Source organism: Ictidomys tridecemlineatus, chromosome 15 (genome assembly GCF_052094955.1).
Source record: "Ictidomys tridecemlineatus isolate mIctTri1 chromosome 15, mIctTri1.hap1, whole genome shotgun sequence".
NCBI classification, from domain to species: Eukaryota; Metazoa; Chordata; class Mammalia; order Rodentia; family Sciuridae; genus Ictidomys; species Ictidomys tridecemlineatus.
In genome coordinates, this window is record NC_135491.1 from 60,470,572 (window position 1) to 60,740,904 (window position 270,333).

Below are 270,333 nucleotides of genomic sequence, written 5' to 3' on the forward strand. Positions count from 1 at the left end.
CCTTGCACATGCTAGGCAAGTGCGGTGCCCCTCAGCCACACCGCCAGCCTGACACTGTGTATTTCTAAAGCAGGAAAAACATAAGGTCCTGGGAGAAGGTCCATGTGGACACACCTTGGGTGCTCTGAGACAACACAGAGGGCAGGTCAGCACCAGGAGACAGGAAGTACCAGCCGGGTGTGTGGCTTGTGCCCTTGCTACCTTCCTCTGCACACCCCTTTGCAGTGTCCACACTCCTGAGTGGCCTCTGAGACCCCTCTCCTGCACTGGTGGGCCAGGACGCGGTTCCAGTTGTTCCCCCTCACCCAGAGCCACCCTGGGGGAGACGGTGCTGAGGGCCTCTGGACATCGGAGCGCACCTGCAGGCTGACCAGCCCTGTTCTCAGTCAGACAGACAGACCCCAGGTGCCTTCCTGCAGCGAGGACACACCCAGTGGGTCCAGAGGCCAGTGTGCCCCGAGCTTTCCTAGGGTCCCAGTGTCTGGGCTGAAGCACGTGGTGTGCCCGCTGGGCTGGGTGGCCCCTGGCCAGTGCCCACCTCTGTACAGCCTCCAGGCTGAAAGCCTTGCACTCAGGGGTGGGTGCTGAGCTCCTGCTCCCTGACGACACCTTGGCATGGGGTGAACTCGTCCTGTGCTCAGCTCAGCAGGACAGCCAGGGAGGAGGCCACAGGCCCTGGACAGCAGCCCAGGCCAAGGAGAAAGGACGATGGGCTCCAGAACGTGGCCCGGAGCACGGGCTCCAAGGCACCAGGAGTGCTGTGTGGCCCTGGGCAGGCTCTCCTCGGCCCCAGCTGAGCTGATGGCCAGTGTGATGAGCAGGAGGCCATGGAGCCTGCAGACACGGGGGCCAGGCAGCTCTGGACCCGCCTCGGAGCCTTCTCTGGTCCACGACTCCGCTCACTTGCCTGCTGTCTATGGCCCTAGTCAGGGCTGGGAGGTCCATCTTGCAGGTAGCCCAGGTCTTCCTGGTCCAGTGGTGGACAAACTGTGGCCAGCACGACTCTGGACAGTGGAGCCAGTGGTGTGGAGGTGAGAGCCCAGAACGGAATGTTGGAGGGTGGGCAGATGAAGCAGGGCTTTGAAGGATAAGTAGGAGTTGGCCAGCGATAGAGTCGGTAGGAGCTCAGAGAACTCTGTGGGTCATGGGTAAGGATGGTCCACTGTTGAGTCTAAGATTAATGATTTAGTTGTTGTTTGGTGCCAGAATTGAACACAAGGGCACTTTGCCACTGAGCTACATCCCCAGCCCTTTCTTTCTTTCATTCTTTAATATTTTTTTTAGTTGTAGTTGAACACAACACCTTTGTTTTATTTATTCATTTTTATGTGCTGCTGAGGATGGAACCCAGAGCCTCGCATGTACTAGGCAAGTGCTCTACCACTGAGCCCCAGCCCCAGCCTTTTCTAAGTTTTTATTTTGAGACAGGACCTCCCTGTTGCTGAGGATCTTGCCACATTTCTGAGGCTGGCCTGGACCTTGTGATCCTCCTGCCTTAGCTACTGGAGTCCCTAGGATTACTGGTGTCTCTCACAGCGCCTGGCCTGAAGTCAATGACTTAGAAGCACCCAAATTGTCAACGTGGGTAGGACCAGTGGATTCTGGGAGTTCTACCATGGCTTCCAGCTAGTACAATATTGTCACAGACCAGAAACCGGAAGCCCAGTGACCTCCTTCCACACCGTCAGCACCTCCTTGAGCGTCAGGCGCAGGGGCACAGCTTAGTGCTGGGGCAGCTCCTGACACGTATGAGGCCCTGGGTTCCAAAGCCAGAACCACACACACACACACGCATTTACTGAACACCAACACTGGGCCAGGCACAGCACTGGGCAGGGACGTGGCCACGAGTCAGGACCAGATGGTCTCCAAACTGCCATGCGTGGTGAGGGCTCTGAGGGTGGGAGGCTCCTGTTTTTTAAAATTAATAAAAACATATTTTGCATGGGGAAAAAACCTGGAGGGATAAGTATCAAAATGTCGGTAGTATTTATGTCTGGATGCTGGAATTTTTGCTTTTATCTGCTTATCTGCATTTTCTAATATTTCATTTATCATTTTTTTTTAGTTTTAGGTGGACATAATTTCTATATTTTATTTCTATGTGGTGCTGAGGATTGAACCCAGTGTCTCATGCATGCTAGGCAAGCGCTATACCAGGGAGCCACGACCCTAGCCCTCATTTATTATTTCTTATACAACAGTAATAAAATGTATATGAAGGGGGTTCTCATGTCCTGCCTCTGATCCTGCAGAAAACCTCCAGGGACCCGGGTCAGGAGCAGAAAGGGAGCTGGAGGAGGCTCGGGTGGAGGCTGGCCCTGCCCTCTGCCCTCCCTGGCTCTGGGTGGTGTGGGCTGGCAGTGAGGAGGGGCGGGGCCAGGCATCAAGGACTGCAGGAGACCCTGCTCTCCCCACAGGCTCTCTCCTTTGGTGCCAGCTGTGGCCCAGGCTGCCCAGGGACCTGCCCAGCTATGGTGGGAGCCCTGTGTGTGCCTACACTCTGGACTCAGAGACAGGGAGACTCCAGCTCTTTGACTCTTTTCCTGTCCTCCTGTCTGGGGAAATGCCACCTGGTACTCCACGGTGCTGCCCTGTAGCAGTGAAGAGCTGAGAGAGGCCTGAGTCAAGCCCTGTGCCCTCAGAAGGACAGCGACCAGGTGCACAGCTGATGGCTCCAGGCCCCTCGCCTTCTGCAGAGGGTTCGGAGGTTGGTGGCCTGGCACCCTCCCCTGGGCTCATGCTGGGCTGGTGTCGGAGTGCGGTGGATGCTTCCTGGAGATGTCCAGGGAGGAAGGGCCTGCGGGGAGACCCAGAGACCTGCTGGCCGCTGTGGGTCCTGCAGGGAGCAGGGCGTTGCCCTGATGAGCATTTCTCATCCTCATTCCCATGGAATGCTGAGAGGCTTCCCGGGGTCATGTGCCCAGGAAAGCTGGCCTGGGAGGGCCTGGAACCCCGGCCACCAGAGTCACCCTCAGGCACACAAGCACAGTTGGTACTGAAGCCCTGGCACCGGGAAGATGGAGAGCAGTGGGCCGGCTCTGCGCAGCCAGCCTACTTGGATCGGGAAGAGCAGGGAGGCCTGGGCAGCAGGAGGAGGTGGGCACCAGATGGGGCTAGCACCTCTGCTGCTCCTGACCCCACCCGTGACCCCCGGATTGGAAGGTGCCAGCCAAGCTCACTCCGCCAGCCAAGGCGCTTCCTTGGCAAACTGGGTAGGCGCCCGCAGAGTGCAATCCCTCAGACCGGCTGCGAGGGGACGGTGTCCTCGTGGTCCCTCTTCAGAGGACTGACTGCCTTCTGCTGTTCTTGGCTGCCCCTCTGACCTCAGGATCTTCCTCTGGAGTCCCAGTTGCTGAGGCTGAGCCCTGAGTCCCTGGATCCTCCCTCCCCTTCCCTCTTCACATCTTGCCTACTCTTCCCTCTGCCTCCCATGGCTTTCGGCCAGTTCTGGGCCTTAACTTTATTCAGAAACTGGCAAAGTGAATGAGCTGGAAGGCAATCTGTCTCCTCTAACAACTCCTGTTTCGAGCTGCTTCCTGGCCAGGGAGGAGTGGTGGTGGGCAGAAGGGAGAGAAGCAGCCGAGGCCCGGAAGCCCAGCTCTGCTCCCCTCCAGCTGCGGGACAGTTCCTGTGGGGTCTGGAGCAGGTAGGTGGCCTGGGACCTTCGTGGTCGGACTCTGACCCTCAGACCAACTTCTCCAGCTGGTGAGGGGGTCTGCCCGCCCCCAGACCCGGCACACAGTAGGCGTCCCCTAACTACCTGTGGTTTCAGGTGGGTGTCACCGAGTCTGGCGCTCCCAGGAGGAACGCAGGGATTCAGTGCAGCGGAGGCGGCGGCGGGGGGTGGGGGTGGGGGGCCCTCCTCCTCCCGGGTCCCGGGGGCTTTTTGCCCGGACCGCGCGCCTGTGGGGCAGCTCGAAGCCCCCCACCCCAGCAGGAGTACCCAGCAGGGAGGTGCGCACTGCGGGAGGGCGCGCTCCATCGCGGCGCCCAGCTACCAGCCGAGGTCCTGGAGGTTGGATCCTAGGGCTCCGAGGGGTCGCCCTCCTCGACCACCGACTCCAGGGGCCACCCGTCCCCTTCACTGTCCCCTTCACTGCCCCCTCCGCCCGGCCGCTGCACAGACTCCTCCAATGCCCCTCCCCTGTCCCCTCTGTCCCGCCCTTTCCCCGCCCCCTCCACTGGCCCTCTCCCCATCCACTGCCCCTCCACCGGGCCGGCCACGTACAGCCCCGCAATCCCCGCGCGGTGGCTGCCGCCCGCGCCACGTGTGCCCGCGCCACGCGGCGTGCAGGGAAGCGCGGTCACGCCTGGCCGGGCCACCATTTCCCGGTCGCCACGGCGTCGCGGACTCCCCAGCAGCGGCTCCCGAGCCCACCTGGTCCGAGGTGCCCCGCAGGCAGCCATGAGCGGGTGCACAGATCGCGGGGCGGTCGCAGCCCAGGCTCCGGCCCCAGGGTCGGTGCCTGCACCCTGCGCCTCGAAGGTGGAGCTGCGGCTCAGCTGCCGGCACCTGCTGGACAGAGACCCATTGACCAAGTCCGACCCCAGCGTGGTGCTGCTGCAGCAAGCGCAGAACCAGTGGGTGCAGGTAGGGCGGGCCGCGGGGGTCTGGCTGGCCCAGAACCCTGGAGCTGGGACACAGAGACCCAAGTGGGTGGCCTGAAGCTTGCAGGGTGCCGGGCAGAGGCATCTGGAGCTGGGGCTGAGCTCAGCATCCAGGTGGGGCTACCAGGTCTAGAGTGGGGGTGCCCAGGAGTCGGGGTGCATCTCAGTGTCCTGGGTTGGGGGTCTTGGGGTCAGAGTGAGGCACTCAGCTTGTATGCATAAGAGGCACAGAAAGGAGTAGGGTGCAGGAGTGAGGGAGCCTTCCAAGGCTGGGCTGGTTGGGGTGCAGCTGCGGGGTAGCCAAGAATGAGCACCTGGCTTGTCAGTCCCCATCTCTGAGGCAGAGGCACTTGGAGCTGGTGGCTGGGTGGAGCTGGGACTGCTGGATGGATTTAAAAAAAATACTTTTTTACTTATAGATAGACTCAATTCCTCGTTTTATTTGTTTATTTTTATGTGGTGCCAGGGATCAAAACCAGTGCCTCATGCATGCTAGGCGAGTGCTCTCCCACTGAGCGACAACCCCAGCCCTGCTGGAGGACTCTTGCTGGTTGAGGGGACTCTGGAGCTGGCTGACCAGGCTAGGGACCATGAAGGCAGAAGCTGAAGGCTCTGAGATTCTGGATGCCCCCAGCTTGTTGCCTCGCCCCTCCTTGTGCCTCAGGAGCAATCCCAGGTTGCCAGCTGTGGCTTGGTCTGGGGACAACGGGAACCACAGGCCAGGTCTGGGCAGCTGCCTGCAGGAGAGCACCCTGTCCTGTCTCTACGGACCTTGGCTCTGTGCTGTACAAAGTGCTTTCTCAGTCACCAGCTCGCAGGAATCCAGGTGTTCCCTCAAGACCTAGAGACCGGGTGCCTCCTTAGCGAGGAGGCCATGAGCAGGGGCGACTGGCTGGGTGACTCGGGGGTCTCACTCCCGTGCCCTCCTGGCCCGTGGTGGCAGAGTGCAGGCTGTGAAGGGGTGACAGGGGGTGGGAGGTCCCAGGTGATGGCAGAGCAGAACCCACATGGTGGGGGGATGGATGCATCATGGGCACGTGCCTCTGGAGACCATCTCTGCACATCCAAAATCTGCTGATGTGGCCCACCAGGCTCTCAAGGCCGAGAGATCCCACAGGTCATCCACCTGGAGGGTGAAGGGCTGCCTGGAGCATGTGTCCAAGCTGCGCCAGGCTCCTTGAGGACTGCCCTGTGCCCGGTCCCCAGTGGGACCTTCTGGGCCTGAACAGTGGCTGGTGCAGGTGTCCCTGGTTTGAGGACAGGGGTCTGGGATCTGGCGACACGTAGGAACCCACGGAGGGGCTGGTCCTTAGGGGGCATGTTGAAGAAGGGAACTGAGCTCCGTGGGGGAGGCTGGTGAACCCAGGTCCCCTGAGGAGGGGGGACACCCACCCCCACCCCTTCCTGCTGGGGGAGCTCAAGTGTGGAAACTGACTCCATCCTTGGGCAGGGCCCTTCTGGGTTCCTCTCTGTAACAGGGTAGAGCAGAGGGAGCAGGAGGTGTGGTGAGGGGCGGAGCCCTTGGCTGGCATGGCTGACACACTTTCCTCCAGGAGGGGAGGTGCCCAGGGTCCCTGCAGGTGGCCCCCAGGGGTGTCCTGGAGCCCTGCCCTGCCTTGCAGGGGCCAGGTCCCATGGACTGAGAACAGCCCTGAGGAGAGCAGAGGGCCACAGGGGCCCCTGAGTGCAGGACCCTGGGGGGCCTGGGGAGGCCCCTCCCTGGGTCAGCTTGGGATATGGCTTGCAGGTGGGCAGAACTGAGGTGGTCCGCAGCAGCCTGCATCCCGTGTTCTCCAAGGTCTTCACTGTGGACTACTATTTTGAGGAGGTGCAGAGACTGCGCTTTGAGGTGTACGACACCCACGGGCCCAGTGGTCTGAGCTCTCAGGATGACTTCCTGGGGGGCATGGAGTGCACCTTGGGGCAGGTGAGCAGCACCTGGGGAGGGAGGCTGTGGGAGGGTCCTGGGGGCAGTGAGGCCGTGGGTGGGCCAGGGGGCGAGGTGGAGGTCCCATGGAGTGCACCCCATGGTTCAGGTTCTGAGGGGCCCACTGCCACGGCTTCCCCCCTAACAGGATTTCTTGTTGGAGACAGGGTCTTGCTAAGTTGCCCAGGCTGACCTGGAACCAGAGACCCTCCTGCTTTGGCCTCCTGGGTTGCTGGGATGGCAGGAGTGTGCCACCGTGCCCCTGGTCTTCCATATCAGTGTCTGTAGTGCAATTTTGAATGGGGTGGTCCATGGGCACATGCCACGTTCAGGATATAGGAGCCATGCTGCCGATGCCCTCCTGCTCCTGCACAGCCCTGTCTGGGTCCTCCCAGAGCCATGTTTTCACATGAGCAGATGAATACATTGATGTTTTTCTTTCTTTCTTTTCTTCTTCCTCTTTTCTTTTCTTTTCTTTTTTGTGGTGCTGAGGATTGAACCCAAGACCTTGTGCATGCGAGGCAAGCACCCTACCAACTGAGCTGTATCCCTAGATTTTTTTCTTTCTAAAAAATCCACGGATTGCAGACACTTTCTCTTCTGACGTAGGGGCCCTTCCTCGTCATCATATAGAGGTCTCTTCTCTGTTTGCCCAGCATGTGCAAGGCCCTGGGTTTCCCCAACACTGGGAAAAAAAGTTAAGAGACCCAGTCTCCCCGTCCAGGGTGTAGCTTAGAGGAGCACTTGTCTGGCAGGCACAAGGCCCTGGGTTCAGGAAGTGTCCTGTTCCTCCCTGTGCAGGGTGGCTGCAGCGTGGTATCCACTGCTCTCAGCCCTCTGCCCAGGCCCTCTCCTTCACCCTGTGCCACCTGTTCGAGTAACGAGCATCTTTCCTGCTGCCGCTCGGCTGTCTCTGGGCTGGGCTTTCCACAGGCCTTGTGACTTGAGGAACAGCTTACATGTGAGACGCGAGGCCGAGGATGGAAAGTTCCCAGATCGCAGGTCCCCATCCCTCGCAGGTCCCCCTTCCAGCCGGCCCCCTTCCAGCCGGTCCCCCTGGTTGTCTGCTTAGGCCTCAGGGACGTGAAGCACAGCATGTTCTTTTACTCCACATCATGTGCATCTGACTCATCCCCATGGCTGCCTGGGCTGGAGCCGGTTCTCATTAGCTGCTTCTGCCTACCCTGTTGTGTGGCAGCGGGGCTGACATGTGGGGAGGACCCCACCCAGGGGCTGCAGAGTGGAGCTGCCCCACCTGCCCAGCCTGGCGCGCACGGCACACATGCACACAGGCCCCACCTGGACCCCTGCAGTGCAGGACATGCCTCTCAGTCCCAGGTGGGCAGCTCACACATGGACGCAGACCGGGCACGTGTGTGGGCACACGCTCGTGGACTTCCTGCTCTGTGGCCAGGCTAGCTGTCTGGCCAAGGGCAGGGTCAGCCCTCTTAGCTGGGAGGCCATGAGCAGGGGCACCTGGCTGGGTGGAAGCCGCAGGTGCCGTCACGGGGGTCTCACTCCAGTGCCCTCCTGGCCTGTGGTGGCAGAGTGCAGGCCCAACCCAGGGGCTGCAGAGTGGAGCTGGTTCTCGTTAGCTGCTTCTGCCGACCCGTTGTGCGGCAGCCGGGCTGACATGGGGGAGGACCTGCCAGTTGCCCACATCCAGGGAGTGGCAGGCAGGGGCTCAGGACACTCCTGGAGGGAAGGGTGTGCCCCGGCAGTCCTGAGCCCCCTCAGCAGCGGTTGCTGCCCTTCTCATCTATGGGCAGGATGGACCCAGAGGACCCACCTGCTCTCCCAGGGCCCTGCTTCCCCCTGGGCGGGTGGCCCCTGTCCTGTGAGCTTCCCTGTGTCAACTTCACCCACCTGCTGGGCCCAGCCCACGGGAGAGCTGCCAGCAGTGCACGGTGGGTGACGCCCACCAGGGCTCGGCCTAGCTGAGCAGACGCCCTTGCTGGACACGCACCTTTGTCAAAAGCCAGAGTGTGCCACCCTGGGGCTGGTGCCACCCTGACTTGCTGGAAGAGTTGGTGTCCAGGAGGGGCCCACAGCCATTAAAACTTCCTTGCCCCAAGGGTCCTCACCTGCTCCTCACCTGCCCCGAGGGTCCTCACCTGGTCCTCACCTGGTCCTCACCTGGTTCTCACCTGTCCTGTGTGTCTTCACCTGGTCCTCACCTGCTCTGTATGTCCTCACATGGTCCTCACCTGGTCCTCACCTGCTCTGTGTGTCCTCACCTGGTCCTCACCTGGTCCTCACCTGCCCTGTGTGTCCTCACCTGGTTCTCACCTGGTCCTCACCTGCCCTGTGTGTCCTCACCTGGTCCTCACCTGGTCCTCACCTGCCCTGTGTGTCCTCACCTGGTCCTCACCTGGTCCTCACCTGCCCTGTGTGTCCTCACCTGGTCCTCACCTGGTCCTCACCTGCCCTGTGTGTCCTCACCTGGTCCTCACCTGGTCCTCACCTGCCCTGTGTGTCCTCACCTGGTCCTCACCTGCTCTGTGTGTCCTCACCTGGTCCTCACCTGGTCCTCACCTGCTCTGTGTGTCCTTACCTGGTCCTCACCTGGTCCTCACCTGCCCCGTGGGTCTTTACCTGGTCCTCACCTGGTCCTCACCTGTCCCGTGGGTCCTCACCTGGTCTTCACCTGCCTCTCATGTCCTCACCTGCCCCGTGGATTCTCACCTGGTCCTCACCTGCCCTGTGTGTCCTTACCTGGCTCTCATCTGGTCCTCACCTGCCCTGTGTGTCCTTACCTGGTCCTCACTTGGTCCTCACCTGCCCTGTGGGTCCTCATCTGGTCCTCACCTGGTCCTCACCTGCCCTGTGTGTCCTTACCTGGCCCTCACCTGGTCCTCACCTGCCCTGTGTGTCCTTACCTGGTCCTCACTTGGTCCTCACCTGCCCTGTGGGTCCTCATCTGGTCCTCACCTGGTCCTCACCTGCCCTGTGGGTCCTCACCTGGTCCTCACCTGGTCCTCACCTGCCCTGTGTGTCCTTTCCTGGTTTCCTGGTCCTCACCTGGTCCTCACCTGCCCCATGGGTCCTCACCTGGTCCTCACCTGGTCCTCACCTGCCCTGCAGGTCCTCACTTCAGGTGTGTCGGCAGCCGTTCCCTGGCTCTGGCCTGAGGGCTGGAGGCGCTAGGTGTGGACCTGTTTCTGCTTCCTGTTTTCCTGTGCAGGAGCCCTGTGGTGGCCTGGCCTCTGAGCCTGGTCCCCTCCTCACATGGGCAGTCCTGGAGGTGCCGGAGCAGGAGGTGGCATGCAGAAGTGTTGGTGGCCCTGGGTCCTGAGAGCCCCAGGAGGCCCAGGCCAGGGAGCAGGTGGGAGAGGGAGAGGAGCAGGAGGCCCAGGCCCTGAGGCTCGGGGCTGTGCTTGGCCATCCCGTCCCTGCCTTTTCTGTCCAGATCGTGGCCCAGAAGAAGATGACCCGCCCGCTGCTGCTGAAGCCCGGCAGGAATGCCGGCAAGTCCTCCATCACTGTAAGACCCCCTGCGGCCTCCTCCCCTGAGGCTCTGGGGCTGGGTGGGGGCAGGGAGCAGGCCAGGTCTGGGCAGCCTGGACCTGCAGGAGGCCTGCAGCCCAGTGGGCCTCTCCCCCAGGTGGTGGCCGAGGACATCTCTGGGAACAATGGTTATGTGGAGCTCTCCTTCCAGGCCAGGAAGTTGGACGACAAGGTGAGGTGGGCGCCCATGGCGCGTCCAGCTCCACGTCCTCCCCAGGGGCTCTGCACCAGCCATGGCCACTCCTTAACAGAGACACTCATGACCCCACTTGATGATGGGGACCAGGCTGGAGGCCCCCAGGCCAGGCCTTGGAGGTGGAGGAACTGGATTGGAGCCTGGCCTGCTGGCCGTCAGTGGGTGGGAGGGCACCTGGGCACTCAGAGTGGGGACCGGCCCTGTGCAGGCGTCCCAGCGCCTCTCTAGGTGAGATGTCAGAGCTGAGACTGAAGTGGGGAGGGTCTGGCAGGGGTGGGGACATGGGGTAGACACAGGAGCAGGAGACTAGGGCGGGGCCCGGATGGAGCCAGGGTCCCGTGGGCACGCTGGGACACTTAGGAGGGCTCCAGGGGCCAGGTCCCCGTCACCCCAGAGCTGCTCACCTGGTGCCTGAGGAAGCGACTGAGCCCCCTCCTGGCCCCTTGCCATGAGCCCTCTGCTGCCCCAGGACCTCTTCAGCAAGTCCGACCCCTTCCTGGAGCTGTTCCGCATCAACAGGGACGGCAGCGAGCAGCTGGTGTACAGGACAGAGGTGAGCTCTCGCCCCCCGGGCGCTTCCTGGCAGGCGTGAATGGCAGGAGGAGGACTGGCCACCCACTCCCCACGGCCCTGGCTGTGGACTCTGCTCCCAGCACCTGGCCCTGCTCTGGGGACTGTGCAGGGTGGGCCCGGCAGAGTCCCGCGGGGGGTGGTTTTGGCTGTGATTATTTTTAGGGCTCCCCCCCCTTCCTGCAGGGAGACGGTGGTTACAGCAGGGAGGGAGGGTTTCCTGTTGAGATAAATTGAGTAAAAAAAATCTATTTCAGGCAAAAAAAAAAAGGGTCCAGTGGTCCAGTGAGTAGTGGGACCTCTGAGGGCACCGGGTCCTGGGCCGTGGGGCCTGGGGTGGAGGCAGCCTCCTGGACCCAGGGTTCTGGGTGGGGAGCCCAGATTCCGGGAGCCTCAGGGCCCCCACTGCCCCAGGACCCCAGAGCCTCCCGGCTCTGGCCCTGGCTCTGCCCCGCCGACCCTCGCGTCCCCAGGTGGTGAAGAACAACCTCAGCCCTGTGTGGGAGTCCTTCAAGGTGTCCCTCAGCTCTCTGTGCAGCTGCGAGGAGACCCGGCCTCTGAAGGTAGGGAAGGGCAGGGACAGAGATGGGACGGGCCAAGACGGGCCAGGGTGCAGAACAGCCAGTGCCCCCAAAACGCACTGGGGCTTCTTGGAGTCCGAGTTCCTGGGAAACCAGGTCGGGAGAGGCTGTGGGGGTGGCGGGCCCCCAGGGGGCAGGCGGGCTGATGGGCCTGTGCTCCAGGGCCTGGTCTGGGACCACGACTCCCGAGGGAGGCACGACTTCATCGGAGAATTCTCCACCACCTTCGCTGAGATGCAGAGGGCCTTCTCGGAGGGCCGGGTGAGCCCGCGCTGGGGGCCCCGCTCGCGGCCTGGCCATCCTGGTGGTGGCTGGGAGCAGCAGCAGCTACTGTCACGACCCTGGGAAGACTAGTGCTGGTGGCAAGCCAGAGATGCCATGGTGCCCGGAGCCCGGGTGTGCTGGGGTGACAGTCGGAACGGCCCTGCCAGAGGCCCCCCAGGGCCAGGCCTGGCGGCGGGCGTGCAGGCGTGTGCACCTGTGTCCACTCAGTGGAAGGGCACACCTGAAGCTGGGGTGGCAGGAACGCCTGCTGGTGTGGGCCCAGTGTCCCTACGGGAGGCCTGCGAGCTCCCGAGGTGGCCTCTCCCCAGGCGGCAGGGCCATGCTGTGGTGACCCGGCTCCCCTTGCCCGATCCATGCCGTGTGTGCCCCATTCAGCAGATGGGTCCCCAGAGGGTGGCTGCTCCTGTCCTCCACACCCGGCTGGGCCCTGGTGGTCACTGCTGGGGACAGTCATGAGGACAGGTCACTGGCAGAGGCTTCAGCCTCTGCCAGCCCCAGGGCCAGGGTGATGGACGTGGCCGCCTGGCATCCCGCACGTCCCTGTGCCCAGGCCCAGTGGGACTGTGTCAACGCCAAGTACAAGCAGAGGAAGCGCAGCTACAGGAACTCCGGGGTGGTGGTCCTGGCTGGCCTGAAGGTAGGCGCGCCCTGCCTGGAGCTCTGTCCCAGGCGGTGGACCCTGGGGTGCCCTCCCAGGGGTCTTGCATTCTCCCTGGAGGAGGGGCAGAGCCAGGGCAGAGGGAGGAGGAGACAAGGCCTCGGGGAGGGCAGGCTCCCGGGGCTGCCACATGGGCCTGGGGGGGCAGCCCTGGGGGGCCCTGCTGACGCCCCTGCCTGGAAGCTCCACAGGGTCCACTCCTTCCTGGACTACATCATGGGCGGCTGTCAGATCCACTGCACCGTGAGTCTGGCCAGGCTGCTACGCACCCAGAGCCCAGGCCACCTGGGCAGGACCCCAGTCGGCCCCCAGGGCCCTTGCAGCAGAGGGTGGGCACACAGAAACCAGTCCAGGGTCACCCTCAGAGGTGACACGGTCAGGACTCACCTGCTCCTAGGGGGACCACCATGCCCACCTGGCCCTGGGCAGGCAGTGGGTGGGCAGTGGGAGACAGCAAGCCCCGGGAGGCCCTGAGGGGGCCCCAGTGGGAGGCACAAGGGTGACCAGGGCACAAGGGTGACCGTGGAGGGGGATGAGTGCCCCCCAGCGGGGGCTCAGCTCTGCTGGGGTCATGCTGGGGCCTCGGGGGGGCCTGGGCTCTGGGGCCCCCTCCCTGCCCGGTGCACTGCCTGCAGAGGCTGGAGGACGGCATCGGGGGCAGTAGCCCCAGCTTCCTCCTTGAATCAGTCCCCTACCCAGCCCTGGGCTGGGTCCCCTGCCTGCCTGGCGGAGGGCGGGCCAGTGCTGCCCACCTCCCTGGCCCTTGCAGGTAGCCATTGACTTCACAGCCTCCAACGGCGACCCCCGGAACAGCTGCTCCCTGCACCACCTCGACCCCCGCCAGCCCAACGAGTACCTGAGAGCGCTGGTGGCGGTGGGCGAAGTCTGCCAGGACTACGACAGGTGAGGCCCCGCCCCTGGCGCCTGCTAGCCGGGGAGCCTGTCCAGGAAGGGCCAGGAGCACCTCTGTGGCAGCCCACAGGGGCATACCCTGCACCTGGACGCCAGCCTGACCCTCTGGCCGTCGGACTCGGGTGGTCAGGAGCTAGGCACAGAGGCCTGGCTGGTGCCTTTGGTGTCCCCAGGGGTTGGAACCTCGGAGGTAGGGCTCACTCCAGGGCGCCCTGGGAGGGACCAAGCACAGACCCAGAGGCTGGACACCATGCCCACGCCACGGCTGCCTGCCAGGAGCCCTCCCTCTGGGTGGAGGATGGAGGGGTGTGTGGCCAGAGTGTGCCCTGGTCCTGTGGACGCCAGGGTCTGTGTCAGAGCCCTGCAGGCGGGGGGCAGCAGCACCATCCTGGCCAGCTCCGCCCTCCTGCCTGTGCCCACGTGCCTCCGTGGCTCTCTAGTGGCCTGAGTGCCACCTCTAGGCCTGGGCCCACAGGACCCTGGGCTCTTGGGCTCTGATCAGCATCTGCTCCTGCGAGGAGCGGGGCCCTGGGTGACGGGCGCTGCCTTCCTTCCAGTGACAAGAGGTTTTCTGCTTTGGGGTTTGGAGCCAGAATCCCTCCCAAGTACGAGGTAGGAGACCAGGCTGGGGCCTGGACGCCACCACACCCGTCACCCGGGTCTCTTGCCACCTCACTCTGCTAGACAGAGGGCACGGAGGTGGCTTCCTGCCAGAGAGGGTGACCTTTGACCCCCTAGGACGCAGGGTGGGGGCTGGAGATGAGCCCCTGCTTCCCGTCAGAAAGATGCGGGAGGCAGGCCCCTGGCTGGAGCAGAAGCCAAGGGGGTTGACCAACGGGAAGCTTCAGGAACTGCTGGATGTGGTCGAGGCCATAGCCCAGGTCCTGGGAAGCCATCAGCCACTGGCCCTCTTGCCCACCCAGGTGTCCCATGACTTTGCCATCAATTTCAATCCCGAGGACGATGAGTGTGAAGGTAGGAGCTGGCAGTGGGCCTGGGGCGGGTGGGGTGGGCCCGGCTCACCTGCTGTCCCCACAGGCATCCAGGGCGTGGTGGAGGCCTACCGGAACTGCCTGCCCCAGGTCCAGCTCTACGGCCCCACCAACGTGGCGCCCATCATCTCCAAGGTGGCCCGCATGGCGGCGGCTGAGGAGCGCACGGGCGAGGCCTCTGTAGGTGCCCGGGTGTGGGCTGGGGTGCCAAGTGGAGGGTTGGCGCTGCGTGTGGAGGGGGCTCTGGCCCTGGGAGGCAGCCTGCAGACATCTGGGACAGGCAGCACCAGTGCCAAGACCCTGGGGCAGGACGGAGGGGTGGGTGGACAGGTGCCTCATGGTCAGTTTTTATCGTCCTGCAATCACACACAGGCGGTCAGGGCTGCTAGGGTTTCCCGGTACATATGACATTGTCCTGCGACTTCATTCTGCCTGCACTTTGTGTGCTGCTGGGGACGCTGCCTCTTGCCTGTTGCTTTCCTTCACCTTTGCTCACCTTTGAAAAGATGTCAGCTTTACAGGAGTGACGTGCCACCGCAGCCATCCCTGTCTGCACGTTGGCCCGTCTGCCCCCCCCCTTGTGCTTTTGTTAGTTTTGCTTTTTCAAGTTACATTGAGACCATTCTAAAGTACACAGCGTGCAGGCCTCAGGACCGTGGGGTCCAGCAGGTGCCAGGAGAGGCTCTCCTCTTGGGCTCCAGAGGGAAACTCAGTAGTTTGTTTGCATATTTTCATGTTTTAGTTTTTGCACCAGAGACTGCAGGGTGCACTGTGTGGTTCTGTGCTCACACCCAGCCACACACCCCCACCTCCTCTTTTTTATTATGGAACCTGTGATCCTCCTGCCTCGGCCTCCCAGGTAGCTGGGATCACAGGCATGGCCACTGCACCAGGTGCACGGTGCGTTTAACCTCAGTACCACACGCACTACGCAGTGGGCACTGCAACGTTCCCACGTGCAGCGTGATGTGGTCGGTCTCCTCCCCTCAGACTTTGCCGACTGACCGCCCTGTCTGTTGGCCGTGGCCTCTGGCTAAGGGGTCGGGTGATGCTGTGAAGCAGTGCTAGACACACATTCCACCTGTGGGCCTCTCATGGCCTCTAGAGACTAGGCCCCAGCCCAACCAGTGGTGTCCTTGGCTTAGACACCAGCCTGCGTGTGTGGCCTCACTCTTGTTCCCAAGTCATGACACTTCCCACCAAGAAATGGGTCGCCATGAGATGTCACGAGATGAGTCTTTAATTCTCCTTTCCTGTGTGAGGCCAGCAGGGGTGACGGTGCCAGGGGTGCCCAAAGTTGGCAGAGGGAGCGCTTGAGACCAGGCGGGCGCTGACCTGGTCTGGGTGGGACCAGGTGGGCTCTGAGCAGGGCTGTTGTACCTGGAGGCCAGGAGCAGGGCTGGTGTGGCTCTGGGGCACTCTGGCTCTAGAGGGGGTGGCAGGAGATGGCTGCAGAAAGGGAAGTCCCTGCTTCCTCTAGGCTGGTCGGGCCTGTGGCCTGTCCATCCTTTGTTCCCTGGATAGTACCACTGCTGGGTGTCCACTGTGCTAGAGGCAGGGTGTGAGGGAGACGGCCCAGCCTCAGGGCTCGAGCTCTGGGACCCCTTCTCTTTAGTGAGCCTGTGGGGTGGCCTTGGCTATCACTGGACAGTGGGCTTCTCTGCAAAGGGTCCTGCTGCCTCCCGCAGCCGGGGCTGCAGTGGACCCTGCTCACGCTGGCCCCCTCCTCTGGATCACAGCCTGGCAGACGTGTCAGGTGGGGTTGCAGTGCCCGTCCAGAGCCACAGGTGGGTCGGTGACAGGGAGCCTGGTGGAGCTGGAGTAGGGTAACTGCAGAGACCCCTGAGTGTGGCGTCATGGTGAGCGGCTGCTGCAACGCACGCACGGCAGAGCCGCCCTAAAGCTGCTGAGCCCAGCTCTGGCCAATCCAGGTGGGGCACAGCTGGCCGTGGGCGAGGGCCCTGGGTGCTGCCCCACACCTTTCCTGTGTCCGCAGCAATACTACATCCTGCTGATCCTGACGGACGGCGTGGTGACCGACATGGCGGACACGCGGGAGGCCATTGTGCGCGCCTCGCACCTGCCCATGTCCATCATCATCGTGGGTGTGGGCAACGCCGACTTCACGGACATGCAGACTCTGGACGGGGAGGACGGCGTCCTACGCTCCCCTAGGGGCGAGCCGGCGCTCCGGGACATCGTGCAGTTCCTGCCCTTCCGGGAGCTCAAGAGCGTGAGTGCAGGGCCCTGGGCAGGCCACCGGAGCCTGGCCAGCGAGGAGGGAGCCTAAGGCTTGGCTGCAGGAACTCCGTCTGTAGAGGAGCAGAGGAAGCAGCTTCCCCCTGCCCTGCCCCTCCTGGGGCACTAGGGCTCCCCACACCCGGGCATTCCTCAGGAAGCGTGGGCGGTGCCTGCCCAGCAGCGTCTCCACCTCCTGCCCCAGCCCCTGAACTTCCTGGGACACTAGGGCTCCCCACACCCGGGCATTCCTCAGGAAGCGTGGGTGGTGCCTGCCCAGCAGCCCCTCCACCTCCTGCCCCAGCCCCTGAACTTCCTGGGACACTAGGGCTCCCCACACCCGGGCATTCCTCAGGAAGCGTGGGCAGCACCTGCCCAGCAGCCCCTCCACCTCCTGCCCCAGCCCTGGGGGAGGCGGGTGCACGTGGCCCTCGGAGCTCTGGGGGCTGTGGACTCATACTCTGGATTTCCAGTCTGTGTCCTTAGGAGAAGCTCAGCAGGCACAGGCCTAGGTCAGCTCCCTGCTGGTCCCTGAGACCACGTTGAGAGTTGGGGCTGTGACCAGGTGGGGGACAAGGATCTCAAAGGGCTCAAGTGCACTGCCTTCCCCACCCTAGGCCTCCCCCGCGGCCTTGGCCAAGCGTGTGCTGGCCCAGGTCCCCAAGCAGATGGTGGAGTACTACAGCCACAAGGAGCTGCCTCCACGTGGCTTCTGCAGCCTCCCTGGAGAGGCCAGCCCCCGCTCGTCTCCTGAGGACTCCAGGCTCGGGGACTGTGACCAGGGTGCCCCCGCGGCCTCTGTTTCCAGCTCCGTTGGGGGTCCTTAAGCCCCTGAGGCCCCCAGAAGCCTCCTGCTCCAGCCCAGGCTTGTCCCCTCCTGGCGTCCTGTTGGCCTGGGAGGGTGGGAGATGAAGGAATCCAGGCCCCCTGGGGGGCACCCAGAAGCAGCAGCCCCAGGCCTATCCCTGCTGGAGCCAGGGGTGGCTGAGGGTAGGACAGGCCTGGCAGGCCCTCCACGCCGGGGCTGTCCTGAGGCCCGACACCCTCCCGGGCAGACCCCTCTCTGCCCTGGCAGGACCCCTCAGCCTGCCCCTGCTGCCATCCTGAGCGTCCTGTCCACATCCCAGGGCCATGGGGGTCTGAGTGAGCGTCGGGTCTAATAAAGCCTCACCTGGCCCAGGAGTGGACTTGTGCCTCTGTGACCTGCGAGGACGGCTGAGCTGTCCTTGTCACAAATTCAAAGAATGGAATCCAGGGGCAGGAGTGGAGTGTCAGAAAGAAACAGATCTGTGGAGCAGTAGGAAGACCGCAGGCGGAGCTCCTACGGGGGAGGGCCCAGGAGAGGGGCCTGCACATGCTGCCGGGGCTTGCGTGAATCTGCAGGGTTAAGGACAGCAGCCCAGCTTGTCCCCTGGTGGGACTCCCAGCCTCCCGAGCCTCCTCGCAGCCGAGGCCGGGCGTCTATAGCACGGAGTGAGGTCGATGGGCCCTCGGCCTCACGGATTTGAAGAAAGAAACCCACAGGGCAAGGAAGCAAGCCGAGCTCCTGAAGCAGACAGGCCCCGAGAGGGGTGCCGGCTCTGCCCTCTGGGCTCCAGTGCCCAGCTGTCCCCAGGTGGCGGTGAGGTCGGAGCCACAGAGCGTCCCATCGGCGCTGCTCTGCCCACTCTAGCAAATTGGGAGAAAAGTGGCCTCTGAGCCTCACGTGGCTCAAGGTTGGGGGTGGGGGCTGATGGCACGGGAGGAAGTGCCTTGGGGCTGGTGGTGTCGAGAGGCTGTGTGGCTAGGACAGCTGGGGTCAGGGGACGTCCCTGTCCTCTCCTCCTCTTCTCTGAGACCCTCTCCTGGCTGCCTGTGGCCATCTGGAAACCTCATTCCAAGGAGGATCTGGCCCTGGGAGAGGCAGACCTGGCCTGGGCTCCTCCAGGCCCAGGGCACCAGCCAGGGCACCAGCCACCACAGCAGGAGGCCCGTGGCCAGGGTCGCTCCTGCCCCCGGTGACTGCAGCCTGAGCAGTGCTTCCCGCCCAGGACCAGAGCAGTCAGCGGGTTCCAACTGAGCTCCCTCTGGATCACCTTGTCTGAGAAAACCCTGAATCCACCCCGTCCACCCCTCCCTCACCCGTCCACCCCATCCACCCCACTCCTACCCCACCCCCTCCGTCCCCCTCCCTCCCTCTGTGCTGAGTCCTGATTCATCTCCTGCGGCAGGGATAATGGGCATCACCATGGTAACCAGGCTACAATTCAGACGGCTGAAGTGGGTCTGTGTGCAGGGGGAACATGGGGGCAGACAGGACACCAGGAAGTGCACCCTTTGTCCACTTCTCAGGCCAGAGGTTGTCAACCAGGGGTAGGTCGAGGGTCCAGACCTGAGGGCAGGTGTCAGCCCAGCCCTCAGCTTGTCCCCACGGGTTCAGTGGCAGGAAGCACTGGGCCTTCCTGGCCTCCACTCAGGTGCTGCTGAGGGCCCTTAGTGAGTTGGGGTCCCAGCAGGCAGCGACTGCCCAGGGTGGGTACTAAGGTGGGCAGAGCCCGCGACCCAGGAGGCTGCGGCAGTAGGACCCCTCATCCAGGAAGCCCGGGCAAGAACCTGTCTCATAGTTTATAAAAGAAAAAAAATCCCTAAAAGGCCCAGGCTTTCGCTTGGTGGTGGTCCGTGTGCCTCACAGGCGATGTGGGGTGCAATCCCCCGCAGCACCGGGGGGAAAAGGCCATGCAGTGACCTACCTGGGGTCACACAGCGAGGCAGGGGCAGACACAGCACCCCGCTCTGAGTCCTGGTTCCACACCTGCACTGCGTCAGGGATGGGCCCTGGCTGGGCCTGCTGCAGGGACAGGCTGGGCACCGAGGACAGCGGGAAGCAGTTTTATTTGGCTGCAGCCAGGTTCAGAGGGCACAGCTTTTGCTGGGATCCATCAATCCCCTGACCCCGAGTTCAGGGAGTTAGAGTGTTACACCCAGCATGTCAGGGGAGGGCTCAGTTCACCTGCAGAAGTTCACACAGAGCAGCTGTTTCTCTCCCTGTTCTGGGCAAGTTAACCCTCAAGGAGAGCGACTGAGAAGGGGGAGCTGCTTCTCCCCTTCCCTCCCCGGCCAGCTCTTACCACGGAGCCCAGTTGTGCCTTCTCTTATCTTAGAGACGTAGACACCTCTGTGAGGCCCAGCTCAAGGCCAGAGGCTTGTTAAAGGACCTGTCTTTTTATTATCACATTTTGCATTTGCAAACACACTTTAAAAACTACGGTACTGGATAAATGTTTGTGAAAAACTAGTAAAGGGCGTCCAGCACCCGGAGTGCCGATCTCTTCCAGGCCAGTGGCCAAGTTATAGAGCAACAGGAAAACAGGACATTCACCTGCCTTGAACTCTGTTGTAGAGACTCTTTTGCTGATAGTCCTAAAATCAATCCTGGTAAAGATTTCTGGAGAAGCTGAGTTAAGACTTTTGGTGGAGGAGGGGGCCACAACAGGTCCAGAGGTGCTCCCAGGCTGGGCGGCCCGGTCAGAAAGCCTCGGCTGAGCAGGAACCTGCAGTGGAACCCCTGTCCCCAGTTGCCAGGTGGAGCTCCCAACCACCTGGAGCCTGGCTGTGGCTCATGGTGTGGCTCCAGGGTGCAGAGCTGGAAAGGGTGGAGGGCCCAGGACCCCCCGAAGCCCCAGGACTCCCTTCCAGCATGCTGGGGAGTCCTCTTCTTGGAGCCTGGGCCTGGCACTGGGAAGAGTCTGGAGGTGCCTGGCAGCTGGGCGGGACACCTGGCTGAGCCCCCCACACCTGCTTCCCTGGGAAAGCTCCAAGGGAGTCCCAGGCGCCAGGGCCAGGGTACTTGGGCAGCCTTGCCTCTGTCAGACCTGGATGGACGTGGGCTCCACAGTGACTCCCAAGGCTCCAGGGTAAGGACATGGGGCTGCTGCCTCCTGTCTGGAGACACTGGCCCTAGGTCACGCTGCGTGTGAGGAGGCCCTGGCAGTCCAGTGCCCAGCAGCACCTGGAGTGAGGCCGGCTGGCCAGACCCTGGCCTCCAGTGGCTCCTGCATCCCGGCAGAGCCTGTGGTAGAGACGGAGCCAGCTGACACCGCACCCTGAGAGATCCGAAGCCAGAGCCACACGGCCATCTCTCTGGTCCCCACCCTGTAGACCTGGCTGGGTCGGCCGGCCACCACGTTCCCAGCCCGGGACACAACCCAGGAGGCTGGAGCAGCCCAGGAGTCTGCTTGCCACGGTGCCTGAGTTGGTGCCCACACCAGGGTGTGGCCACTGTTTCCTGAAAGTACGGCCAGCCAGAGGAGCTCCATCTTTTTATTTTAGACCCGCCTCCCACCCGCCAGCCACGTTGGGCCTCTGAGGCTGGGAACACAGGGTCAGTCCCCCACTGCAGGCTCCTCCCGGCTGTTCTTTCTCCTGCTGCCAGAGGAAGTGCAGGCAGGAGACGGTGACTAAGTGCTGGTAATTGGTGCGGGGGTGCGCAGGGCTGTCAGACACAGCGACAGCGACCCTGGCACAGACGGCGGTGGACCTCCCCTCCCCGCCCACCCCCGCCTGTCCCCGACCTGATGCTCTGCCCCAGGAGCGGGCACCCAGGACCACGGCTGCCCAGGCACTGGCCCCTCCCCTGGTCCTCCCCAGTGGAGAGTAGACAGCTGCCCCACCCCACCCCTCCTTTCTGGCACTGGCCGAGCTTGGCTCGGACACCACTTGGTTGGAGTCACACGGACCCTGGTGGCAGCTCGTGGTGAGTGCGTCCCACAGAAAAGGGGACCGAGCTCAGAGAGACCAAGGCCCTGGGCCCAGGGTCACGGGCTGTGTGTGTGCACGCAGCCTGTGGGGAGGGGTTGGAGGAGGCCCTGGTCCTCCAGGGTCTCGCTGAACCCTCTCTGCAAACCCCAGGTCACACTTGGGTCCAGCCCCTGTGTGGGGCCTCACCCCCTCACAGGCAGTTGGCGCCCAGGACTCCAGCGACATGCAGGGCCTGGTGGCCCGTCCTCACTGGGACAGCACATCATTGCCCCCAGGGTCCAAGGATCCCTGGGGCGGGGACCCAGTTCAGGAGGCTATTCCCCTCGTGGCCAGGGGAAATCCGGGGCTTTGGGCCAGGTGCAGGGTCCTGGTCCTTGGGCAGCCACCAACCCTGGGATTTCCCACTTGTGGCATGGAGGGCCTCTGCAGGGGGAAGGCGTCCGGGAGTGCGCTCCCCTTGGCAGACAGCGGCCACGCCGTGGAACGGGACTGACGGCTGTGGGGTGAACCAGCATGTGCAGCTCTGGTGTAGACGGCTGGCTGGGTCGGGTGGGTGTGGAGGAATCGAGGTGTGTGTGTTTCTGTTAGGACGAGGTCCTGGGGGCCACTGTCCCCACCTGTGGCCCCACGTGGCTGCCTGACGCTGCTCAGGCTCTGGACCAGCAGAGGACACTTGGACCTCCCGTGCCCTCTGGTGCAGGCCACCACACTGCACGCAGTTTGGCCAGCTGGGCCCTGCAGCACCTCTTCCTGCCACATTCAGGCCTCCCGTGAGACTGTCCCCGGCTCTGGCCCTCGGGAAGGGAGACCACACCGGGTCCCTCCAGAGCCTCTCTCTCAGCCGTGCCCCAGCCCGACCCAGGACGCCTCGTGCTGACCACCCGGCACTGCCAACCCTCCTGGGCCCAGCTTCTGGCCTCCTGCAGGAAGTGGGAACCGGCTCCGGTGGGGCTGACAGCACCGCCCAGCGTGCCGGTGGCCAGTGCCCGAGACCCGCAGCAGGACCCGCGACGGTGCCACGCGCCACCTCCGAGGATGAACTCCAGGCGAGGGCGGGGGAGGGACGGTTCCGTCCGGGTTTGGTCAGGAGAGGTGGAAACACGCTGGCTTCCATCCAGCTTGACCATCCAGCTCGGCCATCTGCTGACTCCCTGGGATCCCGTTCTTCAGCCTGTGACAGTCACCCCTGAAGAAGGGTCTTCTCTGTCAGTTCCTTCCCTGAGACCTGCCTCCCACCGACTCCTCTCACACTGGACATGGGGCCCTGCTCCCGTGGCCCTCAGCTGGACAGGGACCTGTGTTGTCGTGGCTCCCCCTCCTCCACAGAAGATCCTAACTAAGCGTCTCCAGAAACCTTCGCCATGATCCGTCTTCAGACCATCAGCAAAAGAGCCTCTGCCAAGGAGTTCGGTGTAGCTGAGCCTCCGTTCCCGTGGCTCTGTCTGACGATGATCAAAGCTGGCCACGGGCCCGAGAGGTCCGCACTCCAGTGCTGAACACCCCTTGGCTGGTTTTTCATCGACATTATGGACTCTCTGGTGTAGTGAATTTATAAAATAACAGTCTGTAAAGGTTTTCAGGGGAAGTGTGTCTGCAGATGCAGAGTGTGATAAGAAAATCAGATTCCTTTCAGGAGGACTCTGGTGGTAACAGCTGGCCGGGAGGGGAGAAAGGGGAGGGGAGAAAGGGGAGAAGCAGCTCCCCCTTCTCGGTCGCTGTCCTTGAAGGGTTAACTTTCCCAGAACAGTGGAAGAAAAAGCTGCTTTTGTGTGAACTTCTGCAGACTGTGAACTTCTGAGCCCCTCCCCTGACACGCTGCGTGTAAAACTCTGAAACTCCCTGAACTTGGGGTTCGGGGGGATTGATTGGTGACAGTGGAAGCTGTGCCCTCTGAACCTGGCTGCAGCCCAATAAACCTGCTTCCTGTTTCCTATCCGGTGCCTGTCTCCTACTACAGCGCCTGAATTCCTGCCCTGGAAAACTGGGAGAAAAGCAGGGTTTTTAAGCCCTGGGCCTGCACTTCCTCGCTAAGTTGCCGAGCGTGGCTTTGAACTTGCCACCTCCTACCTCAGTCTCCCTGGCTGCTGGGATCACAGGTGTGCGCCCCTGCACTTGGCTGAACAGAGGCTTTGGGGACATATGCGAGGGCACTGGCCCCACCAAGGGTCTAACAGGCACGGAGGCCATCCTGGGCCAGAGATGCTAAGCTAAGGCAGCCGCAGGGACTCAGACCTCCCACAGACCCTCGGGCGGCAGGTACCCCACCCAGATCCACTTCCCTGCAGAGCCTTCACCCACATGTGATTTCCCAGAAATGCTGCAGCCATGTAACAGGGGCGGGTGGGCTTCACTTCATCCCAAAGTTTTCCCAGAGCCGCTGACCCTTTGGGATCCCTGGGCGGCTGGGGCAGGTCTAGGCCAGGCAGCGGGGGCGGCAGTTCCGGCTGCATCCCATGCCCTCGCGAGTTCTTGTCAAAGCCTGCTTTCCTGGGGTAGATACAGCTCGTGGGTAGTGCTTGTCTGGCATGCACAAGGCCCTGGGTTCAATCCCCAGTTTCCCTTGAGTCCCTCCTTGGCAGGGCAGCTGGACTCAGGCTGGTCTCTGAGACGCCTCTGTGCAGGGAGGTTCCTGCCGATGACGCTTCCCTACGTGGAGGGCACGACCCAGAGAAGACGAGGAAGTGGGGACCAGCTAGATGCAGCCACAGGGCTGGGGGGAGGGTGGCCACCAGAGGAGGACGGCAGAGCTGGGCCGTGCCCTGCCGCTCCAGGCTGGGGTCTTGCTTGGCTTCACGGTTCTCTGCTCTGACCCTCAAGCCTTCAGTAGCAAGAGCCCCAGGCTGGCGTGGCCTGAGGGGACGAGGAAGATGGGCGCACCGGGCTGGGGACAAAGAGGGTGGACTCAGCATGATTCCTGGCCGCCAGAAGTTGGAGACAACACAAATGTCCAACGGCGAAATGATTTCTTTAAAACCTATTTACAGGCCTGGGGTTGTGGCTCCCTGCCAGAGAGCTTGCCTAGCATGCGTGAGGCACTGGGTTCGATCCCCGGCACCACATAAAAAATAAAAACAAATAAAATAAAGGTATGGTGTCCATCAACTACTAAAAAAAGGACAAATTTAAAAATAAATGAAATGTATTTACATCCCAGAATATCAAGCAACCACGAGAAGATATGCACACTGCAATATTAAGTGAAAGTTCAGGACCCAAAATGTTGCATGTGCAATGTGAGCTCCATTTTCTAAGTATAGAAAATAATGGGTGGGTGGGGACACGGGTGGATGACGGTGGGTGGAGACATGAATGGGTGGGTGGAGGGGTGGTGGACTGATGAAGGGACCGAGGGTAGGTGGACGCGGAAGGTGAACGTGGATGGAGATGGGTGGCCGGACGTGGATGGATGGGTGAAGGGTACAGAGAAGTCGATGGCAGCAGGCAGGTGAGTGGGCAGAGATGAATCTAAGTGCTTACGTAGGTTCCTGCTCATCTTAAGATCCAAGAAAACACAAGACCCAGTCGGCTGATGACCGCGACAAGGGCCACGGCAGAGCCACCAAGGGGCCCCAAGGTTCCCAGAGCGACAGGCCATCCTGTTCTGAAACTTGAAACTGCCTCCCTGTCATCGGAATAAGAAGGTCCTCAGAACCCCCTGCCCTGCCAGCCACAGTGACCTCTGGAGACCGCCAGGTCCTTGCTCAGCATCCGGATGGCCATCCTCAGTGACAGCCGCCATCTTAAGAAAAAGTCTCGCTTTCTGCCCCAGGGTGTTTCTGAGAAAGACTCACCACCCCTCTCACCGGCCCCACCGTCTGCACGGCATCAGGACCTGAAGGAGAGGTGGCCTTCGTTTGTCAGCTCTGACACGAAGCTCCCGGGCGTCTCTCTGCCTGGTTTCCGTCTGTCTCCCTGATCCTTTCAGAGGCCCCGAGGTCTCCCGGCTCCTCACGATCCCTTCCGGCTGTGAGCCTCTGGCTGTCTTCCCTCCTCTTGGCATCTTCTGAGCACGATTTTCTCCATGTGCTGGGACACGCCAGCCACCAGGAGAATGCTTCCCTCACAGAACCTGCTTCTAGAGGGGACTGGGATGCCACCCGTGAGGACAGCCCTCAGGGACATGCCACCATGCGGCCACGTCCACGCCGGGCAGCAGTATCTCTAAGCCCAGAAGCCCTTAGACTCCAGGGAGAGATCCTAAGGATCCGGCCTCGTGGCAACCGTGCTTTTTAGGTGTCTGGCTGGCGTGAGCTCGGTGTGGAGCACTGGTTCACACGCTGAGGCCCAGTTCATCCCCAGCACTGTGACAAAGCACCCAAGCAAAGAAATCTCGTTTCCAGAATCTGATCCCAGGCCCCAGCACCCTGCAAACCCAAACCCTCGGGGAGCCGGGGCCAGTCCATGCTCACGTGGTGGGGACCTGGCCGCGCTGAGGGCAACTCTGTGTGATCTTTGCTCGTCCCCTGTCCCAATGTCCTGAGGTAGAAACAGGCATTGTCTGGAGGTGGCTTCAAGCGGAACCTGTCCCAGTCCCTCAATCCCAGCAGCTCCTGAGTCCCTGAGCTCCTGGGGCCTGAGGACCTCAGACCCAGGGCCGGGCATCTGAGAGGCAGCCATTTAAAGCATATTGTTGAGGAACAGATTGAAACTGCGATCCTGGCTTACATCCTGCTGTTGACAGTGTTGGAATAGCTCTGAGAACGCCGAGTCCTCCGGCGTCATCTGCCAATTCCTGGGCTGCGCCAGAGCCATCGAAGAGTGGGACAGCCTGCCTTGCTGGGTAGACAGGAGCAGGGGCTGGAAGAAGCCAGTGGATTGGGTTTTTAATGTGATGGGATGTTTATAGGAGCTTCTCTCAGCTCAGGATGGAGTTACAGGGGTAAACAGTGCAATTTGTAGACTGAATGTGTGTTAGATTTAAAGTGCACTCCCCAGAGCTGTTTGTTACAGGGAACTGGGCTTGAACCCAGGTGCTCATCCGCTGAGCCACGCCCCAGCCCTCTACTTCGTCATGAGACAGGGTCTCACTGCGTTTCCCAGCTGAACTCGAACGTGACACCCCCCGGCTTCAACCTCAGGCTGTCTCAGAATCAGGAGCAGCCACAGGTTTGCAGAGTGCAGGTGTCTCTGGGAAGAGCTCTACTGACAGGGGAACTCCACAGAATGTTCCGGAAGAGCAGATACCAGGGGCTCTGACTGTCGGGGGTCAGTGCAAGAGGCCTGCAGCCATGTAGAAGGCAGGTCCTACCCAGTGCAGCGCCAGGCACACGCTGAGCACCTCACCTGGTCCTGTCGGTGCTCGCCTCACACACCCGTCAGTCCTGGGTTCAACCCTCAGAACTAAAAATCAGAAACAAAAAGACCAGATCCCGCCAGGCCAGGCACACACCTGTCATCCCAGCAGCTCCGGAGGCTGAGGCAGGAGGAGCGTGAGTTCCAAGCCAGCCTCAGCCATGTGGGAAGGTCCTAAGCAACTCAGTGAGACCCTGTCTCTAATTAAATAAAAATAGGGCTGGGGTGCGGCTCAGTGGTCCAGTGCCCTGAGGTCAGAGTCGGCCTGGGACTGGGAGGCGCAGAGCGCTCACGTAGCGCGGGTGACCCTGAGCTCGCTCCCCTGAACTGAAGAAAAAGGAAAACCCTGTTCTGAAAGAGATGGGTAGTCCTCCCAGGCCCACGGCAGCCATCCTGAGGGCCCCGCAGCAGAGAGGCCTGCGGTGGGGGTGGAGGCAGGACTGAGGGGAGGCCCCGTAGCAGCACCCACACCGGCGAGCACCCGCTGGGCAAACAGAGGCCCTGTGTCCCTGGAGGATGAGTCGGCAAGGTGCACAGACGGTTCTCTGCGTTGGTTTGTGAATCGAAAGCTGTCCCGGTGACGTGAAAAGCCACCGCTTATTGTGTCTATTTATTTGTTTTTATGTGGTGCTGAGGATGGGGCCGAGGGTCTCACAGTGCGAGGCCAGCGCTCTGCCGCGGAGCCACAACCGCAGCCCAAATGACTGCAGTTTCCAACTCCAGCTTGGACCTGTCTCACCAGGCGCCCTAAGGGAGCCCCCGCGTAGACTCAGGGTGAAGCCTCTACACGTGAAGCCTGGTAAGAGAGAAAGGGGGAAGATCAGGTGGGACCCCCAGACCAGATGTTTTCACCCAAGGTCAGTGATGTCACCGAGACACCTGATGACAGCTGGAAAGAATTGAAGGGGGGGTCAAAACCCCCCAGATTTTGCATAAATAATGAACCAGCGAACAGACCTTCAGCCAGCCGACACCGATGCCCTCTGCTGAGATCCTCTGCATCCTCTTCACCGCTCTCAAACCCTACAGCCACATCCTGACCCTGGTGGGCGCGTGGCTTCTCCCGACCACCCTCCCCCCCAGGAGCAGCCTGCTGGGTCCCTGGCCTGATCACCTGAGTGAGCGGGCACCTGTGGACTCGGAGCCTAAGGCTGGAGACTTCAGACCCGGCACCTGAACCGAGCACGCAGAGGGACTGTCCTGAGCCCGCCATGGCCCAGTGTTTGCAGTGCTTAGAATTAAGCCAGAACTGCTTGCTGTGAGCGATCGAGGCTCCGCAGTGCCCAGCGTTGAGGATTGCCGTTTTCTGATTAAGAACCTGTAGAGTGGGATGGTACCAATGATGTGAGTGGCAGAAGTGCGTGGACGTCCTTTGTTTCTCCCTGTCGACGGCACCTTTGCCCATCGCGACCCTGGGGCACCCTCAGGGAAGAGGTGCCCGCCCAGGCCATGCCCACACAGGGGCAGTGCCTGTGGCAGAAGTCAGGTGGGGTCCCTAAGACCTGTGAACGCTCGGTGGCTCGAGGTCCTCACCGGTCACCGTCCCAGTCCTGTCGGGTGTGGTGTTTCTGGTCATTCCCCTGGTGCCCTCCAGTCAGGACACTGCTGTCACCCAACTCCTGCCTCAGCCTCCCGAGGGCCTTGCCACCGACCGGCTCCTGTTGCCAGCCACAGACAAGTGCTGGGCCGTCCCTGCAGCTCAGGGAAGGCTCCGCTCCAGCCCTGGCGGGTCAGGCCGAGAGTCAGGACTCTTTCTTTTTCCCCAGTACTGGGGATTGAGCCCGGGGTGTTCCACCACTAAGCTACACCCCCAGCCCCTTTTATTTTTGATTTTGAGACAGGGCCTCGCTAAGCGGCCCAGGCTGGCGCTGACCCTATGATCCGAGTCGTGGGGATCACAGGCCACCCCACTACACATGGCTCAGAAGTGATTCTGAGTGTTCTGTTTTCTGGACATAAAAAAGTCCTTTCTACTTTCTTGCAAGCCATGAAAGCTTTTTAAGAAGTCTAGCAAATAAATACAGGTTCGTAACACACTTGAGACATCTATCTTTTTTTCCCTGCTTGATACAGCCAATAATTGAAAATGGCCATCAATTGTCTTGTCTTCACAGCCGGAGAGTCGTTTATGGGGTTTCAATAACACACTGTCATCCCTGCTTTTGACAAAACATCACTTTAAAATGACGTGGCCAGCACCGTGGCACCTCCCGCAGGCCCAGCCACTGGGACGGCTGAGACAGGAGGAGGCTGAGCCCGGTGGACAGAGACGCAGGCAGCACAGCAGACCCTGCGGTTGGACATGGCCACACAGGCCGAAGGAACTAACTTTGACTGTAAGCAGCTGAACTTGCAAATCCCCCAAGCCCTGGCTGGTGGTGGCCTGAGGGGCCACAGCCTCGGGTGAGCAGGACAGCCCCGTTCTGCCAGGCCCAGAAGCCCCCAGCAGGGGAACCTCCGCCCACCACAGGGCTGGCAGTGAGCCGGGGGCAGATTCTCGGCTTGGCCCCTGAGCCTCCAGACCCTTAGAGCCCCCCCAGGAGTCCTCATAGAAAGTTCCAGAAAGCGCATTTAACAGGCCTGAGCCGTGGGCCCCACCCTTACTGCACTATGTGGATGGCCAGGCCCAAGAGCAGTTGTTTTGTCAACAAAAACGACCTTTCTGCTGACCTCCTACTGAGTTGCCAAGAGTAGCTTCGTCCTCCACAGGGTGTGGCTCTCGGTCAGCGCTTGCTTGGTGTGCACAGGGCCACAGTGCAGGTGAGGCAGGAGGACAGACCCCAGGGGGGGGCCAGGAGGGCCTGGAGGACAGGAAGGGGGTGTCACGCCAACTTGGAGGGAGACAGGAGTGTGGAGGACATCCTGGGACTCACTGCCCCTGCCAGTGCTGACCACAAGGACTTCCTCTGGCCTGGAACCTGCTCTGTCCTCACAGCACGGCCACGGCAGTGCCTCCTGGGACTCTGGCCCTTGCCCAAGCCACAGCTGACCAAGTGCTTCTTCCTAACAGATACGTCAAAGCCACCAGAGGACCGGGCCCCTGACCTACGTCATCGGGAGCTGGATCGTGCTCTGCTGATTGGCTGGCTAACCTGGAGCTTGAAGGGCTTGACTGGTTTATGCCGGCTTCTGTGCTGGGCCCCTGTGGGGGGCTCTGTGAGATGCCTGTAAAACCCCTGAGACACAGACAGGGTGGCCTCCCTCCTGGGGCCTCCCTCTGGGGCCTCCCCTCTGCCCTCTTCCTATGTCTCTAATCAACCTGTTACTTTGCTGTCACTCCAGGTCTGTGGATTCCATTCCTCAAATTCTCAAAGAGCCTGACGGCCTGGGTCCGTGGTTCCTATGGACGTCCTAGAGCTGAAGAATGGGTCGTCCTTGGCTTCCCCCATAAGCAGAAGCCAATTCAAGGTGGATTGGGTACAAGACCCGAAGCTGAGACTCCTAAGAGTCCCAGGGCGGACCTCATGGTGGGCTGGGTGGTGATCTCAAGGCCGGAGTGACAGCGCCCGAGCCAAGGACTCCTGGGCCACAGGGAGGGGAGGCCCAGGCCTCTGAGCCTCTGCCCTTCCTGATCCCACAAACTTGCAAAGTGACCCTGACCCCAAGCTGCTAGTCCTCACCTGGCCGTTGGAGGGTGGCTCCATCCCCTGGCCTCCTCCTTCAACCCACGACACTCAAACCCCAAGAAGAGGAAGTGGAGCTCTTGGAAGGTCCAGCTTGACTTCGTGTGTGGAGCGATCGCTGCGTGGAGGGTGGACGTGTGGAGCAGCTCTCCTCCCAGAAGCTCCTCTGGCCCCTGGACTTCAGGCTGCTGTCCGTTAGGTCGGTCGAGGTGACTTGGTGGTGACTGGTGGCAACTTAGAACAAAGCAGCCCTTGCCGGAAACGCCATCAATCAGATGCCGGCGGAAACGCCTGTCCATCAGCCAGATCTCCTGACTAACGCCTGTCCATCAGCAGGACCCCCTGGCCCATCCTGGAGTTCAGCCAACTCCCCTGACCCACTCCAAGGGGCAAGGGACCCTAGGAACACCTTTTCCTGTCCCCAGCCCTTCCCTTCCTGCTGCCAGCCCCATAGAAGTCCAGTCGGGTCGAGCTTCCGCGTGGTTCCTCCTCAGACCCTTCCCCTGTCCCCTCTGTGGGTCTGATGGAGTTCCGCCTGTTCAGCGGCCCTTTTAAATCTGCCTCCTCTGGTGGCTGCCCGCCTCGCCTGACCTGACACCGTCTTCCACCAGAGACGGCCACAGGCCTCCACACCAGCTGCCCGCTCTGAGCGCCCCGGCCGCAGAGGGCTCCGGTCCTGGCTCTGCCTTGCACACACACGGAGCCACCTGCTGCCAAGGGTCACAGCCCCTTGGAGCCGCTGGGTGGCGTTCTGGGTGGGGGCACCCTGTAGCCTGTTCTCCTGTGCCTGAGTTGGGCCATCCCTGGCCCTGGGACAGCTTTGCCATCTCTTGTGGACCGAGCGTCTGTGACCTCCCGGAGTCCACATGTGGAAACCCTAATGCCCTAGCAATGGCATCCAGAGGTCGTGAGGCCAGGGCCCTCTTAAGAAGATACCCAAGAGCCTGCTGCCCACCACGTGGCCAGAGGTGGCCATCTGCAGACCAGCACATCTCCAGCTTCCCAGCCTCCAGAACTGTGACAAGGGACACCGGTGACGGAAGCCACCTGGTCTAAGGTACTTTGTTATGGCAACTCAAAGTAACCAAGACAGAAGTTTTGGTACCAGGAGTGTTTCTAGAAGAACAGAAACTTATCCATGCTCAGCACCACAGAAAAATAAACAAATAAAGGCGTGCTGCCCAGGTCAAGCTGGACCTTCCCAGAGATCCACTTCCTTCTCACAACTACAAAAATCAACAAATTAATTAATTAAATAAATAAAATGAAAAGAAATCCAAGCTGCATTTTCTGAATTGCTTAGGAGCTTCTGCAATGGATTCTCCAGCGGTTTAGGTTTGAAGACACCAGTGGCTATTTTCAGGCGTGGAGAGGGCCCAGCAGTTCTGCAGTTCTGCAGTGGACGCCACAGCACCTCCAAGGGCACTCCCCACAGACCCGGCAGGAGCCCCCGCCGGGTGCCTCTGCGGGAACGGACAACTCCACCAGGTGGCGCCTGCCCCTCCAGCTCTGCTCCAGCACGAAGGGCCTTCTTGGTGTGCCCTGAGACCCCCATCCTCCTGTGGCCCAGGGCAGAGGGTGCTGGAGGAGAAACCCTGGTCCTGTGAGCTGGGATGGGGACGGGAGACGGGGGACGTGGGACACAGGCAGCCTCTCACCGGGGAGGCCCCCTCCCTCAGTGGCCCTGCCTTTGCCCCTGCAGCAGTCGCCCAGTGAGAAGCTGCTGGCTCCCGATCCATCCTGGTCCCCGCCCCCGTCCCAGGACGCCCCTCAGTTGAGATCGAGTGTGGTCCACGAGGTGGGGTGCTGCACTCTGGAACCATTGGAGTGTCGTGGGCAGCTGGGCCCTGGGCAGGTGAGCCGTGGTGAGCTGCAGGGGACAGGCCTGCCCTCGGGGAAGGGCTCCCAGGAGCAGGGGTCTGGGTATGAATGGACACACGGAAGACAACTGGACTTCACAGCACCAGGAGATGGGAGTGGTGGGGGTGCCCGGGGCCCTTGGGAGGCTCCATGGGGTGCCCAGGGGAGGGGGAGCTGAGGGCGCCTCGTGGCTTTAGATGCTTCAGCAGAATCCCAGCTCCCTGCCCCAGCGGTGCCCTACCAGGCCGCGTCTGCTCAGGGGGTGCCCCGGCAGCACGGGGCCTCTGGCCCGCTGGGACTGCGAGTTGGCGTGGTGATTCACCCCCAGGCCCCCAGCAGACGGGCAGGACCCTTCCCACAGCCCCCAGTGGGAAGGTGGGGGCAGGCTCCAGGGGTGACGCACCCATGAATCGCGGGCTGCACCCCAGCCTGCTCCCACATTTGGGCAGTCATAAAAAGTGCTGCCGTGAACCTCGGGCACAGAGTCTGTACAGACCCAGGTGTGTCCTGCACACTTTGGGGGTTCATAATTAAAATACATCACAAAAGGGATGAGGGACCCTCGAGGCCTGATGTGCCGTCCTCCAGGATGTGGCACTTGTACAGCCTGGCGGTCCCCAGGCCCTGCCCCCGGGGGGGATGTGGCCCTCGCAGCTCTGGGGAACTCGTCAAGTGGCTGCCCCTCGCCTGGGCGCCCGGGGTCAGGACCGGAGGGCAGGCTGTGGAGAGGAGGCCCCCAGGACGGGCTCCCCCCCCCCCCCGCGCTGTCCTGCTGGCCCTCACCCTCCTGGGAGGACGGGCAGGTGGTGGGGCAGGGCCAGCGCAGCCTGAGGTCTGGGAGGGGAGCCAGCCAGGCCAGGACAGCTGCACAGGGAGGCAGGGTGAGTGGACGGGGTGTCCAGGGTGGGGTGGGGGTCTGAGGGTACTGATGCCCAGGGCGGTGCTGTGTGAAGGGGGCAGCTGTCCCTGGGGCCCAGGCCCAGCAGAGCACAGCAGGCCCTGGGTGTGGACCCCGGGAGCTGCGGTCCACTCCCGAGGCTGTCTGTGACACCTCGTCCTTAGACTTGGGCGGACCTGCAGCTTCCAGCCTCTCTCTCACCTCTCTGATGTCTTATTTGTAATGTTCTAGAATGTTCTCTCCTCACTTTTCACAGTCTCCTTTTTTGTTGTTAATTTCTTTGGGTACTGGGGATTGAGTCCAGGGGCTCTCGACCACTGAAGTCCTTCTAAATATTTTATTTAGAGACAGGGTCTCACTAAGTTGCTGAGGCTGGCTTTGAACTCGCCGTCCTCCTGCCTCAGCCTCCCGAGCCGCTGGGGTCACAGGTGTGCGCCACCGTGCCCCTGCTCTCAGGGAGCCGTTCTAGGCCCTCAGTCTTCCTGGAGCTGGGAAGGGCCCAGGCTCCACATTCACCCGGCTGTTCTGGAATTTTCTGTCCTGTGTCTGCCTCCCTTCCCAGTAAGGCAAGGAACCCCTGTGAGGGGCAGAGGAGGGCGTCCAGCCAGGTGCCGTGGGAGGGGGCAGAGGAGGGCGTCCAGCCAGGTGCCGTGGGAGGGGGCAGAGGAGGGTGTCCAGCCAGGTGCTGTGGGAGGCCAGGGCTGTCCAGAGCCCCCCCCCCCGCACCACCACAGTCCGGTGCCCACGGGAGCCGCCGTGCTGGCAAGGTGCGTCTTGCTCCCGCCCCACGGGGGGCACGGCCTTCAGGGCCTCGGGTCCGGCCGAGGGGCTGGACACTGTGCAAGCTCAGTGCCGGGCCTCTCAGAGCCTCTGTCCGGTCCAGGACTTCACTTTGACGCAGTTAGAAATCACCAGAAGGGAAGCAGGCTTCGCTCTCCTGTGCTGCCCCTGCTGATTAGTGTCCAGCTTTATCTTGGGTCAAACACTGTTTCCAACTTCTCTGTTGGGCCAGGTGGCCACGTTCCTTTGCTCGTTTGACCTCCCCTTTGTGCGCGCAGCTGCCACGTGCTGCCACTTTCAGGGACACTAGCTTAACAGCCCCAGGCCCGGGAGCCAAGACCAAGGTCAGGCGGGGGCTTCAGGAACATCACAGAACGTTCCAGAGAGAAAGCCTGGGCCCAATGGGTGTCGGAGTCAGGTGGGGTGACTGCTGTCCCCAGAGCAGCACTGCTGGGCACAGGGGTGTGGGGTGGCCTGCAGCTTCTCCTGGGGACCTGGTGGGTCATGGCTGGGTGGCATTCGACCAGGGAGGTGAGGTCTGTGTCCTGGGCAGCCCCCGATGGGCAGTGTCCCCAGTGTGCTCTCTGAGCCTCCGTCTCCTGCTACACAAGGGCTTTTACTGATGAATCCTGATGGTCCAGGCCAGCGGCAGCGGCAGCAACTGAGGACAGAGGACTGAGGGGCAGGGGTGCCCCTTGGTGCAGGTGAGCCTGGGGCCGATCGGACAGCTGGCCATGGGGGGCAGTGGCAGCAGGAGCGTCTTGGGGCAGGTGAGCCTGGGGCCGATCGGACAGCTGGCCATGGGGGGCAGTGGCAGCAGGAGCGTCTTGGGGCAGGTGAGCCTGGGGCCGAGCGGACAGCTGGCCGTGGGGGGCCGTGGCAGCAGGAACCCTTCTGTTTTGTTTTTAATTTTTGAGGCAGGGTCTCACTGTGTGGTCCAGCCTGGCCATGACCTTGAATCCTCCTGCCTCGGCCTCCTGGGCACTGGGATCACCAGTGCCATGCCACCTGTTGAGGGCCTGGTAAGAGGCCAGGTGTGAGGCTTGGAGGGAGGACTCTGAGGGTGGGCTGAGGGGTCCATGCTGGGTCCCCCTTCCTCTCACGCTCCTGGGATTTTCAGACAAGAGAGCAAAGACAGAGGCCAAAGCACACTCTGGAACCCGCTGGACCCTGCCCCTGGCGTGTCCTGAGATCAGCACAGGGTCCCGTGGCCCAGTTGACAAGGCCAGGAAGAACAGGCCTGGCTCCCGGGGAGCAGGTGTGGCTAGAGGGCAAGTGCTGGGCAGCCCATCAGGAGGAAGGAGGAGCAGCTTCTCCGCCCTGACCAGCCGGCTCTGGTGTCTCGTCCCACCTGTCCACCAGAGGGCAGCAGCCGCAGCACCCAGGACAACGGTGGGCGGGAGACGCAGGATGCAGTTCAGGGCTGGTGGGTCCCAGGCCTGCGGGCTCCTGCCTCCTGAGAGAGACCGGCCCCTGGCAGGACCCTGACTGGCTCCTGAGCTCTGGGCTCTCTGCCCTTTTCACAGATTGGACGCTGAGGCCTTCACCAGTGTGACTTCTTCAAAGTAGAGTGCCCAGCAGGGCTTGTGGCCCCCACCTGTGCCCTAGCAACTCAGGAGGCTGAGGCAGGAGGATGGCAGGTTCCAGGCCAGCCTCAGCAACTCAGCGAGGCCCTATGTCAAAGTAAACAGTAAAAAGTGATGGAGTGTGGCTCAGTGGTCAAGTATCCCTGAGTTCAATCCCTGGCACCAAAAATCCCCCAAAACTAGAGTACCCAGGACTCACTGCTCCCAAGGCAAGAGGCCCTGCGCGGCTCTGCTCCTGCCCACTCAGGTCCTTGGCTGCATCTGGGCCTGCAGGGGGAAGGGCCGGCCTCTTCGGGCCTCGAAGCCTGTGACCAGGGCTCTGGATCTGGAGAAGAACCTGCTGACGGAGCAGCAGGTGATCCAGGGGTAATGACCCTGCGGTGAGGAGCTGTGCTGGGCAGCGGCCTCCGAGATGACCCTGGACCCAGTTGGCCTGGGTATCACCTGGGCCCGCCCCGGCCCGCCAGTGGCCGCCATGTCCTTTACAGATGTCTTGGTGCTGAGTTGGGACGGGTTGGATCAGCAAAGTCCACACGCTGGGAACCCCCTCAGCAACTTGGTCCCGTAACTGGGGGTGGGACCACCAGAGCCAAGAGACAGACCTGCCCTGGGGACAAGTGCCCACTCCCTCCCACCAGCCACCTGCCCTTAAAGCCAGAAGCACCCACCCAGGGCAGCTGTGGGCTCGCCCACCACCAGGGTGGGACGGATGGGTGGTGCTGGGGACCACTGGGATGCGTCAGACCCAGAGGTCATGGACTTGTCCCTGCTTGTTGGGCCACACCCAAGCCAAGGGCGAGCTGTCTGCCCCGGGAGCAGGGGAAGTGTGCCAGAGCGCAGGGCGGCCTGCCAGGAGCCGAGAGCAGACAGCTGGGGGACACATGTGGGCCGGGCTCTCCAGAGAAACCACCCGCTGGCACGCAGAGACAGCCATCCCCAGGAACGCGTCACGTGCTCACAGAGACCTAGTAGCAAACTGGAGGCCGGGAGGCCTGCTGGCTCTGCTCCAGCTGAGCCCAGGCAGGAGACCAGGGGGGCTGGAGGGCAGAGCTGGAGGCCAAGGGGGCTGGAGGCCGAGGGGGCTGGAGGGTGGAGGGGGCTGGAGGCCGAGGGGGCTGGAGGCTGAGGGGCTGGAGGCCGAGGGGGCTGGAAGATGGAGGGGGCTGGAGGCTGAGGGGGCTGGAGGCAGAGGGGGCTGGAGGCAGAGGGGGCTGGAGGCTGAGGGGGCTGGAGGCTGAGGGGGCTGGAGGCGGAGGGAACCAGCCTCTCCTGCCTCCTTCGTGACTGCATGAGCCACCCAGGTTGGCCATATCTGCTGCACTCGGGAGGTTTGACCTCAGGCTTGCCCAGAGCCCCTCGTGGCCAGCCACCTGACACGCTGGGGCCCAGGAACACTGGCACATAAGGTCACCTGTCCAGGAGAGACAGGGATGCGTCGGGGTCTCTGGCCCCGGGCTGGAGCTCTGGAAGGAGTGGGGGCCACAGTGGAGAGCGAGGTCCTCGGCCTCCACAGGCTGAGTGTGAAACGCTGGCAGCCTTCACCTGCAGGTGCTCAGCAGGCAGCCGGATCTAGGAGGGACTTCCAGGAGGTCTGGGGGACTCAGGGGAATCGGGGAGTCACTAGAGAAGAGGCTGGGCTCAGTGCCCCCAGGCAGGCAGGATGGATGAGACGGGGAAGCTGAACCCCATGTTGGGGCTGAGAAGGCTGAACCCCAGCTGCAGAGTCCTGGGACCATCTGTGGGGCCTGAACATGGCTTGGGGGGAGAGGCCGGGCAGAGCTGAAGGGGAAAGGACCAGAGACAGCCGGCGTAAGGCTGTGCTGTGCTGCGAGGAGGCTGGGGAGGCTTGCTGCAGGCCCGGTGCTGAGGTGCGCAGTGTGGGGTGGGGGCGTCTCTCAAGTGGCCAACAGCCCTCACACTCCAGGCCCACGGGCACCCAGGCTGTGGAAACCCAGTGTGGTGCTCATCAAGACGCAGAGTCCTGTCCATCAGACTGCGAGAAGGCCCGGGCAGGCCAGAGCCAGGAGGGTGGAGGAGCTGAGGGCCAGGACCACAGGAAATGGCCGGAGCTGCTCAAGGCCTAGGAGTCCAAGGCCCAGAGGGACCTCCAGGGTGGGTGGTCATCACCAAAGGTCCAGGGGTGCTCAGGATCGGGGACATTCCCTGCTGCTAAGGTCCAGTCATGAGGCACAGTGCTGGGCACCGGGAGCCCACAGGAAGATGGGGTGCCAGGTGGGGCTCACCCAGCCCTCCTCCGGCCCAGGCTCCCTGCATGTTCTGGGGAGGAAGTCGCCCACCTCACCGGCAGCCCTCGCCCAGCGTGCTCAGGTGAGTGAGCCGCATGACCTCGGCTGAGTTAGGGGCAGGCTGTGCCCGGGAGGCACCTGTCTGCACTCCTCAGCAGGAGGTGCTCCCCTAGCTCTGTGGACGCTGGCGGGGTCTTGCCCTGTCCGGCATGCTCCTTGGTCCCATCAGACTCCACTTACAAAACACGTCAAAGACAAGCCAGGTCTCCAGGTGGCGGGCGAGCGCTGGGCTGAGCTCTGCTTTGTGGGTGTGCGGCCCGGCGGGCGGAGGGACCGGGCAGCCTGTGCAGGAGACCTGGTGCTGTGTGTCGGCAGAGGCTCCGGGGCTCTGGGTGTGCGAGGCCTGGCCCTGCCCCTCTCCCCTGACCCTGCTGGGAGGCATCCCCAAGTCGGGGCTGGGGGTTCTGGGGGATCTCACCTGAAAATCCTACAAGGAACAGGTTTCCCGGGTGGATTTGGGAACCTCGAGTCACCACCAAGCAGGGGGCCAGGGGCTCTGGGCTGGCCCCACCCCCCAGCAGCAGGTCTGAGTCAGGGGTCCTACCCTCAGGCCAGTGCCCAGGGTGGCTGGCTGAGCTCGTGCCCTTCTCCCTCCAGGCCCTGAGTCTCTGGCCCCTCTGAGGCGGGGTCTGAAGTCTTCATGGCATCCTGTTCAGGGAGCTGCCGCTCCAGCTGCAGGAGGGAGCCGCCCTCCAGGAGTCAGGCAGCCTGGCCAGGGGTGGGCCTGTGTGTTCCCGAGGTGCCCCACCCCAGGCTGCTTGGGGACGGACCCAGCAGGAGCTTTGGGCCCGGCCTCTCACCCACTGGAGCCCCCACAATTCCCCCCGCCCCCAACCTCAGAATGTCGAGACCCTGGAGCGAAGCCCAGCCTCCAGCTCAGCCTGAACCGCAGACCCTCCCTCGATTTCGAAAGTCCTGTGGCTCTGCCAGAGCACATTCCAATCCAAGATTGCTGTGGAGCCTCCTGTCCCTGGGAATGGGGGAGACCAAGCCTCCCCCACTTCTGATAAAGGGACGGGCTCCCACCCTTGGGCCAGGTCAGAGCGGGCCTGTGCCCAGGTAGGTAAGAGGGTGTGTCCCCAGGGGGTGAGGAGGCAGGCAGGGATCCGCAGAGGGAAACTGTGGGTCAGAATCCCCGGGCCACCTGAGAGGGTCTGGTCTCAGCAGCAGGACACAGGAGAGCCCCAGGCCTGACCCCTTCCCCACCTCCCAACTCAGTGCCCCCCAGGCCCCGGCCTGCCCAAGACAGAGGCCCCAGAGTATGGCCTGGGACCGAGGAGCATCCCTGACGGCCCCAGACACTCTGGGCTGGCGGGACCAGCCTTCCGTGGCTTGCGTGCCTCCCAGAGGAGCAGGCTGACATGTGTGAGGTATTAGCCCTCTGCACTGGGGAGGTGCCAGAGTTTCTCTTCTAAGGAGGTGGCCCTGCAGAGCCGCTCGGGAGCAGGAGAGCCGGTCGCCCGGGCCTGGGTCAGGTCGCGCCGGCCACAGGGACCGAACTCTCTCGGCAGCCCCTCTCGTGGTGAGTGGGGGCCAGCTGGAACGAAAGACAGAGGCCCTCGACTCCTGGGGCCTGGCTAGGAAGCTTCCGCTGAGCAGGAACCACTGCGCTAGTGAGTGCCACCCACGAGGGGCGCGTCTCAGAGGCTGGGGGTCCTCAGGGGACGCAGGGAAGGGCAGCAGCCCCAGGCAGGTGGGGAGTGTCTGGGGTGTCTTGTCTGGAGTCCGGGGGGGGGGGGTGGGCCGGGAGGCCAGGCTGAGGGCCAGGACCTCATCAGAGAGGGCCAGGGCAGATTCCGAGGGGTGTGGGGCCGATGACCCTCCTGGGCATCCAGTAGGGGCTGTGTGGGATGACGTGGGACACAGAGGAGCCACTTATCAAGGAGAGGGCTGGATGCAAGATGGGGAGGGCAGCTCCTAGGACACGGAGGCCAGAGGCACTGTCCACGTACAGGCTGGGAGCCAGGCTTTGGGGGCAGGGGTTGGTGTGGGCCATGCTGCTGTGATGGAGAGTCAAGGGGCCCAGGGTCCCCAGTGCAGATGTCAGTCTGGGCTGCAGCAGGCGGAAGGCCCAGCGGCTAGCTGGAGCCACAGGGTACTCCCGGGGGAGGGATGGAGGGAGGGGCCACCACTCCCCACACTCCTTCCTGGGTGCTCCTTTGGGGGCTCCGAGGTGCTAGTGTCCACAGTGGTCAGCTGGCAGGGGGCGGTTCACACCCCTGTGCCACGTGTGAACACTGTGCCCAGCCCGTGTGCTCATGGCCTGCGTGGCAGGGCACTCGTGGGTGCTCCTCCAGGCTCAGGAGTGTGCGTACACCTCTGTGCAAGTACATGCTCCGTGGTGTGTCTGTGAAGGACCCCTGGGCCTCTGTGCTTCTGGGCAGTGTCACCAGGGCCCCGTGGTTGGCTGGTGACCAGGCCTGGTCCCTCTCAGCTTGGCCACTTGGAGCTTGACTGGCAGGTCAAGCTTTGGGAGTGCGTCCGTGGCCCAGGTCCCAGGGGTTTGGTGGCGTGCACCATGAGGTACCGTCTGATCACTGTGCCAGGTGACTCCTGGCCTGCGGGGCAGCAGGGCCGGGAAGGGTCTGCTGCATTTCTGCTCTGTGGCCTCTCTGTGGCCTGCTGGGCTCCCCAACCCTTCAGTTAGTCCTGTGCTCTGTGTTCAGCTTGGATGTGGCTGGAGGCAGAGCCTGAGGCCAGGACGGCCAAGACCCAAGGCAGGGCAGAAGGCCGGGGTCTCGGGGTCTCCCGGGACAGTCCCCACTGTGCAAACGGGCTCATCCTCCCAGGGACACGTTAAGGCCGAGCATTTATGATGGCCTCCTTCACGTTGGCCAAGGAGCAGAGGAGAGGGAGAGTCCAGGGAGACCAGGCAGGCAAAGGCGTCTGTTTCAGGCAAGGAAAGGCCATGGGGCACAGTGGGGGGACAGCCAGGGAGGAGCATCCTGGAGGCAGAGTGTGGCCCCCTCTGCCTCACACCAGCCCTGTGAGGTCACTGGTCTGGGGAAATAGCCAGGATGTCATTCTCTGTCCTAGAGTAACGCATCCCCAGGCGTGGTGGCCTGGCACAGACAGCCATGTCTCATCACAGCGCCCAGCCGTGTCCGGGCCTCCAGTGGGTCTCCAATCTGGTCGTCCCAGTTGGACGCTCTGAACCAGGGCCTCCATGCCACATGGGGTTCTTTCCAGGGAGCACTCTGTAGACAGCCAGGCCCAGGGCAGAAGTCATCCAGCCTGTGCCTCCAGGGGGTCCAGGCTGCGATCCCTCCTCTCCAAGGAGCCCCCAGGCTGCACGTGGCCAGTATGTAGGGCCAAGGCCTGCTGCCCGCAGCGTCGACAGAAAATGTGACCGACTGCAGCCTGGGATTCGAACCCAGGGGCGCCAGGCCCTGAAGCCTGCCTTTGAGTGCACATGGCTCCCCCGCTGCTCCTCTAAGGGTTCTCCCCGCTGCTCCCCTAAGGGTTCTCCCCGCTACTCCCCTAAGGGTTCTCCCCCCTGCTCCCCTAAGGGTTCTCCCCCCTGCTCCCCTAAGGGTTCTCCTCCGCTACTCCCCTAAGGGTTCTCCCCGCTGCTCTCCTAAGGGTTCTCCCCCGCTGCTCCCCTAAGGGTTCTCCCCGCTGCTCCCCTAAGGGTTCTCCCCCGCTGCTCCCCTAAGGGTTCTCCCCCGCTGCTCCCCTAAGGGTTCTCCCCGCTGCTCCCCTAAGGGTTCTCCCCGCTGCTCCCCTAAGGGTTCTCCCCGCTGCTCTCCTAAGGGTTCTCCCCGCTGCTCCCCTAAGGGTTCTCCCCGCTGCTCCCCTAAGGGTTCTCCCCCGCTGCTCCCCTAAGGGTTCTCCCCCGCTGCTCCCCTAAGGGTTCTCCCCGCTGCTCCCCTAAGGGTTCTCCCCGCTGCTCCCCTAAGGGTTCTCCCCGCTGCTCCCCTAAGGGTTCTCCCCGCTGCTCCCCTAAGGGTTCTCCCCGCTGCTCCCCTAAGGGTTCTCCCCGCTGCTCCCCTAAGGGTTCTCCCCGCTGCTCCCCTAAGGGTTCTCCCCGCTGCTCTCCTAAGGGTTCTCCCCCGCTGCTCCCCTAAGGGTTCTCCCCCGCTGCTCCCCTAAGGGTTCTCCCCGCTGCTCCCCTAAGGGTTCTCCCCCACTGCTCCCCTAAGGGTTCTCCCCGCTGCTCTCCTAAGGGTTCTCCCCCGCTGCTCCCCTAAGGGTTCTCCCCCGCTGCTCCCCTAAGGGTTCTCCCCGCTGCTCCCCTAAGGGTTCTCCCCCACTGCTCCCCTAAGGGTTCTCCCCGCTGCTCTCCTAAGGGTTCTCCCCCGCTGCTCCCCTAAGGGTTCTCCCCCGCTGCTCTCCTAAGGGTTCTCCCCCGCTGCTCCCCTAAGGGTTCTCCCCGCTGCTCCCCTAAGGGTTCTCCCCGCTGCTCTCCTAAGGGTTCTCCCCCGCTGCTCCCCTAAGGGTTCTCCCCCGCTGCTCCCCTAAGGGTTCTCCCCCGCTGCTCCCCTAAGGGTTCTCCCCGCTGCTCCCCTAAGGGTTCTCCCCGCTGCTCCCCTAAGGGTTCTCCCCGCTGCTCTCCTAAGGGTTCTCCCCCGCTACTCCCCTAAGGGTTCTCCCCTCTGCTCCCCTAAGGGTTCTCCCCGCTGCTCCCCTAAGGGTTCTCCCCGCTGCTCCCCTAAGGGTTCTCCCCCCTGCTCTCCTAAGGGTTCTCCCCGCTGCTCCCCTAAGGGTTCTCCCCTCTGCTCCCCTAAGGGTTCTCCCCCCTGCTCCCCTAAGGGTTCTCCCCCGCTGCTCCCCTAAGGGTTCTCCCCCGCTGCTCCCCTAAGGGTTCTCCCCGCTGCTCCCCTAAGGGTTCTCCCCGCTGCTCCCCTAAGGGTTCTCCCCGCTGCTCCCCTAAGGGTCCTCCCCCGCTGCTCCCCTAAGGGTCCTCCCCGCTGCTCCCCTAAGGGTTCTCCCCGCTGCTCCCCTAAGGGTTCTCCCCGCTGCTCCCCTAAGGGTTCTCCCCCGCTGCTCCCCTAAGGGTTCTCCCCCGCTGCTCCCCTAAGGGTTCTCCCCTCTGCTCCCCTAAGGGTTCTCCCCTCTGCTCCCCTAAGGGTTCTCCCCTCTGCTCCCCTAAGGGTTCTCCCCCGCTGCTCCCCTAAGGGTTCTCCCCTCTGCTCCCCTAAGGGTTCTCCCCTCTGCTCCCCTAAGGGTTCTCCCCTCTGCTCCCCTAAGGGTTCTCCCCCGCTGCTCCCCTAAGGGTTCTCCCCGCTGCTCCCCTAAGGGTTCTCCCCTCTGCTCCCCTAAGGGTTCTCCCCCGCTGCTCCCCTAAGGGTTCTCCCCCGCTGCTCCCCTAAGGGTTCTCCCCGCTGCTCCCCTAAGGGTTCTCCCCGCTGCTCTCCTAAGGGTTCTCTGCAAAGGGACCAGGCTGGCCACACCCTAGGACTTGCTCCCAGGCCCCACTCAAGTGAATAGAGGACATGGTGACCAACAAGACTATGCCAGTATGACACTGAGACCGGTGGAAGGGACAGGATGGCACAGAAGCCAGGAGGCTGGCCCGCAGGCCAGGGACGCAGGGGCTGTGGCAGGAGGGGCCTGGCAGCCTAGCCAGAGCCTGTTTGGACGTGGGGCACATGGGCTGGCTGCCAGTGTGCCCTGCGCTCAGCCCAGCACCACCAAAGGAGAGAGAGGCCGAGGAGAGCAGGAAGCAGACGCAGCCTCAGGGACCCGAGTGCTTGTGAGGGGCGGGGGTCTCACACTCCTCTAGGAAGGAGCAACGACGGAGCGAGGAAGCCGCATGGGGACGTCTGCAGAGGGCTGGGTGGGGCTGGCCACCCACAGACACAGAGCAGCTCCACTCAGACATGTCAGGTCAGGGGTGGACGTGACACAGGTGGCCAAAGTGGGGGTCCAGGGTCAGAGGTCAGGGGGAGCACAGGACCCCATCACAGACATCACAGCCAGGCCAACATGTGGGGACCAGGGCACGGGGGTGCCAGAGGCCGTGCAGCAGAGGCCAGGAGAATCCCAGTCAGCGCCCCTGACCAGGGAAGCGGCGTGCAGGCTGACAGGTGAAAAGCAAAGTCAAATCAGCGGCGTCACCCAGGCCTGGCAGGATGTGGGGACCAGGGAGCTCCAGGCTGCGGGAAAGGGCAGCTGGCCGCGGCTGGCTGGGCCACAAACGGCTCCAGTGAGACAGACTTTGGAACCTCTGAGGGTGAAAAGTGGTTTACAACCCTGAAGTGCACATCCGGCCAAACCCCTGGTGGAGCCGAGGCCCAGTGGACAGGCAGGTGCTCAGAGTCTGCTCACCCGTGAGGCCTCTCGGGCCCAGGAAGGTGCGAGCGGAAGTTCAGGGGAATCTGCAGAGTCCAGGCTGGGAGGCGGCACTCGGGCAGGGCTGGGCACTGCCAGGAGGGCAGGCTGCGGGACCAAGTCCAGGACTGTGAGGGCAGGGTGGGGGCACAGTCGGACTCCTGAGGGACCACCACCTGGAAGAGGCGTGGCTCCTAACTCCCACTCAGAAGGGGCGGCCCCCGGCTCAGAGCTGCAGGAGGGAGGCTGAGGCCAGATCTGGTCAGGCTGGGAAAGGAGGTGAGGCCATCGGTTCTGTGGCCAGTGGCAACGTGCAGAGCTGGTGGCGAGGAACGTGCCCGTGAGGCCACTGTCCAGAGCTGCCGAGGTGACCAGGGAACAGCAGCCCGGGGCACGTCCCACCGAGGGACCGCAGGGGGTCTTGTCAGAAGGCTGTGAATAAAGGATCATAGAGGAAGGGCCATGAGGGAGAAGGGTCTCAACTGAGCGTGGACACGGAAAGTGGAGCCCAGGAAGGGACACCGGGGAGAGGGAGGGACCCTCCGCGGCCTCATGCCCAGAAGTGCTTCTCAGCAGCCAGGGAGATCTCCACGGGTCTGAGTCTCTAGAGTCCAGAGGGGCCGCATCCTGGCAGGAAAGGGGTTGTTACCGCTGTCCCCTGGGGGCTTCAGGAACAGAGAGAAAGCCCCGGGGGAGACCCGGGCAGGAAGCCCTGCTGCCGGGCGGAGGCTCGGCCACCCAGAGCCAGAGGAGGCGCAGCGTCGCTGGGGACATTGCCCCAGAAAGAAGAGGGAGACAGAAATCAGAACAAGACCCTCAAGAGAAAACAAGGGGACTCAGTGACACTACAGGAAGGGAGCAGAGGATGAGGTGGGGGTGCCGTGTGGGAAGGATGCCGGGTGAACGCGACTCTGCAGCCACGAGGGACCCTTGCTTGTGGGAAGCAGCACTGGCCCCAGCGGGGAGGCTAGCTGGGCAGCCGGAGGAGCAGGGGCCTGTGCATGCAGGGACGGTGAGTGACGGGTCCCTACCCACCAGGCTGAACCACCCTCCTTGAAACAAGCCAAGCCCAACCAGTCTGGGCAGTGGCCACGCCTGTCATCCCGGCCACCTGGGAGGCCAAGGCAGGATGCTCACGAGTTCCAGGCCAGCCTGGGCAGCTGGGCAGGAACGTGTCCACATATAGATCAGAGTGTCCAGGCCTGGCTCAGTGGTGGAACCCTCTCCTAGCGCACCCTGTGCCACAAGGCTCTGAAACACAAGGACAGGAGCACAGGCTGGGAACTGCAAAAGGTATCAGACAAGATGATCTTCAGAGAGAGGCGCCTGTGGCCAGGTTGGACCTGTGGTGGCTAGGTGGCTAGCCCTGCCCACGAAGCTGCCTGGAAACTTTAAACCCACCTCGTCACCAGCCACAGGACACTTTCACAGGCTGTTGGGGGGGACGATGCCCTGCCTGTCCAAGAGAGGGCAGGGAGACCAAGCCAAGTGGACATTAGACTCTGGAATGAGGGGTGCGCTGTTGGGTGCTGGTGCCCATAAGCGCAGGCTCATCATCCTCCAGCCATGTGGAATCCAGTTTCCGCCTGAGTGGACTTAGGTGCCTGGTCTTGCGGTGGGACTAGGTTTTTTCCAGTTTTTCTTTGTGGTTTGATACTGGGCCCTCTACCCCTGAGCTGCACCTCAACCCTTCTGGACACAATACCTTTATCTGATTGTATGTGGTGCTGAGGATCCAACCCAGGGCCCCACGCTTGCCAGGCGAGCGTGCTACCACTGAGCCACAACGCCAGCCCTTCCCCTTCTTATTTTTTATTGTGAGGCAGGATCTTGTTAAGTTGCCCAGGTTGGCCTCCGACTTGTAATCCTCCTGCCTTAGCCTCCCAAGGAGCCGAGATTACAGAGGTGTGTCACCATGTCCAGCAGGATGGGGGTCTTTTCTGTCCGGGGTCCTGGTAAGCACCCAGGATGTCCTGCCAAGGAACAGAGGGGCTGGGGGACATAAGCACTGAAAACCCCTGGAGTCCCCAGTTGTATGGGGGGGCAGATGGAGGGACGAGAGGGCCACAGGAGAGGGCTGACACTGCCCCCTGGCTCAGCGCCCTGAGCAGCTGATTGAAGTATGTGAACAGGAGGGAAACAAGCTCAGAGACCAAGGCACCTACCCGGAGACAGAGCGACTCGGGCAGAGCCAAGGCTGAGGGTGGCCTCCCCTCTCAGAGGCAGGAGGAAGGGGAGGAGCTGGCACTGCCCTGGGGGGAGACAGGCCACCAGAGGACCTGGCCCTGATCTGTCAGGGCTTGACATCTGGGGCTCGGGCAGGTCTGATGCCACCTGGGGCAGAGGAGCCAGCAGGCCACCAGGTGGGCTAGCGTCCCTGAAACGGGGCTGGCTGCAGCCTGGGTGTGCTTGTCCAGTTCTAGGCTCACCACTCCTCGGCCTGGACAGCAGTGCCAGCCCTGGGTCTCCAAGCATCCATTCTACCCCCTCAAAGGGTAGGCGCTGGTTACTCATTGAACACCGAGCTGTAAAGGTGAGCCCGGGGCCATAACCACCCGGAGCAAAGGCCTCTGCGCTCCTCCTGGCAGGTGGAGGGCGGCTGTCCTCGGTCGGCACAGGTCAGCCAGGACAGACACCAGGGCGACCTGGAAGCAGATCCCCGGGGCCTTGTGATGTGGACCAGCTGGTGGCTCTGGCCCCTGGTGGCCGTCTGTGCTGCAGACTCATTCCGAAACGAGGCGGAGAGGATCATGCGGGACCTGCCTCTTGTGGATGGGTGAGTGACCGCCTGCCTCAGCCAGGCTCACACGCCACGGGAGCCTCAGTTTCTCCGTCGCGTGGCCCTAGCCCTTCACTGGTCTGAACTTCGTGGAGTCTCCCAGGGCCCCCAAGGGCCTCAGCAGAGGGGCCTATAGGCTGGGCAGGCGGAGGCAGGGCCAGACCCCCAGCTCCTGGGGCTCCTGTGGCTCAGAGCTGGTGATCCAGAGCCCCGCAGCCTGACTCCATCTCTGTGTGTCCAGGTAACAGGCAGTGTCCCCTGCCTGGGCCTCAGATTCCCTGAAAGCTGCAGGTAAGGGCGGAGTCCAGCCACTCCGTGGACATGTGTCTGGCTCTTGATGCCCCCTCACAGCCTCACGGAACACAGGGTGCCCCTCTGCTGCTGTGTGTCCTCTGACCTCCCTGCTGCCCTCCAGCCTCAGCAGGCTGCTTAGAGCCTCTCTCCTGCCTCCAAGGATGAGGCCCCTCTGGCTGTCCCTTTGCCCCCACGCTGGGTCACCCTGGACACCTCTGATGCACATGCCCTCCCGACCCCGGGTCCTCTGCCGTCATCCCCTTCCTGGGTGCTGCGGCCACGCTTCCCACTGTCCCTGCACTGCAGCTGGGCCCTGGCTGCTGGGCCCTCCCTGAGCTGTGGAGGAGACTCTCCCCACATCCCAGCTGAGCTGCTGAGAGCAGGGACTCACCGGGGTCTAGGTTCGGCAGGGTCACGGGGGCCTAATGGATGCTGCGCTCGCCCCTGCTCCCGAGGCACCTCTGTGGGAGGAGAAGGGAAGCCCAGAGGCCTCCTACCCGGCTCCAGGGAGCAGAGGCCACTCAGGAAAGGAGGGCAGGCTGCCATGGGGCCTTGTCCCTTCCCCACCCTCCCTGCTGCCCTCTGGCCCAGCTTGTCTGGGTCTCCGGCCAGGGCAGAGGACCAGGTCCCCAGGTCTCTGATATCTGGAAGGAAGTGACCAGGCCCTCCTGGGCACGCCAGGTGGGGGGAGGACTGCAGAGGACTCCACTGTAGGGAACGGGAGCCAGGGAACGTTTCTCCCTTGTAGGGGGCACAGGGCAGCTGGGCAGAAAGAGGGCCTGAGTTCAGGTGGGGGCTGTCCAGAGCCCACATGAGGATAAGGTGGCCTAGAGAGGGACAGAATGCCAGGGAGCTGGGCTTGGGGGTCTGGGGTGGTCCAAAGAGGGAGGGAGCCAGGACGAGTCTCAGTAGAGTCAAACCACTAGTCCTGGATCAGTCCACATGAGCTGCACTGACCACTGGGAGACCCAGACAAGTGGTCCCCACAGCTGAGAAGTCCAGGGGGGTCCTGCCATGGCACCCCTGTGCAGGACTCCATGAGGCCACCCTGCCCACAGCTGCCTCAGGGGCCAGCAAACTGCCATCTGCCCAGGATAGTTTCTGGGACCTGTCACAGGACAGAACTCAGCCACAGGGCCACACCCAGCTACCAGAGTCGGGAGGCGTCTCTGTTCCAGTTGGCCAGGTGCTGCCAACACTGTGGGGCATTGTTTCCAGGAAAAAGAGGAAGCTCCCTTCCCCCTGCTGGCCGTCTTTCTGGTGGAACCCCACCCAGGACCCCTGAATAAGGAGCATATATCCACTGCCTGCAGAGTGGGCAGAGCCTGAGGCCCTGGGGGAGTGAGGGCGGGCAGCTGCCCTGGCCCCCGCCCTGCCCAGGGTGGGGACAGACTTCCTCAGCTGGCTGTGTGTCCTGCTGGGAAAGCCCAGGGGCTGTGCCCTCACCCGCCCACTTCTCCTCTGGACCCTTGTGTCCTGGTCGCCCCAGGAGGAGCTTGGCCACAGTCCATCTGCCCAGTCCCTCCCACCTTCATAGAAGTCCTTGATTTTGAGAAATCACACCCTGTGGCAGGTGCCCTCTCGGGGCCCAGTGGGGTGCCCAGACCTGTCCTGGGGAGGGACTTTCATAGGCGTGCCCAGGGCGGCTCATTCCCAGGAGGGCACTTGGGTGGGCAGCCTGGAGGGGCACCACATTCTGAGACCTGAGGTGTGGCTGTGGCTGACCACAGCCTTGAGGAGGACAGCAGGGACAGCGATCCCTGAGATGGTGTGGGCTGTGGGGCGGTGAGCATCTTGGTGGGTGTAGTGGTGCTCCGTGGTGTCCACACACGGACCGCTCTCCTCAGTGTCCACACGCCTGCGTTAATGGCCACTCACTTGCCCCAGGCTTCACTCTGAAGGTGACACCACGACATTCCCATGTGGCGGCCCAGCCAGCTGAGGCACAGAGGGGAGGGAGCTGGAAGTCGACGGGGGCCAGTCCTGGGGAAGGGGAAGTGGGCCCTGAAGCCCTGGCCACAAGCCCCACGTCCCAGACAGTCACAGCAAGGCCTGGGCCTCCAGAGAGTCTCCTCAGCCGTCTGGTGCCGATAAACTGGACACGGGCAAGTCCCAGCTCAAGGGATGCCAGGCTACTCCCAGCCTCTGCTGGGGCCCAGGGTCTAGGACTCAGCCCTGGGGCTGCTGGGCCACCAGAGGAGGGCCCTGGCAGAGCTCCCTCAGCTGCCCGCTCCTGACACACCCTCTCCCAAGGCTCTTGGGGACCTCAGTCCTTGGGAGGCACAGGAGGATCTGTGGAAATGGGCACAGGACTCTTCCCTAGGGATAGAGTCAGCAGAGGGGTCCTGTACCCCCCAAATCCTGCACCTGATGCTCTGCTCCCTGGTAGGATGGGGCCAGTTGCACCCCACACCCCACCTGGTTTGATCTTCAGACTGAAGATGGTCAGCCTTATCCAGGTGGCCCCACGGGCACCCACACCCAGACACTGGGAGGCGGAGGATGGCCTGTTCTCTCCTCCTGGAGGTGGGGACTGCCCAGCTACTCCCTGGCCTAGAGGTGGGCCCAGCTGGGTGCTCACCTGAGTGCAGGTAGGTTAGCCCCTCTCTGGCCTGGCTCTAGCCCTGAGTCTGGGAAGCAGGAAGGAGAGAGTGGACAGCTGTGGCCAAGGAATCAGAAGCCCCACCTTCAAGTGGCCACTCTGACTATTGGACCCCTTCCTGGCTCCCCAGGCACAATGACCTGCCCTGGCAGCTGCTGAATCTGTTCAACAACCAGCTGCTGGACAAGAGGGCCAACCTGACCACACTGGCTGACACCCACACCAACATCCCCAAGCTGAAGGCTGGCTTTGTGGGGGGCCAGGTACGCACCTCCACTGGCCCCAAGCTGGCAGCCCCCATCCCCTGGAGGCCTGGCTGAGGCAGGGCCTTGCCGGTGGAGGTGTGGCCTCTGGGTCCAGGGGGCCACGGGCTCTTGCAGCTTTCAGGAGGGATGAGGGACCAGATGCCTGAGGCCCGGTGCCACCAGCTCCTGCCCCCTGTCCCTCTAGTTCTGGTCTGCGTATCTACCTTGTGAGACTCAGAACAAGGACGTGGTGAAGAGGACACTGGAGCAGATGGACGTCATTCACCGCATGTGCCAGATGTACCCCGACGACTTGCTGTGTGTCACCAGTAGTGAAGGTGGGCCCTGGCCTGGCCTGAGCCTCCAGCTAGGCTTGGTCGTGGAGGGGTAGGGGCAGGAGTAGGAGGTGGTGCTGCCCAGGTGCCAGCGCCATGCCCCTCCACCCTGGCTCTCCTCAGGCATCCAGCAGGCCTTCAGGGAGGGGAAGGTGGCCAGCCTGATCGGTGTGGAGGGCGGCCACTCCATTGACAGCAGCCTGGGTGTCCTGCGGGCCTTCTACCAGCTGGGGATGCGATACATGACCCTCACTCACAACTGCAACACACCCTGGTAAGGGTCCCCGCTGTGGCCACTGAGGTCAGCAGGTAGGATCAGCCCACCTCCAGCACCAACGGTCTCCTTCAGCCCCTGTGAGTCCCAGGCCCAGCCTGGTCTGCCAGGCAGCTGTGGCAGGCCCGGACCCCTGGCCCGCTCCTAAGTCACCTGCTCTTTCTCCAGGGCTGACAACTGGCTGGTGGATGATGGAGCTGACAAGGCTCAGAGCCAAGGGCTGTCAGACTTCGGGCAGGTGAGGGGGTGGGGGACGTCCGCAGATCCCTGGGAAGAGGCAGAGGTCCAGGGAGAACAGCCAGGACAGGTGCCCAACCCTCAGGACCGTGGTTTCCTTGTCCATAAAGTGCAGCTAGCTTACCCAGGGCTGGGCTCATGGGCCCCCTGGGCTTCAGAATGCTGACCCCAGGGAGGCCCCCACTTCCAGCCTGAGGGTCAAGTGACACCTTGGGTGCAGGGAATGGCCCCACCCTGTCCTTGGCTTTGGGTGCTGGGAGTGGCCCTGCCCTGTCCTTGACTTTGGGTGCTGGGAGGGGCCCCGCCCTGCTCTTGGCCTTGGGTGCTGGGAATGGCCCAGCCCTGTCTCCCACAGCTAGTCGTGAAGGAGATGAACCGCCTGGGCATCATGATCGACCTGGCTCACGTGTCCGTGGCCACCATGAAGGCTGCTCTGAAGCTGTCCAAGGCACCAGTCATCTTCAGCCACTCCTCGGCCTACAGCCTGTGTAGGCACGCCCGGAACGTGCCGGACGATGTGCTGCAGATGGTGGTGAGGGCCTGGGGTGTGGGGGGAGTCCCAGCCTGTCTCCCAGCGGGTCCTCCCCAACTCAGCCTCCCTCTCCCCGGGCAGAAGGAGACGGGCAGCCTGGTGATGGTGAACTTCTACAACTACTTTGTCTCCTGCTCTGAGGGTGCCAACCTGTCCCAGGTGGCTGGTAGGTGGGGGTGTGAGCCTCCCTGGGGGCCGCTCAGGGCGGGACCTGGCTCAGGGCCCAACACTTGCCCTGCCCACCGACAGACCACCTGGACCACGTGAAGAAAGTGGCAGGAGCTGGAGCCGTGGGCTTCGGCGGGGACTATGATGGTGTGACCAGGTAAGGGCTGTGACCTCATCCTGTGATCACAGTCCCAACAGTGGGTCCCCAGGGGGCTCAGGAGGGAAAGCGTGTCCTGGGTGCAGCAGAATCCAGTTCTCTTGGCCTGGACACAGGCTCCCGGTGGGGCTGGAGGACGTGTCTAAGTACCCAGACCTGATCGCGGAGCTGCTCAGGAGGCAGTGGACAGAGGAAGAGGTCAGGGGTGCACTGGCTAACAACCTGCTGAGAGTCTTCAAGGAAGTGGAGAAGGTGAGGACACGGTGGCTACCTATGTCCTTCCCGCCCCCTCCCGTCTGCCCCTGCCAGGCAGGCTGCCCAGCCCATCTGTCCCCAGGTGAGCAACCACAGCGAAACTCCAGAAGAGACGCCCATCCCTCTGGACCAGCTGGGCGGCTCCTGTAGGACTCAGTATGGCTACTCAGAAGCCCCCAGCCTCCACCACCAGCCAGGGGCCCTGCTGGCCTTCCTGGTCCCTCTGCTCTTCGGCCTGCAGCCCCTGTGACTCTTTAGGGCTCCTGGGATCGAGGAAGACAGGCTGGTCTAAGAGCACAAGGCCCAACCTCTCCTCTGCAAGCCGCTGGGGTTGCTGGGGGGAGGGGACAGCCCAGGACAGCACACAGTAGACTCAATAAAAGCAGCAGCCCTTGGAGAACCCAGGTGTGTGTCGTCAGACCCAAGGCCCTGGAGGGGCTGCTCCTGAGCACAGATCTGTGGGAACAGAACCTGAGTCCCGGGGGGTACGGGCCAGAGGGAGCCCAGGACCCCTGAAAAAGGGCTGTGCAAACATTGTTTATGGTCTTTTAAAAATACAGTCCAGCTGGGCACAGTGATACATGCTGTCATCTCAACAACTTGGGAGGCTGAGGCAGGAGGATCACAAGTTCTGGGCGAGCCTCAGGAACTTAGCAAGACCCTGTCTCAAAACAAAAACTAAAAGAGGCTGAGGATGTAGCTACGTGATTGAGCACACGGAGTTCAACCTCCAGGACCAAACAAACAAACAAACGACCATCATGGTCCAGGAGGCTCCATGACTACCTCCCGCATGGCCTCTGTGCACTCATCTAGTCTGACACTCATGCACACGCCTATGCTTGTACACAGACATAACTGCCACCCACCGCCAGCAGGTGTGGTTCTGCAGACCCGAGAGGGGGCCCAGGAACTTGCCTTTGTAAATAATTCCCTTGGCTCAGCCTCTTTGGATAGGTGGGACCATGAGGTCTGAGCAGAGGGGCTCCAGGGCCCTGCCAGGTCATCATGCATTTTGAACAGCAGACCTACAAGGACAGAGGAGGTCTCAGCTGGCCTGCCCAGCACTGACCTCTTTATCAGGCAGACAGGCTCAGAGCCTTCCCATGAGGCCACTGGGGTGTGCCAAGGTGATAAATCTCAGGAGGAACAGCACAGGGCCAGACCCAGGCAGACCACCGCTGCACCTTCTGGCCAGAGCTGCAGGCCGCTCCCCCTGGACCCATTGGCAGCACCTCTGCCCAGCACCTCAGGCCCCACCCAGCCCACAGGGCGCACGTTCCTTTCCACCCTACTTCCCTGGGAGAAGACCAGGTAGAGGGTGACCAAAGCCCTTGGGGGTTGAGTACAGGGTCATCTGACTGGGTCTGGAGTCCCCCACATGCCACATGCCACAGTGGGGGCAAGCAGGCCCGTGCCTAGGGATGGAGCCACTGGCACAGAATGCAGCTCAGTCGCCTCTTTACCTTTACGGCACATCCAGCGGAGCAGTGGTCTCCCAGGGATCCAGGCCTTCTGAAGGGGCATTTGCTGATTACTGAGGGTCAACTTAATGTTAAAGGGGAAAACAGTCCAGCAGGGGTTCCGTCCAGAGTTCTGCAGAGGTATAACCCTCACTTGGCTAGCTGGGAAGTGCTTTCTCACAAGCAAGGCAGCAAGCCCTGAGCTGAGGCCACACTGCCACCCTTACGACTCAGGCTGAGGCAGGAGGATCCAGGCTTCCCGCCAGTCACAGCAACTCAGCAGGATCCCCCCTCAAGATAAAACTAAAGGGCTGGGGTTGTGGCTCAGTGGTAGAATGGTTGTCTCACACGTGTGAGGCACAGGGTTTGATCCTCAGCACCACATAAAAATAAAAAGTAAAAAAGATATGGTGTCCATCTACAACTAGAAAAATATTAAAAAATAAAAAAACAAAGCTAAAGAGGCTAGGGGTGTGGCTCAGTGGCAGAGCACCACTGGGCTCGTCCTGTGCTGCCACGCTGGCTCCACAGAGCCCTGACCCACATGAGGGTCTCACCACAGCACCCAGAGGGACACACCTGCCTGCCCTCCAGGCACTTCTGACCTGGAGAGCACTTCCTGCTCACCACCTTACTTTTCGGTCATCCCTCATCCTAATGAGGTGGTGTGGGCTGAGACAGGAACAGGGCAGTGGGTGCGGAGGGCTGACCCAGTGTCCAGAGTGAGCCGGTCTCACCTCACTGCAGCAATCCCCCCTGCCTCGGGCCTCCTACTCAGTCATAGGGCCCTACTAGCATCTGGAGGACTATACAGTGTTCTAACCAGTGACCACACCCCAGACAGCCCGCCTTCAGGCAGCCTGCCCTCCATATACCCTGTGCTGGTGCAGGTGACCACCACATGCGCTTGCACGCCCTTTGGCTGCAGGGCTAGATGGTAGTGAAGCTGGGCGGGGTCCACATAGGGACCCTGATTCCAGGGCGCCCCCTTGCAGCCAACCCCTGCTTTCTCTAGCCAGCACAAGCCACGGCCGTCTGGCTGCACACTGTCTCTGTGCTCTTTCAATAGAGCACTTCCTTTCTTGTTATAATCTGACTCACCTTCAAGCTCTTTTCTGTGACGGGGTCAAGAACCTGAAAAGATCTGCGTGGAGACCTCCTTAAACCCCTGCCTGGTGGCACACCATCTTCTGTAACATGAGCACCCACCAGGGGTGGGCAAGTCCTGGGAACAGGCTGCAGAGGCGGCTTGGGTGCAGGCGGGTTTCTTGGTGTGCCTAGCAGTGTGGCACCTGCCAGCTCTCTCCTTGAAGGACCTGCATCTGGCTGTCCCAAGCTCCTGCCAGGACAAGACGGAGGCCACGGGAGATGTGGCTGGAAGCAATGGGGCTTCTGGGGCAGGGGCAGGTCCCCTCTCCTCTGCAGGCACAGTGCAGGGTGGGAAGGCTCCCACAATGGAATGCAGATGAAGGGATTTACAGAAAGATGACCGCCACCCTGAGAGGGCATGGGGAATGAGGCTGGTGTGCAGACCAGAGGGGAATGCCCTCTGCTGGCAAGGGGTGTGGTTCCACTCCCCACTGAGAGGTGACCATGAGGGCCAGGCTCACACTGCAAGATGACACAAACAAGAACTGGACACAGAGGGGCCTGTGTCTGCTCTAGCAGCAAGGTGCCTCCTGGCAGCACACTGAAGGCTTCAGGTCGTGACAGGAACTGGCTTCAGACCAAAGCAAAGCTCAAGCAGATTACAGGCATCAATTTATTTACTTACAACAGCATTTTAGGAAAAAGGCAAACACCCACCCTCCTGTGGTGAACCAGCCCCAGGACCCCTGCAGGCCAGTGCTACCCAGACCTCTGCACCCCAGTGCACCTCAGTGGGGCTCCGGGAGCTCCCTGAGGCTGTTCCCCAGGACACATCAGCTCTTCTCTCCACACCCAGCATGCAGGTCAATTTCCAGAGTCCCAGTGGGACCACAACCAGACAGTGCCTCGACCAACCCCATTCGGAACAACCAATGCTACCCCTTCCCCCAGCACCACCCACTGTACGGATACCAGGGCTCCACGTCCAGAACAGAACTCAGGGCTTGAACATGGGTCTTTTGGGTGGGCAACACTGGTGCCCCACACCTATGCTGGGAAAACTAGGCCCCGGCTTTCTACTTTGGCAAAAAAACCCCAAAAACAAACAAACAAAAAAACCCAAACCCTAAGAACTTTGATGGCATTAAGTAAACTTTAGGAAACAGAAAAAGCAAGACAGCAGCTGGTGCCCAGCCCTCACGGTCTCCCCGCACGTCTCTTGTGGCTCCTGCAGCAGTCCTCCAAGAGCCTGCAGTGGCCCTCAAGGCCACTGTCCCAGCTCCCTTCCACAGCCACTCTGGCATCCAAGCTGAGGAGGCAAGTGGGGCAGCGGCCAAGGGAGTGCCCGCTAATTTACAGTGAAAGACAAAACTGTGGCACCCACTGAGGAGTGGGAGGCACTGGCAAAGGCCCTAGGAAAGAGGTCATGTGGCTGGAGGAGCCTGGAGTTCTGGTGGGCGCTGTGGGAGACAGAGGCAGCTGCCCAGCAAGGATGAGAACCCCAGGTAGGCACACCTGGACCTGGACCTGGATGACTGTTCTGTCCGGGGGACTGGGCACCTCTAAGAACCGAGGGAGGCGAGGGCAGGAGGCCCCAGCAGGGCTCAGCCAGCTGTAGTAAGGCCAAGACCCCAGCCCTGAACCACAGAAGAAGGTTATCATCTGTAAATGCCCAGCAGAGTGTCAGCGGTGCTGGACACAGGTCCACAGGCACCTTCTTGTGGCAGGCTGTCTGTCAAGGGGGAGGCCTCCAGGAGCTGCCTGGCACAGGGGTGGCCCCAATCCCCACTGGCTGACAGTAGGTAGCAGGGATGCAGCCCCTGGAGCGTGAGGGCCCCACAGCACTGGGCTCACGTCCACACACATCCTTTGGCCAGTCCCATCAACTCTGCACAGTGAAGGACCGAGGGCAGCATGCCAGGCTCCAGGGTCCGCCCAGAGTCACAAAGCTACCCACACCAGTGTGCATAAACTCAACACCAGGATGCAGACCCACTGTCCGACCTAGGAGGAACAGGATCAGTTCTGAGTCCACCCTGGCCCGGCAGGCAAGAGGAGCTGGAGGCCATGGCTGCCGGTGGCAGCTCTGCAGGATCAAAAGGTGAGGGACAGTGGGGAGGAAGGACAGGAGCCTCCAGCACATCACGGAGCAGGGGAGCCAGCGCACGTAGAGGCGCAGTTAATTCCTCAAGGCAGCCAACCTGGGAAACCAACAGAGGGTCATGTGAGACAAGAAAGGCAAGGGCCAGTGGCACACTGTGTCCACATGTCAGAGCCTGCTCAGCCAGAAGCCCCCACCCCGAGCTCATGATCCTTTCCTCAGTTTCAGCTTCTGAAGGTCATCCTGAGACAGCAGGAGTAAAAACACCAGAAAACAGCCAAGTACCACCCGCTACACTTAGGAAAAGCAGATTTCCTTTCCCAGCCCAGTCCTAGGGATTGAACCCCAGGGTGCTTTACCGTTGAACTACATCTCCAGCCCTCTTGATTTTGAGAGACAGGGTCTCAAAGAGGCTGGTCTCAAATTTGTGATTCTCCTGTCTGAGCCTCCCAAGTAGCTTTGATTCCAGGTGTGTACAACTGCATTCAGCCAAGATTCCGCTTTCTGAAGTGAGCTGTGTACACACAAACCTGTGATGCCACATCAGACACCAACTGCCTTCTATGCAGGGCTGACCACAGGCAGATGAAGAGGAGACATGTTTGAGAGCCCAGATAGGAGTGTTCCTTGAGCTGAAGATCCACCACCCACACTAACATTCTGACTGCAGGGAGGAGGACAGACCCTTCTGTGCCCAGCCTCAGCCCAAACTGCCTTTAGTGCCTCCAACTTGTATCTGCCTTCACGGCTGCTCCAGGGCACCACCCTACCTCCGGGACAGCTGGTCCTCCTGGCTGCGAACAGAGCTCTCCCCCACCGCGGAGGCACCCTCAGGCAGCTGGCTGAGCTGGTCCAGCACCTCTAGGCCGTTCTCCTCAGCAATCTGCACAATGAGGCTGTCCACCTGCTCCTGAGGCGTGGTGAGTGTGGTGGCTGAGCTCATGGAGTCCTCCATCACCTGGGGGCGGAGCACATTCTGGTCAGTCGGGGAAAGGACTACAGCAGCCTTCCACAGCCCCACAGGGCCCCACCTCAGTTTTCATTCTCCACCCACATGCGCCTTCTCATGCCAATATTTTCAGGATGCTCTCTCTGCTCCCTCACTCCTTCCTGCCACTCCTTTATTTTGTTCCCCTACTGTGCACACGAGTGCTGAGGGCACTATCTACAACTCTGTGTGCTCGTCTATCACCCTCCTGGTCCTCCCTACATTCCCTCTCGGGGTCCTGGCAGGGACCACCTCAAAGGACTCTCATGAGACACAGTGGCCTGTAATCCCAGTGACTCGGGAAGCTGAGACAGGAGGATCATGAGTTCAAAGCCAGCCTCAGCAATAGTGAGGCGCTAAGCAACTCACTTTTATTTAGAAACCTTGTCTCTAAATAGAATGCAGAATAGGGATGCGATGTGGCTCAGGAGTCGAGTGCCCCCAAGTTCAATCCCCAGTACCAAAAAAAAAAAAAAAAAAAAAGACTCTCAGCAACAAGGGACTGAGCACCCTCCAGCCCTCCCACAGCACTACATACCGATGTGTGCACATCCAGATTCTGCACCTGCTGCTCAAACCTGTCCATCACGGCAGAGACCTTCTGCAGGTCCATGGTGCTCAGGGCCTTATCCAGTGCTTTGGTTACCTGTGCCATGTTCTTCGTCACCTGGGACAAGAGAGGGTTGGGGAAGGGAACAGGATTAAGGTGAGCAAGGGTTTTCCTCCAAGAACATGTCCTCTGAGCTCCGATGGGAGCCCAGGTCCTTATCAAGTGCTGTCAACTGAACGCACAAGCACATGGCCACTTACGGGACAAGGAGGACATGGTGGAGCTGCAAGCCTACACCTCTTCCAGAGGCGCCCTGCTGTGAAACTAAGGGGTCTAGTGAGAGTCCCAAGATCAGCTGGGACAAGTCTGGCCACAAGGCTCTGCGTTTGGTGCTGTCAGAGGACCCCAGCCCACTTTCCTGTGTCCAGCCAGCACTCCCCATGGCTCAGCCCTTGCTGACCCAGCTTCCCTACACTCTGGGCTGCCCCAGACCAGCCACCAGATCCTGTTCCTGCTTTAGTCAGCACAAGCAGCACCAGGACCCTAGCACTCACCCCTTTCATGGTCACTGCCATCTGCACCTTGGAGGTTACTGCATCCACACGGGATGCCATGCGGAGCCAGTTCACACCTTCATTCTTCTTGCGGATGGCATTCTCAGCATAGACTCGGGCACACTCCACATTCTTCTGCTGAAGGGCCTGATTCCAGGGGAAAAGTTTATAGGGGAAATTGGTAGTTTGTCTGCACACTGGCTAGGAGGAGCCTGGTGATACCGTCTCCAGGGCGTCGTTTGCTAACATGGAGTGGGGAGGCCCTTCAGTCCCAGGTACACTCATCAACAGCGTTTGTGAGGGCCAGGGTGTGGCTCAGTGGTGGAGCCCTTGCCTTGAATGCAAAGGCCCTGGGTCCCATCCTTAGTGCATTCCCACCCCCCATCTGTGAGCTTTGTATAACTGTGATGTCTAAGCCTCAAGCCCACTTAGGAGCATGGGTTGAGCCCAAGGGTGGATGATGCAGTAGGCCCTCCAGAGTGGTTGGCCTGCTGCAGCTCACCCCAGCCACTGCTGCACAGAAGCAGAGGAGAGAGGCAGAGGCACTGAGTCCAAAGTAGATGCCACTGCTGCAGGAATGGCATAGGTCACTGTCACATAGACTGTGGCCAGCTGCCTGGGAAGCCAAAATCAACATCCCTGAAGCCACTTCACCGAGGAGGCAAGGTTTTCTCGTTGTTTTGGTGCTGGGAGTTGAGCCCAAGGGTGCTCTACTGCTGAGCTCCATTTCTGCCTTTTACTTTCATTGTGAGATGTGATCTCCTGAAGTTGACCAGGCTGGCCTCGAATTTGCAATCCTCTTACCTCGGCTTGCCACAGAGGTGGGATTATGGGTGTGCATCAGTGCACCTGGCTTTTTTTGAATATCTTTTTTAAACAGTGCTGGGGATTGAACCAATGGCTTCCTGCATGCTAGGCAAGTGCTCTACCACTGAGCTATATCCCCAGACAAGGAAGTAATGTAAGTAAAGTTTCAATGGAAGTTCCACCAAAAGCAAGGGTCCCCAACATTCCTTTTGCCCTGCCTTCTCAGGGTTCTCCCAGGAGAGGCCCCCAGAGAGTCTCCAGCCCTACCACACCCCATGGAGGCCCACTGTACCCTTGCCCAAACCCTGATGCCCTGGACACCAGCTCTGCAGAAAAGAATGATGAGATCATACAGGGACAGGTAGAGCCCACTTCCTGTATTTAGGGCAAAGCAACTTCAGAATATCAGAGGAATAACAGGATGGACATTCAAAGAGAACCAGCAGAGGCTATGCACTCATCTTCCCATGTGCACACCCCACGGGTCAGGAAGGTAGAGTCAGGAACTGCCCCTTCTCCCAAGACTGCTGGTCTCAGATATGCAAGTGAATATGGCAGGGATCAGAAGCCACAGTGCGGTTCTAGAAGACAGCATCAGAATAGAACAGAAAAGCATGGAGAAGGCAGAACCAGAAGCTGGACACGTCGCACACCTTCTTCACTTTGGCCTGCTCCGCCTTGGAGTCCTTCTCTGCCTTCTTGGCTAGCTTCTCCAGCTGCTTCGCTGTGAACTGAGGAGAAACCAAGACATTCTGAGCTGAACGCCTGAGGTCCACCCTCCAAGTCCCGCTCCCCAATCCCTCCACCTCTGCCACCCTGGACTGGCCACAAGTTGAGAAGGCAGAAAGCCCACCATCATGGGGTTGAGACTGCAATAGCTTGAGGAAGGAGATGCCCTGACAGGTTTTCTAAAACATTTGTCTTCTCCCCAAACATCCTAATCCAAGCCCTTCCCCAGAATGTAAGGCTGACCCCAATTCCTGCTTATGTAAGGCTTCCAACTTGTTTCAGGACATCCCCAAATAGTAACACATAATTCTAGATAAAAATACTAAAGATGCCAGGTGCAATGGCGCATGCCTGTAATCCCCATGGCTCAGGAGGCTGAGGCAGGAGGTTCTGAAGTTCAAGGATAGCCTCAGCAATGTAGTAAGGCCCTAAGCCACTTAGTGTGACCCTGTCTCAATACAAAAAATAAAAAGGGCTGGGGATGTAGCTCAATGGCAAAGTACCCCTGGTACCAACCCAACTAACCCTGGTATCAACCCTGGTACCAACCCATTCAACCAATAAAACCCTCAAAACCCATGGGATGGGGATGTAGCTCAGTTGGTAGTGCTTGCCTCGCATGCCCAAAGCCCTGGGTTCAATCACCAGCACCACAGAACAACAACAACAAAACCTCTCAAAACCTGAAAATATAATTTCCACAGAATACTTGTGCAGACAGATCCCAGAAACCTGATTGTCCTGCTACCACCACTACCAGGATGCGTGTCCCCAGGACCTCTGCAGCTGCCTGGTGCCAAAACCAGTCCTAGCCACTGCCACCACTGCTAGGGGCCTGGCTTACTGGTCTTCCAGGCAACTGATGACTCCATTCCTGCCCAACCTCAGCCCAGTGAGAAACAAGATACCGTTAACCTTGATGATGAAGTGTGGGTCCTTTAAAGGAAAAGTGAGGAACGAGCCTGGGGTTATCAGAAAGCTGAAAACACCACCCCAACACAAGGGGCACCATCCAGTTCTCTGATAGTGACTTTCAAGCATTTCAGGCCACAGCTTAATTGCTTAGCAGGACCATCAAGGCATAACCATAACACCAAGCTTGTTTCTTGAGAGATAATACACTCAGTCTTTCATGGATGAGCTAGAGTGATCTACTGCCAGAAAAGAGGAATCAATTAATATTGCACAGAGCCAGCTCAACAACTTGTCTTTGGTCAGCAGTCTGAGCAGTTGTCCCAACTCTGTTTCTAGGATTCTGAGTGTGACTTGTACCATCTGTCCCCATTTGCTCATCGCCAGGACAGGGCTGGGGCAAATGGTCATTTAATACATACCTTCAACTGGAACAGGGTATCTGCAAAGAAAGAGAACAAGGTTTGAGGACTGCATGTTCATGAAACATGACAAGCAGCAAGTCCAACAAACAGATGGGCTCACTGAGACCCCTGCAGACACTAGGAGCTTGCACAGAACCCAGACCTGACAGCACTGGCCAGGGCCTGAGCACGAGTCAGAAGATACACCGGTGGCCAGCTCAGCCCCTTGCTAGCCACAGGGCTGTAATCAACACAGACCCTCCCTTAGCCAGTGTCCTTTTTGAGCATGTGGGGTGGGTATGAGGACAGATCATGGAACGCAGGCAGCTCCTGGCCGTGGTGAAAACTTGAGATGGTGGTTTACAATTAATGCAACTTCACAAAAGACCCTTGGGATTCTTTCCCAACCTAATAATGTTCAGTACTTAACAGTCCATTTTGTATGTACTCAATCGTCCCAAAGGTAAATGGATCAAAATAGCCAAGTGATAACTGACTCCATGGCAGCTGCCATTTCTAAGCCATTGCTTCAGGTTACCTTGTTACCAGGTTACCTTGCCTGCCCACCCTGCAGACGGAGTGTCTTGAACAAATCCATTGTTGCCCTAATTCACTGCCTGTTCACTACAACTCAAGGGCCAGGCAGATTCTGATTGATATAAATTTATTAAATTTCTAAATCCGGAGAGTTCAACCCCAGCACAGAAAGAGGGTTCTAGAGGGTTTACCTTAACTCAGAAGGAGAAACCTGAGTACTGGTTCCAAAAGGGTTTGCTCCTCCAGCCCAGAATGTGTGTCCCAAAGGATTCATTCTCTCCTGGCCCAGCATGAAAGTCCTGAGTGCTGGCTTCTGAAGGGTTCATCACCCCCCAGCTTTGAATGAAGATCCCAAGAACTGACTCCTGAAAGGTCACCCCCCTCAGCCCTGAATAAGGGTACATTCCACAGATGCAATCAAGGATCCCCTTTGAGTTCTGGGCACCTAGCAATCTATCTTTTCTCAGTACAGGGTCTGGTCAAATGTGTGTGTGTGTGTGTATATATATATATTTTAGTACTGGGATTGAACCCAGGGGTGCTTAACCATTCAGCCACATCTCCAGTCCCATTTTAAATTTTATTGAGACAGGGTCTCGATGAATTGCTAAGTGCCTCGCTAATCTGTTGATCTGGCTTTGAATTCTTGACCCTCCTGCTTCAGGCTCCTGAGTAGTTGGGATTACAGGCATGTGCCACTGCGCCTGGACAGGGCCTGGTCAAGGCCAAAGCTGGCTTTGACTCTGGAAAACAAAGCTACCCTGATACATGGGCAAGCAAATCAGTGCCATGATGCCCAGTCCATCCCACTTGGCAAAATCTCCTCCCTTCCAGCCTCAGGGTCCTTATCCAGACTGCATGAAAAGACCATGCAGAACAAACAGCTGGAGAAACTGGCTTAAGAAGGTTTCCTCCCCTTCAACAGATGAATGGATAAAGAAAATGTGGTACATATACACAATGGAAAATGAAAGAATGGCACTTACAGATAAATGGATGGAACTGGAGAATGTAATACTAAGTAAAATAAATCAATCACCCAAAAAACAAAAGCCAAATGTTTTCTCTGATAAGCAGATGCTGATCCATAATGGGGCAAGAGGATAGGGAAGAATGAAGGAATTTTGATTTCTGTAGAGAAGAGTGAGGGGAGAGGTGGTACTGTGGGGATGGGAAGGATGGTAGAATGAGACAGACTTTATTACTCTAAATAAATGTATGTTTACACTACTGAAGTGACTCTGCACCATGTACAGAGGAATGAGAAGCTGTTCTCCATTTGTGTACAATGTGTCAAAATGCATTCTACTGTAAAATAAATTAATTCATAATTTTTCAACAACAACAACAAAACATGTTTCCTCAAAAGAACCAGGAGAGCTTTTTCTTCAGGAGGGGGGCAGTTAGGTTAGGTGTTACCTCTCATCACTCCACGGTGGTGTATAAAGAATTCCAACACATTTTCTTCATGACAATGACATAGTTATATACTTTCTACCCAAGCATTTTGAAAAAAAAAAGTTTTAAAGTTTTAAATCTATCACACTACCCCATAAATGTTTCTGCAAATGGAGGCAGCTTAATTTTGCCATTGATTCTTCTTGTTCTTTGGAATCCCTGGGCCCAGAGCACTCCAAAGTGAAGGCGGGCCAGGGAGTCAGACTGCCGGGGTCGGTGGTTCCCTTCCAACCTGTTTCCCCCCCTGCAGAATGGGGGGTATGGCTCCAGTTTCAAAACAGCTGCTGTTGAGGTCTGGGGCTTACCCTGTGCCCGGCCCTCAGAGCTCTCTTCCTGTTTCTCGGAGTGGGGTTCTGGGGTCATGGAGCGCCACTGCACCTTTCCTGGTACCCTCTGGCCAGGCATCCCAGGGCCCCAAAGGCAAAAGTTATGCCAAGTGTAGAGGAAAGGGGGCCTGGACTCCCCTGCGGATGCGAGGTCAAGACTTGGGAGGGGGGTGGTGTCTCCTGGTCAGGATGTGACCAGGGGTCGGGGCCCAGGAGACCGTCTCCTGGTCGGGATGCGGGGTCGGGCCGGGGGCGGCGTCGGTCGGGATGCGGGGTCGGGTCCCAGGAGACGGTCTCCTGGTCGGGATGCGGGGTCGGGCCGGGGGCAGTGTCGGTGGGGATGTGGGGTCGGGGCCCAGGAGACGGTCTCCTGGTGGGGATGCGGGGTCGGGGCCCCGGGGCAGTGTCGGTGGGGATGTGGGGTCGGGGCCCAGGAGACGGTCTCCTGGTCGGGATGCGGGGTCGGGCCGGGGGCGGCGTCGGTCGGGATGCGGGGTCGGGTCCCAGGAGACGGTCTCCTGGTCGGGATGCGGGGTCGGGGCCCCGGGGCAGTGTCGGTGGGGATGTGGGGTCGGGGCCCAGGAGACGGTCTCCTGGTGGGGATGCGGGGTCGGGGCCCCGGGGCAGTGTCGGTGGGGATGTGGGGTCGGGGCCCAGGAGACGGTCTCCTGGTCGGGATGCGGGGTCGGGCCGGGGGCAGTGTCGGTGGGGATGCGGGGTCGGGGCCCAGGAGACGGTCTCTCGGGTTGGGATGCGGGGTCGGGCCGGGGGCGGCGTCGGTCGGGATGCGGGGTCGGGTCCCAGGAGACGGTCTCTCGGGTTGGGATGTGAGGTCGGGTCTCCCGGGCCCAGAGTCGGGTGGGAGCCCGGGGAACAAACCCCAGGTCGGGGATCCGGGGTCCGCCGCCGCCCCTTACCGTCCATGGCCAGTCCGACAGCGGTAGCCCTGGGCCGGGCGCAGGCGACTCAACCCCACCTCTCTGCTACGCCGGGCGGGGACTTCCGGGTCGCGGCGCTTCCGGGCGTCAGGCGCTCTCGCGAGAGGACGAGATCGCGCGAGGCGCGCGGTGGCCGTGGTGACCGGCGACGCCGCGGCTGGCGGAGGGGCTTTGTGAGACACTCTGGGCGCGCAGCCGCGGAGGCGCGGGGACCCCGGCCCGCGCCGGCGGGGCGGCGGGCTCACCTATGGGACTTTCGAAAAGCAAGCCCAAACCCAGGAAAGGTAAAGGGCGCCCGCCGCGGCTCGGCCGCCCGGAGCCCGCGCCCCGAGCCGGGCGCGGGCTGACGTGGTGCGTGTGTTTCAGGGGAGGAGCAAGGGAAGGGCTCCTCCTACTCGAGCTCGAGGTCTAAGGATGCGCTGTCGGAGAAGCACTCCCTGGAGGCCGAGAAGCTCGCGGACAGCCACTTCCTGAGGCAGGGGTCGGCCAAGCACGGGGGGCCTTCTGCTTCGTCGGAAGGTAGGAGGCCCCCGTTCGCCGCGGGACCCTGGCCGTGGGGGCGGGTTCGCTCCAGGGCCTCCGCGGGGAGTGATATCCAGTTCTTCACGGACAGGTGGGTCCCTCAGCGTTCAGGTAGGTAGCAGTCCAGAGGACGTGGGGAGAAGCCACCAGGTGTCATCTGGCTCCACTGTGAGAGTCTGGAATGGAACCTGGGCACTGCCCGGCGGAGTGCAGCTGTCAGGAGCCAGCCACTGAGACAAAGGAGCCAAGCGGTTAGCAAATGTGTCCCCTTCTCGCAGCTTAATGTGGAGTGGAGGGACCGAGGCCACAACTGCTGGAAGAAGCCTGAATACAGTCTTCCCTCCACTTGGTCCTGCGGACTGTGGAGGGGGACTGGTAGATATTTAAAACAAGGGAAGTGTGATGGGACTTTGCCTTGGAAAAGTCTGTCTGGCTCCAGCACGGAGGCTAGTTGAGGGAAGCACAGAGCCAAGGGAGATCTGTCCTGGGTCCATTGGTGTAATCTGCTGGGAACCAGTGAGGCTGTGTGTGGCACCAGGGATTCCAGAAGGACCCAGGAGTTGGAAACAACAGAACCTGCTATCTGATGAGATGGGGTTCATGGGTCAGATGAGAAAGTATAAGAAACGGCACACTGGCTGGGCAGGATGTAGGTCATCAAGGCCACAAGCAGGAGGCAGGGTGAAGTTCAGGCACTGGGCTTGGGATACAGGCTGGACGTGAAATTCAGGAACTCCTCACTTGAAGGTAGGAGGCTGAGAAGGGCCAGAGTCCTAGGGTTGCCCTTGTCTCTCAGGGTGCCTTTAGCCACAATTACAAAAAAGCTACCAAATTCAACTGAGGTCATCGTCTCACAAATGATGGAAGAGTCAGATATCACCCTTCTACTGAGCATTCAGAATGGTCTGCTCATCAGCTCACCATTGACTAAGTCCTGCCAAGGACCTGGCATGTTATACTCTGCTGCCCTCATATCAAGGATGTCTTTTGCCATAGTCCCCAGATAGCCAGAAGGCCCCTGGTTTTCCTCACTGTCTATTAGCAAGGAGACCTTTCCCTTCAGCTGCTCTGCCTGTCTAGGATGGGCTCGCTTTGCAAATTCACTAGAGGCTGGAGGAGCCATGAGGCACTGGAGTGGGCAAGACCCCTGCCAGCAAGGAACTGCCTGCTGGAAAGGCACCAGGCAACAGCTGTCTCACAGCACCTTTTTGGAGGCAGGGACATGAAGAGAAAACAGCAGGTCAAGGAGCAAGAGTGAAGATGAATTTCAAGACAGGGGAGAGTGTGGTTCCTCCACATGGTAGAACGGGCTCTATAGTAACAAGGAAGCACTGATGTGCTGCCCTGTGGAACAACCCCAGAACATGATGCCACATAAGGAAACCAAGTGCACAGAGCACTACAGCTTGATGCTCTATATCCGAATGTCCAAAAGCCAGTACATAGAGAGGCGTTCAGTGACCTTCTGGTGCCAAGTGCAGGAGTGGGAATTGGCCACACTCAGCACAAGAGGACTTCTTGGGATGATGGACACATTCTTACAACTGAATTGGGCCAGTGCACCAATCTCTCCCTCTGGAGATGGCTTGTAGTTTCCCTGGGTTGTGTTTTCCTTGCTTAGTCCAAAGGCAGCTCTTGTGCGCCATTCTCTCTCTCTCTCTCTCTCTCTCTCTCTCTCTCTCTCTCTCTCTCTCTCTCTCTCTAATATTTTTAGTTGTTTATGGAACTTTATTTACTTATGGTGCTGAGAATTGAACCCAGTGCCTCACACATACTAGGCAAGTACTTTACTACTGAGCCACAGCCCCAGTTCCCGGCAGCTCTCTTTTGAGATTGCCATTCCCCACCCTGTTCTCCCTTGAATGTGTATCTACTTTCCTAAATAGACCTCTGTCTATGCCTTAAAAAAAAAAAAAATGGGGGCTGGGGATATAGCTCAGTTGAGAGTGCTTGCCTAGCATGCACAAAGCCATGAGTTCAATCCCCAGCACCACCAAAAAGAAAAAGAAAAAGGAATTAGGCTAGGCATGGTGGTGCCTGTAATCTCAGCTACTCAGAAGGCTGAGTCAGGAAGATGGCAAGGTTTACACTAGCCTCAGCAACTGGACAAGACCTGTCTCAAATTACAAAGGGCTGGGGGTGTAGCTCAGTGGTAGAGCACCCCTGGGTTCAATCTCCAGTACCAAAAGAAAAAACTGAATTTGGCTGGGCATGGTGGTGTACATGTGAGTTCCCAGCTACTCGGGAGGATTGCTTGAGCCTAGGAGTTTAAGGCCAACCTGGGCAACTTAATGAGATACTGTCTTAAAATAGAACAAAAGGGTCTAGGGATATCGGTCACTAGTAGAGCACCCAAGTTCAATCCCCAGTACTATACACACACACACAAAAGGAAAAAAACAAAAAGGACTGATGATGTGGCTCAGTTGTAGAGCACCCCTGGGTTAAATCCTAGCATGTAAGAGGCCATGATCTCCATCCTGGCACCAGAAAACAACAACAACCCAGTCTCAAAAGGTCACACGCTGTATGATTGATTCCATTTGTGTAATATTCACCAAATGACAGAAATTATAGGGATGGTGAACAGACTAGTGGTGGGGATCTCTGGTGGGAAACAGTCCTGTGTCCCGATGACGGTGGGGTCACGTGACTACATGGCATGTATCTATATACCTTGGATCAATGCCAGTGTTTATATTAACTCAGATATAAAAGGTGTTATCATTGGGGGAAACTGGGTGAAGAGTATACAGTAACTTTCTGTTCTACTTTTGCAACTTTCTATGAATGTATAAATATTATAAAAATAAAAACTTTAAAAATATGTCAAAAGTTGTTATTAAAAATGGAGTTCCAGAATTTTTTGCCTTTTTCTCCAAATCAGACTAAATAAATGGCAAGTATGGATGACTTCAGGGTCTTTTTTTTAATGTCTTCCAGTTTTGGCCACTATTATGACAAGAACATGTGAGACTGCAGCAATAAATTCCAAATATTTGTTGTAATTTGAAAAGAAAGAGATGCTAAACATCTCTAAATCCTGATTCATCTTGTGACATAGACTTACTGGACAGAAGCAAAGGTCCAATGTTGCAGTCAACCCTTTGATGTGGTAAAGAAGCATAAACAAGATATCAAGGGGTTGATTTCATATCTGGAAAAAAAATATGTAGTTCCAGTACAAAGAGAGCAAGCAGATCAATGAAATGGAAAACATGAAAAGCTGTGTGAGTGTGTGTGTTTGATGAGAGTACAATAAAACTGGCACCAAAAATAGGTGGGAATTACATTAGCCAAATATATCATTATATTGTGTCCAAGTATGAATACATAAAAATGAAACTCACTATTATGTATGATTATAACACACCAATAAAAGTATGCAAAAAAACTAAATAATTGTATTGCTTGGTATCAAGGGAAAAAAAACAAGCGGAAAATGGAAGAACTGTATAATAAATGATGCTAGGAAAAATGTCTAACACTGTAAGGAAAACATAAGTTAGACTGTAGCCTTTTGCTATATGCAGATAGTTTCCAGATGGTCAAGAGTGATTAGAATAAAATGATGTAAATATTAATCTGATTTTTCTAAACCTCAAAGAAGGATGTCAGAAAGAAATATTCAAGGTGCTAGGGGCAGTGGCTTTGCCTTGTAATCCCAGCGACTGGGAAGACTGAGGCAGAATGATCACAAGTTTGATTCCTGCTTGGGCAACTTAGTGAGATCATCAGCAATTTAGTGAGATTTCATATCAAAACAATAAATAAGGGCTGGGGATGTGGCTCAAGCGGTATCGCGCTTGCCTGGTATGCGTGCGGCCCGGGTTCGATCCTCAGCACCACATACCAACAAAGATGTTGTGTCCGCCGAGAACTGAAAAATAAATATTAAAAATTCTCTCTCTCTCTCTCTCTCTCTCTCTCTCTCCTCTCTCACTCTCTCTTTAAAAAAAAAAAAACAAATAAATGGGTTGGGGATGTAGCTCAGTGGTAAAGAACCCCTGGGTTCAACCCCTGATACCAAAAGAAAAGAAGAAAAAGAAATATTGAAGGTCTGCCAGGGATGGTTGAGCAGGCCTGTAATCCCAGCTCCTTGGGAAGCTCAACAGAAAGATTGTGAGTTCAAGCCAGACTTGGCGACTTAACAAGGCCAGGTCTCCAAAACAGGCTAGGATGTGAGTGCAAGAGAATGATACACCTGTACATCTGCAGAATGGCTTTCTATAGCAGACCAGTGCGAGAGACCTGCCTGGCATGCATGAGGTCTTGGGTTCAATTTCCAGTGCTACAAAATAAATAATAAAAGCCATGTTGATATCACTAACCACTCATTCTCCCCTGTAACTGGGCTCATGCAGCATTAAGGGAATTGAGGGAGCAAAGCAAGCCCCAAAAGAGCATGATCAGCATTTGACTGTATTGTCTGTGCACCTCATTGGGCTTCCACATGCCCCAGCCTGGGAGCCTGGAGCCAGTAGTGGAGGGAGAAGGCTGGGAGCTCCTTAGCTTTCATACCTTGTAACAAGACAAACTCAGTCACCTTTAGGAGCATGCAAACTGCAGTGCCTGAAACAGCCTTTTCTAGCAATTCTGATGGGTAAAGATCTGTACAGAAGTTTTTCCAGAGTTATAACCCTCTGGATGCTGAGCATCTGGGGCAGAACTGCTTTTATATCCTCTCCTTCCTGTGCTGTTGCCCTGAAGCCACCCTACAGCTGTTTCCCCAGGGCACAGGAAATCTAGAAAGTCTCCTGTTTCTCCCTTGAAGGAAAGGACCCTTGTGGCTGAATTGTGAATCCATGTGAGCTTTGGAACTTCCGTGCACAGTCTCTCCTGCTAACCCCAAGCCCAATTCCTTTATTCTGGCCCCAGACAGGCCTTGTCTGCATTGTGGAAGTTCCCCACATAGCCACTAAATGCCTGGATGTTTTCTTCCCTCTAGAGAAACCTGATGTAAAGCAAAAGTCGAACAAGAAGAAATTTGTCATTCCGCAGATCATCATCACTCGGGCCTCAAATGAGACTCTAATCAGCTACTGTTCCACTGGAAATGAAGAGCAGAGAACCATTCGGGAACAGGCTGATTGGGGTCCCTACCACCGACACAGGAACCCCAGTACAGTAGCTGCTTATGATCTGCACACTAAAGAATAAACAAGCGCCCCTGAATTGTCATGACTCACTGTGCTGAGTTTCAGCCACACAGGCAGAAGGGCCATCCTGCCCCTTTGGAGCCAAGGTGCCCTCAGTCCACTAGGTTCTGCCTCAGTGACCACCTTGGTCTTACCTTCCCTAGGGCCGCTGGCAGCTTATGGAGTGACAGTGACAGGTTCAGAGAGTGAAATTTGTGGTGCTAAATGAATAAACTAGCATTTCCGTGTTGGAAGTGGCTGGCTGTGATGAATGATGGACAGCAGGCGGCACCTCGGGCTCTGACTTAGGTGGGCAGTTAGGATCCTTTCCATTCACTTCTGAGGAGTAAGTACTTAGAAGTTACAGTGAGTGGCCTGTCCCCCAAATTGGAGAAAAGGCCAGAAGCTGAGTATAAACTTTTAAGTGGTAATGTTGTAGAACAGAGAGGTTCAGAGCCGCCTCGGGATGCCGGCCTCTGTGCTGCCCAAGGCCAGAATAGTGCAGGAAGTGCCCTGGGATGGGTGGGCAGGGCACATGGACCTTGGAAGTGACCTTGTTAATGCTGTCCTGTCTTCCTGGCCCCTGGTAATGAAGGGCCACTTTGGGATGCAGTTATGATGTCACTGAGAACTCAACTGAGTCCACTCTCAGCACCGTCTTCAGGTCAGGTTGTGGCCTGAGTGCCCTGGCCTGTCTGATCTTATGTATGTAGTAACAATGTGTTAGTTTTGTTAGTTTCTAGATTGGCTGGCCTCAGAGGGCAAACCAGAAATAGGGGACAGTGGCATGGCCACAGTCTTCTCAGGTATTGAGGTGCCTATCACACATATGGACATATTGTTCTTTTTTTTTTTTTTTTCTATTTTGAATTAGGGTCTCACTAATTTACTGAGGCTGGTCTCAAACTTTAAATTATCTTGCCTCAGCCTCCTGAGTTGCTGGAATTCTGTAATTCCAGCATGAGCCACCAAGCCTGGCTCCAACAGCTTCAAACATATACATACACACGTACATGTAAATCCATCTAGTATAAACACAAGTCCTCTCTAGTACATATATACATACTACATACAAACACAGAACCCTCTAGGGCTGGGCTAGAGATTGGCAAGGCAGACGCCCTGGGCTTGCCCGCATTCACGGCGGAGCTCTGCTCTTCCGAAGAGAAGGGAAGCAGCTGAGGGTGGTGCACCTGCAGGGAATGCTCAGCTGGAGGCCATCTCAAGGGGCCCTCCCACCTGCCGCCTTCTGCGGGTGTACCAGCTGGTGGGGTCTCCATCCGACCCCACGTACGGAGCTCCGAGGACGCGCTCCAGGCGGGTGGGAGGCTGGAACCTCCCCAGGTGGGCGTGTCTAGTCCTGGCCAGGTCCCCTGGTAACCGTGGCAGGGGGCGGGGCGGCACGACCCGGAAGTAGATCGCGCGCCTGCGCGCTCGGGCAGTGGCGCCGGCTCTCGCCATGGCGGAGCCGGACCCCGAGTCGGAGCAGATCCGTCTGAAGTGTATCCGTAAGGAAGGCTTCTTCACGGTGCCTGCGGAACACAGGGTGCGACGGGGGGCCCCTCGGGGACGCGGCCTTCCTCGCCAGCAGGGTCGCGCTGGAGCGCCGACGTCGCAGTGCGGCACGCGCGGGAACGACGGCCCCGGGGACGGGGACGGGGACGGGGACGGGTCCTCCTGGCAGCCTCGCGGTGTCTGGATGGGGACGGGACCCCGCTGGCGGCCTCCCGGGGAGGGGACGGGTCCTCCTGGCAGCCTCGCGGTGTCTGGATGGGGACGGGACCCCGCTGGCGGCCTCCCGGGGAGGGGACGGGTCCTCCTGGCAGCCTCGCGGTGTCTGGATGGGGACGGGACCCGGCTGGCGGCCTCCCGGGGAGGGGACGGGTCCTCCTGGCAGCCTCGCGGTGTCTGGATGGGGACGGGACCCCGCTGGCGGCCTCCCGGGGAGGGGACGGGTCCTCCTGGCAGCCTCGCGGTGTCTGGATGGGGACTGGACCTCGCTGGCGGCCTCCCGGGGACGGGGCGGGGAAGGGCCCGGCTGACGGCCTCCCCCTCGAGGGCAGACTCCCAGCTCCTACCCCTGCTTTCCCGTCCAGCTGGTGCTGGACGAGAACTTGGCGGCCTGGTTCCCCTCTCCATCTGCGCCTGGGGGCTCTTAGGGGCCAGGCAGCCCTCTCTGGGGACATATGCCGCCACTTCCATTACTGTCTCTTTTGTGGGATGAAGGCGCTGAATGATTTTTACCAAGATGGACACATGGTGTAAGCAAAGCGGGGTTGTGTTTTCCAAGAATCAAGAGCTGGGCTTGGTGGTGCACGCCTGGAATCCCAGCCGCTTGGGAAGCTGAGGCAGGAGGATGGGGAGTTCAAAGCCAGCCTCAGCAATTTAGCGAGGCCCTGTCTCTAAAATATTGAAAAAGGCTGGGATGTGGCTCAGTGAGTGGTTAAGCGCCCCTGGGTACACTCCCTGGCACCAAAATAAATAAATAAACAAACAATGATCGTGGCCCAATGGGAGGATAGGCAAAGTGCATAATTAGCAGTGCCTGGAGACCTGGAAGTCTCTGCGGTCTTAGGAGTGCATTCAGCTGGGGCCAGGACGAAATTGGTAGAAGAACTGGCATTTCTTTTGGACCAGGAAGTGTGATCAGATTGGACACAGATGAGAAGGGTGGCATGCCACACTCAGGAGGCAGGGGCAGAGCAGGAGAGTCACAGTGTGGGCAGGAGGTGCCAGCAGAGAGCAGTGTGAGAAGGGATGAGACCCTGGAGGGAGCCAGCCAGTTGCCTCTAGGTCTCAGAGAGTAACAAGACAAGAGAAGAGAAACCAGGAGAGGCTGTTGGAGTCAGAACCCTGCTGCAGACACTGCTTAGATCCAAGGAGAAGTGCTCATTCCGTTCCCCAGAGGCACCACATCATGCAGGGTTGTCAGGGTGCAGGTTCTCTGGGTGGACAGAGCTTTATCTCCTCTCCTCACTAACATCCTAGAAAGGCAGCTGTTTTCCACCCGGTGGACCATGGTGTTTTTTTGTTTGTTTGTTTTTTTTTTTTTTTTTTTGTGATACTGGGGGTTGAAGCCACGGCCTTGAGCATGCTGGCAAGCAGTCCACCGCTGAGCTGCATCCTAGCCCTCTTCTGCCTTGTTGCTCCCCCTGTTCTCAGCCATTCCCAGCCTCCCTGGAGGGGAGTGGGTGGTAGCCAGCTTCCTTTGACCTGGAAGACATGTGGCCAGGTGCCACTGAACAGTGCTTCTTTTCTTCTTCTGTTTTTCTTTCTTTTCTTTTTTTTGATACAAGAGATTGAATCAAAGTGTTCTTTTTCTACCACTGAGCCCTTTTTAGTTTTTGAGAAGGGATCTCGCTAAGTTGGTGAGGCTGGCCTGGAACTTGGGATCCTCCTGCCTCAGCCTCCTGAGTGGCTGAATTACTGGCCTGCGCCACCCTGCCCAGCCTGAGCCATGTTTCTTCACACGGAGGAGGTAGTGACTGGATGGTGACGATAGTATTCTCTGGTGTTGCTGTGCACAGTGGTGACTGTTGTAGACAGCAGGCATGCAGACTGGGATGGAGAAGGAGTGGCTAGGCCACTCTGTATTTCGTTCAAATTGGGCCCAGTATCATCCTCCCCCTTTTCTCATCAGAGAAGCCCACGTGTGTGGCTGCTTTTCTCTTTGGTGAGCAGGACATGGGAGGACTTCTCAGTGCCAGGTGGGTGAGAAATGCCTGTTCTCAGCTGTTTACCAGCTTCCAGGCGCCACACTGGCAGCACCTCTCTCTTTCAGCTGGGGCGATGCCGGAGCGTGAAGGAGTTTGAGAAGCTGAACCGCATTGGCGAGGGCACCTATGGCATTGTGTGTGAGTGGCCACCATGGGGTGCCTGGAGGCGCAGCTTGTGGCTGATGAGTACAGGCTGGGTTGCCACGAGGCAGCTGTGTTGGGGCTGGCAAAAGCTTCTCAAGGCTGGGGTGTGGCTCAGTGGTTAAGTGCCCCCAGGTTCAATCCCAAAGCTTGTTCAGGAACTTTTAACTCCCAGTGCAGTTTCCATGAACTTTACACCATATCTGGGGGCAAACCTCAGTTTCAGGCTGCTAATATCAGTAACCCAAATGCATAACCATGGAATGCAGCGGCTGTTAGAATATTGAAAGGTAGAATTTTCAGCAGCAGCTGGCGTTCATACCAGCTCTGTTGGTGTGAGACTTTCTGTCTAGTGTTTGGAAGAGGGACCATCCAGATAGAGCACTTTATTTGTTGTTGGAACATAGCTGCAGGCAGATGTGAAGCAGTGGGTCATGTGTTGCCCGAGGAGGAGGATGCCTGGAGTTGCTGGAGGCCAGGTTTCAGAGAGTAACTGGGTATTCATTCCCACCCAGCGCGAGTGAGGGAGCACCGGGAGCTTGTCTCAGGAGTATTGCTTGCACAGAGTGAGGACTGAGCATCACTAGGCACTAGGTTGCTAGAGGAAAGGGAGTTCTGAGGAGCTGAGGGGGGCTCCTGAGGAGGGGCAGGGAACCCCAAGGAGCCTCAGAGGGGCTCCTGCCTAGCACAGAGGGGCTGGTGATGGGTTTCCATTCCAGATCGGGCCCGCGACACACAGACAGATGAGATCGTTGCGCTGAAGAAGGTGCGAATGGACAAGGAGAAGGATGGTGAGTGGGAGGGGTAGACTACTACAGCTAGGACCTCAAAGCAGGAAGGGGTGTGATGAGGGGGCTGGCTCAGCCTGTCACCTCCAGGCCAGGTTTGTGAAGTCTATCCCCACTGCCTGGAGGTGTGTGGATTCTCTCTTGCCCCTCCTCTCCCTCCAGTCTGGCGATTCACCTCACCTGCCTTCCACACCAACCTGGCACCCCGCTGAGCCGCAGCTGGGGGAGGGGCTTGGACCCACCAGGATGCCTTCAGTACAGCAGTGAGCACAGAGTTGCTGATTTTATTGATGAGTGACAGTGATGGCCAGTCTCCCCGAGCAGGGACAGTAGCAGCATCTTTCACTGGGTGTCCCTAGAGCCTGAAGGCAGGGCAGGGCTCACTGAGCCTTCTCTGTTGCAGGCATCCCCATCAGCAGCCTGCGGGAGATCACTCTGCTCCTGCGCCTTCGCCACCCAAACATTGTGGAGCTCAAGGAGGTGGTTGTCGGGAACCACCTGGAGAGGTACCCTGCTGGGCCACCACCCGTGGGGCCCTGCTCCTCTGTGCCACCTTCCTGCAGTGAGGGAGGGCCTCTGCCCAGAAGGGAGAAGGCAGGATGGGGCAGGTGTTCTCCTGTTTTCCCCCAGCATCTTCCTGGTGATGGGCTATTGTGAACAGGACCTGGCCAGCCTCCTAGAGAATATGCCAACGCCCTTCTCTGAAGCTCAGGTATGTGAGGGGCACGTTGCGAGCCCTGGTCAGGGACCACTGTACCAAACAGGCTGGTGGTGGTGTGGGGGTGGCTCAGCCCTCTTGAGAGGTGGAGTTACTGCCTGTGGGGTGTGTCGGGGAGTGCGAGGAGCCCAGCCTGGGACACGGGAGGCCCCTGGGGAGGAGAGGTGGCAACTGCACTTTTCTGGTTGTATTGGACACAGCAGCCGCTAAGTTCCTGAGGCTGTGTGTTGACAGCCTGGCCACCAGTGGGGACATGGCACATAGAGGGTCCACCATGGGCTCGCCCTAACCCTTGCCTGGGTCTCTACACAGGTCAAGTGCATTGTGCTGCAGGTGCTCCGGGGCCTCCAGTACCTTCACAGGAACTTCATCATTCACAGGTGAGCTGAGGTAGCCAGAGGGAGGTCAGAGCAGTTGCCTGCACTGGGCAGGGTGACCGGCCTCCCCTACTGCAGTCCTTCGCAGAGACCGCCAGGGGCAGATGTACAGAAGTTCTCCAGCTGCCTGGGGGAAATGTCTTCTGCCAGGAACTGCTGGGAGTGGGGGGCCTTTGAGGACTGGAGCTGGAGGCCGGCTTTGCCTCCCCCACAGCAGCAGGAGCTACTGCATACCTGGTGGCTAGTGTCCTTGCCATTGCTACCCTTTGCTTTCAGAAGGGGGTTGGGGGCAGTGTAAGACTGATGTGGTCTCAGGCTGTGGTGAGTCTGCCCCATGGAGCTTGCTTCCTGGGAACACTGGCGTTCTGTCACAGGGACCTGAAGGTGTCCAACCTGCTCATGACCGACAAGGGCTGTGTGAAGACAGGTGGGCACGGGGTGCTGGCTCTGCCTGTGTGGAGGTGGCTTTCTGTGGACACACCTTTGGTGGTGGGGGTGTCGGTCCTTGTTTAGTGCCCTGAAGGACCTCCCCTTCCCCCTTGGCCTTTACCACAGCGGATTTTGGCCTGGCCCGGGCCTACGGTGTGCCAGTCAAGCCAATGACCCCCAAGGTGGTCACCCTCTGGTGAGTCCCTCCCGGGGATGAGTGTACCTGTTTCAGGGCCCTTTGAGGGTGGGGCCGACACTGCAGAAGAGTGGAGAGTGGGAGACTCATAAAGGCTGGACAGAGAAAGGCACGCCAGGTCACCTGTGGCCTAGGACAGCTTCCCAGAATAGCCAGGGTTGACCTGGCAAAAAGTGACAGCTAGGGTTAGTGGCCTGAAGGAGCCCGCCTTGTCCACCTTCCTGAGGGGGTGCCTTCAGAGCTGGCTTGGAAGCACCTTGGGAGTTGGTGGCCTACATAGCTCCGTGATCATCCTGCTAACAGGCAGAACGACCTGCGGCAAGGGGGGACATGAGGTCCCTATGTGGCGCCCCTGCAGTGTGCATTGACCACACTCCAGTGGCTGATGTCCACAGGCCTGTGCCAAGGCCTCGGTGGTTCTGGTAACGCACAGGACATGCTCATGTGGCAGCTCTCCATTAACAGCTGTGACCACTGTGTCAACCTGGTTTTCAGGCCTAGAGCAGAGGGTATTGGACCTGGCAGTAGTGGTCCTGTTGTTCAGGGTACTGTGGAGCCCCTGGGAGGCTTGGCCCTGGCTGAAGGAGAGGGGCCGGCCACAGGTGACCTGGAGTACTTTTCTCTGCAGGTACCGTGCGCCTGAGCTGCTGCTGGGAACCACCACCCAGACCACCAGCATCGATATGTGGTGAGAGCGGCTGCTCCCAGAGCTGGGGCAGGGCAGGGCAGGGCAGGGCAGGGCAGGGCAGGGCAGGGCAGGGCAGGGCAGGGCAGGGCAGGGCTGGGCTGGGCTGGGCTGGAGTCTTCCCTGGGTCTGGAGGGAGCATGAGAGTGTGGCTGCAGGGGCCGTGGGAGCAGGTCTGCCCTGGCTGTGCCCTCTTGCCTGTCCCATCACCAGTCTGGTGGTATGGCCCTCAGGTCTGTGGTCTCTCCCCTTGTAGGGCGGTGGGCTGCGTTCTAGCTGAGCTGTTGGCCCACAAGCCCCTTCTCCCAGGCACCTCTGAGATTCACCAGATTGACCTAATCGTGCAGCTGCTGGGGACACCCAGCGAAAACATCTGGCCGGTGGGTAACCTGGCAGTCCCCAGTGCCCCCTGTGCCCAGCCCGTCCGTGGCTCCAGCCCTGCTTCCTGCAGGGTTTCTCCAAGCTGCCCCTGGCTGGCCAGTACAGCCTGAGGAAACAGCCATACAACAACCTCAAGCACAAGTTCCCCTGGCTCTCCGAGGCTGGACTACGCCTGCTGAATTTCCTCTTCATGTATGACCCCAAGAAAAGGTCAGATCCCGCCTGCGGGCAGTCCTGCGAGTCAGCATTTGCAATGGGAAGACCCTGCTGTCTGCAGAGGTGGAGGGACCCTCAAACCCACATCCCTTATTTGTTCTTGTGGTGCTGGGTCTGAACCTGGAGCCACATCCCCTGGGCCAGTGCTCTACCCCTTCCCCCAGCTCAAGCAGAACCTTGAAAGACAGTGTCTCACAACGTGGGCCGCATTGCTGCCAACGTCCAGGGTGGGTTCTCTCTGCTGCTTCCTGTGGTGGAACTCACTGAGGTTCCCTGTGGTCTCTGGACCCCAAACCTCTCTTTACCCTCTACCCTGCTACTGGAAGTTTAAAACCAAGTGGGTGGGGTGTGAGGGACCAGACCTTTTGAGGCCAGCATCCCATTAATAGGCTGCCTTTCTACAGGGCGACCGCGGGGGACTGCCTGGAGAGCTCCTACTTCAAGGAGAAGCCCCTGCGTAAGTTCCCCAGACCCTCTGGGTTCTGTTCTCTGGGGGCTTGCTGGGCCAGTGGCCCTTTTCTTGGTGGGTGGGCTTCCAAGGCAGGCAGGAATGTGGACATCCTGGATAGGTGAGGACCTGGAGCATGCCCCATGGCCTGGTCTGCGGGGGAGCCACCCATCCCTCTACCCTAACACTGAACTGCTCCTCTCCTGCAGCCTGTGAGCCGGAGCTCATGCCCACCTTCCCCCACCACCGAAATAAGCGAGCTGCCCCAGCCACTGCAGAGAGTCAGAGCAAGCGGTGTAAGCCCTGAGGTGGGCCTGCGTCAGATGGCCAGGCCTGCAGTGGACTGGGAATGCCCCTGCAAGTCAGGCTGGTCCTCCTGGGAAGTTGGCATGCAGCTTGGCCCCAGGCTACCCTCGACCTTCCTGTTCCTTCAGCTGACTCCACCCTGCCTGTGCCTAGAACCAGGCAGGTGTGGACGTGGGGTGCAGTAGGGGCGGGAGCTCCAGCCTGTGTGCCCAGGTGAGCTGAGTTGTTGTGGCAACACCTGGTGGCTGTGCAGGGTCTTGTCTGGCAGAAACTTCCGAGAGGATGACACACTGGTGCTGAAATCTCAGGCGGTACAACTTAGGGGGGTCTTGGAGCCAGGGGTGGGCACTGGCCTCTGAGGACTGCTGTGCTGTTGCCTCTGGGTCACAGGGGCTGCACAGGGCTCAGAGAAGCTGTGGTGACCCTGGGCAGGGCTGGGAGGGGGCACCCTTGAAACTTCTGAGAGAAGCGGCTGGCTCGCACCCTGAGGAAGAGAGACACTTCCTAATAGACCTGGTTTCACCGCTGTTTAATACACTGTGGGTTCTTGCTTGTGTGACATGGACAGTGTCCTCTGAGTGCACTGGGGAGGAAGAGCAGGATGGGGCACAGATCGCCGTACCTGCCCCCTGAAGCTGGGCCAGGGCGGACTCTGCACTTACCCATCCCTGGATGGGTTGGCGTCCTGGGGACCCTGGTCTAAGGGGCCCTAGGTGGCCTCCAGGGAAAGCAGGCTGTGGTTTTTCCCTCTGGGGTCTGCAGCAGCTGCACAGACCCACAGTGGACACAGCAGTCCAGTGGGTGGCCTGCAGGACTTGCCCCCTCTTCTGCTGGGAGGCAGCAGGGGTGCTGGTTGCTGAGCCTTCTCTCCACTGGGTAGGAAGTGGCACAGCTGCCTGGGCTCCTCCAGCCAGCATCCCCTGGCTGTGACACCGTGGGGAGGCCAAGGCCCTCAAACCAGATCAGCTGGCACCTGGCAGCTTCCCAGATTGGCCCAAGTGGAACTTAGGACCTTCATGGTGTCCCTGCAGCCCCTGAGCAAGCCACACGGAGGGTGGGCAACCTGCTGTCCTGGACCACAGGCTGCAGGGAATGGACTAGGAGCTACAGGCCAGCCAGCAGGTGAGGGGACTTTAAAGGGGTGGGTCCTTCTCAGGGACAGGTTCGGGCACTGGTGACGGGGACCCTTCACTCAGTATACTGGGCATGGAGGACAGGGGCACATTGGCAGGTGTGTCCATCCAGCTCAGGGCTTACTGCCAGCTGGGCCTGAGCCTGGCCCCTGGGGGAGGAGGACCTGGTACTGGCCCCAGGCAGGAGCTTCCCATGGAGGCTCTGCCCCCACCTCCCTGGACTCCCCCAGGGATCGGGAGACCAGGGCATTCAATGGCCTTGGCCCCTCCAAAAGAGCAGCACCATGGAAATTCCTGAAAACCCTTGACCTGAGCCAGTTGGGCCTAGGGGCGGGCCCCTGGGCTGTCGTACAGCAGGGTGTCCACCTGTGCACGCTGCAGCCACAGGCGCCTCTGGGCCTCGCTGAGCAGTGCCCGCAGTGAGTGGCTGGGGCGGCAGGCTGATAGGGCTGTGCAGTGGGCAGCGTGTAGCTGGTGGCAAGTGTCACAGCAAAGGGTGGGCAGGGCACCGGGGGCTAGACAGCTGTGTGCCTGGTAGCTCAAGGGCTCAGGGACAGGCGCGAAGGCTGAGGCCCCCTCTGCCCGCACATGTCGAGGACTGGCCCTCCCTGGGCTCCCAGGGCCTTCAGGAGCAGCCAGGTCCCCAGGTCGGCTCAGCTCATGGCGCAGTGAAAGGAAAGAGAAGGCAGAGGGCTCAGGCTCCAGCTCCTCCTCCAAGGCCCCATAGGGGGGGCTGCTGGCTCGAGGCAGCTCCTCTGCTGGGGGCTCCCAGGCCCCACCCCCAGGGCCCCACAGTTTGGCACTCTGCTCCCAGAGTGGCGGCCTATAGGCCAGTTCCACAGGGGGCGAGTCTGCACCCGGCGAGGGCTCCCCGTAGAGGCTGGCCTCCTCCGAGCCCTCGTCTTCCTGAAGGTCCCGGTACAGGTCCAGCGGGGCCCCGTAAGCAGCAGGAGCGCCCCGGGGAGGCAGAGGTGGTGGCTCCTCGTCCTGGGCCAGCCGCTGCTGCAGCCAGGCCACGCAGGAGGCCACATCCCCACTGGCCCGCCGGGCCCTCAGCAGCTCTTCTGCTGGCAGCACACTGGTGCCCAGCTGGGTCAGCACCTCACCCAGGATCTCACACTCCAGCCGGAGGGCGAAGCAGCCCAGGGCTACCTGCACCAGCTGGCAGGCAGGGGGCAGAGCGGTCACCATCAGGCGGTGGCTGTCCCTGCGCACGTAGCCCATCTTCTGGAAGCTCTGGATGAGGAGCTCCTCGGAGAGCACACCCTTCAGCACATGCACGTAGCCCCCCGAGAAGGTCTGCAAGGGAGGGGCCTGGTCAGGCCCTCTGCCGGCCAGGCCCCAGCACTGCTCTGCCCTGGCTAGGGCAGGTCCACCCTGCCTAGAGCAGTTCTCCTCTTGGACTCTCCCACCTCCTCCTACCCCTGGGTTTGCTCCTCTAGTCTATCCCCTTAAAACAGCGTCTTCAGCTCTCTCCTGCTTTTCTGCTTCTCCACGACAGTACTGGAGACCTTTCCTCACCAGGGCAAGAGGCTTTGCTGTGCATCTTTTCCCTACTGTGTAGTATTCCCCTGCCTGGATGCAAGACTGGGGATTGAACCAGGGCTTCGCCTATGTGAGGCAAGTGCCCTACTTGCCTGAGTTACACCCTAGTCCTCTCGTGCAGGTAGGTGAGTGCCCTGAAATGGCTTTCTAGAAGAACCAAAAGGATCATGAGACCATGGCATTGTGCCTCTCCTAAGTAAGTTCTGAAACTCCAGGGCTCTGTGGAGCACCCCTCTTCTTACAGCAGCTGGAGGCACACACCTCCCAGGTACTGAGCACTAGCTGTAGAACTTCCTTTTCTGTGGACTTGTGTCCCTTTCTCAGAAAACAAAATGGGCTCAGAGAGATTAGGTAACTTGCCCAAAGTCACACAGCCAAGAGGCAGATCCAATCACCAGCCAGCTCTGCTTCTTCCCAGCCTCCCCCTGCGCTTGTGAGACCCTCAAGGACAGGCCTGGCCATTCTGCTTTTGCCCCTCCCCACCATGGGGCTAGTGGGCCCTCCTTACCCCTAGCCTGAAAGGCTGAATAAAAGTTCAACGACCTTGGACCAGCGGTGCCCCAGTGGAGCTGCCAGCTCCTGAGTTCCTTCGAAGAGGCTGTTGGCAGCTAGGCAACCGGTGGAGGCGTACCTCGCCCACGTGGGCACTGACGTCATCACCCTCCTACTCCTCCCAATTAGCTGGGAGCATCCGGCAGCCCTGCCCCCTCCAGCTCAGGGCAGCTCCCCAGAGAGCCCTAGCCGGGAACCTGGTCCGTGCCATCCCCCATCCGTGCTTCCCCGTCCCCCCGTCCGGCTTCAGCATCTTCCTTTACAGACCAGATCAGGCGGAGGAGTTGGGGTGGGGCATGGGCCTCCAAGTCCCCCTGTGCGCCTGTCCTAGGATTTCCATGGCAACTGGGGCCGCGGGGCTGGGTAGATAGGCACCCAAAGCTGCCCTGCGCCCACCGGGGACCTCAACACGCCCACGGGCTCCTAGCGCTTCGGGCCCTGAGGACACCTGAAACCGCGAAGGGGGGGGTCACTCCCCACGGTAACCGGCAGCGTCCGGCGCCCTACCTTGATGGTGGTGAACTCCTTCCTCCAGGGCAGCAGGTACAGGTGTACGGCCGCTAGCTCCAGCAGCTCGAAGGCCCGTGCCAGGCCGCGGAGCGCGGGCGCCAGGTCGGCGCGGCCCCACAGGCCGTCGGTGAGCAGCGCCAGCGCGTCGTCCTGCAGCGCCCCGTGCAAGTCGAAGTCCTCCACCAGGATCTGCCAGAGCACTGCGCGCAACGAAGGGTCTCCGCACACGCCCGCGCGGCCCCGCCGCAGCTCGCGCTCCAAGCACAGGCGGTAGTCCTCGGACAGCGAGCTGCTGCCCATCCTGGCGAGCGGGTCGGGGCGTCAGGAACTGGAGATTACTCCCTCCCGACTGTGTGACCCAAAGCCCCCGCATCCAGCATCCTCTCCCAACTCGGAGACCCTGGCCTCGCCAGTAGGGCGGGCCCCTTGTCTGCAGCTTCTCCCGAGCCTGGAGGCCGGATCCCGCCAGCTGAACGCCCCTGCTGTCCACAACAAGCTCTCACACCTGCAGACCTCGTCCCCACCAGCTGAGCGCTCCCCCGCACAGCGCCTGCGGACAGCCTCCAGCTCTACAGCCTCGCCCTGCCGGCGGTGCGCGTCCGGCATGGACGTCACCTCCTTCCCTGGAGTCCCTCGCCCACCAGATGCTCTGGACCAGGGTGCTGTGGACCCATCAGGCGGCGGCGATACCGATACCTGTCGGTCCCCAGCCGTCCGCGAGCAGCCGCCTCTCCGAGTGTATCTTCCCACGGCCGCGAGCTTCCGCGGGAGTCGACTCCGCCCTAACCCTAGCCGTGGCGGTGGGTGGGGCTTAGAGGGCGCCACCCTGTGGGCGGGGCTGGTAGGCGCCCCGCCCCCACCGCGCACCTGCGTTTCCGCGGCCCCGGGGCTGGCGGCTGGCGCTCGATTCGCGTCCGGTGGCCTTGTGTTCTGGTGGCCCTTCCGAGGGGTGGCTGCGCGCCGCTCGCCCACCCCCGCGACCGGGACTTCCCGAGCCGATCCTCGGAAGCGCCCGATCTCGCGGAAGCGGGCGGCCCTCTCCTGGCGGGGGCGGGGCCTCGCATTACCGGGAGGGGGGGGGGGGCGTTGGCCGAGTCCCCGAGGGGCGCGCTCCAGGTGGGATGGGGACCGGGGTTCCTGCAGCAATCTCTGGGTTGGGTGGCTTCCCCTGCTCTGCAGGGTGTTCTATTAGGTCCTCTTCCTGGGCACCTCCTGCTCCTTTCCTCCCCAGGTCACCAAACCAAGGCTCAAATGTGTCCAGAAGGGACCTTTCCCCGGGAAAGTTACCTGCCTTCTGTTAGGATTTTCACTGGGATATTTTTAGATGTTTCTAAGGAAATTTGTTAAACGTTGTAACCAGTAGGCAGATCTCCCCGAGGCGTTTTTCATCTAGTGTTTAGGCATCCAAGGGGTCACACTGACCCTTAGGGGAGCTGACTTCATTTGCCTGCAGCTCTTCAGCCTTTCATTTTCTTCCTGTCCACAAGGATCGAGTGAACCCTTCTCTGTTCCTGAATTGATTCCTCTGTCTCCTAGCTCCCTTCTTCTTGAACCTGCTGGGCCCCCAGTGACCACTCCCCCGGGGGTTTCAGGCCCGCTTTGACTCAGCAGCACTGGGACTTCAGAGGCCAGATCATTAGGATGCCATGCCCAGCAAGGCACAGTGACTAACACACCTTAATCCCAACAACTCCAGGGGTTGAGGCAGGAGGATTACAATTTCAAGGCCACCTGGGCAACTTAGGGAGACTACATCTCATAAAAAGGGCTGGGGCTGTGGTTCAGTGGTGTAGTTCCCCTAGGTTCAATCCCCAGCACCACAAAGAAAAAACCAAACCAAACAAAACGTAGGAGTGTGGCCATGCTCCTGCCTTATTTTGAGACGCTAACTTTCAGACCCCAGCTGGTGCTATGAGGACACTGGCAGGAGTGGATGGATCCCTGTACACCTGCAGTCTGGGACTACAACTCCTGGGAGACAGGCAGTGCTTTCTAGGATCATCAAGATGAGATTATTCCAGACTGGGATGGCCCCTCATCCCAGATGATTGATGTCCTTGTAAGAAGAGCGTTTTAAACACAGAGGTAGAAGACCACGCGGAAATGGAGATGGGAGTGAGATAGCTCCAACCGAAGGACCTCAGGGATCCTGAAGATTTAATAGCTTGGAAGGAATCTCCCCTAGTCTTCAGAGAGAATGTGGCCCTGCTGACACTGAGATCTCAGATTTCTGGCTTTCAGAACCATGAGAGTGAATTTTTGTGGTATTTTGTTACAGCAGCCACAAGATACATGTACAGGCCTCGCATGTTCTGACAGCCCTGAGGTCCCAGCTGGCCACCAGCATTGAACTCAAGACATATGAACAGATAGCTCTTCAGATGGATCCTACCCCTCAGCATTAGGTTATCCCAGTGTGGAAGCAGCCCTACCTGGATTGCGCACCCACTAACCATTCCTGGATGTAAGGTCATGCACAAAACCATTTGATGCATCCTTACCTTGCTTCCTGCTTGCCCAAGGATGGATGCTATGCCCCTCTAACTTTTGCACGTCTCTCCGATGAGCACGGCTACATCAGTGGGTCCATCAATACTTACCTTGACCCTGAGGAGTGCAGCTGGTCACTGCACCATCCACCCCACAGCTACCCTCCCCAGTTGCAATGGTATAAAGTTTCTGGGTTTTTGTTTTGGGGGGGAGGCTACTGGGGATTGAACTCAGGGGCACTCAACCACTGAGCCACGTCGCAGCCCTATTTTGTATTTTGAGACAGGGTCTCACTGAGTTGCTTAGTTCCTCGCTTTTGCTGAGGCTGGCTTTGAACTTGGGATCCTCCTACCTCAGCCTCCCGAGTTGCTGGATTATAGGCGTGTGCCACCAGGCCTGGTGAAGTTATTTTTTTTAAAACTTTTTTTTAGTTGTCAATGGACTTTTATTTATATGCAGTGCTGAGAATCAAACCCAGTGCCTCACACATGCTAGGCAAGTGCTCTACCACTGAGCCACAACCTCAGCTTGAAATTACTGTTTCAACTTGCTTTTTTTTTTTGTACCAGGGATTGAACCCAGGCATGTTTAAATTAACTGCTGAACCACATCCCCACGTCATCTTATTATTTTGAGACAAGGACCAAATTGTTGAGGCTGGCTTTGAAACTGTGATCCTCCTGCCTCAGCCTCCTAAACTGTTGGGATTATAGGTGTATGCCACCGAGGCTGGTTTAACTTCCATTTCTTGTTATGGTTCTGAAAACTTCCTTCCTCTCATACTTTTTTCTTTCTCTCTCCTCCTCTATACAAAGGCTGTTTGTAGCCATTGCTGTTTTTATAATTGGGAACTTCTGCCTTTTTCTTGTTGACTTGCAGGATTTCTAATAGGAAGATTGTTCCTTGTCCAACCTGCTGCAGATCCACAGTCTCAGAAGACTGAGGGACTAAGCTGAAGCAGCACCTGGACACATCCGGGAAATGGTGGAGGCGGCCCCAGTCCTCCCAGGACTGGCCTGCAGGTGCTCCACCCCAGGCAGGGCCAGCAGATACAAAACCAGGACTCCCTCAGCACACAGCCCCCCCTGCGCTGCTCTGTGAAGCAGGACTTAAAGCCCGTATTCTCAACATCCTCGCCAAGGCCTGCAGAGGGGACAGGACCTTGCTACCCTACAGGATAGCCTGCCTCCCTGCCAGAGCCGACCTCACAAGGCATCTGGGGAAGTGCAGCGTGGCAGAGCACTCCTCTGTGTGTTGTCCCGTGTGGCATGTAGGGCCACCTCAAGGCACTCCGTGCACATCCACCTGTGGAGGTGCTGCAGACCGGGGACATGCATCCCCACATGGCCCAGACTTCACGCGTGGCTGCTGTGGGGCACTTGTAGGCGGGCTGCCACCCTGCCACCACAGGCACCTGTGTCTCCATGGGGAGTGATTCAGGGTCCCAGTGAGGAGCTCTGTCCTGGCTTCCCACCAAGTCCCTGGGAGCTGTGCTTCCTGGAGGGAACCCTACACCTGCCTGGCCAGGAACAGCCCAGAGGACCCTGTGCTGGAGCAGACGGTCGGTCTGAACACAGGTTTGGGGTGGGTGCCTGGGCTTAGTGGTCTCTGCGGTGACCAGAAGATGGCCATGCTGAGCCCTGACACCAGTAGCCAGGCCTCCTTCTGGCCAGTGGGGTGGAGACTGAGCAGCCACACAGAGTCAGACAGCAGCGGCTCTTTATTTTAGGCCAGGTTGGTGGCCATACAGGTGTGTGGCAGGCAGGTGACCTCAGGCTCAGGCTGGCCTGGGAGAGGCTACACAGAAGTGGGAGCTGGACAGCGGTTCTGGAATATTCACCACTCACCACCAAAGTGAGCCAGGGCAGGGAGTGTCAGGAACACCTGGGCCAACACAAGCGAGCAGGGCAGCTGCTGTCCAATCAGTCAATCACAGTCCCACACTGCCGTGCCCAAGTTCCTGGGACGGGGCTGGCAGGCTGTGGCAGGAAACTGGCTCAGAAGGCTTTGACTGTTCTGGGGGAAGGGAGACCGCTGCTCTGGCCAGGCTCCTACCTCCCTGCTCGGAGCTGCTGCCCTGTGAGGGCCACTCTAGTGTTGGCAGGCTGGGTTGTGCCTGCAGATGTGCAATGCTAGAGGCCTGCCAGTGGTGCACAGGCCCCAGCTTTCCCTTTACCAGGTCTCAGAGGCTAGCAGAGAACAGAGCAGGGGGGCTCGGGCTGCCTCGGCCCTGCTGGGAGAAGCTGCTGCCTAGCGCCTCAGGGGCAGATGTGGGTGAAGAAGGGGCAAGAGCAGGAGACCTCTGCAGGCCTGGCTGGCTCCCCACCCCAGGGCCAGGTGTGCAGGGCAGCATGGAGGCCACGGGCTGACCTCAGTGGCCCTGGGCCCCTCGGGGCAGGAGCTGCACATAGCTCAAGGCGCTCTGTAGTGACGTCAGGCAGTAGCCCTCCTCTCCAATCAGGTAGCTGCAAGGAGGGGCAAAGGCTCCTGTCACCTTGAGGGCCACGACACCCAGCACTCTGGAAAGTGACGTCTGCTCTCACAGGGCAGGACCTGGGCCAGAGGTGACCAGACCTGGGCTGTCAGGGAGGCCAGGCTTGGGAGGGCCTTTCCCTAGTACCTGTTTGTCCGAGGGTGGCAGAACCACCCTTCCATGAGCAGGTGTTGTCAGGACCTGCTGAGCAAGGGACTGTGGGACACAGAGGGCTCTAGGCACAGGTGCACCTACAACATGGCCCAGAGGTGCTGCTGGGGCCTCCAGCCTGCCTTCCTGTCTGCCCACAGCCTGTCACTGCCTAGCACCAGTCTAGGAATGGGGTGAAATCCCCTGGTGGACACGGCTGCACTGTCTCTAGTCCTTCCCAAGGAGACACCTAGCTGGGGGTGCATGCCTGGCCCTGCCCCCACACTGGCCTGGGTATTCCTACCCCTCATGGGTGAATTCCTCCAGGGCAGCACACTCTGACACCAGCTGGGGAAGCCCACTCCTCAGCACCACGAAGGACAGGATGGGCAGCAGGTCATCAGCACCACTGTTGGGCAAGAGCACAGCAGCTGGTGGGCTCCAGGGCCAGAGGGCCTTTCACTCCCCCAGCCTGGGGGCCCTGGAGTGGTCTTGGCCTGCCTGCTCTCTGTCCTCCTGCCTATTAGCAGAACAGACCTCCTGAGTATGGATGGATGGTCCCCCTCCTGGCGGCCTACCACCCTGACAGTGTTGTGGCCACTCGGCTCCAGGCAGACGTGATGCTCTGGGAGTGTTGCTCAGGGCCAGCAGCTTTGGGAAGAGTAGAGGCAAGGAACCAGGGAGGCGGCCGGAATCTGAGCTGGGGCTTGAGTTGGTTGAGCCCCTTCCCTGCAAAAACATGGTGGCCCTGCACTGGCTCCACAGATGGGCTGGTGGGGGTAGAGGCTGGGACTCAAGCCCTTTTATCCCTGGAACTCATGAAATGGGTGAAGAGGCCATGGGGAGCCAGGCCAGTTTTGTCAGCTTCTCCCTATCAGAGCCTGAAGTGGCCGGGAGGATTCTGCTCCCTTCCCTAGGGTGGAGCTCTGCCCTGCACTGCTGACCTCAAGCTGTAGTTCCCAGGTGCAGGGCAACAGGAGGCAGAGCTTATGCAGGGCTGAGGGGGACGCAGCCTTCAGGTCGGAAGGGTGCTATGTCCAGGGAGTCACAGTAGGACTGGGCACCACAAACCCCCTGGGCTACTCAGGTGGGGAGAAACCAGCTTGCCCCAGGACATGCCAGCAACGTCCCTGGCTGGGCGATCTGTGCAGGGCCCAGGGACTTCAGAGTGGCAGCTCCCTTGCTTGTGCTAGGTGTGCGACGGGCGCTACCAGCACATGCTGCTAGGGAAAGTAGTCTTCAGCTTCAGCAGATAAGCCAAGGACCCACCCCTGAGAAGCCTTTCCCAGCCTGATGCAATGCCAGCAGCCTTGTCCAGATGGCTGGAATGTGAGGAAGGGGCAGGCCCACCCCCTGAGCCCAGGTCCTCTGTGGACTGTGCTAAAGTGAATGGCCCTGGATGCTTGGAGATGCAGGGCTGCCGGGTCCTCCTCAGACAGCTTCAGGGCAGGTGGGAGAGCTCCCTCCTGCCCAGTCTCTGAGGGCAGGACAGCTCCTCCTACCTGGGTGTCCTTCTCGGGGTGCCCTGGCCCCTCCTAGAACTCACATGGCAGCTGCCGGGGGATGGGCGCTGGCCTGGTGCGTGGCTTCCTGGGCGCGGCAGTACTCTTCTGCACAGACACAGATGGCCCGCAGGCTCCGCACTGTGGCACAGAAGCCTGGCTTCAGGGGTGGGGGTACAACAGGAGGACCAAGGGTCCCCATGGGGGAGTCCTGCTGCTGCCCACCCTCTCCTGATGTACAGGGCTGAGAAGAGCTGGTGCCATGCCTCCAGGGGTGTTGCCCTCACATTTGGCCAGACAATGTCGGTAGCCCAGAGGCACCAGCACAGGCCCAGACCACCGTGAGGCGGGAATCTGCCTCGTGACTCCCACCTCTCAAAGCCCCCCGTACCAATGTGCTCCAGCTTCTTCTGGGGGCAGCTCTCTAGGACCAGCAGCCCCAGCTCCTGGACTGCGGCACAGTAGGGGTAGGTGGTGGCCCCCCGAGTCTCAGAGTGCGGGGGGAGGAGCCTGGTGGGGATGCCAAGGGCTGTGGGTGGCACGTTCCTGTAGAGCTCCATGCTCCTACTCAGGGCAGCCTCCTGGGTGCAGTGCACACTCCTAGGGCAGAGAGAGGCCAGCTCAGGCCAGGGCAGGGCCGAGCTGTGGCTGGGGCCCCTCGAACTCTGTCCTGGGGAGACTTGGCTGGCAGTGAGCCCAAGCAAACAGTCCAACAGTTCCCAAGCCTGCCTTGGGCCCCGAGTCCCCTGAAGAGCAGGCGGTGGTGCTCCAGGGCTTGTCTGGTGGCTGGCAGGAGGGGACATACCTGTAGAGGGCCAGCAGCAGGGGCCACAGTGGGGAGAAGAAGGGTTCCTCGATGCACGCCAGGCAGCGGTCCTTGCAGGTGGCTGTGTTCAGGTTCTCAAAGGCCAGAAGGGTCAGCGAGAGCAGCCTGTCTGCCAGGAACAGAGTTGGGGATGTCCAGGCAGCACCCCCCGCCCCCCGACCGCCGTTACCTCTGCAGGCTCTAGGCCCAGAGCAATGGCGTCCTCCTCCCCAAGAGCCAGCCTGTGTGGCTGAGCCACAGGGAGGTCCAGGCTCGGTGTGGGGAGGGCTCCATTTGGTCCTTCTACTTGCCTTCAATCTCCCCACGCCCACCCCTGCCATGCTGAGGGGTATGGCCTGGGGCAGGGCAGGGGGTCTGAGGCCAGAGGCCTGCTGCACCTCCTCCCTGGGGCTGCTGTGTAGCCAGGGGTCTGCAGAGGAGAGGGAAGGATGGCCCCTTTCTAAAGGACCTGCTCACATCTGTAGGAAACACAGGGCTTTAGAGTCTGTGTGCAGAAGGGGTGCGACCAGAGCCTTCAGGACGTGGGCAGCACAGGTTCTTAAATCATGGAAGCCTTCATCCCTAGAAGGGGCTCACAAGACGCCTGCCACCTGAGCCCCAGGGTCCCCATGCCGTTTCCCAGTGGAAGGGCTGGGGTGAGCTGCAGACTGCAGCGGGTGCCCATGCTGGACCAGCAGTCCTGGGCTGGGGAAATGCGCACTGAGTTGGCCCAGGGCACAGCCAGCATTAATTGCTGCCCACAGTTCTGACAGGTCTCCTGTAACAGGAGAGTTACAGGGACCAGGGCAACAAGGAGGGATGGACAGGTCATTTCTCCCCACCTCCCTATGTAGCCCAGGGAGGACACAACCCAGAACAGAGGGAGACCCTGGGTGGGTCAGGGTCCACTGAGCCACATGGAGGGTGGACAGAGGCTCTGTTGTCCAAGAAGGGGCTTTGGCTAGAGGGCTGCCACATGGGTCTGCTGCTCACCGATGGCATCGTGTATGTCCTTCACTGTACTCTTCAGGCACTCCAGCAAGGGCTCCCTCTTTGTTCCCGGGGTCTGTGGCTCAGGCTGCCCGCCAGGACCCTGGCTCCACCTCTCAGACATAGCCAGGAACTGCTCCAGATCCTCAAAGGAGCTGTCCTTGTCTGGGAGGCAGGCTGAGGCATCCGTCAGGGGTGAGGGAGGCCCAGCTGGGCTGCTGTCTGCCCCTCTGTCCAGGGGCCCAGGGTTGAGTGGGGGCATGGTGGGCGTGGCAGGGAGTCCATCCTGGGGCCTTGGAGCCACGCTGGACTCTGGCGGGGAGAGCATGCAGTAGAGGCTCTGGGAGGACCGAAGCCGCCGGCCCCCGGGGGCCAGCAGTGCATCAGCACCTGGGGCAGACGCGGTGCTGAGGGCGCCCCGGCTCACAGCGGGGTAGAGGGCGCTGTACACCGCACACTGGAGCTTCTTGAGGAGCTGCGAGATTGGGTGGTCCGGGAGGCTGCAGGGAGAGTAGCAGGTTGAGGGGCCGGGGCCGCACAGGAGGGCACGCACCACTGCCTGCCCCATCCTTGCTCCTCAGCAGACAGAGTGCAAGCCAGAGGCCTCCATGGGGGTAAGAAACCCAACCCCAGCCTGTCACCCTCTGTGGTGCCCACCCATCCACAAAGGTGCCATGCCACAAGAGACCTAAGAGAAGCGATTCCTGTATGGTTTCTGGAGCGTGACCTGCCCCATGTGGGGAGGCTGGAGGAAGCCGACTGAAGCCATTAGTGCAGAGGGGCAGAGGCAGAGGGAGGCCAGGCCTCCACAGGGCCATAGTACAGGGGCCTTGCAGTGGCGGGAGAGGGCATCAGCAGCACCAGTGCCTCGGCCAGAGCCCTAGCCCCCTGGCCTGCTGCTCCACCAGCTGTCTCCCAGCCGTCACAGCTCGGCTTTTTTCCTCAGCCTCTTCCATGTTATCCAGCTGTTGACAGGAGAAGCCCCTGGAGAACCGGTGGGTGGGATCTGTTTGGCCCAGAGTACCTGAGCAGGTGGGAGACAAGGTTGGTCACCAGTGACAGGTCCCCTGGGTTCCTCTTGAGCTTGCTCCTCCAGTGCTGTGGCCAGTCCTGTAGGACAGGGGGCCTTGAAGGAAGGCACAGTGGGTCCCCTGGGATGGGATGCCCCTTGTCCCCAACCAAGAGTGTGCCGGAGCCCTCCCAGGGTGTGGGGAAGACCCAGTACCAGTAGGCCATGTGACGCTAGCTCCGCCGCCCACCTGCTCCGCCAGCAGGACTCACGTGGTCTTGCTCGTACTCAAGGATGGCCGCGTAGAGAGCCCGCTGTTCCCGCTCCTCTGGGGTCAAGGCAACCTGACTGCAGAACCTCCTGGGGAGGAAGGATGAGCTGGGCCCAAGGCTGGCACAGGGAACCCCGCTAGCTAAGAGACGTTAGGAGACACACCTGTTGGCAGCCTCCTGAAGTCGCAACCGGCGCTCCTCCATCTTCCGCTGGAGCTGGGGCAGCAGAGTCAAGGTGCCGGTAACATCTGACCTGAGAGGACCTCTGCCCCTTCCCTATCCCTCATGGATCCTGCATGCCCCCAACACCTGAGATATCCTGGGGCCCAGCAGGCAGGCAAGGCCAGGACAGGAACTGACCTGGACAGGCTGTTCCCAGGGAAGACATCTGAGGCAGTCACAGCTTATGAACAGAGCTACTTGGTGCTGGAGGGGATGGACAGCTCATGCAGCAGCCAGGAGGTACGAGGCAGAGCAGCAGGTCGGCCATGGAGGACAGGCTCCTCCACAGCTCCAGAACTCCCAGGCTCTCCCTAGGCCCACTCTGCCCCATTGCTGCCCTAAACTCTAAGACCACACTCTGAATCTCCTTGGGGACAACCAGGATGGGCAGATGGGATGCTGTTTCCTCCCGGGCTTTGGCGATCACTAGATTCTCCATCATCTGCCGTTGTAGAGACAGAGTCTAGGAGGGGAAGGAGGATTCAGGCCCACTCCTCACCCACCCCTTGGACTCTTGCAACCAACCCTAGGCCCTCCCTGACCCACTCACCAGTGATGTCTTCTGCATGGCCTGGCTGGGGTCCAGGCGGGCCATCCTGGCCTCGTAAGTAGCCTTCAGCTTCTGGTTCTGCAGGGAAGCTTCCTCCAGGGGCGTCAGCTCCCTGGAAATGGTGCACGCTGCTGTCCAGACCCCAGGACTGAGTACCTGGTGACTCAAGCACCTCCCTTACATCCCTCCTGAGACCAAGTCATGGTGGCAAGGGCTGAAGGAGATGCAAGGGGTGTTCTGGGTAAACTAGACATGCCTTCCCTCCTAATCTGCCACCGAAACACAAGACTTCATGTTGCCAGGAATTTTGGCTAGATATTTGAACTCCAATGAAAACTAGTTATGTATCTATGGAAACAACTTGGAACTCTTGAAAAGCACAATGTACATGCCAAACAGATTTGCTTGCAGTCTGCTAAAAGGAGAACCACGTCTACTCTGGGATGGGGCAGCAGAGTCAAGGTGCCGGTAACATCTGACCGCAGCACTCCCCCACCTCCCTGCTCTTGGTGGTGGAGGGTAGCACGTGGAGGGGCAAGACCAAGGAGGGAGAGTCCACCGGGAAGTCCTAACAGGACCATACAAGGACGTGACTCTGGTCTTGTGGTGGAGTCAGCTCTAGAAGTGCCCTTGTGAGTTAAGACTAAGACACCCCTGGAACCTCCCTGCCCCTGCATTCTTGTGTCCCGGAGATGTGTGTGCACACACGAGGGAGCCAGGAGCAGTGGGCAGGAGGGGTGGGTTCTGCTTGTCCCAGAGAGGGGTCACTGGGCTTCCTGTATCTGTATCGGTGTCTTTCATTAGTTCTATAAAGTTCTCTGTCTTTTGTGTTTACTTTTTTTTTTTTGTACTGGAGATTGAATTCAGGGGCATTTTACAACTTTACAACTGAACTATATCCCCAGCCATTTTTAAAATATATCTCTTAGTTGTAGATAAGCATGATGCCTTTATTTATTTTTGTGTGGTGCTGAGGATCTAACCCAGTGCTCGTGTGTGCTAGGTAAGCGCTCCACCACTGAGCCACAGCCCAGCTCATGTTTGTTGAGACAGGGTCTCACTCAGTTGCTGAGGCTGGCCTTGAACCTGCAATCTTCTACCTCAGCTCCTGAGCTGTTGGAATTACAGGTGTGCACCACCACCCTGGGCTGTTATATCTTCAAATAACGGCCCCCTTCCTTTCCTTTCTCCTCTTTCTAGAACTCCAAAACACATGTTTGGCCTTCCATTTCTCTTGAGTCTGTGACACCTTCTCGATTCTATCCCAGCTGTCTGCACCACTGCAGACTCATTCACTTGATTTTGTGTGGATTCCCACCAGAGAATATAATTTATTCTTGTTCCCAACTAGTTTTTTAGTTGTTGATGAATCTTTATTCTATTTATTTATTTCACTTGGTGCTGAGGATGGCCCCCCAGGGCCTCACACTGGGCCACAGCTGGTTTTTAAAGGGACGTCAGGATCGTGTGTCCTGTTTCCTTTCTACTTGGTTCTCCTGGGCTTGGCCTGCCTGTACAGTGTCTTGTTCCTGGCAGCGTTTTCAGGTGTAGGGGCCTGAGAGCACTACCTGAGGACACTCTTCAGGTCTGCTCTTGCTGTTTCTTGTTTCCTTCTGTGCTTGGCTATCTCTGGCTGTGGGCCATAGAACTCATGAAGGATGAAGGTGGTTTCTTCCTAGAGGACTTGCATCTGCTCCTAGCATGCAAAAATCTTTCCACTCTAGACCCATTTCAACTAATTCCCCATGGTGGGCTCGCTGTGCTTGGCCTCCAAACTCAGTCCTCAACCTCAGTGCACCTCCCTCCATCTTACTTCTTAGAGCTTTGTGATTCTACCACCTGGAGCTTCTGGAAGATCTCAGGTGGCAGAAAAGGAGAAAGCTTCCCTCCTTCATCGGAACACACCCGGCGGTGTCGACTGGCAGGTGAGGGGACTGAAGCAGCCGCAGGCATGGCTGGCTTCAGGCGCACTTTTCCTGCAAACATACAAAGCCAGGATCAGCAGTGGGGCCCACTGCACAAAACAGATGCAGACTGAGGGAAACTTCAGGAGAACTTCCTTCTTTGGGTACCCACCAAGCTTGGCAGCTGTTGACTGGGCCCGCTCCAGACACTGCCCAGCTAGCTTCAGCATCTTTGAGGTGTCGGGGGGCACAGTCTCATCAGCATCTGGGGAGGCACAAGAGGCTGGCTGTAGTCAGCTCTAGTAGTCAGAATCAGAAGCTTGCTAAGAACAGGCAAGCCCATCCTCACCTCTGACCCCCACCTCTGGCAGCCAGTGTGGCCACCGGCTGGTCTACTTGGCTCATGGCCATGCACACTCCTGTGCCTGGCCAGTCCAGCATCAGACTAACCCTTTGGCCTCTCACCAGACTCTGAATGTCAGAGCCCTGCTGGACTTTCACTCCTTACTGGGAGGCCTCACCCACAACTATGGCACGTCTGGGGTGAGGGCCATGCAGCCTCTGTGGCTACTGCACAGAGACAGGATGTGCAGAGGGACTCCTTGGGCATCTCCCACCTGCTGCTTGTGCTCCCAGAATTGCCTTCCTGCAGGTTGGTCCCAAGCACCACCTCGCACCCCGTCCCCTACCCAGAGCTTCCTTCTACAGAACCATTCCTAAGCAGACACCTCCTCTGCCCTGGACCCCACCAGCCCTAGCTCCTGGACCTACTGCTGTACTCCCCTTAGAACAGAACCTGTAAGACTCTATTTTCTTCTCATTCCCAGCTCTGCTGAAACTGTACTTACCCATGCCCAACTTGCCAGACGGCAGGCTGCTCAGGTTTCTCTGCTTCTTGGATGTTACCCTCCCTTGATGATATCTCTTCCCAATGCCTCAATCCTGGAGTGCCCTCTGGCACTCAGCTGAGCTCCTTCCCTCTCTGGGGAACTGGGGTGACCACTGATTTTCCCTAACTGAGCCCTATATCCACTGGGCTGCTTGCTTTCAGACTTAAAGTGTTCATGGTGGAATTCTCTCTTTCTCCCTCACAAATCTTCTTTGCCCTACCATCCACCTGAGCTCCTCCTGCCCTTGGCACCATCTTCCCATAACAAGTCTGGTCAATCCCACTGCAAGGTACATGCCAAACCTTTCACTGCTCCTGCCTCCAGTGGTCCAGCTCCTGCTGTCCGCTCTGCAGAACTTCCTTCAGTCTTTGTTCCTGTGCAGGCCTCTCTCACAAAGCTCAAAGCCTCTGTGAGCTCTTTCACAGCTCACACAGGCACACAGAGCCCTGCCCACATCCATTCCCTTCTCAGGGACTTTGCATGTCCTTGTCTTAAGAACACCCCCACCTATGTGCAGCCTTCTCCTCTCTGCCTTGGTCAGTGTCTTGTCCTCCTGAGAATCCATCCCTTTGCCCATAGCATTGCCCCTGGATGCCACCATGCCACACTATTCCAGTTCATGCTCTTGACCCACTCTCTGCTAATGATCAGGCTAGAAGGACACAGAGACCTCAGGCCTGGAAAGCATCAAGAGCTAAGCTCTCACAGCGTGCCTTTAAGAAAGAAGCAAGGCTGAGCTGTACCTTGATGAGCTCCAGCATCCTCCAGTAGCACCTGGGAGATGTAGTGGATGCTCCTCAGGTATTCCGTGTATGCCTCCTGCGTTCCCGAGGAGAGAAATGGCAGGGGTCAGGCCACTAGAGGGGGTGACAGCCTCAGAGAACAGAAGCAGCAGTACCTGCTATCCCTGAGAGAGACCCCTAGCCTGTGGTGATTCACTGGGGCAGAGAGCATCCCCACTGTTCAGACAGGAAGGAAAAGATGCCTGCGACGGATGCCAGAGGGCTTATTCCTACAACATCTGCACAGGGCAGTGAAAGCAGGGACCACCTGGGCATCGAGCTGTCCTCACTGTCCTTCTCTCAGGCACAGAAAAGCAGTGATTACTTCAGTGGCCTGGGGAAGCAGCTTCAGCAGCTGATGCTGTTTTTCACTCTGTGCAACAAGTTTCCTTCCTGTGCAACACAACCATTCATTCTGTCCTTTAAGGAAAATGCGTCCTGAGAGGTTAAGGAGGGAGTGAGGCTGCAAATCCCAGACTCACTTTATGGCTTAGGTTCAGGAAAACCCTTTTTCCCAGAACCACAGAATAAATCCCCGGCCCAGGAGCTGGAGCGGCTGAATGCTGCGTTTTTAGGGTGCGACTGCTCTGACCACGGCTCTGACAGCCCCGGAGCCGGGAACCACCGCACAGAGCGCTGGTTTTCTTCTAAACCAGTTGTCAGATCATCCACCCTAGATTCAGTCTGCACTACAGAGACAAGGACAAAATGGATTCCAGCAGGGTTTCTGACTCTTGCCCCAGAAAACCAACTTGGGGAACCAGGATGCCCTCCTTGGGCAGCCAGTGTGGCTCCACAGGCTGGTCTGCCTGGTCGCCGCCCACGAGGTGGCGACCATGGCCAGGGGCAAGACACCCGGCGCCCCGCCTCTCCTTCCCGCGGCCTCTGAAGGCCACTGCACCTCCGCATCCCCAGAGCCGCGGGAGGCCCTCGGGCTCCGTCCCGGACTGGGTCCGCTGGCCCCGGAGCCACACACGGATCTGTCACTCACGTAAGCTCGGCTGCTTCGCACGCACCGGGGCTGGGGTTCGGACTCGCAGGCCAGACGGGGCTCTGCCCGAGCCCACCGCGCGCCCACAGCCGGCAGCCAGCCGGAGCGCGCCCGGCCGCCGCCCACCCTCGCCCACCGGCCGCCGCGGCGCCCCGTCCAGTCTCACCCGGGGCCGGTTGCCGGCGTCCAGCTCGATGGCCCCGTTGGCCAGTTTCATGGCGTTTTGTAGAGGCCTCGCCGCACCGTCCCCGGCCGCAGCGGCCATGACGGCGGGCGGGGAAGGCGGCAGCGACGGCGGCGGCGGCAGCGGCCAGGGGCCGGACGGGCGGCCGCCGGCCGGAACGCAATACGCGCGGGCGCGGGAGCCACCCGAGTGGCGGACTAACGGAAGGGGCGCGGCGTACTTCCGGCTGCCCCCCTCCCGCCCCGCTTAGTAGGCCTCCGCCCCGCCGGTGGAGGGAGCCGGGCGCTGGGGCGCGGGGGGCGGGTCCTGTCAGTGGTCTGGGGCGGGCCCTCTCCGCGTCTGCACCTGGAGATTGGTGGAGGCAGCCTCCTCGCGTGGTTGCCGAGAGCCCTTAAGAGCTACAACCCGCGCCTCCACGTCGGCGGCCGATCCGTCCCTCGGCCGCCCGAGGTGAGGGCGGGAGGACCGGCGCGCCCCCCCGCCGCGGACTTGTCTCGACGAGTTCTAGGCGACTTTCGTCCTCCTGAGGCCAGACCCGCGGGCGGCCGCGGCGGGCAGTGTGGCCCTCGGCTGATAGGACGCGGTCCCTGCCTCGCCGGTGTCGGGTCCGGTGACGCCCAGCGGCGGGTCGAGCCGAGTTCAGCAGCAGACAGGTGGGGCGGAGCGGAACGGCGCGGAGCCGAGCGGCCCCGAGCGCGTAAGTTCTAGCGGGGCCGAGCGGAACTTTGCCCGCAGAGTGAGGTCGAACCCCGCCGGGCCGAGCGGGCCGTCTGTCGAGCCGAGAGGGCCCGAGCGGAGCCGAGCAGGCCCGAGAGGGGTCGAGCGGAGCCGAGTCCGCCCGAGCCGCCCCGAATACCTCGGCCCGGCCGGACTGGCGGCCGCCGCCATGAAGCGGGACCGGCTCGGCCGCTTCCTGTCGCCCGGGGCGGCGCGGCCGCGCGGGACCTCGGGCGGCGGCCTTAGCGGCCGAACCCGGGGCCGACCCTCGCGCAGCGGCGCAGCAGGCGTGGACAGGGCGGCGGCCTTGGCGGCGGCGCGTCTCAGCTGGACCCCGGCTCGGGCCTGCGCGGACGCGGGCGAAGACGGAGCGGACGAGGCAGGTGGGTCGGGCCGCGTGGGCGAAGCGGGCCGGGGTAGCGGGCCGCTCCCGCCCCCTGGGCGCGGTGGTTTTCGGCAGCCGGCCACGCTCTAGGCCGCTAGGTGTTCAGTGCTCGGGTCTTGACGTCCGACAGCTCCGGCCTTCATGCCTGCTCGTTTGTGGTGCTGGGACTGAACCCAGCGGCGCTGTACCACTGAGCCACATCCCCAGTTCCTTTTGCTTTTTGAGAGGCGGGTCTTGCTCAGTTGTTGAGGCTGCCCTTGAACTTGGGATCCGCCTCAGCCTCCGGAGCCACTGGGATTACAGGTGTGCACCACTGCTCCAGGACCTGCTGACCCTTTGTTCTGTGCACCCTTTAGATGACTTAACCACTCTGAGCCTCAGGTTCCTGTTGGTGAAAGCTCAAGAGAAGGTGCGGTAGAACCGCTTCATTGTGAACTAGTTGACCCCCCTGGCTGCAGCTGCTTAGGCTCACTGCAGCAGTGTACTTGGGCTGTGTAATAACTTTGCCCTTCTGAGAAGGCTTTCTGTGCCCCCTCGTTTAGTCATGGGGGCAGGAAATGAGGTGACACTCGGTTGGCAGGCAGGAGACACAGGGATGGATGGTGTGGGCACAGCTCCTTCATTTCTAGAGCAGGAATGAAGCTCCACCCTCGTGGAGGCATTTGGAATTGTTGAACCAGTGAGATGTCCCCCTGAGCCCAGTGCCTGAGGCCTGAGGGCTCACACGTCCAGCCTGAGGCCTGCCTCTCAAGGCTCAGATTCCTCAGAGCTTCTCCTGTGTCTGCACAGCGGCCAGGCTTCCTGCTGACTGTTGACATTGCTTTGTCCAGGAACAGGCCGGGCTCTGGCCATGGGGCATTGTCGCCTCTGCCACGGGAAGTTCTCCTCACGGAGTCTCCGAAGCATCTCTGACAGGGCACCTGGGGAGAGCTCTGAGAGACCGTCCCCAGGGGAGCGTGTCTTCATCAGGGACTTCCAGCGACTGCTGGGTGTGGCTGTGCACCAGGACCCAGCCTTGTCTCAGTTTATCTGCAAGAACTGCCACACCCAGTTCTACCAGTGCCACAGCCTCCTCAGGTCCTTTCTGCAGAGAGTCAACGTCACCCCGACAGGCCATCGGAAACCTTGTGCAAAGTAGGCTCCCCTGCCCTTTTTCAGTAGTGGGCATCAATCTAGGGTTTCATCCACTTGCTAGGCAGATGCTCTCCCATTGAGCTACAACCAGGCTCAGCTGCCTCATAGTAGGCTTTTTTTTTTAATATTTATTTTTTTAGTTGTAGTTGAACCCAATACCTTTATTTTATTTACTTTTAATGTGGTGCTGAGGATGGAACCCAGCAAGTGGTCTACTGCTGAGCCACAACTCCAGCCCTCATAGTAGGCTTTTGTTTAGTCATTTAGGGGATATTCAGGGATACAGCATGTCACAGGAAGTGCCCGGGGTGCTGGGTGGTGTTTAGGGTCAGGGAGTACGGAGGTGGGAACCTTTGCAGTGGGGTGGGTAGGCAGTGCCTGGCTCTGCAGTGCCAGTGTAAACAGGCCCTGGTACTTCGGGCACCCATGGGACCCACAGGAAAGCTGCAGAGCTCTGCCCAGACTTCAGCTTTCCCAGGTTCTATGGGCAAGGGGCAGCCCTGGGAAGGAACAGGTTTCCCAGCAGAGGGTTTTCAGCGGGAGGCAGCTGGGAAGGTTTGAGAGATCTGAGGCTCCTACAGAGGGAGCATCTGCTTATGGCCACGCTGATCTCTGCAGGGTTGGTGCTCAGCCCCCCACAGTGGCAGAGGAAGGAGCTCGTCTGGGTAAGTCTGCCCCTGGTATCAGGGTGGGCTTTCATTTGGGCCGGGAGTTGGCCTGTATGGGGCTGACATCTCTATTGACTCTCCTCAGTGGATCTGATCACCTCGAGCCCCCGGTGCCTGCACGGCTTGGTGGGGTGGGTGCACGGACATGCGGCCAGCTGCAGGGCCCTGCCCAGCCTTCAGAGGACACTGTCCTCCGAGTACTGCGGCATCATCCAGGCTGTGTGGTGCTGCGATCAGGGCCACGACTACACCATGGACACCGACTCCCGCTGCAGAACCTTCTTGCTGGACAGTGCACTGGCAGTCAAGTGGGCCTGGGACCAGGAGACGGCCCCAGGGCTCACCCAGAACCAGGCATCCAGCCCCCCTGGGGTGGCCCTTCAGCTCTCGCAGGGCAGAGAGACCACAGTTGGGGCTGAAACCAAGATGCCACCCAGCATGGATACATCCTCACCTCCCTCAGATGGCAGCCCTGTGGGGCCTGGGCCAGGCCCCCCACCACAGCCCAGCTTTCCCCCCTGCGAGGCCCCAGGTAGGAGGCACCTGTAGCCTGTGCTAGGCTAGGATTTTGTATTCCCTAGCGGGGCAGGGTCTTCAGCTGAGAGCAAACGTCTCCACCATCCTGGATGTTGTTCATGGTGCGGGGAAAAGGGGGTGACAGGAAAAGATGTGGAGCCAGCCTCCATGCTTCCTCCTGGGAGCAGGTGGGCACCCACCTGTTTGGGCTTTCCGTCCCTTCCCAAGTAGGCTTTGCTCTAGCAGTTGTCGTGAAGTTTCTCATCTGTTGTCCAGTCTTTCTCCAAGTCAGTGCTCAGGGCAGAGAGCACCAAGGGAAAGGAGGATAATGGGGCCCTTGTATATGGGATGTGGGGGAAGAGAAGCTGCTGCTTTGGGCCAGCTGCCTGTGACTCCCTGGTGTGTGGCAGCCTCTGCTGCTGACTGGCTGAGGGGAGCAGTCCTTCTGTGGGGCCCAGACCCCACTTGTGTGTGGTGCAGCTGCCCCTACACATTGTGTTGGGAGGGCCAGTGTCAGCTTCCTGTCTGCCTCTGGTTTTCTATGGGTACCTGTGGGCACTCAGTGGGCTCCTATGTGCAGGTCCTCAGTGGGCCTCTAAAGAAACACGACCACCCAGTGGTTCAGCTAGGGACACGTGGATGGGACAGCACAGCTCCCTGGAAGGGCTATGGGGGCAGAGCTGAGTGTCACAGGCATTTCAGAGTGCTTGATTTTGTGAACTGTGCACAGGTGTAGTGGCATCTGTAGTCCCAGCTACTCAGAAGGCTGAGGTGGGGGAATCGTCTGAGCTTGGGAGTTTGAGACCTACCTGGGCAGCACAGCAAGACCCATCAAAGCAAAACCTGAAAACCAATATTCTTAGAAATGTCCCCAAAATTCCAACTGTGGGTCAGCCACCTGGATTGAGGGCCTGAGCCTGGGAGGAGGAGTCAGGCTTGCTGACAACCATCTGGGAGGTTCCTTCACCTCTGGACATGGGGTTGGGCTAGCAGGGGGCTGAGGCCCGAGGACTCCAGGCTCTGCGGAGGCAGCTGCAGCACACTGCCTCTGCGTGAGAGGCTCTGCTGCGTTGGTAACAGGAGCCTGTTCTTCACTTCCCAGGGCAATTGGGTGAGAAGCAGGTTCCGTCTTCAGCCTCGGATGATCGGGTAAAAGACGAGTTCAGTGACCTTTCTGAGGGGTGAGAGAAGAGTGGGTTTAAATAGCCTAACATTTCTCCTTCGAAAACCAGACTCAGCCACCTGAGGGGCTGTTGCCCATGCCTGGTGGGCACTCCCTGCCTCCAGGGTTGGGAGGAGAGGCAGGCCAGGGCAGCTTCCAAGGTGTCTTGATTCTGCTGGGGACCTCCTGGGTTCCAGAGGCCCCTAAACCCAGCACAGCTTCCCAGGAGCTAGGGCAGTTCCTAGCCCAGGGCAGGGGGGAATGTCCTTGGTTAAAGTGCCTCCGACTGTTTTCTTAAAAGCTTTAGCTTTCTGCTAACCCAGGTGCCACTAGAACAGCAGGTGCCACGCACTGCCCTCTGTGATGGGGTTGAGGCTTGAGAAGGCACTGCTCAGGTTGGGCTTGTGGGCCTCCCTTGGAAGGAGTGCTGTCAGGGTCTCTCAGCTCTGGGCTGAAGCTCACCCCCTGCCATCCTGCCCCATGGCCTTGGTGGGAGCCCAGATGCATGTAGTCCATATGGGGAAGGACGGCCAGTTTTTGGTTCTCCTCCAGTGAGGAGACTAGATGTGGCTCAGGCTCAGCTGCTGGATGGCCACAGGCCTTCTTCCCTATGTGCGGGTGGCAGCCTGGGGCAACATGATGGGCTTTTTAGCCTGGCTATTTGCTGACCAACAGACCAAACAGTGATTTGTGTTTTAAGGTGAAGGTCACAGATCTAACCTCTGAACTTGGGAATGGCTGAAAGCAAAATCTGTCAGCTACATAGGTTCAGTGGTGAAGCCACCCACCATGCAGCCCACCTTCTGAGTCTACCCCTCATGGGCCATAAAGAAGCCTTCTTCAGTCTGGGGTTCTGGCACTGGAGAATATGAGTCGTGGGGACTGCTGCCCGAGCTCAGTGACCCTGGCTTGCCCTTCCTGTAGGAAACGGTGTTGGAGATGGCTCTAGATTTTTAGACATTTTCAGAAGAACTGAAGTGGGCCATGGGGGTCTCTGGGTGTCTGGAGATAGGCCTGGGGTCTGTGGCTGGCCCATAGGGGACTTTGCTGAAGGCTCTATCCTCTCTCCTAGAGACTTCCTGAGTGAGGATGAAAATGACAAGCAGCAGAGTACACAGTCCTCCGACGAGTCCTTTGAGCCTTACCCAGAGAAGAAGTAAGGGTGCAGCCCTGCTGCCGGAATGGGGGCTGGTGGGTGGTGAGTGGTGGGTGAGCCCAGGTCTGCACGTGAGAGAGCCATGCTTCTGTTGCTCCCCTGGCCCCATCTCTCTAGCCCAGCAGATGTGGTTTCTGAGTGACCAGTAGGCTGGTTTGAAGGGCCAGACAGGCAGATGAATCTGTGGAAGGAGGGTCCCTGTGGCTGCTGGTTGGGGCTACTGATAAGACACACCACTGTTCCTTAAGTGCATGCCACCAGGATACCCATCTCAATTGCTTCCTGCTCCCTGGGTCCTACTTCTGAGGCCCAGGGACACAGCTTGGTAACCACTCCCAACTTTGACTCTGGCACAGAGGTATAATGTTTTTTTGTTTTTTACTGGGGATTGAATCCGGGGTCAACCACTGAATCACACCTCTTCTATTTTTTTATTTTGAGATAAGTTCTAAGTGGCTTAGGGCCTTGCTAAGGCTGGCCTTATACTGTGATCCTCCTGCCTCAGCTTCCTGAGTCACTGGGATTATGGGCATGCACCCTGTGCCAGGCTCTAGTACTGTTTTGTAGCTGGGCATCCCACAGCACTTAGCAGCCAGCTGATGCCTGACCCAGTCATCGTCCAGAGAGCAAGCAGCTCTGAATGCCACACAATCAGCCAGGAAAAATCCTGTAAGAGACATAAACTTGGCTTCCTTTTTCTCAAGAAAGTTCTGACACTCATGGAAGGAGAAATAGAGGAAAGTAGGAGGACAATCAGAATCGGAACACTTGACCAAGCCTGAAGTGCTTGGCTGGGCTAGAGCAGGCACAGCGACTGGGGCCAGGTGAGTCTCACACAGGAAGCATGGCTGGGGTGCAGCCTAGAGCTGCCATGAGGAGGCCCTGCTTCCTATATAGTGGCCTCTATAGGCTGAGTCTTGGCTCACACCTGGAGTTTGCTGGGCACTGGTGTGGCAGGGCTATGGGCCAAGAGGGACAAGTGGGTCTCTTTTCCAGACAGGTTTGGGAGGGGAAGTGCTCTGCTGGGGCCCTTGCTGCTGACACCCAGGTACACAGACACACACTTTGGATTGGGACGTGATACTGTCCTAAGGCCTCTAGTAATACTGGCTATCTAGGTGGAAACCACTGCAGGAGATGAGAACAGGACATGGACATGTCTAACCTCTGCTAACCATGATGTGCACGGACCTGGAGGCCACTTGACTCCTCAAGTGGTAGCATGTGAGCTCCAGCTGAGAACCTGCAAAGATAAGGCCTTGAGCCCGCCTTGGCCCAGGCCCTGTGCCTTCTTCACAAGTGTTCCTCTTCAGTCATCTCCACTTGGACTCCAGACAGTCCTGGCCATCGGGGTCCTCAGCCTGGAGAGGGGTCAGAGCACAGAGGTCCTACCCAGAGGTCAAAGCCAGGACCTGGCCTGAGGGGATGGAAGAGCTGAGAAAGGGCAGGTGGAATGTTCATTTATCAGTGAGCTTCAGAGACTACAGCTTCAGAAGTGAGTGGTCTGGTGTGGGAGGAGATGGCCTGTCACTGACAGGAGGGAGCCACCCTGCCCAGCAATGGGGCTGGCCAGGAGGGGACACTGGACAGTTATCAGGGAGATGGAGCAGCCTGCATATCAGCAAAAAGGCTCCCTTAGTACACTTATTTAAACCTCTTTTAAGTGTACAGTCCAGCAGTACCAGGTGCAGGCACAGTGGCACATCATCATGATTAGAAACTACTGCTGAGCACTACCTTTGCTGCTCCCTGCCGTGAGCCCCACCCCTTCTTGCCCCCAGTGCCGTGTGGCTGCAGGGACACACTGTCTGGCTATTGGGTTTTGTGTGGGGTCGTGCTGACCTTTCAACTGTTGTCAAGGACGTTGTAACATCAAGTTCCTGCCGTTGGCCCTTGGGGGTGTATACTTAACAGTGGAATTGGGGCTTGTTGGTGCTTCATGTGTAACTCTGAGGAGTCGCCCTTGTTTCCTAGGGGGGGATGTATGGCAGTCATCCTTGCCACCCTGCGCTTTCCTGGGTTTTGTTCATTGTGCAGATGGTGTGAAATGGCTTCTCTTCCTTGTGCATGCAGTTGCCTGGTATGACTCCAGGATTGTTGGCCATTTGCAAGTTGTCTTTAGAGAAATCTTTTGGGGGCTCTTACTGGAGATTGAACCCAGGGGCACTTAACCACTGAGTCATCATATTCCCAGCCCTTTTTTATTTTGAGACAGAGTCTCACCAAGTTGCTGAGGCTGGCCTTGAACCTGTGATCCTCCTCCCTTAACTGCCCAAGCCTCTAGGATAACAGGCAGACTTTGCCCATTTTTAAACTATATTTGCTGTTTAGTTCTTCATGTATTTTGGATATCAAATCCTTACCAGATGGGTGGTCTGCAAACACTTTCTCCTCTCTTCTCTTTTATCTTGGTAGTACCTATCAATATACAACATTTCAAACTTGACAAAGTCTAATTTGCCAGTTTGGTTGTCTCTGTTTTTGGTCACATATTTAGGGAGCTACTGCCAAATGCAGGTTTTTTATGATTTACTGATGCTATTTTACTCTTAGATTAGGTCCTGATCCACTTGAGTTGATCTTAGTGTATGACACCATGTGTTACAGAGGTATTCTCTCCTCCCTGAACGGTGCTGGCACCTTGTTGAAAAATCAGGAGGTCCTGTGTGAGTTCCCTGTTCCAGACCATTTGATTGGTGTGTATGTAACTGTATTCAGTAACAGTTTTGTCTGCCAACTTGTTTTTCTTTTTTATAAAGGAAGAATTAAGACTGCCTATCTGTGGAAGTTTTTTTGTTTATTTTGTTTGGTACTGGGGATTGAACCCAGGTGTGCTTAATCACTGAGCCACATCCCCCCAGCCTTTTAATCTTATTTTTCATTTTGAGACAGAGTCTAGCTAAGTTGTTAGTGCCATGCTTAGTTGCTGAGGCTGGCCTTGAACTTGTGATCCTCCTGCATCCTGCCTCAGCCTTCCAAATAGCTGGGACCACAGTCATGCATCAAATGTAATTTCTTTTTTTTTTTTTTTAAAGAGAGAGAAATAATTTTAATATTTATTTTTTAGTTTTCAGCAGACACAATATCTTTGCTTGTATGTGGTGCTGAGGATCGAACCCAGGCTGCATGCATGCCAGGCGAGCGTGCTACCAGCCCCTGCCAACTTGTTTTTTAATCAATCTTGGCTATTTAGTATTCCTTAAAGTTCCATGTTAAATTTTAGATGGGTTTCTCCACTTCTCAAAAAAAAAATCTCTTTTTTTCATTTTTATTTTGCAGAACTTGGGATTAGACCGGGGTTCACCCATGCTTGGCAAAGCTCTCTACCATGAGCTACACCCTATTTTGGCTGTGGGTGGGGACAGCAGTGGAGCTCTGTGCTGGGGGGAGATGATTGGCTCTTTCCACGTGTGTGGTCTCTGGCTATAGCAGCTCTGGTGGATTTTTAATATGCAAGTATTTTGCCTTTGGTTAATTTAGTTCCTAATTATGTTATTTACTTTTCTTTCAGATTCTGGGGTTGAACCCAGGGGTGCTCTGCTACACCTCTAGCCTTTTTAAATTTTTGAGACAGGGCCTCACTAAGTTGTAGTGGCTGGTCTTGAACTTGCATCCTCCTACCTCAGCCTCCTGAGTTGCTGGGAATCATAGGATCACAGGCGTGTTTGAGTTTTTTTGTTTTTGGTATCACATAATTTTATTTCTTTGGTTTTCAACTTCCTTATTTCACAGGGCAAATTTAGGGCTGGGGTTGTAGCTCAGCAGTAGAGCGCTTGCCTGGCATGTGGAGGCCCTGGGTTTGATCCTCAGTATCACATAAAAGTAAATAAATAAAATAAAGGCATTGTGTCCAATTACATCTAAAAAATATTTTTTTAAAAATTCAGTCTCCCACCTTCCTAGCTACTTTGCTGACCCTTACTGAAGATGACTCTGAGAGGAGGCCCAGCAGAAAACAGGGAGTCCAACAGCCAGCTAGGCTGAAAGAGGCTGTGGGGGCCTCCAACAAAAGGGTCAGATCTTCCTCCCATCCCTTTCCACACTCTGCACCTCAGTTGCTTTAGGTTCAATTCTAATATTATTTTGGAAACAAATTTGAGTAAAGACTGTCCCATACCGAAAGAATCTGGTACAGATGGCCATGCTATAACACTTCTCTTTCCCCCAGGAAGAGCTGAAAACAGCTTTTGCTAACACCTATAACTCTCTATACACCCCCAAAATACAGCTTTAAAGCTTCCAACACCAGCAAGGGGGCCTGGCCAACCCACTCAAAATCAAAACAAAGACAAAACAATAAAAATATGACCAGCCAACAACCAAAAAGAACATCTGTGCTCCTGCAGCTTTCAACAAGGGAGCAGATGGCTGAGCTAGGAAACACAAATATGCTCTTGGAGTCAGGATAGATGCTGTTAAAGGGCATCCTGGCCATGCCAGGGGATGTCTCAGGTCCTCGACCTTCTCCAAACTGGTCCCCGTCAGCCATCAACCAGGGTTAGGCCTTCATAGAAAGAGCAGTGGGCTTGTACTTGGTTCTGCACCCTGCAGGTCCGTGTGCATGCCTGAGCTGCACCTTCCGCTCCTTTGTTGGTAATTTTTGTGAAGGGTACTCCACATACGTAGCCGTGTCACCTGAGTTTATCTTCTATTTTTTCTTCTTGCTGAGTCTCTCTGCATAGGACCTCTATAGTGTGTTCAAAAACAGTGATGACATGGGCATCTTGCCTTTTTCCTGATGGTAGAATTTTAGCCCTTTACTGCTGAGCATGGTGCCTGCTGTGGGTTTCCTTATCTGGGCCCAAAAGGAAATAAGTATCCTGCACCCTCTCCTGGTGCCCCTGGGACACCTGCTGCAACCTGAAAGCACCATCCCATGTTTCTGGCCACAGTCCCACTCCTGTCCTAGCCCCAGCCACAGGCTGAACTCACAGCCCCCTCTAGACTCCGCCCTTGCTTTCTGGGCCTGCCTGTTAGGCTCTGGAGTGTCCAGAGGTGATGCTGAGCTTTTCTCTGGTGTGAGGTTGTGGTAAAGGGACCAACCCTCCATCTTCTTAGCTTTGTTGTCCACATCTGCAGACAGGCTTTGGCTCTGAAGATGCACCAATTGGTGGGGAGACACCTGCTTTCTGTGCCTGCACCGTCTCCAGAGTGGTGCCAGCTTTAGTGGCTATTAAGATGGGCTCCAGGGCAGCCAGTTGGCCCAGAAGCAGCGAGGTCATGGGAGCAGGACCTGGAGTCTGAAGAGAGGCACAGAACACCGAGGACTGTCAGGGTGGAGGTCGGACTGAATCTTGGGGTGTCTTTTTTCTCAGGGTCTCTGGTAAGAAGAGTGAAAGCAAAGAGGCCAGGAAGGCTGAAGAACCAAAACCCCGAAAGAAGCCGGGACCCAAGCCTGGGTGGAAACAGCAGCTCCGCTGTGAAAGGTGAGGGGCTGTGGTGCGGGTGCCCTGTTCCTCGGGGCAGCGCCTCCACAAATGCTGTGCCTTGCAGGGAGGAGCTGCCCACCATCTACAAGTGTCCTTACCAGGGCTGTACAGCCGTGTATCGCGGGGCTGATGGGATGAAGGTGAGGAACAGCTGAGGGGTGACTGAGGTATGGCAGGGGTTAGGGTGAGCCCCGTCCCGGAGACCTGCGTAGAGCCAACCCTGTGCTCAGAGACGCTGCCTGTGGGCTGGAGAGGAGTGAAGCTACAGCTGGGGCTGGGTGTAGCTCAGTGGCAGACACTGCAAAAGGCCTGGTTCCATCTCCAGCACCACATGAAGGAGGGGGTACATGGAGTGGTTGGAGCGGCCCTCCTGGAAGCAGGAGGGCCGGGCATTGTCTGCTGAGGAAGTGGGATATGCTGCGACGTGGGTTGGGACTTTGAACAGACCAAGCAGCCAGAGTCCTTTGCCTGCACCCTCCTGCAGAAGCACATCAAGGAGCATCACGAGGAGGTCCGAGAGAGGCCCTGCCCCCACCCCGGCTGCAACAAGGTGTTCATGATCGACCGCTATCTGCAGCGCCACGTGAAGCTCATTCACACGGGTACGTACCTACCCTCACAGGCCAGTCTCCCAGAGGTGTGGTCCGAGTTTGGGTGGTGACCACGACCATGGCTGGGTACCCTTTTAGGAGGACCAAGACTGTGTCTTGATACTAGATGGCCTTGGGTGCTCAAAGGCTACTTGAGAGGTCAAGGTGAATCTGCACACAGGAGTGAGTGCCCCTGCCCTTCTCCTGCAGGACCCAAGCAGTTGCTAGACTGACAGCACAGGAGTCTGGCACCCTGCCCCCATGGGTTCGTTGTTATAGAACATTCTACCGTTCTGTGTACCTTGTAGAAATGTGAAAATCAGGTACAGGAAAGGCATTGAACCTCCTCCTGCAGAGGGCCCACTAGGTTCCCTCAGGATCTCACTGTCCCGTATTCTCCTGGCCTGAGCCTGTGGATCCCTCCCGACAGAGGTGCTGTAGGAGTTGTCCCCAACAACTGGGAGCTCCATGCTAGAACTCTGAACACAGTGATGACTGCCAGCTCACTCACCATGAAACCCATCCATGTGCCATTTCTTTCACTGGACGTTATTTCCAGATTTTTTCCTGCCCTACACAATCTGTGTGTTTGTGTGTGTGCACACACGTGCTATGGACTGAACCCAGGGGTGCTCTATCATAAGCTACATCCCCAGCCCTTTTAATTCATTTTGAGACAGGGTCTGGCTAAGTTGCCCAGGCTGGCCTCAAACTTGGGATTCCGGGATCCTCCTGCCCCAGCCTCTTGAGTGGCTGGAATTGTAGACTGTACCACCGTGCCTGCCCAGCAGTCAGCCAGATGGTATATCTGCACCATTCAGAAGCTTTTGTTTGTATTCGGAAAATACCCATCTGTGAACAAGGCCCTGGCGTGGGCACACAGTGTTTGTGCCAGGTTACACACCACGGGGCTAATGTGTCTTGGGGACCCATGCTCACTCCCTTTCTGGTCTCCAGAGGTACGCAACTACATCTGTGATGAATGCGGACAGACCTTCAAGCAGAGGAAGCACCTTCTTGTCCACCAGATGCGCCATTCAGGAGCCAAGCCTTTGCAGTAAGTGTGGGCTGGGTGCTTGGAGGCTGGGACTGGTGTGCAGCCTCCCTCACCTGCCTCTGTCCCCAGGTGTGAAGTCTGTGGGTTCCAGTGCAGGCAGCGGGCATCCCTCAAGTACCACATGACCAAACACAAGGCGGAGACAGAGCTGGACTTTGCCTGTGACCAGTGCGGCCGGCGGTTTGAGAAGGCCCACAACCTCAATGTGCATATGTCTATGGTGCACCCTCTGACACAGACCCAGGACAAAGCCCTACCCCTGGAGGCGGAGCCACCACCTGGGTCCCCAAGCCCCTCTGGGGCCATGGAAGGCCAGGCTGTGAAGCCAGAGCCTACCTGAGGTTGGCAGGTGGGACAGTGGCACTTAGAGCAGCTGGAACTCTGCAGGTGTGAGGTGGGGTCTAAAGACGTTTCCACGTTCTCTAACTGGGGCACAGCTTTGCGTGCTTCTGGGAGTCCACGCTGCATCCCTGCCCCACGTGTAGAATCACGTGTCAGGCAGGCTGGAGGGCGCCTCTCTCCCTGGCTGGTCAAGGGAGCTTGAGAAGCGTGTAGCCTTTCTGTCACTCTGGGACCAGCAGCTTATTTTCCAAGTACTGAGCTACTTGAGGCCAGACAGATGATGAGTAACTGATTCCTTTTCCTAACTTCTGCAGCCAAGGAGATTTGTAACCCATTTTCTAGTGCAACAAGAGCTTCATGTTATGCTTGCAATAAATTATTTACAAAGGAGCCAGGCTGGTGCACTGAGCAGAGTCCAGTCAGAAGAGACGGGGCTCCTGGTAGAGGTCAGTGTCAGGCACAGCCCGATGCCTGCTCAGAAGGGCGCTGCTCACCCCAGGGTCCCAGTCTTCCCGACCAGCCAGCAGCTGTGAGAAAGGAAAACACTACTCAGGACCCACAGCCTGGGGCTGAGAGGTGAAATCAGTCCCAAGGAGAGGGTCTTGGGTTACCTCTGCCATGTTTGAGGAGCCGCTTTTCAGGCACTGAGGTATTAACTGCAGCAGAAAAAGACGAGCTTCTGTGATCAGTTGTACAGGGTTGCCCTAGAGAGGACAGTCAGATCAGGACACAGTGGACCAGGACTGGTGTGCCACCTCACCCCATCGTTCCCTGGCAGGAGCTGTTCTCACAGGCTGGGGAGAGGACTGGCCCTGGAGCTCTAGTCTCCTGCTGGCTGGAGCTGACACAGCCCTGGTCTCCCCATCCATGAAGAGCTGGACCAGCTTGAAGTACATGTCAACAGCAACACGCAGAAAGGCCTCTTCCCTAATGATGGCGTCGTCTTTGAAATGGGAGAGAAGACTAGAGATAAAGAGAACATGACACAGACTAAGTAGGTTAGTGCAGAGAGTGTATCCACCCATCTGGCACCAAGCTGCAGGCAAGTGACCCTATCTGGTGGGAGTCTAGGTGCCTGGGGAAATGCTGCTCCCTCTGACCACACCAGGCCCCAGGACCAGCCCAGCATGGGGGTTACCTGTAGAAGGCAAGAGGCAGCAGCTTGGTGTGCTGGTCTGGGGCCAGGCGGAGGAGAAGGTGCCCTAGCCCCGCATCTGCAATGCCAAGGGGCCTCAGTCAGCTCTGGGGATGCCTTGGGGACAGAGCTGTCATGCACTCGGGGAGTGTGTCTGGATGCAGGGACAACATGAGGTTGTGTGGCCACGCTGAGGACTCCCTTCCCCTGGGTCTGGGATGCTGGGCGGACACCACGTGGGGTGATGTCTGCAGGCAGGAGAGCAGACACCTACACATGGTAGCCGTGGTCTGAGAAGTCCTCTGGTGCTTTGAATAAGATGTACTGAATTTGCACAGTTGAACCAGTTGTAAATTTAGCAAGAAAACAGCTTGGAAAGGGAGCTCCAAGGGCTTATTCTTAACCATTGGCTGCTTCTGAAGAAATGACACGGCTGTCACAAACCAGACAGTGGCCAGCTTACCTGTCTCCGTCAACTGAAAGAGCACCAGCCAATCCACCCTCCGCCTCTGCAAACACTCAAGGACTTCAGCACAGGTGTCCACAGCCTTCAGGGGGTCAACCGTGTCCTGTGACCAGAGAAGAGTCCCAGGAAGGGCTGAGCATGGCCCCCCGTGTGGGCTCACGAAAGCACTGCTGTACTCATGGGAACATGAGGTGAGGGGCGGGGAGGGGACTGGACTTTTTGCTCAGTTGTAAATTGGTGACAACCTATAGAAACTGTCACACTGGAGATGCCCAGAGATCCAGGGTGTACTGTCTGACCCATGGGGAAAGTGGGTACCTCATCTGGAAGGTCACTTACGTTTGGGGTCAGATGTGACGAGAGCAGGTCCATTAAGGAAAAGAAAAAGAGGGGAACCAGTAGCTGCAGATGACAACAGGTATGATTAGACACGCAGGTCACAGGTGTCCCAGCCCTGGCAAAGCAGACCTGCTCCTCCAGGTGGGCTAGTCTGGGAGCTTCTTGAAAACTACTGCTGAGTCAGTGTAACACCAGGTGTGGCAGGGGACACTGACCTGGCAGCAAGCCACACCCTTGAGAACTAGGCCCCCTGGCTGGAAGCTGGTTCTGAAGCCACTAAATTGTTTCTAGCCAAAGTACAAGACCTTTAGAAAACGTAGGGTATTTAAATGCCTACGTGAGATCTGTAGCAGAGCCACGTGATCATCACGTGGCTCTGCTACAGATCTCAGGGTGGCACTCCAATCGAGAGTCGACTGGGGCTGTGTGGGCCTATGTTGGCTGCTCACCCCCAGCTTGCCTGACACTGGTTCCAATTCCCAGCCTCCCATTCCTCTCTAGAGGAGCCAGGGCTTTCCATGCACACCGCACGGCACTCGCAGTCTATGTGGGTGCTGCTGCTGGGGTCAATGGGCAGTCAAGCTCGAGGGCCCAGCAACCCAGGGGCACAAGGCCGGAGTCTGAAAATCCCTGTACAGAACGTGGAGCCACCAGCATGGCCCAGTCAAGCTGCCTCGTGCTGTGCACTCACAACAGACAGCCTGCAGGGCTGTGGCAAGGAAAGACTCGAGCCCAACAGAAGCACTTGAGTCATTAATACTGCACGTTGGCTAGATTCATTTCAAAATAAAGGGATGGAAACCTCAAGATTTTCCCTGGAAAAGCCACATCCACTGGCAAACCCTGAGAAATGCCCTGATTAAAAATGAGCCTGCTAGAAAAAAATCAGCCCCGCCTTGCCTCCTCTCTCTCGCAGTCCAGCTTCGGCCATCTGGCACCTTCCGTCTTGACTTTTTTCACTGCAAAGTGCAACGCAGCAGCTGAAACCCAGGCAGGGCTGGGTGCAGGGGAAGTCGAGCCAGGGGCCAGAAAGCTGGGACAGAGAGATGCGTCATCGCTGCAGCACAGAAACGGCTTTCCAAGGAGGATACAGAGGAGCTCAGGTCCTCATATGCAAAACCTGGGTTTTGCATGAGGCCCTGGCAGAGCAAGATGCCAGCTCCACGTGGAAGCATACCAAGGGGACAGAGCCCGTGCACCAAACCTAACGCCTGAGCCTTGAAGGAAGAGTCTATAAGAACACTGGGAACTCTGTCCTCCAAGGAGTACTGGGTCGGGCCAAAGGGATCCAGCTCTATCTCTGGTGGAGTTAGGGTCAGTAGGAGAGTCTCCTTTATCCAGGGGACCTTTACCACTGAGCTATGTCGACAGCCCTTTTTTAGTTCTTTTCAGACAAAGTCATGCTAAGCTGCTGAGGCTGGACTTGGAACTTGGGATTCTCCTCCTGCATTACTGGGATTACAGGCTGTGCCACCACACCTGGCAATGAGCCCTGCTTTCTATGTGCTGAGGTTTCAGGCACATCAGGAAATCAAAACATGTCACCAAGGACCGTGAAGGCCTTCTTCCCTTTGGGTACTGGGATCAGTGTGTCCTTGGAGGGCCTCAAGAACTTCCTCAGGAGGTGGACTGTCCTGACTGCCACAGGTCTGACTGAGCTGCTGGGTGGAGAACTGAGCATCAGCACCCTAATACACCTGATGCTGGCAGTCTGGGGCCAGTGTTAGATGTGAGCAGGAGATGGGGCCAAGATGGGAAAAGCTGAGTTGGAATGAGACCTGTCCCATGAACACTCCTGACCTGCCTGGCTGCTCCAACTGGAGGCTGTTAGCCTGGTTCTCACCACCCCTTTCCAAGGGACCCTAGCAACTACAACCCAGGATGTCCAAGGTCACAACCCAACCCTGCCTCATCCTGCTGCCAATGCCTACTTGCTGGCAAACTGCTGGGCTTCCTGCAGCCTCTGCAGCTCAAGGGGCAGTGGGCACTGGAAGCGTTTTCTCCACCGACTTTGCAGTATAGGCTCTAGGCTTGACCACCAGGCCTGAATGGGAAGAGAGCAGGAGAAGACAGGTCAGGGCAGCTCTGCTTGGCCCCACCTCCAGGACCAGAACACCTGTGTGAGGCGCTGTCCCACAGCCAGCTCCCCAGAGCCCCGCTGCTGCTTGGCTGGGGCTTCCCAGGTGCTCCCTGTGCTCACGCAGTACAACTTCAGGCAGCACCTTATTTACCTTGCTGTGTTCAGAGCAATCCCACAAGGCACCTGTACTCAAGGGCAGAACAGAGAATGCCCTGCCTCTGCCCCATGACACCCTGCAAGAGCTGGTGCCTCACAGAGAAGGAAGCCGCCAGCGGGGCACAGCTTCCCGCTGCCCTGAAGTGCAGGTCAGTTGTAGCCCCAGCAGGCAACAGGGGCGGAAAGCTGCAACTGAGCCACAGTGACTAAGATGGCGAGACACAGAAGGCAAGGAGCAGCAGCGAGGAGCCCTGATGGGCAGAGCCCCACACCCCAAGCAGCCAGTCCTACCAGCGCAGAGGTCAGAAGGATGGGGCATTTGGTCTGGCACCCAGTCAGAGTCAGGTTGGCTGTCAGCAAGGGGTCGTGGCTGTGTGCACAGGCATTCAGGAGCCCCTGCAGCAGAGAACACAGCAGAGGCTCACCCAGGCACCCTTGTGAGCCCAGTTCCTAAAGGTCACCACCCCACAGGAGATCTGTTCCCAGGGACCCTGAGAAGGTCCCATGGGAGGTGCTAGGGGAGACGAATTACCCTGAAGAAATGGATGGTGATGTCGTGGGTCAAGGCACCTCCCTGGGAGAAGTTTCTCTGTAAAACAGTTCAGCAGGCCAGTGGCAGAGAGAGGGGCAAGACCAGAGTGCAGTGTGCTATGGGGTTTAGCTATGAAGCCACACTAGGGACAACTGGCCATCAGCCACAGAAGGCTGCCCTAGTATGCTGCCAGAACCTCCCCAGCTTAGGCCCCTCAAGACTCCCCGCCTGCTCTGGCCCAGACACATGGGCTCCAGGTGGAACTGGGAGCTGTGGCTCTGACTCTAGCTGACAGTGACAACGCTATCATTACACTTCTCTGCTGACCACACACTATTCTCTGTGCTCTTGTCCACTTCCATGGGCTGCTGGGGATAGAACCTAGGGTCTGGCACATGCTAGGCAAGTGCCCTACCATTGAGCGACATCTCTAGCCCTTGTTATTTCATTCTGAGTCAGGGTCTTGCTGAATTGCTCCAGCTGGCCCAGAGCATGTGACCCTCCTGCCTCTACCTCCACATCACTGGGATGACAGCTGTGCCACAGTCTCTAAAGCTGCCACCACTCTGCTTTCCTGGTCGCCTGCCGTTCTGCACAACTGGAAGGGGACCTAAGCTCAATCTCCAGTCACGTTTGTGCATTGGTCTTTAGGCACAAATGCCAGCTGCTCTCCAGGGTGGAGTGAGCTGGTGATACACAGTCCCAGATGATGGACGCAGGATGAGCACCACCTCCGAGTGTGCAGCCCATGCTGGTGGATGTCTATCACAGAAGGAGAAGGAGGCAGGTGCCTGGCGGGCAGACTCCCACGGGCCCTGACGTGCACACCTGAGGGAGCGTCTGCAGAGGTAACAGGCTATGGAGAGAGCTGCCACAGTCCTCCCAGGAGTTCTTGGCTATCTAGGCACCATGCACCTATGACTTTTGTTCCTTTCCCAGAAGCCAGTGATCTGTGCCCTCCTCCCACCCCTGCCAGCCTATGCTCACACAGCACCTACCAGCTCAGAGTTGACCAAGTGAAAGAAATCCTCGCAGAGGGGGTCGATGGGCTGTCGGGCCTGCAGGCCGCCAACCAGGATGGATGGAGGCAGGCGAAGGAGGAGCCTTGGAGGCAAGGAGCAGTGTCAACAGTGAAGGCAAGCACAGGCGGCAGGCTCAGGAGGAGCCTAGCTCATAAGGAGCACCCTGCAGCCTGTGATGCCACCAAACCAGTGGTCTGGTCTGCCACCCCACCCAACGTGCCTTTGCCCTCAACTCCTGCACCAAGCTCAGGCTGCTGCAGTCCTGCAAAACATGCTAGCAAAAAATAAATTGGTGAAGAGCTGTACAACCATCAAGCAGGAGACCGCACCACAATCCCCACGACGAGAATCAACAAACCACTCAGGCACAGAGAGGCACACCTGAGCACGCAGTGCACCTGAGGAGAAGGCCTGTATCCCCAGCACTTCCACCCCAGACCTGCCCTCCCCAGAAACCACTAAGGATGGCCCATCCCAGGCTTGGGGAGGCCAGAGACAGGCGACCAACGGAGAGGAGAAGCTTGGTACCCCTACATGACCCTGCCCAGCCAGGCCTTACCGTCTGCACGCAAGCAGCTCCTGCTGTCTCTGGAGGCTGGTGGCCACACCTGCCCCACCTGCCAGAGGCTGCAGCCGGCTGCGCAACACCGAGAAGACAAAGTGTCCCTGAGTAGCTGCACCCTGCTCCAGCTCCAGGTCAAGAACCATCTCCTGGAAAACAGCAAGGTCAGAGGCTCGGGCACTTGACCCCACTCCAAGCATGAGGAGAGTGGTACACGGAGGCCACAGACAGACAGAACAAATGTGGCAGCTCATCCACCTGGAAATCATCATGACTGCAAAAACCACAGGGAAGGACAGCCTTCACCCCAGGCAGCCGGATGGGCGATTCCCCATTACCCTCTGCCTCTCCACACATGCATGTGTGCGTGGGGACAGGCAGAGGGCGAGTTAGCTCACAGGCTCCGCTGGCCCATGCTCCACCGGCATCATGGTTATGGCCACACTTACCTGCCCCATCACGGGGTCCAGGCAGGGATGGTGGCTTTCTGCTGCCAACCCCCTTTATTTTGGAACATTTCCACAGACTTTCATGACACTGATGCTGTCATGAAATGAATGTTGAGTGTAACTTTTTAAATGCCAAAGGATGCTCAATTCATTCAACCGAGAATCCCACTCTGGAAATGCATTCAGATCTTGTGCCCTATTCCATTAAAATACGCCATGGCCGGTACTTTGCTCCCAGGAGCAGACCTGACTTCCACAGTTTGGGCTGGGAGCTACATCATCACTGATTGCACAAAACCCAAGTTGTGGCCATCTCCTCTGCTTCTCCCCCCCTTGCCATGTCTCATCCTATGTCCTCAGGATCCAGCCCTGCACAGGGGCCACAGAGGAAAGGCTCCCAGTACTCTGGTGACACCATCTCTGGCAGGCAGGTCTGCCTTGCTAATATGCACTGAGATTGTTTGCCATTGCCCTAGGCCAGGCTGCATGGAGTGGACGGGGAGTCGGGGCTCCTATGCACTAACCAAGCTTCGCCCCAGGCCTCATCAGGTGAGAGGATGCAATAGTGGGCTAGACAGGGAAAGCACAGACACTAGGAATGCTCAAGCAGGAGACAGCTCAAGGCCCTGGACACCCGGAGCTTTGGCTCCCTCCAGCTCACCTGCAGCCTGGAAAGAAGATCCCCACTTCCTGTGTGGCCACCAGGGACCCAGCCAGAGCTCTCCAAGTGATTCCAACTCCTCGAACTGAAAGTCAAACGGCACAGAAGTCTGCTCAGCATTTCCAGCAGTGCTGCAGTGCAGTACCCACCTCTATCCAGTGCTTGCATCACAATGCTTGATCAACAAGCAGCAAAACTAGCATTTCTTGTAGCCCAAATCCAGCAAGTATAACAAGTAGTACATATCAGGGAAAAGCAGGACTTATCCCTAGAATGCAACACTGGGTTTACATCAAGTTCCAGTTATAAAATCACTTATAATTGATACGGAAAGAGCATTCAATGGATTTCACAACTGATCATGATAAAGCCCTTGGATAAACTATGAACAGAAGGGTCCTGGTACCCTTCCTGTGAGAGTTTGTTTCTGGACTCCAGCTGCTTTTGATATATCTGTCTGTCCTCCAGCTCAACACTTTCTCAACATGATGCAGGGCAGCTTGGAAAACACCGTATTTAATTGTAAAGATAGAAGCCTCTCACCACTTTATTACAAGCTCTAGCTAGAGCCATTCAATAAGAGAAAGAATAAAGGCATCCAACCTAGAGGAGTAATGTGAACTCTGCTCACAGACGACATGGCCTGCACTAAATCCTGGGGACCCACACAAAAGTATCAGAGCTGATAAAGGAGTTCAGCACTTCAATATACCACCAGAAGCTGTATTTCCACACACCACGATTAATCCAAAAACAACACTAAGGAACCATTCTGTGAGCACCAAAACAATAAAATACATAGGTACAAACAACCCAGAAAGCATAAGGTTTGCACCCTGGAAACCATAAAATACTGTTGAAAGGAATTAAAGAAGACTAAATAAGCTGAGCTTAGTGGTACACGCCTATGATTCCTGTGCCAGCCTGGGCAAAAATATAAAAGTGCTCGGGTGTGGGTCAGTGGTAGAGCTCTGGGTTCAGTCCCTATTATCCCGCAGAACAAAACAGACCTAGGTAAATGGAAAGACACCCTATGGTCACGGAAGCCTCGGTGTTAAGATGACAATACTCGCCCAAGCTGGTCTACAACTGAATGCACTACCCATCAGGATGCCAGATGGCCATGGAGAAATCGAGGAGTTGTTCATAAAATTCAGATAGAATTGCAAAGATTGCAGAACAGCCAAAGCAATCCTGAAGAGCAACAAAGCTGGAGGACTCACATTTCCCCACGTCAACACCTACTGGAAAGCTACAGCCATCAGTGTGTAGAGCTGGAGGGCAGACAGATACATCAACTAGCAGGTGGAGCTGGGAGTCTGGAAACAAACCCCTGAAATGGGGTGAGAAGTGCCGGGACAGCTGGAAATATGTGACAATAAAAACCCCCTTAATACAGGTACTAAAACTAAAAACAATTTGAACTGGATTCCATCAAAATTTATAAAACTTCTGTGCATCAAAGGACAACTAAGAATGAGGACATTTACAAGTTGCTAAGAGGTCATATCTAGGGTATGTGAAGACTCTGTACAATGACCCAATTTAAAAGTGGGCAAAAGGGGCAGGGGTGTAGCTCAGCAGCAGACTGCTTGCCTAGGGGACACAGGACATGGGGTTTGATTCCCTAGCACCTGGGAGCAGGTGAGGGATGTGATCAGACGCTTCCCCAAAGGCACATGCAAAGGTGCTCCAAGTGGAGACCATGAGAAACAGCATCTCACGCCCAGAGGAGTAGGCAGGCAGGTGGCATGTGGGAAGTAGGGCCCTGCACTGCAGGTGGCTGCAGAGTGGGCAGAATGACCAGATCACCCACAGCTCCACTCCAGACACGCCTACCCAGAAACCTCGCGGAATGCGCACAGCAGCATCACTCCTGAGGGCCAGAATGCAAGCACAGCCTGCATCCACCCTGCATGCATGCACAAACCCGTACAGGGTGCACCCTCCTGGCATACCCTGTCATCAAAACTCATGTGTCTGGGGGCACTGCTCAGGGAAGCCAATGACACCCAGGACACAAGGGCACACATGCCGCTCCATTTCTGGGACGTTCAGAAAGCAGTTCCACAGCAGGAGGCTGGCTGCCAGGGCTCGGAGGTCACTAGCAGATACTCCCTCACTGAGCTTCACACACACATGGCTGTCCCTTCGAGGGGACAGGACTGTCTTGCTTCCACAGCATGGGCTGTACCACCCCAGGCTCTATACTGCTGCCACACTGAAGCACGTTTCCATGCAGCGGCAGATGGCACACAATGGCTATGCCAACTGGACAGCACCTTCATGGGCCCCAGGGAGCAAGAGGGACAGTGGAAGAAACTGTCTGGACTCCATCTTCACAACTAACATCCTAAGATTCACTGCCTACAACCTGGGAAGGAAACTGTCTGCCTCAGGGCCCCTACACAGCCCTGCTGGGCGCGACAGGGATGGGTGGAACCTGGAGAGTCACTAGCCGCATTCCTGAGGACAGAGGGGCTAGAGCCGTCTACCCCAGGAGACACCTGGCCAGTTCACACTCACTGCTTCAAGAACTGCGTGCCAGCCCTGCTACGGGAGGGGGATTTTCGCCAGGCCACGGGTACCATCTTCACATGGCCGACCCTACACAACAGGTGTGAAATAGCTGTTCCTCCTGCCACAAGCTGTGCCCTTGGAGAAAAAGCTGACCCAGGATGCCTCCCTCTAAGTACCACCTTCTGCCCAAATGCGTTTTGTGTAACGTGATGGACTGAGGAGGGAAAGTGCATTCTCAGAACTGCCTAAAAGATCAGATGCATTTGGTGTGGTGTGGCTGACCTTTGATAGAAGTCCATCAGCACATTGATCAGAACTGTGCACGCCACCTGCAGGTCTCCATCACAGCCTCCTGAAGCAGAGGGCGCAGGGAGGTAGTGCTCATAGATTGCCCACTGGTGGAAGTCCTGTCTGCAAGTGAATGCTGATGTCAGTTCTGAGGAGGAGGAAGCAAGTCATGGCCAGTGGGAAGTCTGGGTGATTGCTGGGAACACTGGAGGGGCTGGGACTAACAGTCTCAGGCACACACTTCAGCATGGCCTCATGGAGGCCTGACTACCTGCCAGGCTAGGACCTGAGGCTGCAGGAAAGGCATAATCTCAGGGGCAGATCCACCCTTGCAAACTGCTGCCATTGACCAAAGTCCAGACGGGGTGTTGTCCTGCAGCCTGACCAATGGCTACACACCCAAAAGACGTGCAGGCTGAGTCACCAAGGATGTCTGAACTTCGCTCAGTCTTCTTGCACACACAGTTGTGAGGTCTGTGTTCAGACTGCAGGGCAGTTGACAAAAAGTGCCGTGGCACTGTGGGAGCCAGTAGGGCCTCCAGGGGGTGGAGACCCATCCCACAACCACACAGCCTGCAAGTAGGCCAGGGCTTTGCTGTCTGTCGCCCTCACAGAGCCGTCTACGCATCACTCTGTGATTAAGAAAGGAGCCAGGTGGGTGGTGCACACCTGAAAACCCAACTACCCAGGAAGCTGAGGCAGGAAGATGCAAGTTCCAGGCCAGGAAGACCAGGGCTCAGATAAAAACTAAGCAGAGCTGGGTCCAGCTCAGTGGTAGAGCACCCCTGGCTCAACCCCAGGGCCACACATAGAACAGGACATCCAGGAACACGCCTGAACATAACCTCCAGGTAACAGAGACCTAAGGGTTAAGATGAGGTTCTTAGGAACCCTCACACCAAGAAAGTGTGGTCTGCCATGTCCGTTTCCCAAGCACCCAGATGTCCACTGCAGCGGGGGATAGTGTGAGCATGGGAGGGAAGACTCTCAGAGCCAACTAGTCTGGCAGCAGTGGCATTTACCAGTGGTACTTTACACCCAGCCTTTGTGGTGAGGACAGTTTCCTCTCTGTGCCCTAAACTCCATACCCTCAAACCCAAGTCCTTCAACAAGCCATTTATGTGCCCAGAACAGCAGGCCTGGCATGACAGTCTTCAGCCCTGGATTTGCCTAGCTCGTGGTACTCCCATCTCAAGATGGCACATGCCCAGAGCCACCCTTTCCCTGGCCCTGCCTTGGCAGTGCTCATCCCTACTTCCAGTTCACCTGTGGTCACTAGGGCACAGCCCGGTCAGGTATGCAGAGCCCTCTGTGCACCTCAGGTGCCCTGTCTGTACACAGGTGCCATCTTGGCAGGCTCATGTGACACACTGCAGGCCCAGCTTCTAGGACATTCTAGGAAAGTCTGCCACAGAACAGAAGCTCAACAAATGCTTCTTGAATGAAATAATTAGAATTGGTGCAGAGGCTACACAGTTAACATGAATGTTGCACTGAAGGTGAAAAGACAAACTTTGGTAGGAAACTGAGGCCATTTTTGAGGAGCTCCCGCAGACACTCACCTCTCTGTGTCTGACAGGGCATCAGCTCCAGGTTGGATTTCCAGTTCCAGTTGCAGCCAGTCCCCAAAGGTTAGCTGAGAGACAAGGGTGGTCAGTGCAGGGCAAACTCCACACACTTGTTGCTTTATCCCCAAAACAAAGGCCTGTCTAAAGCCAATTGCAGTTGAAGAGCCTCACAGAAAGGGCCCCCATTCTGTCAAGGAAACACCTGTGCACACTCCATCCCCAAGAGACCCAGGCCTCTCAGGTCACAGGTTCCACACTCACCTCTTCTACCAAGTGCATCTGCTCTGAGCCCGAGAAATGAGGACAGGTACCATGCAGCTCTGACGCTATCCCTGCTCACTGTCCAGCCCTGAGCCGCTGGCCCATGTGCTGCAACCCCCCCCCCACCACACACACACACACACACACCCCGGGTGATCAGGCAGAGCCAAGACAGATGAGTTCCTGGCTCCCTGAGCTGGGGGGAGACCTGTGGGAATAACCACTGCTCAGGTATTCCTCCAAGCCCACTTCCTGTCTGAAGGCTCCCAGAGCAGTTTTAAACAGATGTGGGCAGGTGGGCTGCTCTGAAAGCCTCACACTATGGGGACCCTCAGCAGACCCTTTGAGGGTGAGGGCAAAGGCCAGGCATCCAGGTGCAAGCTGGGAGCAGGCCCCACTGCCTCCATGGGGCCCCTGGGAGGAGCTGCCATGCCCCTCCCACACTGGGATGCTAGACAAGCTGGGAGAGTCGTGCAACCCACCTTTTAACAACTGTTCAGACACAGAAGGGAATGGTGGAGCAGCAATGTGGTTTTTTTGTGGGGGGGTGGGGGCGGGGGGGTGGGTGGTACTGGGGATTGACTGCAGGGGTGCTTAACCACTGAGCCACATCCCCAGCCCCTATTTTGTACTTTATTTCAAGACAGGGTCTGAGTTGCTTAGCGCCTCACTTTTCACTGAGGCTGACTTTGAACTTACAGTCCTGCCTCAGTCTCCCAAGCCTCTAAGACTACAGGCACGCCACCGCACTCAGCTGCAATGGTTTTTAATTCACCCTTAAAATCTTCTGTAAAAAGTTACTATTGGGCCAGGCACAGAGGCTCACACCTGTGATCCCAGCAACATAGGAGGCTGAGACAGGAGGATCACAGTTGAGAGACCGGCCTCAGTAATTTAATGAGGCCCTATCTCAAAATAAAATATATATGAGTTTAGTGGTAGAGCACCCCTGGATTCAATCCAGGGACGGCTGGGGGAGCCTGGGAAGCACATCAGGTGTTTCCACAGTGTTTCTCACAGCTGCGCATGGAGCTCTAGTGGCCTCAGTGCAGCGTGGGCCTGAATACCCAGGGCTTCGTGCCTCTCAGCTCAGCGCTCACACAGCCAGGTGGGGAGGGGCAACCTACATGAAACTCCCCAGTGAGCAGCTCCTGGAAGTGGCCCTGTCTCCACAGGGCAAGGGTGGCCATCTTCCAGTCTGCAGGGGAAAGGCACAGGGGTCCCCAGGGAAGGCCAGCTGCATCCTCCTGAGGGAGAGGCACCCGGGCCTCTGAGAAGAATCTGAACACAAGAAACTGGAACTGAAAGAGACACATGGTGAGGCCAGAACACTGTTCCCCCAGCCGTGCCCCGCAGGTGACCTTGGGGGCAAAGTGTCCCCATGCTTGGCATTTGCTGCCCCGAGCTTGCGTCTGTGAGTGCATCCGACTGCGTCTGGGGCTGCAGGCCCGCACATAGAGGGCTGGAGCCACACCACCTTCCAAAGGTCTGCCCTGGCCTCGTGGGAGGGGTTTGGGCTGTGGTACCCGCTGCCCCCACGGTGGACATCCAGGGATGGAATGCCCAAGGAGTCTGCCCTTCTGACAAACGCAGCAGAATCCACTAGATGAAGGCCTTAGGGTTGTCCTTTAGACGGAAAGAAGCTTCTCGTGAACACACCCTGTGAATGCCAGTGTCTGTTTCTTTAAAAGAGAAGCAGACGGGTGCAGCTGCTACTTCACACCCAGATTCAGTAGGGAGACACCCAGATGGCCACGGCAGTCCCCAACCAAGGCCCGATGCCCACTGAAACCTGCGACAGTGGCAGACCTGGCCTCTGCAGTACAGAAGACCAGGACCCTGTAGACCTACCTTTTTGACAAGACCTGGAGACAAACAGCTGTGCCAAGAGTCGCAGGGCTGGGGACAGACCCTGCACAAAGCGTAAGAGAGCGTTGCGGTGCAGAACCTGTGAACAGAGCAGCAACAAGCACTGACCTCAGCACCTTCTGGCCTGGGGGCCTGAGCAGTCATCCCCACAAGTCCCTGCCCACAAGAGGCAGAGATGCACACCATGTGGCACAGGTGCACTTCAGGTGTGCAAGGGCTGAACTGGTACCACCCGCCTCAGACCAACCAGGAGATTGGGTGTTCTGTAAGGGACACGGCCAGGAGGGAGGTGGACTTGAGGGTGTGTCATCCCCATGAACAGAAGAGGAGGAGTCCTCAGAGCCAGTGAAAGGTGCGCTCAGGGCGTGTCCTGAGAGATGAGCACGCTTCTTCGCACACAGGGGACATCCCTGAGCATGGCCTCAGCTTCCCTGGAGCCAGTCACATGAGGCCAGCTGTGATGATGTGCAGAGGCAACGATGAACGTGAACAGAGCCTTCCCCCCACCCACACCCGGAGACCAGAGCACCAGGAAGGTGGGGAGCAAGAAAGGAGACGCAGCAAAGATGAAAGATGGCGTGGGGCCAGGCTGCAGGCATGCGTGGGTGCCCCCGCCACTCCCAACGCACCCAGGAGCATCCACACCAGAAAACAGCAGCGACACCCTCCCCAGGAACTGCGCAGTAACCAAGGTGTATCAGAGACGTCCACCAGGTGGAAACCTCTCCCTCTACATGTCTGTCTTCTGGGGGCTAGTGACAAGGCCCCAGGCCTTGCACATGCTGGGCCAGTGCCCACCCAGTCCTCCAGGGTATTTATTATCTGATGAATGCTTATTTCTTTTCCCAGGAGGGGAGAGCAGTGAATGAGAGGAGAGTCGGCCTACCTCAGGCAGAAGAGCGAGGACTCCTTGGTGTGGCACGTCAGGAGGCTGTCGAGGAACCTGGGGACAGGAAGGCTGCTGGCAGGGGCAAGAGGGCCTGGCTCCACCTCCGGGAGTGCAGACCCAGGTTCACCCAGGTGGACAACCAGGGCAGCCAAGCCCAGCACATGGGAGGCACTCAAGCGTGGGCCCTGAAAAGAGGGATAAGTGGCAGAGCTGGTGACAGCCCCCCAGCCAGAAGGCTCCTATGCTTGGAGGACTAGCCAGGCTGCCCAGCCCTTGGAGCAGCCCCCTGTGTGGCCTGCATGAAGGGGGAGCCTACCTGGTGGTGGAGCAGCTGGCAGAGGCGGGTGAGGACTGCAGGGAGCAGCGTAGGTCCACACAGGGTCCTCACAAAGGCGGCTGCCCAGGGACCCTGCCTGTAGGTAACAGAGGTGAGGCCCTGGCCCCTCACAGCCCCACACACCACTCCCGCAGCTGATCCAGGTGCAGAGGCCCACAAAGGGCCAGGTCATTCCTCCACACAAGGGCCAAGGACAGCAAGACTTCTACAAATCCCCACTTTTTGGAAGTCGGCCTGGACACCTGCTCCTGAAAGTCGAGCTCACTCCTGCCTGGCCTGCCATCTTGATGCCCCAGGACAGCCCAGGATCACCCAAACTCCTGAGCCCTTACCTCTCTGGAGGGGCAGAGCTGGAGGCCACCATCAGGCTCTGACAGAAAGCTGAGAGCAGGAGGTCCACCACCTGGGAGGGACATGGCCACCAACGGCTGTAGCTCCCACCACTGGCCATGGGAAGCAGCCTGCGCAAGCACGAGGGAGACAGCAGTGCAGCTGGTCCCGGGACCCCCACCCCTGCCGATTCCAGGATTCTTCCCGGACCTGGAAATCAATGCTGAGGAGCCGAAAAGGGTGAGCAGAGACTCAGGCCTGGGGCTACAGAAGGTGTCTGCAGCCGGGACTCACACAAACGGGCTGGCTGGCCTGGGCAGGGAGGGCCCAGGTCTTTAAAGCCTGACCCAGCTCCTGACATGACCTACGAAGCAGCTGGTGCCACAGCCTGCACCCACCAGCTGCTCCTGCTGCTGAAGTTCTGGAGCAAGGACATTGAGCTGAATCCTCCCTCTGCCCTGGGGGCTGTCATCGTCACCATGCTCCAAGGCTGTGCTCAGTCGTTCAGAAACCACGGCCATCTGAGCAGATATAACTGCAGGTAGAGAAACCAGTCAGGGAAGACAGGAAACGGGGTAGACCAGTGCTCAGGGGCTGACATGGCCTCGCAGAAAGCTAAAAAGCCTCGGCCACCAGCTGGCCTACCCCTCGTGGAGGGCCTGGTGGCTCCCACACCCCAGCCAGGCAGTGGCAGAGACACTGAGCACATGTGGTGTGGACATGCTGGGCCTGCTTCCATTGCTCCTTCTTCCTGGATGAGCCTTCGGCTTCTGAAACCCCAGCCCCACCCTCCCACACGGCACCGGACACCCGGGGCGAGACGAAGGCCGACCACCCCACTCAAGCATGCAAACCTGTGGCTCAGGAAGCAGCTGAGCTGACCTTTTCAGGTTCTGGCTCAAGAGCAGAACTCTTCACAGTGCCCTCCAAGGGCCAGGTCCTGGCCAGGCCTGGCAGCACAGGCCTGTGGTGTGACCACTGGGGAGACTGAGGCAGGGGCATCACTAGAGCCCAGGTGTTTGAGTCTAGCAAGCCCAGCCTCAAAAAACACCACAAGAGCATCCCAGGACCACCTGAGCACGGCTCTGAAAGGCTGCGTCTCCAGCCTGAGCAGGCGGCCTCAGGGAGGGGCTGCACCCCAGAGCTGCAGTGCTGCGGGGCTGTTTGTGTGACCACTGAGACTGGTCACTCTGTGTGACGGTGGGCGTGGTTTGTTCCCAGGGTGGTGGCACTGGTGGGTGGTGGTGGGGTACCCAGGGCATCACCTCACAAGGCCTGCTGTGGCTCTCCAGGACACTACTGGGCCTCCCAGGAGACTGAGAGACTGTCACAAAAGCACAGGCCTGATCGTCCTGGTCTCTCTGGCCTCCTGCTTGCCTGTGCCCTTCTGCACATACAGTCAAGCCTTGGACTGCCAGCCTCCAGAACTATGAACTAAATATCTCTTATTTCTTCAAAGATTACCCAGCGTTGGGTGTTTTGTTATAGCAAGAGTAAGCAGCAATATGCTCAGGAAACATGTGGCTTACTTATTTCAGATTCTGCATCCTAGTAAGAATCTGAACGTCCTGCAGTCAGTTTTCACTGCCACAGACTGCTGGGTTGCACCAAGTGCTAAGGGGCTCTATGCATGCTCTCACTCCATGCATGAAGCCTTCACCCCCTCTCAGTGTTTCCGAGACAGAGTAGAGGCCCAATGTACTTCACATTAACGCAGACAGCCAGGATAATGGAGAAACAGCCTCCTACGAGCTCTGCTCAGCTTTCTTCCTCCATTGCCCATCCCACTGGCTGCCAAATAGCACAGAGTTCATCTTTGCCCAGGGTCTAGGCAGCTGCAGTGAGACCAGAGGAAAGGCACAGCCTCCACTGCCATGGCTCCAAGCCCACACTGCACACTCACGCAGAACACACACACTCTATCAGACACCCTGTCCTCACCGTCAGCCTGGGTGGGGTCTGCCATCAAGGCTCTGAGTTCTCTCAGCGCAACCCTGAGTGGTCCCAGGGGCTCCTCAGCATGGGTGGGTTCTGCCCTCATTCCCGAGGCTGCACCTGAGGGAGGGGAGGCAGAGGGGAAACTCAGGTCCCTGCAGATACCAGGCCTAGGTGTCAAGGACGGACAATGGATCCTCTCTCTGACACTGTGTACAGCGTGTCACATCAAAATGCTTATAAACAAAGTGAAGAAAAGCAGTTTTGCAGACCACAGCCATGAGTGTGAAAAGCACAGATGTGATGGAAACAGCTGCACAGATGGGGGTCAGGGGCAGGTGGGCATCCCCGCTGGACAACTGAGGGAGGCAGCCACACATCCACATCCCCATAGCAGGCCTGGGACAGAGCTGGTGACTGTCACCAGCTCCGCCTGCGGCTACATCTACTCAGGAGACACGTTGGCAAAAGATCCTGGTTTAAACTCTCACATCGTTTTCGCTAGAAAAGGAGAGGCATGCCTTAGAGCAAAGCAAGCTCACATGTGGCTTGGCTGCAGAGGCACACACTTACCAGTGCACGCTGTGCCTGTGGGTCTCGCCCAGCAGGAACTGGCAGCTATGGCTCTGCTCGAGAACTCCACCACACACCATGAAAGCACCTGGGGACCCAGGAGCTGAGGGCAGGGTCGCAGGCCTGTGACCCAGTGACTCAGCATGGGTCATGAATCTGAGTCTCAAAACAAAACTTAAAAAGGTCTGGGTTGGCCGGGCACAGTGGCTCACACATGTAATCCCGGAGGCTCGGGAGGCTGAGGCAGGAGGGTAGCAAGTTTAAAGCCAGCCTCAGCAACTTACCAAGACCCTGACTCAAAATAAAACAAAAAGGTCTGGGGATGTGACTCAGTGGTGAAGCACTCCCTGGGTTCATTCCTGGGTATCAAAAAAATTTCTGGGAAGTACAGCTCGGTGGTAGAGCACTTGCCTAGAAGCATGAGGGTTAGGGCTTGGTCCCCTAAAGTAGGAAGGTGTGAAGGAAGGCAACTCTCTGAAGAGAAGCCCTCACCATGTGGCTAAGGCGTCAGACCTCCCAGCTGTCCCCAACACAGCACTGGTCCCTGCCAGAGCTTCAGACTCTGCCCATTTGAGTCCCCTGGGTCTCCACAACCGTGGGGAACTGTCTAGGCCTATGGAAGGAGGGTTGGAAATAGAACTGGAGAGAGGACTCTGTCGAACAGAACAGGCTTGTTCAGCCTGCATGGCCCTACAGATGTCAAGGGACAAACACAAAGATGGACACAGTACGCCTGCAGTGCTAGTGATTTAGAGGCTGAAACAGGAGGATCACAAGTCGGAGGCAGCTTAGTGAGACCCTGTCTCAAAGCAGAAAATAAAAAGGGATGGTGCAGCTCAGTGGCAGTGTATTGCTAGGATTAACCTCAGCACCGAGAAAAGAACCCAAAACCCAAACCCACAAACTCTCTGCTTCAATGACAAGGTGCTGGTCCCTGTGACAAAATGACAGGGCAAAGCACCAGGTTGCTCTGGACAGGGCCCTTCCCTGCTGCTGCAAGAGCTGGCAGAAAGGACCCGGGTGTGCATGTGCAGACGTGTGCGACAGCGACCTGCAGGGCTGTGGAGCTCCGCCTCACGCTCTGTGCTCACAGAGCAAGTGGGGCCTCCACCACCAGCCGTTCCCTATGTGCTTCACGGGGCCATCTAAGGCACCAGAGTAGTCACACATCATGGCACCTACTGTGCCTGCAGGAGTCAGCACAGGCACCTGGCAGGCACAGGGGCTTCCGCCCCAAACACCCCTTATAAGAGCCAGGTTAAGGCAACCTATGGAACCCCCATCTCATTCGGTGTCACTATGAACAGCCCTGGCGGTCACTGATGCAGCCTTGGGGGCAGGGGCTCTGAGCCAGGGAAATGGGAAGCATCAGCCCCAGCAAGGGCAAGACTACCTTCTGGAGGCTTCTCAGCAGTGGAGCAGGCTTGGCAGTAGGCAGCATACAGAGACTGGGGGATTTTATCTGCTCTGGATCAGAAGACAACAATATTCAAGTCAATCATGACAATTTAATTCCCTAGTTTCTAACTCCTAAACTGTTTTGCAAAGTAAAAAACATTAAATTTAAATAAATGATACCTCACTGTGTATAGTACTATCCTGGTTTTTGTTTATTACCAGGGATGGAACCCAGAGGCACCTAACCACTGAGCCACATCCCAGCCCTTTTTATTTTGAGACAGAATCTCACTGAGTTGCTTAGGGTCTTGCTAAGTTGCTGAGCCTGGCCTTGAACTTATGATTCTCCTGCCTCAGCCTCCCAAGTCGCTGGGATCACAGGAGTGTGCCACTGCACCAGGTTCCATAATGGTTTAAGAAAAAAACATACATCGGCTTTGCATGGTACTTCCTCCACAACACACCAAGCGTAATTATGAACAGCCATCACTACTAAGAAGACCCGGAAGACCCAAGTGACACTGTCACACCCAGGCAGAACTCGCGGACAGTCTGTGTGACCCATCTCCAGGCTGCCTCCCAGGACTCTGCTCTGCCGCTCTGGGCTTTAATCTGGAGCACAGCTAGGCCCTCATGCTCATTTCTTGCCAGTCTCTCTGCAGGTGCCAGGCGCAGACCAACCCATTGGGCATCTGTGCCGATCCCTCCCAGGGCCTGCAGCAAGCACTTTTGATGCTGTCCCTAGGGCTGGCAGAATGCACTACAGGCCTCTGCATCAGATGTAACAAGTAGTCCCCACCCTGGAAGGAGGCTTGGTGACCTATCTGTGGCGATGCAATTGTCCTCCATGTCCTGTGCCATGGCCTACTGCCCTGTGTCCAGGCAGCACGAGCCCCTGCTGGCTCCCCACACCACTGTCTGCACAACGCTCAGTCAATGAATTTGAAACCTAGATGACACAGGTTTTCTAGAAACCTACAAAAGACTCAAGAGGAATAAAAAAAAAAACCTGGCTAACCTAATAGCTATTCACCACAGACGTCATCAGGACCAGACAGCTATGCAGCCAAGCGTGGCCAAGCCGCAGCCGTAGGAATCTCAGTTGCACACATTGCTCAGGGCACAGAAGAGAACCACCCATCCAACTTGTAAAGCAAGAAAACGTCACTGCCTAGGCAGCCAAGGTACACGAAGAGGATCAGGCTCAGGCTTTGTGAAACTTGCCCCGACCATCACCATATCACATCCAGCAGTTCCTAACAAAACCTCATCCCAGTAGGGACATGCCAGGAAGGCAAGGACAGTTCAACAGCAGGAAAAACCTACCTCAGGCATTACCACAGGACCAGAAGAGGAGCACGATCGTCCCGAGGACTCAACCCCTCAGGAAGTCCTGAGTGGGCCAGCGAGAGGGGCCTGCTCCACACAGAGACACCCAGAGCAGTCACCACGAGCCCCTGGTCCAGGGTGACTCTCAGCAGCATTCCTACTGCAGTGAGGATCAGCAGGGGAGGCCAGCTCCAGACTGCTGTCGTTCTAGGATAAACCAAAACTCCTCCTAACACAGCATGACAGAAGGCAAGAGGCCAGCGGCTAACAACCAGAACAGATGCTAGACACCAGGATACCCAAACCTCAGCCATACCCGAAGAAAGAATTCAAGAGAACATGCTGTTTGCCGTAGCAATGAAATCTAGGTACTCAGTAGTCATCTACAGAAGATGCACAAAAAGACACACTGGAGAACGGAAAACTGTCACTGTCACTGCGCTAGAAGCTCCCAGTGTTCCCGGACACACCCTGAGGATATTCACTGAAGTTGTGCTTCAAGAGTCCAGCCTGCAGGCCTGGACAGCTGTTGGCCGTCCAGTCTGTGAGACCTGATGAGTGGTGTGTGCCGAGAGGGTGCTCGGGCAGAGGGAACCCACACAGCAGCTAGAACAGAGCCAGAGCACGATGGGCCACCAAGGGGAGCTCTGGCTGTGCTGGCCGCAGCTGAAGACAAAAAACTCATGTGTGAGCCAGGAGCAATGGAGCACACCTGTAAACCCAGCAGCTCGGGAGGCTGAGGCAGGAGGACTGTGAGTTCAAAGCCAACCTCAGCAACAGCAAGCCACTAAGCAAATCAGCAAGACCATAAATAAAATACAAAATAGGGCTGGGGATGTGGTCAGTGGTTGAGGGCCCCTGGATTCTAACCACAATCCCCCCCCACCAAAAAAAAAAAAAAAAAAAACACAAGACGCCAACTCGAACCCACTGGAAATGCTCCTACGGAAAAATGAAAACAATGCTGGTGAGGGTGTGGAAACACCCAAGGGCTCTGCCTAGCAGAAAGAATCCATTTTAAAAGGCAAAGATAGCAAAATATGGGTGGAGGTTCATGGTGGTACTTTAAATGTGTTTTAAATTGCTGTATGTGCAGTTCTATGTATCAGAAATACTTTATTTATATCACAAATAAATAAAAACAAGGATGCTAGAGGTTTTTCCTGCCAGCTCCCATGGGCCCTGGAAACAGCAGGCACTTCCTACCTCCCTCAGGAAGAAGGGCCTTGCAGGCACCCACCCTCCCCGACCAGTGGAGGCCACCTGTGGGCGCGCTACCCAAGACCCCAGGATCCTGGTGAATCTCGAGGGCCACCCTAGTCCTTTCACCTGAGGCTTCTTCAGGCTCTTCCTTTCCTTCTGTCCCTAAATCCTCTTACCACAGTTATGAACTGGAACGTCAAAACTAACCCAGTCTCCCAAAGTTTCACTCAAGAATGATACTAAGTGGTGATACTGAGAATTGAGCAAATTTTGTTTTAAAAAAATCATAACCAACTACTTTTGGAGCCAACATTTTACAATAAACACAGGTGAAAGACATGTCTCTAAAAGAGAATCACACTTCTCTGCATCATCAAAGCCCTTCTGGAAAAGCTCCCACGTACCTCTTCAGGGCTTCTATGAGAGCCTCTCGAGAATCCGGGGCTGACGGGAGCTGTGGAAAGAACCAGAGCCCAGTGAGGAGTGTCTCGATTCCAGAGGTGGCCACATGCCTGGGCACGTCGTACTCACCACTCGCGGTGTGAGCAGGGCAGGCAGGAAGTGGGACAGGTAGTAGGACCTCCTGAATATGCTGCAGCACAGAGAAGCAGACAGCACCACAGTCAGCCCAGGTGCTCTGCACAAGGCTGCTGCCTACCCGTCTGCCGTTCTCTTTCCAGGATGCTGGGATGAGTCTTGCAGAGGGCATCAGTGGGGCGACAGCCCTGCACTCCAGGGAGTCGGGGACAGGACCGCCTGCCCAGGCGTAGGCAGGGTCAGCGGGGACCATTCTCTCCTTGGATCTGCGCTCAATCCCAGGAGCTACAGTCAGTCTTGCCTGCACTGGTAGCAACCACAATTCTGGGTGTTTTAGGACCACACTGAATCCAATCAAGTTTGCTGTGCAATTCCCTGGACTGACTCCATTTTGGTCCCTAAGCAAGCATTGATTAGAAAACCATCATTGGGTTAGGCATCGTGGCGAGCACTGATAATCTCAGAGACTCCCGAGGCTGAGGCAAGAGGATTGCAAGTTCAAGACCAGCCTTAGCAACTTAGTGAGACAACTCCAGTCTCAAAATCAAAAGGGCTGGGGATGTAGCTCAGCACTTAGGCATCCCTGGGTTTAATCCAGCACCAAAAATACAAAACCCCACCACTGCTACACTGGCCTGTGGTCTTCCCTCCCACGTGACTCCAGGGCACCCACTGGCCGTTTCTGGGAGGAAGAGCACCCTGTAACTTGCAGCAGGACACAGCTCTTGACCCTGCCACCACCGTGCCCAGCAGCCCCCTACCTAGCCTCCATGACCGGGACTGGGATCTTCCCCGTGTGCTCAAACACTAGGAGGGCCTTCTCCACGTCTTGAGCTGCCTGGCTGTGGGGCTGGTTCTGCACAGGGAGGAGAAAAAGGGAGGTAAGGAAGCAGAGGCCAACCCGTAAGCCCCACCCTCTTGGACCTGCATATGGGGGAGGGCTGCAAGAGCCACTCTAGAGCCGCCTTAAGTGGCATGCCTGCTGTTCCACTTTAGTTGGCATGGGGGACAATGTGACAGAGTGGGCTAACACTGGCGCTGCCAGGATTCTCTGCAGTCAGGAGGTAAAAGCTTAGGACTGGGAAGTATCTCAGCTGAGCACACGCTCACAGGTTTTAGGCCCTTCATTTATGCAAAAACTACATAAATGAAGGTGAAGGTTGAGGAGGGTACTACCCAGCAAGTGGAACTGGGACACGCAGATGGATCCTCCAAATGCATGCAGAGAGGTAAAGGGGACCTGGAATGTGCACATAGACCCTCCAGATACATGCAAACAGGGAAAGAGGCCACACTGTCTTCTGCCCTCAAAAGCACTAACCCAGCAGCCTGGGCCCTCGGGGACAGCTCAGCCCTCTAGAGAAGCCAGAGCGCCTGGATTGACTGGGATGCTGTCTGCTGCCCGCTCTAGGATGTCAGGGGCTGCCCTCAAAGGGTGGGAACAAGTGGAGACTTAACTTTTGAAATTTAAAATTATGAAAAGTCAGTCATGAGTAACTTATAAATAGCACCAAATCTCCAAGGACACCACCTGGCAGTGGTTCACCGAGCACTTCAGTGGCCTCTGTACCTATTCTTCAGCAACTCACAGCAGCACAGAGTCTTAAAAGACGAAGAAGCTGTTTCTACAGCAACACATGCGTCACGTGGCCAGCTGACATCTGTCCATAACAACCACTGGCACTTCTCTTTAATTCCTGGACAAATGCAGCCAATCACCTCTCACCTCTCCACTCCAGCCCACAATGCCAAGAAGCCCTGGTATGGAGAGCCACCATGAATTACTTGACGGTCTTCTCTTTGTATGGAAGCCAGGGAGACCTGGGTTTGGCATTACAAGCTATTCTGTGGCTCTTCCCATTCAAGGGATTGCCCAATGCACGTGACCTCTATCTCTGCTCTACTAAGGAAGACCCGTCTCATAGCCTCCGGAGTTGGGCGTAACTTGTTGGAAACTGGACAGCCCACCTCCCACCTGATTTGGAAAAGAACATTCCCTGGAAAACCTTTGATGTTCCCTGATAATAAATAAAGCCAGCGTGGGCTCCACCTTGCCCTTGGTTTCTTTTTAGTGTGAAAGCTCAGTCCCTAAGATCAGCTACCCCCTCCCGCCCCTGCTTTTAAAAATCACTTTCTGTGCCCTGTGGTTTTTTCCTCATTTTCTCTTTCTTGGCTTTTTTATTCTGCAGCCAGCCCATTCCACCAAGAGGAACTCATTTCCATCGCCTACTCGGGGTGTAGGCGAGACCCTGGCAGCAAGCTACCCCAAATGAGGCACCTGTGGGCCACTACTGACCAGACGCCCTCAGGGAACTGCCGCGAGCCAGGCACAGGACAGAGAGAGCCCAGGAGCTGGAGCTTGAGGCCCAGGAATGAAGGCCAGACCCCAGACCCACAGAGCAGCCCAAGGTGACCCACCTCTGTGACATCCTCACTTGAGGACAAATGCTCGTAGAGCCCCATATTCTCCAGAGAAACCTTCAGAAAAGAAAAACAAGAACATGAAAACAAAGATGGCTTCAGTGGTGCTGGCAGGGCCAGTGCATGCAGACTTGCCTTGAGGTCAGCCAGCCGAGTCTTAGCCAGGGCAACGTAGTCAGTGAGGAGGGTGCGGTACTTCCCGGGCACCAGGGGCGGGTAGAGAACATGCACCTGCGAGGACACATGGCAACATCAGTCCCAGGGCACCAGGCACTGCCACACCAAGACGGCCATGGCGGCCAGACACATGCTGGGCAGTGGAGGGCCACCCCCAGGCAGAATGCAGAGAAGAAACTGACGCCAGGGCCAGGCAGCCAGAGGCTCCAGGTACAGCGGCACCTGCAGCTGCACAGACCCACCAACATCCCAGTCAACCAGAGGACAGCAGGTCCACACCAATGCCACATCTGCGACACCACCAGAATGATGGATCCGTGGCAGGCAGTGTGCTGTGAAAAGGGCGCCCACCGCCCCACACTGAGCTTGTGTCCAGGGGGAAATGACAATGGAACAGGAGCCCAGAAGCACGGCCTGCAAGGACTAACCCAGGCTCTGGCCAGCAGTTGGAGCTGCACCAGAGGAAAAAAAAGGCAGAGAAGCTGCCACAGAGACCCAGGAGAGAGCAGGTGGCTAAATGTGGGAGAGGCTCTGCACAGGTCATGGCGCAGGAGAAGGCCTTGGGGACCGCGTGCCTCGCCTCTCAGAGGTGGGGGCTGGGGTGCACAGGGGGCTCAGATTGACTGCTCCTCCTCCCTCAGCACAACAGCACCCAGAAGCAGCCCAGAGCTGGGAGTGGGCAGGTGCGGCAGGATCTAGCCCCTGGCTGTGGGGGCATAGCCCCTCTGGAATGTAGTGGGGACTCCTGAGTAGAGGCTGAGATGTCAGTATCCACGACAGCATGATTCTCAGCAGCCAAGCTATGGAACCAGAACTGATGCCCGTAAACAGAGGAACAGATCGAGAAAATGTGCACATGTACAAAGCGGAGTTCTACCCAGCCATAATGAGAGTAAAATCACAGCATCTGCAGGTAAATGGATAGAAATTGAGAACATCATGCTAGGTAAGCTGGACTCAGAAAGTCAAGGATCAAATGTTTTCTCTCCCATGGGGAAGATAAAGGAAAGTAAGGGAAAGTTGGGGAGGGGACCGGATTTCATGAAGACACAGAAACACAGGGAAGATCAGTGGGTAGGAGAAGGACCAGAGGGAGAAGGAATGGGAAAAGGAGAAAAATGTGGAGTGAACCTAACAGAATCATGTCTCGTACATGCACATGAACTTACGTACTGTAGCAAGTACCAATCAAACATCAACAACAGGGAAAGGAAGACCAGAAGACAGAGGAGGGAGACGGGGGAGGGAAGAGGAGGGAACCAGGAGGGCCGACATCAAACTGCCTGCATGTACAGTTCTGCCCAAGCTACCCGCATACCACATGTGATCACAATACGCTAACAAAACCCAGGCTACACTGGGGCAGTTAGCTGATGAACCAAAGGTCTCTAACTTCCTTCCCCAGCCTCTCTATGGGAGAGGCCCCAGGTGGACGCCCACACCCAGCCTGGGGCATGTCATGAAACTAAAATGGACTTGTTACGAAAACTCAAACTACAGTAAACTCGCGAGAGGTCTGTTGCCTGCTCTCTACTCCTAGGAGTGATGACCCTAGGCAGTTCAGGCTATATCCTTCCAGATTCTTCTCCTTAAATGCATTAAAAAATTTACCATTTTTAAAAGAAAATGAGATCTGTCTCTTCTGGCTACACCACCTCTCGTCTTGCCCACATCTTCCCAGGCCTCCACCCTCCCACGCCCAGCACAAGTGAGGGCAGAGAGCTCGAGGGACCACCAATGCAGGCGGCTCCTCACCTGCATGTACCGGGGGGCTTCCCAGGGCACGAGGCTGGACAGGAACTTGAAAAGGAAGACCAAAGCCTTCTTGCTGCAGCTGTGGTAGCCCCGTGCACTCCCAAACGAGGCCTGAAGAGAGAAGGCAGAAGTGCTGCTCAGTGAGGTACCTGCCCACAGGCTGCGCATGCCCTGCCTCGGTCTGGCCCACAAGCAGAAGCTGCTGCTAAAAGAGAGACACGAGAAGCAATTCAGGTCCACACACTTAAGACAGGTAACAGCCGAGCCCTGGCTGAGGAGGAGGCTGAACGTTTACTCAAAGAAAAGTCAAAAACCATTCTGAGCAGCGGGTATCTACTGGAGGATGCCACGACAGGACCAGGGACCAAAGCGGGAGGGGTTGGGGGAAGGAGGCTTTGGGTCAGCAGTGGCTCTGAGCACACAGTGTGTACCTGCAAAGAGCAAGCCTAGGAGAGGACTGGGCAGTGCTCCCACAGACCAGAACCTGCCCTGTGCCGACTACGGGGCACAGAGCACCAGCTCCTGCCAACCCCAGAGCTACTGCTCCAGGCATCATGAGGACCCAGCTGCAGCGAGAACAGGGGCCACACTGGGTCAAGAGCAGCCTCCTGTGTACCCTCCCCACTGCCCTGCACAGAAGAGCTTGTGTGCTCTCGACCAGCACTTCCAAAGCCCTCCACTGGCATGTCTGACAGCAGCAGGTGTGGGAACTGCAGGACAAATCACAGAGCAGGTGGACTAACGGAGGGACACAGAGCAAGGACACAGGCCCCTGAGGACAAAGCCTGCACCTCAGACCTCCAGGGAAACCACAGGCACAGGTGTCCTGCTGAGGTTGCCCAGCACTTGCTTTCACTCCCACCTACTGGGTTTACTGACTGTCCACAAGAGAGAAGGAGCACTGGGCACAGTGGCGCATGCCTGTAATCCCAGGCTCGGAGGCGGAGGCAGGAAGATCTCGAGTTCAAAGCCAGCCTCAGCAATAGCGAGGCACTAAGCAGCTCAGTGAGACCTTATCTCTAAATAAAATTCAAAATAGGGCTGGAGATGTGGCTCAGTGGTTGAGTGGCCCTGAGTTCCATCCCTGGTATCCTCCCCCCACCAAAAAAAAAAAAAGAGGGAAAAAGCCTTTGTCCAGCAGTTGAAGGAGGACACAGAATAAAACTTGGAGACACACAAGGAAGCCTGTCGGGGACATCGCTGCCACAAAGCCATCCTGAAGCTCTTTTCTCGTGAGATAGCAGCACTTGGGACCCCAGTGGTACCTCCACAGGCCAGCCAGGAGGACGACACTCAGCTTCCCAGGAAACTCACCTTGAACCAGTCTGCGTAGGATGGGAATACAGAGGGGCCCTCCTGGGCAGCCTGGCGCACAATCAGGAAGGCAGTGACCATGCTGTCCAGATGGTAGCTCTCGAAGGCATGGGCCATCAAACGGGCCACCCAATCTGTCAGACAGTGACACTGTCAGCAGGCAGATTAGGCCATCCTGGCTGGGATGTGCCCTCCCAAACACCAGCTTCCCGAGGACTGAGCCACGATTGCAGCACAGACCACTGGACAGAGGAAGTAGCACCACTCCTTCACTCCTCGGCCACAGGCAATCTGGACCGTCCCAGCAACAGGGCTCACAGTTGGGCAGCAGGAAGGGCTTCGGGTGGATTCGACCCCTAGCAGGTTCTGCTGCCACCACTGTGCACCCACTCGCTCACACCCTGCAGCTGAGTGCACACCTTGCACCAGCTGCAGTGCCTCTGGGAAGCAGACGACCAGTGTAGACACACAGGACAGCACGCGCTGCCAGTTGACCTCACGTGTCTCCAGAACCTCCTGCAAACGGCCGACTGACTCCTCTGGACTCAGCATCACCAGGAGCTGAAATCAAAGTCCCAGCTCCCTCAACACCACGGCAAACCCATCGCACCGGCACTGGTCCTTCTCCCTGCAGAGTGGGGGGTCCACCAGAAGGGCAGATCCAGCAGGGATCAAGGAGTGCTCAGAGTGAACAAGTGGCATCACTTCTCACAGTGGCCAGCGCTGGCTGGAGAAACACTTGTCTCAGAAGGGGTGGTTGGTGTCCAGGAGGGAGTGACCAGGATACCAAGCCGAAGCCAGAGCCAGCCTCAGATGGGGCCCCGCCCCACCCCGGGTGCAGTGCAGGCACAGGACAGCCAGCAGACACTCACCCTGCGGTACAGCGTGGTGAGCAGAGGGTGGGTCCTGACGAAGCTCCACTCTCGCTGCCTCTGAATTGCATCAGACGCTCCAGGAGGGAAACAGACATGAGCTTCAAGTTGGCATTTATCAAACAGTTTTAAAGCTTCCACATGGAGGGCTGGGGTTGTGGCTCAGTAATAGAGCATTTGCCTCGAATGTGCGAGGCCCTGGGTTTGATCCTCAGCACCACATAAAAATAAACAAACAAAACAAAGGTATTGTGTCCAACTACAACCAAAAAAAATTTTTTAAAAAGCTTCCACATGGAAAGAGAGTTGGGTTTCAGTCTGTGTATTTAACTCCAGCGAAGTGCCCATCTGCCTTGGGACCTGGGGTGCTGGCTCCAGGACTCAGGCTCTGCACAAGTCCTTACAGACAACGGCAAGTCTGCTCAGAGCCCACCTCTCTCTCCAGGTCCTTCACCTCTCCAGCAGCACTGCAGATATTTCTATTTTGGTAGCAAGACAAGTGATAATTCTTCTGTTTTCTCGTAGTTTCTCGTAAGAAAACTCAGAATTATCTTATTTTTTGGTAATGCTGGAGATGAAACCCATAGTCTCACACATTCCAGGCAAGTGCTCTACCCTAAGGGCATACCTCTAGCCCTGGAGATCACTTTGAAATGAAAGGACATTTGGTAACAGAGAGCTGTGAAAACCTGGGGCTACTCAGAGCATTCAGCTGCACCCTCAGGTCTCAGGGCCCAAGTTCCTGTAGAGGACAGAGCCAGGAGTCCATCAGGGCCCAGGGAGCTGCCCCAGAGTGCACAGGGGCCAAGGTGCTGGGCCTACCTTTCAGTACAGGGCTGTGAGTGAGAACCTGGGTCAGGGTGTGGCTGAGGAACCTCTTCAGCGCATCCGCAGAAACCCCACCACACGGGAGAGCCTGGAACACGCCAAGCCTGAGCACAGCAGAGGGAGACTCAGGAGGGAAGGCCGCCCCTTCAGGCCCAGTCCTCCCACCGTGGGTCTCGAAGGCATTCCTTTCTTTATCCTTAAAAGCGCTGTCTTGGTCAGGCCATGAAGCGGCAGGGGTTTTTGTTTTTTCTTTCTTCTTTTGATACAAGGAATAGAAACCAGGGGTGCTCTACCACTGACTACACCCCCCCAGTCCTTTTTATTTTATGACAGGATCTAAGTTGCCCAGGTTAGTCTTGAACTTGCATCCTCCTGCCTCAACCTCCCGAGTCCCTACAATCACAGGTGTGGCCACTGCACCTGGCCAGCTCTAGGCTTTGAGTGGAATCCAAGGAAAATGGTCTTATCAAGACAGAAATGAAGCAGTGAGGAGCTGAGAGTACAGAGGCAGGCTGGAGGAGAGAAGCAGATAAGGAAGATGGGCCATAACTGAGCAGCAGTGGGCAGCCAGGAGGCCTCAGCCACCAGGAGCAGACCAGGGCATAGCACCCGGCATGGGCGGTGGCTGTGGCAGCTGTGCTCTTGTTGGAACCAACGACTCCGAGAGAGCAGGGAAGGAGCATGGGGCAGATGTCCCTAGGCTGGGGTCCGCCTGCCACTGTGCAAGACTCCCCAACACGGGTAAGGCACCCACAGCCATGGCAGCGAGGGGGCAAGAACCAAGGGGCCAGCAGTTAAGTCCTACCCCTGCCAGCCTTCTCCACAGAGCACGCTGCAGCCGGGCCAGCGGGAGCCTGGCCATTCCCATGAGAGAATGTCTGAACTTAAAGTACGACAGCCAAACACAGACATGAGGAGAAAGAGCACAGCAAGCCACCAGACTCAGGAAGCTTGTCTCAGAGATCTGGCCCAACAGGCTGTCTGGGCCGGACCTGCCAGCCTAGCTCAGTGGGGAGCCTACCTGAGGTGCACAGACAGGGCCTCATTACAGGGTCACAGAGAGTGTCCTCACAAGAAGCCAGACCTGCTGGCCCTCAAACTCCAGCTTAGACCCAGAACTGTGAGAACATGTCTGCTAAGCCACACAGTCCACTATATTTTTCTCTGGTAGCTTGGGCAGACTAACACACACACATACGCGCACACACACATATACACACACACAAATAACGTGGTGCACTCCTAATTTTGTACCCAAAAGGACTTAACATCAGCATACTATAGCGACATGGCCTCATCAATGTTCATAGCAACTCAATTCACAATGGCTAAGCTATGCCATCAACCTAGGTGCCCTTTATGAATGCATAAAGAAAATGTGGCACATATACACAATAGAATTACTCAGCCATAAAGAATGAGATTATGGCATTTGCCAGGAAATGGATGGAATGTATCATGCTAAGTGAAATAAGCCAAACCCAAAAATTAAAGGCAGAATGTTCTCTCTGATATGCAGATGCTGACTCACAATGGGGGTGGAGGTTCACTGAACTGGACAGGAGAGTGAGGGGAAGGGAAGGGGACGGGAAAGACAGTAGGATGAATTGAACATAACCTCCCAGTGTTCTTCTGTGAGTACACATAGTATGTCAAGGTACACTCCACCATCACATGTAACTCAATAACCAAATGGTGTTTTAACCACTGCAACAGAAACACTGAGTCATTCAGCACATCCAGCCCCTTGTAAGAGATAAAAATCAAGAGCAAAACAATTAAAAGACTGAGAAGAGGGCTGGGGATGTGGCTCAAGCGGTAGCGCACTCGCCTGGCAAGCGTGTGGCCCGGGGTTCGATCCTCAGCACCAAAAACAGAGATGTTGTGTCCGCCAAAAACTAAACAATAAATATTAAAAAAAAAAAAAATTCTCTCTCTCTCTAAAAAAAGACTGAGAAGACCTGGAAATATGGGGGCCTCTACCCTGGCCTCTTGGGATTCCACCCTCAAGACCCTGACCCACTGTGCACTGAAGCACATCCTGACCCCCACCTCCCACACTCAACTCTGAGTCTACGGAGCCCTGGAAAGAGAAGGCCACCCTGACCAAGCCTGACAATGGCAGATCTGAGCAGGACCCAGAGAGCATGCGGGGCTGGCCACGCGGGAGGACCAACAGCAGCAGCCTGTTCTGGGAAGCTCTGTGGTAGGGTCTGAGGGCAAAGAGAGGAGGAAGCCATGGGGCTCAGCTCACGTCAGGAGGGAGAGGAGCAACTACCAGGCCCCATTTCCTGCGGGACTCCAGAAGCAGGAGTACGGGGTGGGTCTCCTACTGGCTCTCAGAAGATGAAGGAGAGAGTGGTGCCCTGGGCCAGGGGTTGCTACCCTAGAAGGTTTCAATACCATGGGATGGCCTCCACTCCCTGGCCTCCCTATGAGCTTGGACCCTTCCCCAAATTGCCCACATACCAGCAGCTCACCACCCTGTGATCAGAGGACTCCTCCTGAAGGCCGGCAGCCAAAGCGTCAAGTGCCACTGACAACACAGGACAGAAGCAGCACTCAGCAGGCGCTGACAGTCTGTCAGCACCCACCCTCAAGTGCTCTGGGACAAGGGGTCAATTTCTGAGTCTCAGGCCTCTGCAGGCCCTTAAATCCCATGGCACTAGGTCCAGCCAGCCAGTTACCTACCCTGAGGACACCGAGGCCTGCCAGCTTTTTGTTTTCTTTTGTGGTTCTGGGGATGGAATCCAGGGCCTGGCACAAGCTAGAAGTGCTCGGCCACTGAACTGGGTCCCCAGCTCCTCACAACAAGCAGGCTGCTGATGCTGCAGTAAGCTGCACCACTGTGCAGCCCTGGAGCTGACTGTGCAGCACACTGAACGGGGCTCTGCAGCACCACGCCGGCCAACTACTGCCAGGGCAAGGCCGGAAAGCTGGGAAGGCTCCTGAGCAGCCACGCATTCCCAGCTGCAGGGGCCACCGACTTACATGAGAGCATGCTCTGCAGCACCTCAGCAGCCACCTGTCATAACAGAGCAAAGGGCCGTCACTCGGCAGTGTCTGGGCAGTCACGCACTCGCACTAGACACACCTGTCACCTCTACAAAGAAGAGCACCTCCAAAATTCCTTCACAAACCTAGAGATCCCCCAACGCTGCCCACCATGACACCAGGCATGCCCCCGCGAGGTCCAGGCCCGACCCACAGCCCCCACTCTGGCTGCACCCCCTCCCCTCCTGCCCTGCCAGGATAGACCTGTGCTGCTATGAAGACTCCTGCCCTGGAGACCTCTGGAAACTCAGAGGACACCCTCAGTGGTCACTTCGCAGAAAATGATTTCCTTACACAAAACTTACAAGTGTGGACACAGAACAAATGGCAGCCACTAGCCCAGGAGTTCCAAAAGGAGCCAAGACCTGGTGGGGCCTACTCCTCAGGCCCCAGCCCACTGCTGCTAGGAGGCTGAGTCGGGCAGCTCCCTGCTCTGCTGTCCCTCCTACCTGGGACATTGTTCCAGTCTCCTCCACTCTTCTCAGATCCGAGTTTTCCTGAAATCCCTGTGAAACCAACAGCTCCACAAAATCTGGAAAACCACAAACCAAAGTATTTACACACATATGGTCTCCAAGCAGCTGTGACTCACACGGATCCCTAGGGCCACCCAGCCCCATTCCTATCAACATGCACGCACTCACCAAGCCAGACTTACCCTCACTCTATTTTGGAAGTACTTAGCATACATCAAATTTATATTAAGGGCTTTTTCTCCTAATGCAAAGAAGTAGATCTCAAGGGATGGCTCATGGATGGTCCCCCCACAGCAAATACAGGACATGCAGCTCATCCCACCAGGAAGGAACTTTTTGCAAGGGAGGATCCCAGGCAATGAAGGCGACCAAGGCTCACAGAGCAAACAGAGCTGGCCACTAATGGAAAACGCAGGCTCTGCCAACCCCCTCCAACTGCTGAGGCTAAAAGCAAATTCAGGACACCACGAACTTGCTGGGCCCCACGCTCACAGGCATGGCGAATGCTCGGCTTCCCACTGGCCGAGGGAACTTTTTTTAATATTTACTTTTTACTTTCAGGTGGACATTATATCTTTATTTTATCTTTATTGGTGCTGAGGATCAAACCCACGGCCTCATGCATGTCAGGCACTCTACCACTGAGCCACAACCCCAGTGCCCCCAAGGTACTTTTCTCAGGAACTATGAACATACCAGAGAGCACAGCCCTAGCGATGTCCAGGGATGGGCAGGAGGTGTCTATCTGCTGGCACAGGAGGCGCAGGTTCCTGAAGAGCCACGCCACCACGGCCCGCATGTCAGGATGGCTGGGGATACAGCGTACAGTGGAACCGGGTCTGCCTGACCCCATGGCTGCCTCCCCTTACTTGGCAATTTTCTGCAACCCTCACTCCACTGTGAAGCCTAGTCTTTCTGCCCCAAAAGTCCAGGGACCAGCTACAGAGTTCTGCCTGGCTGCAAATGAGCCAGAAACAATCAATTTCTTTCTTTCTTTCTTTCTTTTTTTTTTTTTTTAATATTTATTATTTAGTTTTCGGCAGACACAACATCTTTGTATGTGGTGTTGAGGATCGAACCCGGGCCGCACACATGCCAGGCGAGCGTCCTACCACTTGAGCCACATCCCCAGCCCCAGAAACAATCAATTTCAAATGGTTCACTTATCTGCACTGAACACTGTGGGGATCAGGGATGGGACACATACGGGACATGTGCAGCTCCTTTGCACATACTCTCTGTATGTCTTTGTTTCCTACTTCACTGGTTTCTGCTATAACCCTTATTACTTTCTCCCTCCATCTGGCTTAACTTGCTCTTCTCTTTCTAGTCTCTGAGGTTAAGCCTAGATAACATTCTTTTTTGAAATATAGGTTTTTACAAATATGGATTGCCCTCTAAACATTTCCTTAGCTGTGTTCCACAGATTCTGGAAGACTATTTTCATTTCCACTCATCTCAAGGTATATTAGGTGCACACTAAACTTCATGTAGTGAAGTTTACTACCCTTGTATAGCTTCTGGCTCTGTCACGTTTAGGCTTCCCACTTCAAGATCACGAAAGTCCTCCCAGGGCTGGCTTTTATGTATTGACAATTTCCTCTTTAATTCATCTAGAGGTTTTGTTTAGTTTTACATAAAGAACCCAGGAACTCACAGGTTCCAGGCAGCTAGAGGACACTGAGCCACCCCATAGCCTGAGCTTTTTTTGAAATAAGAAAAAGATACGACCTTTTTTAATCAGTGTGAGCCACTGTCACACCACCATTTGATTTCAGGTGGTGTGAAAAAAATCACACATGATTTCAATAACAACTAATTCTCGTTAAACAATGAGGCAATTACTTCTCCAGGTGCTTTTGGAAGTAAATAATTCATACTAAACAGCAATGTCAAAGCAACACGGATTCACTAGTGCACTACCTTTCCAGCAGCTCTTGTAGGCTCACGACACTTTGCACATGAAGACGCCACACAGCTTCAAGCAAGAGAGAGTTCTGAGGAAAATGAGTGCTATGAGTCTGGGCCAGTGTCCCAGCCTAGGCCGACTTCACGCCCACTGAAACATGGCCCGAGGCCACACTTTGGGCTCAGGTTCCTACCCCCCTTCAGGCTCTTCTGCTGTCCTGGGGCTTCTCTCCGTTCCCACAGTCTAACCTGCTGCCTGTCAGGCTCTCGCAAGCCACCCCAACCTGGCTCCATGCAGCCAACACAGCAACGCAGTGGTTAAATGCCCCTGGGTTCTAATCCCCAGTTCTCCAACTCTTCCGTAGATGCCTTTACTGGCTCCTCATCGCTTTGGGGACAGTCAAACTCTTATGCGTGGCACAGGCCTTTCCTCATGAGCCTCCCCCAGGGAAGCCCCCTGGACTGGCCAGGCATTCACACCATTCCACTGGACCCTGCTCAGACCACGCTGATCTTGTCCCCCACCACTTGCTATCCCCTCCCCTCCCCCAACCTCCAGGCAACTTTCAGCTGCCAAGAAGCCTTTCCTCACACCTTCTCTGCACAACTGTGAAGGTGACACAATGCAATTTTCATGTGCATGTCATTGCCTTGTCCTAAATTAGATGCAATGAGCACAGGGATCATAAGCAGGATAAAAGGATAGAAGTTACCACTTTGGCCGTTTCTTCCCTTTTATACACTTGCTCAGGCAGTTAGCACAAAATGGTAACTGAGCACTTTCAAATCTTCAAAAAAAAAAATCTGTAAACTGCCAGGTGCAGTGGTACACACCTGTAATCCTAGCGGTTAGGGAGGCTGAGGCAGCTGGGTCTGAAGCTTGAGGCCAGGCTCAGCAACTTAGCAAGGCCCTCAACAACTTAGCAAGACCCTGTCTCAAGATAAAAAATAAAAAGGACCAGGGATGTGACGCAGTAGTTAAATGCTCCTAGGTTCTAATCCCTGGTACCAAAAACCAAAACGAAAAATATCTATAAACCTACAGAGTTTGAATTATTCAAAAAAATACTTTTAGTATATTTAAATACTCTACTACTACACTGAAAAAGACTTCATGATAATATACCCAAGAAGGCAGACCACCCTGTTTCTGGGATGCACTGTATTCTAATAAAGATTGCCAACAATGGGCAGACACTGGCAAAAGGACTGAGGCTCTTCCTTCCCAGCACAGGAGCATCTGATGAACTTTTATTTCATTATCATTAAACAACATATTCAACTGAATCCCCAAGAAAACCCAGGGTTCTGGCTCCAACCAAATCAACAGAGCACTGCTGGACAAGACCAGAGCTGGGGTTGTTACCTGTGCTTTCCATACTTCTTGGCAGAAGGAGAGGCGGGAGAACATGCTATGTGCCAGAAGATACTGAGCAATCTCAAGCAAGGAAGATAGTTTCTTCTGAAAGGACAATAGGCCTTTTTTGAAGACAGGCAGACCACCTAAACTACAGCAGTGTGCTATTTCCACACAAACTCATGAGCAACAACATGTGACATTTAGGGGAACTGGCATCTCACTCTTTGCTCAGTGCTGAGCAGCACGGGATGGCTAGGCTCCTCGCAGACCCTCTTCATACTGCAGGCAACTGTCCTTGCTGACAGGATCCCCACAGGAACCCCCAGCTTCAAGGCCTGATCCTGAAAAGCAGAGCCTTAAAGACAAAACAAAAAACAAAACTTTTCCTGAAAACATCAGCCATTTGAGTTAAAATATCTTTTTAAGCCACAGCACACAGAAAACTGTCTTCAAAAGGGGGAAAAATGTAAAGGGAAAAACATGATACACAAAATAAGACACTTTCATGGACCAAGCAGCTCTACTACAATGAGAGGTAATTTCTGAACCCAGAGCTGTGCACACGCACAGGCAAGCAGGATGAGCAGATACGCTGACGGTTACACAAAGAGCTCTATCTCCACCGTTCAGCCAGCACCACGGAATGAGAACCCCAGCAGGCTCTTTCAACTATTCTTCTCCTTTCTCTTCTTTTATTCCCCGTGCTGGGGATGGAACCCAAGGCCGCCCATGCTAGGTAAGTGCCCAGCCACTAAGCGTTCATGGGCGCGGCAGTTTGTCTTCCTGATTACTTCAGCATCCAGATAGCGTGTAGGATGGAAGCATCCCACCGCCTTTATAGGTAGGGGCTTCCCAATGCTCTGCCACTCACACCTGGTGGGAGCAAGGGCCACAGGTGGAGTCAGTCTGCAGGGCTAACAGAAGGAACCTCAATGCTGACTCTCAGGCAGCCACCAGGCTACTCCTGAGCAACCAGTCTCTAGTCTACCTTCCTTGAAGTGAGAAATGCTGTGCACCCTGGAAATAGGTAAGACCTATAAGCAGTCACTTCCTTAGCTTCAAAAACTAATTTATGAGAAGAAATAGAAAGTTCTAGTACATGATTATTATCTTCAAGATTCTGAAAGCACATATATATGAAGTGAGCAAATGTGATGGTTTTAGAGGCTTCAGTAGAGTATTAGAAATCAACTATTTGTTGCCAGGGAAAAATTTATTTTCATTTAAAATGCATTTATCTTATTTACTTATTTAATTTTTAAAGCATGGTAGCCATCTCTTCAGCAAAAAAACAAATTTAGGGGCTGGGGTTGTGGCTCAGCGGTAGAGCACTTGCCTAGCACGTGCGAGGCCCAGGGTTCGATCCTCAGCACCACATAAAAATAAATAAATAAAATAAAGGTACTGTGTACACTAAATAAATATTAAAAAAAAAAAGAAAAACAAATTTAAAAACTAGTGGATGGGAGCTGGGGTAAAGGCTGAACGGTAGAGTGCTCGCCTCACACGTGCAAGGCCCTGGATTTGATCCTCAGCACCAGATTAAAAAATAAATAAATAAATAAAAATAAAGCTATAAAAAACAACAACTACTACTACTAATGGGTGGAAGGTCCATACTTCTGTGATTAAGGATAAACAGCACAAGATCTCTTGCCTCATCCAAAGTCCTTACAAGAATGTACAACCATGCCTGGCCCCTGGACTTGTGACCCATCATCTGTGAGATTCAAAACCAGTTATGGCAGTGAAAATCAGGATCATTTCCCAATGGCACACAGCATCAGAAATTCTGCCAGACCTATTATCTAAGGTCACCTTTATACTTCTTAAGAACAAATTAGTGACTCAGTTAATTCCACTATTTGCAAAAATAGCTGTCACGTAAAAAACTATGAAGGACAAGAAGAAATCTAACACATTTTTTGTTATCTCCTCCAGAGCCTTCCCTCTCTCACTAACCCAAATTGGGAGGAAAGTGGCCCCCCAGAAACACGCTTGCCCTCCTCCTTCCTCCCTGACACACACCTAGAAACACACAGCCTTCCTGCCTGCTCTGCACTGCAGCCGCTGCTCGTGCACCTCTGTGGATGAGCAGCACACACTGCGGCCTTTCCCGAGTCAGTCGGTGTCTAAACCAGCGACACCGAATCCTCCAAGTCCACGAATCAGGAGCCCAAGTGCAACTCACCTATGAAAGAACAAGAGCCGCCCGTGGAGCCCTGGTCACTGTCACAACCCATCACTGCGTCGAGGCGCGGCTTTCCACAGGGTGGAGCTTCCACCTAGAATCAAGGCGGGGCGAGCACCGCTGTCACAACCCGGAGGCTCCCAGCGGCCGGCCTGAGGCTTCCAGAGGGAACTGACCGCAGCCTGCGGAGGGGCGCTAGGCCACCGAGACGCCGCTCTGCTCCCCGGCAGCCGCGAGCCACGGCCACGCCGCCCTCTCTCACCTCGAGCAGAAGGTCACTCAGGCTCTGGTGGCGTCGCAGGAGTTGCACGGCCGAGTCCTTGAGTTTCGGTCCCCTTTCGGGGTTATATTTCTGCCTCTTGACTCTTCCCGCTAAGGAAAAGGAGAAAATCAGCTTCCAGACGTCGACCCGGCGAGCTCCTGCCCCGGCCCGGGGGACGCGGGGCCCAGCGGGCGGGGGGCCGGGCCGCCGGGATCCTTCAGGCCGGAGCCGCCCCGCCGCGGTGGGGAGGCGCCCGGGGAGGGGGCGCGGGCCGGCGGAGGGCCGCCCACCTACCCAGCAGCTCGGCCCAGGACCGCCGGCGGCGCAGCGGATCGGAACCGGCGGCCGCTCCCGGAGGCGGCGAGCCCGCCATGGTGAGCGCCAGGACGTCGAGGCGCTCGCTCGCCGAGCCCGCGCTGCCTTCTCATTGGCTGCGGCCGGTTCGCGTGTTTCCGGGCTGAAGTCCCCAGGCCACACCCCACGGAGGCGGAAACCTCGGGCCGCGGCCATCTTGGTAGTGGCGTCGGAAAAAAGGCGCTAGCGGCCATCTGGGTGGTGGCAGGAGCGTCGAGCGCTCACGCCGCGAGAGAAAAGTTCCCCGGGGTTTGAAGCTGGAAGGGGCGGTGCGGCCTGACAGTGGCATCCTGCGAGGAAAGAGCGACGTCCCTCACGCGTCTTTCCTGACGGAGAGGACCGGCGCTACAGACCCAGAGCGAGAGAGGCCGAAAACCTCCGGCTGCGGGGCGGGCCAGCTCCTGCCGCACCAGGTCTGCCTTTCCCGGGGTTGCTGGCCGAGTTCTCCTGTCGGGAAAGACTGGCCCGAGGGGCTTTTGTGCCCCGGCGTGACTCTCCTGACGCCCAGGTTAGGGGAGCAGAATGGAGCTCATAATGTCCCCTAGGGAAAAAGGGCCCCACCGCCTATGCCAAAACCAACGATCACGGTCTTTTCCCGTAATAGGGGCCCCTGCAACCTGAAGTGTGTAAGGGAGTTACAGAATACACCAACTGCGCTTTCTGCATGCCAGCTATCTCCCTGGTGTGGTGGGGACAGATGAGACAAGACCTGGAGACAGCAGGAAACATTGATTTGGCTGTAGGCAGGTTCAGAGGGCAGAGCTTCTGCTGTAATCCATCGGAAAGGACACTCGCAGAGTCTTACACAGTCCACAGAGCACACCACACACCTGAATCTTGTGCAAGAGGTTCACTGTTGGTGAAAGAGATGGGGACTATCTCTAAATCCTTGAGGTGGGACAGTCCAAGTTAACTGGGTACAGGTGTGACTGTCTGGGTCTGTCCAGGTGAAGAGGAAAATGTTCTGGAATTGGGGTGTGAGGGAATGGAGAAGAAGGCATCCAAAACCGAAAAATGAGTGATGTGGGGCTGGGGATGTGGCTTAAGCGGTAGCACGCTCGCCTGGCATGCATGCGGCCCAGGTTCCATCCTCAGCACCACGTACAAAGAAAGATGTTGTATAATTAAAAAGTAAATATTAAAATTCTCTCTCTCTCTCTCTCTCTCTAAAAAAAAAAAAAAAAAAAAAAAGAAAGATGAGTGATGTGAGAGGAAATGGTGGAGAGGCGGGATGTGGGCTGGGAACTCCTGGGTGAATGGGGTGAAAAACCAGCCTCTACCTCAGAGCAAAGCCTGTCCCAGGAAAGGGACATGACCTTGGTCCTTGGAAAGACCCACGGAGCACTCCTAGGCACATTCCCACCCTGCTGAGTGGTTTATCTACAAATGAGATCTGCTGCGCCAGGTGTCCCTGACTCAGGCTAGGTGGGGACCCATAGCAACCCCCTAGCAGCCACCGATCAGCATGAGACATGGAAATACCTGGGATGCCAGATGACTCTCCCAGTAGTTTATGGTGTTGGGAAACCATGTGTAATTCAGCATGAACACCCCTCTTGGCTGAAACCCATCTGTTCAAATGAATACCCCTTTTGTAGTAACCAATCACCCCTACCCAACCTGTTCCCGCCAGTGAATGTGCTAATCATGTTTTAGAGTTGTGATTTGATTTTCCCCGCGGTGTGTGATGATTTGCTAAGAGACGCTATGACGTATGTGGGGGTCCCTGCCTTCTCCAAAGAATGTATAAAACTGCTGCCAACCCTGGGCTGGGGCCTCTCAGCATCACCAGTTGCTGTGTGTGCGCACGCGGAGGACAGAGCTAGCTCACAATCAACACCTCTTTGCTGGTGTTGATTGGTGGTCTTTTGGGAGTCCCGAATACGAGCATAACAGGGGATTATGGCTGTGTTGTGAAGCAAGATCCTGTATGAGTCTGCAGTGTCTGGTTTCGGTTGGGTGTGTTGAAAGGGGAGTTCCTTTGGCACAGAGGCCTTTCTGGAGAAGATCAAAGGTTTGAGACCCCTGAGGCTCTGGAGAGAAAGTGGGTATTGGGGTCCTGCTGGGAAATAGGTGGGGTCCTTGAGATGTATTATCAAGGGAGAGTGGCGGATGGCTGTGGAGGGCTTTTGGAAGTCCCAGATAGAGGGATCCGTGGAATTCGTCTGGACTACTAGCAGGGGGGGTACCGAAGGCGAGCTGAGACTCAGGAGTGAAGGTAATGGAGGCCCCAACTTTGGCTAGGAGATCCCTGCCTCAGAGGAACTGGGCAGCGGGGAATCGGGAAGGAGTGGGAGAGGGCAATGCCCTGGAGCATGCAGAGAAGCCAAGGTCTTGTAGGGGCTGGTCAAGGGTCCTCTGTCGAGTTCCTCATGACAAAAACACTCAGGGTCACTCCAGGTGAACTGGGCTGCACCAAATAACCACACAAGAGACAGAGATGCCTTTTTTTTGGGGGGGTCCTTTGACAACTCCTCTGACCTTAAGAGTTCGAAGAAAAGAGAGAGGAGCACATGCTGACCCTTTTATTGAGGAGAAGCCATTCAAATGAGGCCAGGGGTCAGGTTTCAGGGGGCTGAGTCTAGCTTGTAATGTCTGCTGCCAGCAGGTTGATTGACATCTAGGAAGGCCATGCCCAAAGGCAGAGCAAGAGAAGTGGGCACACAGCACACAAAGGGCCTTTCCATGAAACCTTCCATCCCAAACAGGGCAAAGGGGTAATAGCACAACGGAACAGGTGAGCATAGTTGATCCATGGGGCTGTAGGAAGGCACACCTAGCATGAAGACACATTCTGCTACCTCGAGGATTAGGGCAGCATCTAGGGCCACTACGAAAGTGACCAGATCACTACAAAAGTGACCGACAGAGCCTCTACCAATCACAGGAAGAAAATGCTAGTCATTCAGCGCGACAATAGAAGAACAAGAAAGAGAAGTATGTCTCACTGCACGACTAAACCATCAGGATCACTCCAAGTGAACTGGGCGGCCTGAAATAATCACACAGAGAAATATCTTTTTATTTGGGTCTTGTGATGGTTCCTCTGAACTTAGGTCTGTGGAAAAAGAGTGAGGAGGGGCATTTTATTGGGAAGAAGCCATTTAAATGAGGCAAGGGATAGGATTACAAAGGATTAGGAGAGTATAGCTCCACACCTCTGGGTGCTGCCTACTCCTAGGGCCATGCCTTGTTATCCGACCAAGGGAAGAGTCACAAGTCAGGGCTCTACCGTGCCAGACTACAGGGTTTTTTCAGAACCCCGTGGTGCATCAGGACTTAAAGGGGTGTGCATTTGGAGTGGCTCCCCACATAAGTAGGTCCCCAAAACTCCTTTAGGACTTATGTGGCTCCAGTGTCCAAAAGGAAAGAGACGGGACTACCTGCCCCCTCCACGGTGACCCTGGGCTCCTGAGAAGTGGTGGTTGGGTGAGGGGACCTGGGCCTCCTCAGTCATCCATTGCCAGACCCAGAAGATCCGCTGGAAAGATATCAGAGCCGGGTGGCCTTGCACCTCTTGGTGCAAGTGGCCTTCCCGATGGCATTTGGAACGTGCCCCAGGAGGCTTTCGGAGATCCGGACATACTCTGACCCCATGACCCATTTGACCACATTTGAAGGAGGCGTCAGGGGGTCCCCTGGCTGCCTTTTAGGGAGTGGGGATGCCAGAGTGCCAGGGGTTGGGGCAGGTTGAAAGGCCTTGGCAGGCATCTGGTGTTTCTTCTCATCTCTCCCATTATAGACCCTAAAAGCCACTTCCAGAAGCGCTGCTTGAGGAGTCAGGGTGCCCTCTCTGGTGTTTGAGGTCAGCCTTCATGTCGGGAAGCTCTGGGAGAAGAGAGGTCGCGAGTAGTTGTCTCCTGTCTGGGGTTTCAGGGTTGGTAGGTGAACTGTAAAAGGACCTTTGTAATGCAGACCAAGAATCCTGAGCATCTTCATTTTCGTCCTGAATAACCTCTTGGAGATCCTCATAGCTTTATGGGCCGATTTTCTTAGTCCTGCCATGAGGCAGGTAATGAATTGGCTCCTACCAGTGATCCCTGCAGCCAAGTTGTAGTCCCAGTTGGAGTCACGATCAGGGACTACCTCAGTGCCAATTGGGTGAGACAGGGAGGTTTGGTGGACTTCCCCGGCATAGTTTCTGGCCTGCTCCCGAATGCGCCTGTGCTTCTCAGGGAGGAGAGTGTGGATGGGATCCTAGGAACATGGTGGAAAGTAGAGCCTGTGACTGGGTTAGGTCTTGGAGCTCCTGAATGTACCCTGAAGGGTGAGAGGTGAAGGACCCTAGCCTTCTTTTGATTTGGGAGAGGTCACTAAGGGAGAATGGACGGTGCCTGAACAACTCCCCGAGACCCCGCTACTTCACAGAGGGGAAGCAGAGGGGGGAGCTGGGTAGAGGGGTCCGTGCCAGAGCCAGAGCAAGTAAAGGGTGAGAAATAGGTGAGGGAGCCGGGAGGGGTCCAGAAGGTGGAGGGTGGTAGGGAGGGGCTCCTCAGCGGGGTCAAAGTCTGGGATTTCGGGAGGGTCCTGAGGTTGAGGGGGGGTATCCAGAGCCAGCGGCACCTGGGCTGGAGAACAAGAGGAGCAGAGGGGGTTTCTTTTCATCTCCCCAGCCCTCACAAAAGTTAAAAAGGTCCCTCAAAATGTTGGGGTCTAGGGTGCCTTAAGTGACCATTTGGAACCATTGTCTAAGGTCTAGGCGCCCAATCTGGTTGCAGGGTGAATTAGTTTTCACACCTTTAAGTCAGGGGTAAAGCGGAGTGAGTCTAAATTTGCTAAAAGGCAACCCAAGGGGTGTCCAAGGGGAGGGCAGAGGAGGCTCGCCCATGGCAAGAGGGAGTTGGTAGGGAGCAGCGCAGGCATCCCTCCGGGTCTTCTCACACTGAAGGAGGAAGAGCTGGGCACTCTGAGAGTCCTCACTGCCTCAGGGCTGCAGCTAAGGCCCACGAGGTTCTCAGCACCAGGGCTTTGAGCCAAAGGAGGAACTCGTTGGTCAAGATGGCGCCCAGAGTGCTCAGGTCCATGGCGCACTGAAGGCCGTGAACCATCACCTCCAATCCCTGCGAATGGCGCTGCGAACTTTGAATGGCGCACCTCCAATCCCTGAAGTGGCGTGAACTCTCAACCAATGAAGAAGTAACAGCCCACTCGCCCTGCTCCTCCTCATCCTGCGTGAAGCCCATAAATACTAACACCCTGTTCTGTTCGCTCTCTTACTCTTACAGTCCTACTCTCCCTCTCTCTCTTACTCTCCCCCTCCCTCCCCCCTCTCTCCCCTCTCCCCTCTCCTCCCCCTCCCTCCCTCCCTCCCTCCCTCTCTCTCTCTCTCTCTCTCTCTCTCTCTCTCTCTCTCTCTCTCTCTCTCTCCTCCCTCTCTCTCCTCCCTCCTCTTCTGCGACTGACCGCTATGGTCCTGCTAATAAAATCTCAGACAGGTAAATGGTTGTTTTGGCTTGTTGAGCTTTTCCATCATCCTTTACAGAACTGAGACCCAGAGAGAGATCTTTTGCTGGGGGTGAGGTGGGGGGCCCATGGACTCAATCAATGGTTGGGGGTGCCTGTGAATGGGAACCCTAGGAGTGCTGGGCGTTCAACGGTCACTTCCTGAACTGGCAGGTCATTTGAGTTGATCAAAGGCAGGGGAACTTATCTGAATTAGTGGGCACTTAGTGAGATGGAAGGTGAGTTCAAGGTGAGGATGGTCTAGGATGGAGTATAGGATCCCAGAGCAGCTCAGATCCCCAAAGAGAGATCAAGGTCAATGGGAGAGCCTAATCTGAGTCACTGGCATCAGTGAAAGGACACTTGCAGAGTCCACGCAAAGTCCAAAAACCACGTCACGCCCCGAATCTCATGCAAGAGACTTATTGTCAGTAACAGGTAACTGACCAGGCTGTCCCCCCGTGGAGAGCAGCGGCTGTCCGCACTCACAGAGCAGCTTTCTAGTGCCCCTGAACCCCATAGTTCCAGAACTTGATACCCAGCTTGTCAGGGGAGGGGCTCAGAAGCTCTCACTCTGAAGGAGTTCACACAAAAGCAGCTTCCTTCTTTTTCCTTTCACTGTTCTGGGCAGGTTAGCCCTTAAGGACAGCACCTGAGAAGTGGAGAGCTGCTTCTCCCCAGGGAGCCCCGTTGGTAACCTTTTCTCTTTGAAATGTAAACACCTCTGTGGAGCTCAGCGCAGGGGAGGCCTTGTGAAAGGATCTGTCTTTCCTCTCACACTTTGCATTTGCAATCACGCTTCTACAAAGTATTATCTACATCCTTACTACACCAGAGAGTCCATAATGTTGATGAGAAACTAGCCAAGGGGTGTTCAGCACTGGGGTGAGCAACAGGAAACAGAAGGCTTAACCACTCTGAACTCCTTCGTAGAGGTTCTTTTGCTGCCAAAGATCGATTATGGCGAAGATTTCTGGAGAAGCTTAGTTGTGGGGAGCCACGTTGAGGTACCACGCCTTCCAGTCCTGATGCAGCACAGGGATCTGAAAGACCACTGTGGTCTGACACGGAGTGCCAGTCCCCACCCCACCCACCCCACCCAGCTAGCAAAGCCAGTCTTCTGATAGGCACACCCTGGGGTAGAGCTAGCTCACCTGCTCCTTTGTAATCCCACCCCTTTGCTCTGTTTGGGATAGAATGTTCCATGGAAGCTCCCTTTGTGTGTCCCCTTCTCTTGCTCTGCCCTTGGGTGTGGCCTTCCTAGATGTCAGTCAACCTGACAGCAGACATCGGGAAGCTAGACTCAGCCCCTGAAACCTGACCCCTGGCCTCATCTGAATCGCTTCTCCTCAATAAAAGGGGTCAGCAGTGCTCTCACGGACCCCTGAGGTCAGAGGAGCCCTCACAGGGCCCCAAAGAAAAAGGTATCTCTGTCTCTAGTTATTTCATGCAGCCCAGTCCCCCTGCGGTGACCCTGGGTGTTTTAGTCAGAGGAACGTGACAATCAAGATTTTCTGCGGAGGAGGGGATGCCACTACAATAGCACAGAAAAAGCTGGACCTGGCCAGCGTCAGCAGCAAGAGCAGCCATGTTTGAAAGCAATGAAAGAGAATACAAAAAGAAGTGGTGGCCACACCTGCAATCCCAGCCGCTTGGGAGTCTGAGGCCGGAGGAGCACAAGTTCAAAGTCAACCTCAGCAAAAAGCAAGGCACGAAGCAACTTAGCAAGACCCTGTCTGTCTCTAAATAAAATACAAATCAGGGCTGGGATGTGGCTTAGTGGTCCAGTGATCCTGAGTTCAATCTCCAGCACCAAATAAAAGAAATGAAGACAGACTCGGCAGGTCAGCAGTGCTTTATTAACAACAGAGGGGCCCATTTTCAAGGGGAAAATGGCAGCGGGCTTCATCAAGGTCTGGGTTTTATAGGTTTAGCACGGTGAGGTCATGGGAGGAAATTTGCGGGGGCAGGAGGGTGGGTAGGGAACAGCTGTAGACAAGGGAAGCTCCTTGGGGCCATTATTTTGGACACTGGGGAGGGGGTGCATGTGCTGTGGGTGGGCCAGGTTCCTTCCGTGCTCTCCCCAGTTTCCCTTCCTGCCTTCCCTCTGGGCTGCAATGACAAATCTCCACCTGTGCCAGGGACATTGTGGGTACCACCACAGATGTCTCCACGCTTGGCACCGACAGTGATGGGTGGGGAGGGGGGGGGTGGAGACAGTGGTGGATAAGGAAAGTTCCCTGAAGCCTACTGTCCAGGTCCTTCATTCCAGGCTCTGAAAGGGGTATAAAGAGCGTTGACCTGCACTCACTTTTAGGCTGATTACAGCCTCCTGTCCTCTCCTGCTGTGATGACCAAAAGAGACCATCAAAGGAGCTAAAAGAGCAGCCCCCAAATTCTTAGAAACTTCACCTGTCCCTGGAAACCATGTGACCCTCTGCCCCTCCCTCAGCTGCCCTCCACTACTCTGCTGACCTGTGTGTGCCGTTCTCAGCCTCGATGGAGAATGGAGAATCCAAGGAGCGGATATGAGGGTCATGCGTCCCATGTTGCCTATTCTTTGGCCTAGAATAAAACCTCTTGGTTGCTTGACCAATGCTTGGTTTTGTTAATTGGTCCTGAGATTCTAAGAGGGAAAAAGGACAGCAGATAGTGAGGGAAGTGGAGGCAGGTAAGAGAAGGCAGGGGTGGGGAGAGTCTGTGGGGAAACCTATTGTAGCTGCCACTCACCCCCACTAGGGCAAACCAGAGCTCAGCAGGCACGCACACAGTGCCCCCTCACAAACACACCATGTGCACACTTCAGACATGCACACACACCCCTTGTGAATGGGAAGACATGGTGCATGTGCACACACAGCATTTCAGCTAAATTCTATAACTTTCTTCCTTCTCAGCAACGCTATTCATCGATAGTAGGAAAGAGGATGGGGGCGGGAACTGTCAGCCACCCAGTAACATAAAATGGGTGGGTTCCCAGAATTGAGCCATCTGAGAGGCAGAGGTGTGGACAGTGTCTACAAGAGCAAGGCTAGCCCTCAGGACAGGCTTGAGACGGCCATCGCTGCCTTGCTCTGCTAAAGCTCGCCCAGGAGGAAGCCAGCACACCTAGCCGCAGCTCAGAGTGCAGCAGCCGGGAGGAGGAGCCAGAGCCGGACAGGACCTGCCAGGAGGCGGCACTGCCAAGCAGAGGGCTGAAGCACAGCTTGCACCTCAAAAGGAACACTGGAAAGCCTGACCCCGAAGGGTCCCAGGCAGCAGAAGAGAACATTCAATGAAACCCAGCACTGCGGCCAGGCACCGTGTGTTGTGGGTCCAGTGGGGATGAAGGTGTCCACTGCCCATCATCACAAGTGCCACAGGAAACCCAGGTGACAGGAAAGTCTGGCCTCTGTCACTGCCCGGTTGGGACACTACCCACTCAACACAAGTGCACACCTCTATAACCTTTTTCTGCTTTGTGTTCATCATCTCAGAATGAGAAGTGAAAACTTTTCCATTTTTTTAAATGACTTTATTTTATTTACTTACTTATTTATATGTGGTGCTGAGGATTGAACCCAGTGCCTACTCCTGTTAGGCGAGTCTCCTGTCTACCGCTGAGCCACAACCCTCTTTTCTTCCATTTCGAAAATGACTTTTCCTCCATTATGGAAGAGTTGATATATATTGGGTCTACAATCCCAGAGAATCCAGAGGCTAAGGCAGGAAGGTGCAGGTTCCAGCCCAGACTGGGAAACTTAGCAAAATAAAAAATAAAAAGGGCTGGGATACAGCTCAGTAGTAAAGTGTCAATATGTGTTTATTGGCAAATAAATCTAAAGGTACACAAAAATATTAATCCACTCAAAATCACAAAAGAAGCTGGGCACACCGGCACATGTCTATGATCCCAGTGACTCTGGAGGCTGAGGCAGGAGATCACAAGCTCAGGCCAGCCTCATCAACTTAGTGAGACCCTGTCTCTGAATAAAAGAAATAAAACAAAAGGTCTGGGGATGTGGCCCAGTGGTAAAGCACCTCTGAGTTCAATCCCTAATGTAGGAACTGTGGAAAAGCTCCATAAACTCAAGGAGCCAAAACAACTGTTTACCTTTTATTGGCGGGACTGTAGCAGGCAGTCACAGAAGAGAAGGGGGGAGGGGGAGGGGAGGGGAGGGGGAGGGAGGAGAGCAAGAGAGTAAGAGAGTGAACAGGGTGTTGATATTTATGGGCTCAACGTAGGATGAGGAGGAGCAGGGCCAGTGGGCTGTTGCTTCTTCATTGGCTGAGAGATGGAGCCACTTCAGGGATTGGAGGTGCGCCATTCAAAGTTTGCGCCATTCACAGGGATTGGAGGTGATGGTTCGCGCCATTCAGTGCATCATGGACCTCAGCTCCCAGAAGAGAAGCGCCATCTTTACCAACATTAATACCAAAAAATAAAATAAAATCGCAATAGAGACTAATGTTTCATTATGTGTCTCTTTCAGACTTTCTTTCTTTTTCTTCTTTCTTTCTTTCTTTTTTTTTTTCTACTGGGAATTGAACTCTGCGGCACTTTGCCACTGAGCCACATCCCCAGACCATTTTATTTTTTGAGACAGGGTCTTGCTAAGTTGATTAGGGCCTCATTAAGTTGCTGAGGCTGGCCTTGAACTTTTGATCCTCCTGCCTCAGCTTCCTGAGCTGTTGGGATTACAGAAAGCACTCAGCCCAGGCTTTCTTTTTTACAAATACTTTTTTCTTTTTCCCCTTCCTTCCTTCCTTCCTTCCTTCCTTCCTTCCTTCCTTCCTTCCTTCCTTCCTTCCTTCCTTCCTTCTTTCTACAGTCTTGCTAGGTTGCCCAGCCAGGGTCCAGCGTGCAGTCCTCCTGATTTAGCCTCTGAGTCTCTGGGATTACAGGGGTGCGCCGCCATCCCTAGCACAATTACTTTTAATTGCAGCTTTATAATCTGCACTTTCACCAGGCGGTGGACCCAGCTCCTCGGGAGGCTGAGGCAGGAGAATTACTTGAGTCCAGGACTTTGAGATCCTGCCTCAAATAAATAACCTGTGTGTTCTCCCCACAAGCACTCGTGCATGTAGATGTGTAAGGGTCCGGCGGAGCGTCAGAGAAAGAGACCACCAGAGACCAGCCTCATGCAATAAGCAGGGGGAAGTTTTATTGTTCCAGCATGCTGGGGCTCAAGGCCCACTCAGGAAGGGAGAGCAGCCCAGAGCCCCGAGCAGAGGTCAAGCATAGGTTAAGCACACTTTTTGGAGAGGGAGGGGGGCTTTGCATACATCAGAACAAATCATCTTGAGGCGCGGGAAAACTGAACAACAACTCTGAGCCATGATTAGTACATTCATTGGCGGGAGCAGTCTGGGCAGGGGTGATTGGTCACTACTAAGCGGGGTACACATTTAAACTGATTGATTTTGTGGCCTGGATGCTTACCTACCGAGCTATTTGGAGCCCTTAGCTAATAAACAACCAGGGAATCAATGGAAATATTTACTGGGCAGTTCAGGAATTGTCCTAACAGCTACAGAGATTACAGGTTCCGGGGGTAGCAGAGGAATTTTAACAATACCTGGCCTATTATTATTATTATTGTTATTTAACCCAAGCCTTTCAATTTAGAAACCTTACAATGCCCAGTCTTTTACACTTTAACTCAGACTCTTGCAGCTTAGAATCAGCTTAGAAACTTTACCTTTACAGATGCAGCCTTCCCTTCAGTTCACTCTGATGGCTCCTGGCCTATGCCGCGTCCCCAGGTGTCTAACAGCCCTACTGCTGAGCGTCATTCCCTCATCTTCCTTTAGCAAGGCAACCTGAGAGCGCAGGCACTCCTGGAGCTCTGAAGGCTGTCTTCCCAGCAGGGCATGTGTTCCAAGTGTCACATGCCTGGGTCAAGACCACGCACACCCTCCTGCCTTGACTGCCTGGCCATGCGCCTCTCCCTCTGTGAGAGTTCAGGGGCCTACCCTCTGGTGCTTGCAGCAGGATCCTGTCTCCTGCCGGGAGTGGTGGTGGCCATGACCATCATCCCAGCTACTCATGAGGGAGAGGCAGGAGGACCACTAGTCTGAGGCCAGCCTGGACAGTTTGAGACCCTGCCTCTAAGGTTTTTTTAAAGAGGCTTAGAGCTTGTGCAGGAGGGCTCAGTCCCCAGTCCCAAAAAACCCTAAAACAACAACAACAAAAACCAGCCAAGTCTAATGACAATGTCCAAATAAGGGCCAGAATAAAAGGTGACAAGAGAGGAAGCAGTGAGAGGTGAAGACAGCCCCAGGCACAGAGCACCCCAGATCCCCCGAGGAGCTGGCTCTGCAGACACTGGCCTCGGCCCCCAGAACTGCAGGAAGATGCGACGCTGCGCTTGTCTGTGCTGGGAGCCCCAGGAACCCACATAACCCCCTCTGTTTCTGCACCCTTGTTGTGTTAGCGTGGTATGAAGGGGAGAATGCAGCCGGTGTCACCACAGGAACCTTGACAGAGGGCGCCTGGGACCTCTGAGCACCTGAGCAGCACTTTGGAGGTCCACTGCCGCCCGTACAGTCTGCGTACTCCCGTGCAAAGGGCAGAGAGAGCGAGTACTCCAGCTCCGAGGCTCACAGTCTCCATCGCAGCCTCTCAGCTTCAGCACAGCAGCATGACAGCAACCACAAATGACAGGTCACAGCTGGAGAGGCCTTTGTGACCATCACAATTTATCTATCAAAACAGAGTGGGCCAGTGTGGCCTGTGGGCATAACCTCCAGAGATCCCTGTATTGAGAATGAGGAAAGCTGGCCTCGCCTGTGAACTCACAGGTAGCCAAAAGGTCGATCTACACCTCATTTCTCATCTGGGAAGAGAGATCATGGTGCCTGTTCTACCTCCCTGGTGGGATTCCGTGAGGATAAGTGAAGTGAGAGCAGCAGCGTGCTCACCCCGCGGTCAGGGCAGGAGAGGTGCTCCGTCGGCTCCATTCGGCACGCCCCTCCCTGGCATCCCATCGCACCTCCCTGGGCCCTTCCCAGCACCAGCGTGTTCCAGGCCTGAGGATGCTGCCGCAATAAAAGCAAAACAGGCCACAGCTCTGCCCTCCTGAAGTGACCAGGCCCCTGGGAGCAGACACACAAGTAGGACGTGGTTTCTGAGGACAGGCGGCCAGTGCCATGGGGGACTGAGAACTGCAGGTGCTGAGAGCTGGGGTGGAGGGCAGGGGCCACCTGGGCTCCCAGGCGCCCTGCATTGCTCTAGGCTCGCATGTCAACCACAGGCTGAGGGCCACCAGCAGGAGCAGGGGACAACCAGGGTCTGCCAATTCTCAGAAGCTGTTTGTTTTGGAGGTTGATCTTACGAGATGAGGGAGTCTGGGAGTTTTTTTCTTTTGCCATTTTTATTTTATTTTACATTGAGACAGGGTCTCACTAAGTTTTCCAGGCTGGCCTTGAACTTGAGATCCGCCTGCCTCAACCCCCAGAGTTGCCAGGATCCCAAGCTGAGAGTTTTGATCCTGAGCTGCCGGGAGGGTGGAGATGCCAGGAACGGAGGGAGAAGACCCTCCACCCCCACCCGAAGTGTGTCCACTGTTCCACCTGCATCTTGGCTCTGCCCTGGACCCTCGGAGTGGCAACAGTTCGTCCTCTTCTCTGGCTCTTCCCTCTGCTCAGCCCAGAAACCCTGCAGCCCTGGCTCCCACAGCCCTTCCTCCCCCTGTCCTGGGTGTCCTTCCAGAAACCAAGCCCAGCCTGGCTCTACCTGGCCTCCCTGGGGATTCACAGCTCTTATCATTATCCCAAAATAAACCTACAGGACAAAACCCCAGCTTCTCACATTTCAGCTTTTCCTCTCAGACCCCTGAACTCTGGCCCTGCCTGGCTGCAGGGAGCATGACAAAGAATGCATTCAGGGCCTCTGAGTCCTGGCAAAAGCTGGGCTGCTCACTGCATGGTGTGCACAGAATCCCTGGGGAGGGGCCGACCTGCTTTTGAATCTGAACTTGACTCCCTGAGGTGTGGGCCCAAGGACCTCTGCCTCCACTCCCCACAGGCGAAGCCATCCCACCTGGGTCTTTGCTCTGGAGTTGTCTCTGCCTGGCTCACTCTGACATTTGTGCCCAGGCACTGCGGGTGTTCTGGCTACACCAGGAGTCTTACACTCCTGAATTCAGTGCCCCAGAACTGCCTCTGCTTGTAGCCACAGAACACCTGGGGACCCAGTCCCCACATCACCTTTTGGCCTCCAGCCTCTACATCTGCGAAGATGCTCATAGGAAAATCCCCAGAGCTTTCCAACCTGTGCCAGCACAGTGGTCAGCTCATAGCCCTCCCCTGGCAATGCCCCCCAGGGGCCAAGATTGACAGTTTCCTTGGAGAAGACATGTAGTATCTTCTGGAAGCTCTGCATAGAGCATGCAAAAAGGCAACCCACAGGGCGCTCGAAGCTCATGTCCAGCACTGGGCCTGCTTCCCCACGTGGCCCCCCCAGGAACAGAGGGAACAGCTCTTTCTCCAGGCTTTCCGAGGTACCTGGTGCTATGAACAGTGTGAGCAGAACAGCTCACACCAAAGGTGACTATTTTGGGAGTGTATTTGCAAATAAGAAACTCAGCAAAGGGATGATCCAGTTCCAAGCACTAAGGGATTCTAGTGTGTCCCCAGGCAGAGTCATGGATACCACCCTATTTTCTAATTTACTGGAAATGAAGTAAGCTACAAGTGACCCTACAAATATAGGAATAGCTTTCCAAGTTGGGTTAATGATTGACCTACACCAATTTTTATTATACTCTCAGTTAACCTTTTTTTTTTTTTGTTCTGGGGCTTGAGCAGGGAGCTTTACTATTGAGCTACATACTAACTCTTTAACTCTTTTTATTTTTTAAATTTTTTCCCCTTAGTTGTTGATAGATCTTTATTTTATTTATTTATATGTGGTGCTGAGAATTGAACCCAGTGGCTCACACATGCCAGGCAAGTGGGTTACCGCTGAGCCACAGTCCCAGCCCCACACACCAACTCTTTTTAGTTTTGATTTTGAGACAAAGTCTCACAAGTTGCCCAGGCTGGCCTTGCTTGCAACCCTCTTGCTTCAGTCACTGGGGGTGCTAGGATTCCATCTATGTGCCACTGCACCCAGCTCAGTCCTGTCTTTTTTTTTTTTTTTAATATATTTTTAGTTGTAGAAAGACACAACATGGGCTGGGGATGTGGCTCAAGCGTTAGCGCGCTCACTTGGCATGCATGCGGCCCGGGTTCGATCCTCAGCACCACATATAAAACAAAGATGCTGCGTCCGCCGATAACTAAAAAATAAATATTAAAATTCTCTCTCTTGGAAAAAAAAAAAAGGCACAACGCTTCATTTTACTTATTTATTTTTATGTGGTGCTGAGGATCGAACCCAGTGCCTAGGCAAGCACTCTACCACTGAGCCCCAGCCCCCGTCCCTCCCTCTCTCTCTCTCTCTCTCTCTCTCTCTCTCTCTCTCTCTCTGTCTCTCTCAATACTGGGGAGTGAATTCCCGGGCACTTAGGGCCTTGCTAATTTGTTGAGGCTGGCTTTGAACTCGCGATCCTCCTGCTTCAGCCTCCTGAGCTGCCGGGATTACAGGCATGTGCCATGTGCCCATCCCCAATCTCTATTTAATAGCTGGAAATAAACTGATTTATTTCTAAAATCCAGATGGCAAGTAAAAGTTATGGAAGAACTGATATTTCTTTGATTCTGAGATCCTGTGTTTCTTTCTTGATGGGCAAAAATGAATATTTTAGCTCTAGTGCTTCTCCCAGCTGGAGAAAATGGCTAACTTTGACTTCAGAGACTAACTAAGGAACTCATCAAGGTATCGAGAGCTCACCATAGGACATAACAGTTGCATCTAGTTGTTGGAGCCATGGGCCAATTACTCTGGTTTTGAGTAGATTTACTCTTCAGTTCTGATCATCGGCTTAAAAGTCACTCTCAGAGCTGAGCATGGCGGCCACTCAGGAGGCTAAGGAAGGAGGATCACAAGTTTAAGACAAGCCTGGGCACTTTATCAAGACCCCATCTCAAAATAAAAAACAAAAATAGGGATGTAGCTCAGGGGTAGAGCCCTTGCCTAGCATGCACAAGAACCTGGGTTCAATCCTCAGTACCACAAAGAAAAAAAGTCACTCTCAGCCTCCCACTCTACAAGATTGAAATATTTCTTGCTGCAAACCCACAATTAAGAAGTCAGAAGACAGGCCGGATGTGGTAGCACACGTCTGTAATCCCAGAAGCTCAGGAGGCAGAGGCAGGAGGATCACTAGTTGAAAGCCAGCCTCAGTAATTTAGCCAGGCACTAAGCAACTCAAGGAGACTCTGTCTCAAATAAAATACAAAACAGGGCTGGGGATGCAGTCAGTGGTTGAGTGCCCCTGAGTTCAATCCCCCGTGAAAGAAAGAAAGAAAGGAAGGAAGGAAGGAAGGAAGGAAAGAAAGAAAGAAAGAAAGAGAAAGGAAGGAAGGAAGGAAGGAACGAACGAACAAACTTGTTCATCTACAACAACAAAACAAAAAAAAAAAAAAAAGAGGAAGAAGTCAGAAGATGCACTGGGCTGTGGCTCAGTGGTGGAGTGCTTGCCTAACATGTGTGATGCATTGAGTTCAAACTTCAGCACCACATATAAATAAATAAATAAATAAATAAAGGTAGCCGGGCTCGGTGGCACACACCTGTAATTCCAGTGGCTCGGGAGGCTGAGGCAGGAGGATCATGTGTTCAAAGCCAGCCTCAGCAAAAGCGAGGTGCTAAACAACTCAGTGAGACCCTGTCTCTAAATACAAAATGGGGCTGGGGGTATGGCTCAGTGGTCAAGTACCCCTGAGTTCAATTCCTGGAGAAAGAAAGAAAAAAGAAAAGAAAAGAAGAGAGAGAGAGAGAGAGAGAGAGAGAGAGAGAGAGAGAGAGAGAGAGAGAAAGGAAGAAAGAAAGGTGCTCTGTTTATTTACAACTAAAAAAAAAGTCAATTTCTAGGTCTCATCTGGTCCATTTGGGGGATGTGTCAGTAGCGTCTCCAGCACTGGCCAACACTTCTGCTACCTCATTTGGTCATGCACAGGGGGATAAACTTTTAGATAAGTAACAAATCCTCAGGACGTAAGTAAGAAGAACCCAAGTCCCACTTTTTTCCTTAGTTCTGAATCTTGCTGGCTGATATCTGAGGAAGCGCACGGGTCCCTGAAGCTGTGATGGAAGCTGGGTGAGAAAGGGTCACAGGACTCTTATAAGTAGGTGGCCTCCAGGCGTGACTCTTACCAGGCCCTGGCCAAGTGAGGAAGCTGCTGGAGGCTCCTGCTCATCCTACGAAACCCTGAAGTCTGTGGTCAGCTAGTGACATTCCAACCTCCAAGGACAAGGGCAGGTGTCCCTCTTTCCCACTAGGGAAATTACCATCTCCATCCTCTCCCCTGACTGTGGCTGCACCTCCAGGGGAAGACGGGGAGAGGCACAGCCACAGTGCAGCCACACCCAGCTTCCACTGAGGGGGGTAAGAGGTGAGGCCATGCCCAGTCTTGATTCCCGTGGAGCCACCTGACATGGGGTGGGCACTCTCCTCTACACAAGACGCTTCACGTTGCTAGGTGGCCTACCCTTCAGAAGCAACCCTTGAAATTCCTCCTTTCATGGGTGCAGGACTGGGGAAGCTGAGCCTGAGCCCCAGGCTGGGCCATCTTTCTCTCCATTCTCTCATCTCCACTTTCCTTCTACAAAGTTCCCGTGCTCCTGCATCTCAAGTCTCATAAGCTTGGGGAACAGGGAAAGATGGGAAAGTCACCCCACAATTGATTATAAAAACTCCAGTCACACTTACATGTGTCAGGCTGGGGAGGTGGCTCAGTGGTAAAGCACTCGCCTAGCCTGCATGAAGCCCTGGGTTCAATCCCCAGAACTACATAAAAAATAAATAAAACAGGGCTGGGGCTCAGTGGTAGCCACTTGCCAGGCATGTGTGAGGTATTGGGTTCGGTTCTCAGAACAGCATGTAAATAAACATCTATCAACAACTAAAAAAAACTAAATAAATAAACCAAACAAAAAGATCTTAAAAATATGACTCACATGTAACAAAATCCTTTCTGCTTTGAGATTAAAAATACAGAAGGGATGATCCGACAGTGGGGCCCCAGGTGAAAACCTACCTCCATGAGTTCCCTTCAAACCAGGTGAGATGGCCTCGTTGCTGAGGTTTTTAAACCCAGCGGCCCAGGACTCGCCCAGCCCTGGTCAGATCTCCAGTCCCGGGAACCTGGGTTTTGTGCTTCCTGGTGATTTCCCACTTGCATTTCCTGGCCGACTACCACTGAGAGGTTTCTGGATCAACCCCAACAAAGCAGGTCCCTGGCTGGCACACCACCTGACTTGTGGGTAGGGGACCTAACAGAGTGGGTGGGTGCTGTCATCTCTGGCCAACCCTGTGTCTTCCTGTGTCTGCTGTCTCAGGGACCCTGGAGAGATGGCAGCAGACACACCTTCCCCCCTAGAAAGGGTCATCTATTAAGTGTTTCATGCCGGAAGCCCGGCTCACCTTCACCCTGACCCACCCCAGCAGTCTCCTGGGGTCACCTTGCTTCAGGCCCTCCAAAGAGTTCACCGCGGTGTGACTCGCTTCTCAGGGTGGGCGACCTGGCACCCAAACTGCTGAGCCCCGCCCCCATCACTGCGGGGTGTCCACAGCCGAGGCCGCTCTAGAGGAGCCTACAGTGAGCCCAGAGCGGCTGGGCGTGGACCCGTTGAGCTCGGGGTTGGGGAGAGTGGGGTGTCTTGCAGAACGTCTCCATCAGGAATGAGTCTCTTGGCCTGGGCCTGGGTCGCCTGGGTCAGCGCCCCACCCTCAGTCCGGCCCTGGCCCCCGATGCCTGCGCCCCTCCCTCTCCCACACGGCCCGCTGGGCTCAAGTTCCCCTGCGGGTCCCCCACTCTGGCCTCCCTCCCCCGTGTGCAGCGCCCCCGTCCTCCCTGCCCAGCGCGCGGGTCCTGCTGCACCGGCGCCGCCGCCCTGCGCGCCCGCGGCTCCACCTGCGGCGGCCGGTGGGGCGGGGCCGCCGGGATGACGCGGCACGCGGACGGCGCGGACCCGCCCCGCGCTCGGCGGTGCCCGGCGGCGGGGATGGAAGCCCGGCGCTCGCGCGGGCGGCGATGATGGGCGGCCATGGCCCGGGCTGGCGGCGGCGGCGGCGGCGCGGCGGCCCCGGAGCGCGCGGGGGCGGCGGCGCGGCGGGCGCCCTGGGAGCTGTCCCTGGAGGAGGTGCTGAAGGTGTACGAGCAGCCCATCAACGAGGAGCAGGCGTGGGCCGTGTGCTTCCAGGCCTGCCGCGGGCTGCGGGGCGCGCCCGGCGGCCGGCGCCGCATCCGCGACACGGCGGACATCCTGCTGCACCGGGACGGCTCGGTCGGCGCGCGGCAGGAGCCCGGTGAGCGCGGCGGGCGGTGGGGGTGTGGCCCGCGGCTGCCGGCGGCGGCTCCCGGGGTGGGTCCCTGGTGAAAGGGACCGCGACCTCCTGGGCGCCCATGGCGCCGTCCTGCTGCTGGACCCGAGTCCTCCTTCCTGACTGGCTGCTGGACCTGGAGGCACCCTGCCCTCTGGATCCGGAACCTCCGCTGGGCCCGGCACTGCCCTCCTGGCCTTTCCAAACCTGGGGACCCCTCATCGTCCCCTTCTCGTCCTCCCGTCTCTCCTGGCATCAAGGCCAGCGGCTCTGCGGCGGGGCACGCTGTCCTCGGCTGAGAAGGGGCTTTGGCCAGATTGCTAGTACCTGGGGTGAAGTCGGGAAGCAGGCATTATGCCATTCTTGTTCCCCGCTCTCCCCTGGGCCACTCCTCCTGGCTTTGGGTTCTGCAGCCCTCAGTATATGGCTCATGCAGGGCTTTGTGGGTACAAAGAGTCCTTGCCGCTCTCTAGTGACACGGAGAGGACACAGAATGTCCCCAGGCTAGCTCTTTCATGGAGGGTGGGGGAGGGGCTTGCCTCCTGGGAATCTGTGCGGAATACACACCAGTTTCCTGGGTTTAATTGAGAGGGAGCAAGGAGAGTGTAAAATCTGCTTTTTTTTTTTTTTTTTTTAATCCAAAAGACCCAACAACTTAGCCCCTGAAATATGTTTGAGGTCTGTTGAAAGTGGTGCGTTTACCTGGTTATGTACTTTCCCCTTTAAGTTGTTTTTCCTCCCTGGAGAATGGAAGGTTTGTGTATGGCGCATAGGATGATATTACCCCAAAGCTGAAACCCTTTTGTGAGCACAAAGGCAGGCTGTGTGCACTGGTTGAAGCCTGGCCTCCCTCCAGTCCTCAGCTATGGCCTTGCACTTGCTCTGGAGCAGGCTTCTGTGGAAGATGGGGCAGGAGCAGGGCAAAACCCAGCAGAGGCAACAGACAGTGGGGAGGGGCCTGCTGTGTCCCCCCAGGAGCCTGCAGCTTTCTCCCTCAGCTTGCTCTTCCTTCCAACCCCTGCCTGTGACACTTGCAAGTTGAATTTTGCACAAAAAGCATCGATACATTGATCTGATGGGTGGAAATAGTAAGCACCGACATCATGGTATTATTCCCACTTTACTCTCAGGTCAGCTGAGGCCCAGGCCTCAAAAAGTCCAAAATCACTCAGAAAGTGGCAGAATTTGGACTCTGCACTCATGCTCTGAACCACTGTGCTGCCATGTCTTTCAAAGACTGGGCAGAGGGGCAGGTGCACAGTGACCTGCTCTCCCCTGGAGTCTGCATACTCACAGAGCTTTTCTCCTGAGGCTCTGTCCTCCTGATAAGATGCTCCCCAGGCCTACCCCAGCCCAGGAGATAAGTGATACCCTAGGTCTGGCTCCCAGCTCTGCAGAGCAGGACAGGAGTGCAGGGAGTGTATAGTCTGGCCTCTGATTTTTAAGGATGGAAAACCCAAGCAGAGTGGGAGTGGTGAGTTGTTGCCCACCACCATAGCAGCTGTCCCTGGGGTTTCCTGGTGTCTCCCTGAACTGTGGGCAAGCCAAGCTGGGCTTCCTATTGGTTCTGTCCCAAATGTCAGAGGGCCATGCTTGGGGTGTGGGTCATCTGTCTCTCTCTCCCCCAGGATTCTATGTGCTGCCTATTCCCAGTCATTGCCCATGTGGCAGTCCTCACAGATCTAGTGGCACTTCCTGGCTGGGGAGTCAAAGCTCAGTACAGGCCTGTGCATTGAAGAGCAGGGTCTCTGGTCTGGTTTCCTTTCATAAACATTCCTCACAATGGTGATGGCTTATGACTTCTGTCTGCCTTTATTTTATTTTTGGTACTGGGGATTGAATCCACCGACACTTAGCCACTGATCCACATCCCCAGCCCTTTTTTGTATTCTATTTTGAGGCAGAATCTCACTGAGTTGTATAGGGCCTTGCTAAGTTGCTGAAGCTGGCTTTGAACTCGCAATTCTGCTGCCCCAGCCTCCTGAGCCACTGGGATTACAGGCGTGTGCCGCTGCACCTGGCTGCCTCTCTCTCTCTCTTTTTTTTAAGTGGAAGAATGGGAATTGTATTAGCCTGTGGAGTTATTTTTAAGAGGCCATTATTAAAACCTCAAGATCGGGAAAGGATCATTTTTTAAAATGGACTCGGGAAACCCATCAGGTGAAGCTCTGTGGAGCCGTTCCGTACACAGCACAGCCAGTGGTCAGGTGAGCCGCAGCGCTCTCAGCGGATCCACCTCCTGCGGTCCCAGGGTGGCTTGCCCCACGGGAATGTGCTCTGCAAAGTGGGACTTGGGCCTTGGCCCCCTGAGCATCCAGCTTCGGGCCCAGCTTTCTTCCAGGAAGATGCCCAGGGGAGAGTGGAGGCTGGTGCCAGGTGCCCCTGGGGTGAGGGGAGCATGGCTGCCTCCTCTCCCTTTGCCTCCTGCCTTGCACTCACGCTCACTTACACAGATGTATTTTTATTCATTTTTATTGGCCCACTTTTCTTTTTGGTGATGGGGTTCAAACCCAGGGTCTCTTGCATGGTAAGTCCAGACTCCACCCTGGAGCTCCATCCCCAGCTCTTGCCTTTTGGTGCTCCACCTTTTCAGTCAGGCCCCACTCTTTATACGTGGGGTGGACTGTGGGTCTGAGCCTGGCGGTCCCCAGGGTTCTCTGGAGCAGTGTCAGGCTCCACTGCTAGTTCCTCGTTCTTGAGTGGACACAAGGCTTTCCCTTTTTATGTGGTAGCCCCAAGTTCCTAACACAAAGGCCATTAAAAGGCATTTGTCTAGGCCAGGTGCGGTGGCCCATGCCTGTAATGCCAGCGGCTCAGGAGGCTGAGGCAGGAGAATCATGGGTTCAAAGCCATCCTCAGCAAAAACGAGGTGCTAAGCAACTCAGTGAGACCCTGTCTCTAATAAAATACAAAATAGGGCTGAGATGTGGCTCAGTGGCCAAGTGTCCCTGAGTTCAATTCCCAGTACCCCCCAAAATAAAAAATGAATTTATAAAAAGACACCTGCCCAGAACTGGACCACAGTGTCCACAGGGCTGACTGGTCTTTCACTCTCGCCCCCAGCAGTGCTCAAGAGCAGGCTCTGGCCTCAGGGGGTCCGCTGCGCCTGGGCCCACGAGTCACAGCCAGGGGTGCTGCTGCTGCATGTGTGAGCTGGCCTCTGTGCCAGCCAAAGACCCTTCGCTGTGTGTCTCCTGGCTGAATGGGACCCTTTGCTGTTGAGGAGTGTGGTTGGACCTTAGGGATCAGGAAGCACACAGCTGGCTCTCTCTGCTGCTGGGCGTCCCGACTTCCACCAGTGGCCAGAAGAGTCTGTTGAGCGCGTCTTCTTCTCACCATCCCCTGCCCAGATGTGTGCAGAGGAGCTTTGAGTGGTCTTGCCCTGGAGCTGGTCAGAAAGGTCAGATTCTGCTTCCAGAGAGAATTCCCCTTCCCAAGTCTCCTGGCTGCCAGAACATTCCTGTGGTTCTTATAGCGGGGTCCTTGCCGGTCCTGGCCATGGCTGGAGGTGCCTGTCACAGCCAGGCCACCTGCCTGGCGATTGCAGGCGCTCTTGGAGCTGTGCTCTTTGCCCTTGAGGGCCACTTGGTCCAGTCATGGTGAAGGGTGACAGAGGCCACCCAGGAGGGTGGGAGCTTTCCAACCTTGAGGGGTGCTTGTAGGACAGGTGCTGAGGTGTTGGGGCACTCGTCCTGGGAGAGCTATGTCGTTAAGAGCCTCTTCCACAGCCGAGAAACCCAACGTCACAGGGAAGACAGCCACCTGAATTGACACTTGTGGGTGTGACGATGGCCTGTGCCTTAGAGGTGTGTGACTGACCGTCTTAGCCTTGGGGGTGCCAGTGGAGGCCTGTGCTGCTGCGCTGCACATTTCTGGATGGTCAGCGCCTGTCCCTGAGCTCTGCTTTCTGGAAGAGGGCTGCCAGACGGTCACGGTGAGGTGTGTGGGGGGTGAGCAAGGTGTGTTTGCAGACAGATTTCTGGAATCTATCTTCTGAGCAAGCCTCACCTTGCAGGACGATCACCTTCTGTGTGTGTGCCCTCTCTGAGGCCAGGCTGGCCCTCCTATAAATCCTGGACACGGGCAGCCCAGGTGCCTGTCCTAGCTGGTACCACCCAACCTGTGCTGTGACTTTGGAAAGGGCTCCACATGTCCAGGAGCCTGGGGGCCCCACGTCCCGCGTGAGGTTTGCTGTCGCCTTCCAGCCGCACCCTCCACACGCTCACCAGCTGCCTGCCTGGCATCCCCGGGGGTTTCTCTGCCCCACATGGACAGAGCTGACTCTAGTGCAGCACCAGGAATCGTGGGGCACTGGATGGTCTGGCCCTGGCATGAGGACACCTGTGGACAGGCTGCCAGGGCTTGACTCTGACCCTTCAGAGCGATGCAGAGGCCCGGTTAAGAGGGAGGAGAGGGGCCTGGAAGTGGTGTCTGCTCGCCGGGCAGACCAGCACAGGGGGCCCGGGCAGCGGGAGGAAGCTCCCAGCCACTGTCTCGGCTTCTGTCCACTCCCAGGGAATCCCACTTTCCCCCTGGGCCTCTGCCTTGGTCCTTCTCCAGGGACTGAGGGGTGAGCAGAAAGGAGAGTGTGGGCACCTGTGGCTTCAGGACAGATCTCCACGACCTTCCGGCTCCAGGTGACACCAACCCATGCTCTTCTGTCTTAAGAGGGTATAGATCCAGAACAGCCTTTTCCTTAGGTCAGCTGCTGGCCGTCCTGCCGACGTCTGCCGCCTGTGTCCCCCGGCCATGCCACGCAGAAGTCAGGGGGCCTGCAGGTGTGTATGCTCCCAATTCCACCCTCACATCTGGGTGTCATGTCGCTCTCCATTTTTTCTTCTTCTATTTTTTCCCTATTTTTAAAAATTATTTTTTGGGACAGGGTATTGCTGAATGGCCCAGGTGTGCCTGGGACTTGTGATCTTCTTGCCTCAGCCTCCTGAGTGGCTGGGACTACAGGTGTGTGCTATGGCGCCTGGCTCATTCTTGATGCATTTCCAGGAAATTGTTGCATACACACCAATCTACTTCCCCTAAATACTTCAGCATGTGTGCTGTTACCAGAGCTTAGCGTTTGTTTGTCATTCTTTCTTTTGATGTGAAATTTACATATGATGGAACATGAACCCTGGCACACCTTTCTGGATAGGTCTCTGCACCCCACCCTCTGCTGTCAGGGCCCCACTACGCCTGTTGAACAGTCAGAACCACCCAGTGGTCAGAACCACCCTGTGCTGGTCCCTCCCCTGGACTCCACTTCAGTAGATCTTTGCAGGGCCCAGGAATGTTCCAAGTGGTTCTAGAATCCACATTCCACCCCAGGTTCTCGAATCCCCTGACTTGGGTCTCCTCTCAGATCCTTGCCCAGTGGACTGAGGGGAGCCCCTGGGGAGCGTGTGGAGAATCGTGCCGATCTCAGCCCAAGGATTGGCAGAAGTGACGCAGGAGGAGGGACACACCTGTATCCCTTTGACCCAAAGAGCTCTGTTTGCTGAACAAACAGCTTGCGACTTCTGAACCTGCCCATGGGCATACTCCAGCTCCTGAAGGCTGACGCTCCACCCAGGGCCCGACTGGGTCTTGCAGTTAGAGTCTTGACTGTGGAACGGGCTTTAGTGGAGAGCTCTGAGATCACCGACACTGGGTGTGTTTCACTCACCCTGAGAGTGACCATGGGGTGGTGGAGACCCTGGGCTGCTGGGAGCACACAGGGAGTTTGGGTCCAAAGTCTGCCGCTCTGGGCTGCACCCCACCTCTGAGACAGGGCAGCGCTACCCGTGGAGTGGCACTCTTTGGCACGAATTGATTTCTTGACTCTGTAGTGGGTCCACAAGACCCGAATTCAGAACCTGCAGAGAGAGTAGCGTCCCAGAGCCCTGTGTTATGGTCCCCACCTACTGGCCTCTTAGCCGCAGTGTAAAGTTTCACGCTCACCAGCACACGGGTTCTGCTCTGAAACCTAGAGCTGCCCTCTGCCCTCCCGCTCCCCTCCAGGATGCCCCGTTCCTGTGTGTGTGTGTGTGTTTCCAGTGTCTTGTGGTGAGAAGGTGCTACAGTGAGGGGCAGGTGGCGTCATGCCGGGTGGCAAGGCTTCAGGAAGCAGACCTGCTGCATTGGAAGGCCAGGCCGTGGGTTTGAGAGACTTGGTGGTGGCCTTCCTGGGTTGCGCCAGTTCTCCTGTCTACCAGGCTCACGTGCGCTGTGTTTCTGCAGCCTGCTGTGGCCACACGACGCTCTGGGCAGGCTGTCCTGACTCCAGGCCCTGCCACGGCGCAGTAGGTGCTCTGCGTACCCTTCCGCCTCGGGAAGCTTCTCTGCCTCTGTTGCTGCACCTCTCTGAGGTGACACTGTTAGACGTAGGTGTCACCTTTGTCCTGCAGGTGAGAAAGTGAGGTCAGAGGGAGGACACCCAGAGCCTGAGGTCCACAGATTGGCCGGGATCTGACCTCTCCAGTCCTCCTGGGCAGGCACCTCCTGTCACCCACCACGCAGGGCTGTGCGCTTGCTCTGGAGGCTGCGGGGGGGCAGCTGCGAAGGTCCTCTGGGCACCTCTCCTCCAGGTGCAGTCTGTCCTTCCACCACCGGAACAGTGTTCAGAGGAGTGCCGAGCGCTTCGGTTCTCCTCACTTGCCATTCCACGCAAGAGAATCTGGAGTGGGTTTCCTTTTCCCTGGCCAGGGTGTCCTTCCCGCAGGAGGACTGGGGAGTGGTGGGGGAGCCTGGGTCTGGCTCCGCCTCCCCTCAGGAGGTCTCACCATAGACAGTGGTCTCCTGGGTCCCGCTGCCTCCGTCTGCTGCTGTCTACTCCAGTGAGGGCAGCTCCGGGCAGTCGAACCTGGACTGTTGGGTAGGTGGGTCAGGAGTGTGCTTGGGCTTGGCGGGGACCCAGCTCTGCCGTGTGTTAGCTGGGTGGACTCTGGCAGATCTCTGAGTCTGCCTGAGCCCCGGTTTCCTCACCACAGAGGGGGATTCCTGGCACCACCCCCACCAAGTGGCTGACGGAGGCTGGAACTTGCTGGAGTTTTGTGACCGCCTCCCCGAGAGATCTCCTCCACCCCCATCTCAGCAGGCCGAGCCTGCTCATCAAACCCTGGAGAGTTCCCAAGTCCTTGCAACTGAAAACAGTTAAGATTCGCAGACACTTTAATTTTGGCATGATTTTTGTTGTTGTCGTTTTTGCTAATATATGAACTATTTGAGCCAGCAACACAAGCATTGAAAGCATTTCCACAGAGAGCTGGCTGCAGAGCTAGACTGCGTGTGCCATCAGTGGGCGGAGAGCTGGGAAGGGCTGGCCACCTTCCCGGTCAGCCCCTCCTGCCCTTCCTGACCAGCAGCATGACCCAGGCACTGGCCTCCAGGAAGCACCTTGGTCCTGGGTCTGATGCTTCTACATCCCCACTACTGGGAGCCAGCTGTGGCTGCCAGCTTCCCTGACTGCCCAGCAGGCAGGACGCTGGCCCAGGACAGGAGCCTGTGGGCTGCTGCACACTGCTGGCCTCTCCTGACCTCACCGATGCTGGCCTGGACTGTTCCCGTTACTGCAGTGGGTGGCAGTCTCCTTTATCTTGGGCCATCCTCCTGGTTCTCGGTGGCATTTTGAAAGTGTGTGTGGCCTCAGCAGGTTCGTGCGGAGACCGTCCCGAGGTCTGCCTCCCACGTCTCGCCTCTTTCTAGTAGGAGTGAAGGCAGTGAAGCTCCCATGCCCACTCGGGTGCCCCTGCACGTCGTATGTGTGGGTGGGTTTCTGCACCTCATTCCGTGGCATCCTTGGAACCTGGGGGGCGGGGGGCTTGGGCAGCAACTGGTGGTCCAGATTCTGGGGTACCCCTGCCTTGCTCTGGCACTATCCCCCTCGCCACTAGCTGTGATACCTTGGAGCACAGGAGGTCATCTCTGAGCCTCTGTCTCTTCATCTGTGAATGGGTGCCTGAGCTGCCCACTTCCTGGGTTGGGTTCGGCATACATGGATGAGCACCTGCAAAATGCCACTCACTACCTGCCGCCACTCAGCCTCACATCGAGCTTGTACGTGGGCCTCAGATCCGGGAGTCGCAGTCCGAGGTGGACATTCCCAGCTAGGCAAAGCCTGTCGGCTCCTCTGAGCCCAAGTCCATTCCGACAGCGTAACTCGGAGGCAGGCCACCTCAGTTCCCAGCTTCTCACCTCAGACCACGGCTTCGTGCCTGCAGCCACCACATACCTGAGCTGCTCCTCCTTTCCCTCTGTCTCCAAGCAGCCTGGACCCCGGCCCCTGGACCCACTCTCCAGCACTGCTGACCACTCTTCTGAGCTGGCACTGGGGAGCACTGGGGTCTGCCTTCTCTAGTGCAGAAAGGGACAGTCACTCTTGGCACCCAGGTGTCCTGCCCAGAGCTGGCTCCTGAAGGGCTTTGCAAGTGACCTGGTGGCTCAGCAATGAACTTTCTGGGTTCCTCGGGAGAGTGGGGGGATTACTGCATTTTCCTACAGGGAAATGGGCCGGGGGCGGGGCGTCCCACCTTCCCGTGGGCTCAGGGTGGCCATCGCAGCTGCAGGGGTGCTGGGGGCCGCCTGTCTGGGGGCTCCTGGGGTCCTGGTGAGCTGAGGCAGGGGCAGCAGCCTGTCCTTGGGTCCTGGGGTGGCGGGGGGAGCCTGACTCGCTGTCTTTTCTTGCAGAGCCCGCGACCACGATGGTGTCCCCGGCCAGCTCAGAAGCTCAGGTACTGAAAACAGTCTCAAAGACGACTTGCTCCTGTGAGGGTGAACCTGCGTTGCGTGATGGACCCTCTGACCCGATTAAGTCCTGTAGCTGTTCGCCGAGGCAGGACAGCGCAGCACCCAGAGGGCCTCGCGGGGCCTGGGAGGAAGCTGTGCACAGAGGACAGGCAGCCAGGGCCCAGCAGGGTGTCAAGGGCTCTGGGGCAGGAGCAAGGGAGGAGTGGCTACTGACCCAGAGGGAAGTGGGTGATGACCTCTGCCTGGTTGGCCTCACAGGCACAATGCTGGGGGCTGGGTGTGAGTTTCAGGAGCAAACAGGAAAACCAGCCAAGGACACAAGCCAAGGAACTCCCACCCAGCCCACATCTCCAACCCCTTCCTCCTCCACCCACCTGCCCCAGATCACGTCCTGGATTTGGTTCTTCTCTGTGTCTTTAGACCACTGCTCTAAAATGACACCTGTTTTACAGTAAACACAGTGGCACACTCAGGGGGAGGTGGGCACAGACCAGAAGAGGATATACTATCTGTTGTTGAGAACCCAGAAACTAGCAGTGTGTCTCACCTCCCATAGTCCCTCACCTTGGAATACTGCCATTCAAGTAGCACATCGCCGAGTTTATTTACCAGCTCTGTTCTTGTCCTACATAGAGATTCCTCAAACAGTTGTGTGTTTCCAAGACTCCTCTGCGTTGCCCTGTGGTGGTTAGTCATCCCTTTTCATGGCTGCATAATATTTTGGATAGTTTCTTTTTCCCAAGTGCAGTGCTCCTGGGTGGCAGCTGGCCCCTGCTGTGCAGAGTCCCCAAGTAGTCTATTACTTGAAAACTTTCCAAAGATTTAAAAAGATCTATAAAGAGGACCTAGGGCCATAGCTCAGTGGTGGAGCGCTTGCCTAGCATGTGTGAGGCACTGGTTTTGATCCTCAGCACCACATTAAAATTGTATTGGGTCCATCTACAACTAAAAATGTATAAATATCCACAACAACGGTGTATGGGAATAGTCCATCAGGACTGTCCTTCTCAGAGGCCCCAGGTGCACTTGAGAGCGAGTAGCCTCAGCAGGGGAGCTGCCTGCACCTCGTCGCGACCCTGCAGCTTCTGACCACCCCCAGGCTGCTGAGCCTGTCCAGTGCTGGAATGCCGCAGGGCTAGAGGTTCTGAGCCTGGCCAACTGCCTAGACTTTCCCTTATGGGGAACGAGCATTCTTGACTTCCGGAGAGTTCCGATGACTGGAGGCACAGAAGACCTTTCGCTGACGCAGCTGTCAGATCACACGGGACGGCAGTTGGCACTTTCCCCAGTGTGGCACTTGCTCAGGCCAGGAGGAAGAGGGGCTCCTGTCCTCCTGTCCATGGAGTGGGCGGTCTGCATGAGAAAGACCGTCAGAGCCAGCCTGGGGCTCGAGGCAGACGGAGTAGGCGTGAGATGCCCTTCCCACCTCCTCGCTCATTCTTGGCCCCTACCCAGAGGCCAAGAGGATCACCGGGAATTCGAGGGGACTGTAACTCCTGCCTGCCCCGTCACCGTGGCACCCAGGAGGGGCTCTGAGGCCCTGCTGGAGCCCCCCTGACCCCGGGCTTTGCCTGCCTGGGCCGGGTTCAGGCTGGCCCCTGTCAGGTGTGACCCTCTGCTGGAGTTTTGTGGCTGTGGCTCTAGAGTCTCGGGTGTGGCTTGGAGCTGTGTCCCCGATGCTCATCTGCAGAAGGCACAGACATGCTGAGGTGGCCTCCAGGGGGCCACCCCACTGCGGCCCTGCCCTCCTGCTGGCCCTCCGCCTGGCACTGGGTTGGCCACCTGTTCTTGCTTGGCATGGCGCAGGCCCTGGCGCTCCAGGCCCCCAGAGGTGGGCACACAGGAAGCTAGAGGCCCTGAAGCAGGTGACCCAGAAGGTTCCCGGAGAGGGCAGTGGCTCCTTGTGAGGGACAAGGATGAGGACTCTACACAGCAGACCCAGGCCTGGCCAAGCAAAGGCCCAGCTCTTTGCAAGCTGTGCCCAGGCCACCTGACCTCTCTGTGCCTCTCTCCCCAAACCGCAAGATGAGAGATGGTGTCGGTGGGTTGTCCACAGCCAAGCAGAAGAGTGACACCAGGCTCAGCCCAGGCTCCGACTAGGAGCGTGTCTTTGTGTAAAATCATCCTTTTGATCCAAGTCATAAAAGAAAAGCATGAGAGTCTGTGAGCACTAAGAGCCATGCCCAGCAGATCACAGGGAGGTCCTGTGCTGGGGATGACCTGCACAGGCCAGGGAGTGCGAGCCACCGAGCTGCACCCCGCCCTTTCCGTTTCGTTGTGAGACGGGGTCTAACAGTTGCCCAGACTGGCCTTGAACTTGTGAGCCTCCTGCCTCAGCCTCCTGTTTGGGATTATCAGTGTGGCCACCACACCTGGCAGGAGTGTCATTATTTATTTGTATTTTTTGCATGATTTTCTAAATAAACAGAGGTTGATTCAGGAAGTAGATACCCATTCAGGGGAGAATGTGGGCTCTCTAGATGAGAAGTCCCGCCTTGGGCCGGGGCAGTGCTGTAGAGGGCTGTAGCTGGGGCTGGACTGCAGGTGCCCAGGGTGGAGCTCTGAGCTTCCTCCTGCCCCAGGGCATGCTCCGAGGGCCTGTGGCTCAAGACTTAACCGCTCTGGTCCCTGCTTCTCCTTTGAGACTTAGTAGATATCTTTTTTTATCCTAAATTTTTATCTTATTCCCCCAGAAACTTTGCACCCTTAGTCTTCAGGGCTGTGAGAGGTGATGATCTTTCTTCCTCTCCGTTGGCACTGGAGATCTGACCTAAGGGCACTTCACCACTGGCCACACCCCCAGCCCATTTTGGTCTTTTCATTTTGAGACAGGGTCTCACTACGTGGCTGAGGCTGGCCTTGAACTTGTGATCCTCCTGCCTCAGCCTCCTAGCTGCTGGGATTCAAGCATGTGCACCGAGCCTGGCTACACATCCGTCTTCTGTGGCTGCTTCAGGCTGGCAAGGGGTGATGGCCATGCCTAGTCGGGGAGGAGGCAGATGCTGGCCTCAATTATGGGACTCTTGCCATCTTCTGAACATGGAACTGGGATGATTTGCCAGTCCTCCCCACCCACCCAGATATCTGCCAAGTCAGCACCTCTGAAGACCCGTGCAGGTCACCAGGAGATGTCACAGAGGAGATGGTCTTTGGAGCAAGGTCTGAGGAGTCGCCAGGGGGAAGGGGGAGCTAGACTTGGGACCATGGGTTTCTTCACTCACCTGATGGAAGCGAGTTTCAGCAGGAGTCAGACACAGGCACAGACAGGGGCTCCCTGGGAAGTGACGCGTCTGGGGAGAAGGTGGGCCACCTTGAGGCTGAGGCTGGGGTGGCCCTGCTGTCCACGGCATTCGGCAGAGCTGTGGCCTGTCACCGTGCAGGGAGCACACCCAGCCCTCCAGGGGAGCCCGTGGGCCAGGGCGAGGGCAGGAGAGAGGGTGAGCCAGGCCGGGAGACAGAGTCCACTCGTCAGAGCTGACAGATAACGGCCATCTCTGTGGGGGGCGGCAAACGGGGTGGGGTCCTGGGACTTCAGGGGGAAGGCTGGGGAGCCAGAGCCGGGTGGGCCTGATGAGGGTTGGTGGGAGGAGTGGTGAGCCTTTCTCAGGAAGGTCCTGGGGCAGGAAAGCAAAACTTTTCTCTTAAAATGGTGTCAGGACCCGCTCCCCCTCCACAGACCTCTGGTCCCCAGGCCCCTAAAGGCAGTCTGTGGAAACGGGGCTCCCTGCCACGCCAGCCGAGAGGCGCTGAGCCCAGAGGCCTCCACCAAGAGACCTCTCGGATTTTAAAAATGAGCTTAAAAAACAAACAAACAAACGACAAACACTTCCTGTGGGCAGGGGTGTAGCCGAGGTGGAGTGCTGGCCCAGCATGCTGGAGGCCTGGGTTCAGACCCAGTGCCACAGACCAAACGAACCCACGGGTGAAGAACTCGGAGAGCCCTGAGCTGATCCAAAGCAGGCAGAGCAGCCCGGGGTGCCTGGTTCGCTGGGCGCCACGGCACGGGGTCCCACCCACCCCACCCACCCTGCCTGGTGATCCCCTCGTCTCACCCACCACCCACTCCAGTGTGATCACTTTTTAGGTCAGACTTCACCATGTCTGGCTTGGGGTCAGCCAGCTTTCCGCCTCTGAGGCTCAAGTACCTGGAGAGGTCCATCTTGGCTCAGTGTCCGAGTTTCTGTCCGTGGCAGTTGGCCCTGCGGCTCTGGGCCGGTGTGGCTCAGGACTCCATGGTGGGGCACAGGGCAGAGGAGGCAAGGGCTGGGCTGCACTCTCCCTCGGGGCACACTCCAGCAGAAGACCTTGCAGTGGAACCTCTGGAAGGTCCACCCCTCTCAGTGGCACCCAGGGAGGACGCCTCTGGGGAGCCCCTGACCCTCTGCATCTGATCAGGCTCAGGTCCCGAGGCTCCTGTGAGGGGACGGTGTGTCCTGAGGCTCTCTGCGATCCTGTCCCTTGGATCAGCACGCGGGACTGTGTGTTGGTTCCTCTTTGCTGTGTGGTAGCATTCCCTGTGAGTGTCCCGAGTGCGGTCTCACTCTCAGCTGGAGAACGTTCCGGTGGCCGCGCTCGGGACGGTCAGTTCAGCACCTGGAGAGAGCTGCTGAGGCACTGGTCACGTCTGTCGGATTGCGAGGGGCCAAGCTCTTCTGCAAAGCGGTGTGCCGCGGGCAGTCCCTTCAGTGCGCACCTCACCGTGTAGTACCTGGTGTATCCCCTCAGTGGGCCGTTGGCTCCTCCCTCCTGGCCACTCCCCGCCTGTGAAGGGGCTGGCAGCCTGCCCAGCTCTGGGGCGCCCTGCACTGTTCCCTGCCGCCTGCGCCAACCCCTCTTTGTCCTGCAGATGGTGCAGTCGCTGGGCTTTGCCATCTACCGCGCACTGGACTGGGGCCTGGACGAGAGCGAGGAGCGCGAGCTCAGCCCACAGCTGGAGCGGCTCATCGACCTCATGGCCAACAGCGACTGCGAGGACAGCGGCTGTGGGGCAGCGGACGAGGGCTACGGGGGTCCAGAGGAGGAGGAGGAGGTGGCAGACGGTGGCCCCCGGGCCCTGCGCACCTTCTCCCAGGCCATGCGGCTGTGCGCGGCGCGGCTGACCGACCCCCGGGGCGCGCAGGCCCACTACCAGGCTGTGTGCCGCGCACTCTTTGTGGAGACGCTGGAGCTCCAGGCCTTCCTAGCCAGGGTGCGGGAGGCCAAGGAGGTGAGCGTGGGAACACAGTGCTGAAGGTGGGGCCCGCGGGTGGCCACACCCGAAGGGGATCTGGGGGGTGACTAGTGGGTACTTGCCCCTCGGGTGGAGTGCCCCAGCTGCTCTGGGCTGTGTGCTGAAGCCTCACACCTTTTGGCCAGGTTTTTGGAGAAGGGAACCAAGGCCTAGGGAGGCAGCAACTGGCTCCTAGCCTCTGCCCGAGCCTCGTTCCTGCTGCCTTAAGCCAGCTGCCATGATTCTGTGAGGGAGTCCTGCTTGCTGCCCCCACCTGCTCCCCAGGTCCCAGTTTCTCCTGAAGACAAGCCCATGGCAGCCCCTTCCCACCACTCAGAACCACACAGATCCTTCAAGTGGGGTGGGTGGGCAGTTCCGTGGGGGTACCTGTGGGTATGTGCTGTGCCTGGCCTTGCTCTCCAGGTACCCCTCTAAGGTTGGGCCCATTTTGCAGGTGGGCAGATGTAGGCTCTGGGAGGCTGGACCCTTGCCGGGGGCTGAGAGCCAGTATAGGGCAGGGCTGGTCTCCCTGGGCTCCCAAGCCACAGTCCTCTGGGGCTGTCCTGATCCCCCTGGACCTCAGGGATGGTGTGCAGTCTGCTCTCCCAGCTCCCAGCCCCTCCTGGAGGAGTTGGTGCTGTTCAAAGGGAGCTGATGGGTTTGTTTGGCAGTGTCCTATGCAGGGACCCTGGGCCCATCAGCTTTCCACAGAGGAGAGAGGGGTACCTGGGGAGGTCAGAGAGATTGGCTGCACCCCTTTGCTTGGGTGTTGGAAGGTGTTTTGGGAGTTACCTGGTATGGTCCCTGACTCCACCCTCACCTTTCTGGGTGCTCTTTCCTTCTAATACAGAGGGGTTCTGGGCAGCTTCACTGACCCTTGGGTCCTAAGAAAAGGCTGGAGCTGCCAGCCTCCCCTGCAGCTCTCGCATGCCGAGATGGGGAGGTTACCAGCCCGTGCCCAGTTCCTGTGGTCATCCCACCTTCTCTCCAGCTCTTCCTTGACATCCCAGGGGTGTTCTCCCGTGACTCCACAGACAGTTGGTGGTCCTGGTGCTGTCCTCCTTCCTTGAACTCAGCCTGTGTCTTGCTGCTCAGTTTCTCACCCAGACAGCAAGGCTCCTGTTTCAGCAGGAGCACACAGCTCTGGACGTCGAGCCATTGGCCTGAAGTTCAGGGAACTGGTGGTAGCGGGCACAGAGACAGGTCCCTCGGTGGGGTGCAGCTGTGCTCCTCTAGGCGGGAGAGAAGCCGCCTGCTCAGGATGGGAGAGCCACCCTCCTGCCCTGTGCCACTGGGCTGGCCAGGTCCCACCTGGGGACTGCTATTAGCATGGCATGCCTTGTGCTTCTCTGAGCTGGCAGTACTTCCTGGAGTGTCTCAGAGCCATTTGGCAAGTAGTTTGGGGTGCAGCCAGGGTAACCGGTTCTGTCTTGGTCAAGAGTGGCTGTGGGCTGAAGGGCAGATGCTTCTCCAGGACAGGGGGGTCAGAGCAGCCGGCTGCCACTGAGATGCAGGGCAACCGAGGCAGCTAGTCCAGCAGCCCCCCAAATTCTCAGCCCAGAACAGTCACCTGACAGTCCCTAATGCCAGGATGTTTCCTGGCCCTCACCATGATGTTGGCATTTTTCCTGGTTTGGGAATGATCCCCCCCCGTACCTGCTGGCAACCACACTGGCCTGCACCCACCACCATCTGCTCCAACAGTTTGAGGACCTAGCCTGTGCCATGTTGCGGCAGGTCCAGCTGCAGGTTCTGAGGTGCTGGGTTCCACGTGGCCTCCCGTGGGGATCGTGGTGGAGGAGCAGCTGTGAATGTCTCAGGAGAATGCGTGGGCCATCGCTGGCCCAGGTGCCCTGAGGGGGTGTTGTGTGCACTGAGATCCGGCTCCCACCCCTGCCACACCTCCCTGGGGTCTGTGGATGAGACGGGAGGAGGTGCCACACGGGTACTAGATTCTCCCCAGCCACCTAGAGCTGACGGACAGGTACCTGTCTGGTTCCGAGGTGGAGAGCGTGGTTCTCCCAGTCATCTTCCCGAGCCCCACACCTGGGTCAGGACTCCACAGATCCCCTTTCAGCTGGTTAGCAATAGCCGTGTGGTGAGGAAGCCCCTGTCCCATGTCTGCCACCTCCCACCTTCTCTGGACTAACCAGATGTGTGGTCTCAGATGCTGCAGAAGCTGGGGGAGGATGAGCCTCAGGTGGAGAAGCCGCTGGCGGACCTGGACAACCTGGGACACACAGACTGGGTAAGACAGGAGAGTCGCCCCAGGGCCGTGCCGGGAGGCTGCACAGGCTGAGGGCCCTGTCTGTCTCTGGGGCAGGCCCGGCTGTGGGTCCAGCTCATGCGGGAGCTGCGCCATGGGGTGAAGCTCAAGAAGGTGCAGGAGCAAGAGTTCAACCCCCTGCCCACCGAGTTCCAGCTCACCCCCTTCGAGATGCTGATGCAGGACATCCGCGCCAGGAACTACCAGCTGCGCAAGGTCATGGTGAGCCCGCCTCTGCTGGAGGCCCTGGCTCCTTAGGCTGAACACTGAGCCCCTTACTGCACACAGATCATGAATAAGGCAGGTGTGGCCCTCGGGCCCCACAGCTCAATGTTGTGTTGGGGACACAGTTTGACAAAGAAGATGGGGAATACGGAGATGGCCCGGGAGGCCTGGAACTGAGGCTGCAGGGCTGTTCCACCTAAGGAGCACCCAGCAGCCCTGGCGTGGGCTGTTGCCACTCTTGGAATTTTATGATTATCATTAATTTTACTGCTGAGCCACATTCCCAGCACCATTTATTTATTCATTCATTCATTCATTTATTTCTTTTGAGAGTCCCGCTAAGTTGCTTAGGGTCTCACTAAGTTGCAGGGCTGGCTTTGAACTTGTGATCCTCCTGCTTCAGCCTCCCTAGCTGCTGGAATTACAGGCGTGTACCATAGCACCCAGCTACTCTTAGAATTTTAAACGAACAGGTTCATTCATTCCCGTGACAACCCTTTGAGGTGGGTACTAGCAAGCTCCTTTCTAGAGGAATCCCAGGTAGAGAGAGGTCAAAAGGCTGGGCTTAGAGGTGTGAGTACTGGGGGTGGTAGCTGACCACCTGCCGTGCACCTGTCGTAGAGACAGCTTGGTCCCAGGGAGCCAATGCCGTCAGAGGCAGGTCAGAAGTGAAGGCCAGGCTGGGTCAGGGGCTGAGTGACAACGCCGACGAACTCGAGTCAGCCCCGGTCTGAGCTGGGGCTTCTTTGTGGCAGGTCGATGGGGACATCCCCCCACGAGTGAAGAAGGATGCACACGAGCTCATCCTGGACTTCATCCGCTCCCGGCCTCCGCTGAAGCAGGTGCCCAGGCTGTGCCTCCTGCAGGGTGCTCCAGCCCTGCTGCTGTCCTGTGTCTCGCCTGCAAGGGGGCCTGAGCATACCTCTGCCGAACCACGGGGTGGCTCTGCTCCCTGTCTCCTGGCTGGAAGGCTGGGCATGGCCCGGGCCTCTGTCCTTCTAGGAGGACGGTGCTGGTCGCCTCCCCCATGCCTGTGGCCGGCAGAGCTCTTTTGGGTAGCACTCCTTCCTGGAGAGAAGAGTTAGCGCCCTGTGTCCTGTGAACCTTGAGTATCTCCCCGCTCCTGAGCGTCCCCTGTCACTGTCTAAGTCCCTCCTACCTCGGGCTTCGTCCTCTCTGCAGGTCTCCGAGAGAAGGCTGCGCCCCTTGCCACAGAAGCAGAGGACGCTGCACGAGAAGATCCTGGAAGAGATCAAGCAGGAGCGGAGGCTGCGCCCCGTGGGGGACCAGCGCTTGGGCACCCGAGGTGAGCAAGAGGAGGGGTGATGGGAGAAGAGACCCCAGGCGGCCCTGGGTGAAGTCCCCACTTCCCCTGGTGGCGCCACCAATCAGGAGTCGGTGTCGGCTCCGCGAGCTCCTGGGCAGGGGACATCCCAGTTTGTAGTCTGGCCTTGTGAAGGTCAGGTGCCCTGACTTTACTCTGGGTTTTGACCTGACTTTGACTTTTGGCTATGATAAATTTCAACAATTAGGCGGAAAACAAAATAAAACCGAAGTTTTGGGGTCTGGGAAAATCAGGCATTTATTCAGCTGTCTGAGACCTGATCTTCCCGGTCAGAGTGGAGCCCATCTGCAGTCCTGGTACTCTGTCTCTGAGAGGCTAGCCTGCACTGCCCCTCGGGTCGGGTGTCCAATTTGTTAGTGACTGACCAGCCCTCAGGCTCCCGTTCTGTAAAGTAGGGAACTAAGCCAAGCCCTGTCCACCAGGCTGGCCGCACGGGTCCTGTGCACCTCCTCCCCACTCACGTCCCCCCTGCCTGGCCTCCTGCCTCCCAGGGTTCGGCTCTCTGCCCTGTATCCTCAGTGCCTGTTCTGGCGATGTCAAGTCCACTTCCTGCATCAACCTGTCCGTCCCCGATGCTGGGAGCAGTGTGCAGCGCCCGCGACCCCGAGTCCTGCTCAAGGCACCCACCTTGGCTGAGATGGAGGAGATGACCACATCTGAGGTCAGAGCCACAGAGACTCCTGAGGACCAGAGGGGGCCACAGTGCTCAGCTGGGGGGGCATCCACTGCCAGGGCTACTGGCCAGTGGTGGCAGGGGGCTTAGGGCCCTCAACCCATCTTGGCAGCTCAGAAGTAGCTTTGGGATGCTGGGACAGTGGCCTGGGACCACTTCTTCCCACAGCAAAAAGAGCTGAGAATAGATGGGACCCATCATCTGGGGCCAGCAGGCTAATCAGTCCCTGGTTGATAAGAAAAGCTGTCACCCTGGCTGCCCTCTGACCACAGCCCCCCCTTCCCAAGGGGACAGGAGATGACTCCTGTGGTGGTCCTCCTGGTGGGCTCAGCTTTCTCCTGGACATCTCTCCGGGACTTTCCAAAGACCTCAGGGGAGGGTGGGGTTTTTAAGGCACTTGCTATGAACTTCCCAGTAGATGGGAAGCCCAGCAGTGGGCAGAGGGCAGCCTAGCCTGGGTCCGGTGCCTCGGTCAGGGAGGGGCAGGGCACTGGGGCACCGTGGCCAGGGCAGGGCTCTATCTGACGTGTCTGCAGGAGGAAGAGTCGCCCTGTGGGGAGGTGGCGCTGAAACGGGACCGCTCTTTTTCGGAGCATGACCTGGCCCAGCTCCGGAGTGAAATGGCCTCTGGCCTGCAGCCAGCCACACAGCCCCCAGGAGGGACGGAGCCACCCCGGCCCCGAGCAGGCAGCGTGCACACCTGGAAACCCAGCACCCGAGACCAGGGCAAGTGCTGGTCCCACCTCCTGCCTGACCTTCCCCTCAGATCTACCCAGGGCAGCCGGGGCCCTGGCCGTCCTGAGCAGGCAGCTCCCCAGGGTACAGGAGCTGCTCTTGCAGTAAGACCTTCAGTCTCCCACTGACACCCCCTTTCTCCCTTGAGGACATTTTCATTTACTATAAAACATTTCCTCAAGAACTCGATTCTCCAGCCTCACTGTATCTCACGGCGGCTGACACACAGCAGGGAAGCTGCCTGGCCAGACACTAGCCAGCTCACAGTCCTCTCTGTGGACAGAAGCAGGATTCCCTCATAGGCATGTGGGTCGCTCCACAGGTTCCTTTCCCGCTGGAGTACACAGAGCATCGGCTGGTGCTTGCGGGCCAGGCAGGGTTAGCTCTTCTGAGAGCTGTCAGGTAGCGGGTTGTCAGCCCCCAGGGATGGCCGGCCTCTTGGTGGCCTGCATGGTCCCCTGAGCAGCCCTGCAGCCTTCTGGCCACTCTCAGGACAACCCATCGGTCCTGATGATTCCCTTTCCGGGTCGGAGGCTGGGCCAGGCCTTTCTACACTGTGTGCTGCCCAGGTCTCTCCCTCGGCCAGCTGTCCCTTTTCCCCTGCCCTGGAGCCTCCAGCGTACCTGTGGGCAGGGGACCTCCTCGTGTGTGCCTGCCAGTGCTCAGTCTGCCGCTCCGCGGGTGCTCAATGCTGGCTTGTCATGGGGCTCATAGAAGGACCCTTCAGGGTCCCGTGTGGCCTCTGAAGAGCATGGACCTGGTACAGGTCCCCACCTGGGGACATGCTTTCTACTTGACTCAACTTGATGGTCCTAGCCCACAGAGGCACACACCACCCCCTTCGCCCTCCCTCCAGCACTCCGCCAGGTGACCCTCACAGGCCTGTGTTCTTTCAGGTTCCTGTCCTGTGAGTGTCCAGTCCCAGCCGGATCCCAGCTCCCCGCAGCTCAGCAGCCTGAGCTCAGCAGACAGACCTGAGGCTTCTGCACCAGACGCCAGGCACCTGTGGTTGGTGAGTGATGCTCCTGTGGGGACTCTGGAGTGAATCTTTATGATGTCTGAACTCCAGCTGGTGCTGGGGAGACCCAGGCTCCATTCCTGGGGTCTGGCTGGGTCTGGCCTTGTCCCCGAAGCCTCGGGTTGTGCAGCTGGAGCTGTCTGGGACATGGCTCGTTGCTGCCCCCTGCTGGGGCACATTGGCACTGCGACCCCAAGGGTGGAGTGTGTGAGTTGAGGCAGCTGTGAGCCCTGAAGGCTGCATCCTGGGCCTTCACGTAACCTACCTGCTGAGAGAGGAGACCTGGCCTGGCCCAGATCTCCCCGGTTCTCCGTCTATCAGCAGAGACCAGGTCTGATGCAGGGTGGTGCAGAGATTCTGCCTACCCCTGTCCTGAGGCCCCGCCCCAGAGCTGTCACCCTGTGACAGAGGCACGCAGGCAGGTGGAGGGGGGCAGGACACCCTCTGAGAATGGGTGTGGAAGTGCTTTGAAGAGTGTTCTGTGTGGAAGGAAGGCAGTGCCGTTGATTTTCCCTGGACAGCGACCCTTGCCCCTTCGGGGTTAGTTACTGTTCCTGCACTAACATTCCTTCTCAGGCTGCACAGGCCCGTAACCCCAGCCTTGGGAGGCTGAGGCAGGAGGATCGCAAGTCAGAGCCAGTCGTAGCAACTTAGTGAGACCCTGTCTCAAAGTAAAAAGTAAAAAGGGCTGGGGATGGGATTCCCTCAACTAGGGAGGCTAAGAGTGTGGGGTTCAATTCCTGGTACCAAAATTTTTAAAATATACAAACAAATAAATCAATAAACGGGTCGGCGTGACTTAGCATGTGCCAGGCCCTGGGTTCGATCTCTAGCACCCTGCTTCCCAAACAGTTATCCCCATTTGGCTTTTTAAAAATTAACATTTAGGGGCTGGGGTTGTGGCTCAGTGGTAGAGTACTTGTCTAGCACACATAAGGCACTGGGTTTGATCCTCAGTACCACAGAAAAATGAAATAAAGATCGTTTGTCTACCTACAACTAAAAAATGAATATTTAAAAAAAAATTATGGGGCTGGGGATGTTGCTCAAGCGGTAGCGCACTCGCCTGTCATGCGTGCAGCCCGGGTTCGATCCTCAGCACCACAAACAAAGATGTTGTGTCTGCCGAAAACTAAATAATAAATATTAAAAATTCTCTCTCTAAAAAAAAAAAATCCATTAATTAAAAAAAAATAATAAATAAAAATAAAAATAAATTATGGGCTGGGTTGTGGCTCAGCGGTAGAGAGCTTGTCTAGCACATGTGAGGCCCTGGGTTCAATCCTCAGCACCACATAAAAACAAATAAACAAAATAAAGATATAAAAAATTAACATTTATTGTCAAGTGTGAGGGCTACACCTGTAATCCCAGGTGAGGCAGGAGGGCCACAGTTCAAGGCCAGCCTAGAGGAAGTGCACATACCTGTGATCCCAGCAACTCAGAAGGCTGAGACAAGAGGGTCACAAATTCAAGGCCAGCCTCAGCAATTTAGTGAGGCCATAAGCATCTTAGCAAGACCTTGTCTCAAAGTAAACCATAAAAAGAGCTGGGGATGTGACTCAGTGGCTAAGCATATCTGGTTTCAATGCCATATACATATATAATACAAAATATATATTTTTTTTTAAATAAAAAAAGGCACAGTAGTGCATACCTGTAATCCCAGCAACTAGGGAGGCTGAGACAGGAGGATTGTGAGCTCAAAGCCATCCTCAGCCATGGTGACGCACTAAGCAACTCAGTGAGACCCTGTCTCTAAATAAAATACAAAATAGGGCTGGGGATGTGGCTCAGTGGTCCAGTGCCCCTGAATTCAATCCCTGGTATCCCCACCAAAAGTAAAAATAAAAATTAAAAAAAGGCCTAGGATGTAGTTCAGTGGTAGAGCATTCCTGGGTTCAATCCCTAGTATGCCCCCCGCCTCCAAAAAGGAAAAAAAAGAAAAAAATCAATATTTGTTATTCCTTAAAGCTTCTGAATGTCAGATCCTGAAGCAGCCCAGCAGGGCCCTGGCTGTGTCTTCCAAGCTTGCAGTTGGGTTATCAGCAGGGGCTGCAGTGTCATTTGAAGGCTGTCTGGGGGCTGCAGGAGCTGCTGCCCAGACAGCTTCTCTCACGCTAGGGGTATGCCACTCAGAGCCTTGGGGGCCACTGAGCATCCTCACCATGGTGGCTGCGTCCCCCAGGCAAGTGGACCAGGAGAGGGCCAGGTGAAAGCTGCAGCGTATTTGACAATCAGGTCTCAGACATGCTTCCACTATTCCTTGCACGTGAGTCACCAAATTCAGCCTGTTCCCAAGGGGAGAAGAACTGAGAACCACTTCTGGGTCCAGGAATCAGAGACATGTTTTAAGATTCAGCTTTGACATTCTGGAAGTGCTTCTGAAAAGTTTGACTACCAAAGTCAGAGCTGGTGGCTGCCAGGCTTGCTCTGCCACACCCGTGCCCCCCTGCCTGCAGGCCACGGTTGACCTGACAGCAGAACTCCTGGCCATGGCAATGGGCACAGAGCCTGGACCCAAGGCCAGAGGCTCTAGGCCAAGTGGAGAGGAAAGCAGGATCCAGGTCCCCTCCCCTGCCACGCAGCCCCAGAGAGGACGCCCTCCCAGCTCCGTCTCTGGCACTCACAGGCTGGGCCCTGGGAACGCAGCTGGCCCTTTGAGCTCTGTGTGCCCAGCACTGGGCTATGGGCTTTATATATGTTACCTCAAAGGGGCTGAAATCCACCCCATGGACAGAGGAGTGAAGCTCAGTGAGGTCCACAACGAGTTCCGTGCTGAGCACTGGGAGGTAGCACCAGGCTGACTCCGTGCCATGCTGCATGGACAGGGCACCTACTGCGTGGTCAGTGGAGAGGAAAGAGAGCTCAGTTTGGAGACTTCCAAGGGGAGGAAGATTTGAAATGGACTCTCTGGCAGTCTTTTGGGGGGAGGGGGTACCTGGGGTTGAATTCAGGGGCACTGGACCACTGAGTCACATCCTCAGCCCTATTTTGTATTTTATTTAGAGATAGGGCTGAGTTGCTTAGTGCCTCTCTCTGCCTGAGGCTGGCTTTGAACTTCAATCCTCCTGCCTCAGCCTCCCAAGTCTCTGGGGTGATAGGCGTGCACCACAGCCTGTCCTCTGGTGGTCTGGATCAGCCCAGGGTGTGTGTTTTCAGGCAGCTGGGGAGCTGGGGAGCACGGGCAGCCAAGGGTGGGGACCGGGAGCTGGAGAGCCAGCAGGAGAGTCTTGCTGCAGCAAAGCCTCCTCAGAGAAGGCGGGAGCTGTCTGACTTCAGAAAGCCACAGAGCGCTTGGCCCCAGGGAAGGGATGCAGCTGGTGGGGCCCTGCTCTTGGGCTGCGTGAGCAGGACCCTCTGTGCAGGAGTTCCACCACCCCGTGGAGAGCCTGGCCCTGACTGTGGAGGAGGTGGTGGGTGTGCGTCGCGTGCTGGTGAAGGCCGAGATGGAGAAGTTCGCCCAGGACCAGGAGCTCTTCAGCAGCCTGAAGAGGGGGAAGGTAGGGCCTGGGGACAGCTGAAGGCCGATCTCTCCTGATGGGAGGTCAGGGGCAGGCCAGTGTGGGCAGGACCTTGGTGGGCCGTGAACACAGCGGAGCCCCAGCGTGCCTTCCCTCACAGATCTGCTGCTGCTGCCGAGCCAAGTTCCCACTCTTCTCCTGGCCGCCCACCTGTCTCTTCTGCAAGAGGTGAGCCTTCAGTGCACCTGGCTACCAATAAACAAGGAGGAAGAGGAGTGGGCCTGCGGTGGGCAACCCACGTGACGGTGGGGTGTTCTGTCACCTGCCGTGGCTGTTGAGTCCTTGGGATTGGTCAGTGCCCCTGAGGAGGTATTTTCCCTTTGCATCTGTGAGGGGTGGATTTGTGGGACCCAGCCTCCCCCCTGGGTTCCCACAGTGGGCTTCCTGGGCAGAGCGGGCTTCAGGGGAAACAGGGACCTGTCTCTTGGGCATCGATTTCCTTCAGGTGCTGTGGGCTGCCTGGGCTCTTAGCCAGACACACAGGGGCCCTCTTCACTGCCTCTTGTGTTCTCTTCCAGAGCCGTCTGCACTTCCTGTAGCATGAAGGTGAGCATCTCCTGGGATCTGCAGGGTCTCTCCCAGCTGGGACGGGCATGGACAGCGCTCCAGGCCCCAGGCGCCTTGCCATCACTTCCTCCAGGCAGACCTGCCCTACACTTTCCAGGCCTGCTAGGCTTTTAGGAAGCAGTGAGCCTTCCATGTGAGGAGGTCGCCCTCTTGAAGCCTCCTTCCTGGGAGTGCCTTCCCCCAGATCTGTGGTTGCACTTTGGCCCGGTGACATGCAGCATGCACCCAGGTGAACAGACAGTGTCGCTCAGAATCCTGTCCGTTGGCCTCAGCCTGGAAACCAGCCCGCTGAGGAGGGCCTCTGCCCACTGTTTTCACACCCTCCTCGTGATCCACCCTCGGCAGTGCCAACTTCCTCCTCCCCGGTGTCGAACACCGCTTGTGTCCAGGACTCACAGTGCACCCTTCCTGGTGTAAAGGGGCACAGCTCCCACTCCTAAGAAGTCCTCTCTCACTGAGCAGAAGACACTGTTGGGGAGTGACAGGAAGAAGGTCCTGTTGGGTATGTGGGGCCTGCCACGCCTCCCTCTCTTGCAGATGAAGATGCCTTCTAAGAAGTGTGCACACATCCCTGTCTACACACTGGGTTTTGAGAATCCTCAGAGGGCACCCGCTGCCAAAACCGCAACAGCGCCAAGGCGAGACGTCTTCCAGTGTGTTCCCGGCCTGGGTGCTGGTGTCTGGTCAGGCTTCTGCAGGGACTTGGGAGCAGGAGCAGGGGTTGGCCTCACCTGTGTGAGGACGCCCCCTGGAGGTGCAGTTCCGATGGCTCTGGAGGGGTGGGGAGGCAGAGTGGCGAGATGGAAACTGAGCTGGGGTGGTCCAGTTCCTGTCCAGAGCCCTTCTGGGATGCTTTTGCCAGGCAGGCTGCTTCCCCAGGTCTCTGTGGGTTTGTGGTGGTGGAGGGAGGGGCAGGCAGCAGGAGAGCCTAGGGGACTGCAGGGCCCCCAGGAAGTGTGAGCCCTGCTGGCTCCGCAGCCTGACAGTCCCCTCTGGGTCCCCACCTGCCCCAGATCCCTGCAGGGGCCTCAGTGGCGAAGTGTGGAGGAGGAGTTCCCCCACATCTACGCCCACGGCTGCACCCTGAAGGACGTCTGCAGCGACTGCACCAGCTTCGTGGCTCACGTCGTGCGCTCCAGCCGCAAAAGTGTGGATGTTCTCAACGCCACGCCGCGCCGCAGCCGCCAGACTCAGTCCCTCTACGTCCCCAGCAACAGGACTCTCGACTTCCAGTGACGGCCCAAGGTGGCCAGGCCTCCGGGAAGGGACCTGGCTCCAGCCTGCTCCAGGCTGAGGCTCTGCTGCCCGCCGTGCTCCTGAGCTGTGCATGGACATAGACGTACCAGATGCCTTTGTATAATAAACACAGCCTATATATTTATACACAGGGTTTCCTGGCCCCGTCCTTCACTTGGGGCCAGGCTCCCTCCAAGACCCTGGCCGGCTGTTTCCTTTCAGGACTCCTTGGAGGAGCAGGGAGGGGAAGGGATAGATTCTCTCACTGAGAAGGGAGAGCAGAAGGCTCTAGAGGGTAGAGCTCCAGGCCTCTGTTCCACTTCTTGTCTCCACCTCAAGAGTGAGAACTGGCAGTTTTCCCTCCCGGGAAGACGTCCAGGCCGGGACACGGCACCTGGGTTCCCAGGTGGAGCAGAGCTCCCCGCCTCTCTGCTCTCCCCAGGCTGTGTGAGCCAGCTTTCCACAACTGTGACAAATATCTGAGACAAACAACTGAAAAGCAGGAACAATTTATTCTGGGTCCTGGTTTCAGTCACTGGTGGCTTGGCCCCATCACTCTGGGCCTGTGGTGAAGCAGCAGCATGTGGCCGAGCAGAGCTGCTTACCTCGTGGTGGCCAGGGAGCAGAGTGAGAGGTCCCCCAGTGAAGCCCCACTTCCTGAAGTCCCTACCGTCTATTAATAGCCTCATCCGCCTGGAACCAAAGCTTCCACACCGTGCCTCTGGGGGGTGCCTGAGATCCAGACTCCCCACCCACCTCCACCCCAGGTCTCCAGAGGCAGGTGCCTTCAGTTGGTCTCCAAGAATCCCCTGGTCTGGACAGTCTGCGCATTCCTCACAAGTCCAAGATGCTGCGGGTATGGCACACATGCCTGTGATCCCTGCTATTTGGGAGGCTAAGACTGGACGATGGCAAGTTCAAGGCCAACCTAGGCAACTAAGCGGGGCCACGTCTCAAAATAAAATAGCGTAGTGACAGAACACTTGCCTAGTGCTTAGGATCCCATGGGTTCAATCCTAGCACACAGGTACACATCCAAAATTCTTCTGAGACTTGGGCCAACCTTTACTGTGAGCCCCTATTTCAGAAAACCACAGACCTGGTTACATATGTCCAGTATACCAGGTACAGGGTGGACATTCCATTCTGAAGAGGAGGAGTAGGAGAAAGCCACAGAAGGATCAGACCAAAGAAAGACCAAAACCCAGCCAGGCAAACACTGAGTCCTGTAGCTCCACGTCTGGCACCTGGGGCGTGTTGTGGGGTGGGTGAGGCCCTAAAGGGTTTGGGCTTTGCCATCGGTAGTCCAGAGGGCCACTCTCTTGGGCTGGCTCTGCTTGCTGCCTGCAGTTTTCATGGGTAGATGAGCCATGCTCCTGGCATCTCTAACTCCTCTCGCAGCCTCACACACTGCCCTCCTGAGGCTTCATGCTCGGGTTCCAACCCTGCCACACACTGTCCGGCCCCATCACTCTGAGCCTGTGGTGAAGCAGCAACATGGTGCGCAGCATGTGGCAGAGCAGAGCTGCTTACCTCCTGGTGGCCAGGGAGCCATGGCCCCAACACTCTTGTATTCTGCATTCCTGCAAAACCAGCATCACAAGGATGATGCCAAGATCTGCCACCAGCTCACACAGTAGCAGGGCCCACCTGGACCGTGTGGCCCTGGGTAAGCCGTGCACGCTCTCCTATGAGTTTATTCTTTTACACCCTTGAGCCTGAGATAGGTGGGGTCTGGCCGATTCCTGAGGTGCTCTCAAATATCTTTCCTGTTGTTCAGATGCAAATGCAAAGTCCTTATTTGTTTTGGTGCTGGGAATTAATTTAGGACCCTCCTACATGCTACCACTGAAATACAAGCCCAACCATTTCTTATTTTTAAATTTTGAGACAGGGTCTCACTGAGTTGCTGAGCTGATCTTGAACTTGCAAACTTTCTGCCTCAGCCTCCTCCCAGGTAGCTGGGATTACAAGTGTGCTTCTTTAACTTTTTTTCCCCCTAGTACTGGGAATTGAACCCAGAGGTGCTCTATCACTGAGCTACATCGCTAGTCCTTTTTTTGTTTGTTTTGTGTTTTGAGACAGGGTATTGCTAATTTGCCCAGGCTGGCTTTGAACCTATAATATTCCTGGCTCAGCCTCTCAGGTTGCTGGGATTATAGGTGTGCACCACTGTGCCCAGCCTGGCATTTATTTATGTTATTGAATGAATTTTTGTGATACATGGGATTTAACCCAGGAGTGCTCTACCACTAAGCTACATCTCCAGCCTCCTTTTTAATTTTATCTTTTTGGGGATTTTTTTCAGGGTAGGGGTACTGGGGATTGAACACAGGGGTGCTTTACCACTGAGCCATATCCCCAAAACTTTTCATTTATTTATTTTTTTAAATTTTGAGACAGGATCTTAACGAAATTGTTGAGGGCCTCACTAAGTCTCCTGAGTCATGGGAATTACAGGCGTGTATCACCGTTCCTAGCTTATTCTATCTTGAAACAGGGTCTTGCTAAGTTGCCTAGACTCTCCTCCAACTTGCAATCCTCCTGCCTCAGCCATCCAAGTCAATTGGATCACATGTGTATGCCACCGTGACTGGTTTGGCTTTGTTTTAACTTAAGTCTTCAGCAATCACAACTTCGGTGGCCCAAATTACACATGGTTCTTTTCTGGCCAAACGGCAAGTTTTTCAAATCTTTCTGCTATGTTTTTTTGCACACAATTCTCGTGACAACCCTGGCTAAAATCAGCCAACAATGCCCATGCTGTAGCTTGAATGCTGTGCTGCCTTGAAATTTCCCCCACCAAAAAAATAAAAATAAAAAAATAACACCAGTCCATCACCTTTAAATGCAGCCTCACACAGTTTCAGGGCAGGGACAAAATGAAGACAAGTTCTTTGCCAGAGTGTCATCCGTGTGGCCTCTGGTCCAATTCCCAACAGTCCTTGTTCACTGAAACCTCATCAGTGTAACTGGGAAGGAAGGTCCCACTCCTTGTCACGCTCCACAAGAGCTCAGGAGACAGCCTCAAAGCCGGCTTGTCTCAAATCTCCATCTCTGGGGGCTTATGGGAGCAGTTTTTAGAGGGGAGAATAAGGGCACAGTGGTTCAAAAGGCAGAAAATCCCTTTTCTAAGAGCATGCTCACCTCTGTTGCCTCCTTATCACATTAAAGGGAACCTTGACCTCCTGGGGTCAGTGTCTGCATTTTCTTTTTGGATTGACAATTACCTTTTGAGCTGAGGTGAGGAAAGACTTAGCAGAGGGCTTTCTTTAGAATTTACAATACCATGAGAAAGAGATGGGGTAGTGTAGGGATGAGGTTGACAGAGGAGGAGAAAGTAACTTGAAGAAAAACATCTTTCCATGGGAATTGAAGGGAATACTTTTGTTTGTTTAAAAAAAAAAAAACTTCTCAGAATTATGGTTACATCAACACAGTCTTTAATGTCTACATTCCTATCAGCATTCTGGCTAATGTGCTCCAACCAGAATTGCCCATGATTCTCAGATTATGGCATTCTAAGCTTTTCCTAGAAAGCTTCTCTTAATTTTTAAGTTCCTCCTGGAAACCACCTCCAGAGGCTCTGACCCCAATGTCCCACACCAACTCTGTGTGCCACTCAGCTTTCCACCACTGTGATAGACTGCCTGAGACCAACAACTTAGAGCAGCAAGTATTTACTTTGGTCCACAGCTGTCTCTGCTGCTCACACCTCTTGTTACTTTTGGATCTGCAATGTCCCCCAAAGTCTCGAAGCTTGGTCCCTAGGTGGTGGCACTTTATCCAAGATGGCTTGGCCCCGACACTTTGGATCTGTGGTGAGGCAGCACATCATAGTGGCGAGCACACGGCAGAGCAGAGCTTCTCACCTCATGGTGGCTAAGAAGCAGAGGGAAAGAAGGAGCTAAGGTCCCAGTACCCTCAAGGACATGCCCCCAGTGAGCCACTTCTTCTGAACAGGCCCCACCTCCTAAAGTCTCCACCTCTTCTCAATAGTGCCACCACCTAGGGACCAAGCTTCGAGACTTTGGGGGACATTCAGATCCAAAAGTGACAAGAGGTGTGGGCAGCAGAGACAGCTGGGAAGGCTCTGAGGGGTGGGATTATCCTGGGAGGCACTCAGGCAGCCTGGGTCTCCATCTGGGAGGCCAGAGGCCAAGCCTGTTCTCTGACTCTGCCCCAGTCATTCTTCCCTCCAGGCCCTACCACACCTGGTTCCATCCTGACCACTCACTCCTCGGTGGCCCCAAGGGCCCAGTGACACTGGGTGGTCCTCGTACAGGGAGAAGCAACTCTGTAAACAGGTGCACATGGCCACTCTTGGCCTCACAGCCTGGGATATGTACAAAGACTGAGTTATGGCAGTTAGTGTATTTTCTCAAGGTGGGAGCTTGGCTCTGAAGGACTACCTGTCTTTCAGGACAGAGAAAGTCCTCCCTGGCTGCACTATAAGGGTGCCCATCACAGAATGAGGTTCCAGGGCCCCCTTCTGTCCATAAAACCTGGTCATCTTAGGGTTGCACGCAGAAGAGCTGCTGAGGTCACTGGCTGCACCTGCTGGTCCAAGGACCCTTTGGTCTCATTTCTCAGTCTGTTGCCCTCATTGTCCAAGGAGATGATGTGCCTGGGGCTCATGGGAGCTGGTGGCTCCAGGCAGGCTCTGTGCTGAGCACCTGCCTCCTCACACACACCCTGAGATGGTATGGTCCTCACTGCACCTTTCAGATGAGGAAAGTGAAGTATCTGGACGCTCACTCAGGAATATGCTAAGACCTGAGCTGAATCCTGTTGACTCCAAGTTGTAACATCTGCCCAGGGCTGGAGGAGACCCAGAAGGAATATGACTGGTAATAGATGGGCTTGTGGGAAAGAATATTCCTATCATTTGGGTTCATGAAATTCAAACACATAAAATTAGAGCAGCCAATAGAAATCACCAATAGAAATCATTTGTGAGGGGGCTCAAAGACTGCGTATCCTCACATTTTTTAAAAATTTTTTTTTAGTTGTAGTTGGACACAATACCTTTATTTTATTGTTTCATGTGGTGCTGAGAACCACTGAGCCACTACCCCAGCTCCTTGTCCCCATATTTTTATTCCTGTTTAAAATTAAGAAAACAGGCAGACAGGGTTAGGAATTTCCCTGTCAGAGCTGGTAATTAAAAGATTATGTTTAAAATTATAAAAAATTACAAAGCTCACGTTTGTGCAGCACTCTCAAGGGTAGATGTTCCTGGGAGCTAAATACTATTGCTATTACTTCCTGATTCTACAGATGCAGAAATTGCACCGGGCAACACATCTGTTCACATTGCCAACCATGGGTAGACCCAGGTTCTGATCCATACAAGCAATGAAACCTCTTGTACAAATAGTGGAAACACATCTTAGGCTGAGCTCAGGGGAGCTGCCTATAGCACCCATACAAAGCTCTTCCTGAGACTACTCAGGCAGTGAGTTCCAAGGCAAAGTCCAGGAGAGCAACCAATACTTGGGTCTTCAAAGCCAGCCTTAGCAATGGCGAGGCACTAAGCAACTCAGTGAGACCCTGTCCCTAAATAAAATACAAAATAGGGCTAGGGATGTGGCTCAGTGGTCGAGTGCCCTGAGTTCAATCTCCAGCACCAAAAAAAAAAAAAAAAAGATTTGAAGGAACATAACTGACAGCTTCTATAACTCCTATTCCAGACTCCTCCAGACTGGTCTCTAGAAGTCTTCAGTCATTGCCCAACACTTCGCTTGTCCCTCCGCACAGAGTAACTCAAGATCCCCCTTTGTGGGGTGGAAGGGTGTCTGGGAATGGAACTCTGGGAAGCTTCTCGGTTTAGACGTGCTCAATCCTATTCGGTAGAGAACTGTCTCTTTGCAGCGTAGAGGCTGGCTGAGAGGGGGCGCGGAGCCCACGACACACAGGTAGGCCACAGGAGACACGCGGTCCCCAGCCGACCGTCCCCTTGACCGCCCACGCGCCACAGTCGCCCACCTGCGCGCACCCCTTCCTCCCCGACCCGCCTACCAGGGCCTCCAGCCCTCTGGGTCGCTCTGAGCCTATGCGCCCCAGGCCCCATGACAACAGGTCATCTGTACCCAGCACACTGGAAAACCCAGAGCAGCGTACTGCAGCCAGCCAGGGTCGGCCGCGCGGGGGCGCCCAACTCTCGCGAAAACTCGCCCGGAAGCGCCTGCACCTTCTTTGGTGCTAATGGTGACAGGGAAGAAGTTGCGGAGAGCCGCAGCGCGCAGGCGCGACACGCCAGCCTCGCGCCAGCGCGCCCTCAGTGCGCAGGCGCGCCGGCCGCTCTCTTTTCTGCTCTTCCTTCTCATTCTCTCTAGACGTCAGGCCGTCGGGTCCTATGTCGCGCCGGGCCCTCCGGAGGCTGAGGGGGGAACAGCGCGGCCAGGAGCCCCTCGGGCCCGGCGCCCTGCAGTTTGTCCTCCGTGATGATGATGACGCAGAAGAAGAAGGACCAAAACGGGGTCCGGGGGGCCGGCGCCCCGGGGGCTCAGGGAAGGAGGGTGTCCAAGTCAACAACCGGTTCGAGCTGGTGAGGAGCGGGGCAACCTGTGGGAACTGGGGGCGGGGGGCGGAGCGTGACGTCATGGGAGGGCGGGGTGGGTGTAAAGTTGGGTCTGTACTGCGGTGGACTGGTGGGCGGGGTCTTGATGTCATGGGGGGCCGGGCTACGGGCAGCTCTGCAGTGGAGAGGGCGGGGCCATGACGTAAGGGGCGGGGCTAGGGCGGGACCGGGGCGAGCTGGGGCGGTGTCGAGGGCCGGTGGGGTCGCAGAGGAGAAGGTGGGGCTGTGCCGATTAGGGGCGGGGCTAAGGGCCAAGTGGGCGGGGCGAGCAGTTAAGGGCCCAGGTGACGATACTGAGCTGCATGGGGCAGGGCGGGGGCTTCGCTAAGAGGGTGTGGCTCTGACCTCCAGGGGTGGGACTAAAGGGGAAAGCTGGGGTGGGTTGAGCTACAGCGGGGAGGGTGTGGCTTCTGTACGGTGGGAGGGGTGGTGGCGGGCAGGACCGGCTAAGGGGGTCGCAGTGAAGGGGATGAGTGATGGGACTGCGCTGCTGCAGGGAGGGCTGCTGCTGCGGGGACGGTGGTGTGTGATGTTAGAAGTGAGGCTGGGGTGAGCAGGGGCGGCGTCAGAAAGGAGGGGGTCCCCTCACTGCAGAGGGGAGGGTGGGGCAGCGGCGTCCAGGGGCAGAGTGCCAGGGCAGAGTGCGGCTCTTGACTGCGCTGCAGTGAAGGGGTGGGGCGGGGCTTCCTGATTCGGGTCTTCCTAGATTTCATAGTCTAGCATCTCCAAAACCTTTCAGTTTATTCTTAACACCTCTGCCTAACCGGCGATGTTGCATCTTGCTCCTTCCTGCCTCCCTCACCTAGGTGTCCGCTACAGGGAGGTAAAGGAAAGTGAAATGCCCGCTGGTCCCAGGATGTTTTCCCCTTAGCACGGGCCTCATCTGTAGTTTTCTCGTTTGTATGGGTTATCTGATAGTGGCTTCTCTGAGCTGGCAGGTAGCATGACTGTTTTGCTCACCTTGTGTCAGTCTCAGTTGCCCCTGAGTTTTTATCGAGTTGGCAAGTTAAAAGGCTTTAATGTTAAAAGACATTGTGGAGTATGGAAATTGTCCTTAGATAGTTTGGGGATTTGCTTTAAAAGTTATTGACCTTGCCACTTAAGAGCTGGTCTAACCCCATAGTCTGGTGGAGGTGGGACTGAAGTCCCTTCTTTGAATTCTCTGTCGGCACCCGACCTCTTCTGTTTCTCAGCCTGAAAGTAACTCTCCCCAGCTTTCTATTTCTTTCTATCTTTTTTATTATGGAAAATTTCAAACACAGAGACATGGTAGTATAGTATTTCATGTGTCCATCCCCGGGTTCCCTAATTATGGACACTTGGCAACTTCTATCTGCCTTGGACTTTCACTCCCTTCTCTCCAGCGATGACTTAAAAACATCCCAGACAGCACACCACGTGCCCTTAAACTTGCCAGTCCTGTTTCTGACAACTCTGAGGATGCACCACTTTTCACCCTGTCCCATTATTACCAGCTCAGGATCAGTTGTGAAGTCTGCCACTTCACAAACCTTTTGTCCTTATTCAAATGCCCTCCAGATTGTCTTTAAGAATAACTCCCAGGCGGAGGGCATTTACATGTTCTGGGTACCACTCATTTCTTCCCCACAGTCTGGGAAGGGGGGTGATGTTGACAGCAGCGGTGACATCTTCAATTTATACTGGGCTGTGGCTCAGTGCTGGATCCCTTGCCTCAGGCATTGGAGGCAAGGGCTCCATCCCTAGCACTGCAAAAGAAAACAGAAAAAAAAAAAAAACCCACATACACATAATTAAATTTAGGCTTTTTTATTTGAAACTTGTGCTCTCTGAACCACACAATGATATTGTCCCTGCTGGTGAAAATTGGTGGGTGAATAGAGAAATAGAGGTGTTCAGGGTTATGAAAAAAAAAGAAGAGATGATTGTATGTCTGAATGGGAAAAAGTGATGCTTATGTGAACCCCTCCTTGAAATCACTCTGGTCCAAGAGATTGGCTTGGGGCTTTGTGATTGTGTAAGCCTTCTGCTTGTTGTGTGGGTGTTTTGTTGTGTTGTTGTTGTTGTTTAGTTTTGACTTTTGTACTGGGGATTGAATCAGGGGCATTTTATTACTGAAGCAGGGTCTTGCTAAATTACTGCACGTCTCACTGAATTGCTGAGGCTGGCTTCAAACTGGTGGTCCTCTTGTCTCAGCCTCTCCAGTTGCTGGGAGCTTGCATTTTGGTGCTGGGGATTGAGCCCAGGGCCTCGTGCATGCTAAGTATCCTCTTCCACCAAACTGCACCCCCAGCCCCTGCTTTCTGAGGGTATTAGTATCACTGGCTTAGGTCTCCTTCCCAGTCTCTGGATTTGTGCATGAGCTCTATATCTGTATCCATGTGTCCAAATGCACCTGACCTTACAGACTAGGGCTTACCTGCTCCTCAGGCTTCCCTGTCTCTGTTGAAAACCCCATGCCAAGACCAGCCACTTGGAAGATGTCCCTGGTCTCTTGACATTTGTGCAAACCATTGAAAAGTCCTGCGTGGCTCTAAGTGCACAGGGTTGTGACCCATTCTTCCCAGTCTCCACCTCTGCTTGTCCAGGCTGCCTAGACAGCTCTCCTCACTCTCTTTTCTAGCCTGCTCTGCTCAGCCACACTGCCCTTCCTTTGCTGCCCTCTATGCCTACAGTTCCCTACGTTCAAGTACCAACACATGGCTGGATCTTTCCTCCCTCAGAGGCAGAGTCTCTTCCCCGTCACACCGCCATACAGTCTGATTATGGTCACAGTTGCCCTACAGTCCCATTCCCTCTATTCTGGCCCTTTTCCATCTCCTGGCAGTTACCTGCGAACATACTGTATACATTACTTGTTTGTCCTTTGTGTTTTGCATGGGTTGCTTCCTGGGGCTGAAGTGTCTGCTTCCTGAAAGGACTTTGTTGCTAGCTGTGTGTCCCCACCACCCAGCAGGCATGCACAGAGCTCCTCCTGGAAGACCTAAGGCATGTCTTCCTCAGGGTGCAGGCTCCTGGGCTGCAGAGTCAGTGACTTCCATTCCAGTGTGGGATCCACCTCTTCTGGATGTAGGAGCATTGATGAGATACCTGATGAATGCTTTGGGGATGCTTTCCTTGGCCTTGTGGGACTGTGGTGAAGACATGCTGGGCCCTCAGTGGGCACTCAGCAAGCACGGAAATGATGTGATGTTGAAATGGAGGAAGCAAGAGAGCTTTTCTAGAAGAAAAGCCTCCCAGGGAAATGGACGCAGACACCCATAGGCCTGGTCCCCACCTGCCGCCTAGAGTGTGGACCTTGGTGTCATGCATGGCTCATGGGTGTTCCTTTGGCTTTGGTTAGAAATCACCTTTACTGTCTCAGTCAGGGGGTCCTAAAGACAGCTTACTGAAGTTAAGTCAGATGAAGTGCAGTCAGATGCACCCCAGGGGTATGTAGTGAGTCTTGACAGAGGCCTGCACAGCATGAGTGCCACACCACATTCTGAGAGCTTGCCACCCTGCAGCCTGTGCCCCCTTTCCCTGCATGTGTGTGAGTCCTGTCTGTGTCTGCATTTCCCACCAGCAGAGTCTTCCAGAATGTGCTCTTTCCTTCTGTCCCCGCTTGCTTAGCCTGTGCTTTTGAGTTCCATGCAGGCTGTGGGTTTTCGCGGTCAGCTCCTTCTTGCTGAGTAGCAGTGTATTGCAGGGTGTTCATCCGTGGTGTTTCAGGGGTCTGACTCATTCTGGTTGGGGGCTGCTCTGCCTGGAGTTGCTGGGCTCTAAGGACAGGTGTTTTGTGGGTTTGGGTTTCATTTTGGCTGATGGGGCATCTACAGGGAGAACTGCTGCATCGGGAGTGGATGCGTATACCTGGACCAGCAGGTGCTGAGCGCTCCTCCAGCGTTTTATCCCACCTTCCTATGGGCTGTGCGAGGCTGAAGGTGCTCCAGCCTCCAGGGAATTGGTGTTGGCAGCCTGTGCCCCCAGCCCTCAGCAGGGACAGTGCTCCTCACTGGCTTTTGATTTACATTTCAATAAAGATGTTGTTGGGTGTCTTTCCATGTGCCTATTGTCCATTTGTTTGTCTTCTTTTTATTAATATTTTTTAGTTGTAGATGGACACAATATCTTTATTTTATTTTTATGTGGTGCTGAGGATCGAACCCAGGGCCTCGCATGTGCTAGGTGATCGCTCTACCGCTGAGTCACAACCCCAGCCCCTGTTTGTCTTCTTTTGTCAACCGTCTCTTCACATTTTGCTACCTGTGGTGGATTCCCAGGCTGCTCTGTGAGCATGGAGCACTGACACCTGGGCAGACATGTGGCTGCTCATCTCACTGCTGCCTGTGGATTTCCAAAGAGGTTCTATTCAGTCAATTCAAGTGTTCTCTGGGTTTTTGCCCTTATAACTCATAGGTGGAAATAATAGGAGTGTTTTCACATGCACAGGCCCTGGTTTGATCCCAGCACCATGCATATGTGCCTGTACACACAGCATTTGTTAGTGTTCTGTATGAGGAAGCAGAGGTGTGCATGACATGGAGCTGCTTCATGACTGCACAGCCGGAACGTGAATGCATTGGCCTGACCTCATAACTGACCTAAGTGCTGTGGTGGGCGGGCTTGCTTACAGGGGGCACATAACCTGATGCAGTTGGCCCTCCATACCTGCAGCTCCCACCAACCACAGATCGAAATATGTCTCAAACTCACAGCTGTGATGCTTGTGTGTGGATGTGTTTCTTGTCATCGCTCCCTGAACAGCACAGTGTGCAGGCTACTGAGATAGGATTTGAGTTAGGTTAGGTATGTGGTGATGCAGAGGAGAGGCAGAACACACAGGTGTGCACAGGCTCTGTGCAAACACGACACATTCCATAGAGGGGACTGGAAACATTCCCCCACCCCCCTGCGCACGCACAAATGCTAAGGAGTGACAGTGCAGTGCAGCTATTGAGAAATGATGTTATGCAGCAGGACGTCTTAGTATTTGGGACCAGTGGCTACTTTGACATGCTGGTGGAAACCAGATACATAAAAATCATGAGTTTACTTTATTGCATTGAAAAATTTTCCCTCGGGGCTGGGGATGTGGCTCAAGCGGTAGCGGGCTCGCCTGGCATGCATGCTGCCCGGGTTCGATCCTCAGCACCACATACAAACAAAGATGTTGTGCTTGCTGAAAACTAAAATAAATAAATAAATAAATATTAAAAAATTAAAAAAAAAAAAGAAAAGAAAAATTTTCCCTCAGTCCCTTTCAAAGAATTATGTGTGTATGTCTGTCTTGTTTTCGTGTACAATATAGTTGCTGTTCCCTGATAGTGATTGAAATACGTTTAAATTGTGCTATTAAATAACAAAAAAATATTTTTTAAAAATAAATTTCAGTGTTCAGGCTGCTGCTGTTAGGCTGGAATAAAGACTTGAAATGCTGTGATGGTTTTAAACTTGCCAACACTGTGTCATCTTTATTTTTGATAGTCATTTTTTTTTTTTTCCTTTGGTACTGGGAATTGAACCCAAGGGTGCTTAACTACTAAGCCACATCCCCAGCCCTTTTAAAATTTTTTTCTTTTTTTTTAATAATTTTTTTTAGTTATAGGTGGGCACAATATATTTATTTTATTATTTTATTTTTATATGGTGCTGAGGATTGAACCCAGTGTCTCACGCATGTTAGGTGAATGCGTCACAACTGCAGCCCCAATTTTTTTTCTTTTGAGACAAGTTCTCACTAGGATGCTTACAGCTTTGATAAGTTGCTGAGGCTGGCTTTGAACCTGCGATCAGCCTCAGCCACTAGGAGTATAGGCATGTACCACCACACCTGTGATAGTGATTTTATTTTTTTTTTTAAATTTATTTGTCCTGAACTTCTCAGAAGATGCTATACAGTCAGTCAAAAAATATATGAAAAAGTGTTCATCATCACTAGCAATTAGAGAAATGCAAATCAAAACTACTCTAAGATTTCATCTCACTCCAGTGAGAATGGCATCTATTATGAATACAAACAACAAGTGTTGGTGAGGATGTGGGGAAAAGGGAACACTCATACACTGCTGGTGGGACTGCAAATTGGTGCAGCCAATAAGGAAAGCAGTATGGAGATTTCTTAGAAAATTGGGAATGGAACCACCATTTGACCCAGCTATCCCTCTCCTCGTTCTATACCCAGAGGACTTAAAAACAGCATAATACAGGAATGCGGCCACTCAATGTTTATAGCAGCACAATTCACAATAGCTAAACTGTGGAAACCACCTAGATGCCCTTCAACAGATGAATGGATAAAAAAAAATGTGGCATATATACACAATGGAATGTTACTCAGCAATAAAAGAGAATAAAATCATGACATTGCAGGTAAATGGATAGAGTTAGAGAAGGTCATGCTGAGTGAAGTTAGCCAATCCCCAAAAGCAAATGTTGAATGTTTTCTCTGATATAAAAAGGCTGATTAATAGTTCGGGAAGGAGAGCGTGAGAGGAATAGACAGACTCTAGATAGGGCAGTGGGGTGGGAAGGGAAGGGAGGGGAGGGGGCATGGAGTTAGAAATGACGGTGGAACGTTATAGACATTATTTTCCAAAGTACACGTATGAAGACACGAATGGTGTGAATATACTTTTTATATAACTAGAGATATGAAAAATTGTGCTCTGTATGTGTAATAAGAATTGTAATGCATTTCGCTGTCATATATAAATAATTTTTTAAAAAATTTATTCTAATTAGTTACACATGACAGTAGAATGCATTTTGACAGGGGCTGGGGCTGGGGCTCAGTGGTAGAGCGCTTACCTAGCATGCATGAGGCACTGGTTTCCATCAGCACCACAAAAAATGAAATATTGTGTCCATCTAAAAACTAAAAAGTAAATTTTTTTTAAAAAAAAGAATGAATTTTGACACATCATACATAAACGGAGTATAGCTTCTTGTTTTCTGGTTGTACATGGTGCAGAGTTTCACCGTTCATGTAGTCATATGTGCACATAGGTTATAATGTCTGATTCATTTTGCTGTTCTTCCTGCCTCCATCCCCGTCTTCCTAGCCACCCCACCCCCACTTGCTATGAATTAGCACTCACATATCAGAGAAAGTATTCCGCTTGGTTTCTCGAGATTGGCTTGTTTTGCTTAGCATCATATTCTCCAGCTCTGTCCCCAGTTATCAGCAATGCCATAATTTCATTCTTTTTTAAAGCTGATTAATATTTCATTGTGTATGTATATATACACACACACACACAGTGAAACATAAATGTATATATTTTTACATATGTATATAAATATATATATATACTCATATACATGTGTTTGTGTGTGTGTATATCACATTTTCTTTGTCCTTTCATCTGTTGAAGGGCACCAAGGTTGGTTCCATAGTTTAGCTATTGTGAATTGAGTTGCTATCACCATTGATGTGGCTGTATCATTATAGAACTTAGTCCTTTGGGTATAAACTGAGGAGTGGGATAACTGTGTAAAATGGTGGTATCACTCCAGATTTTCTGAAGAATCTCCATGCTGTTTTCCAGAGTGGTGACAACAATTAGTCATTTGATGTTGATTGCATCAAGAACAAAACTCCCTGCTGGGCATAGTGGTCATGCCTGTAACCCCAGTAACTCTAGAGGCTGAGACACGAGAATTGCCTCATCAGACTTAAGGACAAAATTATTTTAACATGAACAAGAACAATATTAGAAAATTATAATCCTTATAATATGCCCCCTTTTATTTTAGTTTGAAGTATTGGAATTGAACTCAGGGGTGATCTACCACTAAACTATACCCCCAGCCCTCTATTTTTCACTTTGTCACTGAGGTTGCTCAGGCTGGCCTCAAATTTGCCTTCCTCCTGACTCAGCCTCCCAAATAGAGTCTCTGGGGTGACAGGCATGGCAAGTCGTCTTCACGTCTGGCTCAGCTCTACTTCACCACGTACACTGTGACCCCTGTGCAGAAATGCCCTCGGCTTGTTTCTCCAGATAAACGTCGAGGATCTTGAGGACGACCCGGTAGTGAACGGAGAGAAGTCTGATTGTGTGTTAACAGATGCTGCAGTGTCAGGGAACAAAGGAAGGATTCAGCGTGGAAACCCAGAGACCAAGCGGGAAGGAAATGTGGCCAAGACTGCACCTCCGGAGCAGGTATGGGGACCCCGTGGTAACAAGGAGCTGGCATGTCAGGGAAGGGCTGTGGCATCCTGCCACGTGCCACCTGTGTCGGGTTTTTCTTGGAGGTATAATTTTCTGAATTTGCTTTGGCTGATTCCGTGGGAACCCTGATGAAGTTGTGCTAAAGTCCTTGAGATCAGTGGCGGCCCCAGGGGTACTGCGTGCAGGTCCCTGCCCTGCCTGCTGCCCACTGTGCTCCAGGCAGCTCTGTGCCTTCTGGGAGCAGCCACTTCTGGTGAAGCATCCCTGAGGAGCTTCTCGCTGCCCAGAGGAGCTGGCCCAGTCAGGGGCAGGTGGGCGCCCCAGGCAGCCTGGACCAGCTCTGCAGCAGGCCAGGGTGGGAGAGAGAGGCCACACTGACAGCAGGGGGTACGGGCAGGGTCCTGCTGCAGAAGGATGTGAGGGGCCGCAGGTGCTCCAAGTGGTGCTGGCTTGCTGCTTTGGTTCTCAGTTTTTAAGATTTTGCTTCTCTTTCCATTGATTAAAACATCTTATTTTTATTAGTCTAATGCAAGTGGAAAACTCCGGAAGAAGAAAAAGAAGCAGAAAAATAAGAAAAACAGTACAGGAGAAGCCTCGGTATGTGACCAGACTTGACTGGCCCCTGCCCAATCCCTCCGTGCCCCTTGGGCCGTGTCCCTCACGATGGTGCTGGGAGAAGACCATTTTATTTGATGTCTTCATTTTTTCCCGTCAGGAGTATAACTGTCTAAGAGGTCAAGGACAAAGAAGAGTCACCTACAGTTTTGCTTGTGATTTGCCCCTTTGTTCCTTGGTTGTCATGGCCTACTGCTAGTCTCCGTGTCCCAGCTGCCCTCTGCAGGGAGAGTCCCTTCCCAGCCCTGCTCCCTGTTGCTGTTCACCCAGCCTTCATCCCGCCAGTGCACGAGGGGTGCTGGGTGTGGAAGCCCACAGACCAGACCCCCCTCAGCCGGCACGTTTCCGTTCTTGCCTTGATCCTCCTTGTCTCATTGTTCGTCCTGAAGAGAGGTGGTAGCTTTGTTGCTCTTCAGTTGGAGTCACAGGTCCCAGTTCCATTCAGCTGAGGATGTGAGCTCACCTGTGAGACATGAAGTGTGGCTCTCTGGCCCGATGGTTCCCAGGGCCTTCTGGATTAGTGATGGTTCTGAGCTTCCTCCTATAATACATGTCCTCCTTCTGAGTTAGATCATCTTTTAGAAAGTACATACCAAATGACTTTTCAAAGTAACTCCTTGTTATTGGTTGTCACAGCACTTGGAGTGAAGCCAGTGTGGCGATTAACAGTTCCTTCTGGGCTTTTAGGAAAGTGGGATGGAGGATATCGACCGCATCTTGGAGAGGATTGAGGATGGCAGTGGGCTCAGCCGCCCGGGTCCCCCACCACTGAGCTCCAGGAAGCATGTCCTGTATGTGGAGCACAGGTATGGCCTCGGCCTCTGATTTTGACGGGGAGGAGTGATTTAGAAAGATGACAGTTTGCTGTCTTTATTTATTTAGAAGTGTTAAGAGTTCATTATTAAACATTTAGGAAGTAGAAAAAAGGAGAAAGAAGTAAGGAAAAGACATCTATGTTTCAAAGGACTTTTTTTTGGTACTGAGGATTGAACCCAGGGGTGCTTTACCATTGAGCCATATCCCCAGCCCTTTTTATTTTTTTGAGGCAGGATCTCACCAAGTTGCTTAGGGCCTCACTAATTTGCTGAGGCGGTCCTCAAATTTTCGATCTTCCTGGACGCTGGGATTATACCCGAGCGTCACTGCACCTGGCTCCTTTTTATTTTTGATTTTGAGACCGGGTATTGTTAGCTTGTTTAGGGCTTGCTAAGTAGCTGAGACCAGCCTCTAATAAGGAGTCCTCCTGCCTTGGCCTCTGAGTAGACCCAGGTGTGGCACCATCATGCCCAGCTCAGGACTTCCAAACAGCTTGCCTTTGTATGTCTCATGAGGCGTTTTGAGCTGTACCAGTGTAGTGTCACCTTCAGACGATCACCCATCTCTTGGTCTGGTGGGTGCTTACTGAAACCTGATCTTTGCCAGCTTTGACAAGCAAGCTGCCTGTATCGTTGAGGCCCTCCACTCCGCGTCAGGGTGCATGCTCCCTGTACGAAGCCTGGCAGATGAACACTGGACCCACAGGGGAGACCTACCCCAGGTTCTCTCCTAGCAGTGACCCACTGCATCCCTTGGCTGCCCCATGGGGCCAGTAGTGGTCAGGTCCTATTGCAGATGGCAGATTTAAAGAAAGCAGGCCTAGAAATCACCTTTCAAGCCCCAAATCATTGTTCTTTGGCTGCACTCTTACTTAGCTTTCTGCAATTTCAGGTCATTGTAGGAAAGCCTGACTCAATTTTTCTTGCTCACATTTCCCACATTCTAGACACTTGAATCCAGACACAGAACTGAAACGGTATTTTGGTGCTCGAGCGGTCCTGGGGGAGCAAAGGTAAGGCCCACAGCAGCTGCATTCTCAAGCTGTTTTTACCTGCTTTCATTTCTTATGGGTGGGGGAGCCATTGGAAACCCTGGGGGAGAGTACTGAAAGCCACACTGGAGCCACAGATGGAGCCTTCCAGGGCCTGGGCGGGTGGCTGAGACACCAGGAGGCCAGGCTGTTTCACACCTTCTCAACTGTGCACCCCATAGTTTTAAAAAGGTCCTACAAGCTGCTAAACTTTGAATCCTGAAATTTTAGCCAGATCCATTTTGTTTTTCCACCAGCAGGAAAAATGACAAAAAGTTTGGGTTCTGAGATCAGTTTTTGTCCCCTAACTCGTTCCTGGCTAGTCAGCTTCTGCAGTAGCAGCTGATGGTGAGCAGGCAGTGGAGTGTCCCTTGGCTTTTCCAGGGGAAGTCAGGGCCCATCCTGGGACTTTCTGTAGGAGGTAGGAGTTCCACCCTCCATCTCCGTACCGAAACATCCGGAAGCTTGTGTCTTTTTAAGTATGTGTTTTCTGATTATAGAGCTGAATGCTTTTTGTTAAAGCTCTGAAGCAGTGTAGAAATGTTCCCTCTTATTCCGGTCACCTGTGGCCATGTCCCCAGGCCTTTCTGCACCCCTCTCGAGGAAGCTGTGCTGGCTTTGGCATGTCGGAGTCCCAGGTGTCTTCTGTGCCTGATGCACAGGGTTCTTTGTTAGGCCAAGGATAGGCGTGTCCACACCTTGGCTGCAGGCCCCCTGCATCCATGCAGCCCTCCGAGAAGTGGCCCACTGTGGGTTTCCTCGAGTACCTGCGCCTTGCCCAGCTGCCCTCCCAGGAACGGTGCCGCTGAGGCCCACCTGCACTCGGTTGTCCTCAGCTACATCCGCGACCACACAGTGCCTTGAAACTGTGTGAGGTGTGCACGTGGCGCCCTTGTCTGACTGTGTCTGTTGGGTCATGAGTGGGCCAAGGATTATTTTTAGACTTCGTTTGTTCCCACTTTCCTTGTGTTTAACAGTTTTTGCCTTGTATTTTTGTTTTTAAGTGTTTGAGGACTCATGGGTTTCTGACTTCTGTGTGTTTTGGGTTATTTGTGAAAAGCACTTACATGAGCCACTACCTGCGCTGCTCAGGCTGAGTTCTGCCGCTCAGCCCAGCTCTGTCTGCCTGCCTCTGTGTTACATTTTTGCATCATCTTATTTTTGTAAATTATAGTTATTATCAGTCATTAGTTAATAATTACATTTGTTTTTTAGTTTTTGTGGTGCTAGGGAGTGAACCCACAGCCACACACCTCCAAGCCACACACCTCTGAGCTGCCCCTTGCACATATTTCAGTTTTATGTATCTATTTTTGAGGTGAGGCCCTCTGTGCTTCCCAGGCTGGTCGCACACTCATGAGTGTGCATGGGCCTCGCCCTCAGCCTCCCAGGCAGCCAGGACCACAGGTCTGTAACCAGGTCAGCTCACTTACTACCTTTATAGTAGCACACTTTTTTGTTGTTTGTTTCTTCAAAAATTTAAGTCCTGCTGAAGTATGTCCAGTGAAAAGCTGTGGTTCCCTCCTTCTTGGTCCCCCACCCTTGTCCTGTTGTTCAGAGACCAAACCTTAGCTCCTTTCTGTTCCTCCCTCCTGGTGACATTCAGGGTTTCCATAGAGCTGTGCACTGATCTTTGGGGGGATCTGACTTCCTCCTGAGACGGAGGGGGTCTGCTCCCTTCCTCGTCTGTGCTGTCTCCACACCCCTGTGTCTCGACCCTTACGGTGCTCCTCCTGACCCTCCCTCCAGCACCTGTCAGGGCTGCCCCCTCCCCTAGACTTCTGGCTGGCAGCTCACCTCAGACAGACCTGGCGGTGCCCAGGATGCTGTAGACTCCAGGCACCGGTGGTTTCCTTTCCACTGCTTGCTGCGTGTGCAGAGTTGTGCCATGTTGTGCCTCTCAGCCTCTGGCCATGCTTTTCTTTTTGTGTATTTGTTCTTCTCACACAGTTTTAATGTCTCTTTTTGAGAAAAGAAAGATGCTGTTTTGTCCTGTTCCGGGTAGTCCAGCCCCTTATTCCTTGTTTTGTTTTAGTGAAATAGGGTACTGCTGAAAAGCCTAGAGATTGGTCTACACACTTCCACATCCCATCACTCAGCTCAGGGTGCAGCCCTTCCAGGCCTGGCTAAGATGCCACCTGGCAAGGGAGCCAGACCCCCTAACAGCAGCTAAGAACTCTTGCCCAAAGGGGGCCCGGTACCCTTAACTTGTTGCTCACACAAGAGTCGCAGGGAGCTGGGCGCCTGAGGACCCTCAACACTCTGCTCTCGGTCTTCTTCCTTGCAGAAATATGCCAATTTCCTCCTCAGTTTTCCTCATTGTTTCCATGTTTTCCTTTTCAAAGATTGGAGTCATATTGCTGGGGTCTGGGTCAGAGGTCCACTTCCCTAATTTGCCTCTGGCCACGGCCAGGCATTCCTCCTGTGCAGTGTGTCCCACAGGAAGCAGCTCGTTTGCTCAGGGAATTTCAGTGGCCCTGAGCTCCTGCTCTGCACCATGTTCTAGGGTTTCACTTTTGTTTCCTTTTTGTCCCTCTTGCCTTCGTGCTGGACTGTTGGCCTCCCTGTTCCCCTGGACCTGATGGTAGCTGCTTGTACAGTTCGCAGCCGGGGTCCCCTCTTCACGCAGCAGTGCTTTGCTCTCCCTCCCTGTGTGCCCCCTGCCCACCGCTCTGCCTCCAGGGAGAGCTGGAGGGATTGGGCGGCCAGCCTGGCCCCTGGCCCGTGGAGGTGAAGCTGTGCCTGTCTCCTCCTCCCCAGGCCGCGACAGAGGCAGCGTGTATACCCCAAGTGCACGTGGCTGACGACCCCCAAGAGCACCTGGCCGCGGTACAGCAAGCCAGGTGAGTCTGTCACTCCTGCAGCAGGGGCGGCACGCTGGCCTCAGCGCCTTCCGGGTGGGCCGTGCAGCACCATGTGCAGCTGCGTGTGAGGTGTAGTGTTCCTGAGGGTGCAGCAGCCTGCATGTCCCCAGCTGGCCTGGCCTGTGCAGAAGCTCGCAACTTCCTTGCCGTCTGCCTCGTCCTCTGGGTGCCATGCTACAGGAAGCGGCTGAACAGAGGCTTGCATTTTTAAGTGTTTTTGTGTGTGTGTGCTGGCCCTGAGCCCGAGCCCTCCAAGCCACACATGCCAGGCTGGGCTCTGCTGCTGAGCTGCATCCTCAGCCCTTGAGTTTGTTTTCACATTATGATAATTTGGGGGCTGGGGTTGTAGCTCAGTGGTAGAGCGCTTGCCTAGCATGTATGAGGCCTTGGGTTCGATAACACCACATAAATAAGCAATATAAAGGTATTGTGTCCATCTACAACTAAAAATATTTTAACAAATCCATAATGAATGATAGTTTTACGTTTAAAGAAAACAGCCATGCAGAAGGTGCAGGGCAGGAAGTGAATGCCCTCTCTGGGCATCGGCTGCACAGCGTAGAGAAGCATCCAGACAGCCCTCTGCAGGTTGATGGGGCACATACTGTAGAAGAGGTCATGGGTGTGTGGAGGGCATGTGTGGAGGGTGGTAACCAACGCACCTCACCTGCTGTGCCTGTGGGGTTGGGGATTCTAGAAGAATCCCCTTAGACTCCCAGTGAGGATCGCCTGGGAGTTCGGGACCTGTGCTTGTAGGATCAACCCTGATGCCTCTCATGTATCTTCTGTTCCCACCAGGCCTCTTGCCCTTCTAGCAAAGGAACCCGAACATGGTAGAGATAGGGGCTCATTGTCTCAATCTGCAGGACTTGGACCTTGGGCCGGGCTCTCAGGAGGGAGTAGCTCAGGGGAAGCCCATGAGAACCATTGGCCATTTAGCGGTTGTCTTAGCAGACTGAGCTTTTCAGGCTAACCAGAGGAAATGGTCCCTCCACACAGTCACACAAAAGGAGCAGAAACGTATTTGGTCAGGGGTTACACATGGCCAAGGCCTCTGACCTGGCCCTGTGCCCACTGCACGCCTCCTGCCCCAGCCCCTCACAGCCACCCTGGCTGCTGGTCCCAACCAGACGTGATCGGGCACCCAGATGGACCTCCATGCTCCCATCCCTGAGGCTTGCTGTCCTGGGCCATTTCAGCTCCATCCTTTCCTGGAGCTCATCTGAATTCTATAGAGAAGCGAGTCTTTGTGGAAAGCAGATGGAGGCCAGCTCCCAGGACAGCCCAAGCAAGCAGTGGGAAGCAGGCCCAGGTGTTCTGAGAGTCCCCGGACGTCAGCCTCTGGCCCAGAGGCAGCCCAGCCCCAGGCCTGGGTGACCTGTGAGACCCCTCAGATCGAGTGGGTTGGTATCACAGAGTCCTTTCTGAGAACAGCACAAGGGAGACTGTTGGGGCTACTGTGCTCTGTAGAGGTGCCATGTCCTGGCCTCCAGCACACCTTCTCTGTGCACTCTCACCTGCCAGGTCTGTCTATGCGGCTGTTGGAATCGAAAAAAGGCCTTTCCTTCTTTGCGTTTGAACACAGTGAGGAGTACCAGCAGGCACAGCACAAGTTCCTGGTGGCCGTGGAGTCCATGGAGCCAAACAACATTGTGGTGCGTGGGCCCCACAGCTGCCAGTGGGTGGAGGGCGAGTGCCCGGGCAGCTGCTCCCCTGGCAGTGGGGCCCCCGGACCCGAGGGGCACTATGGAGACTTGGCACTCAGGTGCTCTCCCGCTGGGAGCTGTGTATAGTGGCACTATGGTCCTTCCCAGGTGCTGCCTCTGTCTTGGGCCTCACTGGGGAGGTAGGGGGAGCATGTAGATCCTGTTGGCCCCATGTCCCCCACGTAGGGGGGGCGGGAACCTGCTTGCTTTCAGTCCTCTGTCCTGAGACCTGGGAGCCAAGACAGCCCCACTGGGCAGGCAGGGTCCCCAGTTCCCACCTGGAGCCAGGTCCAGGCCTTGGCTGGGTAAGAGCAGTGCACAATGGAGTCCAGAGGGAATTTCGTCTGTCACCTGGTGATTGTGTCTCCTGGTGTGCACAGGTCCTGGTTTTCTGCAGGGGTGTCCTGTGGGTCCCTGCCTGTGACCTTCCTCCAGAGCTGCCCTTCTTTTCTGGTAGGTTCTGCTCCAGACAAGCCCCTACCATGTGGACTCACTCCTGCAGCTCAGTGATGCCTGCCGCTTTCAAGAGGATCAGGAGATGGCACGAGACCTCATAGGTGAGACCCAGTAGGCAGTGCACCCTGCCTGTTCTCGCCACTAGAGCAGATGCAGGTGGCAGGACGTTGTCATGTAGCACTTTGTGGAAGGTGTGTCATGCCTGGTTTAGTGTGTCCCGGAACTGGGCAGCCGTCACTGCAGTCCATCCCAGGGCATGTTCATCTTCCAGGAAAACAGCCATCTTCTATCTTCCCCTGACTTCTGGTCAGATTCTCCGTGGCCCTACCTGTGTGGGGAGCCATTCAGTGGAAGCACTGTGCGTGGTCTAAGCCCATGGTTGTGTGCCCCATGCGTGGTGTGACCCAGGTTTGCGTGTGCTCTTGGCTGCATAGTACTCCCCCTTTGGACAGACGTGGTTGGCGAATCCGTCATCAGTGGTGGTTCTGGTTGCTCTTCTGTGTGTGCGCGCACGCTGCTGTGGGCGTCTGGGCCGTGTTTGTATCACCTGGGGACTGGGCATGAACAGGACATGTGGCAGTGGCACCCCATGGAGTCGAGGGCGTTTCTCATTCAGGCTCACATGTTCTGTGGCTGCAATTAATGCTGTGGCACCAGGGAAACCTAGGAGGTCCCATTGCAGGGTCCCAATTCTGTGACCCCTTCTTTCCAGTGCTTCGCTTGTTTGGGGTCTTGGGAGTTGCAGGCGCCTACTGTGGCTGACTCCCGCCTCTGTGTTGCTGCCCACAGAGCGAGCGCTGTACAGCATGGAGTGTGCCTTCCACCCCCTGTTCAGTCTCACCAGTGGGACATGCCGGCTGGACTACCGCAGACCCGAGAACAGGTGAGCCGCCTCCCCTGAGGGCAGCCCTCCCTGTGGCCTGGATACTTCTGCAGCCTCACAGGCCTGTGTCTTGATTCTTAAATCAGTGTTGCTTAAGTCAGATTCAGCCTGACAGAGCAGACCTGGGTCTATGCTCTGCTTTATGACATTTCTGTGCTGACCACCTCTGGCATCAGCCCCGAGGCAAGCCTGCATGACCGCAGCAGTCTCCCTGCTGTCCTGTGTGTATTCTTGCTGCTCTGGGCAGCGCTGCTTGGCTGTGGCATGGCCCCCACCTTATGGCCACCATGCCCTGTCTCAGTGCAGCAACTTGGCTGCACCGTGCACTCTGTCTAGACTTTCTCCACTGGTTTCTTTTTCTAGTAAACTCTCAGTTCTAAAAATAAGTCTACAGGATGACTAAAGTCACACAGCTTTATGTACCCAACAGTAGCACCATTGAAATTTGAGGGTAAATTAAGATCATAATTATAACAGTTTTTAGCTCATTTCCCTTGAATAACAAGTAGCAAACCAAAAGCAAGATAATGATTTCAAAAAGCTTGGTTTTCAGGGAGCTGAGGCTGTAGCTCAGTGGCAGAGCTCTTGCCTAGCACATGAGAAGCACTGGTTTGATCTTCAGCAGCACCACATAAAAATAAATAAAATAAAAAATATTCTGTCCATCTACAACAACAACAAAATTTTCTTAAACCCTTTTTTTAAATATTTATTTTTTAGGTGTAGGTGGACACAACACAGTGCCTTTTTTTTCATGTGGTGCTGAGGATCCAACCCGGGTCCCGCCTGTGCTAGGCAAGCGCTCTACAGCTGAGCCACAATCCCAGCCCCAACAACAAAAATTTTTTAAAAACTTTCAGTACATTGGTGTGTGTTCAGCTCTTCAGGCACACACAAAGCTTCTCCCCAGACACAAAAGGCATTCGCAGACTCGTACGAGGACCTGGACGCTGGCGTGGAGCCAGGTGGCCCTCAGAGGCTGCTCTGCTGTTTGCTGCCACTTGAACTCACATGGACCTTTTTGGATGTAGGAGCTTCTACCTGGCCCTCTACAAGCAGATGAGCTTCCTGGAGAAGCGTGGCTGCCCGCGCACCGCACTGGAGTTCTGCAAGCTCATCCTGAGGTGAGTGTCCACCAGGGATCCACTCCTGCCAGTCCTCACGGCAGGGCTTCTGGGCTGCAGAGACCCTGGGCCCTGACATTTTCCTTGCTCTCTTTGCTCTTCCCTCACTGTGCTGCCTGCGAAGCCTTGAGCCAGACGAGGACCCGCTGTGCATGCTGCTGCTTGTCGACCACCTGGCCTTGCGGGCCCGGAACTATGAGTACTTGATCCGCCTCTTCCAGGAGTGGGAGGTAGGTGTGCGCTTGCAGTGTGACTAGTAGCCATGGTGAGGCCTTGAAGCAGAGCCAGGGTGGGTTCCAGGGACCTCCTGCCCTTTAGTCTCCCTCGTCTCTGCTGCTGAGCAGAATCAGGTCTTCCCAGAGGGAAGCAGCCTGGCATCAGAACCCCAAGATGAGCACACAACTGCATCGAGTGTGCGTGTAGAGATGGTGCTGAGTAATGGACAGTCAGGCAGACCACAGAGCTGGGCGTGCTAGGCACAGAAAGGGACAGCCACTCAGGGAGGGAGGTTGTGATGCAGGGCTCACAGGGACCTTAGGTCCTGAGCGTGGGGACGACAGTCTGGGTAGTCATGATTGGTTACGTGTTCCAGGTCAGAGTCGCACATAAATGCCGCCTGCCATCCTGGGGCCCCAGACCCAGGAGAGTGGGGTTTGTCTTGGGCTCCACTGAGTGCTAGAGAGCATGCACTATCTTGCTACAGGTGGGGTGTGCACGCAAGTCGAAGCAGCAGTGTAGGTGTGTTGGGTCAGGCTCCACGTGTGAAGATCAGTCTCACCTCTCGCTTTAGTGTAGCTGCTGCAAACTGAGTGGGACAAACAACTGAACAGAGCTTGTCCAGAGGGGGCTCAGGCCTAGGAGGGGAGGAGGGGGAGGAGCCTGTACTTGTTCTACTTTTCTGCTTGAACCTTTCACAGTACATATTTTTCGTGAATAAAGAAAAAAACATTTTTCATAAAAAATAAGTGATGAAAAACAGGTAAATCATTTAAAATCACATAACCCTTTATACAGTTGGCCAAGAAGTCTCACTTCCAGGGATCTAGTTTACAGAGATTCCAGGAGCTCAGGAGAATGGCTGTAAGAAACCCACGGGGTCCCCAGAACCAGCCATAGAGGAATGTTTGTGGTGGTTTATAAGATTACAGAACTCTGTGGAGACGAGCGTTCCCTGTTAATGGAAAAGCATGGAGTAGATCATGTCTGTTACATCGCACACAGAGAAAGGCGGGGAAATGTTTGAAGAGGGTGGTGGCCCCTCTAGGTGGGGGCAGTCATAGCTTGGCTGCCTTCACTCTGGACCCTGCTGTGTGGGGAGAGGGAGTCGCTCCTGTCCCCCACAGTGCTGAGCCTGAGGGGCTCAACAGAGCTCTTCTCCCACTGACGTTGCCCTTCTGCACACTGAAGACCCCCAGGTGGAGCAAGTCCTCCATCCAGGTGTGGGGGTGGCCCGCTTTGTCAGCTCACTGTGGTGCTCCTGGTCCTCACAGAGGGCAGGCCCCTCACCTGGCCTCTCGCTCCCTTGTAGGCTCATCGGAACCTGTCGCAGCTCCCAAATTTTGCCTTCTCGGTTCCATTGGCATACTTCCTGTTGAGTCAGCAGACAGACCTCCCCCAGCATGAGCTCAGCTCTGCCAGAGAGAAGGCCTCCCTCCTGATCCAGCAGGCACTCACCATGTTCCCTGGAGGTAGGTACCACGCTGGCCTGTGCAGTGGTTCTTCCTGAGGGTGGAGACCTGGTCCCAGCCCTGCCTGGTGCTTAAAGAAAGATGTGTTCTCCAGCCAGCCTAAAAACTGCTGATGTTGCAGTTAGCTGATTGTCCACCTCAGCGGGCCAACCGCATGCCAGCCAGGTGGGAGGGGGCTTTGGGTGAGGGACAAACTGTGTGTCCACTAACTTTGCTGTTAGTTACAGGGCAGGAGAGAGATACAGGGTATGCACATTGGTGCTTGGTGTTAGGGAGAGAAACAGCAGCAGAGGCTTGAGTGGGGCCTGGACCTGATCCAGAGGCAGTGTGTGGTACGGCCCTGCATTTCCAGGGTGCCCCCCCCACACTAGGCCTCTATCTGCACCCAGGGCAGGCCCAGGGGGCTGCTGCCTACTCAGGTGGCGGGTGGCGAACCTTCTCCACAAGCACGCAGGAAGTGACCCTCTAGAGGAAGCCGTCCTTGCGCTTGAGGGTAGGAGTGTTTGTGACAGAGGTGTGCACACACTCGGTGACGGCCCCTCTGAGGGGAAGTCCCAGAGTCAGCACTGCTTTGTTGGCTCTGACGAAGCCCTGGAGAGGCCCCAGCACTGGGTGTGCGTCCAGCCAGCACAGGCAGACCCACCTGCGGTGTCCAGAGCTCCCTGTCAGGAGCAGAGCCAGCTCACCAACTCAGGGCTCAGCCCAGCATCCCAGCAGCCACCTCTGTCCCCCTCGGGTTCGATGCAACTGGGAGCCCTCGGTAGGCCAGCCAAGGTGGGGGACACAGGGCCACGGGGCCCACGTTGAATAACAGAGCTGCCATGGCTATCCCTCGGGAGAGACCCTACTGCGGCTTGTCCCTGGGAGGCAGTTGGTGGGCCGGCTTTCCCAGCAGCTGCCTCTGGCAGGGTCTCGGCATGTGGGCAGTGTAGGGAAGCCCTGCCTACTCAGCCAGAGAGTACTGCATGGGGACAGTACTAGAGCTGGAGGGGCCCTGACCCAGAGGACTGGACACCCAGAGCCTGTGACCATGTGTTGGTCACTGTTCTTACCCTGGGGCCCTGTGGGGTCACCTCCTCCAGGGCACTGGCCGACCCACTCCCATCAGTCTGTCGTGGGGTCTGTTGCTCATGCTTGAAGGGTGATGGCAAGTCTCCCTGAGATGTGGAAGGGCACTTGGAGGACAAGGGTCTGCCTCCAGGGTGCAGAGGCATCTGCTCATCCTTTGTGGACCCCCATCCTCAGCCACTCCCCCTGCAGCAGCTCGGAACACTGGTCAGACTCGAGGACCCCGTGGCCTTGCAGCCTCTGTGACGTCACGACTCCAGTCGTGTCTGTGATCAGGGCCCACAGGGCCCCGGGTCCTTGTCCTGGCCACTGAGCACCTGAGCCTCTGCTTCCTCCTGCAGTCCTCATGCCCTTGCTCGAGTACTGCAGTGTGCGGCCCGATGCCACCGTCTCCAATCACCGCTTCTTTGGACCAGATGCTGAGATAAGGTAGAGCCTTGGTGCCCTGCTGGAATAACTCCTGGTGGGCATCCTCGTCGACTCCTGGGGGCCCTCGCTTACCCTCAGGGCAGTGGAGGGGTGGCAGGTGCGCTCTGTACCGCAGGGTCAGGGTGTGTGTGTGGCTCTGTCTCCTGGAAACCTGCTTCAGCCTGGTGGCAATCTCGGAGACAGGAAACCCCTGGGGATGTTGGTTACTGTCCCCTAAGGAAGGCCTGGAGTCTGTGTCCACATATGGGTCACCTTACGTCTGAGGAGAAACACTGGTGGGTCAAGTAAATGGCCTCTGGCCTAAGACATGAGGTTCACGAGATGCCTTTTGACAGGAGTGGGCAGCAGGGCTTAAGGTCAGACAGCATGACCCACAGGCACTGGCTGTGGGCAGAGGGGCTCTCGTTGCTGGTATGTTCCACGTTCTGCATTGGCACATATCACCATTTTCATGTTTCTCATAAAAAAGACAGAGGAGACAGCCAGGTGTAGTGGCACAGCCTATGATGCCAGCAACTCTGGAGGCTGAGGAGGGGGATCCAGCCTCAACAACTCAGCGAGACCCTGTCTCAAAGGAAAAACTAAAGGGGGCTGGAGTTGTGGTTCAGTGGTGGAGCACTTGCCTTGAACTTGTGAGGCACTGGGTTGGATCCTCAGCACCACATAAAAATAATAATAAAATAAAGATATGAAAAATAAAAAGGCTGGGGATGTGGCTTAGTGGTAAAGTACCCCTGGGTTCAACCCCCAGTACCAGAAATAAACAGAAAACATAAATGAAAGAAAAACATGTTATGGGGGTCCACCCCAGAATGCCCGTCCCCTAGCCGGCCTTGGTCCTCTGCACTTGCTCTCTGCAGACACACAAGTACACTGAGCAACTCAGTCAGCTGAGGAGCACAGACGGCAGACCTGTATGCCCTCCCTTCAGGAGGTGGACTGTCCCTCAGTAGCTGAGACACAGCCTCTTTTAGCTCCAGAAGGTCCTGCTGGGGGGTCTGCTCACAGGCTTTGCTCCCACAGTCAGGCAACACCCTGACCCAGGCTTTGCTCCCAAAGCCAGCCCCCATTCTGCACCCTGACCTTGCTCCCACAGCCAGCCCCCTGCCCTGACCATGGCCTTGCTCCACCCACCTCCCCATCCCTGACCTTGGCCTTGCTCCACCCAGCTCCCCATCCCTGACCTTGGCCTTGCTCCCTCAGCCAGCCCCCTGCCCTGACCCTGGCCTTATTCCCACAGCCAGCTCCCCATCCCTGACCCTGGCCTTGCTCCCACAGCCAGCTCCCCATCCCTGACCTTGGCCTTGCTCCACCCAGCCCCCCATCCCTGACCCTGGCCTTGCTCCCACAGCCAGCCCCCCATCCCTGACCCTGGCCTTGCTCCACCCAGCTCCCCATCCCTGACCTTGGCCTTGCTCCACCCAGCTCCCCATCCCTGACCTTGGCCTTGCTCCACCCAGCTCCCCATCCCTGACCTTGGCCTTGCTCCACCCAGCTCCCCATCCCTGACCCTGGCCTTGCTCCCACAGCCAGCCCCCTGCCCTGACCATGGCCTTGCTCCACCCAGCTCCCCATCCCTGACCATGGCCTTGCTCCCACAGCCAGCCCCCTGCCCTGACCATGGCCTTGCTCCACCCAGCTCCCCATCCCAGACCCAGGATTGCTCCCACAGCCAGCTCCCCATCCCTGACCTTGACCTTGCTCCACCCAGCTCCCTGTCCCTGACCCAGGCCTTATTCCCACACCAGCTCTCCATCCCTGACCTTGGCCTTTCTCCACCCAGCTCCCCATCCCTGACCCAGGCCTTGCTCCCACAGCCAGCTCCCCATCCCTGACCCTGGCCTTGCTCCACCCAGCTCCCCATCCCTGACCCTGGCCTTGCTCCACCCAGTTCCCCATCCCTGACCTTGGCCTTGCTCCACCCAGTTCCCCATCCCTGACCTTGGCCTTGCTCCACCCAGCCCCCCATCCCTGACCCAGGCCTTGCTCCCACACCCAGCCCCCCATCCCTGACCTTGGCCTTGCTCCACCCAGCCCCCCATCCCTGACCCTGGCCTTGCTCCCACACCCAGCCCCCCATCCCTGACCTTGGCCTTGCTCCACCCAGCCCCCCATCCCTGACCCTGGCCTTGCTCCCACAGCCAGCCCCCCATCCCTGACCCAGGCCTTGCTCCCACAGCCAGCCCCCTGCCCTGACCCAGCTGGTGAGTCTGTACCTCGGGAGGTCGCACTTCCTCTGGAAAGAGCCTGCCACCATGAGCTGGCTGGAGGAAAATGTCCGTGAGGTTCTTCAGGCAGTGGACGCTGGGGACCCCGCTGTGGAGGCTTGTGAGAACAGGTGAGATGCTGGGTATTCGTGCAGTTCAGCCCCTCCTGCCCTCTCTGGGCACCCTCTGATGGTAGATGCTGTGGGCCAGAGTGGTTTCATGTCTGCTGCCGCTGGCATAGCCCTGCTCTCCTGTGGGTGAGCATGTAGACCCCAAGGCTGCTGCCACTGTCCAGGTAGGATTGTAGGTGTGGCATGGGTCTGCCCATGTTCTGTCCTGCCTACTGCTGTGCGCCTGGCTCTCACATCTGCTGTAGCAGGTGCCAGGCTCAACCTGCTGGCAGAGATAGCAGCAAGCAGCAGCCCTGGCCCACTCCCACCCATGGTCTGGCCTTTGGCCCTGTCAGCACTGTGGTCTGGGGACTGCTGTGGCCAGGCTGGCTGGTACAGTGAGGACTCTGTGGTCTGTGCTGGCCAGGAGTCTCCCCTAGCTACCCAGAGGAAGCCCTCTGCTGTGGAAGTAAAATTGAAGAAATGATGGGAGAGTGGGGGCCCTGGCACCCTGGCCCTCACAGCCAGTATTCACTGTGCACTTGTCTGTTCTCCACACTAGAGGGGATGTTTCAATGGGCAGGAGCACCTTCTGCTCCCTGTGCAGCTTCTCCACCCCACCGTGTCCAGCAGGGGCAGGCCCCGTGCCGCAGCTGTAGTGACACTCGGGTCCTTCAGAGACTCACTCAGCACACCATGGACTGACTGCCTGGCCGTCCAGGGGTGAAGCTGGAGATCCTTGGGAGATGGAGACCTGCCAGGGAGGAAGGGCTTGGCAGTTTGCAGGGTAGGCACTGGTTAATCTGCTGCTGTTTGCCCTGGCCTCAGGCGGAAGATGCTCTACCAGCGTGCACCCAGAAACATCCATCGCCATGTGATCCTCTCGGAGATCAGGGAGGCTGTTGCTGCGCTTCCCCCGGTAAGGAGGAGGGCCTGATGGTGGGCTGTGTGACCGTTCCCCTCCTGCTCCTGGCAGCCCACAGGCAGGAGGGCGGGTGAGGCCAAAGGGGGCATGAGTACCTTCCCTCGGCCTCCTGGGGTGCTGGTCAATCCAGGAGCAGCTGCACCCATGGTCTTGGCCCCACGTGCCTTGCTGGTGGCCAGGCCTGCATGCAACACTGCTGAGAGCAGGCTGCTGCTGTGGGGAAACCTCAAGGGCACCACAGGTGCGTAGGAAGAGGCAGGTCAGGGCGGCCAGGACAGGGGGTCCCTTGGGGCCCTCGACACCACCAATTTACCTAAGCTGCTCTGCTGATCCTCAGGACAGCACTGCCAACCTCTTCTGGCCAGGAAGGCTTGTTCTGATGAGTAGTGACAGCGTGGTGCTGGCGGGAGAGGGTAGAGAGGCCGGACAGGGCTGTGCCGGCTTTGTGTCTCGTGGTTCAGCCCGTGCTGTGTGGCTTGGGCACCACAGTGAGTTTGATCATGGCATGCGTGGGCACTTCCTGTGTGCCTGACCTTTCCCACCATGCCCCTGCCCAGGGGCAGAAAGCCAAGCCCATTCCCCTTCTCTGTTGAGTGACCTGCCCCAGAAGGCTCTAGCATCACTGTTTCTGCCCTTTCTAAAGGATGTGACCACACAGTCTGTGATGGGGTTTGACCCTCTGCCTCCCCTGGACACCATCTACTCCTACGTCAGACCAGAGAGGTAATGCCCTCACCCCCACTGTGCTTGTGCAGACCCAGGTCAGTGCCTCGGGGCTCCCCGGGGCTCAATGCCCACCAAAGGCAGCCCAGAAGGCCAGCGGTCAGGCACAGGGAAGAGGGAGCAGCAGTGACACTCAGGACACAGCTGCCTTTGCACATGTCCACCCAACTCTGAGCGTTTCTTTCCAGATTTTGTAGCAGGTGCTAGAAACGCAGTGGGAAGCAGAATAAGAAGCCACTCTGCCTGTGGTCAGCTGCCATGGTAGGAACAGATGAGAATTGTAGAACCTAGAGATACGGGTAAGGTCTGAAGTGCACCGAGAGATACCAGAGCAGCAGGAAGGCAGCAAGAAGGCCCGTGAGGCTGGGCAAGGAGAGTAGGTTGGTGGGACAGAAAGTGACAAAGAAACACATCAGAGCCGACTCCAGGCTGCCCCCGGAGTGTGGGCAGCTTTCAGAGCCAACTAGAGCCCTTTCACCTTTACTTCTGGTGTTAGGGCCACACCTATAATCTCAGCTACTCAGGGCTGAGGCCAGGAGGATCACAAGTTCAAGGCCAACAGCCTAGCAAGACCCTTTCTCAAAATCAAAAGGGCCAGGGTTTAGCTCAGTGGCAGAGCACTTGCCTAGTATGTGTGACCTGGGTTCCATCCTGGCAGGGGAAAATGTGCTGAGGAGCTGCTTGTCTGGGGTGAGCCCCAGAGCTGCTGGCGGCCCTCCCTTTTAAGGCAGGCTGCCTTCCAGCCCTCCCTTTCCTACCGACTTCGTAGAAGTTACAATGGGACTGTGGGTTCACAGTGAAGCCCATTGTGTCAAGCTCCCCAGTAGCTCAGGAGGAGGTCGTGGGTCAGCGGTACAGAGGCACCTTGCTCTGCTCTCTGCCCACATGGGCTTTCTCCTCCTCAGAGCATGGGTGTGGCCGTGGCGTCCCCTGCCTGTGGCTCTGTTCTCTGCTGGCCTGGTGCTGAAGGAGGTGTGCACCTGCGGCCCTTTTCTGTTTTGTGGGGCTGGAGATTGAACCTGGGTGCTCTACCCCTGAGCTGCAGCCCCAGCACTTTTTTAAATGTTGGGGCCATCTTGCTGATTTGCCCAGGTTGGCTTTGAACTCATGATCCGCCTACCTCAGCTTCCCAAGTCGCTGGCACAGGCACGGCCAGCACGCCCAGTGAGACTGCACTTCTTCTTGGAAACAAGGCCTGTGCCATGGCAGAGGACAGCCTGGCTGTGGTCATTTCACAGACTAGGCTCCTTGAAGCCACCCCCGGGCCCCTTCCTTTCCTTCCCAGTTGTCCTTGGGTGTCCATGGCCCCACCCCAAGCTGGACCCTGACCTGCGTTGGGAGGAGTCAAGGGGAGTCTAGCTTTGTTTTATGACTTCTCTTGACTTCCTGTTTCAGGTTAAGTCCTGTCAGCCATGGAAACACGGTTGCCCTCTTCTTCCGGTCACTGTTGCCAAATTACACTGTGGAGGTAGGTTGGGCACGTCTCAGCTTCTGTGCTGAGTGGTTCAAGCCAGTCGTCTGCATGCAGATGTCCAGCGTCAGCACCATGCTGGGCAGTGCAGGAGCGGGGCCGACAGCTCCTGGGAGCCGCAGGGCTGCTCGGCCCCCTGCCTCGCACTGGCCTGGGTAGACATGTGCCTTTGGTTTTTCAGAGCTTCATGTCCTCGACAGGGACCTGAGGAGGGTCCAGGCCCCGTGCTGGGGTGCAGGCCGCCCCGGGCTTGATGACGCAACTCCCTGCTTGGGCCCCAGGTCCCCAGTCCCAGCACAGAGAGGCCCTGCTCAGACATGTCTCGCTGCTGCAGGGGGAGAGGCCAGAGGAAGGAGTGCCTGGGGGTCTGAACCACAACCAAGGCTTGAACCGGTTGATGCTGGCCGTGCGAGACATGATGGCCAACTTCCACTTCAATGACCTGGAGGCGCCGCGGGAGGACAACCCCGAGGGGGAGGGGGACTGGGACTGAGCCACTTAGGCTGATGCGCCCAGCGCTGTGCAATTATGTTCCTGATTCTATTCTGGTCTGGATTGACCAGTCCCCTGAAGTAGAAGTGCTGAATGTACCGGCCGCCGTGTCTTCTGTTCCCTGCAAACATGGATGGGTTCCTTCCCTGCTGCGGGGGCTCCTCCTCCAACACTCAACTCCACCTCAGCATTCAGGAGTCCAGAGCCAGCCCTGGCCCACGTGCGGCCCACACCGGAATCTGGAACACAGGGCTCCAGGGGGATCCCTGGTGGTGTGGGATCTCCAGGCTTGTATTGAGAAGAGATGTCTACGTGGCTGGCCTTCAGGCCACAGCCCAGTTCTTTTCGAGCAGTTGGGGATAATGTGGGGGGGGTCCCTCAGCAGGACACTGCAGCCTCTCCAAACTTGCGAGTTTTGAACTTTCCGAGCACACATTCTACCTTGGAGCTACAGCCCCAGCCCGGTACTGTATTAGGAAACTGGAGGGCCAAGACGCAGCTGAGGGGTAGAGCACTGGGCTGGCATGTACAAGGCTCCGGACCCCATCCCCAGCACAGGAGGGAAGGAAGGCAGGAGGGAGGGGAGGAGACGGGGAGAAGGAAGGAAGCTGGGAAGCTTCAGGGGCAGTGTCCAGGGGTGAAGGAGAAGCCCAAAAAGCAAGTTTAGGAAGAAAGTTGTTGAGGGCAGATTGCGGGGTATAGGACAGGTTAATGGACATTTGTTCTGGGGATAACTGGGAGCTCCAATAAGACCCCCGGGTTGGCTCGCAGCTGGCCACACAGCCAGGGCACACCGGAGCCTCAGCGCCATTGTGCCTAACCGCTGGAGGGACAGATCATGTGACCCAAGCCAGGCGTGTTGGCCACACCTGTAATCCCAGCAACTCGGGAGGCTGAGGCCAGGGCTAGGGGTGTAGCGCAGGGATAGCATGCTTTTCAGTCCCTAGTAACCAACAGAGGAATATCCTGTCGAGTTCTGGAAGGGTCAGGAAACGGGGGGGGGGGGGTAGCCACAGCAGTGATCCTGCATCCAGGAGCCAGGGACCTCTGAAGTGGACGGCCAGCACTCTAGCATTCGAGCAGAGAGAAGGGCCCTGGGCTCGAGGGACCGGCTCAGCTGCAGGTCTGCTTCCTGAGGCCCTGAGCCCGCAGCTCCTCACGGTGCACTTGGGCTTGAGCAGTGCTACAGCTGAGCACGCTCCTAGAGTTGCTCACACCTCTGAACCGCCACGAAGGCCTAGCTGCCAAGCAGGCCTGGCTCCTCTTTGGACCACTTGGCCTCAGCAGGAGGACCTGTGTGATGGGCAGGGTGGCTAACCAGCTGTGGCCTTTCTCACTGAGCTAGACAAGGTGGGCACCCAGGAGCAAACCTCCCTGTCACCTTCCAGACAGGGACTTCAGAGGAGGCTGACATTGCCAAGATGTGGCCAACGCCCTTCCTGAGAAGCTGTGCTTGGGCATGAGGGTCAGGTAGTGGCCCCACTCTCCCCGTGGGGGGCAGGCCTGCTGTGCACTGCCCTCCTGTGGGCACCAGGATACTCCGTGAGGGCCAAGTATGTCCCATCTGGGGCAAGACTGGGAGCTGCACTGGGCGCCAGGACATCCAGGTCAGGGTACACTCAGCCTTAGCGCCATCTGGCCTCGTCTGGGCACAGACAGCCTGAGGCCACTCTCTCCACTTTCCCTGCTGTCACAAGCCAAAAGGTGACTGTCTCCAGCGCAGCTGTACTGGGCTCCTTCCCACGAAGCCTGCAGCAGGAGTGTCCAGTGAGGTCCAAGACAGGGAGTCCTGAGGCAGGGTTGTCTGGTTTCTTAAGCCCGCCAGCTGGGTCTCGTGAGAGGAAGGATGTGGTCACCTCTGCCAAAGGCTACCCCAGTCTCATGCCTTTGAAGTCTCAGGCTTGACAGAGGAGGGATGGGGAGAAACATCCCTCTCAAAGGCCTTGTTCATGGAAGTGGAAATCCACATCCCTGTTAAGGGGCCCTGAAGCAGGGGGTGGGGCGGGCTGCCTGCCACTGCCCGGAGGTGCACAGTGGTCTGCAGCTGCTGCTGCCTGGGCTGCATGTGGCTCTCGGCCATTCTCCAAGAGGGGCAGAGGTCATGGAGGCAAAGAGCTGAGCTCAGGGTGTGGCAGTATGTGGGCCCCGTCCTCCATGCGGGCTCTCCGTGAAGGCTTGTGGGACTGGTGAGCTGCCAGAAAGAAGCAGTTCACCAACATGGAAAATGGCCAGATCCACTAAGGATGGACACTTTGTGGCACCAACATTGCCCCTTGTTCCCCAGGGGATGTGCGCCAAGCCTCCAACGCCACCTTGGTCTGTCCCGAGTAGCTGGAAGCTGCCCAAATGCCAAGCATGATCTGCTCACATAATGGACACCACACGGTCTAAGTGGGAGGATTTTAATTACCTGCATTAAAAAGAATGAATCTCAGTGTGATTCAAAATACCAACCAGAAGGTTCCAAGAAAGGCAAAACTCACCTGTGGTGTTGAGGTCAGGACAGTGGCTTGCAAGAGCAGGCAGGAAGGGACCTGAGGCTGCTCTGGCGCGGGCCACTCTTCAATCTGTGGGTCTGGGTGCTGCTTCCTGGCTGTCCTCAGGCTGGGGAAGCCGTCATTCTCATTGTCATCTGTGGGTTCCATCTGTGTTGTACTTAGTGCTCCACAGTGAACACGAGGAGTTGGTGAGTTGCAGGGTGGGGATGTAAGGAGTGTCCAACCAGTGTTAGTGGGCGCTATCCTCTGCTTTCACACACCGGTGTGCGGGCACGGTGTGGCCCGAGGTGTCTGGCAGTGGGAAAGATGAAGGAGGGAGAGAATGGATTCTCACACGTACTGCAGAAACAAATGCTTTCAAAACACCTCAGGGTTGCTAGGTGCAGTGGTCACACCCACCATCTCAGTGAGGCCATGAGGCTGAGGCCCAGGCAGGAGGATCACAGCTTCAAGGCCAGCCAAGACCCTGCTTCAAAATAAAATTAAAAGGGCTGGGGGTATGGTCCAGTGGTAGAGGGCCTCTGGGTTCGTTTCCTAGTACTGCCAATAAGTAAACACACAATAAAATTTTTTTAAAAAAGGTTAGGGATATAGTTCAGTGTCAGAGCACTCCTGGATTCAATCCCTAGTACCACAAAATAGAGTCTAAATAATTTTTTTTTAAATGGGCTGGGGATATGGCTTATTGGTAGAGGGCTTACCTAGCCTGTGCGAGACCCTGGGTACAGTCTCCAGTAATGCAAGACACAAACACATCACTCTGGAGAGAGCCTAGCAGATACCCAAATGGGAGCAGGACTGCCTTCCCCACCCGGGCAAGGGCTGTAAATGGTTGTCAAGGTGCCATCCCTGGCTGTGGCCCACTGAGGCCAGAGACAAGAGTGCCCTGATGTGGTCCCCAGCTCCAGGTCCTGTATGCCCACAGCAGAAATGGGGGTGCCACCAGGGAGGGGTAGGCAGCTGCAGCTGGTGCCCCAGTGAGTGAGCAAGTCTGCATGGTGACAGGCTGCTGGTAGACCTCAGCAGGATGCATCTGGCCAGCCGCCAGGAAAACGGCCCCCCACAGCCCCAGCAGTGCTACAGTTGGGGGCTGTGGCCGCTCTGGCATGGCAAGGTGCTCCTGTGGGGTATGTCTAGCGCTGAGCCTCTGCTGAGGCTGTGGCTCCTGCCTTGCCAACTGTTTCTTGAGATTTTAATCATTTTACAAATTCTCAGGATGGCAGGTGTGGCTCTGGTAGAGCACTAGCCTTGGGCTCCACTCTCAGCAAAAATTCAAAAAAGAAAGAAAGATGGGGCTGGGGTGGTGGCTCTGTGGTAGAGTGGCTGCATAGCATGTGTGAGACCCTGGGTTCCACCCTCAGCACCACATAAAAATAAATACATAAAATGAAAGTATAAAAAATTTTAAAATGCCCCAGAGGTAATGTGCCTCCTGCCTGGCAGGGTGGGCTGGCAGCTGCTCCCACCATGAAGCAGAGCCCAGTAGCACCGGGGAACGCAGGGAAGCCGCGATGAGGCTGCAGGAGAATCAGAAGTTTCTCAGAAGGGGGCACAGGGGCAGGTCCTCAGAGGCAGGACTGATGACGCAGGGCCAGGAGCACGGGGAAGGTCAGCATGGCTTTGACCCCTCGCTGTGCCCAGGGGTCCTTGGGCTCTGGCGCCTGCTGGGTGCCGCTCACACCCCTGGCGGCCGGTCCCGGGGTGCTCACGCAGCTCAGTCGCACGCCCATCATGTGCCACCCTCTGGAGGAGGGGCTCCGCGGACAACTTTAAAGAAAGGCTCCATTCTTCCTGGGACCTCAGCCTACCCCTGGCCCAGGGAGGCAGGAGGCCAGGCAGAGTTATCAGAGGCAGGTGACCTAAAGGCTCCCGGAGCAGATGAGGTCCCCACCAGAGCAGCCTCCAGAGAAGAGGTTGGCAGTGCAGTGGATGACCAGCTTCATTGGCACTGTGGACTGAGATTCCGATTCCCTGAGCAGAAGGTCCACACCGCAGAACTCAGGGTTCCAGCCAGGAAGTCTCTGGACTCTACTGGGGCCATGCCGAGGCCAACCTTTGTCCAGCCAGGGAGAGGGTGAGTGCGAGGGTGAGAGCGGGATGGAACAGGACAGGTGTGAGTGACACCCAACGCACCATGAGCTGAGCTGGTGCCTGGAGCCTGACACAGCTGGAGTTTGGGACCCTCCATCCACCCCTCCTGCTCTGAGGACAGGACTATGCCTGTACAGAGGAGGCTCCTGGGCTCTCTCAACTCCACCCCTACGGCCACCCCTCAGCTCCGGCTGGCCACCAACCAGACGGGCCCCCAGTGCCTGCTGGTGTCCATTCCTGACGGGCTCTTCCTTGGCCTGGGGCTGGTGAGCTTGGTGGAGAACATGCTGGTGGTGGTGGCCATCGCCAAGAACCGCAACCTGCACTCTCCCATGTACTGCTTCATCTGCTGCCTGGCCCTGTCTGACCTGCTGGTGAGCACCAGCAATGTGCTGGAGACTGCCATCTTCCTGCTGCTGGAGGTGGGCGCCCTGGCAACGCCAGCGGCTGTGGTGCAGCAGCTGGACAATGTCATGGACGTGCTCACCTGTGGCTCCATGGTGTCCAGCCTCTGCTTTCTGGGTGCCATTGCTGTGGACCGCTACATCTCCATCTTCTACGCACTACGCTATCACAGCATTGTGACGCTGCCCCGCGCACGGGGGGCCATTGTGGCAATCTGGGCGGCCAGCATCCTCTCCAGCATCCTCTTCATCACCTACTACAACCACGCAGCTGTCCTGCTTTGTCTCGTCACCTTCTTTCTGGCCATGCTGGCACTCATGGCAGCTCTCTACATCCACATGCTTGCCCGGGCATGCCAGCATGCCCAGGGCATCGCCCAGCTCCACAAGATGCAGCGACCAGTGCACCAGGGCTTCCGCCTGAAGGGCGCTGTGACCCTCACTACCCTCCTGGGTGTTTTCTTCCTGTGCTGGGGCCCCTTTTTCCTGCACCTCACCCTCATCGTTCTCTGCCCCCAGCACCCTGCCTGCAGCTGTGTCTTCAAGAACTTCAACCTGTTCCTGGCCCTCATTATATGCAACTCCATTGTGGACCCTCTCATCTATGCCTTCCGCAGCCGGGAGCTCCGCCTGACACTCAAGGAGGTGCTGCTGTGCTCCTGGTGAGCAGGGAGGGTGGCTGCTGGAATCAAGGCCGGGATGCTGGGCAGAGTAAGACAAAGGTATCCAGTGGCCCGAGTCCTGTGTGGCCTTGGATAGGCCCTTCCCTTCTTGGTCCCATTTGCCAAAGGACAGACTAGATGATCTCTAAAGGTGTGGAAGCACAGACTGGGGACAGGGAGAGGGGTAAGTGTGACCTCCAGAAACCAACCCTCAAAAGAAGTTGTGGGAAATAGAGGAAGTTGGGGAGGGGAGGGGCTTGGTTACTGGGCAGCAGGGGCAGATCCTAGGATCCTAAAGAGACATTCTCTGTCCTAGGGAGTTCTGCTTCTGCCTGTGACTAGGCCATGCCCACCATCACTTGGTTTTTACTGCCAGCTCCTGGGGCTTGTGCCCTCAGCAGCTGGGACAGGAAGATCAATAGGAGCCATGGAAAAGGGACCCTACTCCTGTTCAGGGCCTCAGGAGAAAGGACTTTGTGACCAGAAAGATCCAGCCACAGCTGTGCAGCAGGCTGCTTTCAGAAGTGAGCTAGGGGACTGGATTTGCAGAATGGGCCTATTGCACAGGGGTGTCCACCAGAGTGGGGCTGAGCATCCATCCAGTTTGCAGGCTCAGTGGAAACCTGAGAGTTGGGAATCCAGCACCACACTCACCCCAGGCATGTGGATCCAGCAAAGGCATGCTCTGGCTGCAGGAGAGGCTGCCCGTCTGAATCAGTGGCCAGTGCCTGGGAGTGCAGGGCCAGGAAACAATTGGTAATAATGCTGTGCCCAGGTGCAGCCTCACCACCATCTCCTGGATTCTTCCAGAAGCTGCTTGAAATCCGGGTGGAGGGAAGGCAGGGACAGTAGTTATGATGGGGAGAAAGGAATCCCAGAAATCATGACTGTCTACCCAGGGGAGGAGACCACAGTTCCAGAGGCCTCCAGTGTCCATGGGAAGAGTGTATCAACTTCAGGCCTCAGCTCCTTCTTGGCCATCTATCTCTCTGTGGCTACAAACCGCAATACAGAGCCAAGGACACGTGTTCAGCAGCCCCTTCCCCCAGTCACCTCCATGGTGACAAGACTCATACTGCCCAGAAGGCCTCTGGCCCAACTCTACACTGGCAGTAGCAGCACCACCCAGTCCCGGCCCCTGAGGTGCAGACGCTTGACCCCAGCCAGAGCATGCCCCTTTCCTGGCCTCATCCCTGCAACCCCACAGCTATGGCACACAGTGAATGGGACCATCCTCATCTACTATGAGATGCCCAGAGGGGCCTGTGGCCCGGGGTGGAACAGGGATTGGGGTCTGTTCTCTGCTAGTCACTGTCCCCCTGGGAGCTGGGTCAGTGCTCTGCCAGCCCGGGGAAATTTTTAGACAAGGCCTCTGAGGATGGGGTGAGGTTGTCTGGGGACTCAGGATGTCCAAAACCGAGTCCAGGGCAGTGGGCATCTTGGGGTGAACTATACTGCTTGGTTTTAGAGAGTTGTGGACCCCTGTGCCCCTCTTCTGAAGCAACCTGGGCTTCTCACTAAGCCCACCTCATTTTCCTGCACAGACACTGGACATCAGCAGACCTCCTCCCTGGGTAGGCTTGGTGGGAGCTATCATGTCCTGTTAACCTTCTCCCAGACAGGTCTAGTAAGCAGCCCCCACCTTGCTGTCAGCTGCAGCCCAGACTGCTGGTTCCCGGCAAGGCCAGTCTCTGCTGGGAGACAGAACAGTGAGTCAGCCTTCAGCCTGGCACCAGAGCCCTCTGGGGACAGAGGGGGAGCTGGCTTGGTCTGATGCCATCCTGGCAGAGAGGGAGTCCAGGCCTATGGATGGTTCCAAGCTTCTTCCCTTGCACAGACCAGGAGGCACAGCCAAATACTCACCCAGGACTCCTTGAATGGGGACAGCTGGAAACCAACCACGGAAAGCCACATCACGGACAAACTGTGGGGGAGGGGCATCTCTTGAGAACAAAAGACCCATTTCTATGCTTGCCAAACCAGGGAGCTTCTCCCGAGAGAGAGGAGAGAGACGCAACTACAACACACAGCACTCCTGCACAGAATAGAGGGCACAGGCGCCTGCAGCTTGTTCTCAGCTGCTGGCTTTGAAGTGAATGATGCTTGAGGGTCTACACACTGTGGTGCTGCCTGAGACCCTTCTTAAGGGATTTCTGTCATCAGAATTCCATGAGGACCTCATTATAAGGTGTCATTGGAATATCTAACCCTAGATGAATATTAAACCAATGCAGTATGTATGAATAGAATGATGCATGGCAGATCCATCCTCTCCTTCCTCTCCTGACAGTCTCCATAAGTAGGTGGTTCCAGATGGCTCCAGGTCCCCTCCTTACCCTCACTTATACCAAGAGTTCAAGGATACAGGTGACATCAGGGAATGAGTCAGAAACTGCTGTCCTCTGTCTTTTGCCCTGGTAGGTCCAGTGCCTGGCTTATGTACCTTTAGGACGATTCCTGAGGCAGATATTCATGGAGCAAGGGCTGCCTGCCAGGCGCTGGGAATGCCCAGGAGTGCAATGCCTCCTCATGGCAGCCCTCGGGGAGGGAGGGCGGGTGGCACCTTCCATTGCCAGGTCAGGGACTCTTGAGTTGCATACAGAACCTGCCGCCCTTCTGTTCCCATAGTCTCCTAACTCGGATGTTTCTGGGTCCTGTCTGAAGCTCGCTTTCTTGCAGGTGGCCTGCTTAGTGGGTTCCTGCCTCGCCCACCCCTACGAACCTGGCAGAGACCAGAATACCTTGTCTGCCACAAGATAGGGATCCAGGAAGATGGGGGTTTGTTCCTAAGCGGATGAGAAGAAAGACCCTACTCACAAAGCCTCAGGGTGGGGCTGCAGCAGTGGTGGAACCCATCAGGGCGGCTGCCTGGGGAGGGATGTCCAAGGGCCCAGGGCAGCTCTATTGTCCTCCCTGGAGTCCCCACTCGCACAACCGGACCCTCTGGGAGCCAGCCCCTCCTTTCGGAGGTGCCGGGCCCGGCCTAGTCCCGGCGGCGGGAGTAGGCGCCGCATTGCGCGGGCGGAGCCGGGATGTGCGGTGCTGATGCTGCAGAGCCGGTGCCGCATTCTGCGGCGGCGCCCTGGGATTGGCCGCGCCCGCTGATGTCAGGCCGGCGGGGGCGGGGCCCGCGCTATAAGAGCTGGTGGCGGGGGCCGCCGACCCTCTGCAGCCCGCCCGACTGTCCGCTTGCGCTCGCCGCCGCCCGCCAGACGCAGCCAGCATGAGGGAGATCGTGCATATCCAGGCCGGCCAGTGCGGCAACCAGATCGGGGCCAAGGTGAGGCCACGCGTCCGCCCCCGCCCGCCCTGCATCCCGGCGCTCATCCCGGGGACCTCCACCGCGCGGCGGCCCCGGGGAGCGAGGCGTGGTGCACCGCGGGCTGCACCTCGCGCCGCTCCCAGCCCGGGACAAAGGGATGAGCGCGGTACCCCGCCGGGCGGCAGGGGCGTCGAAATCCTTGCCCTGTGATTCCCACCCGCGCCTTTCTTCTGCCCCTGCCCAGGTGACCTCGGCCTGTTGGCGGGCAGCCCACGTCAGCTGCTAAACCTCAGCTCCATCCACACCTTCTCCCTCCCCCGCGCGGCCTCAGCAGGCCTGCTGGGGGGACTGTCTGGGCGTGGCCCTCTTTGGGGCCGCACCTTAGCCTTGAGTGAGATGGATAGGGTGAGCAGTTTTGGGTGGGGCTCTCCCCCAAAGCTATGACGATTCCCTCTGCCCAAACCTCCACTGAAAGAACGGGATGTCCTCCAAGGGACAGAGCCGCCCTCCTGTCCCCAACCCTGTTCTGAAAACCTAGCTTCCTAGCCCCACCCTATTCCTTTGTTGGAGGAATTGGGCCTGGACTAGGGTGACCTTGGTCCAGAACTGGACTCTTCCCTCAACCCTGCTCTTTCTGGACAAAGGCGTGATACCTCCCTGGACCGCGCCCACCCAGGGTCTACTCCTGTAGCTTGGACACTGGAACAAAGGGTAGCCGCAGGTGCGGGGGCTGCAGCCTCCCTCTGCATTTCTCCTTGTGAGTTCACCTCACAGATGTTAAGGCTGAGGCAAGGAAAGGTTTGGTGTGTGCCTCTGCAGGGAACTTCAGGTGTCCTCATCCCCACCCGGCCTGTGAGATAGCCGTTCCTGTCCCCAAGTCCTGGAAGGCTGTCCCCTGCCCAAGGTCACACAGCAGGTGGAAGGCAGCTGGCTGACCCCTTAGCTCTGTCCCTTGCAGAGCTGGGGCTTGGGCTGGGTGGGTGGAAGGGTCTACCCTTAGAACAACAGTGTGGAGGGAGGTGGCTTTGTCAGGACCGAAGCCAGGGACCCAGCTCAAGGTTGCTGTGGAGCTAGTTCCCAAGAGGGGCTTGGGGGAGATAGTTCCTGGAGGGGAAGGGGTCCAACCAGAACTTCCCCTGGAGGCTGTTGCCATGGTAACCAGGCAGGAACAAAAAGCTAATTACCATGGGCTGGGGCAGCCACGTGGCTGACATGTAAATTGCAAGTTTGGCTCTAGGGTGGAGATGCATCTGAAGGGGGTGGGGCAGTACAGGGAGATCCTCTAATCACCAGAAGAGACATCTGTGTCCCTCTAGGAGGGATACTGGGGGAGGGGAGGCTTGAGGGCTAGGGTTCTCAGATCTAATCAGGACTCCTGGGGCAGTCCGTGACAGCTGCCCTGACTTGATGGGAGGAGCTGAACACTCCTTACTGTGGTCACGGGGACCAGGCCTGCTCTGAACATCTGCTCCTGGGAGGGTCAGAGGTCAGTGCTGGGTGGAGAGGATGGCACCCTGAGGCCTGCCTGGTGACCCTGCTGCTATTGCTAGGCCTGGCCCAGCACGTCTATCCCACAGGCACACATTAGACAAAAGCTCTAACAGTCAAGTCTACACCCACTTCCTTATGCAGCCTACAGAGTGCTGGACAGTGTCTTCGGACACTGGACTATGGAATATTAGGTTTGCTTCCTATTTTTATTCCTTTTGAGTTGTTTTTACTAATTTATGTTTGTCTAAAAACAATTTCCCCTGCTGGGCGTGGTGGTGCATTCCTGTGATCCCAGCAGCAGCTGAGAAGACTGAGGCAGGAGGATCACAAGTTCAAAGCCAGCCTCAGCAATTTAGTGAGGTCCTAAGCAATTTAGCAAGATCCTGTCTCAGAATTTAAAAAATTTAAAAAGAGCTGGGGTTGTGGCTCAGTGATTAAGCGCCCCTGGGTTCAATCCCTGGTACCAAAACAAAAACAATGAGAAAAAAATATTTCTGGCTGGGTGTGGTAGTGCAGCCTCTAACCCCAACTATTCCATAATTCCCAGTTGAGGCAGAAGGATGAGCAATTTAGTGAGACTCTGTCTCAATAAAATAAAAAGGGCTGGGAATGTAGGTCAGAGGTAGAGCACTTGCCTGGTGTATGGAAGGCCCTGGGTTCAATCCTCAGTAGTGTGGGGGGGAAGCAAACAGAGGCAAATTTTCGGAGGAGGGGGGATACTTTGTTTTTCCCTTCTCCCCTTTGTGGTGATCAGTGATCAGTGTGAAGCAACTTAGCACTTCTCTTCTGCAGCCCCCCAACCTTGCTCTCAGGAGTCCTAAGCTGGAGGTCCCTGGGCAGGGCCCTGTGTGAAGGATTCATCTGCTCAGCATCTACCCCAGACCACAGGAAATTTCTTGGCTCTTGTTGCTGGCCCCTGGTACAGCGGGAGACAGCTCCCCGCATGGCCTCGGTGGGGATCAGGAGCTTTGCCCACTAGCTGCAGGTGGGCCAGGGGCTGCTTTCCTCCTCCCGGGTCCCGGGTGGGCCAGGCTCAACACAAAGGGCCTCGGACTCCAGGAGGTGCCTGGCTGGGGTGGGCGGGCGGAGGAGGGATAGGGTCAGTGGCTGCAGCGGAGCCTTAGTAATTTGTGGGAATCAGCACCGTCGTGGTGGCTTTGTTTCTGTCATCTTGAAGGCTGTGGCGAGATGGGCATCACCCGCCCCCAGGACGAGAACAGCGCAGCTCCGGCCGAGTCACTTGCCGGGCAGGGATTTTAAATCCAGGTCTTGCAGAAGTGGCGTGGTCATGCATCGTGGGCGGGGACTCACCTACCCCCGCCCCCCACCCTGCAACCACCTGCAGACAGGGCTCCCCCTGCTTCCCTAGGCTGGGTCCAGGCCCCAACCCCACTCTCCTCCCCTCTAGGGCCGGGCAGCGCTGGACCCAGCCCGGAGTCCTCTTTGTCTGCGCCCCACAGAACGCCTGAGGCCTGGGCGACGCCCCTCCATCCGCTGCTGGGCGGGGCCTCAGGGCGGGGCCTGCCCTGTAAGCCAATGGGAGGGGGCTTCCCCCCCTTGCCCTCTGGGGTCCCTCCCCCTGGTTCGGCTGCAGCCTACAACCTGGGGTCGCAAAGCGAGGCTGGGCCCAGAACCCAGGATCCATGCTGCATCTGGCAGTTTCTTTTCTGTGATGATGCTACTTAATTTTCAAAGTTATATTGCTCTGATTATTAAACATGTTTCATAATGTACTTTACGGATAAGACTTTATTTTAGATTATTTAATCTGAGTGGTAACCCAGGGGAGCCGTACCACTGAGCTGCATCCCAGCCCTTTTTTCTTTGATTTTTTTACTTTGAGTCAAGTCAATTTTATGAATTGCGAGGCTGACCTCAGACTTGCTCTCATCCTGCCTCAGCCTCCCAAGTCCCTAGGATTACAGGTATATGTCACTGTGCCCAGCAATTTTTTATTAACAAAAAAATGCAATGGTTAATATATTCTTCCTGTGATACGTTGAAACACTGCCGAGTCCGGTGGCCTAGCTCTGTAGTCCCAGCTGCTGGGAAAGGCTGGGGAATAAAGAAGATCACTGTAACCCAGGAGTTCAAGGCCAGCCTGGGCAACATGTTAGGCTCTGCCCAAAAGAAAAAAGCACTGCCGATGAGGAAACATTGTTCCCTTCTGGGTCCAGACACCATTTTCTGTTCTTCCGATCCATTTTATTTAAGTTACCTGCACATATGGTTTTAAATAGCACTGAAGACCTTGTGACCAGTGAAGCCCACACCCGTGGAAGGCTTCCTGGTCAAGGCTGAGCCAGTCGCCTGTGGGCATCGTTGTCTGTCTAGGTTGAGGCTGGTGTCCTCTCTGGGGAGGGCTGCTTCTCACTGGACATGTGGCTACCACTGACTGAGTTGCGTGCACTGTCACACACACACACACACACACACACACACACACACACACACACTGTTGAGCTCCTCTCACGGTGGCCCTGTAGCCAGAGGCTGGGGCCCTCCAGACTAATGGATCAAGGGCCCTGGCTCTGGACTGTCAGCAACCAAACAGGTCTTTAAGACAGCCTCCAGGGGCCTGGGGATGTGGCTCAAGCGGTAGCGCGCTGGACTGTCATGCGTGCGGCCAGGGTTCGATCCTCAGCACCACATGCAAACAAAGATGTTGTGTCTGCCAAAAACTAAATAATAAATATTAAAATTCTCTCTCCCTCTCTCACACCTCTCTCTTTAAAAAAAAAAAAAAAAAAGCCTCCAGGGTCAGAGAAGAATACCTCTAAATGCCTCCAACCCAAGTACACAAGAGGGAAAGAAATCCAGTCTCCTCCTTGCTGAGAAGTGACCCCTGAAAACAGTCTCTTGGGATAAGCTGCCAGGAAACATTTTTCCTGACTTTTATTAGTAAATGCTTTCTTCATACTCTTTGGACTTTTTAAAATTTTATTTTTAACGAATCTTACTTTAAAAGCCAATGTGTTCACGTGACAATTCCCACAGTACCAAAGAAGAATAGTCTGAAAAGCAGTCTCTCTCCCAGCCCAGGACCCCAGGCACCGCTCTCTGCGTCTCTCTCAGAGACATCCAAATATAGATAAGCACATGCAAACTGTTCTCTTCCACCAGCACATGACTCCTATGTAGAGGCCCTTTGTTCCCAAGGCTTCGCACCAGTAACTCATCTGGAAGTCACTGCAGCCCCGAGGAGCAGAGAGGAGCCTCTGGGAGGGGCCTCACAGTCCTACATCCCTAGAGTCTTACACATGTGACTTAGGAGGCAGATGCTGTACCCCAAGGAAGTGTCCCTGGGATGAGGGCAGACTTCTTCTGATGCTCCCTCATCCAGGGTGTGTGCCAGCATGTGGGCTAACAGTTCTGCATGGTACTAACCATCTGCCATGAACTGTTAATTTGCTTTGCATAGATTAGCTCACTGTATTCCTACAGATTTGTTATCAAGCTCACTGTACAGACTGCACCAGGGCACAGAGAATCCTGGTGACCTGCCTGAGGTCACACAGCTGGGAAGAGGTGGGGCCAAGCTGTGAGTCCCCAAGCACATGCCCTGTGCTACCTACCCTGCTCCGCTGCAGGTGTGGGACCAGAGTTTGAGAAGCATTGTGTGTTCCCGCCCAAGTGGGTGCAGCAGGTGGTAGGGCATGAGCCTTAGCATTGCCAGGTTCCATGTGGACAGCAAGGTGAGGGTGGCCTGAGGGAAGTTATTCCCACATGGGACCCCAGTAGCCCAGCTGCAGACTCAGTTGGGGGTGCTTGATAACACCGGCTCCCAGGGTCCCTGTGGGTCTGCCTGGCTAAGACAGTGTTTTGGTCAGTTTTTGCTGCTGTGAATAAAAGACCTGAAAAGAACAATTGGAAGAGGAAAAGTTTGTTTGAGGCTCACAGTTTCACAGGTCTCAGTGCATAGGAGGCTGGCTCCATTCCTCAGGGCTCAAGTGAGGCTGAACATCATGGCGGAAGAGTGTGGCAGAGGGAAACAGCTCACATGATGATCAGAAACCAGAGAGAGATTCCACAGCCAGATGCAAAATATATACCCCAAAGGCATGCCCCCAGCGACCCAACCTCCTCCAGCTGACCCTACGGGCCTTCGTTTAATCCTATCAGGGGATCAAGTCTCTGATTGGGTTAAGGCCATAACCCAGTTATTTTTCCTTTAAGCTTCTTGCATTGTCTCACACGTGAGCTTTTAGGGGACACCTCACAATCAAACCATGACAGGCAGGGCTGAGCCCCAGCACTGGACACTGCTTACTCTGAGGCCAAGGGCCACACATAGTGGCTAAAGGATGTGACAGATCTGGGCCTGCTTTCCCTTGTCTGGAAAGAAGGAATAATATAGCCCAGGAAGTGTTATCTCCTTGCCCATGAGTGCAAAGCTGGGTCTGGGAACCTGGTTTGTGTGGGCTGAGCCCTGGTCTACCCCTGGGCCCCCAGGCAGTGGGTTGTCTGACAGGTGAGAGCACAAGGTTTTCCTACTCATAGGCTGTGAGTTATAAGGCCCCGGGAGGGTGGGTCCTAGCCTTGGATGTGGCTGCTCGCTGACGCTTCTGTGCCTCCCTTGCAGTTCTGGGAAGTCATCAGTGACGAGCACGGCATCGACCCCAGTGGCAACTATGTGGGGGACTCGGACCTGCAACTGGAACGCATCAGCGTCTACTATAATGAGGCCTCCTGTAAGCCCTGCCTTTGGGAACCGGGTGCCTGGGTGGGCGAGTCCTAACACCTCTGCCTCCACTGGTGGGCCCAGAGGCTAGCAGGTGTCCTGGAGATGGGGCATTCATACCCACAGAATGAAAATGTCAAGTCAGTTGACAGCCAGCACAGAGTGAGGTGCAGACCTCTGATGGCAAAGAGGGCAGGTGTACCGTCCAGAGGAGCAGGCTGGGGGAGGGCCCAGAGCCCACTCACTGGAGGGCTTGGTTGGGGGCTGTTTGGTAACCAGTGCAGAGTGATTTCCATAGCAAACTGGTGAAATATCAGCCTGCCCACCGGGATGCACAACTTGACTGCCATCTAAGGTATCAACCACTTTATACACGGCAGGAGCCCCTGAGACCCACATTACTGAGCAGCCCCCCTCTCCCCTCAGCTCACAAGTATGTGCCTCGGGCCATTCTGGTGGATCTGGAGCCTGGAACCATGGACAGTGTCCGGTCTGGGGCCTTTGGGCACCTCTTCAGGCCTGATAACTTCATCTTTGGTAAGTTTCTCTGCTACATATGCACTTAGGGCCCAGCAGCCTGGGCAGGTGAACCCACATTGCAGAGGGGGTGAGTCAGAAACGGGATAAAGTCTTTTGCTGGGACCATACAGGTTGGAACTAATCTTTCCAATTTATATTTGGGTGCTAGAGGCCCAGAGAGGATTCTGTGTGGGAAACACAACTCTTGCATTTCAAGAAGAATGAGGAGGGCTGGTGCTGTGGCTCAGAGGAAAGAGCGGTCGCCTGGCATGCATGAGGCACTGGGTTCAATCCTCAGCACCACATAAAAATAAAATAAAGGTGTTATGTCCACCTATAAGCAAAAAACAAATGTTAAAAAAAAAAGAAGAATGAGGAGTAAAAATACAAGTAAGTTTCTGGAATCATCTGGAACTGGTGGGGTGAGGGCCTCTAGGGGACTCTGTTTACGAGCATGTGGCAAGAGGTCAACATTCCTGTCCTCACACAGATGCAGGAAGAGGTCTCCCTCACTTCCTGAGCTACCAGGGACTGTGGGGTGGGAGGGAAGGTGAGCCGGACACCCAGGTTGCCCTTGTGAGACAACAAGGCACTGGACTGACCCCAGAGTCTCAGAGTCCAGAGTCCCCAGCACGCAGTTGCCATGGCCAGGGCCGCGGCAGGTGGAGAAGGTGTGCCCTGCAGGGTATGCACTTATAGAAAGCAGGCAGGGCTGGGGATGTGGCGCAAGCGGTAGCCACTCACCTGGCATGCGCAGGGCGCTGGGGTCGACCCTCAACACCACATAAAAATAAAAAATAAACATATTGTGTCCACCTAAAAAAAATAATAACAAACAAATATTTAAAGAAGAAGGCACCTCTGAAGTCCCTCTGCAGTGCTCAGGCTGCAGACCCTCAGCCCTGGCCTGTCACCTCCTCCTCTTACCCCACAGGTCAGAGTGGGGCCGGCAACAACTGGGCCAAGGGCCACTACACGGAGGGCGCAGAGCTGGTGGACTCGGTCCTAGATGTCGTGCGCAAGGAGTGCGAGAACTGCGACTGCCTGCAGGGCTTCCAGCTGACCCACTCGCTGGGCGGCGGCACGGGCTCGGGCATGGGCACGCTGCTCATCAGCAAGGTGCGAGAGGAGTACCCCGACCGCATCATGAACACCTTCAGTGTGGTGCCCTCGCCCAAGGTGTCGGACACGGTGGTGGAGCCCTACAACGCCACGCTGTCCATCCACCAGCTGGTGGAGAACACGGACGAGACCTACTGCATCGACAACGAGGCGCTCTACGACATCTGCTTCCGCACCCTCAAGCTGGCCACACCCACCTACGGGGACCTCAACCACCTGGTGTCGGCCACCATGAGCGGGGTCACCACCTCGCTGCGCTTCCCGGGCCAGCTCAACGCCGACTTGCGCAAGCTGGCCGTGAACATGGTGCCCTTCCCGCGCCTGCACTTCTTCATGCCGGGCTTCGCGCCCTTGACCGCCCGGGGCAGCCAGCAGTACCGCGCGCTGACCGTGCCCGAGCTCACCCAGCAGATGTTCGACGCCAAGAACATGATGGCTGCCTGCGACCCGCGCCACGGCCGCTATCTCACCGTGGCCACCGTTTTCCGTGGGCGCATGTCCATGAAGGAGGTGGACGAGCAGATGCTGGCCATCCAGAGTAAGAACAGCAGCTACTTCGTGGAGTGGATCCCCAACAACGTCAAGGTGGCCGTGTGCGACATCCCGCCGCGTGGCCTCAAGATGTCCTCCACCTTCATCGGCAACAGCACGGCCATCCAGGAGCTGTTCAAGCGCATCTCGGAGCAGTTCACGGCCATGTTCCGGCGCAAGGCCTTCCTGCACTGGTACACGGGCGAGGGCATGGACGAGATGGAGTTCACCGAGGCCGAGAGCAACATGAACGACCTGGTGTCTGAGTACCAGCAGTACCAGGACGCCACGGCCGAGGAGGAGGGCGAGATGTACGAGGACGACGAGGAGGAGTCCGAGGCCCAGGGCCCCAAGTGAGGCGGTTCCCAGCTGGTGCCGGGCCACTGCAGCCAGGGCCCTGGAGCCACAGTGCTGCCCCAGCTTTGCTTCCCAGGCCGCAGCACCCCAGGGCTCCGATGCTGTCCTTCAGTATTTATGGCCCACCCCACCCACGGGAGTCCACTGGGCTGTCCTCCCACTTAGGCCGTGTCCCTGTCGTGTGGCTCATTGTCTCTTCCATTGTGGCTCCAGGCCTGATGTTTCATGGTCTCTTTTGTTTTTTTACTGGTTTGTGTTTATATTTGGGGGGGATACTTAATAAATCTATTGCTGTCAGATACCCCTGCCTGGTGCTGGAGATTTTTTTTTTTTTTTTTTCATTCTGGAAAGTCTGGTTCAGAAGGGTGAGGAGAGGTGGCAGTGTGGCCCAGATGGGGACAGGCCATGGTTCCCAGGCTGGCCTCTGACCCAGGCCTGTTCTGGAAGCCAGGTGTGTCGAGGGCACAGCCCTGGGAGTCCTCAAGTGGGGAAGGAGAGCCGGAGAGGACCAGCCCTGCCCGGGTGGAGCCCTGTCCCTGAACGCGAGTGTCTCCTGGGGCTCAGGAAGAATCCCACACTGGTCCCAGGCCCCCCTCAGGGCAGCTCAGGCTCAGTGCTTCTTTCTAATCACCCTCTGGTCAGTGCAGCACCTGAGACCTGGGCTAGGGAGGCTAGGAGGGAGCCTTCTGGAAGGTACTGGTGGGGGACAGTGAGGTGTGATGGCTCCCTGCACCCCCTGGTGGACGTCTCTTGCAGCTGCAGGAGGCCCAGTGTCCCATGACACTGGCACCTGAAGAGGGCTTGGTAGAAGAGATGCTCACCCACATCCCATCTCCTCCTACAGAGTAAGAAGTCAGGTGGGAACTGACTTCTTGAAGCCCAAAGAAGTCAACTGCCCAGGCGTCCATGGTGGGTGTGTGCCAGTTTCTGTTCTCACGACTAAAAGGCTCGGGGGTCACTCCAGGAAAACTGGGCTGACTGGGCTGTGCAAAATGACCACACAAGAGACAAAAATACCTTTTTCTTTGGGGTCGCTGTGATGGCTCCTCTGACCTTAAGGGTCCGCAGAAAGAGAGAGGGCTGACCCCTTTTATTGAGGAGAAGCTATTCAAATGAGGCCAGGGGTCAGGTTTCAGGGGGCTGAGTCTATCTTCATGATGTCCACTGTCAGCAGGTTGACTGACACCTGGGTAGGCCACACCCAAGGGCACAGTAAGAGGAGGGGACACACACAAGGCACTTCCATGGAAGATTCTATCCTAAACAGGGCAAGGGGTGATATCACAAAGGAACAGGTGAGCGTAGCTCCACCCATGGGCTGTAGCAGGACACACCCATGCACCAGACACCGACCCTCGCACCCAAGAAGATGGGGAAAGCTCTGACACATTGCTGTGACTGAGCGCCTCAGCACCCAGCCGGGGAGTGTGACTCAGTCAGTCACCCCTAAGGTTGGTCTCCCACAGGTGTGCATTGCTTGCCTGGGGCAAGACTCCATTTTGCCTCCCTGGGGCCCCTTGTCTGGTAAGCCAAGACACGTTGTCAGACCCAAATGCCCTGCACTCTGCTTGGCGGTACCCCAGAAGTGGCTTCCATGAAGGCAGTACCTTTTCAATCACCTTCATGCAGCTTTGAGTGCAGAAGAAATGAGACTGAGGGGGCGGCTAGCTCTGGCTTCCGAGCAGAGAACTGGAGCCCTGGAGGGTCACGCACCTCGGGTTCTGATGTAGGCTGGGCTCTGGTGTCCAGCACAGATGGCAACACAGATGTGCATGTGACGTCTCAGCTGTCACTGTGTAACAAAGCACTCCAAACTTAACAGAAGAGCGATTTGTCCTGTTAACTAGGAGATTTTTGATGCCCCACGGTGTTGGCTGGGATGACTCACAGCCGAAAGCCTCACTCTGGAGACTAACATCCGCTGGTCACCAGCTGTGCACCAGGGCACTGTCTGCCTGTTCTCCATGCAGCCTATTCCCGTCCACGGTGGCCTCATGTGGGCCAGATTACATGCAGCTGCTTCCAAGGGCACCAGGCCCTCCTAGGGCCAAGTCAGATACAGGCCCAGTGTCACTGTGCTGTGTCCAGTGGGCCGGCCCAGATGCCCAGGGGGACTGCACAGAGATCCAAGAGGTGTCCCAAACAGTCTGGCACACACGGAACTCCACATGTCCTGACCCCCTCCCCAGCCCGGGTACCCACTGTGGTGATGCCAACTCTGTCTCCCAGGTACTTGGGCCAAGTCTTAGGGTTTCCCTGGGTGGAGGAAAGCCGTTCACCCCAGAGCAGCTGTGAAGCCCTCGATAAAGCCCAGAATCCCCAGGGTGTCTCACACCTGCTGCCAGCAAATCGGGCGGGCGGCTCCACAGGAGGGTTTGGATCTTAAATGTTCCCCAAAGGTCACGTGCTGAAGGCTTACTATTGGGAGGTGGTAGAACTTTGAGGAAGAGGGGCCTTGTGGAAGGAAGTTAGGTCACTGGGTGTGAGCCCTTGAAGGGGACATTGGGACCCAGGTTCCGTTCTCGCTCTTTGCTTTAGGTTTCCAGGCAACATGGTGAACAGGTTTTCCCCACCACAGGCTTCCACCATGAGGCTCTGCCTTAACACAAGACCCAAACAACAGGCCAAATCTCTTAAACCCTGAGCTAAAACAAGCCTTTCTTCCTTTTAAGTTGATTTTCTCAGGTATTTTATCACATGATCTTCGGAATCCACCCAGAACTCCAATCCCCACATCTGCTGCTATGTCTGCCATTTTTTCTGGTCCCTACTGGGCTCCTGCTCCTGCTGGGCCACTTTGATCCCTTCCTCCTATGGCGGCCACATGCTCGTGGGGTGGCGGTCAGTGCTCACTGTTCTTGCTCATACCCTGCAGAGCCCACTCCTCAAGGGCAGCAGAGTCACTCAGTGGCCTCACACCTACCTCTCCTCCAGTTACTTCTGTTCACACCACTTTCCTTAATGTTCCGTTTTTAATATCCATTTTTTTAGTTGTAGTTGGACACAATCTCGTGACTTTATTCATTTATTTTTACGTGGTGCTGAGGATCGAACCCAGGGTCTTGTACATGTGAGGCGAGTGCTCTGCTGTTGAGCCACAACCCCAGCCCTCATTTATGTTCCTTGAATGCACAGCTCAGGCCACCTCCAGCTCAGACTAGGCCACTGGTGGCCAGGCTGAGCTTGCACTGGCAGAGGCTGCATGAGCTGGGGCCATGGTGCTGCAGACAGAGGGTGGGTGGTGTTCCTCCTGGAGCCCCTTGCTGTAGCTCTGGGCCCACACTCTGCTCCCTCTTCCCCCTCTGGCTTCCCTTCTTGGCCTCTCTCTGCTGCCTCCTCTCTTGCATAACCTCCCAGCTTTGGAGTGCAGGAAGCCCGTCTGAAGGTGAAGATGTTCTGCACCTGACAAGTTGCAGCTTCCAAAGAAGGCCACAGAACGGCTTCCACACCACAGGCCCGGCCACAGCCCGGCCACTCTCACCAAGAGAGTCTAACCCCTTCCTCTAGAACTCAGAATGGCCTTTTGTAAGAATAGCTGCAAAAACAAAACAACAACAAATACCCCAAAGAGAATGTGTATGGAGCTCCAGGTAGGGGTCCCCATCTGGGATAGGCACGTCAGGGTGAACATGATAAAAAGGCTCCCGTTTGATGCCAGTGGGTTCGGGGTGGCCTTCTGGGTCAGTCAGCTTTTCCTCCCGATGACCAAAATGTCCAAGAAGAATTTTTAGGAGAAAAAGTTCATTTTGTTTCATGGTTTCAGGGTTCAGTCCCTATGGGTCAACTCCATTGCTCTGGACCTGAACTGAGGCAGGACATCACGGAGGAAGGGCCTAGCAGAGGGAAGCCAGGAAGGAGAGAGAGGGCAGGAGGAGCTTGGAACGAGATCTTCAACTCTCCAGCCCTGCCCACCCGGGCTAGTTATCACCAGGAGCCCATCAGATTGCTAATCGGACCAGGCCACCATTTTACAATCAGATCATCCATCTCACCTCCTGCGGGCCTCATGTGCAGACCATGACAGCTGCTATATGGGGATGGACAGCGGCTTTGTGTAGAAAGGAAAAGCAGAACTCGAGTTGGTTTTTCAAAGTTGCAGCAGAGGGCCTGCCTCATCACGAGGTGTGGCGGGGCTCGGGAAAGCTGTGCTAGCCTCAGGCTCAGTGTGTTGTGTGGACGTTCTGAGCAGGCGTGTGCCGTTTCCGTGGGCTTACCCCTCCCCCAAGACAGGCGCCTCCTATGACTTTCTCTTCTTTTTTGAGACAGGGTCTCCTTGTGTGGCTCAGGCTGGTCTTGAACCCCTGGGCTCAAGAGATCCTCCCTCCTCAGCCTCCTGAGCAGCTGAGAGACAGGTCAGAACCACCACCACAGCATTTTTGCAATTTTAATGTAACGGCAGCAGTGTCTTTTAAGTGGTGAAGAAGAAAGAACTCCAAGTACCACACCATAAACAAGCAGGTGGGTGGGTCACAACTCTCTGTGGGGAGAGAAGATCCAGTTGCAACTGGTGAATGGAATGTACCAGTCGTGATGCCACGCGGGATCTGGGCCGAGTCCAGGCACCCTTCTGCCCAGCTCTGCCCCCGCCCCCGCGCTGAGTGGAGCTCAAGTGCCATTTGGTAACTCAAGCACACGGACAGCTCACTCCTGGTCACTGCGAGTGAAGGATATGGACCACAGGCCTCGGGGAACTTCCCTACTGTCCCCCACCTGCCCTCCTGCCCTGTCCTAAATGAGCTGGCCACCAGAACTCCTTCCACGACCTGGTGGTGCTAAGCCCTATAAAACCCAGCCCTTTGTGGCGGCCTGCCACAAATTTCCCCTCAGAAATGTGGTCCATGGAGGGCTGCCTCCATCCCCTTCTTCTTTTTGTATTCTTCCATGTGCTTTCAGTGAGAGTGGTGGCCAAGTGGGGTGGGGACAGAGAGCACCTCAGTTCCTCTTCTGTTCCCACTCACCGCAGCTCAGATGGGTGTCCAAAAGGGACTGATGGAGCTGCCACACTGTGCAGCTCCAGGTGGTCATAACTCAAGGAGAGAAGAGTGCCCTGGAGTTGCACAGACTGTGCCGCTGCCCGCCCTCTGGGAGGATGGTAGCTCAGACGGTGAAGAGGCAGCTGGGCCTCTCTCATCTGCACCTGAAATGCCTTGGACCAGTTCTGCTTTGCTAAATCTGCTTCCAAGATAAAGAATGACCACTTTTCCACAGAGCTTTCTCTTTGTCAGGCGCTCTCCTAGGACTGTACACACCTCCCTGAACCTTCCCAACCTGCGCATGCTGCCCTGAGCAACTTTGGTCTGTCTCCCAGAGTTCCCAACACACCGTAAATAAACAGACCATCAAGAGGCCAGTGGAGCTTTACCCTGCTGCCACCCAACAGGAACGAGCTTGACTCCTCTTTACTAGCTTGAGATACACTGTTTTGGCTGACCCTATGTAAGTCCCCTCCTTCTGACCCAAACTGCAAGAATCCTGGACATGCTGACCACAGCTTCTGTGAGTCCCCTAATAAACCGTGCTCTGTACTCCCCTAGACCTGGCTGCCTCTTTGTGGTCTTCTGACACCTCCTGGACAGTTCTCCCACTCCAGGACTCAGTTTCTCCTTTATCTGCATTTCACAGAGAAGATGAGGAGGCTCTTTGCTAGCTTGTCCTGAGTCTTGGTGAAGGTTGTGTGTCTCCCCTCTGGGCTTACAGTGGCCAAACGTCTGCTTCCTCCAGAGCACCTTCACCAGTAAGAGCTGCAGCTTTGCTCCTCTGGCCGAGGAGAGCCAGGACTCCTGGGCCACCTGTGCCTTTATTGTTCTGATTTTGAGACCAATCACTTCCTACCCCCTTACCCACCCTTCAGACCCACAAGCACCAGTGTATGGTGTGGGCTATGTGACAGGATGGGGAAGGGTCAGGGAGGGGAACCTGGCACCCACTAGCCCTCTCAGGCATCTCTGTCTCTGTCACCGAGCATTGTACCGGGGCTCCCCTCCTCCAGTGGGTGGCCATGGCCACTATTACCCATGGAAAACTGTAGCCCTGATGCTGACCTTTTCCATTCTGAGGAGCAGGATGATTGTCCGAAAACAAAGATTAACGAAAACAGAAAACACTGGGCTCACCAAGGTCACACTCAGAGTTAACTGAAACTGGCCAGCATGTCTCAGAAAGGGGGAGAGTAAGTGTCAGGCCCTCCTGGCCTCCCTGCCCTAGCCACCTGGATTACCCCTGACTGCAGGGTAGGCGGAACCCAGGGGGGTCTTCACCTACAGACAGTGGCTTTTAGAGAGGGGAAGGTGGGGGAGAGCTAGCAGACATAACTGAAAAGAGGAAGGAGGCTTCTGAAAACAGGAGCAGAAATGGGGTGGGGGTAGGAGGGATGGGATTCGTAGGTTTGGGACCACCTGGCTCTTGGAGAGAAAATGTCCACACTTTGTGAACTATCCCTTTCCTACCTGTTCTGATCCATTCTCCATGGATCAGCATCAGAGGGATTTGTGAGTGTTTTTTTTTTCTTGTATTGAGATTTGGATCCTAGGATGCTTTATATTGAGCCATATCCCCTGTCCTTTTTCATTTTGAAACAGGGAAGTTGCTAGGGCTTTGCTAAGTTGCTGATGCTGACCTCAAACTTGTGATCCTCCTTCCACAGCCACCCAAGTAGCTGGGATTACAGGCATGGCCACCACACTGAGCTTCACAGTGATTTTTTGAAAATAAAGTCATAATGGGGTGATGTGGTGCACACCTATACCCACAGCTACTTGGGAAGCTAAAGTGGAAGAATCCCATTAGAGGTCAGTCTGGGCCACTTAGCGAGACCCTGTCTTAAAATGAAAAATAAAATTAAAAGGGTTGGGGGTTTAGCTCAGTGGCAGAGTGACCCTGAATTCAGTCCAAAGTACTGAAATCCGTCAACCATGCCACTTTACCAGACTCTTCCAGCAGAGACAATGACCACAGTGATGTTAAAGACACTGAGGGTGACCAGATGCCAGTAAGAATGTGAAATGGCATAACCACCATGAGAGAATTTTTAAGTTTCTTAGAAAATTGAACACACTCCATATGATCTACCTATTCTGCTGCTGAGTATTTTGCCTAGGAGAAATAAAGGCGTATGTCCACACAAAGACTTGCACACAAATGTTCTAGCAGTTTTATTTGTAATATCAGTGGCAACAGCCCAGATGTTTATCAATAGCAATAAAAAGAGTCAACAACTGCTCCCTGCACAACATGAATGAGTCTCAAAGTAACTACTGAGTGAAAGAAGTTACACAAAAATAAGTACGTACTGTATGAATCCATTTCTAGGAAATTCTAGAAAAGGCAATATAGTGACAGAAAGTAGAACAGTGGTTGTCTGTAGATAGGGGCAGAAAAGGGCACAAAGAACATTTGAAGACAACAAAAATTAGGTTTTCTACCTTAATTGTGATAATAATTTCTCAGGTTCACATATATGTCAAAATGCATCAAATTGAATACTTATAATGTTCAGTTTATTATATGCCGATTGTATCTCCATAAAGAAGAGATAATAGATTCCAGAGGCTTCCATCCCACAAGTCAAAGCCAACATGTCTATAGCTGGCCCATCATCCCTCCATCTTAAGCCCTGTCCTCCTGCCTTCTCTTGGCACAAACTCTAGCTGCAGAACCTGCTCCTGGCTCCACAAGCACACCATGCTGCCAGCTCCTCAAGGCCTCTGTGTTGGCAGTTTCTCTTCTGGATGCTTCTCTCCTGCTTACCCTTGGGATCTCGGCTGGAGCATCTGGCCTTCCTGCCCCTCATCCCAGGTGCCACCTCCTCAGCCTTCTTGGTGCTCAATACATCCCTGATTAGTTTGCTTCTTTGCTTATTGTCTGTCTGCCCTCCTGGGTGCTGGGATCTTGTCTGTCTTCTCAGCACCATATTTTGGTGCTCAGTCAGAACATGGTACACAGTTGGTGCTCAATAAATGCATTGTTGAATGAGTGGAGATATGGTCATGACATATACTAGTTAGAGAGAGGTGGACCTTAAATTGTGAGTCAAGTATGGGGTCATCTTGGCTCTCTTTGGAGCTGGACCAGGACCCACTACTTGCACAAACACAGGCTCAGGTCAACAGTTGGTACTAACATGTGGTTATGGAATGGGCTGCCTGCTAAGCGCACTGTCTTCCTCTCAGCCCTGGCCTTGCCTGGGCATTCAACCCTTCTTCAGTCCAGAGCCCAGGACCAGTGAAGGAAGACAACAGATAGCTCGCCTGCAGCTCCTAGCTTCTGGTGGTAGTGGGAGGACAGACAATAAATGAAAACATACAAGATGGGGGCACCAGTCAGTGCTGGAGCTGAGCGTGAGGGAAGGACACCAATGCAGGAGGAAGCCGTGGAGGAGCCTGCGAAGCCAGGGCTGAGGGTGCGGCCTGGCCTGTTGGGAATCAAGGAGAGAGACTGGCGAGGGAGCCCTGAGGTGGAGTCTGGAACAGGCTTCTTTCTCCCAGGATGGCTGTGGCTGCTGAGCTGAGAGTGGACTTGGGAGGAAAGGGGTTGGGGGCAGGTGCAGCTGCCATTAAGGGTGGTACAGCTTTGAAGAGGCTGAGCGCCCACTTGGACATGTTGAGTGCGAATGGCTTATCAGACATCCCAGTGATGTCAAGAAGAGCGCTGGATGTCAGCCTCCGAGTCATGAGGAGTGAGTGAGGCATCACTGGGGAGCCATTGACAGAGTTGTTTCTTAGAGTCACCTGCCTGAAGGCATCCAGAAAAGGAGTGAGCCAGGACAGAAGGGGTAAAAGGATCCAGGGCAGAGTCAGAGCACTACAGGGTCCAGAAGCAGGAGACCTGAAGGAGCAGCTGGTAGGGTGGGTGAGCAGGGAAAGGTGCCCCCTGAAGGTCTCTCTGTTCATTCTTCTTTGTTGTGGCCCAGTCCTGGGCTTGCCGGAGGACCATAAGGGCAGGCAGTAGAGAAGCAGGGAGAAGGGCCAGGTGGAAAAGAGTCTTCAGGACAGGAGCCAGGGAGGAACAATCAAACCATCAGACCAGCAGCCTTAGAATCCCAGCTCAGTGAATTCCCCTCCAGTATGAACAGGTCTGGAGCGGATGAGCACAAGGCACCAAGTCACCCAGAGCTGGGTGGCAATCTTGCTTCACTCCTTACTGGTGATGTGATCTTTGTGAAGCTGATGATCCACCCCACCTGTAGACCACCCACCTCCAGGCTTGGAGAGGGTTAAAAGAGGTGGTCTGGAGTTCCCACTTGGGAGCCCCCAGTTATAGGCTCTAAAATCATGGTGCCCTCTTTGAGCAAAGTGGCCATTTCCAGAGTCTTTTCACAGAGACCAGAAACAGGGGCACCATGCCCCACAGCTGCCCTCCTCTGTCTCAGTTCCTCCCTGCAGGGATAAAGCTTATCCCTGAGCTGGGGGGCAGGACTGTGAGCTGCAGCAACCCTGCTTCTGTCTACAAACTCCCAGAAAGCAGTAGTAACTGCAGCCTCTGCCGCAGAGGCTGTCTCCCACTGCTGCTGCACTGAACAGCCACAGCCTCCCTGGGTCGAGGATGGACTTGAGAGGAAACTGGGGTAGATGAGTGAAGCTACCTGCTCACCAACAGAGAAGACCAACGAGGTCCAGCACAACGTCTGCGGCCTGTTAGGCGGTTCTCCCTTTTCCTCAACCAAGAGGGGTCCCCCGCCCCAGACCGGGTCTTGCAATATTGCCCAGGCTCCAACTCCTGATCCTCTGGTCACTCTGGAGTGACTGGGACTGCACGCATGCCCCTCACACACACTTTTCTTTTTTCACTTTTCTTTTTTTCTTTTTGACAGAGAGAGAGAGAGAGAGAGAGAGAGAGAGAGAGAGAGAGAGAGAGAGAGAGAGAGAGAATATTTTTTAATATTTATTTTTCAGTTTTCGGTGGGCACAACATCTTTATTTTATGTGGAGCCGAGGATCCAACCCAGCGCCCCGCGCAGGCCAGGGGAGCGTTACCGCTTGAGCCCACCCCAGTCCCACTTTTCTTTTTTAAAGTGATGTGGCTCGGTTTTTACCAGACTTACCACGGTGAGCTGTGTCCCCCGGGGCGGGACGCGGAGGCGCCGGGCGCCGGGCAGGGCGCGCCCTGGGGACCTGGTGTCGTGAGCCTCCGGGCCGCAGGCGGCAGCAGCGCGCGGCGGGGCCGACACAATGTAGCGGCCGAGGCGCGGCGGGTTACAATGTAGCGGCGGCGGCGGAGTCTGGTGAGCGCAGAGCGGCCTCCGGGCGGCGGGCCCGGCCAGCGGGCGGCGAGCGGGGCGCTGGGCCTCGGCGCGCACGGCCCCCGGCAGGGCCTCCTGAAGCCCGGCTGCGGACGCGGACGCGGACGCCCGAGCGCAGGGCCGGCGGGAGGCCCCCGCGCGCCCGAGGCCGGCTTCGGACTCGCGGCCCCAGCTGCCCACCCTCTGGTCCTCTCCCGGGAGCGCCGGGCACTTCCATCTGGCAGAGTTTAGGACCTAGACGGGGGCCCTTTCCACCCAGTTAACTGTCACCTCAGTATGGGATCCGGGAGGCCCAAAGACCCGCCTCACTGTGCCTTCCTCAGCGATGCTGGGTTGCTCTGAGCCTCGGGTTTCCCCTCTCTGAAATGGGTGGGCGTGGTGGAGGACTGATCCCCACCAGGACCTGAGTATCCCCAGGGAGCATTCGGTGGTGGGTGAAGGTGGAGATACGGGTTGGGGGAGGTTTGTCTCTGCAGCTAGCCTCATTGGTGGCTCGTCCTTAAAGGAATGGTAACCCTGTCCCTGGGCACACCTGGGTCCTGGCAGGCCTTGTTTAAGGTACAGATGAAGCGCACTTTGTCCCCCTCCAGGGTGAACTCTCAGGACCTCCAGATGACAGCTGGAATGGTAGCCAGGTGGGCAGGACATGGGGGGACTGATGCATGGATCCTGAAGGTATCCTCAGCTTCAGCTCAGCGTCCCTCTGCCCCTGGGGCTGCTCTGGCTACACTCTGGCGTTTCTTTGATTGCTGTGTTGGCAGTCACCTCCACGACAAGAGGGGAGATCTCTAGAGGGCAGAGGATAGAGAGTGGGGTTCTTTCCTCTGTCTCTCCCCTTTCTTGCCTGTTCCTTTCTAAGTTCAAGCCAGAATAATGGGTGCAGAGCTCTGTGGGGTGACTTTGAAGGGAATGGTTTGCTGGCTCTCTACTAAAGTCAGCAGCTGTACTCTTGCAGCCATGTGCTGGGACATCATCTGTCTGCCCTCAGCAGACAGGGAAACTTGATTCCCTAACCAGTCAGGAGAGAAGCTAGCACTGAGAGGTCAAATGACACCACTGCTTCATCCATCCACTGCCTCGGTGCCAGGCCTGGGGGGTGACAATGCCACTCAGGAGTTGAATAAAAGATGCTGTTTCCTTTGGAGATTGCAGCCCCAAGACAGTTGCTGGGAAGTGTAAAGATATTGAGTCTCAGGCTAAGGTTTGCAGGGAGAGCTCCTGGGGGTGGCTTCCAAGCCCTCTACTCCAATTCCTTTCTCTTGGGCTCATTATCATGTGATTACAGTGATAGTTTTCTCAGCAGCAACTCTGGGCTGCTGACTTTCATGTCTAAATGGACATTTAAGCTCTCATCCACTTAAGGAGGCAGTGTTCTCCCTGACTGTAGGCAATGTGGTCCTGTAGCTCATCACTAGGAAAGCCAGAATTTAAATCAGAGTTGTCATCTCAACAATAATGGTAACAATGATAATAACAAGTGTAGCTGGTACTTATCATGGGCTTACTATGTGCTGGCCAGTACTTTCAGAACTTTGTATTAACCAATATTTACAATAGGCCCATATGGTACCATCATATCTTCATGTGAGAGATGGGAAGTTGGAAGTAGAGAAATATGTAGGCTTTTACCCAAGTCATGTAGTGGGGAACTGGCGGAACGGGTTTAAATTGGGCTTGCTCATCTTAACACCAAGAGGCAACCAGGGTGAAGAATCAGGTTTTGTTTGGGCTGCAAAAGACAGAACTCTATCCCCAATAACAGTGGTGTGAATGGAAGTTTGTTTCTGTCTCACTTGAAAGAAACTTTGCAGTGAGTGCTCAGGGCTCAGATGGTGTCTCCTGCAATCTTGTCATTTGGCCATCTGCATTGTGGCTTCTATGTCCCTGCCCAAGGTAGTTGCTCCAGCTCTACTCAGTACATCTTCACCCCAGACAGCAAAAGGGAGGATGGAAGGACTGCAGAGGGGCAGCCCTCCCTTTAAGAACAATTCCCAGAAGTCTTGTGTGATCTTTTTGTTCATTTCCTATTGGTCAGAACATAGTCACATTACCATGTCTAGCTGCAGGAGAGACTAGGAAATCATGTGACAAGCCAAAAAACGAGGACTCCCTACTCAAGATGAAGGCGTCAGTGAATATTGGGAGTGCATAATCTCTCCTGCTATTCTCTGGGCACTTGGAAGGTGGGTATCAGATGGCTGCCTCCGACTCTGGTGCCCAGTGTGAGCCACCCATAGTCACCAGGTGATAGTGAGAGGCCAGGCTTGAGCCACAGCACCTTCATCCTCTTCTGTACCTTCCCGTTTTGACCCAGGAGCTGCCTGTCAACAGGTGCTGGCTCCTGCCAGACTAGAACTCTGGCTGCCCAACCCATACTCCACATCAGAGGCATAACAAGCAGGACAGGATCCACAGGTGGTGTGGAGCTCCTGACTGCAGTGTAAGGACAGCTTGGGGCTGGGGTGGGGCTGTTTAGCTGCCAGTGAGGTGACACTGGGACCCAGGGCAGGGCCTTTCCTTCTGGACTCAGTTCTCTTCCATTTCTTCTGGGTGAGGGAGCAGAGGAGGAGTCACAGGATTGTCTTGTGTAACAGGTATGGAAGAAGCATAACCAGGACCCGTGGACTTACTGCACAGCTTTGAAAAATTATCTTTTGACTTCCTATGATAGTAAATCTTTTCTGTTTTTGTTTTTTTCTTTCTTTATACAATGGATTTAAACCAGGGTTGCTTTACCACTGAGCCACATCCCCAGCCCTTTTTGTTTTCTACTTTGAGACAGGATCTCACTAAGTTGCTTAAGGCCTTGCTAAGTAGCTGAGGCTGGCCTTGAACTTGTGATCCTCTTGTCTCAGCCTTCTAAGCTGTGTGTGCCACTGTACCCTGCCTATCATAGTAAATCTTACCAAGAGCTTATTTTGTGCTCAACTTCTGTGAACCAATTTCACCTGGAAAGTGGCTGACTTGTGGATGATGGAATGGAGGCAGAGGGAGGCCGTGGAGGGAACAGGGCCAGAGAGGTTGAGGAGTGTGACCCAGCTAATTAAGTGGGAGCCGTATTTGGCTGCCTGTGTTCCTGCCCAGCCAAAGCCCTTCCTTCCTGCCTGGAGTCCTTAGCCCTGTGTGTCCTTAGTTTGTTGAGTCCTGTGACGGGAAAGAACAGTTACTGATCCTTGACTAGGCGCTTCCTTCTTGTTACCTTGGAGGACAAGGCACAGAGCTGTGGGAATGTCCCAGGTCATGTGGCTCTCAGCAGGACTGGAACCCAGACCTGAGAGGTGCCAGCAGAGTCTAGAACCTGGAGGCATTCCTGGAGCAGGGGAAGGTGGGCCCTGCCAGTCACACAACAGCAAAGCAGGGTGGGCCCCGCACTGGCTGCAGTTCCAGGAGTTGTGGTGGGAAAGGAGCACCTTAGGTTGGGATGGAGGGTCCCAGTTGTAGGAGACGTGTCTCAGGGAAGTTGGCCAACAGCAAGGGCATGGCAGGACTTGGCCGAGTGAGGCCAGTTTAGACGTATGGGGGACCCCAGCGCTGGAGCCCTATAGTGTCTGGGGTAAAAAGACCCTGAGCTGGGAAGGAAGACCTTGGGTTCCAGAGCATCTGGCTGGGCACCCTGGATAAGTCGTATACATGACGGACATGAGAAGGGCCGGTCACTGTGGACTTCCCCAGGGGCCTGCCAAGGGGCCTGGAGGGGGTCTGCAGGTGGTTGAGGGGGAGTCTGAGGATGGAGGCTGTAGTGCGGCGATGCTTCCTGAAAGAGGCAGGGGTTTTCGGGAATGGGAATGCTCCATAGTGAGGCTGGGACCTGGGTCCTCATCTTGCCCTGCCTGGCATCAGCAGGTGGAATGCTATGGAATATGATGAGAAGCTGGCCCGGTTCCGGCAGGCCCACCTCAACCCCTTCAATAAGGAGCTGGGGCCAAAGCAGCATGAGCAGGGACCTAGTGAGGAGGCCCTGGACATTTCTTCTGAAGGTAGGTGCTGGGGGACTCTGTGGGCCCCCTGACCCTTCTCCCAGCCCACCACCTTTCCTCCCACTGCCCTCTCCAGCATGCTGGCTTTCTCCCAGAGTGGGTTCCCAAGGGCACAGTCCTTTCTGCCTGCTCTGTGGATTGCTTCTGCCTTCTTGCCAGCAGGAGCTTTTGAGGGCAGGGATTTGTGTCTGGTGTGCCACTGCTGGATCCCAGGGCCTGGCACATAGTCCACGCTCAGAGGACACTTGTGGAACAAACTCTGAGCCAAGACTGGTGGGGGACTGGTTAGCAGGTGAAGCATCCTGTGCAGAGGCCCCTGCTCACCTAGGGGTCAGGAGGGTATGAATCCAGGAACTGCAGAGGTGGCCTGCAGTACACACCAGAGTATGGATTTTGTGTTATAACTGTTCAGTGGCTACACCACACACACACACACACACACACACACTTCCTTTTTGTTAGAAATTCAGTTGCTTTTTTGGCTGTGTAGAATCAGTGCAGAGTCCATGTAGTTATACATGAGGTATCTGCTGTAGAAACTGAGATGTTTCTATAAAACTATCTTGTGGGCCTCCTTTAGCACCATTGAATACCATTCCACCTCATCTTTTTTTTTAATATTTATTTTTCGGTTTTAGGTGGACATAATATCTTGATTTCACATTTATGTGGTGCTGAGGATCGAACCCAGGCCCTTGCACGTTCTAGGCGAGCGCTCTACCACCGAGCCACAGTCCCAGCCCCTCCACCTCATCTTTTTGAATTAAACCAAATGGGCGTGCAGAGCTGAGCAGGCCCAGCTCCCCAGGGCCTGCTTCCTGTGTCCACCTGCGTCCCACTTCCCAGCTTCCTTCCTGGGGGATGAGGAGCGTGAGAGAGAGCAGGCTGACTCTTCTTTCCTACCATCCTCCATGCCCCTCCTCTCTTCCTGCAGAGACCCTGCCTGAGCTGCCCCCTGGGGAGCCTGGGTTCCACTGCTCTGAGCGCGTGATGGACCTTGGCCTGTCTGAGGACCACTTCTCCCGCCCTGTGGTGAGGTTTGGGTCTGGGAGGGGAGAGGGGCTGGACCATGAGGTTTGAGGTGTGCAGTCTTCCCTCCCCAGGGAACCACCATTTTCAGGTGTTGATCGTCCCCTCCTCAGCCAAGTCCCCTGGAGCTCGAATCTGAGCCTGTTTGAGAGCAGGCGGAGAAAGCCTGGGTTTGGAGCTCGAGAACCTGGGGCTTCCGTCCTCCTCTAGGCTCCTGCTCCAGATTCTTGGGGAGCCAGTGTGAGGGTTGGTTCCCTTTGGGGTCTTCAGGGGTCTTGTAGATCAGCAGTAGAGTGAAGGTGGATGAGGAAAGCAGGGGGCCTTCCCTGCCTGCCCGCCGCCCAGCACTGAGGGCCACTCTTGCTTGTTCTACATGAAGTTCTACAAAAGGGTTCCTTTGAATGAAAAGTGAATGTGGAAGAGCTGGAATTATTTTAAAAGTTAGAAAGCCTTTAGTTTTATGCAAACTATCTCCAACTTTTATTTGAGAGAAACACAGTAAAATCAGAATGTAACTTAAAAAGATTTAGCCAGAAGTCACCCGATTCTCATTCATTTTTCATTTTGTATGTGGCCTTAAAACGTTGCCCACGCAGATACGGGTTTTTGTCTTTATCGTAACATTTTGAATGCTTCCTTTTGGCCACAGACTTTCCGAGGAGAAGGGAAGGGTGCGTCTTCTCTTTGCTGGGTCTTAGAGCCCAGCACGCCGGTGGATGAGGAAGGCTCCTGAGTGTCCGCCCAACCTGCTCAGCTCCAGGAGCTGCCTCCCTGTGGTCTGTTCTGAGTCTGGGGCTTAGCAAATCCCTGCCAGTCTGGTGGTGGTGGACACTCCAGGCTCCTTTATTGGCCTATGTCTGGACTTGGCAATTGAGCCAAGTGGCCATTTCCTCTCCTTTACGACAGCAAGTGTCATTTCCCCAGCTTGCCTCTAAGGGGAAGTTCTTCTGAAGTCAGTGTAACAGTCAGCCACAGTGGTGCGTACTTGTAATCCCAGTGACTCGGGAGGCTGAGGCAGGAGAATTGCAAGTTTAAGGCCGATTTTCTCAGCAACTTAGTGGGACCCTGTCTCAAAAAAAATACCACCACCACCAACAACAACAAACCAGCACTGGGGATGTAGGTCAGTGGTTAAGTGCCCCTGGATTCAACCCTCAGTACAAACAAACAAACAAACAAACAAATAGTAAGTGAAATAGTAGAGTCAACAAAACAAAAAAACGAACAAACCCCAGTCAAATTTCTGAAAAAAAAAAAAAAGGAAGTTAGTGTGCTTGTGTGTGGAGGAGTGGGGGTTGGGCTGGGGACCCCATCAGCTTCCAGCATGTCAAACAAGCCCTGTACCACTGAGCGTCCATCCCAGCCCTGGGAAGTTGTATTTTGGAAAGCATCCTGAATTACTGGGTCTTCAGAAGTCTGTGGGTAGACTAGTCTAGTTGGGGACAGGCAGTGCAGGATGGATTCTGACTGTGCTGCTAATTCTCCTGAGCTTTGAACAAGTCCTCATCTGGGGGAAGGGCTTGAGGTCTGCTCTGTGCCTAACTGTCCATGAGGACCAGTCTGGCCTCCAAGGGAGAGTCCAAGGAGTGGCCATCTGACTGCTCCCCAACCTGGCAGGGTCTGTTCCTGGCCTCTGATGTTCAGCAACTACAGCAGGCAATCGAGGAATGCAAGCAGGTGATCCTGGAGCTGCCCGAGCAGTCGGAGAAGCAGAAGGACGCAGTGGTGAGGCTCATCCACCTGCGGCTGAAGCTCCAGGAGCTGAAGGTGGGTGCTGGCCGGCTGTGCCACAGAGGGAGCCTAGAGCCAGGGCTGTAGCAGTGGGGACAGGAGCACCAGGGTGGCCTCCAGTTCCTCCCTGGTGCGTCTTTTTGGGCTCTGAGGGGCTGAGATACAAAGGCATCTAGAAATGCAGAGTGAGAGATGGGCCCTTATCCCAAGTGCAGGCTTTTCCCCTCTTGGTGGCAAGGAACAGAAACCTGACCTTAAGTAGCTTCAACGAGAAGAAAAGTATTTTCTTGTTAACTGACAGATCCTCAGGAATCCTGCCCTCTTTTGTTCTGCTCTCCATGTTTGCCCCCTCCTCAGTAGTCCGCCGTCAGGTGATGCAGACAGGAGCCCAGCAAGGCAGCCGGGTGGTTCTGGGGATGGAACTGGGGCCTCCTGCCAGTTAGGCAAGTGCTCGACCACTGAGACAGCCCCAGTCTGAAGCTCCCCTTTGTCAGTGGTGAGGGCAGAAGTCAGTCCTGGGCCCTCCTGACCTCTGATGGGCTGGTCCTGCCACATGGCCAGGCCTGAAACCGCACCGCAGTGTGCCAGCTCTGGTCATGTGCCCCACTGAAGCAATACCTCTTGGAGCCACATCCTCCTCCCTAGATGAGGAGTAGGAGTTTCCTGACAGGAGAACAGAAGGAGGTAATGAATCCCAGAGTCCAAAATCCCTAGTGTCCACTGCAGGCCAATTGTGTTCCTCGGCTTGGCTGTCATTGTGTGCCCTGCAGTGACCCACAATGTGTGTGTGGCCACAGCCTCACTGATTTCCTAAAGCAGACCCCACATCAGGAGACCCTGGGAAATCAGTAAGGCTGTGGCCACACACAATCCAAAAACTCAGTGGTTTAAAGGAGATTGGTGTGAGACTTTCCTCATGAACCCCCCAGGTGGTCCAGGCCTGTGTGACAGGTGATGGTGTTGAAGACCCGAGTCATCCTTTTTCATGGCTCTGCCATTCCCTGGGGGCGTCCCAAAGGGCTCCACACCACGTCGCTTTGGTCTGCACCCAGCCAGCAAAGGGACAGTAGATCCTTCCTGCTCACAGGGCAGTCCCAGGTGGCAAGGGGCTGGCCAGGCTGCCGGGAAATGGCGTGGGTGGCCTGTGATCTTGCCCCTGACTGACCGTCTTCCTATGGCTAATGGGAACTCGCACTCTATAAGCAGTGCCTGGAGGAAGTAAGTAGAGGGGCTGGAATAAAGGAAAGGAGCTGAAGCCAACCCACTGGTGGCCCTTTCCTGGCTCTCGTCTGTAGGACCCCAATGAGGATGAGCCCAACATCAGGGTCCTGCTTGAGCACCGCTTCTACAAGGAGAAGAGCAAGAGTGTCAAGCAAACCTGCGACAAGTGCAACACCATCATCTGGGGACTCATTCAGACTTGGTACACCTGCACAGGTAGGCCAAGATTGAGACCACTCCTACTGGATAAGCAGTCCAGGTCTCTGGGGCAGGGCAGAGAAGTCCAAAGCTCCGCTTCCAGATGTGGGTCATGTTCAGGTGAATCCTCTAGAGTGTACACTGTGGACCAGGACCTACTGTGTGCTGGAGATACAAGGAACAGTTAGGGGCAGAGATCCTGCCTTCACTGGCCTGCATCCAGATCCAAGCTGTCCAGTACAGTGGTCACTAACTCTACATGGCCATCAAATTTAAACAGGAATAAATCAGTGGTACTGTCTACATTGCGAGTGCTCAATAGCCACCTGAGGCTGGTGGCTGCCACACTGGACAGTATGGAGAGAACATTTCCTTCACTGCAGAAGATTTCCTTGGTGGAAATATCAGACTAGTAGATGACATGGTAGTAAAGAAGAAAGGGAAAGGGAATAGGACGTATGGTGGGTAGAGTGGATACCACTTTAGGGTGCCCACGTGGCATTTAAGCAAATGCTTGGAGGTCAGGGAGCAAGGCAGGGATGTACCTAGGGAGGAGTGTTCTGGTTGAGGAAGCCAGGTAATGAAGGGTCCCATGGTTGAAGTCTTCAAGGAGGAGCAGAAGAGCGACTAGAGCGTCCTGTGTGAGGAGGTGTGGTGAAGTTGGCTTGTTTGTAGAGCCATAGGTGCTTGACTGCTTTAGACGCTGGCTGCTGAGTTGAGCAGGGCGGGAGGAGGGGGCAAAGCCGGAAGGAGAGGTGAGTAGCAGGGGGACGGTACGAAACTCTGATGGGTACGATGGAGTGAGAGGTGCTGAGGCCATGCCAGCTGGGGGTTTGGGTGTGCAGCGTAAAAGATAAGGGGAGTTGGCATAACTCATGGCGTCTGGGCTCAGCTGTGGATGGATGGAGTTGCTGAAAACCAGAGGGGAAACAGGACTGGGGATGGAACAGAAGAGTGAGAATTCCATTTGGAAAGCTTGGGTTTGGTGGGTGGGAACGGCAGGTTGGCCCCAGGACATGTCTCTCGAGTTGAGAGATAAGGCTCAGGGAACTGTGAGGATCTTTAAGGCACTTCTGGGGCAATGCCACAGTAAGGTCTTGGATTGATCTGGACACTGCAGCAGAAATGTGCAGGATGCAGAGTGGTCCTGCTGAAGGTCAGCCTGTGCTGCAGGACCCTCCTCTCCACTTCTAAGAGGCCTGGTTGTTCCCACCCAGGGTGTTACTACCGCTGCCACAGCAAGTGCTTGAGCCTCATCTCCAAGCCCTGCGTGAGCTCCAAAGTTAGCCATCAGGCTGAGTATGAGCTGAACATCTGCCCTGAGACAGGGCTGGACAGCCAGGATTACCGCTGCGCTGAGTGCCGGGTGCCCATCTCTTTGCGTGAGTGGTGGCAGGGAGAACAGGGTGAGGGAGCTGTTCCAGCATGGGTAGTGGAAGGATTGAGTGAGGGTCTGGGGGTCAGTCCCTGCTCCCTGTCTTTGGGAAGTGACTGACAATTGCATTTCTGACTAAAAGCCAGCTGAGGTTCTAGCTATTTCCTGACTTGCCCACATCTCTACCTGGCTGGGACCAAAGCTCAGCTCTGTGGCCCTCTGTCACAGGAAGCCCACCCAGGCAGGGACCAGGAGAACCACAGGCTAGCCACACAGAGCGGGTGTTTTGAGACTTACCAGCATCCATTCATGGCTCCCACGAGCGGTCCTGGAGTGGGATCCTCCTGCCCTGTGTAAATGGTGATCAAACCCAGGGCATAAGCCCCCAGCCTCGTGGCTTAGGGGTGGTGGTCTGGTTTGGAGTGTGGGGTCACTGACCCTGCTTTCTATTTTCTGTGGGCTGTGGGCTGCCAGTGACCTTGAACGGCTGATCCCCACAGGGGGCGTGCCCAGTGAGGCCCGTCAGTGCGACTACACAGGCCAGTACTACTGCAGCCACTGCCACTGGAACGACCTGGCCGTCATCCCTGCACGAGTGGTGCACAACTGGGACTTTGAGCCCCGCAAGGTGGGGGTTGGGGACAGGGAAGAGGGCCTGGGGAGGGAGAGCCAAATGGCAGGCCAGCGGTGGGTGTGTCCCATGGCCAGCAGGCGCGTGTGGGCGGGATTTGGCTCCCTGGGCTGGCGTGGTCACTCCACCACCCCGCAGGTGTCTCGCTGCAGCCTGCGCTACCTGGCGCTGATGGTGTCCCGGCCAGTGCTCCGCCTCCGGGAGATCAACCCTCTGCTCTTCAACTACGTGGAGGAGCTGGTGGAGATCCGGGTGAGGCTAGGGGCGGGCAGGATGCTGTATCTGATGGATTCAGTTTTCTAGCCGTGGAGGGCCACAAAAGGTGTGCGCAGAGGAGAGGTACTGCTTAGGTTCAACTGGCCCGCTTGGCTGCCCTGCAGATTGACAGTGCTGACGCTGTCCTGGAGCAATCTGATGCAGGCACGGAGGCGATTTTTTAATTTCTAGTAGTCTTATTAAAAAAGTAAAAAGAAACAGGTGAAGATGTTTACTAATATATTTTATGTAACCCAGTGTATCCAAAAGGTGATTTAAATGTGCAATCAGTATGTAAAATTATTGATCTATTGTACCCTTTGTGTGTGCCACATCTGAGAATGCCAGTGTGTGCTGCACACTTAGTACAGACCAGCTACGTTCACCTGCTCTGCGCCACGAGGGAGAGCTGGGACTGAGGGCAGACTGAGGCTCTGTCCAGGTAGGAGGTGCCACATTGCCTCAGGCAAGGTGGGGGACAGGGTTAGTTCCCATGTCACCTGGGAGAGGACCAACAGAGCAGGTTGAGTCGCCCACGCCACAGGGCTGATGAGAGATGTGGGATCCATTGGAATCTCAGTTCAGTGCTGGATGTGGACCAGTATTGCCCTGACGGGTGCGTTGCAGGCCTGGGGAGCTGGGATAAGCAGAGTGGCTGGGGGATTCTGTGGGCGACAGTAAATGAACCTCAAGATCCTGACGTGAGTGTGGCTGGAACTCTCGGATCTGGGACCATCCTGGGGAAACTGAGGGTACCTCCCCATTCCCTGCTCATCTTGTTGCCATGCAGACTGTAAACCGAGGCCACCTAGTGGACATGACCCCATCAAACCAGCACAGGGCCAGTCCCTTTGCCTTGCTGACGAGGTCATGGCGAGGGGCCATGACCACCTTTCTGGATCTGTGTGCCCTTAACGGTGTCCTATATGCCTCCCCTCTGCCCTAGCTGAGGAGTTAACCTGCTCCCTTGTCCACAGAAGCTGCGCCAGGACATTCTGCTCATGAAGCCATACTTCATCACTTGCAAGGAGGCTATGGAAGCTCGTCTGCTACTGCAGGTCAGACTCTCAGAGGGACTGGCCCCAAAGAGCCAGGGTGATGGAATCACCTCACACTCAGAACTTTTCAAATAACTTGGTAGTTGTGTTTGTTTAACTTGTAGCAGTCTGGGCCTCCCAAACTGTGCCGGAACACCAGGTTGATAATAAGCCATCAGGTAGTCTACCCACAGAAGTGTTCTTTGATTATTTCAGTCTTGGAAACAGATGAGTAAGATGTCCTTCAACCTTCATGTGAGTCTCCATGGGGGTGAACCTGGCCCAGCTTCCTCCCACAGGAGACACACAAGTTGTCTTTTTTTGTTAATATCTTTAATTTTTATTTATACATTTTTATGTGGTACTTAGGATTGAACGCAGTGCCTCACACATGCTAGGTGAGCACTCTACCAGTGAGCCACAACCCCAGCCCAGGAGGAACACAAGTTTTATTTTATTTTTTCATTTATTTTTTAGTTGTAGATGAATACAATATCTTTATTTTATTTTATGTGGTGCTGAGGATCGAACCCAGGGCCTCACGCAGGCCAGGCGAGCACGCTTCCGCTGAGTCACAACCCCATCCCAAACACAAGTTTTAAAACTCACCTGTTTGGGGCTGGCTGGGGATGTGGCTCAAGCAGTAGCGCGCTCGCCTGGCCTGCGTGAGGCCAGGGTTCGATCCTCAGCACCACATACAAAGAAAGATGTTGTGTCCGCCGAAAACTAAATAAATAAATATTTAAAAACAAAACAAAAACAAAAAGCTCACCTGTTTAGGGCTGGGCCTGTGGCTCAGTGGTAGAAGGTTTGCTTAGCATTTGTGAGGCCCTGAGTTCCATCCTCAGCACCACATAAACATAAATGAATAAAGCAAAGGTCTTGTGTTCAACTGCAACCAAAAGAAATATTTAGAATAAACCACCTGTTTATTCTTCAACCAACATTCACGACTCTGGTCTGGATTCTGAAAACAGTGAATAGGACAAGCAGGAGAGTTCTGTACCCTTGGAGAGTGTCCATCAGTCAGGAATTCAAGAAAAATAAGTGTATGTCAGAGATGAGCACAGTGGACAAGAGAAAGCAGGGAAGGGGACAGGGAGTGTGGGGCAGGTGCCAAGCAGGGGAACTGGGAAGAGGGACAGCCAGAATTGGGAAGGACTGGAAGAGGGGAGTGGTGGGACCACCACTGTGGCTGAAGGGGCATCAGAGGGGCATATAGACCCAGAAACATGGCCTTGGCTCCGTGACCCTCTTAGGCGTCCCCAGGCTCCTGGATTCTGTTCCTGAGCCCACACACAGGTACCATCCTCAGCACCCTGAGCCCTGACCATGGGAGTGGCCTGGTGGAGGGGAGGGCCCTTGCTCTGTGCTTGGGGTAACATCTTCCGGCTCACAGCTCCAGGACCGGCAGCACTTTGTGGAGAACGATGAGATGTACTCCATCCAGGACCTGCTGGATGTCCACCTGGGCCGCCTGGGCTGCTCGCTCACTGAGACCCACACACTCTTCGCCAAGCACATCAAGCTGGACTGTGAGGTGGGTCTCCATAGCCCTCCATGGTTGGGGTCTGGACCAGAGGGACCATGAAGCTGCTCTTTGGCCCTCCAGACTCGAGAGCTGGGATTGGCAGAAGCAGCAGCTGGGTCCAGCCTATCCATGGCCCGAGCTGGCACCTACCTGCCCACCTTCAATTCCCACACTGTTTCCCCTTCCTACCAGCGGTGCCAGGCCAAGGGGTTCGTGTGTGAGCTCTGCAGAGAGGGCGATGTGCTGTTCCCATTTGACAGCCACACATCTGTGTGTGCCGACTGCTCAGCCGTCTTCCACAGGTGGGTGTGGCCTGGCCCCAACTTCAGCCTGGGTGCTGAGCTCAGCTGTGGCTCTGTCTGCCCTCAGCTGTGGCTGGTCTGTGTGAGCCTCACTGCTGTCCCCGAGAGACAGGGAAACAGACCTTTGGGCCTTGGCCGATTCTGAGAGTCGTAGTTAGATCCTGGTGTCTGACTAAATGAAAAATCCTATTAGGGATGAATGCCCACGGAGCTGAGAAGGGATGGCTGCGGCCCAGATGGCCCTGCACTTGCTCCCTTCTGCACCAGTGCCATTCACTCTTCAGGTCAGCACAGGCCAAATGTTCCCAATCTTTAGTTCCTGAAACCCTTAGTGCCTCAGTTACTTAAAAAACAAACAAACAAAACTGACACTTTTGATTCCTAAGTACCTATGTCCAAACAGTGTTATAAGGATTTATGTCCTGAACATTTATTTAGTTACTGTTTGGAAAAATAATACACATAAATTAGAAGAAAAGCATTTTGAATTTCTTGTTCAGTAAGTATCATTCTCTACAATGACACATGTGCACATGCTGGGCCCTGAAGTCAAGTGGGACACTGTTCCCCATGTTCTGCCCACACTGATTTTTGCTGGGCATCTGCTGTTTATCATAGCAACTGATGACATCTCAGCTCTACACAGCTAGGGAGTCACAAAATTCCCTTGATCTAGTAGTCTGCATGTGCCTCACAGACTTCAAATATTGCTGTGTTCTCTTCAAAGAGGTAAATGAGCTTGTAGAGCCCCACACACTCTCTGCAGTGCCCTGGCATGCCTTGACACACAGTTTAGAACCAGGGGTAGAAGCACCAGAGTGGCACGAACAGGTAGAGACAGTCAAGTAGCTACAGGTGTGGAGCCTAGGTGTGACTGCCTGGCGGAGCCCCACTAACTAGGAGCCTGCAGCGTTGGGTAATGTGCGGACCTTAGCAGAGGCACATTCGTGGGCCTCAAGGTTAGTGACACCTGGATGAAGATCCTGCTCTCCTGTGGTACTGAACATCTGTGAGCCTGTTTCTGTGTTTGTAGAGGGTTAATGGAAGCTAACTTAGGAGGCTGTGAGAGTCCCATGGTATAATTTTACATGCAGAGTCCCAGCCTGTCTTTCTGCCCCCAGGGACTGCTACTACGACAACTCAACCACCTGCCCCAAGTGTGCCCGGCTCAACTTGAGGAAGCAGTCACTCCTCCAGGAGCCCGATCCAGACTTGGATGCCTAGAGCTCTGGGCACACCACCAGCCTATCTGGCACCCACCCCACTGGCGTTGCAAAGCCAGGGTGCTGTTTCTGCCCTGAAGACCCTTTGGGTGCATCCCTTGGATGTCTTCACTCCTGCTGGGCCAGAA

At 56.4% G+C, this 270,333-nt stretch overlaps 14 protein-coding genes and 3 long non-coding RNA genes across 63 annotated transcripts in view; 12 read left to right on the top strand and 5 right to left on the bottom strand.

Annotated features, from left to right (window-relative positions):
* Positions 1-4,176: 4,176 nt before the first annotated feature.
* Positions 4,177-17,659, top strand: Cpne7 (copine 7). Of its 2 annotated transcripts, none has more exons than XM_040279224.2 (15): positions 4,177-4,594; positions 6,410-6,538; positions 9,948-10,022; positions 10,143-10,217; positions 10,711-10,794; positions 11,285-11,374; positions 11,555-11,653; positions 12,228-12,314; positions 12,519-12,578; positions 13,105-13,238; positions 13,805-13,859; positions 14,171-14,222; positions 14,286-14,419; positions 16,236-16,472; positions 17,095-17,659. In XM_040279224.2, the coding sequence occupies exons 1-15, from the start codon at positions 4,409-4,411 to the stop codon at positions 17,302-17,304; spliced, it is 1,707 nt and encodes a 568-aa protein (XP_040135158.1). In that variant the 5' UTR covers positions 4,177-4,408; the 3' UTR covers positions 17,305-17,659. The 2 variants fall into 2 exon arrangements, with proteins under 2 accessions (XP_040135158.1, XP_005335472.1); XM_005335415.5 differs by having other exon boundaries at positions 4,178-4,594; positions 6,359-6,538.
* Positions 17,660-29,176: 11,517 nt separating this feature from the next.
* On the top strand, positions 29,177-32,100 carry LOC144370962 (uncharacterized). Its single transcript, XR_013431111.1, has 3 exons — positions 29,177-29,266; positions 29,517-31,617; positions 31,832-32,100. It is a non-coding gene; the product is annotated as an uncharacterized LOC144370962 (long non-coding RNA).
* A 13,887-nt stretch (positions 32,101-45,987) lies between these two features.
* On the top strand, positions 45,988-52,110 carry Dpep1 (dipeptidase 1). Of its 2 annotated transcripts, XM_040279658.2 has the most exons (11): positions 45,988-46,327; positions 46,421-46,608; positions 49,638-49,770; positions 49,958-50,090; positions 50,211-50,361; positions 50,530-50,599; positions 50,954-51,130; positions 51,212-51,296; positions 51,380-51,455; positions 51,572-51,707; positions 51,793-52,110. In XM_040279658.2, exons 2-11 carry the CDS (start codon positions 46,505-46,507, stop codon positions 51,958-51,960), a joined length of 1,233 nt encoding a protein of 410 aa, XP_040135592.1. In that variant the 5' UTR covers positions 45,988-46,327; positions 46,421-46,504; the 3' UTR covers positions 51,961-52,110. The 2 variants fall into 2 exon arrangements, with proteins under 2 accessions (XP_040135592.1, XP_005335471.1); XM_005335414.4 differs by lacking the exon at positions 45,988-46,327 and having other exon boundaries at positions 46,360-46,608.
* Positions 52,111-54,921: 2,811 nt separating this feature from the next.
* Positions 54,922-64,686, bottom strand: Chmp1a (charged multivesicular body protein 1A). The gene is made up of 7 exons (XM_005335413.5): positions 64,546-64,686; positions 61,326-61,345; positions 59,916-59,993; positions 58,456-58,602; positions 57,890-58,018; positions 57,134-57,321; positions 54,922-56,463 (listed from the first exon to the last, which is right to left on the bottom strand). The coding sequence occupies exons 1-7, from the start codon at positions 64,550-64,552 to the stop codon at positions 56,442-56,444; spliced, it is 591 nt and encodes a 196-aa protein (XP_005335470.1). The 5' UTR covers positions 64,553-64,686; the 3' UTR covers positions 54,922-56,441.
* Positions 64,687-70,263, top strand: Spata33 (spermatogenesis associated 33). Its single transcript, XM_005335412.5, has 3 exons — positions 64,687-64,850; positions 64,933-65,085; positions 70,037-70,263. The coding sequence occupies exons 1-3, from the start codon at positions 64,814-64,816 to the stop codon at positions 70,246-70,248; spliced, it is 402 nt and encodes a 133-aa protein (XP_005335469.2). The 5' UTR covers positions 64,687-64,813; the 3' UTR covers positions 70,249-70,263.
* Positions 70,264-71,621: 1,358 nt separating this feature from the next.
* On the top strand, positions 71,622-79,186 carry Cdk10 (cyclin dependent kinase 10). Of its 5 annotated transcripts, XM_013362944.4 has the most exons (14): positions 71,639-71,772; positions 73,867-73,933; positions 74,008-74,080; positions 74,803-74,874; positions 75,275-75,377; positions 75,502-75,583; positions 75,902-75,969; positions 76,341-76,393; positions 76,522-76,591; positions 77,220-77,279; positions 77,533-77,656; positions 77,728-77,867; positions 78,278-78,330; positions 78,531-79,186. In XM_013362944.4, exons 4-14 carry the CDS (start codon positions 74,856-74,858, stop codon positions 78,626-78,628), a joined length of 870 nt encoding a protein of 289 aa, XP_013218398.1. In that variant the 5' UTR covers positions 71,639-71,772; positions 73,867-73,933; positions 74,008-74,080; positions 74,803-74,855; the 3' UTR covers positions 78,629-79,186. The 5 variants fall into 5 exon arrangements, with proteins under 5 accessions (XP_005335468.1, XP_021589030.1, XP_013218398.1 ...); XM_005335411.5 differs by lacking the exon at positions 73,867-73,933 and having other exon boundaries at positions 71,622-71,772; XM_013362942.4 differs by having other exon boundaries at positions 73,867-74,080.
* Positions 79,142-83,360, bottom strand: Spata2l (spermatogenesis associated 2 like). Of its 2 annotated transcripts, none has more exons than XM_005335410.5 (3): positions 83,064-83,360; positions 82,365-82,668; positions 79,142-81,059 (listed from the first exon to the last, which is right to left on the bottom strand). In XM_005335410.5, exons 2-3 carry the CDS (start codon positions 82,665-82,667, stop codon positions 80,085-80,087), a joined length of 1,278 nt encoding a protein of 425 aa, XP_005335467.1. In that variant the 5' UTR covers position 82,668; positions 83,064-83,360; the 3' UTR covers positions 79,142-80,084. The 2 variants fall into 2 exon arrangements, with proteins under 2 accessions (XP_005335467.1, XP_077888986.1); XM_078032860.1 differs by lacking the exon at positions 83,064-83,360 and adding an exon at positions 82,873-83,057.
* A 3,199-nt stretch (positions 83,361-86,559) lies between these two features.
* Positions 86,560-98,060, bottom strand: Vps9d1 (VPS9 domain containing 1). Of its 7 annotated transcripts, none has more exons than XM_078032856.1 (15): positions 97,927-98,060; positions 96,368-96,443; positions 94,907-94,999; positions 94,644-94,806; positions 92,831-92,942; positions 92,681-92,743; positions 92,222-92,274; positions 92,059-92,146; positions 91,802-91,887; positions 90,781-91,277; positions 89,788-89,917; positions 89,374-89,582; positions 89,027-89,123; positions 87,785-87,889; positions 86,560-87,322 (listed from the first exon to the last, which is right to left on the bottom strand). In XM_078032856.1, the coding sequence occupies exons 3-15, from the start codon at positions 94,962-94,964 to the stop codon at positions 87,229-87,231; spliced, it is 1,755 nt and encodes a 584-aa protein (XP_077888982.1). In that variant the 5' UTR covers positions 94,965-94,999; positions 96,368-96,443; positions 97,927-98,060; the 3' UTR covers positions 86,560-87,228. The 7 variants fall into 7 exon arrangements, with proteins under 7 accessions (XP_077888982.1, XP_077888978.1, XP_077888979.1 ...); XM_078032852.1 differs by lacking the exon at positions 97,927-98,060 and adding an exon at positions 97,564-97,800; XM_078032853.1 differs by lacking the exons at positions 92,681-92,743; positions 97,927-98,060 and adding an exon at positions 97,564-97,800.
* On the top strand, positions 97,273-111,127 carry Znf276 (zinc finger protein 276). Of its 3 annotated transcripts, none has more exons than XM_040278974.2 (11): positions 97,273-97,397; positions 99,514-99,817; positions 100,436-100,482; positions 100,571-101,017; positions 102,104-102,182; positions 103,236-103,319; positions 108,635-108,745; positions 108,813-108,888; positions 109,233-109,350; positions 110,296-110,395; positions 110,465-111,127. In XM_040278974.2, the coding sequence occupies exons 2-11, from the start codon at positions 99,534-99,536 to the stop codon at positions 110,733-110,735; spliced, it is 1,617 nt and encodes a 538-aa protein (XP_040134908.2). In that variant the 5' UTR covers positions 97,273-97,397; positions 99,514-99,533; the 3' UTR covers positions 110,736-111,127. The 3 variants fall into 3 exon arrangements, with proteins under 3 accessions (XP_040134908.2, XP_077888985.1, XP_005335466.2); XM_078032859.1 differs by lacking the exon at positions 97,273-97,397 and adding an exon at positions 98,144-98,278; XM_005335409.5 differs by lacking the exon at positions 97,273-97,397 and adding an exon at positions 98,468-98,681.
* On the bottom strand, positions 111,072-150,243 carry Fanca (FA complementation group A). Of its 6 annotated transcripts, XM_078032846.1 has the most exons (43): positions 150,089-150,243; positions 149,795-149,904; positions 149,533-149,626; positions 147,563-147,696; positions 147,348-147,443; positions 145,997-146,070; positions 144,770-144,882; positions 144,047-144,129; positions 143,535-143,568; positions 143,013-143,079; positions 140,538-140,647; positions 139,716-139,792; positions 139,263-139,404; positions 138,844-138,977; positions 137,530-137,640; positions 135,733-135,828; positions 135,595-135,654; positions 133,938-134,032; positions 133,171-133,231; positions 133,044-133,093; positions 130,103-130,176; positions 128,143-128,256; positions 126,600-126,736; positions 126,204-126,274; positions 125,851-125,947; positions 125,532-125,719; positions 124,628-124,724; positions 123,904-124,077; positions 122,510-122,583; positions 120,942-121,070; positions 118,140-118,224; positions 117,027-117,178; positions 116,444-116,549; positions 115,446-115,502; positions 115,205-115,309; positions 114,609-114,721; positions 113,578-113,710; positions 112,678-112,740; positions 112,336-112,441; positions 111,876-111,951; positions 111,529-111,700; positions 111,349-111,441; positions 111,072-111,264 (listed from the first exon to the last, which is right to left on the bottom strand). In XM_078032846.1, exons 1-43 carry the CDS (start codon positions 150,165-150,167, stop codon positions 111,157-111,159), a joined length of 4,344 nt encoding a protein of 1,447 aa, XP_077888972.1. In that variant the 5' UTR covers positions 150,168-150,243; the 3' UTR covers positions 111,072-111,156. The 6 variants fall into 6 exon arrangements, with proteins under 6 accessions (XP_077888972.1, XP_077888970.1, XP_077888971.1 ...); XM_078032844.1 differs by having other exon boundaries at positions 135,595-135,828; XM_078032845.1 differs by lacking the exon at positions 115,446-115,502 and having other exon boundaries at positions 135,595-135,828.
* Positions 124,703-127,664, top strand: LOC120887860 (uncharacterized). Its single transcript, XR_013431112.1, has 2 exons — positions 124,703-125,359; positions 125,495-127,664. It is a non-coding gene; the product is annotated as an uncharacterized LOC120887860 (long non-coding RNA).
* An 18,426-nt stretch (positions 150,244-168,669) lies between the features above and the next one.
* Positions 168,670-194,665, top strand: Spire2 (spire type actin nucleation factor 2). 13 transcript variants are annotated; one of them, XR_013431113.1, is made up of 17 exons: positions 168,675-168,987; positions 173,703-173,780; positions 175,965-176,126; positions 177,661-177,704; positions 182,567-182,926; positions 185,097-185,177; positions 185,253-185,417; positions 186,176-186,262; positions 186,603-186,726; positions 187,257-187,426; positions 187,975-188,164; positions 189,070-189,185; positions 192,560-192,694; positions 192,816-192,883; positions 193,161-193,261; positions 193,820-193,920; positions 194,296-194,314. XR_013431113.1 is itself a non-coding variant. In XM_078032868.1 (17 exons), the coding sequence occupies exons 1-17, from the start codon at positions 168,726-168,728 to the stop codon at positions 194,367-194,369; spliced, it is 2,361 nt and encodes a 786-aa protein (XP_077888994.1). In that variant the 5' UTR covers positions 168,675-168,725; the 3' UTR covers positions 194,370-194,519. The 13 variants fall into 13 exon arrangements, 12 of the variants coding, with proteins under 12 accessions (XP_077888995.1, XP_077888997.1, XP_077888989.1 ...); XM_078032868.1 differs by having other exon boundaries at positions 193,234-193,261; positions 193,820-194,036; positions 194,296-194,519; XM_078032866.1 differs by having other exon boundaries at positions 168,677-168,987; positions 193,234-193,261; positions 193,820-193,935; positions 194,296-194,665.
* Positions 194,666-200,782: 6,117 nt separating this feature from the next.
* On the top strand, positions 200,783-227,938 carry Tcf25 (TCF25 ribosome quality control complex subunit). Of its 3 annotated transcripts, none has more exons than XM_078032876.1 (18): positions 200,783-201,068; positions 209,063-209,224; positions 209,756-209,830; positions 210,536-210,654; positions 211,611-211,676; positions 214,455-214,537; positions 216,083-216,213; positions 216,722-216,821; positions 217,510-217,603; positions 218,635-218,727; positions 218,852-218,957; positions 220,256-220,415; positions 221,825-221,912; positions 224,092-224,250; positions 225,058-225,148; positions 225,798-225,877; positions 227,273-227,345; positions 227,683-227,938. In XM_078032876.1, the coding sequence occupies exons 1-18, from the start codon at positions 200,877-200,879 to the stop codon at positions 227,839-227,841; spliced, it is 2,031 nt and encodes a 676-aa protein (XP_077889002.1). In that variant the 5' UTR covers positions 200,783-200,876; the 3' UTR covers positions 227,842-227,938. The 3 variants fall into 3 exon arrangements, with proteins under 3 accessions (XP_077889002.1, XP_077889003.1, XP_077889004.1); XM_078032877.1 differs by lacking the exon at positions 227,683-227,938 and adding an exon at positions 227,549-227,680; XM_078032878.1 differs by lacking the exon at positions 227,683-227,938 and adding an exon at positions 227,530-227,675.
* Positions 227,939-228,081: 143 nt separating this feature from the next.
* On the top strand, positions 228,082-235,744 carry Mc1r (melanocortin 1 receptor). 2 transcript variants are annotated; one of them, XM_040279801.2, is made up of 2 exons: positions 228,082-233,495; positions 233,812-235,744. In XM_040279801.2, exons 1-2 carry the CDS (start codon positions 232,555-232,557, stop codon positions 233,831-233,833), a joined length of 963 nt encoding a protein of 320 aa, XP_040135735.1. In that variant the 5' UTR covers positions 228,082-232,554; the 3' UTR covers positions 233,834-235,744. The 2 variants fall into 2 exon arrangements, with proteins under 2 accessions (XP_040135735.1, XP_021589023.1); XM_021733348.3 differs by having other exon boundaries at positions 235,114-235,744.
* Positions 235,745-236,625: 881 nt separating this feature from the next.
* On the top strand, positions 236,626-245,759 carry Tubb3 (tubulin beta 3 class III). The gene is made up of 4 exons (XM_005335407.5): positions 236,626-236,775; positions 242,831-242,939; positions 243,356-243,466; positions 244,383-245,759. Exons 1-4 carry the CDS (start codon positions 236,719-236,721, stop codon positions 245,456-245,458), a joined length of 1,353 nt encoding a protein of 450 aa, XP_005335464.1. The 5' UTR covers positions 236,626-236,718; the 3' UTR covers positions 245,459-245,759.
* A 6,826-nt stretch (positions 245,760-252,585) lies between these two features.
* LOC144370964 (uncharacterized) lies at positions 252,586-255,625 on the bottom strand. The gene is made up of 2 exons (XR_013431114.1): positions 255,498-255,625; positions 252,586-255,255 (listed from the first exon to the last, which is right to left on the bottom strand). It is a non-coding gene; the product is annotated as an uncharacterized LOC144370964 (long non-coding RNA).
* Positions 255,545-270,333, top strand: part of Def8 (differentially expressed in FDCP 8 homolog) — a 16,782-nt gene continuing 1,993 nt past the window's right edge. The window contains exons 1-13 of one of the 12 annotated variants that reach the window (XM_078032882.1): positions 255,594-255,677; positions 256,286-256,330; positions 259,536-259,672; positions 260,607-260,704; positions 262,319-262,468; positions 263,728-263,869; positions 265,069-265,233; positions 265,727-265,854; positions 265,996-266,109; positions 267,090-267,170; positions 268,549-268,689; positions 268,873-268,982; positions 270,104-270,333. The exon at positions 270,104-270,333 is cut by the window's right edge and continues 1,993 nt beyond it. In XM_078032882.1, the coding sequence (XP_077889008.1) occupies positions 256,308-256,330; positions 259,536-259,672; positions 260,607-260,704; positions 262,319-262,468; positions 263,728-263,869; positions 265,069-265,233; positions 265,727-265,854; positions 265,996-266,109; positions 267,090-267,170; positions 268,549-268,689; positions 268,873-268,982; positions 270,104-270,206 (1,392 nt within the window). In that variant the 5' untranslated portion in view covers positions 255,594-255,677; positions 256,286-256,307 and the 3' untranslated portion in view covers positions 270,207-270,333. The other 11 variants (XM_078032883.1, XM_078032884.1, XM_078032887.1 and 8 more) reach the window with 11 other exon arrangements.

Excerpts from the sequence above, each read along its gene's own strand:
- Spata2l (XM_078032860.1), bottom strand. The coding sequence starts at position 82,973 with ATGCCGGACGCGCACCGCCGGCAGGGCGAGGCTGTAGAGCTGGAGGCT. Across the intron at positions 82,669-82,872 it reads GGTGGGGACGAGGTCTGCAG|GATGGGCAGCAGCTCGCTGT; the intron begins GTGTGAGAGCTT and ends CCCGCTCGCCAG. Across the intron at positions 81,060-82,364 it reads AGGAGTTCACCACCATCAAG|ACCTTCTCGGGGGGCTACGT; the intron begins GTAGGGCGCCGG and ends CCTCCCTTGCAG.
- Fanca (XM_078032844.1), bottom strand. The coding sequence starts at position 150,167 with ATGGCGGGCTCGCCGCCTCCGGGAGCGGCCGCCGGTTCCGATCCGCTG. Across the intron at positions 134,033-135,594 it reads CAAGTGAGGATGTCACAGAG|AACCAGCCCCACAGCCAGGC; the intron begins GTGGGTCACCTT and ends CTCCCTGTGCAG. Across the intron at positions 130,177-133,043 it reads CTCATAGAAGCCCTGAAGAG|AGCAGATAAAATCCCCCAGT; the intron begins GTACGTGGGAGC and ends CTTCTGATCCAG.
- Cpne7 (XM_005335415.5), top strand. The coding sequence starts at position 4,409 with ATGAGCGGGTGCACAGATCGCGGGGCGGTCGCAGCCCAGGCTCCGGCC. Across the intron at positions 11,654-12,227 it reads GGGCCTTCTCGGAGGGCCGG|GCCCAGTGGGACTGTGTCAA; the intron begins GTGAGCCCGCGC and ends CCCTGTGCCCAG. Across the intron at positions 12,315-12,518 it reads TGGTCCTGGCTGGCCTGAAG|CTCCACAGGGTCCACTCCTT; the intron begins GTAGGCGCGCCC and ends CCTGCCTGGAAG.
- Tubb3 (XM_005335407.5), top strand. The coding sequence starts at position 236,719 with ATGAGGGAGATCGTGCATATCCAGGCCGGCCAGTGCGGCAACCAGATC. Across the intron at positions 242,940-243,355 it reads CTACTATAATGAGGCCTCCT|CTCACAAGTATGTGCCTCGG; the intron begins GTAAGCCCTGCC and ends CTCTCCCCTCAG. Across the intron at positions 243,467-244,382 it reads GCCTGATAACTTCATCTTTG|GTCAGAGTGGGGCCGGCAAC; the intron begins GTAAGTTTCTCT and ends CTTACCCCACAG.
- Znf276 (XM_005335409.5), top strand. The coding sequence starts at position 98,468 with ATGAAGCGGGACCGGCTCGGCCGCTTCCTGTCGCCCGGGGCGGCGCGG. Across the intron at positions 101,018-102,103 it reads TCCCCCCTGCGAGGCCCCAG|GGCAATTGGGTGAGAAGCAG; the intron begins GTAGGAGGCACC and ends TTCACTTCCCAG. Across the intron at positions 103,320-108,634 it reads GAGCCTTACCCAGAGAAGAA|GGTCTCTGGTAAGAAGAGTG; the intron begins GTAAGGGTGCAG and ends CTTTTTTCTCAG.
- Vps9d1 (XM_078032852.1), bottom strand. The coding sequence starts at position 97,662 with ATGGCCGCTGCGGCCGGGGACGGTGCGGCGAGGCCTCTACAAAACGCC. Across the intron at positions 92,275-92,680 it reads CCAAAGCCCGGGAGGAAACA|CTCCAGCGGAAGATGGAGGA; the intron begins GCATCCCATCTG and ends CTGCTGCCCCAG. Across the intron at positions 89,918-90,780 it reads GGACATACACGATGCCATCG|ACAGGCTGCTCTCGCTGACC; the intron begins GTGAGCAGCAGA and ends TGTTCCTGGCAG.
- Mc1r (XM_040279801.2), top strand. The coding sequence starts at position 232,555 with ATGCCTGTACAGAGGAGGCTCCTGGGCTCTCTCAACTCCACCCCTACG. Across the intron at positions 233,496-233,811 it reads GAGGTGCTGCTGTGCTCCTG|GGAGTTCTGCTTCTGCCTGT; the intron begins GTGAGCAGGGAG and ends TCTCTGTCCTAG.
- Tcf25 (XM_078032876.1), top strand. The coding sequence starts at position 200,877 with ATGTCGCGCCGGGCCCTCCGGAGGCTGAGGGGGGAACAGCGCGGCCAG. Across the intron at positions 216,822-217,509 it reads GATGGCACGAGACCTCATAG|AGCGAGCGCTGTACAGCATG; the intron begins GTGAGACCCAGT and ends TGCTGCCCACAG. Across the intron at positions 224,251-225,057 it reads GTGGAGGCTTGTGAGAACAG|GCGGAAGATGCTCTACCAGC; the intron begins GTGAGATGCTGG and ends CCCTGGCCTCAG.
- Spata33 (XM_005335412.5), top strand. The coding sequence starts at position 64,814 with ATGGGACTTTCGAAAAGCAAGCCCAAACCCAGGAAAG. Across the intron at positions 64,851-64,932 it reads CAAGCCCAAACCCAGGAAAG|GGGAGGAGCAAGGGAAGGGC; the intron begins GTAAAGGGCGCC and ends CGTGTGTTTCAG. Across the intron at positions 65,086-70,036 it reads GCCTTCTGCTTCGTCGGAAG|AGAAACCTGATGTAAAGCAA; the intron begins GTAGGAGGCCCC and ends TCTTCCCTCTAG.
- Cdk10 (XM_005335411.5), top strand. The coding sequence starts at position 71,686 with ATGGCGGAGCCGGACCCCGAGTCGGAGCAGATCCGTCTGAAGTGTATC. Across the intron at positions 77,280-77,532 it reads ACCACCAGCATCGATATGTG|GGCGGTGGGCTGCGTTCTAG; the intron begins GTGAGAGCGGCT and ends CTCCCCTTGTAG. Across the intron at positions 77,657-77,727 it reads CCAGCGAAAACATCTGGCCG|GGTTTCTCCAAGCTGCCCCT; the intron begins GTGGGTAACCTG and ends TGCTTCCTGCAG.
- Chmp1a (XM_005335413.5), bottom strand. Across the intron at positions 58,019-58,455 it reads TGGCAGTGACCATGAAAGGG|GTGACGAAGAACATGGCACA; the intron begins GTGAGTGCTAGG and ends CTCTTGTCCCAG. Across the intron at positions 56,464-57,133 it reads GAGGACCAGCTGTCCCGGAG|GTTGGCTGCCTTGAGGAATT; the intron begins GTAGGGTGGTGC and ends TTGGTTTCCCAG.
- Dpep1 (XM_040279658.2), top strand. The coding sequence starts at position 46,505 with ATGTGGACCAGCTGGTGGCTCTGGCCCCTGGTGGCCGTCTGTGCTGCA. Across the intron at positions 49,771-49,957 it reads CTGGCTTTGTGGGGGGCCAG|TTCTGGTCTGCGTATCTACC; the intron begins GTACGCACCTCC and ends CTGTCCCTCTAG. Across the intron at positions 51,456-51,571 it reads GACTATGATGGTGTGACCAG|GCTCCCGGTGGGGCTGGAGG; the intron begins GTAAGGGCTGTG and ends GCCTGGACACAG.
- Spire2 (XM_078032863.1), top strand. The coding sequence starts at position 168,726 with ATGGCCCGGGCTGGCGGCGGCGGCGGCGGCGCGGCGGCCCCGGAGCGC. Across the intron at positions 187,427-187,974 it reads AGGAGATGACCACATCTGAG|GAGGAAGAGTCGCCCTGTGG; the intron begins GTCAGAGCCACA and ends ACGTGTCTGCAG. Across the intron at positions 188,165-189,069 it reads ACCCAGCACCCGAGACCAGG|GTTCCTGTCCTGTGAGTGTC; the intron begins GCAAGTGCTGGT and ends GTGTTCTTTCAG.